Source organism: Corvus cornix, chromosome 2, assembly GCF_000738735.6.
Source record: "Corvus cornix cornix isolate S_Up_H32 chromosome 2, ASM73873v5, whole genome shotgun sequence".
In the NCBI taxonomy this organism is placed as follows: domain Eukaryota; kingdom Metazoa; phylum Chordata; class Aves; order Passeriformes; family Corvidae; genus Corvus; species Corvus cornix.
This window is the reverse complement of record NC_046333.1, coordinates 70,304,600-70,548,392: the sequence shown is the minus strand read 5'-3', so window position 1 is coordinate 70,548,392 and position 243,793 is coordinate 70,304,600. Positions and strand designations below refer to the sequence as shown.

The 243,793-nt window shown below is 42.3% G+C and overlaps 6 protein-coding genes and 1 long non-coding RNA gene across 13 annotated transcripts; 3 read left to right on the top strand and 4 right to left on the bottom strand.

Annotated features, from left to right (window-relative positions):
- Nucleotides 1–1,867: 1,867 nt before the first annotated feature.
- Nucleotides 1,868–20,938, bottom strand: LOC104698162 (MARVEL domain-containing protein 3-like). The gene is made up of 4 exons (XM_010413344.4): nt 20,861–20,938; nt 19,570–19,721; nt 16,039–16,208; nt 1,868–2,742 (listed from the first exon to the last, which is right to left on the bottom strand). Exons 2-4 carry the CDS (start codon nt 19,683–19,685, stop codon nt 2,042–2,044), a joined length of 987 nt encoding a protein of 328 aa, XP_010411646.2. The 5' UTR covers nt 19,686–19,721; nt 20,861–20,938; the 3' UTR covers nt 1,868–2,041.
- A 31-nt stretch (nt 20,939–20,969) lies between these two features.
- Nucleotides 20,970–69,932, top strand: LOC109143207. Of its 5 annotated transcripts, none has more exons than XR_002043203.3 (5): nt 20,970–21,159; nt 37,732–37,781; nt 58,771–58,995; nt 61,696–61,795; nt 65,145–69,932. It is a non-coding gene; the product is annotated as an uncharacterized LOC109143207 (long non-coding RNA). The 5 variants fall into 5 exon arrangements; XR_002043204.3 differs by lacking the exon at nt 20,970–21,159 and adding an exon at nt 22,176–22,453; XR_002043208.3 differs by lacking the exon at nt 58,771–58,995.
- BCL2 (BCL2 apoptosis regulator) lies at nt 38,914–135,476 on the bottom strand. Its single transcript, XM_010413343.3, has 2 exons — nt 133,636–135,476; nt 38,914–43,643 (listed from the first exon to the last, which is right to left on the bottom strand). The coding sequence occupies exons 1-2, from the start codon at nt 134,218–134,220 to the stop codon at nt 43,509–43,511; spliced, it is 720 nt and encodes a 239-aa protein (XP_010411645.1). The 5' UTR covers nt 134,221–135,476; the 3' UTR covers nt 38,914–43,508.
- A 7,331-nt stretch (nt 135,477–142,807) lies between these two features.
- On the bottom strand, nt 142,808–167,893 carry KDSR (3-ketodihydrosphingosine reductase). The gene is made up of 10 exons (XM_039549165.1): nt 167,698–167,893; nt 160,586–160,675; nt 159,404–159,460; nt 154,218–154,283; nt 153,977–154,072; nt 152,825–153,016; nt 151,016–151,099; nt 148,561–148,644; nt 146,667–146,768; nt 142,808–146,305 (listed from the first exon to the last, which is right to left on the bottom strand). Exons 1-10 carry the CDS (start codon nt 167,803–167,805, stop codon nt 146,186–146,188), a joined length of 999 nt encoding a protein of 332 aa, XP_039405099.1. The 5' UTR covers nt 167,806–167,893; the 3' UTR covers nt 142,808–146,185.
- An 11,525-nt stretch (nt 167,894–179,418) lies between these two features.
- VPS4B (vacuolar protein sorting 4 homolog B) lies at nt 179,419–198,478 on the bottom strand. The gene is made up of 11 exons (XM_039549257.1): nt 198,294–198,478; nt 195,438–195,549; nt 193,909–194,059; nt 192,566–192,633; nt 190,781–190,900; nt 190,380–190,536; nt 188,778–188,926; nt 188,526–188,607; nt 186,331–186,550; nt 183,527–183,664; nt 179,419–181,712 (listed from the first exon to the last, which is right to left on the bottom strand). The coding sequence occupies exons 1-11, from the start codon at nt 198,318–198,320 to the stop codon at nt 181,611–181,613; spliced, it is 1,326 nt and encodes a 441-aa protein (XP_039405191.1). The 5' UTR covers nt 198,321–198,478; the 3' UTR covers nt 179,419–181,610.
- An 11,235-nt stretch (nt 198,479–209,713) lies between these two features.
- On the top strand, nt 209,714–224,758 carry SERPINB5 (serpin family B member 5). Its single transcript, XM_010413339.4, has 7 exons — nt 209,714–209,842; nt 215,059–215,233; nt 217,870–218,007; nt 219,024–219,141; nt 220,337–220,479; nt 221,852–222,019; nt 223,237–224,758. The coding sequence occupies exons 2-7, from the start codon at nt 215,060–215,062 to the stop codon at nt 223,627–223,629; spliced, it is 1,134 nt and encodes a 377-aa protein (XP_010411641.1). The 5' UTR covers nt 209,714–209,842; nt 215,059; the 3' UTR covers nt 223,630–224,758.
- Nucleotides 224,759–228,231: 3,473 nt separating this feature from the next.
- Nucleotides 228,232–238,714, top strand: LOC104698170 (serpin B11). Of its 3 annotated transcripts, none has more exons than XM_019279674.3 (8): nt 228,232–228,385; nt 233,403–233,580; nt 234,941–235,054; nt 235,402–235,533; nt 236,389–236,506; nt 237,083–237,225; nt 237,426–237,596; nt 237,720–238,714. In XM_019279674.3, exons 2-8 carry the CDS (start codon nt 233,410–233,412, stop codon nt 238,122–238,124), a joined length of 1,254 nt encoding a protein of 417 aa, XP_019135219.1. In that variant the 5' UTR covers nt 228,232–228,385; nt 233,403–233,409; the 3' UTR covers nt 238,125–238,714. The 3 variants fall into 3 exon arrangements, with proteins under 3 accessions (XP_019135219.1, XP_019135218.1, XP_019135217.1); XM_019279673.3 differs by having other exon boundaries at nt 228,233–228,385; nt 233,400–233,580; XM_019279672.3 differs by lacking the exon at nt 228,232–228,385 and adding an exon at nt 229,192–229,277 and having other exon boundaries at nt 233,400–233,580.
- The last annotated feature ends 5,079 nt before the right edge of the window (nt 238,715–243,793 follow it).

The window sequence follows — 243,793 nt, the reverse complement described above, 5'->3', positions numbered from 1 at the left end:
TGAAGGCTGCATGCAGGTGATGCACAGACATGTATGCGAAGGGCAGGCAGCAGGGAAAGGCTCAAAGAAATGGTAGGGCTTACAGGAGCCATTTCGCCTTCCTTTGTTTACTGGTCCCAATGTGGACTATTGTCCTGAAGTAATGGGCAGTCGCTGCTCAGAGGTAGTGGTGAGGCACATCCATCTCCAGCAGAAGGTGAGAAGACTAATCTGCCCTGGAAAAATGACCACCTGCAATGAATGGTAGCTGGGGATGACAGCCTGTTGCAGCCTTAGTCATGTCAGTCTGCTAGAAAATCTCTGCTCTTGCATTACACCTTAATGTACTTAAGGACTGCGGTAAAATTTATGCCTTCTTACCTGCAGCATTTTCTAGTCTTCTGAGTTTGTCACTTCAAGGTGCTGCTTTTTGCTGTTTGTGTAAGTAAGTTAAAAACAGCGAGAACATGTAATTAAGCCTGCATTCAAACTGTGCAAGGGGTAGAGGTAGCACAGAACAAGCGTGCAGGCAGAGATGTCTAACAAGTGGTCAGCTGCAGCTTTAGCTGCATGCCAGACATCGCTGGAAAAGACTTTCCAGCCAATTACAGCACACGAGAGAAGGTCTGAGCTTGGGCAAAGAGCTAGAAATCAAAGTCCTAATTTCCTGACTCTATGATGACTGTGAGTCATAGCAAGTTTGGAAAAACTCTATTCTTGTCTCTCCATAAGCATAATAATGCTACGGAGCTTGTTGGTGTTCAAAGTGTTAAAGAGATGTTTAAGGAATTATATAAGTGATAGTTACTGTAAAGGCTCATGTAATCACTTCTAATCAGAACCATAACGTTTTCTCATTTGGCCTCAAACACAATCCTTTGAGATCTGTGTGTGTATACATATGTGTAAGTATGCAATAAATAAACTACTATGGTTCAAAAAAGCCTCATCTGGGCAATGACTGTGAGCCAGACAAAACTGGAAAGAATGAAAATGGCCAGAATCTTCCCTCCTCTCAAGCCGACAGATCTCATGCACTTGAAGAACAGACTTTTCTTTTTCTTACACTCTCCTCTTTAAAGACCAGTGATCTATTTCATCTGCCCCAAACAAAGGACTCTTGAAAGATATTCTCTGAAATTTATTTTCTCAACCCTGGGGCAGACAATTACTGCTGTTCATTCATGCTTTGCCTGTTTAGATATTGGAAGGATGCATGTACTTTCTGTCATTGCTACAGCATTCCCAGGGCAGGCAGCATGTTCCTGATTCGAGCTCTGCCCACCACTGGCTGTGGAGTCAGCAAGCCAAACCTTGTTTAGGTGCTTACAGAAGCAAATGGTATCTTTACTACAAGCTGATACCTGACCAGTGTGATGCCTCTCAGGTTCTGATCTGCAGTCAGTGAGATGGGAAAATCTAGTAGGAAAACGGATACGGGCCTTGAATGCTGCCTTTGACATTGCAGCTAGTTCCTCCCAGCGGCATTCCTCAGGGAGCACATGATTGGCATGTGTCAGCCCCCGTGACCCAAAAGATAAAACGCTTCACTAGCCCAGGCAAAACAGGTCACAAGTGTAACTTTGGACACGATTCAGAGAAGCACTCGGGTGTTCTTTGCTTTGTAAGCACTGTAGGATAAAGGAACAGGACGCACAACAGGCACAGGATCTGTTGAAGGTTGCCTGTCCTAGCTGTGTATTCAATTCCCTGTCACGGGAGAGGAAAGGAAGTGGTTGTTAGCACAAGTTTGGCAGGAACACAGTTGTAACCTGTTAAAAGCCCACTGCTGTTTGGATTTGCTCCGTGCAGGATGAACACATTACAATCAAATGCATTTTAAATGTAGGAGTCCAGCCTGAGAGACCAGTACAAAAAACTTTGTTAATACAGTCACTCAATGTCGATTTTATTAGGTCACATTGTAGCAGCATAGTTATAACTGGTGATTCAATACACACTTCAGCACCTTGTAGGAAAACACACTGTGGGCTGGTCGCCTGTTTGCCAGTGTCCATCCTTTGCTGAAGCCTCAGTTCTCCTCTCAGTCCCAGAGCTGACCTCACACTAACGTGGCGAGAGCCTGGATGTTGTGGGAGCTTTCAGAGGTCTTGTGCACGGTGTGGTGGTTTCTGACGCCTCTGCCACTAATGCTGCCCTTGGGGCTGTGCTGAGCCTTGGCTGCATGGTACTGGAAGGCCCGGACGGTGCGGATAGCAAAGATGCAGACCACAAAGCTGGCAAAGTACAGGCAGGAAGCGACGACACCGAACAGGCCGACGGCCGCGTCGCCGCCCTGCACAGCGCAGCTCATGGAGGTGTAGCCACGGCGCGCGTAGAGCCGCTCCCGCCTCCTGCACACCTCGGTGGCGTTCACCTGCCTGACAAAGTGCAGGTAGAGCCCCACGGCTGCTAGGTAGGCCATGCCAGCCAGCAGGCTGAAGGCACATTCGCCTGCCAGCAGCCCTGTCCGGAGCTGCTGGATGGGTTTTGCCCCCATGACGAGGAAGACGAGGGTGAGCGCGGCCATTGTTAAGGTGAAGGCCACTCCACCATACACGCAAGGGGCTCTCATCTGAGTGAACTGCATGTCCAGCTCCCTCACCTCTTGCAGCTCCGTGCCCTCAAAGGGACTGTAGGCCGAATTCAGGTTAAAGGATCCAAAGCCTCCAAGGGACGTGAAGCCTGCAACGGAGGCTTGGGAAGCAGCCACACAAATCAGCACCAGGAGGTTAACCATAATTTCCACAAACTTCAAAATGCCTGGAAGAAGCAGAAACATGGGAATAGGTGTCAAAGCCACATCTTGTGCAAATTGTGGATGACAGAAGTACACCAAAACCATAGACAGTACAAATACTGAGATACTCCTCTTGGCTACAGCTACAGAAAAGCGCTTGGAAAAAAAAAAGAGAAGCCTAAACTCTCGTGAGTACATTTTGGAGGTTGGGCAAATTACTTTTTTTAATTTGTCAGTGTGCTTGATAGATGGATCTTCATGCAGTGAAAAAAAATCCATAAAAATTTTACTGTGCTTGTGTTACTGCCAAGGCAAGCGCACAGTGATTGTATTTTGGCCTGTAACTACTTGGCATAAACACACTGAGCAAGAAATATCCAGTATGAACAAAATGCTGAGGTTGAAGCTGACAAAAACCTAGAAGCTTCTAATGGCTTGAAAAATTGTGCAAGTTATTTAGCTCCTTCAAAACACGTTTACTGCTTTAACTTACACCTTTCTTTTTTTTTTTGTGGAAGTATTTGTTAATTTAAACTTACTATCTAACCAGATGCAACTTGCACTTCATCTCCTTCAGAGACAAAAATCTCTTCATAACTCTGAAGAAGCAGTTTCTGATTGCACAAAACAAACAAAAAACAAAAAAGAAGGAGTGGAAGGACGCAAAACCCACCTTATATGCAGAGATAAATTAAGTGAATTAGATACTGAATTTGGTCATATGTGCTCTTTCACACCCTGACCTTCAGAAGAAAGCCTTACAACTTCTGAGCTGACTCTCCACTTTTTCTTATGTTAGTCTACTAGTAATAGCAACCAAGTATTTTTAAGGGCAAAAATACAAACAAAACCCAGAACCAGAAAGGGGAGTAATTACTTATTTTTGTGGTAGCTGCCTCTCAGGAAAGTGCCTCATGTTTGATAAATCTGATTATTCTGTGACAGCTCACTAGGGGTCAGACTAAGATTAGTAAACATGATGGATGTTGAAGCATAGCACAGCTAGAGTTGCCTACCGGAGAAATGAAAACCCTTAGCGTGTCAGGCGTGTTGCTCCAAAGTTCTGAAGTTAATTACAGAATTGTGAATCTTATTATTCCATTGCTGTCTGACAGCCAAGAATGTAAGATGCTTGACACAGTGGTCCTATATTTGTCTTTAAAGTGGGGTGGGATCTGTGGTTTGCACAGAGACTTTCATTTCATGCTGCTAGCGCTGATCCACACGGCATTTCCCTCTTGAGCAATGGCTCAGTTGTTGTCAAGGCTGTACGGGCTTGAAAAGGAAGGGCTGAAGCAGGAACGCAAGGGAGTTAAACAAATTCCTCTCTTGTGCTGCCAGATGCTTCTAACCAAAGAAAGCCAGTGACAGCCACAATGAAGGATTATCGGATATTCCCATTCTGCCCCTTCTTACTTCCTCCACAAAGGGCTAAGGTAATGAGTCCTTTCCTGCTGCCACTTGCTCTGCACAGGAAGGTGGTGTTAGAGCAGACAAAATTGTTCCCCTTGTTCAAGAGGAACCAAGTGAGCACTTCTGTGTATGTGTTCTTCAGAGGTGATGCTGATTTCTGTATGACAGTGTACCTTTTCTTTGACCCTTCTGCACAAGCATTTCTGTTAAGTGGGGCAATAACCATGCTAGTTAGCAAATCTGCTCAGGAGGCCTCAAATATTTCAAGGGAGATATCTGTGGAGTTAACATAAAGAGAAATTTAAATTTTGGCCCCGAAGTTAGGATTTGGAACTCCTTGTACCAAATTCAAACCATGCAGCCAAAAGACTCATCATTTTTAATAGGTAAAGAGTCATCACTTCACTAGGACTGTTCATAGTATTTTGAAAGAATAGTAGCTGTGCAGAACATTAATTGGAACTCAATCAGATTTTTTTTTTTGTCTGCTCAGTTGAGTTGTACATTATACCTTCCAAATACAGGGAATCAACTTAGATCCTCAGAGCCCTTGGACTGTGTTGGATGCAGAAGGGCACTTCCCTTTTTAGAGGCTGATTATTGATTTAATAGATGCTCCACCAGGAAACAGTTCTTACAAGTCTACATGGAGGAAGGACCATTTGATTAAGGGAAACATAAATTGTAAGTATGTTTGGCAACTTAGTAGTTGGGAATTCATGATCAGTCAGCTGCTGACTTCAGAATTTCCTTTTCATCTATGTGTACTGAGGCCCTCTGACCTGCAGAGCATCAACTTTTCCTCTTCATTACCTTGCTGAGCTTTAGAAAAGGCAATTTTCTGTTGTCAAAGTAGTCACTGCCTGCTGCTAACCTCCCCACATTTATAACTAACCCCAATCCTCAATGATGCTGTTCCAAAACTTTCTGTGTGTTCACACACATTCTGTATGCCACCCCTTAACTTTGCTGAGCTGATTGACAATGGGATGACAAATGTGATCAGTGCAGGTCTACTGTATTTTTAACTGCAGCTGTAGATGCTTTAAAGGCATGCCTGAAAAATTCCCTTAGACAGGGCATTCAGGTTGGACAGGTTTTGTATGTACCTGCACAGTTGTAACACATGCCTGCTTGTAGAATTGATTAGAGTGACTAAACAATGGAGAGAGGTTCATCAGCAGCTACTCCACCAGTCACTTTTATCATTTGCATTAACGATTTTTTTTTTTTGTTAAAGTGCAATAACAAAGCCTCCTGCATTAAAGACAACTCTAAAGTGAAAAGCAGTATGTAGAATGAATTACAGGTCTATGATGACAGCCAGCTGGGTTTACGAACGTAGCAGACAATTAGTGGAAATGCCTAAGACCTTGTATAATCATCAGGGCTTTGATGGAAATATTAAGCCCTACAGTATGTTCTGATCCAGGAACCCCAAAAGCCTCGTGCAACCTTAATCTGTGATAGATAGAAGCCAATACCAAATCCTACTAGTATAAACAGGACAGAGAGATTTGAGAAGTAAGGAATAAAAGGACAGTTAAGTTTTGAATCTTAGCTCTGCCAAGGTATGCTCACACACATCCCAGCGGTGACCTGTGTCAAGCAGTGTGCTGCTGGCAGAAAAGATTGAGTTACAAGCTGCACTTCTGAATCTGCGCTGCCATTTCTGCTTTCACAGGCCAGTTAGCCATGTCATCTTGGAGTTATACCTGCAGAAACCAGACTGCCAAAAGGTCTTCCTATGGGGAAGTTTCTTATTTCTACAGTAATTCTCTAATCCCATGCAACAATGAATGCATTGCAAGATTTAAGTGTAAAATGACAGGAGGTCTGAACAGCTCAAAATTCTATTGGTTTGGTTATTTTTTTCCTTTCTCAGGTTCAACATCTTTGGATTTACCTAAAATGTTACTCGTTTGCATTAAAATCAGCACATTTGTATCTGTATTAATATCAGCACAGTGAACAGCTGGCTTTGGGAACTAACCCTCTCCTTACTGAACAAGTTACAGGACTCCTGTCAGGGATCCTGGATTGCTATTTCCTTTCCCATGCTTCTTTCCTGCACTGCTTTTCAGCACTGAAGATGAGGAGAATGGCCGCAATCTAGAAAACAGTGGGTGTTGCCAGAGCTTTCCACAGAATTGTTTCATTCATTCCATAAAAATCTAAATCTGCAGTGGACAGTAACTTCAATGTCTCATACTTGTTAATTTTGCTTGAATCCAGTTGTCTTCTGCTGTGAGTAGGCTTCCTGCTAGAACAAACAGCAGCCTTCCAATTTATACTGTTTATCTACTATTCACTTTTTCTTTCCCTTTCTTTTCCTTGCTGGGCTATTTCCATAGTATCAGCCCACTGAACAATGGTTTTATCTTCTGTCAAATGGTGGCCTTGACCATCCAGCAAAGCAGCCAGGTGGGCTGGTAAAGGGTACAGACCCACAGGCAGCTGACTTTAACAGCTCCCACCCTTGGCTGGGCAGTCACTACTTTTCTCCCCTACCTCCTCCAGCTTCACGTTAGGCCCTTCCAAGAGCTGTTTAAATAAATTAAAATAGCGGGAAACAAACTTTTTTCTTGTGTGCTGCTAGTTTATTTCTACAACTTTAGCAACTTGAGGTGATTCACAGCACATATGAGCAATCGTGTTGGCATGAGTCTTACAAGGGCAGTAACAGCCAGGACCAGAGAAAAACAAGAAACTCTGCTTCTCAGGTGAGGTGAGCTGCTAAGTCTGCGTGCTCTGCCTCATAAAAACACACTGTGGCTGAATGTGTGGTACGCAGTAACTCAGCTGAGGACTCAAGTCTCATGTGCCAGAAGCTGTAAAGAGGAATTTTCATCCAGGCACTGTGGCAGGACAGCCCCGATGTTCAGGTGTGGGGGTCGTGGTGTATGTATACATGTGTACATAAAGTAAAATGGTCAATTCTTGTTTGTTCCTTTGTTTCTGCAGCTGCCATAAATGAATTCAGAGTGTCTCCCTCCACTGTGTCTGGCACAGGAGTCACCTTCTTCCTCTGCTGAATGTACATGGATGACTCCTCCTGTCTCTTTTGGTGTCATTCCCTCCTCTTCAGTCAACATTGCTGTGTACTTCCAAGGTATTCTATGTCTACCATCCTCCATTCTGCCTTGCCTTCTCCCTCTGCTTCCTTTTTAGACCACGTACCACTGGGACCAGCAGAACCCAGGGGCAGCCGGGGGGATGCGTGGCTGCCACTCTTGGACACCTGGACCCCGGTGGCAGGGCTAGTGACACACAGGTCAGTGGCGCCCATGTGACATCCCATTAGGGGTCGCTCCAGGAGAAGGGAAGCAAGAAGTTAGAAGCATGAAAAATCATTCTCTAAGCCATTTTCACTGAAAGTTGTCATTTGGTTCTTTTTTCCCCCCAGTTTGGGTAGCTTTCTTCTTTTCAGAGGTAATATTTCTTTTTATTTAGTCTTTATCCCCCACAAAGGAGCAGGCAAGTATTTTGACCATACAGAGTGACTTACAAAAGCAGCAGTCAGTCCTGAAAAGGATCTCAGATGCAGAACATCTCTTGCCAGTGCAGGTTGGGCACTCCCCAGAGACTGAAGGCACAGCTCAGTGCAGCTTTGGTCACCTCTCTGCTAAACTGAGTTGGTGGCAGGAGGAAAAAGATAAGGAGAAGGGAGAAAATGTGAAAGTAAAGCAGGATTTGGCTCTGCTTTTAGAAAGGGACAGAATATGACAGAAGTGGGGAGGAACCAAAACAGAGGAGAACTGAACAAGGGAAAAGAAATGAAGACAACAGTTGCAAGAGATCAAGAATATAAAATCTGGATGCAAAGATACTAAAATACCTTTCTAACAGTATTATTTGCTTTATGTAGAAAGCAAGATCTTACTGAAACCAGTAACAAGAATTCAACCAGCTTCACTGATGCAGAGTAAGGGCAATACACAGCTTTGTCATAAACAAAGGAATGCCCCCAAGCCCCCACACCACTATTATTTTCACAGGTCTCTGTGTTCTTCAGCCAATGGTGGGATTTAGCTTTCACTAAGTCATGCTAAAATCAAAGGCAGAAAAAAACCCAACCCAACCCTAAAACACAAGAATTAGGCAATGTAACACCAACAAAATCTTGGCTTTTCAGAGGACCCAAGGGATGCACATACTCAGAGCCAACTGAATTTAAATTGCACGGATGTGCCCAACACACTTATGTTCATTTGAGATATCCGTCTTACTGGAAATCACTGAAAAAAATAGTTTAAAACTGGGAAAATTAAGTGATTTATGTGCTCTATAAAAAACCATTACTATTACCTTTTAATATGTTGTCTCTCTTTAGTCAAGATAATCACTCTGTTAGGAAATCTCAAAGGATGACCAGCCTTGGTTTGAATGACTCAGAGAAATCTTATGTTCACAGAGTGGTCAGATCCAAATGTATTATCCTGTTTTTCTCTGTATCCTCTTCCCTTAAAGAACAACTATCCCACCTGCTCTATTCTTTTTGCTTAATACCCTCCCATCCTCTGAACAGTGCTGTCCAATTTTCACAGGAAAGGGTGGAATTAAATTGTAGAATTACTGCATCATCCTCTATCCCCATATTTTCCCACCACTGTAAGACACAGTTTCAATACAACCCAGCCCTTGCCTGGGAACAACAGCTATGGTTTACTTGTACCCAGTAGTTCTTTAAAGCATCACTTCTAGAATGTTCTTGATTTCTCTCCTGCTAATTGAGCATGAGTCATCTTTCCTAATTTTGGAGAGGGTGGGAAGCAAAAGATCTTGCATTAAACTTTAGTATTTGACAGTACTGCTTACATATAACAACTGTAAAAGGCTGTATTCTATTTGTAGCACTGGTAGGTCTCTGTATGGCCACCTCACATTCTGCATTTCAGGAAATGGCTATTTTATTGTTTTTTTCTTAATGTACAAATAGTTCTTTCAAGTAGTAAACAAGTGTCTTGGTATTGAAACCAGTTTGCAGGAATTTTTTTAAAAAGAGTTCAGAAAACAATGAAACACTCCTGTTCCGTATGCCAACTTTCCATGGCCACTCCCTCCGTTTGAACTGAAACTAAGCCACCTTTAGAAAGTACAAAGAGTGGGGTGTTATTGCTCTTTAAGTAATCATAGTCTGGCTGAAGGTGGGTCAGGTTGGAGGCACCTGTGAAGCTTCTCATTCACTTTACCAATTGTGGTTGAGCAACATTCCTGTCTGAGCGGATTTTTCTCCTTTAAGAGAGCTAGGATCACCTGCTCAAGAAATAGAGCTACATTCAATAGTCTGTCTGCTGTATCAATTGGCTTTGAGAGCCACTTTTTAAAGAGAAGAGTTTTCCTTTGTTCCCATAATTTGGGTCAGATGTGGGGAAGACAAACCTAGTTCTCTTACAGGGAAGACAGTGTAACTCTTCTGTAATGGCAGTGAGCAAACCTAACTAAGATTAGCTGGTATGGGAAACGTGGACTGGAGTTTAACACACACCTAACAGCTACTAGCAACTTTGCCAGTATCTTCCCCTGCCAACTTTAGTGAGTCTTCTCAGTTGCAGTTCTCCCTTCTCTAAAAACAATCATGTACATGTTAGCACAATGCCAAAAGGTGGATGAAAATAATTTCATATGAAAACGGGGGCAGAGTGAAGTCCCGTGTGTTGGCAAGGCAACAGTTTGTTAAAGGTAGGATTTGGCATCTGTGAGTGGTGTAGCTCCCCTGCATGTTTTTATAGAGCCAACTACTCAAGGCTGTTTGTGTTTCACAGCAAAGGGACTGAGCTCCAAATGAAATACTTTAACATCAGAACAGGAAGGAAGGTTACCTGCAGCTCTGCCGCTGTATCTTGTTACTGTGCTACTTTAATTAAGCATTTTGAATAGCTGGGATTATTTTAATCTGCACAGCTGCATCCAATTCCCACTAATATTGTCTGTCTTTCCAATTACAAGATTAAAAAACTTGATGGCAATTTCAGTCTGTTAGTCACACTGTATTTAAAATATACTTTGTAACAGATAGAAGGGGAAGCCATCTAATTGCAATGAGACTATAAGGGACCCTAGTGCTCCCTTCTTAGGCAGAAATACATGGAAATTAACTGCCACAGGAACAGTGTATACCAGCTTTGAGCACAACTGAAAGGAGCTAAGCATGGTACACACTGTGGGGGCAAAATGTGAAGATGGTGACTACAAAATACAACAGTTTCTAATCCTGTTGGGTGCCCCCACAGAAATGTGGGTGTCCTGCATTGCCAAAAAGATGCAACGTGCTGCTGAATGTACTTGTCAAATGTTTGCTTTCACCCAGAGAGTTACCTGCACTATGCACATTTAACGATCCTTCAGTGTTTTTGAACATGCATACCTGAAGCTACAGCAGATTTTTACTTTTGTCCAATGCCTCTTGCAGACCACTATTCTCCCCCGACATCTCCGCAGCACTGAAAGGGATACAAGTGCTCTACAAAACGTTTTTCTCCTCCTGCTCCCATGTCTGACTCCAAGAGGAACAGTATCACAACGTAACACAGCAAAGAAACAACAGCAGTGTTATGGTTGAGAACAATGGCATAACTCAAAGCTAGTCTCTGTTAGTGTGAACGCTGTGTCTAGGCTGACTTTTCATCTCAGTATTTTTTTCTACTCTATGAGTATTTCCCAGCATGCATAGCTACAGGGGGAAAAACAAAAGCTTTTGTAAAAGCAAAAGCTTATAGATGTTTACATTTGAATTAATGCTGGCTTGTTAGTGCATGAATGTATCCTGGAGAAAGTCATTGTTACTCCCTAATTCTATTTCCTCCTCCAAATAAATTCAGTTTGATATTTCCTCCTGGCTATGCTTGAAATTGGAGACTTTTCATGTTGCTACAAACCATAATGCTGTCTTTTTCTGAGAGGAAATTGGTCTGAAGGTTTTAACAATTGTGGATGTTAGAATGTAGGTTAAAGGCATGATTGTTTGGAAGTGCCTACAATATGCTTAAGAAATCTGACACTACTCAAGGCGCAAAGCTGTATTCATAGCAGCAAAGAACAGGGATTCAATTATACTTGCTCCCCCACAAACTGTTTTGTAATCTTTTTAGTGTTGTCTCCCTTAAAGACCAAATGGGTTGAGAAGTTAGGAAAAAAAAAAAAAAGTTATTTGCTCAGGAATCATGACCAGCACAGTATGATCCTATAGAAGGCAAAAGCACAGGCAATTTTCTGAGTCATGTACTGACCACAGATGGGAGAAACTTCGTCTACCATTGCTGTTTAAGCCAAACTACAGGAGGCATCATCCTAGAATTGCATTGCTCCACCTCTTTCACACCAACACACACAATGAAAAGAAAACTGAAAGTTTTTAAGGTCAAGTGACCAAGTATCTGTGACCAATCACAATCAGCAATTCACTCTTGGGTTCAACTCAGATTTTCCTCTCACTGAGGTGAAGGATGGCAGCCAGCCTTGAACACTTTTCTCATTCCATCTGCCAAACAAAAGCACTGAATCCAGTTATATTTTCAAATATATCTAGGGGGGTTCTTTGAAAGGCAAAATGATTACTAATTTAGGTTTTCTACACAGAAGAGAGAACTACAGAAATTTTACCTGCACTGTGAAAAGCAAATTGAATGCTTCCTTCTGACAGAATTTCAGCTCTAAGAATCCCCACGTCAAAAAATTCTTGTTGTTTTCAACATGTGCTGCTTTAAATGGCATGTGTAAGATATTGGGTGTAAGTTGTAAGAAATGGCTATTGCAAGCAGCAGCTCTTTAGTTAATGAAAGGTTTGTCTTTATCACAAACAGTTTTTTTCAAATTCCCATAAATTATATAGTGCATCTAGGCAGTTTGACACCAGTCTATAAGCTGTTCCCTAAATCTCCTTCACTACTGTAGACTTCTGTGTTTCTACTGCCTTTTGATCTGTAATCTGCAGGCCCACAAGTGTAGCTTTTCTATGGAAAATAACCCAATATATAGAAACTAGACATAAAGACAGCATAGCAGGGAATACTCAGAAGTTTGTTATAGGGAAGTCACTTGAAAGAACCAGCAGATACCTGAAGAAAGGTAGTGCCTTTAAATGACACAAGATCCTGTGAGATAAACAATCCTCTCACAGGTTAGCAGTGGTTAAAGGATAATAAAAAGGGAACAGCCAGTTTTCAGGCAACTAGAGTTAAGGGAGTAATCTCTGGTTTGTGCTGCCTGTCACCAGCATGCCCATGTTGGCAGTGCAGTGGGAGGGGATCTGCAGAGTCAAACAGGTGGAGCTGAAGACACAGGGGCTACAGGATAGACATTTTCTGGGGAGAGGGAAGTTCATTTTGGCTCTAGTTTGGTCCAAAGGGCAGAGTGTCTGCTAGTAGTTACAGCTCACCCTCTCCTTTGGTTTTATCCAAAGAAAATACAGTTTGTGCACCCTGGGTCTGCTCTGCAATATGGCCCAAAGAGCTGTAAGTGGAGGTTCCAAACAGGTTCAGCTCAGAAATACATACCAAAATACTATGTTAGATGCACAGACTAATGAATTGAAAAGATTGAAAAATGAGATGGTGAAGTCTGCTTTAACAATAATAATCATAAAAATTTCTTCATGCTTGCCAACAGTAAAATTGGTAGGCTGCTGAGAGCTCAAGCTCTTGAATGTGAAATTATTGAAATCAGTGTTTAATAAGCAACCTCCATGGTTGTACAGAGACACCCACAAACACCCATCCCCCTATCGACAGAGCACACAGATGGGGTCTAACAAAGCATTTCCATTTCACGTAGCTTTCTCTGAAGACATCAGGTCAGTGTTCACTGATAGTCAAACACTACACAAAAAGCTAGGAAGCATTAGAATAGGATTACAGAACCAGAGCCTTTATGCAGATGTCTGATTCTTTTGGGAATTTATTTGGAATTTTTACTGCATTTCTGGTCGGCCCATCTCAAAAAGGTGTGGTGGATCTGGAAAAGGTATAAGACTGGAAAACTGACCAGAACTGGCTATTGTTCAATCTGTGAAGAAGCAATAGGGGCACAGGGGAAAAGGGAAGACTTCACTCTAAAACCATAAATCTCATGGAGAAGGTGGATATATGAGATTATCACTAGATATTTAGAATACCATCAGAATCAGAAACACCTTCTTTAAAACGTTTTAAGGAACAAAACAGTAGTTCTTCAAGTGGCACAAAGGAACTCTGGAACTCCTTATCCTTATGTAATGTGAAAGTCAACTATTCAAAAAAGGGATTCAGCAGAGAATTAAACAAATTTGATAGGTCTGTAAAGAGGTATTAAACACAACAGATGTGAGTGCACTCTTCCAATTCAGGAAATTCCACCAATCCAAAGTCTGGAGTGTATTCCAGAAGACAGCTCACTCTCTACTGGTCCAAACTTTGATGGTCCTCCTAAGTTTGTACTTTAGTCCATTGTTTGGGAGGAAGAGTGATGAGGTGCCTTGTATGATCCAGCACTGCTATCCATGTGATCCCACCTGAATGGCTTTGAATAGGTATATTCATATAATGTTTTAAGAGACTTTTTTCCCCCTTCTGTTTTCAAAATGAAAGGATTAAAGAAGAGCAGAATGTTTTGAAGTTTCTTAGATGGTATCAAATGTTCCTACCAGCAAAAGGGGTCAGTATCAGTTGTTTCTTCCATTATATTTGGGCTGGGTTTATTGTCCTAATGTGGTTGTAGGGGGGAAAAAAGGGGGCAGGGATTAGGGAAGGAAGTGGGGAATAACGAAGAATGAGGTTTTAAAGTGTCCTAAGGTCCTCAGCTGTTTAAAGGATCCCTAAAAAACCAGCTACTTATTTCTGAAATTTAGCTTTAGTTTTTTGGGATACAGCTGGTAAAAAACATGGATGAAGGGGGCACTACCTGCATGAAGCAAATACTTTTCAGAACTCTGGTTGTACAGAATTCCTCTGTAGTTTGCTATACTGCTCAAAATGCATAAAGAACATAACCTAGGTATGCTAGGCAAAAGAAAAAAAAAACCAAAGCTCAACTACTTAGTGGACCAAGGTTCACATTTCCTTTGTTGCTTTGGAAAAGATGGCGTTTCATCACTTGATTTCCCAGCCCTGTTTAAGTCTAGTTTATTTTAAAACTATGGTGATTGGGAAGGGGGAATTTCACCAGAGTGCTGATAAATCATTGGCAAAAGAAAGAGATGGTTAAGAAGTATTTACAGGAACTTTTCATGCTCTAAAGTGTTGCAGCTCCCATGTACTGACTTCTTAGTAAACAATTCATGTAGCTCATTTACAACATCTACCATGACTGCAGGGAATACAGAATTCTGCAAAACAATTCTAGTAAAGTCTGCTAAATCTTGGTACTTCCAAAAATTAAACAGGGGAGTAACATTCTCATAATCTTATCAACCTTCAATATATTTTCATTTTTTGAAATAAAGTTGCTAATAAAAGGGTTTCTTTTCTGCATGATCTCTTTTCCCTCCTCCCCTGCAAGATCAGACATTAAATTTTTGGAAAACGCTGAGCAATACCTGGAGGAGGGGTGGGAATAAAATCATCATCGTCAACTGATGCATCCAAAACTAGGACATTTAAAAAATCTTAATGATGTTTAATGCACTGAAATAATGAAAAGCTAATGCAGGCAAAGAAAACCCCAGAAATTCACATCAAGCTATCCACAAGTCTAAACACCAGTGAAATGGAAAACTAAAACTAACTTGCCACTTCATTTTTCTAAAGCTCTGATAAAATAGGGCATTGAGTTTTCTGCAGCTTTTCAGACAAGTTAAAATAATTCAGTATGGTTGAAGAAGAAACTGATGATACAATTTTATCTGGATAAAATATCAGTATGGCTCCATGTCATTAAACTTTTACTAATGGTTGCAGTTACAGCTGAAGATGAAAAACAAACTGCATACTAATACACAGAACACATTTGTAAGACAAAATAGTTCATCTCACTCTTAAAATTGTTCACATATTCACATACAGAGAAATATTAAGAGCAAACTGAGTGTGTTACTTAACGTTCCTACATGGAGTGAGAAATATCTAACATTATGTGTGTTAATTTACTTCCAACAGCTAATCTCTTCATTTGTTTCCCTACTGGAGGGCAGAAAGAAGAAATAGACTGGAAGTCTATTTATAGAAATCAGCCAAAGACTGCACCTAGCTGCAAATTCAACTCAGACTGCAGTGGGGCTTTCCTTCATGAAAACAAGATGAGAATGATCGTTGACCTGGAAGAGGGAAAACTTTCAAGGGGTAATGAATATTTTAACTACTTCTTTTTTTCAGTTTATAGGAATGAATTTACTAAGGCTGATTTCCTCCCACAATAAGGCTCCTTTCTGTCCTTGTTGCAGTTGCTTTCTACCTATGAAAAATCAAAGTTATTTCTCCAAAACTGTTTTATTGAATTCATGTCCAGAAAACAGTTTTGTCTCCCACAATCATGCTTTATAAAGATGTATGAGCAATAACTGGAGTAAATCCAGAATTGATAAAAAGTCTCAAGAATGTGTTGGAAATAAACTAGCATCAAACCTTCAACAGCCATCTTTAAATTGCTCACAGATGCAAATGTCTATTTTATTTCTAAATCCCAAAGGTTAACTCTTGTTGCACAGACTGGCTGATTAGACACATGACCCACTCTGGTGCTCTGGATGCATATCCAGAGATGTATTTTCAAGTATCTAAATATCTGTATAAATATTGCCTTTAGATGTCTAAAATGGCATAATTCTCTCAGTTCTTGGCAGCTTGTTTTGTTTTGTTTGTTTGTTTTAATTTGTTTTCTTTTGTTTTAATAGTCCTCTAGCTTAACTTTGTTGTGCTCCTAAACACAGAAACCAAATCCAAGGGAAGTCCTCAGAAGAAGAGGGGTGGATGGCAGGCAGTAAGAGTCTCACATACCTCTTGTTGTGCATACCTTTGAACACTTCATTGAGAAGCTTTCCTTGGGAGGATAAAACTCTGGTGGTGGGCCAAAATACTGCTGTGCTGCTCCCGAGGTTTTAGAGTAAGGATCTGAGCAAACAGTAGAAGTCCTTGCGTGCTGGCCACCTCGGATGTCTCCTGTTGCTCTACAATGGAGTAAATGACTGATGGTTATTAATTAGGTCATAGTCTCTCCTGAACATTAGAACATGAGAAATTGTCAGATGCTCCTCTTAGTGGAAGCAACTAGCTTGCTTCCCAGGCATCTGACCTTTTTTGCTTGCCTGTTTTGAAAGAAAATATCCCAAAAACTTGCATAAATCCATGTTCACAAGGATATTTGCACTCAATGGGCCTTGTTTTGGAAAATAGTGTACTCACTGGGTAGGCTGGCTGAACTGTTTAGCTTATTGGCAAGAGGTAGAAACAACAGCTTTTTCATGAAAACCAAACAATTTTAGCTAGTCCATAGCAGGCCAGATAATAAAAATGAGAAAGATTTTGGCATAATAAATGTGCGAAGTAGCACATCCATTTCATGGGTGTTTTGTCAAGTCTGTACTTCCAACTAGTGTCTCCCACAAAGATGCCTTTTAAAAGCATAAAAGCTAGTAAAATAAACAGATAAAGATTATAAACTAGGAAAAAATAGCCTATTAAAATATTTTGAGGTCCTTAAAGATATTTGAAGAAGACTCTAAAATCAACCCTCCCCCCCACAAAAATCCATCTCTCCTGTCTTCAATTAGTCTCTTCACTGATACACTTCAAAACGGTCCAGTTTGCTGCAATGACATACAGTTCCCTATCTGAAACCTAATGATTTTAAAAGTTGGTGAAATTTATATTATTTTATAGGAAAAGTGCAACTTTCCCTATTTAAACTGAGCTAACACTCAAGTTATAAGAAACATTGGCTGCAAATTTTTTTGTGTTTGGTCTAATCGAAATTTTCTCCCTCATTTGAAGGAGAATTGGAGCTTGCCTTTTTCAAGGTACAGCTGGATGAGTTTGTTGTTACAGGGTATTTTAAGTCTCATTCAGCATTATTATTTTTAAAAGTCTTCTTTGTATTCAGTTTTTATCTTGAATTTCTTATCCACAGATCAGCATTTTCAACTGTAGTTTTGTTTCCTAGTATCACTGCACTTCACTAAGGTTTATCTTCATCCAATTCCAGGGTCAATATTATCTCGTTCATCCACATTAAATCATGTTCTTTGTAGTTTTTACATTTTAATTAAGACATTCAATAACAAGACCAATGCTAACATCTCCGAGTTTAGTTGCCAACAGCTCTATTTGGCTGAAACATTTCTGATTTTTCTGACCTCTGTCCTGTGTCTTGTGCAACTACCAAAGCATCCTGTGCAGCTGTGTCACATAAATTAAATAAGCTGTGTGATTTATAAGACTTCCAGTAACTTGAAAGCAATCCCTTTGGTACTTCTGATGCAGCTGCTTCTCTCTATTGTTTCCTGCTACTTGCCAGAAAACAAAACAAAACAAAAAATCAAACAAAAAAACCCCTAATGTTCAGCAACAGAGTACAATTAGGAAAAAAAGATCCTTTTTTCAGATGCTTTTTTTTCTCACTATGGCCTATTCTGGCCACCTTTGCTGCTGTTTTCCTTGAGGACTTTACCATTCTAGGTAATTCTCCTTAGCAGTGGGAGGAAGGTTGTTGTAGGAGTTTCAGACAGAAATGCATTTGGAAAGAGAAATACTCTGGGCTAGAAAGTCTAGTTTATCGGGGATGAAAGTATTAGGCATCCAAACTGCAGCTTCCACAAAACTCTTCCCATGCATTTCATTACAGGACCTGGTGGTCTTCTGATCAATCAGCCAAAGTTCTCACCAAAACCCAGGAGAACTCCATGTGAACCAAGCAGACGAAATGTTGTTAGGTTAAGCCAAAGTCCTTCAAAACAACTGACAGAAAAGATTTTCAATTCGTTTTAGTGGGGTCTGATGGCCCCCAGATGCTTGACTTGACTCTAAGAATTATCTTTATGGCTGTTACAGATTTGTAACTGCAGCTTCCCTTCCTCTAATCCCCGGTGGATACAGGGATGTCTGTGAACCTTTACGGTCTGTCCATCAATTTTCAATGTACGTGTCCAAACATATAAAACTAACAGCAAAACCAAGAAATCCAGAGTAGTGCTTTATTAAAAAGTGGTGGTTTAATTTATAGCTAGCCTTTCACACATTGCTTATATTATGCTATACATGAAAGAAAAAAACAGCCCACATCAAACCCCCAACCTTTTTGGTTTTTATTTTTCTCTCCACTGTGCTATTAATGTGTTACGGGCATTAGCTGCTCTCACTTCTAATATGTTCAAGATAATTTAACTATACTGCCTGCCAATCTCTGCTTTTGCTAAGGACAGGCATCCAGCCTCCAGGGATGATTCTAAGGCTGGTCTTTGTTCCCATTTCTCTTCAATTTTTCATAATTTAAGAGAGACAGAAGAAAAATTCATTAGCTATTTTCACAATACAATAGTTTTACCGCTATCCAAGTGTTTTATACTTAGCCATAAGTACTCCTTGTAGTCCACACAGTGCTCTTCTCTGCTCCTTTTATTCTCATCCTGTTTTCCTTGCTAAAAGGCAAATTATCAGGGCGTACTTCAATATTTCAGCTTTTCAATAATCTTCATTATTATTTATCTCCTCCTTGCCTTTATTCTTAAATTCCCCTACAATCATGTCCCCAGAGACAAAATGGGAGAGATGAACACTCCACTGCCATGGCAAATTTGCCAGTGGTGTTTAGATCTACAGACCCCTCTCCTATAGTGCAGCCATGCACTGGCACGACCTAAAAGGAGAAGAGCCTAACCTCACATCTAGCGTGCTGCAGCCTGGCCAGGCTGGAAGGAGAAGTGTAATATCCTAAGAGTTTATTTGGCACTGGAAACCCATTAGTTGATCTGCTCATTGTGGTGATAGGGGATGACCCACTGTCAAGTGCTGCCAACAGACACCAACAAGCACTCATCTATTGACAGCGACTTCTGAAAGTAATTCTATGTCACATCAATAGGAACATGTTCACAGCTGAACTAGAGCATCCTGAGAGCTCATTAAGTCCCTGTGCTAGTCTCAGTTATGCAACATTCTCATTTAAGCAATGCATATTTGGCAAGCCACGGCTTGCTGTCACCTGCTGACGAGTGTCTTCAGAAACTGTAGTAAGACTCATGGCCACACTTCACCGACTCATGACCCAACTTGATTCAGATAATCCCAGGAAATACACATCTCTGCCTATGTTACACAGCCTATCCTTCTGCCCTGTCTCAAGCTCAAAACAAAGAAAAAAGGTTAAATTTCTGAGTATAAAATAGCTCCCTGTTCCAAATGCAGTAGGCTCATGCTTTCAAGGCTGAGTAAAAGCATTCTTTACTACTGTAAAATAAGCCTAGTTAAAAGCAGAGAGAAGGCAGACATTGTAGACTTTCTGTGATGTATTTCTCTTAGGAGATAAAGACATACCTTGCATTGTATGGGTATGGTTTTCTTGCTCTTCTGTCTTCCTTGTATCTATCAGATCTATGGTTCTCATGGTGCCTGTATTGCTGATCTTGGTACCGACTCCCAGCATGAGACATCTTGTTTCTTAGATGTATTCTCTCCTTCTAAAGGAACTTCCGGAGCCAGAGAAATAAAACCAGTTCATTTTATTGCTCCACTTAAAAGTTATTCATTGACCACCACTCACTTCCATTTCATGCTGATTCAAAATTAGTACAGACTTCTTTAAGAAGTGAAGGAAGTAAAACCCTTTAAACTACAAGGTAACTTCATTAAAGCAGGAAGTTTTTCTTTACCTTTTCCTTTCCATCGAGTAAATGCAACGTTTCTATACTCGGTATTTATTGCACTTAGCTTATTTACTAGGTCTGCTCTGACTCTCCTGCCTTTGCTGCCAGGGCAAGGCATGGTGTCCACCAAGAACTGAATCTTTGCTTCTGTAATCTTGTGTCTCAGGTAAAGTATTAAGCCCAGCAAGTGCCAGTGCACTGCGTGAGTGTGCACACAGCTGCCACTGGCACAGGGAAGTCTGGCAGAGCAGGCTGTGACCTTTGTCCTGGGAGTTTTAAAAGGAGGGCGCCCGTGGGTGTAAAGAGAGCCAATACCAAACGTCGCCTGTGATTTGCATAAACATCAGGTACGGGCAAAGCTGTCCTGGGCTGAAAATAAGTTGGCGTGAAGCTATACCCTGGTAAGTCTGTATTAAGTATTACCAGGTTGTTATTTGCTGAAAGTATTTTATCTTTTCAAGCCCAAACCTGTAAAATAGGGAAACACAGACTTCAAACACCTGAGCAATCTTTAGATTCATTTGCCTTCACCACAGCCCTTCAACATCCTCGCAGAAGTGCCTGCAGTCGGTTCAATTCGGACTGATCAAGGCCTGATAACCTTCCTCCATCTCCTTTACGTGTTATAAAGTAAATAAACATATAAAAATATAATACAAAGGAATAAATTAATTTTTATTTGTTTACATCTAAGAGGGAAAGAGACAGCGCCTTCCCCCCCAAAGCAGCTCAGGGCAGGAGCCATTCCGCAGGGAAAGCTTCCTGGTGCCGGTGCCGCCGCCGCCGCAGCGCCACCACAGCCAACCGAGACCCCCTCGGCGTCCCGGGGGAGGCCCTGGGGTGGGCGCTGCCCCGCGACAGCCGGCGCACACCGGGCACCTCCCGCCGGGCACCTTCGCTTCCCCCCGCCGCCAGCTCCCCTGCGCCCCGGGGCCCAAGGCCCGCGGCCCCCCGCCCCTCACCTGAGGGAGCGCCGAGCTCCGTCCCGCCCCGCAGCAGCTCCCGGAGCCGCCGGCACCGCCCTCCTGTGCCCGCCGCCCTCCCTCCCGCCTGCCGGGGCGGGCCCTGCCCTCTCCCTGCCTGGGCACGGCGGCCGCGGGGGAAGGTGAGCACAGAGGCACAAAATCAGAGAGTCATCAAATCGCAGAGTCAGTTTGGTTGGAAATGACCTAAGGATCTCTGAGATCATCAAGTCCAGTCTATGATCCAAAGCCGCCGGGTCAGCTAGACCATGGCACTGAGTGCCGCGTCCAGGCTTTCCGTAAGTACCGCCAGGGATGGTGAGTCCACCACCTCTCTGGGTAGCCCACTCCGATGCCCAATCACTCTTTCAGTGAAGAAATTCTTCCTGATGTCCAACCTGAACCTCACCTGGCGCAGCCTGAGGCTGTGTCCTCTTGTCCTGTCACTGGTTACCTGGGAGAAGACGCTGACCCCCACCTGGCTACACCCTCCTTTCAGGCAGCTGTAGATAAGGTCACTCCTGTGCCTCCTTTTCTCCAGGTAAACGTGCCCAGCTCCCTCAGCCACTGCTCATGGGATATGCACTCCAGACCCTTCACCAGTCCTTGGATGGGCAACGAGGAGGAACAAAGGGCTGTGGGAACAGGCTGGTGTCTGGGAGCGTAGGACAGCCCGGGCTTTGTTTAATTTCATACAGTGAGGTCCCCATGCCCTACAGTGCTGAGGAAGAATCTGGTAACCGCAAGAGGATATAAAACCTGAGGGTTAATAAAGTTGGAAATTCAAGGTCCCCACACGTTGCCTTATTGTTTTTCTAAAGCCACCTCCATTGACTGGCAGCATTCAGAGCAGAAAGCCCTGCAGAACAGTGTGGGTGAAGGAGAGGAGGTAAAAGAAAATGGGTGAAACTTGTCCCCAGGAGCAAGTCTGTGGGAATGGCCTGTGTTACACTAGACAGGCTGAACAGGGAGGTAAGCAGATAAACTCTCCTCTGGTGCAGAACCATGTTTTGGATAAACAACCATTTGAATGCATGCAGTCTCCTTTCTTGGTGCTCTGCTGAAAGCCCTCCCTGTGGTGTATCTGCAGGGGCTTTGTCACCTCACTGCCAGCCTGTGATGTTTCTTTTACAGAGGAACAATGTGCTGGTCTCCTCAGGATGCTTTCTGTTGGTGTTTATAATCTCTTTTTGGAAAGAGTTTGGACTGGCTCTTGAACCAGCATTGCAACAAATGGCTTGTTGGTTGTGCGGTCCTGTACACAAAAGCAGTCTGTGCCTGGGAAACAGGACGGTGGTGTTAACATGACACTGTGCCCGGCTAATCTTGAGCTTTGGAAAGCTTCCCTAGGCTGTGGTGCTGTCCTGCACAAGAGCTGGGAGCAGAAAATCCCTTTCCTTCCTACGGCTTTCACAGCAGCATGTTTGGAGTACCAGTGCTTCGTGAGTTTGGGCTTAAGTTAGTGCAGTCCCATGGCAGAGCTAAATCCCAAATCCCCTGTAAGTAACATGCAGGTATCAGAGGGGCTGCTGCACCTGAAATGAGGAGACAGCTACAGGAACTGAATGCTCAAAGCACGTGTTTTGAACTGTGGTAAGAGTGTGATTCCCTGCTCTGGCTGAGCTCTGTCAACAGCTTCTTTTGCTGTTTACCATTCTCACCTTGCCTAGACCTCTTCTGCTGTTCCTGCCTTCAGCTGTACACTTCAGTTCATCTTCTTCTCTGTCTTGCACCAACCCTAGTGTTTGCTTGATCACATAATAATCCAATTCTGCTTGCTTTCTAGCCAAAACCAATTTACTTTCTGCTGTTTTAGTGAGTTGAATTGGCTTTGTGCTGCAATCAAATGTGCACTGGAGCAAGGACTTGGCAGAAGCACATGTCCCACAGGGAAGAAACTAGGGGAGGGATGGGGGAAGAGGGCTACCTCTCTTGGCAGCAGTGAGTGGTGACTGTAACTGAAGCCCTGATGTGAAGTTGCAGTTTGAGACACCACTACCCATCAGCCTTCTCAGTCTGGGGCTGTCATCTGGCTAGCAAAGGCAGCCTAACAGCAGGAGTGTTTTACTGTTTTGTAGCTTTGTTTGTTTCTAATTCCTACTGTTTCTATTTAAAGGCTCTTTAAGCTAGTTTGGCAGATTTTACCCTAAAGATTAGGGTGCCTGCATGAACTCTGTTCTCCTCTCTAGATGACAAATATTTGGGAAATAGATTTATCATTTGCATCCAGCAGAGGATATCTGCTCTTGATGGGGGGGCATGAGGAATTATGTCTCCCTTCTGGTGGGCAGGTTTCATACAAACAGTCAAAAAATCGCAAGGAGACATGACAGGAAACAGACGTTTTGGAGGGGCTGAAATATAAGGGTATCCTTGACAGCCACTGTTTGCAGTATAACTAGTAGTTTTGTTAAAGTATTTCTCTTTCTGGGCTGAAAGGGTTCGAGTTAAGGCCATTTTGGTTTGATGGAAGACTGGGTGGAACTGAAGGGATGCCATTATGGACTGGGTAAAATTCAGTGCAGCTGGTGGGCAAAGTGTTTAGAAGTGGTTAAAGTCATTATGGAACCAGGTAGCTGAAATAAGAGGGTCACAACCAATGCAGAATTACAAGGTGAGATCTACATAAAAAACCTTAACTTTATGACATAAGGGTTATTCCCTGGAAACTCATAAAGAAAATGCAAGATAGGTATTGACTGCTGGAGTTGCCTATATATGACATAAGAACCAGTGAAACAAGCAACAGAAGATGATGCTGACTAGGGAGAAACATCCAAATGTAGGAGTAGGAATGTGTTTCTAAGGAGAAAATCATGAAGAGATTAGATATGGTACTGGCTAAATTTAAATTACAACCACCAAGGAAAAAGATCAGATCATTTGTTCTTTATTGCAGGTGAAAGGATGCTGTGTTGTATGTAAGCAGATAGGTTTGTATCAAACATACACTTAATTCTGTCATCAGTTTCTCTTTGTAATAGAAAAAACTTTTGGGACTGAATTTTGGCTAGCTGATGAACTCCAGAGGGACTGATGTACAGAAAATGAAGTGTGAACTGTTTTTTTTTTCTTGGTAATTTACTCAAGTAGGTCACATCTATGTCTTGGATCAATGTAGTCCTGGATACATGCTCCAGTCTAACAAAACAAAATACAACAAAACAAAACAAGAAACCTAAAACCTAATCTAGGTACAGGGTACAAGGTGCTATAAATAGATCTCCAGGGACAGATTTCTCCAACCAGGCAGGCAGGCAGGCAGGCAGGGCACCACTGGAGTCTGTTCAGTCTGACAGGAACACTAAGCTCCTGAGATCAGCAGGACTAAAATTAGCTCTGGAACACTATTTTCTACCCTTGTGCTGTTGCTTTTATAGGAAATCTGTTGTTTATTGTTATAAACAACAAGAAAAGAATTTGGATTGAAGGCTTTTTTTTTTTTTTTTTTCCCTTTCTTAAGGAGATTTTGAAATCCCTGGTCTTTGGAATGGGAGGTAAATTCAGTTTGGGAACTAAGTAATTGGTTATGTGTGGTCAATTTTTTCTCTGCTAATGACAAAAAAATATCCCAACACTAAAAATTTTTTCAGCAAAAGAAATGTAAACAGTCATGACTGTTTTAATATTAATGTTGTATCCTTGGTGTGTGATACTACAAATACTAATTTTTAAAAGCAATGGAACCAGTCCTTGAGCTTCTTTTATTGTTGTCTTCGGAAATGTGTGAATTGCTTGGTTGGTAGTTGTTTCTCTGACAAGGCTGAGTCCTTCCCAGCATCTTCTTAGTAATTGTCTAGTTCTGGTTTAGAGATCTTACAACACGGCTTTCTGAAAAGTGGGATTTTGTCTCACTGAATCTAGACCCTGACTGAGGAATAGCCAGTTTCTGGGACACATCCGAAACAGGCTGAAGGTAGTGAGGATGTTTCTTTTGAAGCCTTGAATCCTAAAAGGCTGTTATCTGTGGGCCCCTTCATATTTACATCAGCTTGAAGAACAGAGCTGTAACACCAGCCTCAGTAATACTCTGCATCACCACAGCTGTCACTTTCATGCTGGCTTTCCTCAAGTTCTTTTGTTGCTGGCCACCCAAGATGTATCTGAAACCTTATCATTCATCTTCTTTTTCCCTGTTCCTAAATGGAGTTATAGTAGGCTAAAGCCATTTTTTCCCTTCTAAAATATTGAGCAAAACCAAAATGGCTTTTGAAATCTGAGAGACTGTTAGCATTAAAATTTCTCCCTCATTTCTTAACAGCCCATTCTCACAATTTCCATCTGTGTTGTGCTGAACTTGGGGGAACCCTTGTCTGTGTAGATCTTGGAAACTGTCTGCAACCCCATACTTAGTTTTCTGTAATAATTTACCACTTAAATGTGAAAATATTTCAGGACAGAAATTTGCTTTCAGAGGACTTTTAGACCCTGTGTAGATCTCTGCAGTCTTGACTACTCTAAAATTCACACTGGTGGACCTTTGTGCGGTGCTTTTGTCGACCATCCCAGAGGTCTCAGTAGTCCTGGGCTTCTGATTCTGTATGCCAGTTTGCAAATTGCACAAAATTGCAGCAAGAGCAGCTATCTGGGAGCTCAGGCCACTTCCCTGTCTCTTGGCATGAGTACACTGCATTCCATTTTATATTAGTAAAATATTTATGAAGTTTTATTAACATAGTAGGGGCTCTTGCTCTTTCACAAGAGGTAGGAATTACGAGCAGCCTGCCTTCTCTCTGATTTAATCTGCTTTCCCATCTAGTGTTTTTCTTTTCTCATCCAGACACAGATAAAATCCAAAAACAGGGTATTTGTTTTGTGGTCAAAAGTATCAGGGTTGGAGGCAACACTTGGGGCAGTCATTGGAAAGATTTCTCGTGGATAGAAAATTTATGAAGCTACAGAGGTGCTGGGTTCAGTAATCGAGCCTTAAAAGGTATTCAAACATTTTGTTCCTGAAGAAAACACATATTCCTGGGCGGCTCTGAACTATTTACATCTGGTTGGTCTGTCTGGAGCGCTAAACATTGGCAATTGTATGTGTTAAGAAGGAAAAGGGGAATTAAATTTAGGTGTCCAGTTCATGCAAACAATTTGTCGTGCTTTCTTTCGACCTCCTGAAAAAGAAATGCAACAGTGGCATCCTGTGGCCCAAGCAGTTCATGGCATGTGGGTTTGGTTTAGGGCAGAATCTGCCACCGAGGGCTTCCTGCACTGAATGAGAAATGGATCAAGTTATTTCTAAGTTAGTTTACAAAAGAAGCCCACGATATTTCAACACAGTGCACATTTAAAACCTGAAGTAAAAAGCTGGTATTTACTTTTCCACCATTTTATCTTTTCTGCTAATTTTTCTACCAAACACCTTGGTGTTTGGGACAGAGAGGATGATTTCAGTTACCCACCAAGGATACGGGACTTCTGCATTGCTGTCTTTATGCTGATGAACATTTCCTCCAAAAACAGGAATAGAGGAGAGACTCCTGTTTCTAATAACCTACGGTTTAGTGCACCATACTGGGTCTAAAAACGAATGTTTCAGGGAAGTCCAATGAAAAGAAGACAAATAAGAGTTGTTTTCCCTTGCACCTACATCATACCCAAGTGCTCACTCCCACATACCCTATGTGGGTCACTTGAGTTTTTGGAAGTCCTGGCTTTAACGTGTTTAACTTGGACATGCTGCGATTTCCTTACCTCCTCACTGGCAGATATTGGCAGCCGTGACCACCAGGCTCTCTCCAAAAGCTTTCAGGCATGGCAGAAGGCACGTTAACGAGGAACATACAGACTCACCTGCACTCATGTGGGCAATTGGCCAGCAAGCTGCTGATTGCCTCACTTTTATTTCTCCTCCCCCTGGTTTTACGGTGGCTTCTCTTCTGTAAGAGAGGAGGTGTTAAAGTGGTGTCTTTTAAAGCCTCTTCCTTCCTACTTCTTACCTTCGCACATAGAGGTGTAAGTGCTATTGAAGGCTCAGCATCAGGAAGGAGTGGGGGGGGATGAAACGAAACAACTTTCTTTGGTTTAGTTTTTCATTTTCTTGTATCCAGGAGGCTCTGCACGTTCTGAGTCATCTACCTTGAGAACTGGAAAAGCAGAGTAGGGGCAAGGTTGTCCTCTGCTGCCTGTGCTTGGAAAAACCTGTGGGCATTCAGTTTTCTGTTGTGCAGAAAAGTCACCATGTGATGGCTGAAGCAGGAGGCAGGGGAACAAAACCAGCAGCAGACAGGGGCTCAATTGTTGCCTTTAATGACGAGTAAGTACTCTGAAGATTTTTGTGGAATTGCCTAACCGAGCTTGCACCACAGTTTCTGGACGGTGTTAATCCCCGGGCTGCCTCTTAAAACACGGACACGAATGAAAACAAACAAATGTTGAGACTGGCAGTGGCTCCAGAGATGTTAACCCTGCTCCTTTTTGTCAGTTAAACTGACAACCCAGATAAGAAGAGCCGGTGTTGGTATCGTCTCTTGCATAACAAACCGCTCTCGACAAAAGAAGCAGCCTCCTGTCAAACGAATTTCCTTTACAACTGCCGAGGGGACTATTTTTAGTTTCATCTGCCATTCTTTACTCCTTAATCATCAGCTTCACTTTTTCTCAGTTTTTCTCCCTTTTCCCCCTGCACAGCTAGCTCTGATACCAGGTACTGCTGATAATTGGCGGAGGAGCACGAGGGCACTGGGCTCTCAGCTGTTCCCTGTTAATGTGCGTCTGTATGGGATGCTACCAGCCTTGCCATGTCGAGCTCAGCTCTGGCCTGTGTTTCCACCTTCAGAAAAAGACAAACAGACCACTCAATCTAGATGAGGGATGTCAAAGACCAGCAAGTGAATGGGACCAGTTCTTGCCAGGAAAGGGTTTTTTTAGCTAAGGCTACGTTCAGAAAACATGCTTTAAGTTGCAGGAGTAGAGCTACAAATGTCCAGTGTTGAAGTGACATCACAGGCACACTGCATCAGCTTCATATACCATTGGCAAAGAAAGGCAGAGCCTGGCTTTTCCACTGGAGATAAAATAAAAGTGCTTTGGGAATGATGGTGTTTATTTCGTCAGTCTTGACTCTGTGGTACTGGCTGCTTTTCCTTTTGGTTTGCACGAGCCACTGCATGTTTGTAGCCTGTTGAGCAGCAGAATAATTCTTGTCCTCTGGCTGAGATATAGAACAGCAATCCTGCCTATCTGTAACCCATTAGAGATTTTGTAGTGCTGTTTGCAAGCATAAGAGAATCTTAAGGCTTTAGTCATTCAGGAAGCAGCACTGCTTTGCTCAGTTGCGCCCAGTAATTCAGTCAGGTCCATCATCCTCCCAGCATCTTTATAAAGCCTAATTCATGTGGGTTTTTATGTATTCTATACTTTCTTCCTCCACAGTATGCAAAAGCTTCAAATAATGAGTGGTTTCATGCCTGTTGTGCTTCTGTAAAGTACAAGTTTTATACCCATTTTATAGCTGCATTTGAGGAACACAAAGGCAAAATGAATAGCCCAAAGTCAAGTTTCTGGCAGCAGAGGAAATTATGATTCTGTCACCTGAGGGAAGTTAACAGTACTGAAGTACTAGCTAACGTTTTCCAGGGAAGTGCCACAATCCTCATAAAGAAGGAATCACTAGAAATGATCAAAAGTTTTTACCACCGCTATTTTCTTAACAAACATGAGTTTTCAAATGATACAAGATATTTGCAGAAAATGTATTTATTTTGAGAAAGTGAAGTAAAATTTATTGGATTCAAACAAAAAGGAGTTAGATTTATAATGTAAATGTTCCAATTGGTCTTTTTCCCTAGTGTAAACAAAAAAATAAAAAGAAGAAAACCTGGGAAGAAAGCAAAAAAGAGACCTGGTTTCTCCCGTGGATTGAGAATGCAAATGTATAGTTGATGGGAAAATAAAAACTTCATCTTTTTTTTTCAGGCTTTCCTCTCTCCAGTCTTAGTCTTTTTGCCTTTTGAGTGTAACTGACTAGTGCAAGTGTGACCAGTCTCCTTAACCCTAATAACATGCACAGCACTTTGAACAACACTCATGAGCCAAGGAGAGTGAGAGGGAGAGAGCTGGGAAGAGGTCTTATGGCTGGTGACAGCAGCTCCTTGTGACTTCAGCTGCTTTACTGTCCAGTAGAACAGGGATCTCCTTAGCAGTTTTTTCTGGCTCACCTCCTGCCACTGCCTGGCTTCTCACTGTGCAGTAGCCCCCACATTCGTGCACTTCTGCTGGGATCCACCTGGCGTAATCCCAGTCTATGTACAGCAGAATTATTTGTGGGCTTCTCAAAGGCTGGTTACCCCTGGCTGTGGCATACACCACTGTGCAGCCTACAGTCTGACATAAAATTGTCCCTGCTTTTCTTTTGCCAATATACCATTGTTTTTGACAGTGTAACTCTTTACTTTCAGCTTTCTTTATCATGACATTTGTGAAAATCTATTTCTGATTCTGCTCTTTTCAAATCTCTGAATTAGATTTTGGTTTAGGAGCTGGAAGTAGAGAAAAAACATTAAAGGCAAGATTGGTTTTGTATTTTTGAAGATGCTTGAAAGTCTGCCAGAGAGCTGTCAGGTTACTGATGGCTTGTGACATATGAAAGCAGACAAGCAAGGGTTCATAATAATTCAAGATCTGTTGAAAACCATATTGAAACATGGCTAGCAGTAAGGGTTTTTTTAAGAGAAATTTTTCATTGTGCATGTTCAGACTCAGAAGTGTATTTCAGCCCTTGCTGTGAGAAAAAAACTTGTGACTTTAGCTTTATGTGCACCCTTTGGATTTTGCCTCTCTTGCTTAAATTTTCAGTGTTTTCATCCCAGTTCATCTGTCACATCTCTTGCCTGGGTTCCTGGCAGGGACACTGCCCTTAGGTGTCTGCACACGTGGAGTCCCCATTTCCCTGCTGCCTGGGTATGTGGAGCCTTTCTTTCATGCATTTATCCACTCATTCAGTAGTCCACTTCCCTGCCTCTGTAGGCTTTTGTTGTTCTACAAAAAGGAGCAATTGAATCTTCTCCTGGATCAGTGGTGTGAGAAGTAGCAAGAAACTTCTTGGTGAAGACCCTAGAAAAAAATCATTTAGGTTCCACTGGGTGAAGAGGGCCTGACCTTCAGAATTTCCCATGGTGTGTTAAGAGGATTTGGGCAAAGATCTTAGGAAAAAATGAGAACTCTGCTTTCAGAATGGCCATGAAATGAGAAAGCCAAAGAAATAAACAGATTTTCCTCTCACACTGTGTAAAGGGCTCTCTGCTGAAGAATCACCAGCTGAATGCATATAAGAAGCTGCCAGCAATCATTAAGCTCAATTAACCATATTCTTGTGCCCATGATAACATCTGTGGATTATTTAAACAAAGTGATGGTGGGCAAGGAAGAGAGGAAAATTGAAGAAAAGAGGTTCTGCTGTGAACACTCGTACCACCATCACCCAAGCGACGCTGTAATACAGAAACTGGGTCAGAGACACCCTTCCCCCTCCATGCTGCTGTCAAAGTTATTTGAGTGTCTATTGAAACCCTCACAATAGAAGAGTTTGGCTCCTGCATTTGCTAAGCAAAACTGATTTGTGTTTTGCTTAAACAGAAAAAACTGCTGGGTAATTTTCTGAGCAAGTACAATGTGGCGGTTCAGTAGATCCCTGAAAGCTGATTTCTTGGTGATTTGCTTTTCGTTTAATAAGACACCAATGCTTTTATTTAGCATTTCAGAATTGGCATGCTGAATCTGTGTTTAGGAGCCTTAAAACTCTGTCTTGCCTCTGTTAGTTTTAGGACTGGCACTGGTAGTCTTCCTTCAAAGCCTGAAAGACTGCGGAAAGTCTCTTGAGAGGTTGTCTTACTGATGATTTAAATCTAAGTTAATTTCTTTATTTGCTTCGAGGATAATTGAAGTAAAATATATTACTTTGGAAGTATGGCTTGGATAGATTTAAGCACAGTGCTGTTCTGGACTCTTCCCACTGCCCTTTTTAATCCTTGAGTCTTTCATCCTTGTTTACAGCTGTCCCATTAGCAGTCTCAGCCTTCTGGTGTGCTCTGTCTGCCCTGGGATTTTTCCATCTTGTTTTTCTGGCTTCTTTCAGGGAGTACCAGTGGCTCTACCTTGTCCTGAAAAGAAAACAAAACTGCACTTCATGCTCATAAGGACAGTGTGCACAGGTTGTGAGTAAGCACAGAACCTGGGTGTTTGGCTATAAGGAGTGACATTGTTTTGCAGTCCTTATAAGCCCTTATTCCAAAGGAGACATGAATGAAGTCCAGAGTCTGAACCTGTTTTCTAATATTAAGTCAATAACTTATCTAATTTCACTTCTTCTCCCTCCTCCCCTCAGCATGCAGGGAGGAGTGAGCACATGCCCTCTCACACATTTTTTCCCTTATATAAAATGTCATTTATTTCCTGAAAATTGCCCAGCTTGATGGACAGTCTGGAGCTGGCTGGGGGACTTAATTTGCCATGGAGCCCAGAAAGGTGTTTGGGCCATGGCTACTGGGAATTGCACACCCTAAGTAGTTGTGACATCGTGTGTTAAGGAGGCATGTTTGGGAGTGACGAAGGAGGAGGAGATGGAACATCATTTCCTTGTTTTCTCTGTACCTCAGTCTACTCTCTGAACAAGGTATTTGTTATCAGGCAAAAATGAGAGCCTTTGTGCCCATTCATATGTAGCTTATTTCTGCTTCTTCATCTTATTGTGTATTAAAAAAAAAAAAGGAAAAATAAAGGAAAGCGTTCTCGGGTTTGTGAGTTAGCTTCAATAATGATCATCTCTTGAGCTACCTTTCTTAACAGGCACATAATTACCTATGTCAGCCTCTCTTCCTTGCATTCTAAGTACCAAGAGGAAGAAATAGAAATTCTTGCCATTCCACCCGATTCCCAAATTTTGGGAGAAACTCAAGAAGGGAAGCCTGAAGTATGATGGCAGAATGACTTCTCTTTTTATGAAGGCTAATAATTTTCCAGCCCTGTCTCTGGCAAATCCTCTATCTGTGATAATCAAGTCAGTACATACAACATAGTTTTTTGACAGAACAATATTTCTTCATAATTTAGTAGCATTGTACACACACAAAAACAGAGTTATAATTAGCTCTCATCCCTAAAGTTGGAAGAGCTTTTCAGTTCATTGGAGGCTGCTGGCCAACTCTCTTATCTAATTGGATGAAGTTCCTACTTTCTCCCATTTGTATAATGTCTGCTTTTACACAAACTCATTAAGTGCAGCTGTACTCCAAGTTTCTAACAACAGCCCCAGTGAAGACGAGGCAGAAGTTTAATAGCTGTTCTGTTCTCTCTTTTTCATCTGATCTCAATCCATTTTGGTGGTTGATGTGTGCCCAAACATCTTGCCCTAGCACCTAATTCTACCCCCTCCAGCTTTTTATTACGAATTATCTTAATAATTAGAAACCAGACAAATTGCATAAGATTGATCTGTCTGTTTTGAAACTGGAGTTTTCAGCTTGCTTTCAAGGAAGATGGATTTAAAGCAATTACTTGTTTCTGTGAGGCATACAGAAGTGATTTTCCCCCTTCATTTTAAAGCTGGCATTAAGATGAAATCACATAATTACTACAGTGTTCTTTAAATCTTCAGAGGCATTAAACTGATTATACAGGTAGAATAACAGCATCATAGTTAATATATTAAGGTTTTTCATTTAGATGGAATTTTTGGCATTTTAAACCAAACAAACCCCTCCACTTTTGTCAGTCTGACTGCTTTTTTTTCCTCATGTTGCCGTGTATAATTTTAAATTTCTACTTAGCTGAGTATACAGAGTAATGGAAAGTCTTCATTTGCCAGAATTCAAATTTTTCTTACAGTACTGCCTACATACATTCAAATCACATTTACAAAGAAATGTTTACCACACACTTCCAGCAATACAGATACATCATTAGTGTATCATTAGTATTAGAGTGATTTTATAACTCTTATGGATGGTTTTTTTTTTTCCATTGAAGAACTATTCCAAGTTTTACTGGGGAACTTGCAGCTGTACAATTTCCTTTTCTTACTGTGTTCCATCTTCCCACCAAACAAGGGAAGCTGGAGGAGAGAGGGAAACTCAGGGAAGAACTTTTCTCACAGCATTGATTGTTTCATGAGGACACGTATCTGTGATGATGAATGCTCTCTCTCATATAGCCAGTGATGGGGAGACATGGGTGACAATAAGGATGACATTCTTTGGCACCGGGGACTGAAGTTACAGCTGTGTATGTGCACACGTCTGCAGTGCAAAAGAGGGGAGATAGGAAAGAAGCACAGTGAGATGTGTCTGGGAGGGGGGAGGGGAAGCTCGGAACAGGCAGCAACAGTGAGACATCAGTGGAGGGACTCAAAGGGACTCCCTCTAAGCCTAAATTGAATAAGAAGGGAAATTTCCCTCTGTTGGTGCTCCAGCTCCTAGCATCGATATTCCCTTCAGGTTGTAGTTCTCTCCTGGCTCTGAAGGTCACCAAAGGCTTGACCCTTACAAGGCTCACAACACCTTTAGCTCTGTCTAGCATTTAAAGATGCAAACATCTGGCAAAATCCAAAGGCCAGTATGAATAGGGAGGACCTACTGAACCCTACTTCCTCTACCTTAGAATCTTCCCTCAGTTCAAACACTCATAAAGAGGTACCAGAGTTGAACATTTTTGTTTCTATTCCTGTGAGTGTATGAAAACTGAGCAGTGTTGTAACCAAGTCCTTGTTGAGAGACCTTTACGGCAAAGTTGGCAAAATTCATGAGTGCAGGTTGAATATCAGTCTTTTTGATAATGATACCAAGAGGTAGTTTAATTCTTTGTTCTAATATAAAACTTAATCTTAGCATGAGTCACAAGTAGTTTTGACTGATAAATGTCTCTAATCAAAAACTGAAATCTGTGAACATCTCTTGTTTTCAGATAATTGGCTCCATCTATAGACATGTTCCATCATGATCTCAATCCCTGTGTAGACAAATATGAAACATGGGCATTCTTCTTGTTTAGAATCCCATTTGTTGTCTGCACTGGGGCTGCTACCCCACATATACATAAAATAGCTTGTCTGACATTCATAAGTGAGAACATTTAGGTCTTTTCTACGTAATAAAGATAATGCCTTCTAAGTGTGCAAGCTTATTTTTAGAGGAAATATTTATGTATTGAAAGGGCTTTTATAATGCTGGAACATTTGTTTTGCCAGCTACAGTCATCATAGGTACATCATTAAATTTACAACAGTAGCTGCTCTCTGCTAATTTTGTAATGTTTTGACAGAACTGAAGACATGAATGTATGTTTGTGCTACTAGTCATCGGTGAATCATACCACTTAATTGGATAGGTCAAGAAGAGAAATAGATGTGGTCTTTGGGAAATGAAAATGGCTTCTTTTCATTTGTGACTTTGAGTTTGTTTGTACGCTGCTTTTGTTGGAAGTAGCAATTTTTGATGAGGATTATGGAAAAAGTGGTGACTTATTTTCCTAACGCTTGAGTGAGTGGTGATAGTTGTTGGAGGATGTGATGACAGAAGAAAAGCGGGTTTTAATTTTGGTTTTGAAGTGGGTGGGGGTGGACAAGTGGATACTCAAGACACATTAATGAAGTTATGTTGACAACTGTTAAGTGTGAAGTCTGTCATGTATCTCATTGCAGTGAATGTGTCTTTATGAGCAAACTGCATTGGAGACATCTGTGCAATTGTCAGCTGTAATTAAAGGATGATTCAGCAGTGGACATACAGCTGAAAATGAAGGACAGAATGATTTTTTTTTAATGTGGGTGTGTATACTTCTGTTTGCCAAAAGTGACATATTTTTTTGACTAGCTAATTCTTTCCAAGTATCTACTAAAACAAAAAAAAATTATTGGACCTAATTTCTATTTTTTTAAAAAATAAAATTTCTGCAGTAGGAGAGAACTTGAACATTAAATTTAAGGCAAGCAAGTGGAGACTTTTTGATCATACCCTTGTTGGTGGCATTCTGGCGACGCATGGAGAAATTACTTCCAGAAAGACTTGGGAAAGCATGAGGTAAAACATCACTTGTCAAGCATGCAAAATAAGCAAAAAAAGGGTACTGCTTAGAGCAGGGCACCTCTCTGCTTGCATGCGCGGTGCTCACTTGTAACACACGTTACAGCTGTGTGTCATGGTCCATTTTCCTAACACCTTTCTGACTCTACTATGGATTTTGATGTTGCTTTCAGGGCTTGCAAGGGACAGCTGGGGTTTCTCTTCATAAGGGATGAGCAATATTTGGTATGGCTGGCTGATTTTTTACTCTGCCACATAGCTTCCCACCACAATTAACCTGAACTTAAAGAAAAGTAGACATTTGAAGAAAAATCCAGGCTTTTCTCAGGTATTTGAATAGCTTTATATAGCAGTTAAAGCTGTTCTGCAGCTATCAGTGCAAATACTAAAATATCTCTTCCTAGCTCCTGTTAATATTGATGGGAGTTTCCCAGTAGATAATGATGGAGTAGTTCTCAAGTGGGGTAGCATGCTTTGAAAAGTGTGTGATGTGAAGAGGAGGTTAGGCCTATCTGAACCTTGGATGCTGTCTCATCTCTTGTTGGAGATAGCTGTATAAATTTATCTTTTTATACTTCTTGAATATCTTTTATGACCTTTGGAGTGCCCTTCCTTTCCCCCTCCATCTTGGCAGAAAGCAAGGAAGCAGCTACAAAGTAACAGCACTGATGTCTAATTCCAGAACTGGAAGCTGTTATTTGGATGTAACTGGAAGCAGTGCTATTTGTCCTCGGTTAAGGATTGATTTTGTGTCCCTAATGAAAACACTGGGATAAAGAATCGTGCTGATTTAGGTGGTAGGCAGCTGGAGTGAAGGGCTTGTTAAGTACCTGGTCTGTGAGGCAAAGGAGTGAGGAGGAGCTGAAAATGAGCATCTTTGTTTAAAATACATCTGTTTCTTTTCCACGGCCACGTTTTTCAAGTGTAAAAGGTATCAGCTTCTTTTCGAGTTGCGAGTTGGAGGAAGCTGTGCCTGCTGCTAGCAGTAAATGAGTTACTTAATAGGAAGAATGTTTGCAAAGCCTGGAGAGAAATAACAGCTGCTTTTTCAAGTAAAAGAAAAAGCAAACCACCCAACCCTATAACATTTCAAAACTGTAGCATGATCGGGGATTTTTTTTTAAAGGCCTGGATGAAAGGAAATTAGTAATGTGTAGGGGGTGCTGAGTGGCCCAGGCACCTCACCTGTTTTATTCCTAGCTGTAGAGGGAATTCAGAGTTTGACACCAGATGTAAAGCAAGCCCAGAGCCACATGAACTACTAGCCAGCTTCCTTCAGCAACATTAATTTACAGTCTCATGAGAGAACACTTTGGTTTGCTGCCAGGTTTGACTTCAAGCAGAATTGTCGAAGGACAGAGCAGTGCAGGCAGTGGTCCCTTTCAGGCCACAGCATCTGGGCACTGGAGCAGACAGCCCAGGCTCCTGGCCGGGCTCCGATGCAAACATTACAGAGCACGTCTGTGCCCCAGCTCCCCGCTGAAAGGCAGCATTAATTATCCTGCAGCTCCGTGGCCCTGCTCCGCCTGCCTGGTGTATTACAGGGTGCTGGCATCTTTACTCTCTGGAAGTGGGCTTGCCAAAACTTGCGTCTGAGGTTGGCTGACGTGTTTGGCATTGCTGGGCCCTGCCAGTGGGTTCCTTGGTTGTTTGCTTGGGAGAAGGGCAGTGGAAGTGGTGCGGGCCAGGAAGAGGAGCTCTTTAGCCAAAGTCTCTTTGGTTTGCCATTGGCAATGCTGTGGGATGACACAGTAAGAAGTAGGGAGACGTGATGCCTCTCAGCTTTTTCAGCGATCCCGTCTTAAAAGAAGTGCATTTCCAAAATGCCTTCATGCCTGTTAGGGCTTTTTATGTGACTTGTGGGTTCACTTTCCAATCTTTTGCTGTTTTCTTTTGCTTTCTTTTCAAACTATCCAGTCGTATGTGAATATCCCATCCCTGGAAGCGTTTGAGGCCAGAGGCTGTGTGCAACCTCATCTAGTGGAAGGTGTCACTGCCCATGGCAGGGGGGTGGACTAGATGATCTTTGAAGGTCCCTCCCTACCCAGGCCATTCTGTGATTCTGTGAAAGGCTGTGCAGTTTGAATGCTAAGCATTCACGCTCGGGCAACTGGAGGTGTGTGTTGTCTCACTAGTGACTTCGAGGGTTGAACCCAGAAGACAGCAAGAGGCTTTTTGACAAGTGACTTGTTTTCGGGGTTTTTTTGAATAACGTTTAGTAAATCAGGGATGATTATTTCCACTGCAGTAGTAACGTACAGTCTAGGGGTTTTGTCCGTTTTAGTGCTGAACGCAGCATTTTCTCCTTTCCCAATTTCTGCTGTAGGTGCCCCAACAAAGACAAAGATTAAGGGTCTATCAAAGCTGTTGCCACCCTAGTATGTAGACTGCATGCATTGACTTTTATGTGTTTGCATCAGATATGCTCATCAGTTCATAAGACTGATTATTGTGGGTCAGTGGAACAATAAATCCAATTTTGGGATTCATGATACTTGACTAAAAGAGTGTTTTTTGAAAGATTATAAAATAGTTCTATGGCATGCATTTATACAATTTCATTACACAAAGTGCTTCTCCAGTGTAAGCTCTCCCCTACTGGGTCAAGTTGACCAAATGCTTTCCCCATTGCTGTAAGTAAACTTCCTGCAACAGGGGTTTATGGTGGATTGACCCTGGCTTGTGCAGCTTCAGTGGAGACTTACAGTGCCACTCAGGAATGTTTTGAGAAGGGAGCTTTCTGGCTTTGGCCTAGCAAAATTTCTTTTTTTTTTAGTGTGCTCCTACCTGATTTTCAGACAGCCAAAACTCACCTTTGTTATCAAGTCTAATGTTCATTTTATCTTTATCCACCAGACCTCTTCTGTTCTCCCCACCTGCTCACTGTTCTTGGTCCCAGTGATAAGGTAAGCATTTAATCACGGATGCTAATCCATTAGCTTTTTAGAAAAATTGCAGTTATCTGACTGGGCAGAAAGAGAAGAACCTCTGAACTAATTTACCTAGTTTTGCTGAACTCCCTGTGGAAACTTAATCCCATCTTCCTTTGTTAGATTTTAGCTAGAAAAAATGCAGTGCTGGGGCTGCTCTCCCCCAAGTCCTTGTCTTCTTTTTTCACAGAATAATGGCAGGGAGAAATGGTAGTACTTGCCCCACTGCAAAGTGGTTTACCTTCTACCTTGCAAAGAATTTAGTAACCTTGCTCTCTGCTGGACAGTTGAATCCCAGAGCCCAGAGGACAGAGTCCATGCATTGCATTCTGTTGCTGTTGCTTCTTCTTTCAGTTTCAGGTTGACTTCCTCCACCGCCTCTGTCTTCATGGACACAGATAGAGGGGTAGATGTTCTGCACGTGCCTGAATTGTGCTTGAAAAGCATTAAACTGCGAACTTCAGGCACTCATAAAAAGTGCATTCATGACAGCACAGTGCACACATTTGGCTGCAAAACCCACTCAAGAAGCTGGGTAAATTCTTAAAGCAGTTAAATACTCATTACTTGAACACATACAGCTATGTTCTACCTGAGTTAAAACCACAGAAGGTAAGAGGCAACCACTGTGAATCAAGGGCTTGGTAACATGAGCCTGTAAGAAGCAAAATACCTAAACACTTTTTGGAAACCACTCATAACTGTAGGAAGCCTTCAGCAGTAACAAAAATATTTTTTTTGCTCTTGTTGAAACTTGCTAATGTGCATTTCCAGCTCCTGTTTGCAAGAATGGAAACCAGTTTTAGCAAACAAATAGAAGAGCCTTGCTGTGCTTTCTGCAAGGCATCAAATGAATAGGAGGGCAGAAAGGGTGACACTGTCCTTGGGCCCCAAAGCACAGGCTACACCTGTGGGCTGTATTTCACACAGCAACAGCTACTCAAACCTGGGCCACTACATCAGACTGGTGAGTACTGGCCACTGCTGAGCAGAACAGGTGAATAGAACTATCAGGAAGGAAACATTACATGTCATTTATGGGACTACACTCAAAATGTTTGAATAGCTTTTTATCGACAAATCCTAAACAATGCAAATGCAAAACAAGTATCTCACAGTGTGCTTTTATTATTTTTTCACAATAGAAACTAGACAGACATGGAAAGTTTAATGGCAGCATGTTCTTATAACATTTTAAAGACAACAACATAATCATATTAAATGATGATAAACTGACAAACTACATTACCATACATACATCATCCAAAGGTACTAGATAAACAATATCTGCTTATGTACATTTATGCTGGTGATAATTAAAATTCAAATATTCAGAAGAAAGAGAAAAAAACCCGCTATTTAAATTATAAAAATATATAGTTTTTGTGTGGAACTCTTAATGCTGTATTACTTTTTGAAGATAATTTCACTGTGTGATGAAGCTGCATTAATTTAGTATAGAAGTGTGATTTAAACCAAATACAGATTAAATTAGCTCTTTTGTCTTCCTCATATTTAGACTTGTTGGAAAGAGAGATAGGAATGAAAAATAAAGCTGGGATTTTGCAGTGAGAAAAAATTTTTATACCCATAAATTAAAATATGTATAATTTTTCATATAGTACTGAGCCATAAGCTCATAATAGAAATGAACAATTTTGCTAGTTTGTTCAGAGATGGAGAGCAGAAAAAGAAGAAAGGCTTTAAACATGCTAGCTCATTATACTTTTAATCAATAGGTTTGTGAAGTGAAGTGCAGGTGCACAGCTAAGCAGTGTTATGCTTCAGGGTCAAAGCATGCAGTCCAGACTCTCGCTGCCTCAGCTGGGGAGACTGCGTGGACTGGGGGGACTGGGACTGTGCTCTTTGAACTGCATCACTTTTGTGTTGCCTTTGCACATCTGGTTTCAGACTTCTGTTCTCACTATTGTTCCTTTTTAGTGCAAAACTACTCAGGCTATATAATCCCCAATAACAACAGCAAACCGATGAACTTTTATAGACTAGATAATTTTACAATAATTTACACAGAATTTTGTAATCGCAAGTTTTTAGTAATCATAGCCATGTAGTGCACACATTTGTCGCTGCTTTTAGTTAACAATTATGTTCTGACCATCCTGGGTAAACTCCTGCAACATACGAAACTGAAGATTTTCTTACATACCAATGTCATTCTCCGTATCTTCCAGCTCCCTTTCTCATCTGTATAGTCTCTGTTACCTCCACAGCCCCATTAGTCCTTTGGTGGATCCAGTGCTTGTTCCATTAAGAAATATCCTCTGTATCACCTCTGAGTTCAGAATACTTGCAGAATTTTTTCATCTGTTCCTAAGTTACTGATTTATGACAGGTCTCAGGTGATCCTACGGAATATTTTTTCAGAAGCAAAATACTTTCATTATTTTCTTAAAAAATGGAGTGAAAAATATTTAAGGACACCTAAGTTGAATATAGCAAAATCCAGTACTTCTCTTCAATACCTATACATTTTCTGTTTTAAAAAACTGCCTTCAGCATTAACAAAGTTCTATAGTGAAAAATAATTGTGGGGTCTTTGTAAGCTTTTTCTCTGCCCTTATATCATCCTTTTTCAATGGAAAGGATGAAAAATAAACAAATTCCAGGTAACACTCATCTTTAACTAGGGAGATACTTCAGTGATCTCTCTATTTCCCTCCACTTCTTGACCTCTTCCTTCCTTTTTGACCTCTGATTCTCCACACTTAAACACTTCAGAAGTATCCCTCTTTTTAATTTTTTTTTTCTTTACAATTTGGATATGGTGAGAATGGTCAGATGTCTGTGCCTACATAGTGACAGAGGATGGGTTTTCACTGAAGCATAGTCTTTGAGCATGGAAGTCTGTAAGGCATTTTGTGGAAAAAAAAATCTTACATGGAAGTGTGATGAAGAGTAGAAAAGACAGGAATTACTGCAAAAGAAATGCAAGAGTGAGAAGAGAGGATTTTATTTAAGAGGTTCAAGCTTTTATATACATTCAAAGTTTCTAATATGTTTTCTTAATAAATGTATGATCAACTATCATAATACCTAATGCAGCCACAATATTGTACTATTCTGCAGTCAGGATGGGAAAACTCCATTAGCTCTTTAATAAAATAAAATCATCAACAGTCATCATGACTCTTCTTTTTGCCTGGTACTAACAAATACACTGGGAAGTCCAGTGAGTAGACACAACAGAACACAAAATCCTCAGTATTTATTTAATTGTGTATCATGTGTCATTTTCATATTATTTGTAAAGCAGCTTTAAAAAACTTTAGCCATTGGAAGGTATTAAAAACAGAAACCCCATTCAAATTATCCTGGTATTATAGCAGCACAGGAATTGGTATTTTTACTACTTTTGACAATGTAAACCTTTAATAAAATAAACAATATTGAAACAATTTGAGGTCTAATAGTTCATAAACTTTAATGGGCATATGGGCACAAATTGAAACGAAGACTAGATTGTGAAATGAAACATAAGCTCAATACCAGCCAATTCCAGTTGTGCAATTGGCTGCAGACAAATTCAGTTTGTAAGCTGAGAAAAAAAAAAAGCCCACACTCAATCCACAATACTCCTCAGTTCCTCTGATTTGAAATATTTTTCATAAAAACCCTACATGAGCATGCCCACTTCTTACAGAAGCACTCTGAAAGCACTGCAGGTAGTTTTTGTTTGATGGTGGGATTTTTCTTTTTCCTTTTCCTTTAATGAAGTATAGTTCACATTTTTGTGTTCTTAGAAATATTTCCTTTCTACATTTCTATAAAATTAAGTAATTTCAAATCTGAAATGTAAGCTCACTCCATCTTTGCTCATACAAAGTGTAGGTGCCACGACTAAATAGCAGTAAAAATGCTGAGATGTACAACTCTTAAAAAAACCAAACATAAAAGCAGCTTTGAAGACACAACATCAACTACAGCCTTAACATTGAACATATTACATTCCCGAGTTACTGGAGATATTTTGCATATAATGCCACAAAGTTATTCAGCTGAAATCTTGAGGTTGGAGCTACAGTTTATTCACTGTATGTTTTTCACCCTTTGAGCACTTATGTATTGTACGGTACATTTTATCCAGAGCTTTGCAAACTTTCCTTTTACATCTGGACGTCCATTTACCCACTAATCCCAGATTTCAAAAGTTCCATAGAAAAAATAGAAGCGCAGGACTTAAAACATTTGAAGATGGACATTTCCATGCCTCAGAGCAGGCCCTGGGACTCGACACTTCAGAGTCTTCGGTTTCCGGGGGACTCTTGGCCCCCATCAAGCTCATGGAAAGCCCTGCTTTAAAAGGCATTGACACATCTGGTTTCAGAACACAGGTCTGTTTATAAAACTGTATTATGTACTCTGCATTAATTTTACTTGCGGTGCATTTTGTAACAGGAGCAGATGACTTCACACCTCCCACTCCCCCTTTTCCTTCAGCCTATTTTCACTTGAGATGACAGTAGGCACCTGCACAAGCGAGGTGTCAAAGAGTCTCTGTCCAGAGAGGATTTTGAGTTTCTTCATCATCTTTTCTTCTGTAGACAGTCTTAGGAAATTGTTAGCATGAAATAATTTTGAGTGCGAGGGGCAGGATGATAAATCTCACTTTCCTTTCCTGTTATGAAAATGAACTTGATTTTGGTGTCCAGTTTGATAAACAAGGATAGTCAGAGCTAATCTGTAACTTAGCTGAGGTCTGCTTTTTGCCAAATAAAATTAAGATATTTTTCAACTTTCCGGGATTTAGAGACCACATCTAATTGGTTTCAAACCCCCGGAGGAACTCTGTAAGTAAGCAGGATTAGTTGCAGATATGAGCCCACTAAAGTGGGACACAGGTCAGGTTTTCAGACTCCAGCTCTGCTCTGTTGAAGCAGGCACTTAAGGTCTCCTGATGTTTCCGTGTCAGTAGCCACAAAAAACATTTTGCTGCTGAGAAAATCATTGGAACAGCAATCTCCTGCAAGCCCCAAAGATTTAACTTCACACTTCTATTAAAAAAAACCAGTTGACATGTGTGGGTATTGTGACTATGATGTGATGGCACAGCTGGTAACTTGAAAACACATGTTTAAAAGGCATAGGCAATCATATTTCCAACTGTTCTCCTGTAGGGATAGCCAAGTGTCCTTCAAGAAGCTTCTTTCTTGACTCCACATATGTACCATGTTGAATTGTTTACTACGTCAGTTCTTGCCAGCAGGACAGGGTGAGGACTTTGTTCATGCTGACCTTGTCTTTCAGATCCCTCCTGGAAAATGCTAGAAAATTCAACACCATTTGGCAGTTTTTAGCAGCTCAAGTAACTGCCCTTGTAAGTGTAAGCAGGTAGGTCTTTGTCAGTATATTTGCTCTTCAGAGATAAAATAATCCAGCCAGCGGCATTAATTAAAAAAAAAGAACGTAAAATACTCTGGGGCTCATTAAAGTTAAGAATAACAACGTGATGTGATGACAGATACAGCTTGCTGAGGTTCTGAAAATAGCAGGTTAAAATGTAAATATCTTTTAATAAATAATTTTCCGGCAATGTAAAAATAAATGATATTTCCTTTGGCAGTAATAGCTGATTTAATCTTTCGCTGGGAAGTTGCTTTGCTCATAAAATATTGTGCTACAGAAAAAAAAATATTATTTTGTTGTTTTGAAAGACTTTTGTAATCCACAATAAACTGGGTGACTCTACTTATGTCCGAGATAAGCGCCAAGAGTGATGCAAGCTCCCACCAGAACCAGACTCAGGATAGTCTTCAGAGAGATCCAGGAGAAATCGAACAAAGGCCTCATACTGTTGCCATACAACTCCACAAAGGCATCCTAGAAAAATGAGAAAAGGAGTATCAGAATTGCAGTCACTGTTTTTTTTGGGGAAGGGGGGATGGGGAAATGAAGGCAATTTCTTCACTCTCAGTCGTCAACCAGCAATCCCACTGGCACAAGAAGACCACACAAACCTATGAAAATAGTGATTTGGGAGCTCAGTTTTTCATGCTTAAAAAAAAGTTCTCCTGCCTATTTCTTTACAAATATTGCTGAAACTACTTATAAGTGGCTGCTGCTTTAGGCATGCCCAGTCTAACAGAAAAGACAGAAGCAGTATTTTTAAATATAAGTTACCACTATTTTGGGTCCTAAATGTTGTCTGTACAAACATACACAAAGGAAGTAGATGAACTTTCATTCTCCAAATCTTTCATTTCCACTGGACATGGGGCATCTATATTGCAGGTCAGCTTCATTGAAAACAACGCAGTATTGTTTGGTTCCCTTGGGATGGGCTCAGAAGACTTTGTTATAGTAGCCACAGATGTTTCTTCCATATGAACTGAAGGTGTTAGGGTTGTGTTACACCTATGATAATCTTTCACAAGTGTCATCAAAAAGGGTGATGCCGTGGTCATATGCTCCAGGAAAACCTGGTCATGCACGTAGGCACCAAATGGAAAGGCTGTTTAAGTAGCAAAGATAAAGTTTTTGTGACTCATAAATACAGTGGGATTTGACCGGGCTAATGATTGGATTGGTCATACTCTGCACGTAGTGCCTTTCTTTCAGGCTGCAATTCCTAACAAGCATGACGCTTCAGAGCATTCCTGAGAGACAGATAAATCATACTGTATGGCACAAAAGCAGTAAATAGCCAAGCTGAATGACTAAAAATGTGACAAAACTGATAGCATCATCATTTATGGCAACTCTTTTACTGTGCAGCCAATTAAGGTCTGCTCCCAAGCTATTGAAATAAACCCATGAAACAGCTATCTAACATGATGGCTTTTGTCTCTACTTTTATTACCCTAGACTTCCCAATTTTGGTAGAAGTTAACATCTCTATTAAAGTCATAGTGCCTTTAGCTGTTTTGCAATGTTATTATGCTAGGAGGTAACCTGCCTTCTAAAAATGCATATATTGTTATGGCTTACAGCAGGAATTGAGGAGAGAAAGGTGTCCATTATTGATGTAAACCTTCCAACTGAGTTAATGATAATCAAATTCTGTAGTTAAATTAGCTTCCCTCATCAGGCATCTCTAGTTGTTATCAGAATAGGAGCATTTGTGGTTTTACCACGAGAGGGCGTGTAAGGTTTTTAATATTTTGCCTTCTATTCACTAGATGTTGAGTGATATTCAAATAAATAACAGATATTTACTTCCAAAATAAGTTATTATATTAAGTAATGTTGGTGCATGTTGGAGGTCAGAGTGGATGTAAGTAGGTAAGACTTGGTAACGGAACAGCCACAGGCTTTGGCCAACTGAGTGACGTGAAAACACGTCTGCCTCTTGCTATTTCTCAATGCTTGTTCCTCTAGGCAATAATTTTCCAACTTGGGTTTCCAAAGGTATATTCTTAAGCGAAAGCAGCTTAACCTTTTGTGGGGAGGATGGAATGTTTTAATGCAAACTCTTCATTTCAGAGAGAAATTGGCAACTTTTGCTTAGCTGCCTGTTTTTTGACATAGACATTTGCAAACTCTGGCCTTAATATTCTGCTGTGCTGTTGCAGAGCTGAAAAAGCACACTCAGTTTGCTGTGCAGCTCTTTGGAAAGCTGCTTTTATTTCTCCTTAAGGCTATGAAGTAACACAATATCCTAAAATGTTACAGACTGGGCTAAATCCTGTTGTCGCCAGTACAGACTCACTGTCTTCCACAGGAGCCTTGTCTGTATAAGGAGTGCAAGATCAGGCCTTATAAAAATACAACAAGGGTAAAGTTCAACACTTGGTGATATTATTATGGGTGGAAAAGAGAGGAAATGAAAAAAAACCCCTCATGGAAATGCAAGTCGTGAAAACATTTTAACGTTAAGGTTTTCATGGTTTCTTTCTGTGGGGAAGGTCTCACTTCTGTATATTCATGACGGTAGATGCATACCCAGTATCAATATCAAAATGGGCAGATTTTGTGCCTCCCTTCTATCCCAGTTCAGGAACATTCCTCCCAGTTTTTCTGTGAGACCATTTCCAATGATTCCATAGAGCTCCTGGTATTGAGTATGGAGATGGACGGAGGGGAACAGTAAAACTTGGATACAAGACAAAAATATGGCATAACCTATGGCTCAAAAGAGGAATGTTAACAAAAAATGTGCAGCATGCAGTACTTTTTTGTCCGAGATTATTACAACAATAACATGAACCCAACCTAATGGTGTCTGCACTATATATTACAAGTAGCTCTTTATGATCGTTCCCCCTCCCCTTCTCAAACATCCTGATTAGGCCTATTTCCGAAGCTTGTTTGAACAGCCTGTCACTATTTGTTTAAGTTTCAAACCTGTTTTAAATAAACACATGTCCATTTTATGTACTAAAACAAGGGGGGTGGGAGGAGGGAAGTATGACCCGTTGCTGAAAACTATTTTAGCACAAAGAGAACCCTAAACAGAATCTTAACTGTTTCATAAGGTTTTGTCTTCTGTAAAGCCATGTATTTGTCACTGGATTTTTGTCACCTAAACTGCTCTGTTTAAAATAAGAGAATCTCAGCTAAAATAAATAAGATTAGGAAAACTGTTTGATGTCCTTTGAAAAGCACTCTTTATAATGAAAGCAAGGGTCCCCTTGGCAAATAGACCGAGGCAAGTTCTGGCTTGGTCAACCTTTTTGGAAGTCTTACACAATTGGAAAGAAAATCATTGCAGACCTTGCTTTTAAGACCTTCAAAATTTAATGGGAAGTTATATCCTGGATGTAAAATTATATCAGGGCTGTTAAAAATTATATGGAAAAGAACTCTTCATTCATCTCTGTAAGTTTTTAAAAAGTCATTTCTTAAGAAGCTTTTATTAAGTCAAATCAGTCCATTGCTGGTTTACTGTGAAACTTGGTGTTGACTGTTTCCATGAAGCAAGAAAGGTGGCAACGGGGAAGGGAATGATGCTCTGCCTAAGCTCCTCTTAAGAACCAAAGCACCTGAGATGCCTGCTTCTCCTACCTGTGCTTGATTTGAAGCCAGGAGGGTTGCCCCAAGGAGGACTGCCCCATACTGCCTTCTTGCCCACTGGACTATATATAGGGAGGACAGAGCATGTTCCTGGCTAGAGTTCCTGGGATTTGCAGGGAGCCCAGGACAGAAGTGGAGTTTGTCACTCTGGGAGGATTAGGAGGCGTAATAGTGCACTGAGTCAGGGCAGTCTCAAAACAAAGAGATCACACTATCCTGCTCTTCCGCTGGCCCAAATTCGGCAGCTCTGATCCAAGAAACAAATGTCATCTTTAATTACACGGGCATTCTTTGCTTGTGGAATGAGCCAAGTTTGTTCAGCCTCAGTCCTTTTGCAGTTCAGCCTGCACCCTGGCCCGAGAGGCAAGGCACAGCTCCTCGGTCACAGAGGAGGACGTACTGCCCACAGGCTGAGCCCAGAGAAGCATTACAGATCTGACGGCTCCTTACTGAAAATCTGGAGGGAGAAGGCAATTTCTGACTGAGGGGGCGGCAGGGAGAGCAAACATGAGGAAGTAAACGCTTCCTTTTTCTACCTGAATCAAACAGCTGGTGAGGAAGTGACTTTATTTCCCTCGTTATCATTGGGTTGGCAGGATATCCTCTTGAGCCACATTGTATTGAATGAAGAGCCAGTGAGACTTCCATTTTACTGAACGGGAATTGCCTCGCAGCTATTTTACGCTGCCCTCTCTGTGACTCCAAAACAAACAAACAAACACACACTAGCTCCCGGCTTTTGAAGAAACTCGCACAGGTCTGAACAAGGCCACTTTGCCACCCAGTACGGGGCAGGAGAGGGAATGGCATACACTCTGATGCCAAGGTTTAGCAGCTGAATGACTTTTCCCTCACCCCTGCCTCCACACGAATGACATAAATTCTCATAAAAGCTTTTGTTCCCGCATGGTAACTCATTTCAGAAAGAGTTTGGGGAGGGAGGGAGGGGGCGGACAGAGCTGGTTAAATCGTCCCATGTTTTCTATGCAGTGAAACCTCATTAAAATGTCATCTTGCAGCTAACGAGCAAAGTTCTTGGAACACAAGAAGTAGACAAATGTGTAGCTGTTCTTTTCCCAAAGAGTTTATGGGTCTTTTATGCAAGACTAAGTCGTGAGTACATGCAAATAAGGGCAGCTCAGCCCTTGGCTGTGTTGTGCCGAGGTGTGGCATTTCACAAGGTCTGTATCTTTAGAGAGGCCGATATCTTTTTACACCTGGGAGTGCCGACATGCTGGTAGTCCTGCCAGGTGCACATTATCAAATTATAATGGGAAGGAAAAGAAGGTGTCGCCACACAAACCCTGCTGATCATGGAAAAAGAACCGGCCTAGTGAGTGGCTTTGGCATGTGAGCCCCTGAACCAATTCCTATTTAGGTTTTTTTTTCTTTCCCCCTTCACCTTTGCTTGTGGTAGAAATGGGTCTGTTTGGGAGACATGGTTCACTGGTGAACACAGCAGTGCTAGGTTAACGGTTGGACTCAATGATGTTAGAGTCTTGTCCAGTCTGCTATGGTTCTATGATTCTGTTTTGAATTCTGTGTTTCTGCAAGCCCTGACACAGTCTTAGGTCTGCAGCTGATGTGTTAGATGCTGGCTGCATATACTTTTGTTTCTCCAGTGGTGTCTGAGGTTTCCAACTTTGGACAAAACTGGTTTTCATCACAGTAGTCTTGCCTAACTTTGTTCCTTGTCCTTACTATCTATTTGTATAAATTTCTGCATTGGTGAGCCTGTGATTTTGCAGGTCCTAGTCTTGCCAGGCACTCACTGTAAGGCTGTGTGAACTGGCATCAGTGGAAATATTATTTGCATGACTTACTAAACATGTCACTCAGATGGAGACATCTAAGGAGTGAGTGGTTAGGTTTGCTCATGAGAAGTGATGCATATGCTTAGAAATATATAAATGTGAGTGGTTATTGTAATGGAATGACTAGTCTCCCTGTCTGTGCTCCTAAAGAGTGACCCTGCTGGCAGGCAGATTTCCTCCAGACCCCTGCGAGACGAAGGGTAAATCCAGGCTTTGAGGAATAGTCAAGCCACCTCTTTAAACACAGGATTTGTAAGGTGTTGATCATTCAGCTTGGATGGAAATCCATCCGGTGCTCAGACTAGGCCACATTCTTGTCAAACCAAGTCAGCATGAGAACTGTTTCAGTAATTTAGTCTTGGCGTCTCTACTTAATTCATTTAGATGTGGTTCTGCAATATGCAAAAGCCCAGACCTCGTTCTCTTATTCCTGGAAAGGCCCACGCTATAAAATGAGATATTTCTGGCATCAGGATAACAGCTGTAATGTCACTGCAGCAGCTAGCTGGTGGTATTTGATGGGTGCCACTTCTGAGGGAGCACTATTAGCAATTATGAGAAAAAGAAGGCAAGAAGGCTTCTGGACAAAATACTGTGTTCTAACAACATGGCCAAAGCTGCTCTATTTGATGCTTCACAATTTTCAGATCTTTCGTGGTTGATAATCCTACTCAAAGAATTTGCTGGTTCATATAGTTTTATTTTCTGGAGGTATCTTACTTAAATAGAGTGCTAGAAACTGTTCTACCTAGAAAACAAATGTGTCCCAACACATGAATGTCAGTTGCACTAAGACCAACTCATTAGTGGGCCACATTCTTCCCCAATTTATCAAACCCATTCTAAAGAGTTTACATTCACACACAACAGTAAATTTAGTGGCACCCATTTGTGGATTTGTGAATCACTCTGAAGGAGAGAGCAAGTGTCACAGACCTGCTGGGGAGACTCATCTCACCCTGTAACATCACTCTTACACCTGCATCTTCCGAAAAGAGGCTGGATGCATTAAGACCCCTGTCAAATCTTCAGAATGGCTTTAAAAAAATAATGACAAAATGGGCTTGAATGTCAACACAGGCCTGTTTTTCTCTAAATCTTGCTTAAAATCTCTGTCTTGCTTGTAACTGGCTTTCAATATGAGTGCCCTTATATTGCAAATATCCCAGCTAATTTAAAAGAGGGTCTCTGAAGATTTGTCTACAGTGGGTCCTGCACTGACAGTAGAGGGAAATGTGAACACATCCCCCATTATATTCCCTGCCTGCTCCAGCTGCCCGTGCTGCTCTTGGGCTGCCGCAGAAGAGTTAAATCATGTAACTGCCTGGGAAACGGGAAATGAAAGTAGCTGCTTGTAGAAGTGCTCAGAGTGCTGTGGCACAGTGTTTGTCCTCAGGGCCACGGAGGCTTTCATTTAACAAGCACATCCAGCGGTGCCGGCCTCAAGGCACAGGTATGAGCGGAGGCAGAGAGAGGACAGCAAGGTGGCGAAGCTGTCAGCTTGGGGAGGGACCTGGCTCAGGGTGGCCTTGGCCAGAAAGGGCTGAGTGCACGTGTGAACCAGATGGGTGAAATCCAACTGGTCTGAGCAGGTTGTCCCATCGACTACACCACGAGGGACCAGTCATGCGTTTTTCTGCTGCTTATTTTAACATCCCTCAGGGATATGTTCCATCTCATGTTTGTTATTTCAACACTCAGTTCTGATCCAAACCCCTTTGGCTTGACAACCTCGTGCTCAGCGTTGAGCAAGAGTAGCACAGAGCTGGAGCGGTGGCCTGGCTGTTCCATGGTGCTCCGTGGCGCTCCATGGTGCTCCAGCAGCACCAGGCCATGTGGAAGTGCCACCCATTCCTCGTGTGACTTGAAGCAGGCACTCTTTTTTTTCTAAATCTTGTGACAAGCAACTGATTTACAGGGCCAGTGAGACAACACAGCTAACATTACGCTAAAGTAACCTCACGATAAATCTGCAATTTAATGAGTAAGTGCAAAAGAAGGCTATGCTGTAGACTTCAATGGACAGTTACATTTCTACCACCAGCCACCTGGAAAATACGAATTTGCCCATGTGTTTTCTTTGGCAGCCTAGACCTCATTAGCGGCTCAGACCATTTCTGCTCACCTGGAAAAGCCTTACTCGAGGCAGAGAAGAGGCAGCATTTTTTGGTCATTGGTGTCTTTTGCCATTTCCTAAGTCAGCCCTCCCACCAGGAGCTGTGGGAGGCAGACAGGTCCTGGCACTCTGATGGAACACTGAAAATTCTCCCCCTTCCAATGTGGCGCACATGAGAATGGGGCCTCTTGGTGTCTTGCTCCATGTTCTCATCAATTCACAGCTAAGTGATAATGGGAAATTAAAATAAGGGGAAGTTCCAGGTCTGCATCTGCTCAGAAGAGATTGTTTTTAATTGGGTGCCTCCCCCTCCCACTTTTTGTCCTTTCTGCCCTGTTCGCTTGAGCAAAAACATTGAGACCTGGGAGAGAAATGGAGGGTGAAGGAGCAGGGAAAGGAATGAGCAGAGTCTGTGTAGACTGAGGCAAGTAGAAATTTGGACAAAATTAATTAAGTGGGACAGGTGAAAACTGTTGTCAAAAGAGGTGAACTTTTAAGCCAAGACAGCTTTATGCGTTGCCTTGCCTTATGGACAGGGGGCTCGTAGGTTAAGGTAGACTGGTAAATCTTTGATTTTTGGGTTTATCCAGAAAGTCCTTTGGCAAATGTTATCAGGTAAGAGCTAACAGGGACCACATGAAAAAAAAGGACCAGTTAGAGTGTAAAAATACAAACCAAGTCACAAGCAGACTAAAGGACTTTGTTTTGTTATTCAAAACAGCTCAAATTCATTTGCATACACAGTTGTAATTCATTAACTGTGACCCTTAGATTTATTTAAATGCCACCCTGCAAAACCAAAATATGAAGACCTAATAAAAGGCAAACCATCTCTGCCTCTCGATCTCCAAATGCAACACCAAAACATGTAACAGGCATCCTGCAGGAGAACTGGGATCTTCTCCCATCCAAAGGCAAGTACCACCAGGATGCTGGAAAGCAACACACCTTCTATCCATATGTATACTTTAATTCTTCTGTAACAAGAAATAACGTGTTGATGATATAAGGAAGGGCACAAATTCTGTGTGTTTCCTTTCAGCAGGAAGCTTTAAAACGGAAAAATATTAGACACTGGTGGCAGAAGAAAAAGTGCTATTCTTTAAGTACTTCAGGGGTTTGCTGGTGTCACTGTTCTGGCCATATTCCTCGATGGAAACATGGCTTATACCAGCTGCAGGAGTCTGCCAGCATGGTTGAATTACCTCCCAAACCATGTGAGTTAAACTGGCAAAAGGACTCCTCTCTGGTCTAAGTCGGCGCAAGTCTACATAGTGGGGAAGGGAATCATGCCAAAATAGTTATCTTTGTAGGCTAGGGATGTGATTTTTTCCCCATGAGATAGTTGTGCTGGCCAGACTTTGTCATGTAGACCCTAGGAACTTTTATTTGCAAAATAAGACTGTAATTTATTTTAACCAGATGTTCAGCACTGATCTGTGTCTGTGCATTCACAGCACACTCCAAGTAATTTTTACTGTGAAAGACATATACCTTGGACACTGGTAAGATTTAAAAAACATAACGCTGAAACTTTAGGACTGTGGTGGGTTTTCCTTTCCTTTTGTTGGTAATGGGTAGTCCCCAATGAAGTAAGCTGGTGTTCTGGGTGTTGAGTTTTGCTCCTATCAATCAGATTCCCCACAGGTCCTGTATGGCAAAAGTCTCAGCTCTCCCAAGTATCAGAAATTCACATCAATTGCTGGAGCAAGTCATGCAGTTCCTCACAACCTAATGGTTGCTGGGAGAATAGAGTGAGAGCTGAAATGACCTAGGATCTCTCTTTTCTCAATAAAAAGCAGGAGGTATGAGTGCCAGTCCTCTGAATAAACAGATCCCTCTTTGTTTTCTTTCATGCCTGGTGTTCTTGAGGGGAGGCAGGGGCTGGTTCTGCTACAGGACAGTGATCATCAGAGTGGTCACGTAGCTGTCACTGGAGCCTGATGTACCAACCACTATCAACAAGTTACACATACACATCCTTGGGAACAGCTGAAATACAGCTTAGCCTGCATTCCTATGGCCAGTCATTCAAAACAGAAACTAAAGGATTTAGCTAACTGCTGCTTTTTTTTTTTCATAAGCCTGCATGTCCTTGCAGATCATTCACAAAGGGCTGCACATTTATATTTCCTGTTGACATCCTTCGAAAGGCAGAATGCCAATGGAAATTGGATCTTTTAATCAACAATTTCTGTGGACAGCAAGTCGGATGAAAATTCATGAAGGATTGAATTCTATCATTGTGACCTTGAACTAAGAGCACAAGGAAAGAGAGCGCTGTTAACTTAGGCAGGAAAGATTGGTAATTACTTCACGTGTTGGTGTTTCCAAGTGAGGAGAAATTTCATGCAAAATTTCAGATACTCAAAGGAAAGAATATAAAACAAAATCAGGACTGTCAGCCAAGAAAAAAAGAAGCATCACCTATGAAATCAGCCTTGAAAGCTTCCCCAATTTCTAAAATAAGTAAGACCCCACAATCAAAATTGATATAAAGTCCTTCATAAATGTCATAATTTATTTTTTTAATACTTCTAAGAGCAGGTGGGACGACACAGCAGAGGAGAAGAGAGTGCGCACCTTGCACTCATCAAGCCACCTCAGGGGCAGGGATGGGGGTGCAAACGCAGGGGGTATATTAGAATAGTACTCCAGGCAGGCTGAATATTCCTGCTGTGAAACTAGCACAACCACTGCTCAGAGGCAGCTCCAGAATCCCTGTGCAGTGCCCTGCCATGTAGATGTGCCCTGAGGCACTACCAGAGAAAAAATGACGGATGCTGCTCCTGCTTACGGCATTGCCTTCCCCTTAGAGCAGTGTGAGCTGTGACTCTTGTGCCAGCAGCTGCTGCTGAAAGCCTGATCTCTCTTGCCCAGTCACTTCAACGTAGCCTCAAGAATTTCATTAACGCATTAATCTGCAATTAAAGAGCTGCCCTTGCTTAAGAGCCAGAGGAAGTGATTACAAGGGCTGAGGAATTCACGTGTGGTGGAAGGAGAGGCACTAGATCTGGAAGTAGGTACAGAAATCATCTAGAGGATGACCACAAGTAACTCCTGTGTGCATTCACCTCACGCATCTGTCCCACTTCGGGTGATGTCCCATGCACATCTCGATGCTCTTTTCCTTGGAGTTCTGCCATTGCTGCCAAAAGAATTCTTCTCCCCCTAGATCTTCCATCACTGATATCTGCTGCTTCTACCCTTAAGTGGGAAGGCCCAAGGATGGTTTCCATCAGCTTTGCATCAATAGGGGCTTCCTGCCACAGTGGTAACTTGGCTGGCAATTTGTGGCCGGAATCCAATGTATTAAGTGCCATAAGCCCACCCAGGAGCCTTCAGAACCTCCTATAATTAACTGTTGCTGCTGTAAATTTAGACAAACCCAGGAAATCACATGCAAAATTCTGTCTGATTTGCTATCTAATCACCTTCTATCTAGGTTCTTATACCACACACATTGCTGTGGTATCTGAGCATCTTGGTGCCTGGATGCAAGTCAGATAAACCCTTTTCAAGCTAGCTAAGCTGCAGTCCTGACACTTCTACACTGTTTTGCAGCCAACTTTTGCTACGAGCAAACTGCAAAGAAGCTTCTTCAAAGATTCACTGAACGTACCAGCTTCTCCTGTCTTCCTTTCCCAGTTAATGTAAGGTTGGGAAATTTGCCAAGCATCATGCTAAACTGAAAGAGACATTCAAATTTCAGTGAGTGCATGAGCCAAGGGAGCCCAGCCTGCCAGAATGTTATTGTAGTGTTCTTAAGAAGTTCTCGGCATTAAGACTTCATTTTGTTGTGTGCCTGTCTGTCTGGTTAGGAGATGCTCCACTGGAGACCAGAAAGTCATTGCTTCCTCAATATTAAATACAAGTGTCTCAGTCAGCTACAAATCATTTGTTAGCTTCAAACTTTTGAGTCAGTTTTGTTTCTTTTTCTTTTAAGATTGGAGGTGTTTGATCCTGCGGTTACCGTCACTTGAAACAAAACTTCTGCTTTCAAGAAGATTTTAGATATACCCTTTTCTGATGACCGTACAATCGAAGCGTGCACACAGACAGGGACCAGCAGACAAAAACGTGATGAAAAGAAGCTGTATTATTTCTGGATGAGAAATAATAGATATGGGTTTGATTGATTTAAGAACAAGTAAGGGAAGAGGAAAGTTCAGAACTTATCTACACTTTTAACAGTAAAGAAGCAATCTTCCCCCCAGGAGGAACCATTTATACTGATATCAAAGTGTATTCTGACTCATTAACTGAAATACGTTGTGCTGGTGGGAGACAGTTATATCAGCAAGATTTTGTCTACAGAAGGGTTTGCACCAGTATAACTTATATCCATAAAAAAAGTCAGATGCATCAGCACAGTAGAGTGCAAGCCAAGAATGAAGCATCAGGGAAAATTTGCAGACCAATGTTTTGGGCTATTTTACATATCTGTGTTGTAAAGGTTTCTGTATGTCCATAATAAGAGCAGTTAAAATACAAAGATCCTCAACCTCAATCTACAGCAACCCAAGCATCAAGAAACTAAAAGAAAACCAAAGCACCTTCCTTTTTTAGGCCATTTACTCCCATAGCTTTAGCCATAGAGTTGGGGGGAGGGGGTGAGGGAAAGAAGCTGAACTGAGCTGGTAATCACAGCATTAGGTCGATTTGACTATAAGAAAACTTTAATTTCAATGTTCCCCACGGGGTTTCTGGTATTTATTTCCTTATTTACTTCTTGAGCCTATTTAATACTTTGACCTGAAGGAAGAAGAATTTGTACAAGCAAGAAGATTAAAGGTTCAAATTAGTTAAAGATGAAACAAATCTATTGATTCATTAAAGGCCAGTGTCCTCAGTGTCGCCAGTGATACTATCATGTATTAAACTGTTAATATGCTTGAAGAAAAAAGACATTTTCAGCACAGGTTATAGATGGCTTTTGATTGGAAAAAAATACACTGCTGCTTTGCATCCTTTTTGCCTAATGTTTTCTGTCCCATCCAAATGGCCTTTCTACATATGTAAGAACCATGCAAGGGTCAGTGAGTCTCTTCTCATGCCTACCTGACCCTCTGTGTTGGTTTCAGTCTAATTTTGCCATCTGTGTTCACTCCAAAATTGTACCTCTGAAGTTGCACTTCTTTCACATATGCTTTGTTCATGTATTCGCTTTCCTTCTGGTGCGTGTTTCTTCAGCCATTTCTTGTGTGATTCCTTCTTCCTCTGGCTGCTTAACCTTGCTTCCTTCATTACTTCTCTTTCCACTATTCACTTTCAGGCATTCAGTGCTGCCTTGCAGTTTCCACAAAGCATTTGTCCCTACACAAGTTATGCCTTTCCTTGATGGTATATTGCTTATTCCTGTCTATGAAGCAGAAGTTAGTGGAGACAAACACGTGATTGTCATCGTGCCAGCTAATCATGCTAGAGCCATGGCCCCAGCAGGTTTTAACTGCAGCTGGCTGCCACAACGCTGAGTGTAGCCTAGGTGGATGCAATTGCCAAGTCACCACAGGCATTGTGCCAAAGGGACTCTTCAAGGTTGTGCTGTGACACAGCAGTAGCCTGCAGTGAAGACTGGCCCTGCCTAGTACTCGGCGATAGCCCAAGACCCAGTTTGTGTCTTTGAATAAACCCAAGTCGAGGTGGTGTTCCTCTAGAAGCAAGCAGGGGTCAAGTAGCAATGTTTAAAACAAGGTTTATTCCAACACCAGTTGTGTCAGGTTTGCTGTGAAGCTGACACAAAACCAGGCTCAGAAAGCAGGGATACCTGGGCACTGCACAGCTGTAGACCTGCATGCAGAAACCTCCTATGTGGAAGGTGTGGCACACCTGTATGAATTATCAAGGAGCTGGTAGTGGCTGAGCCATATGAGAAGTTCTCTGAAGGCTTTCATGCTCCCAGGAGGAGGAGCAGCTCATAAAGCTGTGTTTATTACTTCACCTCTGGCCAATTTTTAAGAGTAGATTTAAGAGGAGGAAGATGAAGTTGCTCTTTGTTGAATTTTTTACATGTTAAAATACATACTTATGTCACAGAGGTTAAAGAAAACAAAAGGAGCATCACCTTGAAGAGGTGAAAGTTTGATCCCTGAACTGCCATACCGAATTAGGTTTCTGGTACACCTAAGTGTTAGTACTCAGTGAGTTAGCAACCATCAGTTTGTGATTAATACCCTAATTAAGAGCAGTTTCTTCCTTCCGTCTCCAATTTTTCCAAGATAGTGTTGCGCCAAGTGTTAAGAAAATTGCTCTTCTAATTTGTGTGCCTTCTCATCTATTTGGCCAAGCTTAGGGGAGTAGCCCAAGTCCCCATTACCACAATTCTGTTAACAATTCTTTTGAGTTCAACAATGCTCATTCTGTTTCCTTTTCTTAAGCTGGATATTAGCAACAAAGACCTGCTAATGTCTTTACTTTTCAAAAGTTGTAAAAATGCTTTGGAATTTCTAGTTTAGCATTTATTTATTTGTCTTCAGAGATTCAGTTGCATAGCCCTTCCCACTTACAATTCAGTTAAATAATGTTCATGTTACCCTTCTATACAGCTGTATTTCCTCTGCCTCCGTGGCCCAGTCTTTCTTTCTTGAACAGTTTGTATGTGGATAATGATGTTGTTCCACTACATTTCCCTACCACCCATTGCTATTAAAATCATCCTCCATGGCAAAATACTCTGATTGATTTTTGCTTTTAAGGTTGTTACATTTGTCTAAATAGTTAATGCTATTCAACTCCTTTTTCTGATACCTTCCCAGTTTTCCTGAATTCCCTTTTATACATTTACCAAAATTACGACTCTCCAATGGTTGCAATTGGCATCATGTTCTCTGAATTCACAAGATGCAGCCATATATACAGATGTCTTTAATAGACATATCTGACTAATATGTTCCCCAGACGCTCATAACTTCTGGCTTATTTGCAGGATCTACTTCTGTTCTGGTCCTCTCCATTTTCTAGGCTCTCCTTTACTCAGTTACTCTATCTAACAAACTAAAACACCTTCTTGAACAGTCTGTTCTGGCCACACTGAGAACTGGCACAGATCTCACTGCTTCATCAGACTTGCATATGAAACTGGGAACGGCTGAGTCAAAGCCATTTGCCCTGTCTTGGACCAGAGTTTTCTGTCTAGCCAAATGATGTTACTTCCCAGACAGTTTCTCTTACTTACTGGTAAGAAAAGCTCATCCAGTGCCTCATGATATCCATTCTTTTGGCTGAAATTAAGAAGCTTGCTGAGCTTGTGTTCGTCATGACCGTGTTCCTAGGGACAGCTGGGGGTGTTAGTCTCACCAGGCTCATTCTGACCATCTCTGATGGCAAAAGTCATCTTTAGTTGCAAAAAGTTGCACTGTTTGCCAGAGAAGGACAATCTGACCCTCCACTCTGCAGCCATCGGGAGACTGGCTTCTTAAAGCAAAGCCTTGGCCAGCACGTGTCTGAAAGCCACCCTTCCCCTCCCAGATGACCTTTCAGCTTCTGAGCTTCCTCAATTTGTCACAGCCATTTGTGGGGCTTCAGAACATTTGAAAGTAAAGAAGCAGAAGCTGTGTCAGATCAATGGTCCTTAAGGTAAGATATTTTAACCAGTTCCATACTCAAAGTAAGAGTTACTGTCTTTTTATCTACTTGTGTTAATAAAATGTTTGGCTTTTGGCTGGGCAAACAACTGCTAGTACTGTATAGCCTATGCAAGTTCTTTCTCATTGTCACTGTAATGTATCCCACTCACCTAAATCTTCAAAAAATATGCTTTCAAGTTAGATTCCTAAACACATGAGTAGACACCCAAGTAGACTGACTCTTGCAGTGGGGACCTCCTGCCTTGGTTGTCTGAAGTTAGGCAGGTGCCAATATTGGAAGTCTTGGGCCAGGAAATACACTATAAAGCTACAATTTGGATGGGGAGACACAGGAAACCAGTTAAAATTCCTGATCCCATGTCTAAAATTTTAATGCATTAATAATCATTGCATTGATAATAATTTAATTAAAGCTGTTGGGATTTAAGAAACGTTTTCTGAAAATTATGTTTGAATTTTCTGCACTCTTTATTTGACAGGAATCAGAGTAGAGCAATAAGACTCTAAGAATACAGAAAACTTTTCAATAGGGAGAGCACTGGAACAAGCCATTTGGGAATGTAGCCATCTAACTGAACAAGGAGTCAATGAGTGACAGACAGGGAGAGAGAACGTGCAGGTGGAGATTTAGCACTCCCGGTCCTCATCATGCAAGAAATAGAGGGATTTCAATAACATAAGGAAGCACAGGAAATTCAAAGCTGGTAAGACAGCATACTTTTGCATGCCATCCTCAATTAGACAATTTTATTATATAAAGTATTTAAATTAGATAATTGCTACAGAATGCTGAGACGTGAGTTTAGTGAGCTTCAAAGAGTAAGCAAATACTTCTACAGTAAACAAAAGCTGTTAACAGTCCAAATAATAATAGTAATATTACTACAGTAATAGTAGTAGTAATAATAATGGTGGCAATAATAATAATAGTACTAATAGTTGTTATTATTATAATAATTATAATGGAAGGCTTTTTTTTGAAGGATTAAATCAATCTCTGATTTTTGGGATTAGTGTGAAGTCTTCAAAAGGACTATGCAAGACGGGGGGAGGATGGGAGATGACACTATCCTAAATCCACCTCTTGTGGCATTTCTTTGCCTTCATTTGAAGCAGGTGGTGACCAACACAGGCACAGACACAGTCTGTGCTAGACTGATCATGATTCCAATAATGAAGGACAATTTTTAATAATTATGTATTAGCTGAGCAGGGGATTTTTGTGTCCTTCAGTGTTTATAAAGACTTCCTGCTAATTTTTCTCATGTTCTTCTAACAAAAAGACTGTGATTGAGACAAAATTCATGGATTCCTAAAGTAAGATTTTTATAGAAATTTGAAAAAAACTGAGCAACATAGTACCTTTAACTTAAGAAAAAATTCCAGTATGTCTTTTTATCAGGAAAACTAATGGGATTATTTAATATTAAAGAAAAAAGCTGTAAGTTAAATGCAAGGCATAATAAAAGGTTGATAAAAGAAGTTCAAACCAGAATTTTAAAATGGGTGAGTTCCTTAATCTTAAAAGGAGCATTTTCATAAACTATTTAATGAAAACTAAAAAGTAAACAGAAAAAAAATAAATTTTGTTTATGTGCTTTATCCAAATCGAAGGAATAATAATTCAACATATAATGACAGCAACATAAAGGGAGGAGGCTGTATTTAAAAAAAAAAAAAAGATAGCTCTGTTCTTTACTTAACTGAAAATAAAGCTAAAAACCTGGTAACACTACGGAATTTAACCATGTGCCAGGGTTTAAAATGCTGCTGTTTACGTAGGGCCACCTTCACTCCTTTGTCCAGCCACAGACACTGTGACGGGTCAGTCATGGGTTTTTAACTGAATTAATCACAGCAGGGGAGGACGCTCTTCCCAGCTGCTCTGAGCACCATCCCTGCATTCCTGCTCTGTTTGAGGCTGGAGTGAATGCTGGAAGAGGCCACAGACATCTGGCTGATGGTTCTGGGGCAGAGGGCCAGGCTGAGCACAGGCATCCTCATGGAAGGCCACCCGTAGGAGCAGGGACACTGTCTGTCTCCCTTGATGTGGTGGTGCTACAGAGGACAGCAAAATCACATCAGCCTGCAGGACTATCAGTCTTTGCTTCTTCTCTACTCTCCCTAGAGGACTCCTCAGTTTATTTTTATTTTTCAGCCTTCCTTGAATCTCTTTCATTTCCTCCCCTGCTTAATTATGCAGCACTACATTATATAATTTAGATAGAAGTACGTGAGCATTTTTAATGACATCAAGTCTTTTAAAACTGCTTCATGGAAGAGAATGCAGCTTGTACACCTGTAGCATGCCACGGGGTAATGCAGTAGTGTCTTTCTCACCATCAGCCGTGCTTCCCAAACTCCCCTCCCCCAAGTACTTTCACTCACCCCTTTTCAGACCACTAAGCAACCACTGCCAATCACCCTTCACGCCCCATCCCACCACTTTCACTCTCAGTCATTTGCCCACTGCCTGTGAATCTGTCAGGACGAACTTCACCAAACCATTACAGACACCCACCCCTTCTTAATCACCTCCTGAACCCTTTCATGCGGGCAGGGACATTCAGCAGTTGCTCAGCTACAGCTCTCAGTACTGTGGCCAATGCAGAAAACTCACAGAGAGAGAGAGGAGAGAACCAAGTGATACGGGCACTAGGTGGGAAATTCCTCAGCCAGAAGTTCAAGCAGGTATGACTGTCTCGGGGTGACTTGGAGAGTGCAGGAAACTCATCTGTTTGAAGCACTTCTGTAATGCAACAACTACACCCAGAGGCAGGTCTCCTTACTTTCAGTAATTACAATGATTGAGAACGAAACTCTTCCAGGTGATTCAGAGAAGCAGCCACCTAACGTGGCTATCCTCCACACTGCCCTCTGAAAAAACCTCTCTTCCCCTCTGTTGAGCATATAGGGAAAGTCCTTGCCTACCTACCTGAACCAGAATCCCTCATTTAGTCTCTCTATCTCAGTGCAGCATCTGTGGGAGGAGGTAACAAAGTTCTTGTCTGGGGCCCATGGAGAAGTGTTCCTGGAAGGTAAGTGCTACAGCAGCTGCGGAGGATCACCCACAGTGGGAAATGACAAGTGCCTCTGCATGCGCTCAGAGCTGGGAAGTCCCCACAAAGGGGTTGTCCATGCCTGCTGAGATCAAGCACAGACACTCTTCTCTCTGTTTTTCTTGTAAAAAGGGTCATGGTATTTCCCTTTGGGAATTGTGTATTGTGGCAAGTCAATTTTCAGCTGTGTTTATCTTAAGTGGTTTTATATTCCTGCATTAGTTTGCTGTGGTAAAAGAAAATGCTATTTGCATATCACCTCGGTTTTTGAGTGGAAAATGACAAGAAGAAGAAGAAATTTCTCAACAACTCTTCAACCTGAACATTGCTTATCTTTTCTTTCAGCCTACTGTTGAATGAAGTACCATTTTGAGCTAAGGGAGGCACTATTTGACAGAACAAAAGATACCTCTCCACACCTGTCAAGTTCAAGAATATCTGGAAGGTACTATATTCAGATTTACTACCTTACAGAAATATTATGCAGAATCCAAAGATACTTTCCCTGTAAATAGATCCAACGGCTAAACACTGTTGATATACATATATGTATATGAATATACATATGCACGTCACACATATATACGACAACACGTGTGTGTACGTATGATGCTGAACAGGCTGAAGAACTAGGCGAAAAATCAAGACCCATGCACAGAAACTAAATCTAGTATTCTGTTACTGTTTTCCCAGCTAATGACCATCCTCCAAAATAGTCTGGTTCATTAGTAAAGTCCACCACTGAGTGGTTACCGATGCAAAACATCCATCTTACACGTTGTAAAGGCTAAGTGCCAGAGCCTGCACTTCCTGTAAGCACCTGCTTCATCCACAGCCCTGAAGTGATCAGGTCCTCAACATCCTAAAGTGAACCTTCCCACAGTTCAAAGAAAGCACCTCCCAGCTGTGAAAAGGACCCCAGAGCTCAGCTTGTTGTGTTACCAGGGGTGTGGGGGTAGTATCTGCACAGAGACCAGGCAGACCCTGGAAGAGAACAGTCTGGACCATGCACTGAGGGTTTCAATTACGAGGTTCATTTAACCCAGAAAGCCTCCTGCTGCAGAAGGCCACAGATGTTTCGTTACTCTCCCTTGGTTCTTCCTATCTTGACAGACATCACAGAGACACCGTGCATAATAAGGGTTTATTCGAGTTTTCCGCTCGGGACTGTGCCCTGACCCCAGACCACTGGGGGTGGATGAGAAGAGCCGATCTCATCCTAGCTAGCAGATGCCTGTGTGAGATCTTAGAGTTCTTGTCCTTCACAAACACTTCTTAGTCCCGTCTATTGCCAATTAAATCTCCCTATTGTGATGCAAAGAATGATAGCAGCATTTTCTATGTCCACACACTGCCTAAACTGATAAAAATGCTCAGTATATGTTAAGAATATAAGTGTGCTCAGTGCATTCACAACACACAATAAGTGCACAATTCAATTAACTAATGCAATTCATATTTCATTAGGACAGAAGCTGTTTGTGACCTTAAACGGACAACAATTTCATGACGGCACTGCAGAATTTTAATTAGATAGGATAATAACAAAGACAAATGAAACAGAGGGAAAACGCACTGCCTGGCAGAATTGTTCCAAAGAACTTAAAAACAAAAGATGCAGTTGTTCTGCTAAGTTCTTCTCCTCCTTCCCCCTTACTAATGATGCAGAGAACAAAACATTATCGCCTTTCTTTGCCTTTCATTTGTAGAGAAGGCTGTCTCAGCATTGGTGGTATGAACCTGGTATGGTACCGAAAGGCGCAGGGAAGAGAAGTCCAAGGGCCTGATTTAGCTTTTGTTTATGGTACCTAAGTGAAGAGCAGCTCCTCTAAGAAGAATCATTTTTGTATCAGTTTTTCAAATTTGTTTCAAAGGCATAAATATTGGGCCCTAAAATCATTTGTGAAGGAAAGTGGTAAACCAACCAACAACAGACATGATTAATAAAATTGTTAGCAATATTAGGACAAAATAACACATAAAATCACAGTATATAAAGGACTGTGATTAAAGCAGGGAAGGATTCCAATATTAAGCTGTGACTGCTGTAATATTTCTTTGTGAACTACTCTTAAGAAAATGAGAAGAGATTAACAAGGTTAGTTATTACACTCCTGTAGTAATTTCATCCTTAATCCAAAGTATTACCATATATGCTGACCCCTATGTGAGAAAAACAGTTCCCTACAGTCTGTAATTCAGTTTCATTATTTTACTATATATTGCCAAAACTGTATCTCGTCTAACAGAAACATAAAAGGATGAGATCCTTCAGTTTTTAGATACTACATTTAAAGAGATGACAGAAGGATGAAACTATCAGATCAGAGTTCGCGGTCTGCAGAACAGGCTCCCCCTGCCCCCTCCTTCCCAGACTATGACTTATGTTTTAAAGATAAAACAGTAAATAAATTTTGTACAAAGATGGCCAGATTTTGTGTTAAAGGCAAGATGCTGAATAGGAAGCAGTTGGATGTGTAGCAAGATGTGTCTGTTTAATCAGGATATTTGTCGATCTGGGTCAGTAACAGGATGGTTGTTTGTCCCTGGCCAGTGGGTGGCAATGGCAGCAAATGGCTTATAGTAGACAAGGATTGATTTTGATAAACATGTCCAGATGGGTATGACTTAAATCAGTAAATATATTGCTTTGCATAAAGAGATATTTTAAAATTAATTTTAAACCAATGTTTGCATCGACAAGTCACTAGATCCTACATATACACTTTTAAAATAATATTTGAAGCAGGGGAATAATCAGTAAAGAAGAAGGAAAATAGCTTTGCCTTCTCTGATCGTAACACTGCCGATGCTTTATTTCTTCATGATATATTAGATCAAAGCCCTGTTGTCTGTATATTATTACTATTTAGTAGTGCTTTTCTCAAACTTAGTGTGATCTAAAGCTAATTTACTGGAAGAGATGAAGTTAATTTATTGTCAGTCTCGTCATATAAGTTTTTAATGCAATGAAAGTATCAAAACAGCTGCTAAATGAGAGAGACCATAAAAAGGGAGTTTCCAGAACTCACTGATATTAGCTGCTCACCCATATATTCCCTTCCTCTCAGGTTTCAAGATGAGATTATTATAAAAAACAGGCTGATTTGTCACAAAAAAAAAAAAAAAAAAAAAAAAAAGAAAAAGAAAAAGAAAGAAAGAAACTGTCTGAACAAATCTGCAAATAAACCAGCTTGGGGGAATTCCCATGTCTGTGTCTGACCTCCATGATCAAAATAAGGCATCCTCAACCCAATAGAAAATTCTGCTATATTTTAGTACTTAACTCTTCACCCGATGGGGCATCTCAACATCGCAGCTCATGCTCCAGGAGAGCTGTGCTTTACCTGTGGTGGGCCCAGCCTGTGCCAGACCCCTCAGGCCAGAGGGGTGACTGCTCAGGGATGAGCAGTGCTGTGGGAAGCAGGGTGGTGGCTATTGCTGGTCACAGAGGCAGCGTGTTGCCCAGCCCCTGAGCACCGCACTGAGTCCCCACACCACGGAGAAGCTGAGCCCAGGCTATTTATCTGTGATGAGTGCAGCCAGTTGTGCAGCCAAATTGCTCTGTACGGCTTCCTTTTTATTTTTTTCCTGTTAAGTTTTTGGCTTGGCTGATGGAGGACGGAGAGGAAATGCATCCCAGCAAAACTGCCTCTCTTGGATTTGCGGGGGCCTTGTTCCAGTCTGCTTGCTGGCCTTGGGCTGACTGTGAGCTGTGATTGTTTTATTTTTTTCAGCCTTTTCTACACTTAAATTTACAAATCTGATGCCAGATTATTTTCTTTCCCTTACAGTACCGCAAAATTGGAATCACCCCACAGCCATTCTGGGATCTGCTCTGCACGGCCAGAGATGCCACCGACAGCTTTTAGATAGGAGGAAGCCGAGGCTAAAGAGCAAAGAATATTTCTCGCCCTACATTGTTCTTGAAGACTATTTCTGGCACACAGGAAGGTCTCACAAAATCACCATCAAACTTATTTTAGCTAATTCCATACGTGACTTGAAGTACTCCAGAGGTGTGTGTCAAGCCTCAGAGAACTGATGGCAAGTTTCACTCCCTCGATAGAGATAGAAATAAACGTATGACACTCTAGGGGTTGCCTGGAAGTGCTTTTCTTATAAACAGAGGGGAAAACAGCCTTCAAATGATACACGAGAAAATTAACAGGAGTGTGTCCAAATATTGTACTCTAAAATGAACACTTTGATAATCATAACAATGTGGTTTGAAAAGCATCACTTTAAAAGGTCAGCTATACCACCCCTTGAGTGCACATTGAAAGCATAGCGGATATATTGAGTCATACATATTGTTCATTGTCATTTGCATTTGGTGAAATCCCTGTATTTTACCCAATTTAGTAAGCAAGCACCGCCTCGGACTCCCTTGGCAATACTTCTAAATGCAGTTACTGTTTGTTGGGCTAAAACAACATCTTGTCCCATCCTGCACCAGTAAATCACTCTTCGGTCTTTTGATCAATGTTTGCCTTTTCAAGCCTGTGAGTCATTTTGCAATAATGGAAAGAGAGGGACTGACACACGAGAGCAATGTGGGTATTTTGAGCTGCATCTCTGGGATACTTTTGTGCATGTTGTTCTGAACAAAACGACCATCTGTACCAGTTTGCTGACAGCCACTAGTGCATCAAAAGATCTGACTTCCTATCTTTGTGGATAAAGACTGGCTTAATTCTACAAGCACCACGTAGAGTTGTCGGGCGACGTCATGAAAAGGCCTTACTGAAGTCAAGCACATTTTTTGCAACCAGCCTTTTTTAAAAAATCGTCCTCAGGATCTGACCTCATGGCATTTTTCCATAATTTTTTGCACATCACCTGTCACTGGTTTGGGACTGTTCAACTTCCCAACAGTCATGTCAGTGATGTTTCCAACCAGAATACGGCGGAAGCTGTCCTCACCCTTCCGGGGGCTACACCTGAAGAGTAAGCAAATTTTGTGGGTGTTTAAGCCTTTTTTAATTTTCTATGAGCAATGTAAAAATGACTCATTCCTGCTTTGGCTGGAATATGTAATTAGTAAACACTGGTGGGGAGCAATCATATTTCTAAATTTGTAAGCATAAACAGTGCATGATGCACCAACTCTTTGGTCCTGTTACTGATGTGTGTTTTTTGTGGGAAAGGCAGAGAAGGGGCTCAACCCCCGGAGCTGGGCAGGTTTGGTAGCTACAGACAACAGCAACTGAGGTGGGAACCAAGCACCAAGGAGACTAGGAGGCACATGGAGGAAAGGAACAGAGGCACTTTCTCATCATAGCACTGATCAAGGCTTTAGAACCATTTTAAATAAATAAATAAATAAAATAAAATAAATCTCTTTCACAGAGATGCATGAATACACAAAGCAACATGGAGCTTAATCCAAAAATCACCAAAGGCAAAGGAAGATTCAGGAAGGAAAAGTCATGGATGTTCTGGATTGAGTTCTGCAGGGAGGACAGTCAAAACACACATCCCTGCAACACACAGACTACTTTAAAACTAGTTTGCTGACTGAAAGAGAAATCAGACTGATTGTGTACAAGCACATACATATCACACAGAAACTGATCAGGAAAGAAGTCACCTTAAAGTGCATTTATAAAACCTAACGCTTTTATAGTGCCTTCAAAATTATAATGTTGCTACTAATGATTTTTGTTAGTATTCAATGCATACTGTCCATCCAAGAAGGTATGCAAGCCATATGCCTTTCCTTGTCCCTGCTATGGACAAAAGACCAACGCTCAGAGGGTTTCATTTGGACCCCTAACCCAACCTGCACAAGCAATTCAGATGGAAAATCTGGAACGAGAACCCACTGACTTGCTCCCTCTCCATCAGCCACCAGAAGGAGCACACAGGCTGCTGAGTGTCACCTGTGTGTGTCCTCCCATTTTGCTACTCTTGCTGGACTGGGGCAGCTGGGCTGCCATGCCACTCTGGACCCCAGTTATTCACCTACTGACTTCCCATTTTCCCCTGAGGATTCATCTCACACAGCACTGCTCCCCTGCTGCTGGGCCACAAAGTTTCTTTGAGATTGGGCACATCCCTCCAGTGATGCCTGTTCGGAGTTACCCACTGATGAGTAATAGCATGTAAAAGTCACTTACATTCATATTCATAGTGCCTGCTACTTAAAATGTTAACGATGAGGAAACCAGCCCTACAGGAATGAGGATGGGGGCAAACTTTTATTGGCCCCACATGAGCTTTTATCTGTTTTAAATGTTACATTGTCCCAGGGAAAGAAGTGCCATTGTTAACAGCATTGGAGGCAGTCAGCTGCACTCAATTTAAAATTAAAAGGGGAAGAAAAAATAAATTAAAAGGGAAAAAAAAAAAGGGTCTGCCTGACACACTGTAGTATGGCAGGCTATGGTAACTTGCCCCAGAAACTTTTTATTGAATCCAGCCTTTCACTACAAAAGAATTCATTAACCGCTTCACGATGCAAAGTCTGCTGAAGACATTATCGTCACTGGCCAGCGCGGGGCTGTTCCCATACACTGTGAGTACTGCTTCCACTGATCACTGCTGAGTCCAAGGTCACATCTACGAGTCACTGTTATCCAGTCCTGTGCACCAATAGGATGTCTGTGCTTCCAACTAGAGACAGCACCACATCTCTGCCCACTGTAGCCCTGCTCAAGTCAGGTCTGGCAGAGCTCAGCTCAGGAAAAGGCATAGTCTGGGAGCATCAAGTGCGAAGCTGGTGTTTAAATCAGCTGGTATTTAAATTAGTTGGTGTTTAAATCTTGTGGGCTGAACTTCCTGCCCTCTCTGCACAAGGATTACCCGTGGTACAAGAGACCTTTCTCCTGCCTTCCCCAGCACATCACCTGTACCACACACGTGTTGCACGAATGGAACAAAAACCACCATGCCACCCACCAGCTCAATTCCGTACAGCTGGGTACACCCACCCTTGGGGCAGTGCAGGATCTACTCTAATGAAGTTGTCCCAGTGTAGACAGAACCATATGTCTTCTGCACAATAATGCTACATGAATGTAGTCTCTGTTACTGGGGGAAGCCTATCTTTGAAAAGGTTCTTTTATGGGCCTTAAAAAGGCTGGGGCAAGAGAAGCCAGCATGACTCTGGAAACTACTAGAATCTTTACATCAGTTTAAGATTTCCATTCACTATCACCCAGTTTGCACTTCAGTGGTGCATGTGGTGCTGAAAGAGATGCACTAGTGGATATTTGTTATAGTTATGAACCAGGTGGCCCTAACTGCCCCAATTACACTCGCTGCCTTCCATTCATCATGCCGCCTTAATGAACAGAGAGGCTGGTGGATGTCAAACAACCAGCCAGATGAAACAAAAGAGAAGCCAGGCACAGTGTCACCCGGCCTTAACCAGCCCACCAGTACCTCTCACGTGGCTGAATCCATTCAGCTTCCCTGCAAATCCCAGTGTGAATGAACCACAGCCACTGCAGAGCAAACAGATAAGAGTCCAGAGGAAGTGATCAATATATTTAGATAAGGTGCAACAAGAATATGTAGCAACCTGCCCCTTTTTCCATGCTTGGATAAAGAGGAGAGGAAAATAAAAATCCCTGTATTGGCTGCTTCAGGCTGAGTGATTCTTTGACACTATGGTTAATCGACACCACCGTAACCATGGAGTTCGCCTAAGTTCAGGATAACACAGTGGCTTTATTAAGAAACTCAAGTACAGAAATACAGTTGGAAAGTCCTAGTTCTTCTCGGCAAATGAATCTTTTGAACTCAGCTCAGCCACCTGCACCTTCATGTTCACTGTTTTTACAGAGTAGATGTTGGAAGTGTAAAAATAATTCAAAGTATGTTAGTCATGCTTGAAATGGTCAAATGAAGATTAGAGGAAAAGAATGTGAGCTTAAAAGAATGTGAAGGGACATGAAAAGCTATGTAAATATTTATCTGTAATTTTATAGCAGTATGCTATATATTGTACTTTTCTGCTCACACACTGATTCCAGTGCTCATCAATTGGAATTTCTTCTGAAAAGGACCTTTATGGGATTGAGAAAAGAAAAACTAGGACAGCATTGAATATGAACTAGCTTTTTAGACAAGAGCCACTTACGTGACCAAGACTGTGCTCAATTGCCTTTGCTGTTTTCTTGCAGAGAAGCAGCTGAGCAGTTTTAAATAATGGAAGAAAAGAGTCTGTTTATAGAAGAAGTTGGAAATGAGACTCTACCTGCAGTGGCTGTCTTTTTCTGGGTTCACTTTAGTTTGAGTTTATTACAAAGCTAAGTTCTCAAGCTGAAAATAATGTTTCTCAAGCTGAGAGTTAGTCTTTGCTAACTAGGGTATAGTTCAGCAAAGAGGGTAATAGTTCATCTTTTTCTTCTCTAAATGACATATATATAAATACACATGTAGGGACACACAGGACAGAAAGAGCAAGTCTGTCTGAATAAAATCCCCTCTATCTTTAGCTGAAAATTTTTCTGCTGTGTCAAATTCATAATAGACTGCAAAACCAAACTCTAGAGAAGAGTATTTTGAGACCTGGTTAGTTTTCAGGGGACTTTTTCCTTATAGATAAAATAAAGACTATGAGTTTACCTGTGTCTTGTGTAAGAATCTCTTACTTTTCTGTGACTATATGTTTGTAACACAAAGTGTTTGGCATAGGAAATTCACCAATTACACAGACTGTTGTTAATCAAATTTTAAAGAAAAACTTACCAAATTGCTTATGGGAAAAAACTCCCATCCCATTAACATTGTGTAGCATCCATGTTTGTTCAAATGTATTTTTTGCAAGCACACACTGTATTACCCACCAGAAAAAAGACTCAACCAAGCTGCATCCCAACACTGAAGCACAAGGCATGTACATGGCTCTCTCCTTCTGCTCTGTTCCTTTAAAAACAATTTCTCCTCAGTTTACTCAGGTACTTTATTTATAGCCTGGCCCAAACTTTCGGCTGTGGTTTTAGCTTCAGTTTTCATCCACTGAGTCCAGTAGATTTCCAGTGCTGTTTTGGCCTGTGAGGTGTCCATCGTCCATCCCTCATGCAGGATTACCTCTTGGCAGCTGGCAACAAGGAACCCTTCAATGCCAACAGCATACAGGCAGGTCCACAAGTGATTCATAAGTTTAGCTGTTGTCTGAGGCACGCCAGCCCCAAATTTAGGCAACCCCTCTCAGTCACCGTGAGCATTGATGTAATATTTTTTTAGGTCTCTAGGTGTTGGCTGCCTATCTGGCTTTGCTCTGGCTTGATCTGGTATGCATCTACACAGATCACTGTCAAGATCAGGCCTCACACAAAAAAGACTTGTGTAATCCTTATGCTACTACTCCCAAGAATCAAGGTCTGTTCTCTCCCTTAATCACTACAAGGAGTAAAGCATGACCTGCAAGTCTACTCTATAAAAGAGCATCTATTTTCAAGTGCATCTCTCCCCTATTGAAGAAGACTTCCATTTTGTTTTAAGTATTTAAAATAAGTCCTTGGAAGATGATGAATCCCACATCTTATGTCTGGACCAGCATGAGCCTGCAGAGTCAATCTGCAATGGTGTCTAATACAGTTATTGCATGCAAAATGAAACAGTATCGAGAGGAGATTACATAGATGTGGGCTTACTACATAATTCAGGACCATGGGAAGATTCCTCAGGGATGGTCACTGCAGCCCTCAACAATTTCTTTGGGAAGACCAGACCAATGCATGTTGCTTATGTTTCCAGATTGCAGGATGCAACATTCACAGTAATTATAACCCTAGCATTTGGATTTGTATCAGAAAAAAGCAGCTCGTTGCCAAGTGCAATTGTAAATACCACTTATATTTTTGCAAAGCGTAAGCCAACAGATAGATCCCTACAATCCAGAAAATGCTGAGCTAAAATGTTCCTGATTTGCCTGCTAGAGCCAGGGATGCTGTAATAACCACGATGTAAAACTGCAATCACACACTTTTCCCCCCTGAACACTTACTTTAATGAATCCTAAATTATCTGCAGGCATAGTAATGATACCAATTATCTTTTTGATCACCTAAAACAGGCACATTATCACCTGTCTGATCTAACAGTGTGCACAGGGCTGGGGTTTTTTCCCCAGCTCAAAAATAAAGTCTAGCAGAAAGTACTGCAGAATGACCAACAGCTGTGACAGTGTCTAGTTAGCAAAAACTAACTCTCAGCTTGAGAAGCACTATTTTCAGCTTGAGAAGCACTATTTCCAGTCAGGTGGGGATTTGTGGGGCAATTCCCACACTGACTGAGACACCGGCTCCTTTGAAAGGAAGAAGTAGCATCACACTAGTGAGACATCAGAGGCATGTGAGAGAGAAGGTCTTGTAGGAAGGACGAAGTCATCCACTAGCCCTTCTGCCTCCAAGCCATCTGAAATCCTGAGAACATCCCCCAACACCTGTTTCATACGACAAAGACTTGAGAAAAAAAAGAGAAAAGCACAAGGAACAACCTTAGCTGCATCTTGAGAGAGGCAGAGGGGGATATCATATGCAGAGACCCTGAGAGCAGCTTGCCCTGTGCAGATGCAAAACGCCCCTCTGCCCTGCCCATGCTGGGAAGTCATTTCCAGGGGGCTGCCCAGGTGGTTAAGTGCTACTACCTGCAGATAAAGAACCCCATGCTGAAGTGTATCTTAACTGCACAGCCCAAATGCTCTACAGCTGTTCAGCTTGGATGGATTCAGTGGTTCAGTTAATGCAGGCTCAGGCTAGTCTGAGCCTGTTAAGTGCTCAATTAAGCCTGATCCACTGCACCTCTTTATTTTCTGCATAACTGGATTTTGTTTTTTCCATGACACAAGCATTTCCCTAACCTTTTGGAAAAGGCATTTAACTGAAAAGCACGGAGTAGTAGGAAGTTGTTTGCTCTTGGTATGCTGTGACGGAAATAAAGTCAACCTGATAGATTAGTACTGAGGAAGTGGAAGTTACTTTTCCCAAGATGTCACACTTGTGTTTCAGAAATGATTGATCTTGAGCATCAAATAAAGCACCAGCAAACCCACCAAAAATATACATCATGTATAGCAAAACAAATGCCATAAAGAAATGTGCTATAAGCTCTTGCTGAGCCCTGCAAAGCCCAATAAATATTTGCTTGTCACAGTGCAGAGCAGTGATTACAGCATGCAAAGGAAATTATGTCTCCACCACAAGAACGTGTGTTTGGACTTAAAACTAGGTAAATGGATCAGATTTTCATCTGGTGTAAGTCAGAAAGCTACAGAGATTTCAGTCAGGTTTTAGATGATTATTCCTAATGAGCTCTTGTTCCACGATGTCTGCAGAGACGCTTGGTTTACAAGGCCACGGCTTTGAAAATTCATAATCTTCCTTTTAGGCTTCTCCATCAGGAATTCCCTACACAGATTTGTTGTTTGATCCTCCACAGGAGGAAAAAACCTGGATAACTCTTCTCTCGTTTGACTACTGCTGACAAATTGACACAGGCACCAAAATTAAAACTCTGTTCAATTCAATTTGTGAATGAAAGAAGAACCTGCTTAAGGGTTGGGGAGGTGGGGTTAAAAATAAAGCCCACACAGCAGATTGCCTCCAGCAGCTCTCACAGGTCCTATGAGCTCCTATGACACAGACAAACTGCATCTCCCAAAGCAGGGATGACGGGGAGTTTCCCTTGAGGGCTGTAGCTGTAGTTTATGAACGTGCAACTTCATTAGCAGCCGGTGACCCCATTAGACAGGGCTCTTAATTTCTTGGCTTGGACAAAACTCTCCAGGGATTATCACAGCTGTACGCCATGCACAGAGATCTCACTGCTGGGGCAAGGAAGATGGCTTTCAAAGTCACCTTGAGAAAAGCTCAGTATTCAAAGATCATCCTGTGGATTTGCAGAAAATAAAGTGTTTCATTTCAGGTTTTGCTGAACCAAATTACTGTAACTTGTAGGAAACCCACTTGAACTCCCAGGTGAGGAGCTGCCACTGAAAATCACATGTAGCCTAACAAGGCTCCTCTTTCTATAATTAGGGGAGAAAGATGAGACTATTTATTTCTAACATTACTTCATACTGTGGGGTTTCTTTGAGAAAAAAAAACAGAAGGAAAGCTCATAAGCAGCTGATGACCTGCTCCATGTAGATCAGTTACAGAGGAGCAACTGTGCTCTTCACAAATGACTTTTGATGTAGGCAGCAGGCTGTGATTTAAGACGGGCTGGGTTTGCGGGGTGGTGATGGCAGGCCTGAACTCTTTTGTCAATCACCTCAAACCACGACAGACCTCAGAGTCCTGTTCTCTGGGAACGAGGGTGTTTGAGAAGCCCATGGCAGTGTCCGGATAGCTGGGGAATGCTGCCGAGACCCAGCGCTGTCTTCTCATCCCTTTACAAAACAGAGGAGAGGGAATACATGACCCTGCAACTAGAGGTGCTAGTGGGATGGATGGCTGGATGGATGGACGGATGGAACAAACTCAGCGTATCAGGCACTAAGACTGAGAAGACAGTAGAGATTCACGTATCTACTGAGAAGAAAGGAGCTGTGAGAACAGTGCGGAAGGAAAGGTCATTCTGATGTCATGTTTCTCAGTATTCAAATCTGTCGGGTCACAGAGGCTTTCAAACAGCCTGTAATGCTTTAAGTTGGATTGTTCAATTTAGAACTGCTTACAGCTTTGACCCGAGTTTAAATTTTGTCTGGAGGCATAAGCAACTGAAGTAATGTTCAGCAAAAGCCTGCAGTGGTAAGAAGATGTGGTGAATGTTGTACTAATGGAGCTTAAACGGTGTGCTCTGGCTGCTCCTGCAAGGTTCTCACATGTATTTTGGAGAGGAAGGGGATATATATGTTGTCATTAGTACATGCCGTATCAACTGCTGTTCCTAATGCGTTCATCTGGCATGATTTTCTATTCCTTTCCTTAAAATCTCCTTTTATGGCTGCCATGCAGTAGATCTGTTATTTTTAAACTACTGCAATTTTTTTTCTCTTAATACTCATCTGATTGTTCAAAGCCTGACCATGGATTCTCAAAATACACATCTGCATTCTTCCACAGCTTCATGCCGAGTTCAATCTAGATTTTTATCAGCAGAAGGATTTCAGCCTGGGAGGTTTTGTGGCTTTGGCCCCAGTGGCTACAGGTGGGAAGTGTTGATTCATGAGCGAGCAAGTTCGAAGGCTGCAAAACAACCTCCTGCCATGGCACCGAGGCTGAGCAGTGAGCTATGTGATGTACCAGAGTTTCCAGTGAAAGCCATTTTTCAAGATGTGTCAGCAGTCTTGTACTGCGGGTAGGAGCGAAGAATAGTTTTTTAAACTGCCCCAAACTCTCCCTTCATCCCAATTTTGTGCTGTTGTTCTACTTGGGAAACTTCTTTTTGTTGTCGATTTCTTAATGCCAATGCTTTCACTTAAGAGAGCTGCTCTTCAAGGCAGCACCGTGGCCAATGCGGAGTGGTTCAGCTCCACTGACTTTTCACTGGAGTTGCGCCAGCCCGCACCATCTGAGACAGAGCCTCCCTGCATTTTCAGAATCATATCTGCTGTATTTAGAAGCAAAAATCAATTTCAACAGTTTCTTAATCTCGTTAGCTCTACAAAATCATGCAGCAGGGCAGGGAATGGCAGCTGGCAGGCATCTGTTACAGAACAAATTCTACCAGTGAATGGAACATCTCCTCAACCATCTGTTTGTAATGTGTAGAGAGGGGAATTACCATCATTGGTGACTTCAGCCTCAGAGATATTTGCTGGAGATCTCATGTGGTCATTCAAAAAATACCTTAGACGGTCATGCACCCGGCACACTTGAGATGAGTACTGACCTCATTCGGACAGACAAAAAGTAAAAAAAAGTTTACAGATTGAAGAATTAGCAGGTGGCTGTGCATAATGATGACCATATTAGGATCAAGTAGAATCAACATCAACCACGGAAATGTATGAAATAAATTTAAATGCGTCAGTATCCTCAAACTTGACGTATTGGCGTAACTGAGGGGCAACAAAAATTAACAAAATAAATAACTGACAAAAAGATTGTTTTATAAAAAGACAGCCACAGTTCCACAGGCAAGTTTGTGACAAGAAAAGCCTAAAACTACTAGTCTACATAGAAGGGCATTTAATACTAAAGAGCATACAGAAGCAGCGTTAATGCAAGTATAAAACATGGGGGGAAACCAAAAAGACGTATATTCAGTTAGTAAGGGATTTAGAAATCACCACAGGAGCCTGGTGGGAAAAGCTGAATGCCTTTTTCTACGGTCCCAAGCCAGTGAAAGGTGCATGAAAGGCCTATCCATGGGGAAACACTACATTTGGGAGCCACGCATGAGACTGCTGGGGTAACAGAGCACAGCACAATGTTCTGTTTGTCTGTCCTGACTTGCTCTTGTATTTCCAGGCCCATAGGTAGCTTGGAACCTGCACACCACAGCCCCACACAGGAGTGGCACAGCATGGTTTGGAAAGGTTCCACAGCTCGGAGACACATGGGAAAACTCGAGAAAGAACAACAAAAGTGATCTGGGAGACAAGCCTATCACTGTGATCCGTCACCTGCGCCGATCATCTGGAATATATTTCTGGGCCCACCTGGGGATGCTTCTTTTCCCCTCCCTTTGTGGCTCCAAACACTGCAATATAAAATCTTCCAGGCTTAGCAAATGAACGTGTGGGTGAAATTTACACGACACACAGGCAAGTAGGCCAGTTGAGTTAATAGCCACCTCTACACCCTACTCCCTAACCTCTACAGATCTAAGGAGAATCTTACTCTTTCTCACAGATCAGAAACAAGTTTAACTACCCTCTAGCAAACTCATTTCCCAGCCAGGTTGCAGGCGGCAATGTAAGACCTGCTCTTCATCTCAAGGCAGAAGGCATGCAAAGCTGCACTGGGGTTGGTCTGGTGGCTGAGGAACTGTGCCAAGCCTTACAAACGCAAGCTGCAAGGTATTTAGATACAACTGCAGGTATCACATCATAAACAGATAACTTTTACTCAGCTGTTTTGCAAAAACAAAGTCCAGTATTTACAAAGCTCTTAGTGAAGGCACATGAGCACTCCAAGGAACTTTGCTGACTCACTGAGCCCTTGCAGTGAAAGGAGACCACAAGTTCTTAAGGAGCAGCGTACGCACGGCAGGAGAGCTCTTGGGTCAGCAGATGATGTTTATGACTGCCAGAGCTTCTGTCATTAGAACTGAGCCCCTTTCCAAAGGAACAAAATCAAAGGCAAGAGAGTTCAGCCACAGAGTGACAGCCCTGCAAGGAGGGAGAGCCTGGTGGGTGTTACAGAAGGAAGGATCCTTCCACTGGGCTGCTGTAATCTTAGGGTGGGCAGGGAGAAAGAGCCACGAATTTTAGCATCTGAAGGCTGGAAGGTTTTGCAATGAACGTCAAGGCTCACCAGCTGTAGACAAAGCATGGGTTGCACGGGGCCTGCAGCTAGTAAAACAAAATCCTGTGGCATGGAGATCTTGAGAAAGATTTCTTTCAGCTAAGGACATCTTCACATACCCAAGCAGATGGTGCCAAACCCACAGGCTCTCTAATCAGCCCCTGGCACTACACATGCCTATCCACCTTGCCTTGGGAGAACCTTATTCATGACAGCCTCAAGCCTTGCAAGCAGCTCGCCTTTGAGTCTGGCCAGACCCACATGTAGGGTTGGGGTTTCCCTGCTTGGAGCAGAGGGAGTTTTAAACATTTAGGGAAAGACTTAGTGGAAATCAGCTGGCTGAGTGATGAGCTAACCTAGGGAAAATGTGGGAGACAAACCATGCCCTCACCCCAAGGCCAAAGTGTGGGGTTAACTCAGGATTGCAGAGCAATGCCTCTGTCCTCAGGGAGTTCAGACACTTACATTTGGAAGCACTTACTTTCCTTCAAAGAAAAATATAACCCAGAGGCCTGTGCTTTCCTCTTCCTTCCAAAACTACTTCTCTGATCTAATCCAGGGGGTCTGGGCTCACCCCACTCTGCAGGGATATGGGAAGACTGGGAATCATTCCTCTCCAAGCCCAAAGGGATTGCAGCCCACTATTGCACTTCATTTCAAACCCAGCACTGTGGGTTTGAATATCCTGAGGAGAAAATGCAGCATGCTCCTCCTGCTGTAGTGTTTTCAGAGCTCACAGCTAATTTGTTGAGACAGAGGGAGGAACAATCCCTATGATGGAGCAGCAGATGCCCTCACCCAGGAACAACTGTGAGATCCAGCATGAATGGCAACAAAGAATGGATGCCCACAAGAGCATCTGTTCCCCGCCACCATCCACTAGGGCAGGAATGTTATAAAGATACCACTGCTGCTGAGAAACCATCCCACTATCCATCACTGGAGTAGCAGCAAACTGCAGATCCCCACACTCCCCGTGTGGTACCTTAGGCCATAGAAATGCTGTATTATCACTGGAGCAGTCCCTTTACAGATGTGCACCCTGTGCTTTCCTTCCTTTATTCCAAAACCAGCATGAGCATTTAAAGGAAAATAATTTCTTTATCCTTTGCTTTTGCAAGAAAGATTTACCTTGTGTATCTAAAATGTACTGTAGAACAGCAAGAAGGGAATGTAAAAGAGTCTCTTGTAAAAATTATTAATTTTCATGTGTCTCTGAGAAAGATCATTTTATATGTTTGCTACTTTATGTAATCTCAAATATGTTACAAGCCAGTAGATACAAGCAACAGGGTTTACTTAATTTAGGGGTTTTTTAAACAATTGTCCTGATTTTTCAGGTGTCTTTCTCTATACCTCCTGTCACTTCACTTGGCTTAAAATTGGAACTGTTGCTCTTTGACCTATGACTGATTAGTTTTTCTAGACTTTTGTCCTAGATGTTTGTAATACAACAACCCAGGTTATCCAATATCTAATTAAACACAGGTGGAGCTTGAATTTCTTACAGGAAGACAGCAGAATCCATTTTGAGCAGCCTGAAAAGGGAAAGGAGTGCATTGGCAGGGAAGTGAAGATAAGATGGTGGGGAAAGGAGATCACCTTGATTAACTTTGTCTGCTACTAGCAAATATATTCCTAAATAACCGATCTGTATGTGAAATTTTTTGGGGGGGGTTTGCTAGTATCTGTTGCATTGATTGTTTCATTATGGGTGAACAGGTTTATCTATAACCTTGAAGCATCCCCACAGCACTCCCTTAGAAGATGCAGCTAGTTCATCCTTACCTGCCCCTGCTTTTCTTCTGTGCCTTGGATGTATTTTGTATGAGGTTACTGCTCCCTGTAAAAAGCACTGAGTTTCTCACCTTCTCCTGCTTGCGACTTCACCATCGACAAAGAAAATTTTAAGCTTATGGTATAGAAAACAGAAAAGAAATTAGTTCTTTGAGTTCCACTTGTATATGCAGCTACTTCTAAAAAAGAAGAGCTGTATTAACAACCCTGTCCCCTATGAACCATACTCTGGTCCCAAAAGTGACACAAACTTTGTTACTGCAACCTTGTCTCAGAAAGCTGCACTCCAAAAAAGATCTCAAATCCTGCACCAGATTACTGCCTTGGGCCTCAGTTCTGCTCCCAGCTCTTGTATTGTTTGCATCTTTTACATATGGAATCACAGAACCATAGAATGGTTTGGGTTGGTAGAGACGTTAAAAATCACCCAGTTCCAACACCCCTGCCACAAGCAGGAACACCTTCCACTATACCAGATTGTTCGAAGCTGCATCCAGCCTGGCCTTGAACACTTCCAGGGATGGGGCATCCACAATTTCTCTGGGCAACCTGTGCCAGTGCCTCACCACCCTCACAGTAAGGCATTTCTTCCTCATATCTATCCATCACCCTTTGTCCTATCCCTACATGTGCTTGTAAGAAGTCTCTCTCCAGTTTTCTTGGAGGCCCCTTTTAAGTACTGCAAGGCTGCTATAAGGACTCCCTAGAGCCTTCTCTTTTCTAGATGGAGCAACCCCAACTCTCTCAGCCTGTCTTCATACAAGAGGAACATGTATGTAACAGCCTTAAAGACAATTGATTAAAGAGGTGATGCTCTCCCTGACACCAGAGCATGGAGCTGGACACCGAATAGGAAATTCCAGCACCATGTTGTGAGCCATCCTCCCTGCTTCCTCATCCAAACAGTACTGGGCTGTTGGATTTATACAGAAATTACCGCCACAGGTAAGCCAGGTGGGTGAGCACCCATGTGTGTTGCCTGCCAGTGAGCAGTGGGTGCCTGATGCCCCTCAAGTCCCTTGACAGTGTTACATCAATTAAAGGCACACACTTGCTGGTGCTACAAAACTGAAACCCCTTTGTGCCATCTTTACTTGGATTGCCTCCTCAGCATTCTCCTTCTGAGTGCAAGGAAACAGCAATAGGAAGAAGGGCTATGGAGCCAGATGGGTGAAGGCACTACTGCTGGTGTGTCTTTAGCCAGCTGATGACTGTGAGCCTGATGTGTGACAGGAGCTGGGGATACGGAGCTTACCGCCTTGCTGCCGTGTCTCCAGCACAGCTGGGCTCGGGATACCACCCAGACAACATCCTCAAGACAAGAGTGATCAGCCTGGCTTTGGTAGCGGGATGCTGGTGTGTGAGCCTCTCTCTGCAGGGTCATTGCAATTTGCTGTTGCATTGGGAGCACAGAAAACACTGGTGATGAGAGTCTGTGTTTCTATAAGGAGGCAGCTGTTCAGCACTCATGGGCATGGGTATGAGCACCAAGTATGGACACAAAGCTTGCCCACGTTACCCTGCCAGTGGCCCCAAGACATGAAGTTCCCATGAAAAATGTCACTGCAGTTCCAGCCGTCAATCCTTTGGGACCTCCCCCACTCAGGGGGCTGGCCAAAACACAGGGATGCCTGCCTGGCTGCGAGGGCACCAGGAGCACCGCAACTGCTCAGGGCACAGAGGTGAGGGTGCACCCCTTCTGCAAGCAGGGGTGAGGTCGCTGGCGCTGCAGAGGTTCTTCCTTCCACGATCTCCTCCGCGTGCAGGAAGCCTCTCTGATGTGATGGGGCGATGCGGCGCAGCAGCAGCCCATGCCTCCTCCACTTCTGAGAACCCCAGCTTTCACCACTACCGGCTTTCCGTGAGGCTGAGTGCCACAGCTGGCACAGCACAGCACCGCATGACACCCGCCTGCTCTTTTCACTGGAATCCCCTGCTCTTGGCTATTTACATCCTTTTCTTAGAGAGAGACAGGAAGCCAAATGAATCAGAGCCATCTATGGTTACCTCTGCCCCAGCCCTTACCAGGCTCTCGGCAGTCCCTGTGCCTTGATGGAGATACCTCTGTTTGGGTTCATGCTCTGCCCACCGCTGAGATGGGGCAGGAAGGGACCAGAAGCACCTGCATCATCCCTCCTGGGGCAGTGGCCAGGGACTAGGAATCACAGTGGCCCTGGGGAAACAGGGGGGGCAGGCAGAGGCATCCCAGGGCTTGCTGGCTCCAGTGCCCCTGTAAGCATTTCCCACGGGAGGCAAAAGTGGGGCTCTCCTCTCAGAGGCTCCTGCAGAAAGCAGAAACAGGACAGGTCCCAGCGCAAACCTGAATCATTCCTGCTGCTGCAGCCAAAGCCCTAATCCTGGGTCTGCAGAGGTGTACCCCAGAGGAAGGGAGGAAGGATGTAGGCGAAACATTTCATGGTAGAAGTTGGTTCCACATAAAACTAAAAAGCAAGTTGTTCCTCTGAAGGAGCACAAGGTGCATGAAAACATCCCACCAGAGGACGTAAAGTATATCCTTTGCTCTTCTCTTGCAAGGTCTGACACACAGGGTTAAACACCAGCGAGCTCTGCTGCGCATCTTCTGCAGAGAGATTTTCTTCCCTCTGAAACTTCGAAGAATAGGTGAAGTGCAAAGCAGCAGTTTAACCAGATGCCACTGATCAAGGCAACAAACCCCATGAGTGAGGATGGGGCCCTTCCCTCCTGTAAGTGAATCGCAGTTACAATCAGATGTAGGAGGCTGCCTCTGAACTCCAGTGATGCATCCGTGCACTCACCATTGCTCTGTTTTAAATGACACCTCTAGCTTCAGGGAATCATTTCGGCTGCCAGAAAACAACTGCAAGGAGAAAATGAACATAATACTTGGGCCACCTTTGTCCGATCCTCCTGTCTTAGGCCTTATTAGCTGAGGGTCAGTGCTGCAAAGGAGCTCAACCCCCACTACCCTGAGAACAGCTGTGCTCAGCTGCTTGGATCCTTCCAGACCTCCTGGGACCCCCCAAAGTTACCAGGATTTCTGGCTGCAAGGCAGGTTTCCCACCAACTCATGCATGTAGCTCTCTGCTGCATCAAACTCACTCATGACATATACATGGGGTCCAGGACACTAAATCAGAGCCAGGCATCTTCCTGACAGCTTTAGAGCCAGCGCTCGGCAGCACCATGCCTAGTGCTGCAGCACGTGAGGTGAGGCAGGCAGCTTGCTGGGGACACATAGAGCACAGCAGGGCAAGTCAGATGCCTGCAAATAGCACTTGTAGAGCCTCAAATATTTCCTATAGAGCTCTATCGAATTGCCTAGTGGGCAGCAATGCTCAGGGGAGAGGGGAAGCTATGCTGGGAAGCTCCCCTGCCACCCCAGAAAATTCTCTATCCTGCAGGCTGCCAGCACACGCTCACTTGGCCAACCACAGCTCCCAGACTTTGTTCTGGCTCACGCTGCAGGTCCCAGCTCTTGTATGGGAAACCAGAAGTGTTCAGGACTTCTGAGGTCCAGGCCCTTTTTGCCAATATAAAAAATTTACCAGCATGCTGGGAAGGTCAGAACAATGCACCCTTTGTGTCTCAGCTGAATCTGCAAAACAAAGCATATGTCTTCTCTTTTCCTCTTCTTTTCATTAAGGGAAAAAATTATCCATAAGTTACAGCAACAGGACATCCAAAAAAACCCTCTCCAACCAAACGAACCCTAAGCTTGCAAAGGCAAGTACTCAAGAGATGCCAGAGCTGAGACTGCCTGCTCAACACCAGAAGCAGCGAGCGACTGAAACAAAGGACATATGTCCTGCCCCTCTCACAGGGGGAGGACTGCATTCTCTGGCCACGTCGCACTGCCATAAAGTACCTGGAGAGAACAAATGGAAATATTTTCTTAAGCAGCAGGGGAATGACAGGGAGAGGTGAAGCCAAGCAGCTCAGAGCCAGGGAGCTCCAGCCTGGACGCAGTCCCTCCCGCACCCAAGCTCTGTCCTGCTGCGTGACCCAGCAGAGACAAAACGAAGTTCTGAGTCTGATTCAATCTCGCCTTGTTCCAGTTTTCCACCAGTTCAACACCCATTATCTGAAAACAGGCAAGCCCTTAGCTATAAAAGTCAGATTGCTTCTCTTTTTAAGGAAGGGACAGAAGAAAGAAAAGAGAATAAAGAACTGTCTACCAATAATCCATTATATGGAAACATTTAATGGGAGTTGCATTGCACAAAACCCAGTGACAAAGCAGTGGTTTTGGTCTTTCCTGAACAGATAGACCAGATGATACTTTTTATCAGTATTATAAATATCAAGCTATACTTTTTGGAACTTGCACTCGGATATATTTCTGCATTGTGGATGTAGCCATAACAGCTTGGGTTGTCAGCTACTCAGGCCCTGTACTAATTCCGAAACTAAATATCTGTGCTTACAAACAAGCACCACAAAATACTCTGGCAGCTCGAACTCAGCTATATAGTATGCACCCTTTATTTTCTTAATCTAGCCTGCCTACCAAAGCTGAAAAGGCTTCTTCACTGAAAAAACACCTTTTTTTTGAAATTCAGGATCCATACATGTGCGACAGGAAAGGTTTGTTTCAAAGTTTCATTTGCTCCGTGGTTCCAGTCATTTGGTTTATCGGAGGGTGTGATTTATTAGAAAAATACAAACAGCGAATAGAAATTAAAAACGCAGTGACCTTTTACTGCAAGGAACAGCAGTTTCACAATGCATTCCTGATTAGAAAAGAACATCATATTACCCACATGCTGGTAGCCGAGCAACTGCAAAGCTTACTCTTTGCTATCTACAAAATCATGGGATTTTTAAATTTTTTCTTTGAAAAATATAAACAGCCAGTGTTCATGTTAGCAAGTGGAAAAAGTGTCTGAGGACCTTATTTACAGACTTGGAAGAACAGGCTAATCCCTTGTCCTCGTAGCTAGTTTTAGGAACTTACAGGTTTTTCTTGGCAAATACTCAAATGCAACACTGCTGTCTTGCTCAGACTACCTTTAGTCAATATGATTTCTGTTAAACTCACCTGCAGCGTGAATCGGGCAATTGTTTGGCCTCATTGCTACCAAACAGCTATTTTAAAGAGTAATCCTTACAGTTTACGAAATGACAGCGGAGGCCTTGGCTTAGATATGCACCAGGAAGAGAGCATTTTCTTAGAAAAGCATAGTTCTCAGTAAATGATAAACCACAGAGCTACTGCTGTGCACATTAAACCACAGAGCTATATTTATACAGAATCAAGGGGCTTAAATCCCACCTCCACCCCCACTCTCCAGCTTCTGCCATCCAAAAGCAAGGATTTTCAGACGCACATCTAGCATTTTGACTCCTAACACAATCTCCTGACCTACGTCAGGCATCCACATTATAGCCATAGGGAACACAAACTCTTTTTCCATATGACTGTTTGATTTAAGGCATCTGAAATGTCTCCACTATTTATTATTATTGATCTTCTGGGCTATGGTGATGCCAAGAAGCCTTACCGTGCCAGCTTCTCAGCAAACTAAGAGTCCCTTCCTCACAGAGCTGCAGTCCAAAGAGACCACAGAGACATCAGGAGTCAGAGGAAACAAGTGCTCTGATCCCAAACACGTACAGGAGGAAATAAATCAGTCTCCAAAACAAGCAAGCATCCCGATTCAGAAACACACTTTAAAAATGCCCACACTTAACCCTTGGCAGGGACCTGTGGGACCAGTGAACTCCACAAGCTACTGCTTGTCTGGCCTTTATGATACGTCCCAGGCTCAACCAGTGCTACTACCAGCACTGCCAGGTTGGGAGGGACACCTCAGACTCACTTCATTTTTCCAGTGGAGAAGCATGAACAGCCCTTACAGTGTGTTGGTATCCAAAGCTGGTATCCATAGCTGTGCAGCTACAAAAGAGTATTTGGCAAAGCAGCTTCTGTCCTGAGGGAGAGAAGGCAAAGCTCATGGAATGGGACAACAAAACAGACCGTGGAGATGTTTTCCTATGCCTGATCACGGAGCACATTCTCCTGGAAACTAGACTGAGGCCCACGGAAAACAAAGAGGTGGTTGGTAACAGCCAACGTGGCTTTACAAAGGGGAACTCATGCTTGATGAATTTGGTGGCCTTCTCAGATGGGGCTACAGCACTGGTGGATGGGGCAAAGGAACTGACATAATCTACCTGGACTTATGCAAAGTGCCTGACACTGTCCTGTGTGACAGCCTTGTCTCCAAACTGGAGATATGGATTTGATGGATGGACCACTTGGGGATAAAGAACTGGCTGGATGGCTGCACACAAAGAGTTGTGGTCATCGGGTCATTGTCCACAGGGAGACCAGTGACCAGTGGTGTCCCTCAGGGGCTGGTCCTGGGGCTGATACTGTTCAACATCCTGTTGGTGACACGGACAGTGGGACTGAGGGCACCCTTGGCAAGTTCACTGACAACACCAAGCTGTGTGGGGTGGTCGACAGCTGGAGGGAAGGGATGGCATCCAGAGGGACCTGGACAGGCTGGAGAGGTGTGCCTGTGCAAACCTCCTGAGGTTCAACAAAGCCAAGTGCAGGGTCCTGCACAGGGGTCAGGGCAATCCCAGGCACACCCACAGGCTGAGAAATTTTTAGAGCAGCCCTGTGGAGAAGGACTTGGGGGTGATGGCTGATGAAAAACTCAACATGAGCCGGCAGTGTGGGCTCACAGCCCAGAAAGCCAAGGGAATCCTGGGCCTCATCCAAAGCAGTGTGGCCAGCAGGTCAAAGGAGGTGATTCTCCCCCTCTAGTCTGCTCTGGTGAGACCCCACCTGGAGTATCCAGGCTGCATCCAGCCCTGGGGTCCTCAGCGTTAAAGGACATGGAACTGTTGGGAGGGACACAAAGCTGATTAGAGGACTGGAGCACCTTCCCTTCAAAGACAATCTGATTTGGGGGTGTTCAGCCTGGAGAAGAGAAGGTTGCATGCAGACCTCATAGCAAACTTCCAGTATCTGAAGGGGCCTACAGGGAAGCTGGAGGGGGCCCTTCATCAGGAACTGTAGTGATACAACAAGGAGTAGTGGGCACAAATTGAAGGACGGGAAATTTAGGTTGGAAAGTAGGAAGAAAATCTTTACTGTGAGGGTGGTGAGTCACTGGAACAGGTTGCCCAGAAGGTTGTGCATGCCCCAACCCTGGTAGTGTTAAAGGCCAGGTTGGACAAGGCCTTGAGCAACCTGGTCTGGTGGGGGGTGTCCCTGCCCATGGCAGGGGGGTTGGGACTAGACGATTTTTAAGGTCCATTCCAACCCCTTAACCTTCTATGATTCTATAATTCTACGTGATAAATTGCCAGCAACATTGCATTTGCGGGATTTTTTTCACAATTTCAGATAGCCAAGAAGAAATAAGAGTTAACAGTGCTACACCTTGCACAATGCAACACAAATCTGGTTTCCAGAAACACAGACTGTCCTCAGAAGAGACCTGTGGGGCACATCCTGCACGTCTCCAGGCTTAAGTGTGTCTGTCCCTTTCTAAAGAAACTGGGGGAGGAGGCAAAGGGCACCCAGGTCTTGTCCCAGCACAGTCTTCTTGAAGGCATCTGCTTGAAGGTGGGAATCAGAAGGTAGAGAGACTCAGCTGAGGCTCCGTTAGCATATTATAACATTTTAAGAGCAACACAGAGCTTTCTAGACCACTTGAAAGACTTCTATTCAGTCTAGGTTTAATCCTGCTGTCACGTAGCTGAAGGCAAAGAGCACCTTTGCTGCAGCACTTAGGGGCAGCGCTTGTCAGGAGTCAAGGGGCTGTGAGTTACCACAAACAAGCACCACTCTCAATCCCAGCTTGCAAGGACTTTGTTCTCCAGCTGACAAAGGGAAGTCAAATAAGCCCTATCTGTCAGAAGAGGCTTCAGGTGACCACAGCTGGACAGGTGACTGCCAGGATTCAGCAATAAATCCAGCTGTCTCAACATTTCAGAAGTAGTAAGTAAGATACTCTTTGCAGAGTAAGGTGGCCACTGGCCACTGGTGGCCTCAGAGCAATTGCTGAGATTTTCTTTGAATTTATTTGCAATTTTGGGCAGTATTAGCTGTAAAATGACATCTGCCTACATCTACATCTAACTGCCTACATTTTAGTGGTACAGAGTTGTGCAGGGCATGCAAATACCAGTGGGGCAGGGCCTATGATAAGCAGTGAGTAACAGAAAAATCAGTTTTCCAGCTCCCTGAGCCTTCAAGAGAGTTAATAGAGCTGTGATCACAGAGGACAGAAACTGAAATGCAGTTATAGGCAGGATGGGGCTGTGTAAAAGAAGGATGTGCAAGCTCAGCCTGGCAGTGCCTGCCCATGGCCCAGGGGCAGAGCTGGCTCAAGGAACAGCCCTGAGGAGCTATTCAGTAGTTTGTGCCATGATCTAAACAGGCTCTGGGCACCACTGAGCTGTGCAGTTACTAATTACTACCCTCATTGGTTTGAGTTGGGCAAAGATTTTATGCGCTCCTCTCTGACCCCATAATGCTGACAGCTCTGGGAAGAAAGTGGAAAGACTCCAGCGATGACTAGGAAAAAACCAAAACCATTGGGTGACTCACTTTTCCATATCAAACATGATTATTTTGTATCTATAAAGATATTTAATCCCACAGAGACTCCTACATCAAGTTCACTCACTTCACAAAGCAAATAACAATCTTCCTCTCAAGTCAGCTGATTTGAAGGGGTACCTGTTATCAAAGTACATGGGGCTGGGATGAAGGTGCAATTGGCTGTTTGACCGAGGCTGACCAAGCCAAAATATTACATACTGCAATTTTCAGGCTGCTGACAAATGAGGCAAACATGGGTTAAAAGTACTCAGCTGACCCAGTGTGGAAATAGAAGTGTAATTCTGGTACCAATGAATTCTGTATTAGCAACGTATTCACTGGCGGGAGGAGAGGAACATTTCTGTCACATCTCAAAGGCAAGTGGGAAAGCAGCCTTATGCTGGAAATACAAATACTGCTTCAATAACCCTTACTGTATCTAAAGAGGTTTCTGTTTGGGGATAATTATCTTTCTTTCCCTCCAGGCATTGCTTTAAGTAAGTGCTTTGAGTAACAAGGAAAACAATGACTAAAATAGTCACTGTGCTCTCTGTAAGCTCACAGTGCCCCATAAGTTCCCAATGGGAGACACTTTGGCCAGGTTTTATTCCCTGATCCGCACCAACTGAAGTCAATGAGAGCTCCGTTTATGCTCCTCCAAGAAGAATTCCACCCATAATGTTTAACTACAATGAGCAAATCCATTTTATTAGATATTGGTGGACTGGAAAAATGCCCTAGGTATTTTTAGACAGCAACCTGGAGGACACTCCAGATCCCTGGGTTTACCGTGGCTAAGCTCTAATTTATGAAGCAAGAGTTTGGCAAGAAGAACAAAAGCACGTGGACATGGCTATTGCACATCTCATGATCAGTTCTTAAATGGAAAAATGGATGAGATACCTGAGCTTGGAATAAAATTATTCCAGCCAAGGGAATACACAAACCAAGTGGGTCTTGAAACATTTCAAGGCAGTAAGAAAACAAGAAGATACCAGTCTAACGCTACATCACTATATATGACACAATTATTATCATAAGATGGAGTTTACTGAGCAAGGGAATACTTGTTTCTTTTATTCAAAACAAATCAGAGTGGAATAAAAAGCCACCTTACAGAGGAGTAAGTAAAGGATGGGGAGAGGACTAACAAAATCTCCTGCCCAGGAACCCAAAATTATGCATTGAATAGAGCACACCACAGAACCAGTCTCAGATGAGGAACCAAACAGCTCATGCTTGCCACTCAGATTAGCCAGCACTTAACATGAAAAGTTTAAATGCTGCATAAAATTAGTGGGGGTGGTGGTGTTGGTGGTGTTCTAGTTTATGTCTCTAGACTAACTGATGATACGCTCTTGGCATTTCTATAACCTCAGAAACTTGCAGATATAAATTTAAAAGAGTAGCTTAGATCTGTAGAAACTTTAAAATATAAGTGTCTGGGGAAGTGAGGAATCCCTTTTTAAAAGGAACAGGATTACGCAGAAGAAACGTGAAGAACTGTAAAAGCAAAGATATCAATGGAAGAGTAGCAAAAGCCTTTCTGATGAGATCAGTTTAGCTATAGAAGGAGTAAAAACACTATCACTGGATGCATATAAAATTTTACTAGGCTGTCATAGATGTCTTGCATACTCACTCACAACCTTTTCTGGTTAGAGCTTCCTTTGTAACAGATGGGTAGGCATGAGGGAGCAAAGTATTTCTCAAACACTTCTCTTACCAAAAAAGTTAAGGCATAAGACAGCAGAAAAACTTCTCACTCTTGAAAGAAACAAGCTGAACAAAATCCACACCACCACATGACTTTTCAGCAAACCCTACCAATTTTGCACAGAGCAGAGGAGGTAACTTTACCTCTTTGTTCAGGTAGTAACAGATGGGAAAGCCGGGAGAAGAAAAGCTACCCAGCTGTCTCTGGAAATTTTAGTGGCATCAACAAATGCTTAGTTTGATTTGCCTCAATATCACCAGCTCCAAATAATCCTTCCTTTACTGTGGCACTGGAGGATCGAAGAAAATCTCACCTCTGTACAACTGTGGCAATTGGAAGGACCTTATTTGGATTCCTCCCCCCAGCTCCACTTTGCGCTGAGAATACATGGCTTCAAGAGCATTCACGAAGGGATTTTTTTCCTCCTCTGGCTTAAACAGTGAATGGCAGAGCTCCGAGTCTGAATAAACAGTGTGGGTGGTGACTGCTCTGTGAGGCCCATGTAAAGGATGCAATCATTTTCTGACTCTGTTCGGCATTAAATCATGTGAAACTAGCTTGATTACCACACATAACATTGACTCTGTTACAGACTATAACGTACCGTGTATCCTTCCCTAACTTTGCAGGGGAAAAAAATAACAATTAATTCTCCCAGCTTCAAGTGTTTAATTGTGTATAAAGTTCATTGACCTCACTAGTTGCTGTCAGATGATCTTGCTAAGGCCTGTGAAAAACATCCCAGGAATGCAGTGATGTGGGCAGAAACAAAGTGAGTTCATGCCACAAAATGCTTTAAATGGAACAAAATCAGCAACCATCCAGAGAGCCTGCACTGAAAACAGGACTTCGGAATAATCGTTGATTTAACCTCACCTAAGCACAGCTAGTCCTTGAAAAGGGGCTATTATAAATCATAGCCTTTAAAAAAAAAAATCCTTTAGGGATCCTGCATGTGACTACATGAAGTAACTTTGTTTACTGGGAAATCTCTGCAGCTGACTGGGAGGCAATGTTTTGGAATCACTGGAGAAACTGGGGCATGCAGGAGATAAGCTGGGAAGTGGGGAACCTGCTTTTGTGCCCTGTCCAGCTCCCATTAAGGGGAACCGCAGATAAGTCGTTTTGCCTCCGTGCAACACCATTTCCTCCTCAATAAAAATGGAAATAGGTCTGCTTATCTACATGAAGACACACTATGCTTTTTTCTGTGCGGGGAAGCCACTGTTAATGGAGGTATCACCATGCATTTGACACATATGTGAGCATCATTTTTGACATCTCTCTGACATGCAGGTTCTGAGCTATGTTTTAAGAAATCTTTCCCCAAATGACCCCAAAGAAGTGTGTTGTGTTACCCATTTCATACACTGTTTCCAAATGAATAATTCAGCATGAATTGTGCTGGTAGTGCCCATTAAAACGTAAACTGCTCCTCTTACCTACTTTTCACAATTGACCTATGCAATTTCAGAGGGATGTCACAGCCCAATTTTCTAGGGAAGCAAGAACCACTGATTAGATGGCAGCTTTTGTTAACCCTTAAACCTTAGCACAACTTAAAACCACATCTGCCAAATCTCTGTCTGACTGCAAGGCCTTTGGGATGGAGACCAAAAGTGCCTACAGGCATGGATGGCATTTTGACCATCCCCACTGTCATCTCAGGGTGATGCAGCCAGATGAGCCCCATAGCTCACCAGGGCTGGAAACTGGGTTCTCCCCTGCTTCTGGTGTTTTCTTGGGAGCCTCCAGCAGAACCTGACCATTAAGTAACAAGTTCTTTAAGTGTGACCAGGCAAGCATCGCTGCAGGGCGCTTCTTCATTGCATTTATTTCACATCCCCTCCTGTACTGCTCTCACCATTCTTTTCCTCCTCCTCTCCAAAGGCTGATGTACATGAGGAGGGAACGTATGGCTCATAGACAGTAGAAAGGTGATTGAAAAGCTGGTCTGCAGTGATGACCTAGGAAATGCTTTCATCTTATCCAGTATGTTGCCTGACAGCAGCTGTCTCTTTGCTGGGGGGCACCATGGTCCGAATCCTTTCCAATATACTTCTGATATTTTGCATATCTTATGGTGGGTATAGCAGATAAGCTTCTGAACAAATAATTCTGGTGAGACCATTTTGCATTTGGTTATTTGGTTCATTTTGGTGATCATAACAGGCTTGGATTATAACTTCTACCATCTGGAATTTAATCTTCTTCACAGACAGCTAAAACCAGATAATAGCCATATTAAATTGTGGATTATGATTTCTCCTGGTATTAAGTTCTAAAGTCTTACCCCAGAAGGGTACTGGATTAAGACAACCTCTACTATTAAGTGCACTGGAAAAGATGTAGTTCATAATTCCTCATATCTATTTTATCTGTTCATTATCAACGACAACAGTGGCCTTAAAAGATAAGAAAATGCTCCAATCAAGCTCTGTAACCCAAACAAAGTGTCTGTGGGAGAAGGGGGTTTACTTAAGTTTTTCCTTGCATCGCCTCGTTGCAAGTGTTTGGATGGGAGGGGAGGGGGATGGAGAAGGAAAAAACAGAACATGTGATGCAACTTCATGTTTATGGGAAAATATTTGGAGGACAAGATATCTATGAAATCAATGGGTTCCAGGCCTCAGCCAGCATTTCATGGTTTTCCCAGATGGTGACATATTGGAATGTTTTCCCAAACAGCAAGAAGCCAAACTGGGGTTTTTGCAGCTGCAGATAGGTAAGAAAACTTTAACCCAGTTCCTAAAAAAACTACAAAATATCAAACAATTTTAAGGTACTTGTGAAAGACAACTGTAGTACACAGTGACATATCATTCTCCTGGATTGTATTTTTACTAATAGCAGAGCAAACTACCTAAGTAGTAATAATAAGAAATAGGCTTCTGAGCAGCCCCCACACATTTAAAGGTAGTGCAAAGACTTGGGTTTAGTTCAATCATTTCCAAAGTTCAAGATAAATAATCTGTAACAAAAGACTTAATGTAAGTGCAACCGTATTTTATTACCCAGAAAACTACACTTCACCAGAATAAACTGAAGAGAAGTCACAGAATTTTCAGCTTGTCAAAAACAGAGAAGACATTAAACTTTCCTTAGGGGAGATACACACACATACATTTTTATTATACACTGGGCAATGCTTGGCCATTAGGATTTCCTCTTACCTGAAAATGCCATTCTCTCTTGTTCAGCAACGAAAAATACAACACTAGTAATCCAAGAACAGCTGATGAAAACCAAACAAACCTAGGAAACCATCTGCATATCAATTCAGAAATTCTTGCCACATCACTCCCTTTCTTCAATTTCATTTCAGGAAAGCTAACACATCCTTCAAGCAGGTGTTTTATCTGAGAAAATCATGTACTTCAGTCACATCTGATACTAAATAGCACCTTGAATCCTCTCTTCCTATCTCTTCCCTGCTGTTTAAATCCAAAATGATTTTACCAGCCCAGTAGTTAAAATTTCCTTGGACCAGCCACCCCTGCTTTGCAGATTCTGAATGCTGAGTTTCTGAACTGTATGAACAAGGGGGTAGTTATGTCTAATAGTTCCTGACACAATCGACAGCAAAAGCACGTTGAAATTTGAATTAAGATGACAAATATTATCTATATATACATGAATAAAGACTTTTATTTATATAAGGCTAGCATCCTCAGATAGTATGGAGCTAGAACATTGTTTGGATACTGGTGCAACAATATAATCCCAGTGTTTCTGTGGGATACAGCATGTGTTTCTATCCCTGGTGATTTATGAGCTATTGGACCTTAAAACTCTTGCTGCTTCTTTTCTTTAGCAACCTTTCACTGGCACAGGTCCAGCTCTGAATACAACCAGTCCACAGCTTTTGACTATTAAAAATATTTGGTGCCTGTTCATGTCGAGGTGAGGGTCTGCACAACCCTGCAAGGCCGACTGCTGGGCTCATGAGGCCGAATACAACCCCAGAACGTTCAGCAGAGACATCCTGATCTACACCCCTTCACATATCTTATCCACGATCCCACAGCAATCCATTAAAGAAACAGCGAAAAATCTAAGAACAAACAAACAAATCAACCCTGCATTCCCATTAAGATAAAAATGTGAAATGAACATAAAATGAAGGGAGATACTGCTGTCACTTCAAGGAGTGAGGATTAAAGGACTCCAGCCTCATCAGATAAGACTCTGGATTTTCTTGTCTAGCGCTCTTGTTGTAATCCATTTTCCAGTTCTATATGAAATGAATTATAGCTAGATCTGCATAGCATTTAAGGACATAAATCTATCCTACAGTGTATTTGAATTTAAAATACACACAGCCTAATATCTTTCATGCCCGAAAAAAAATGGACGTGAAATCTCAGGGGGAACAGAGCAATTACCTATTTCAGTCAACGTGTGAAGAATAGTCAAATAAATGGGCTAACAGGCCCACCAGCTGGAAAAATTAAACTGAAAGCCTGCTTCTGAATATATGCATTATATCACCCTTAGCCAGAATGGCTTTAATTATTCTTAAATATAGCAGTGGAATGAGAAATAGGAAAATCTTACGGCCCTTTTCACCCACAATGGAGAAAGAGATGAAAAATGCCATCATTATAATTTTTGTTGCCATTAGATAAATGGAGAGTCTTCCAGGTCATGGTAATCCTCCTTGGCTTTTTATATTGTCTATTTAGCCTGAGGATACAAAGATATTTTTTAAGTGCTTGTGGATTCTGTCACTCATGCATCATCTGCTGGTTATGGAAATAGAATTGGGCCCATTTTGCAGGCAGGGATAAACACAGCTCTGTCAGTGACAAAGCATGACACTGGCTGAGCCTGTGCAGTCAGGTCTCTGCTCGGACCATGAAGCCACTCAAAGAAGTCAAGGAAAGGAGGGTGGGATGCATTTTACCTAGCCTGATTGCCTTAAAACTGCAAGTCTAAACAAAGCATTCATGTAGATTTGTTCCCTGGATGATTCATCTCATTTTGCACCACCTATTTTAGGACCAGATGAATCACCTTTTGAAAGCGTCTGTCTGTTGGATGCCTAACTTTCAAATCCATCCTGTACAGAAAAGCATCATCATCTCTACTAAATACTTAATAAACTCTATAATACATCTCTCCAAGGCTAGGAACAGAAGAGTTTTATCTAGTATTCTTTGAGAGAAATTACAAAAATACTGAATGCTTAATTTTCATAATCTTAACCACTTCTCCTGACAGAAAACAAACAAGAGCCACTATGTTTCAAGAGAAAAATTCTTCAAGAAGAAGCTATGACTTCATCAGGCACCCCGCACAATTGAAATAAAGTCTCTCAGTTGAGATGGTGAGGAAGACAATGGCAACACACAATCAAACTTTGCAGCCAGCATGACTTTTTCTGTAGTTCTAGATTTCTACATATGTTTTAGGAGGGGCTGAAGTTACATTTGTGGTTTTTTGCCAGTCATGTGCCATATGGGTTCCTTCTCAAATGTGTGCTGTTGTAAGACCCAATCTCGCCTGAAACAACATAGAGCCCACTTTGATGTTACAGCTGGACACAAATCTCTGCTGCTTCTGTGCCTGTTGCTCACTCTACTTTTAATGTCCAGTCCCAAAGAAGATGGTGGAGCTCAGTACAGATCTAGCTGCAGAGATTATTGCAGAGATGACACAGTTTCCCCTCTTGGGAAAACTCCCCAGTGAATTCCCATGTGACCAAACCCCTTCCAAGCCATCGACTTAAAAATAACATGTTGGGTTTTGGAAAAAATGTAATTCCAAGGGGTTTGTGGAGCCTCTGGTTTTGGCTCTTTTAGGTGGCACTGGTGTTGAGCTTTCAGAAGACTCCTCCACAACGAAGAAACTTCTCAGCAGCCAGCTCCAGAAGCGTAGGTCTTAAGGACATCAATCAGGGTGAGACTCAGCCCTTGTCAGGAAGATTTGGCAATGCTGCTGATGAATGTGGCAGCCCAAAAGGCCCCCAAAACCCAAGAGGCCTATCTGAGCAGACCTACAGGCAGATGAAAAGCATCTTTGCTCCCACAGTGCCAAGTGCTTCAGGCAAGCCAAGAGATAGACTGCCTCAAATTCAAACTGGTGAGTTTCTATTTCATGACTGATTTCACTCCTATGGGCAATCCCCAGGGTAAAAAATTCTCCCTGTTTCATGCTAAACTGCTACCAACAGGTTTTAGGGAGGTTCTGCATAGCTTGGGGATTTTTATTCAAGTGTTTTAAAGCCTACATGATGAAAAACACAGTGACTAAAACTGAAAGCCTGGGCATTCTGCACTATATGTTACTGCTTTGCCATAGAAAACTTCAGGGTTTTAGAGTTGGCAATTGGGAAATGATGACCTCCTGCCTGTGAAGTTGCAAGTAATTAGTGCACTTGCACAACGCCACCATTTGTTCCTTGATTTCATAGGCAGGAGGAACAGAGGTGGTTTTCTTTCTTAATTCTGTTTCTCTAAAAAATACATTTTAACACCTCTGAGCCAAAATGGACTTAGTGGATGTACAGAGGTCACAGATGGATTCCTCCCCTTTGCCCCAAAGTGCAGTTTCCCTGCTTTAAGCAGCCAGGTCTTACATTGTTCAGTTGCAAAGCAAAGCTTCCGAATGTGACCTGATGTGACACATACAGTCAGAAAAAGATCAAAGCTCTTTGAACTGCTTCTGTTGAGCTATATGGACAACTTTATTGATAACAGCACCAAATTATTGCATTGCTGATAGTAATAATGGAACAACTCCCTCGCCAGGTGTAAAGGCAGGGCCAGTAGTTATGGGTGAGCCTGAATATAGCTATTCATCTTTCCACCAACTCCTAACCTTATAATATCTACTCTATATAAACAGCTGACAAAAATACAGAGGCCCTTGAATCTTCCTCTGCTTAAGTCCTGGAATCTAGAAAAGAGATTATATTACATTTTACCTTACAATGAATTAACTCCTTCTCAGCATGTCCATTCCAATGCTGGGTTTGTGAACTGTGCCATGACAGAAAAACTGTCAGTAAGCATAACTTGCTGCTAAGGAAGATATTTCTCTAAAAATGCAGCAAGGAGAGGGTGATAAACTCCAGAATATTGTAACACAAGTTTTACTGAAGTGTGTATGTAAGTAAAAAGTGAATAAAGGGTGGTAAAACTGAAGGCACTTTCACTGTTCTGGGTGACAAGATTATTTGGGATTAACTTCTGTATTGGATGGATGACTCTGAGTACACTGTGGGTAAGAAGGAAATAATACACATTCTTGTGGCTACAAACACTAAACCAAAAAACTAAACTGTCTTTATATTGCTAAAACACAGAGTTGTGGAAACATTGCTAACGTTTTGTTGGTACAGACCATGGAACTAATCTCATCTCTTTCTCAGTGTCTTTATCTCATCCTTTATCTTCTCTTTACTTTCTACTTTCTCCCCCTTTTCCTTTTCTCCCCCTTCTCTCCCCACTCGGCATTCAGTTTCTCTGTGTCTCAGGTACAGAAAGGTTGGTTAGCAAGGAAATCCTGATGCAGTCGTGATGCTTTCTTGACACCCTTCATTAGTCATTAAGGTTATAAAACCATAATGAATGATATCGTTATTATTAAATAAATTCTGCACAGATTAGATTTCAATAGCCCAATCTTCCCCTTTTGTCTCATTCTTTAAGAGAAAACACTTTCTTTTTTCAGTACAGTCCATGGAGGGCACAAGAACATTACAGATGATCTCTTAACATCCTTTCTTTTTTTTGCACTGCTCAGGCTGCAGCAGTGACAGCCCATGAGGCCACCTTGGTGGCACAGGCTGCTCCTGGGATACACCTGTGGGGCAGTCCACCCTCCCTTTGACCCACTGGCATTGTCCCCTCTGGTGGACACTGGCGACTGAGGTGGGCAGCTGCTTCCTGAAGGCCCCTGAGATGATGGACCGCATCCCTCTGCCTGCCTGTATCCATAGGGAGAGTGGAACCACAGCTTTGCTGGCAGCACCATGCTGCCACGCTCAGCAGGAGGGCAGTGATGTCCTCACCCCGGGACGCAGACAGAGATGGGGTTACCATGCTTCCCTGAGTTATCTGGCAAATGACCCAGCACTTAGAAGGAGCCACAGGTGGAGAGGATTTTGAAACTCAATCCTAGGCTTGAAAAAGCAGGCCCTAACATCTCCTCGTCATTTGTCTCCAGCATAAAGCTGTAACCACACTAAGGTTGGTGAGATAAAAGAAGAGAGACTAACACACTGTATCTACTGCTTCCTCTTTGGCACCCTCCTACCGATTCCATACTCATTTCCATCTGTGCAAAGTGCATGTAAAACAACTTCACCCCTTGCCAGCTAGACACTGAACTGTGGGATTTGAATCGTTCTGGGTTCCTGGGCCTCCTTAGGTACATAAAAGCCACGTCTGCGCCTCAGGAGGCGGCTGAATCGCAGCCTTTGTGTGCTGGGCACAGGGGAAATGGAGCCCGACTGTGGGCATGTGCCAGCCCCTGCCGGGTAAGAGCTGGTATTGTCTGCCCAGCGAAGCCTCGACATTTCCACTAACCACACTGAGTAAATTTTCAATGGCAGAATCAGGCTGTGCATAGTAAAAAAATCTCCTAAAAGCGGGAAAGTCTGTGATCAAAACACACCACAGAAAGACCTGGGTTTCCTGGCCTGGTGCATGGAGCAGAGAGGGCAACATGTTTGGAGTGTCCTCAAATGCTGAGTTTTAGACCACTCTCAGCTGCAGCTCCGAGTGCCTAAGAAAGGGTGCGAAGGATGCTCAGCATTGCAAGGCAACACCTGTGGGTGCTCAAGGGGGATGTGCCCGGCAGGATGGTTTTGAAAGTAGCAGTTCTATGCAAAACAGTCTCTGCTGAGTCTTGCATCTCCCTGTCACAGAGTAGTGAGGGGCACCAAGCACTTGACACAGCACAACAGAAGCAGAGGAGGAGCATTATGATACATCGGCAATTCCAGGTTACATCTTCCAAAAAAATAAGAAAGAATACCTTGTAGTCTGCTACATGAAGTCTTTCAGCAAAGTTTTTCCAGCTACAGTGAGATATTTACATATTTACAGTTAAGACACCAGGGAAATAATCTATGTACATATACTTCCAAAGTAGCTTTGGACAAGAACTGGAATTTTCCCCTGCAAGTAGCGTAACAACTAAATATTTAAATGGTTAGAAGACCAAAAAATTGCAAACAAGTCAGTAAAAACGTATTTCTCTCAGTCCCTAACATTGCCCACTAAGGACAGCTGTAAGATGGGACCTGAGTAAGCCCCAGGTTATTCCTTTAAACTGAACATCCTCCTCCTCCTCCTCCTCCTCCTCCTCCTCCTCCTCATAATAATAATAATAATAATAATAATAATAATAATAATAATAATAATGTTGTTAAACCAACCAACAGCTATATGGAGTAGAAAAACGTATACCTCTCTCAGAAAATCTACAAAAAGCCAGTGCCTCAGAGAGCTCACCATTTTTTCATGTAGCAATCATCAAACACTTCTCTGATAAATTGTTATGCAAAGTGATGCTTGATGGAGTTTGGACTAACTAGTCTTGTGTCAGAGTCAGACTCATAGGAGAGCCTTATATGGGTACCCAGCAACTCAGCAAATGCTCCCAAGTCCTGCCTGCTCAACTGGTGCTGTGCCCTGCAGACAATCCGTGGCCGCTGGCACCATCACAAGCCCACATGTCGCGAGTAATGGCCGAGCAGGCTAATCAGAAACAGCCAGCCAAGCTCTGTGGTGCGGGGCGGCTGCTCTCCCCAGCGAGGGAGGGAGGTGGGTGCAGCGGGCATGGGGAACAACATCACGTGAAGGAAGAACGAGGCACTACAGATGTCCCGCCGCGACAACGACACAGTGTTCCCGCTACATCCCGAGCGCAAACGTGGTTTGTGTGCATTCAATGAAATTGTTTTTGTATACAAAGAGGAGTTCAGCTGCTGTGAGGCAGATGGAAGGCGCTTTTGGCCGCGCTGAAATGTCTGGTACTGCCTGCGTTCGGAAGCATGCACAGGGCAAGAACAAAATACACTACTGTGCAGTGTAAGTTGTCTGGTAAAAAATTAATTCAGCATAGAGCTATCTGAACTACAGGAACACAAGGAGGAGTGGATGGCTTACCCTGCCGCTCTGCCCATTCCTTTCTCTTAGAAAAAAGAGAGCTGCTCACATGGCTGGTTGTGAACCTGGGCAACTCAAAGAAAGGTGAAGGGACGGCAAGTGTCAGAGGGCAGCAACAACCACGAGAAACTTCATTTAGCCGAGTTTAAACTTGGAGTTCGGAGAGCAGAGGAGAGTGAGCAGGGAGCAGCTACCAACAGGGAGCCTTTACCTTCGGCAAAGCACTGCTCACCTCCTGTAGTCGCTGGCAGCAGCTCTGCTTCCTGGGCTGGGGGGAGGAACCTCCAGCCTGCGACTACAGCTCCCCCTCCCTCTGCTCTCCTTTCCCCCAGGAGCTGAACTGCTTCTGCATGCCTCTCAGGGTGGCACAAAAACAGGTTAGACAAAAGGCACTCCTGCTTTCAGAAAGTTTGAGGAACTCTACTAGACCAGCTAGTTCATCCTTCTAGGGTGATTGCATCACTTAAATATCTGGTTTGCTAAACTCTTTTTAATTGGGAAAGTGTTTTTCTATTAAAATTTGCAGGTCTCCATAGATCATTTACCTTCCAGTACCCCATGCCTGTTAAAAATCTTTCTCCCAGCCCGGTTTTGTATGGTGCTAATGTCAATCCACATCAAAGTCCACAGGAATTCTACACATGTGAATCCAAGTTTAAGCAAGGAAAAAAAAAAGGGGCTCAGATTTTTATTACGTGAATTTTATTGGAACATTCCCTTCATGTCCCTACATACAGAAGAGCGTCTGGATTCAGTTACAGCTGCATTTACTCCCACACATCTGCTCCCTTATTGTTATAGTTACCTTTTCTCAGGGGATTTAAGAAACTACCCCCCCCGAAAAAAAGCCCTTCACCTTTAGGTCCAAGATGACAAAGATCAAAAAGCCTTCAGCATTCCTACACCATGACATGAATTATGCTCTGCAGCAGTTTAAAATTTGCTTTTTTAATTTGAATGCTGCTGTTTGACTGCTGGGTTTCCAACAGCGGCTCGCAGCAGGGCCCGTGCCCTCGCTCTCCGTGTAGGTGCGCAGCTTGGCTTTATAACCCACAGCACGTCTGTGACTGGCGTTTCACTGGGAAGGGCGTGAGGCAAGGTATAGCAAATCTCCCTAGCAACAAACATACAAACAGAAAAATAAACTTTGGATGCACAACATTCAATTGATTACACAAGTTGCTTGGGCTGGCTGCGTGATGGAAAGCAATCAGAGGACACCTGAGCCCGCCAAGAGGGGATGCCAGCCAGATTAAAGGTACACAGCACTTAGAAACATAAGGCCCCAATTGTGTCAAAAATCGTATTTTAATAGAATAATACAGTATGAAGCAAGATACTTCTCTACTTTCCAATGACTCTATTGTGCAGACCCTTGGGAGAGCTTTGAAGACCAGATTTTATCTTGGTCTCACAGCAAAGTCAAATCCCATCCCAGCTGAGGGCGGGAGAAAAGTCCTGGTTTATTTCAGTGCTAACGAGGGTGGGCACTAAATGCATATGTTGATGGACCTCAGTGCCTTGCCAGGGACATCAGGAATGAAGCACTGCAGCAGCACACTGAAATATACACCCTGGCAATGGGGGCTTGGGCAAAGGGGGAAAAAGAGAAACCACTGCTCCACTGCAGCAATTACAAACGACAAGGCTATTACTGACACGAACAAAAAAGCATAGATTGCTCTCATTAGCTGGTTATGGCCAGCTAGTGCATATTCAGGGTTGGAACTTGAACTGGTTCAAAGACAGACACTGACTGCATTTTCTATCCAGGAAAACACAAGCTAGCTCCCAGAAATAATAATCTTCCAGGGAGACAGTTTAAAATTACTTGGTTTTAAGTATGGATGGATACGATTGAGAAGAACCAAACTGGTATATCAAGAAACTTGTGCATGGCAGGGATAAAGGCTAACACAAGGGGAGGCACAGCTTATCTGAACTATCTCCTGATAACCTCACTAGTGAGCTAACGGTACTGGGAGCAGACACACCATGGGCAGATGGGGTGCAGGCTGCAGGACTGCCTTTGCTCTGCCCAACATGATGACTGCCCTGGGAAGATGCTAGTTAGTCTCAACAGCAGTGTGCACATTATCCTCCCAACCATACAGTAGCAGTCCAATCTGAGACCTGTAAGTAAGGAGAAACAGCGTATTCCTCAGCTTGTAAATTAATTTAATTCCTGGAGTGCACTTATAGAGTAATGCCTGAGGCTTATGAAGGCAAAATGGAGCGAGAGACAGCACATTAGTCTCTGGAGAGACATACCAGCTGTTTCACGTCCTAATGGGGGTAGGGTGGAAAACAGTTGTATACAGTCTGCACCATCCACTTAAAATCAGAATATTTTCCCCTTACTTTCCCATACTATTAAGAATCATATACCTGAATAAATATAGGAAATGAGCAATTCACTGAGATGCATTAAGTCTAAATCCTGTACCTCGGAGGTGCAATGCTAAAATAGAAACAGCAGCCTTCTCCTCCTACAGAGTATTGTCAAGAAATAATGATTCTGTCTGATGAAGAAACAGATTAAGAGGGAAATTAAAGTGCAGATTTAATTTCAATAGTAGCACCCCCAAGTCAGCCTGTAAATAAGCCAATCTCACCACCTAAATTAGGCATCAACAGAGAATTAATGCTGACCTTGGGAAAATTTTAAGCCTTAAGAAAAGGAAAGGGTACATGAGTGCACCCTTTTCAAATATAAATCTATGATCAACCCTTTCAAAACTGGTTAGGGGCTGATGGCAGGCAAATTTAATTTTAGAAGTATCTAAAGAGTTTTCATCTTACCGAAGGGGAAGGGTTGGCCCTAAAACTGGGATCCCATTGCTCCTAAGCTTTGTGGAAGCCTAAATTTATATCCAGACGTTATGACTAGCCCATATATCTTTAATAAGCTATATCAAGAGCCTGCATTCAGATACCTTATCAAGCTGAAACACCTCAGATGCAAAGCTCATCTATAGATCCCAAGCCTCAATTTCCATAAAAAACCCCCTTCCAAAAGCTTACAGTACATGCTAGGAGGTTCTGTTTTGGTGTCCTCATTTCTGCCTCCCAGTGAGTGGAGGTTGGTACAGTACTGAGTCAGATTATGATGTCTCCAGCTCAGCTTGAATCAGCCAGGTAAGGCACAATGCAGCTGATCGCTTAGAGCACATAATTATAGCATCCATGAGCTGCTCAGAGGATGCTGGCACTGACAAAGTAGGAAAGGCTAAAAGCATCATATTAAAATGTCATAAAACATTCATTTTACATGATTAGAGAAACCGGTAATTAGCATTTTTCTTTTAGTGCTTGACTTTTTATTCCAGCTGCTCTAATCCAGCTTCTTTCCATGGCAATTATTGCCAGGAAAGCTGAATTTGGCATTCTTTTCATGTCCACTTTAAAACCTGCTCTGTAATCCGTCAGCTAGGCAGGTCTCACATGCAGTATTTGAAGGTAAGTGAGGCAGGTTTTGCCCTATAGTCAAATTACGTTTATAGTGAGCCTTAATTGCCGAACACTGAATTGCAGGAATATGTCCATACACTATTAAACAAAGCATATAAATACGTTTATTCTCTTGTTAGTCTAGCTTTATCTTGCCAAGGCTGAAGCTTTGTGTAAAAGGACTGACCCCAGGAGTGCATATGTCAAGCTGAATTAAGGAAGAGAAAAAAAAAAATAGAGCCGTATCTAAACTTCCTTAGAATAATAGGATGTTGATTAAATTGTTAGAAAGTTAAATAAACAAGCGATTTTTTTTTTTTTAATTGTCCTTTGAATGCCTCAGACTTCCACTCGCCCGAGCTGTCTCCGAAGGTGAGGAGGAGAAATGGCCGATTGCTGGAGGGCACGTAGATTTCAGGAGGCAGCCGCCCTGCCAAAGCTTTCTGAGCGACGTTGGGTAAGTCGCTGAAGCCTGGGGCATTTTGACATCTCATTTCCATCAAACTAATTGAGTTGTTGTAGGAGTAAATAGAGAACAGAGCCCGGGACTTCTGCAGCAGAAGGGCAAGCTAAGGTCTGCTTCAATGGGCAGGGCAAGCAGCCACGTTACTCCAGCCAAGAGCCGTGCTGGGGCCCCGGGCTGGCCTCCTGGAAAGCAGGCACCAGCACCACCCTGTCAGGAGCACAGAGACAAAACCCGGGTCAGGAAGCACTGAGAAACAAGCCATCACACGGCTTTGGCTGCCCACTGTTTCGAGAGAAAAAGACAAAAGCCATCAAGTAATCCCCAAATCTTCCGTCTGCTTCTGACCATGAAAGGGTCAGGCGCTGCTTAGACTGGGGTAACCTGGCCATGTCCACGGCACGGAACCACTACTGTGAGGGGTAGGGAGAGTGTACTTCAGAGGCTTAAGCCATCATCCATCCCTTTTTGGGGTCACCACTTTTTGGTCTGGCTTTAGGAGAGCAATCTACATTCATGTTTTGCAAACCTTTCACCTCCCTAAATGCTCAAAGCCCTTAATGTAGCAAGACTTCCTTGGCACTCAAGCTAAATTTTGGCTTTTCCAACGTCATTCTGGCCCTGCTGTGCTCTCACTGTCAGCCCCTCATCATGTGAGTTGTGCTTACCAAGAGTCAGTGGCTCCAGCCACCCATGTCTGAACTCCACACCACTAGAAAGCCATGCAGCCACCTTCATGTGGCACTATGCTCCAGCCACTGTCTCCACTCCCCAGCAAGTGTGTTACCTTGGGGACAGCCCCAAAATCACCCACAGACATAGATTTTGGCCTGGAATTGACTTAACCTTCAAGTTGCCCTTAGTGAGTAACTCTGGTCAAGTGTAGGGTTGTCTGCATCCCCCCACCGCGACCCACAGCCACTTAGAAAAACAACAGGCATCTTTCCTCATACACGTCCTTTTTAGCACTCCCCCACTAACCTGCTTTTGTTCTTTCCTGAACCCCTGCAGAGCTATCAATCTCCCTCTGACAAAAAGTGTCAATTTTTCCAACTACAGCACAGTCATACAGAAATGCAATTGCATTTCTTGGCTCACTAATAATTCCAGAGAGGTAGCGACATTTTTCCTTTTTTCTATGATTGACAACCTGGTTTTTCATTTCATATTAAATACCATAGGTAGACATTAACTAGCTAAACAAAGATGCTCTTATTTCCTTAAAATGATGCTTTAAATATTTCAAGTTCCAATCACCTTTCTGGTGCAACATGAATTCCTAATAAAACCATTAACTAATAAATGCTCCTCTATGTTAGTTAGAAGCCTCAATACGTCCATATGTTGCCATAAAGCTCTTTAATACTAGAGAAACTTAGAAAGATGCTTGCATTATTTACTTCTAAAAGGATCTTGCCAGAATTTGAGGAAGAAAAACATGGAAATCAATATCAAGGAACATAAACACAAACAAGGAAGATATTAAATTAAGCCACAGTTGAAAAGTTCCTTCTCCAATGAGTACATGATGTGCAGCCAAAAGCCTATTTTTATACTACAGAAAGTATTTAAGTGAGCACATCTGCAATAGGCTTCTGTGGGAACATATACGGGGGGAATCTTGTTCACATGACGCACTCAGGTGGATTCACGTTTAGACAGCAGACTCCAAAGCATCTCAAGCAGCTTCTGCCCACCACCCCTGCCACACACAGCTACAGAAAACTGGTTCAGCCTGAATTCCCAGCATTTTCAAGATATCTACACACATGGTTGGGGCTTTTCCTATTGCCTCTCTGGTTGTGCTGAAAGGGACCGTGATTTCCTGCACGTAAGTTTCCCCCTGCTACTTCCCTGTGGCAAGCAGGCAAAGGTGTGTCTTTTTGCCAAATCCTGAGTCTGGTGAATGTATCAGAGGAGAGTGCCTGCCTTGCTCTCCTCCACCATCCCCTCTCCTCTGGGGAGCCCCTGGCCCTCCCACACCTGACCTGGCATGCTGGATCGATATGAAGGGCCCCCGTGTTACAAGCGGCTTCCCGGCAGCTGAAATTATTCCAGCAGAGCCAACTGCAATGCAATGCCCAGGGGAAACAGCAATTCCTGACAGATACCATCTCCTCTCTTCAGATACAATGTCAGCAGTGCTCTTGGCTTATCTTAGTGACTGATAAGAGGAAGTGGCAAGGTAATGTTGGACCTCACAGGAAAAACCTGAAGAGCAAAACTTTCACAGCTGAGCAAAACCAGTCCCTTTTAGTACCTCTTCTCTTTAGCTCACAGAAATGGCGAGCTCTGTAAATGTTTTCAATAGGCTGCAATTCCTTTTTGTGCAATTATAAATATTTTAACATATGACATCAGTACAATATGTTTTCATTGTGTTTAGATCTCTTTAATTAGGATGGGGCCCGAGTTCTCCTTGCTGCCTTTGGTACTTGGACTTGGCAACCAAATTTGTTTTGTCTCAACTTACTGTTCTTTCTTTCAGTGCAGAAGGAGCAACACACACTTTTTTATTTATTGTTCTTGATAATTGGCTTCATTTTCAGTCAGAACTGATCTGATCATCATGGAAAAAGAAATAAAACACATAAAAAAACCATTAAGGGATATTTATCTCCAAGTTAGAAGGGTAGTGAAAATATCCAGAAGGATGAGATAAGTGGTATTTCTAATCTAACGGATAAAATCCCCACTTAAACATCTACAGACGATGATACAGCTTTCAAATGCAACTATTTATGTCCTTTTATTTCTGGACTTTGCACTTAATACGGCGGTTAATTTATAGCAAGCAAAGGCAGAATTTACAGGACTGCAATAAACCAGGAGCCCATTCCTGACATAAAAGAAGTCAGTGACACACCGTCCGTTCCCCCTCCATCGCACAGGCCATAGCTGCATGCTGGGTCACACCTGGACAACGTCACCAGCTGCAGCACTGGGCCACCCTAGGTACCCACCACCCCTTTCCCCTTGGGTGAGGACAAGAAAAGTGTTCCACCCCACCTAGTTGCTCCAAAAAGCCCCCAATGCCCTCCCAGTGACAAGTACCCACCACCCTGCAGCCATACTGGGAAACTTTGGGATTATTCATCCTGTAGCTGGAGCCCCTGAGTGCTGCTTAGTAATGTGAGAAGTGCCAGCAAAGGGGACTTTCCATGGCTTGTTTAATGTTTCCTGGTAATGGCTTCAGTGACAAACAGGCCCACAGGCTGGGCAGAGGGGACTGCTTCACTGGGGCTTACATGAATGTGGGCAGGAAACTTCTGTTTGGGTACATCTGACTACCAGAATCAGCCTACAACTTTTGCCTGCTTATTGTGGTCATCGAAATTGAGAGGCTGCACCACATTATTAGTCAAGGCTGATACTAAAACAAAATCTCTAGAACATGGAAACAAGCTAGTTAGAGTGAAAGATTACAAATTAGTAAAGTACACGGAATAAGAATGCGACTTTGCCAGCCAATACAGCAAGGACAACTGGTTTTTTCCCCCTAAGCAAGCTAATAAGGAATGTTAAGCAGGGCTCCATTTGCTCTTGAGAGAGAGAGGCTTTTTAAGTAGATTTAAATGTATTAACTAGCATACCAAGATGCTTTATGAGAAATCCTGGCAATAGAATTACTGAGGTTGACAGCACATTCGAAGTGAGAAATTAAATCGTAAATGGTGTTCCCTGTCTAATCCCATTCACTTTAATCAGTACAAGAGCAGAACTTGTCATAGAAAGAAACAAGAAGAACAAGAACTAAACTATCATGATGCTTGTGGACTTTCTGGTTCTTTCCTTGTCTCTTAGAGGCATCGAGAGGGAGTTTCATCCTTTGATTCAGCCAACTGGCCAAAGACTGCACATACCTGGGCCTGATTCTCTGCTCTCTGCCTTACTTAAGGCACATCAACTCATGGTCTGATCCAGAAACAGCAATTGCAAGCATTTGAGCAGGACAAGGGCTCTGCATGTCTCTGTAAGACCCATAGTGAGAACCAGAGAGCCCAGCTCAGCACCGTGTAGTCCTGGAGCCAGGGAACTTGGTGGGTCACCACAACTTCACTTTTCAAAGCAGCCCAACCCAAGGAGGTAGGACCTATTAGCTATGGAGACAAACCAGTAGAGCATCCCTACCCATGCACAGGACCAGCTTCTCCCACCTAACACAGCCCCTTTCTTTCCTCTAAGCACAGAGCGGTAGCTGTCTCCAGGCTAGCAGCTAACATTTACCTAGGGAGTGGTTTTCTCTGCCTCCAGTCTCATGGAATTCAAGGTTTCCATTACCATGGAAAGGAGCTGAACCATCTGAACCAGTGTGGGGAAAAGAGCTCAAGTATGGAGAAAAGGAGATAGCACATTACAGCCACAGATGAACACCAAGAGCTGACCTCATTACTCTGTACAAAGTGCCTGGTAAATCAAAGCTTACAGCGTGTTCTCCTGGAGAAAGAACAGTGCTGCGAATGTAACAAAAATACATGCTCTGGGTCTCTTTGAATTAAAAGAAAGAAAAGTATTTCACTATACAGCATTAAATGCAAAAATATGACATATGACAGTACTGAAGTAGTAACACAAAGGAGATGGATATTTATGTTTTAAAATCTCCAACTGTTACACAACTTAGATTTTTTTCTTTAAGGATAAAAAAAATCGCATACAGAAGAGGGAAAATGTTTGGGGGATAAAAATAAAGAGGAGTAACATGATCCTCAGTTCAGATCTTCCTCGAAGTATTGAAAGAAACCAGAAGGAAAGCAGAGGCAAAGCTTCCAACATTACTATAAGTTACTCAGTAAAAGTCTTCAGGAGCATATGTCTTTGAAGTACCACGGGGAAGGCTCAATCCTATTACAGCCCTCCTGAGGAAGTGTTAATCTTCTAGACAAAGAAACCAAGTCTCACTTTTTATGAACTCTCATGTACTTTTGATTGCTCCTGGCTTGGTTTATTTGTTTCTTTAAGGCTCATCAAACCTGATTTTTTTCCTGAGCCACTAAACCTACAGTTCAACTCAAAGGCAAACGGAAGCTGCTATGAAAGATCAGGCCACTTTCTTTTGGGAAGGGTGAATTTATGGGCCTGTATTTTACCGTTATTGATGAAATGCCAGCATTGTGGAAATCAATAAAACAGCCTATCGCCAAAAATGGCACTAGCACTAGGATTGTATTCTTGATTTAGAAATTGCTGGCTATGTTTTAAAAAAAAGCAGAAAAGAAGACAAAACACATGTTTTGTGGGTTCATAAAAAAGGCACAGCGCTACGAGATAAGCTATATTGATAAATTGTAATCCTTTTATGTTGGAATTAAAAAGGATTCAAGGTTTATATTTCTGGTGCTTTAGACTACATTTGTCATAAATAAACCAAAGTTAGTATAACATTGTGGCACTGTCTGTTGGTGAAAATTTATAAATCTGCCCGTTTATTAGGATTACTGTTATTACTTTAGGGGGAGCAATCAAATCCAAACTCTGGGCTTTTTTTTATCTTCCAGAGACAGATGTTGGTTGGGGATATTTTTTTTTTGTATGAAAACCAATTACTGGTCTTGACTGAAGCTGAATTCAATTCTTTTTTTGATGTTCTGCATGCACTTCCGAGCAGCTTTTGCAAGCTATGACTAGAGCAGAGCATTTGCAGTCCCTCCAACAAAACAGAAAAAGTATTTGTAAGCTCATTACTACCAGAATAACAGTACGAATACAACTCACAGAGTTTGTTCTTGCAGCAATGATGAAGAAAATTCACAGTATGAGCAAGGGGAAAATCACAGTGAACAATTTCTGATTTATACCATCAGTTAGGGTTTTTTTAGTTTAGGTGTGGCTCCATTGCATCAGATGTTTTTTATCATCTTCATCTTCTTGCAGAAAGGTTGGCAAATCCAAAAGGCAAGCTGTCCCAGAGGACAGCATGCATCTTACACATACTTGTACCCCTCCTCAGGTGGCCTTCAAAATGGGTTTAAAGAATTCAAGGAAATTTTGCATTTCTTTCTCCTTTGCAAGGATCAGTGATGTCATCTTCACCCTTGCTCTCAGTGACCAGGAGACCAGCTGCCTGTGGTTTGCCCACTCTTTCCCCCAAAGCCCAGCCTTCTTCCCAGGCCGTGCATCATCCTGCCTCCCAACCAACAAGAAATGCTGCACACGGCCAAACCATGGAGGAGAAGGATTTGTGACCTCAGCGTGGACTCTACCTGGTATCCAACACCAGCATCAAGACTTAAAACCCAGCAACTGCATTTGCTGTGGAACTACTACTGTTCTGCTTGCACACTGCAAGCTGCTCCAGAGTAAGTGGGGAAAAAATGCACCATGGAATTTAATTATTACATTAATTTGATTTTGTTAAACAGCAAAAGGGAATAAAAAAGACATATGAGAGCAGCTTAGACACAAACGAGAAGCATATCCCATTTTGGACTGGCTCACGTGCTGTGTATGGCACAACATGTAGTTTTCTTCTTCTTGTTTGTTGTTTTCAGTTTAGGTTTTATCCAATTATATATCTATTGTGTGACAGGCCTGGCATGAGAGATCCCATTTACAGGAAATATTTCTGAGATCACAGGCCCTGCAGGCTAAATGCAAACACTGGAGCAGATGGTAACTGATCCAGTAGAGCTGTACCTAGGGGTGCTGGAAGGGGGAAAAGACTTGGAAAGTAAAGCCGCTAACAAAATAACCTCGCATTATTAAAAACTACAACCAAATCAGCCCAGTGAGCAGCTAGGGACCTCATTAAGGATGCTTCCGACCACTGCTGCTGACCAGCTCATGGCAAGGGGCTGGAGCTGGGAGGGAGGATGGGCAAAAGAGGGCACCTGCTTATGGAATGACTTCCTACCTGCCCAAGAGCAGAGCAAAGGGGGTGCTCTGCCCATCAAGTAATCATCACTGGACAGCGGTGAAACTTGCAGAGGAGAAACAGGAGAGCTAAATGTCAACCCACTCTTTAACACAGTCATTCCCAGGCTCTCCCTCTGGCGTGGCTGGAGGATGTTGAGACCAGCCCCGTGAAATGAATTCCCCATCCTTCCTAACAATACAATGTCTGTGTCTGGCTGGCCTGCTGATGCTCCTTTTCAAGCACGTGCCCTCTAGACTGTAACACCTCTTGAGTTCACAAAGCTGTGCTGAGGCTGGGTTGGCAGGAGGAAGATCTGACCAGGCTAACAGGCAGCTTCATTGCACAAGTGAGCTCAGGTAGTGCAAATGCCACTTATCCTGGGCAACACTGCAGATTAAGGAAGGAAACTTACATCAATATGCTCCCTAGCACTTTCTTGAAGCAAAAAACACCCTTTTGGTGATAAATCTGTATTTATACTAGGGTTGTAAAAGTGCTGTGACAAGAAATCACAGCCCTAATGAACCGTACTGAAGCAGGAAAACAGTTGAACTGCAGACATGCAAAAGCAGGTAACTCTGTCTCTCCACGTATTTGAGTAGCATCTATCACAGTGCACTTCCAACCTCAATGATAGTGTGACAGTATCTCAGTATATGACATTAACTTTGGTTTTGAACATGAGGAGAAACTCAGAGAGACTGGATGATAAAAGTGAGATTCCAGACCAGTAAATGGGAACAGCTGACCAAAGCCCTTGAGAAACACTGACTCATTCACAATCAGTATTTCAAAGACTGGTAAAAGTTACATCACTTCATAAGGCAGAGTGCAAAATATCAGCTTAAGTACTTCACCTACTTTATTTTCTGGAGAGGGACTAATTATGTCCAGTTAAAACACATTAACTATACTGTTTCATCTTTACTGAGAAGGGTTTCATTAAGCTAGTGGTGATCCCTCACTTTTTTGTCACTTCTATTCCTGTCCCTTTGCCCTGTGCCTGCTTCTCACTCATGTGAGGACTTATCCTTCCATTCTTTAGCCTTCTGCACTTTTTCACAGAGCAAACAAGCAGGTTTGCTCTGATTTTCCTTGCAGACGATGCTCCCCAAGCCACGGGGGAGTCCCCAAGACTCCCTCTCACAGTGGTCAGCTGCTTTTCTATTCGAAGCAGGGCACAGCATCCAGCTGAGACTTCCCCAGCGTGGAGTCGCTGTATAAAGGTTTCTTCACACATCTTGCATCTCACTCCCCTCATATGACTTTTTCACCCTTCGGAATGCAAAAATAAGCCTTGATTTACATGAGCAGTCCAATTTTACCAGGATCCTCTAACACAAACCTCCCTGCTGCTGCTGAACCCTGTTTAAATCAAGAGGCCTTCACATGGGTGAAGATGTCTTAAAGAAAGATTGGGATGTAACTCTGTCACAATTATTATGATTTGGTAACATTTAGCAGCTGTGGTTTTTTGCTGCAGACATCAGTTTTATAGCTGAAACTGTTCCTTTAATTTTTTTGCAAGAGTGTTTCACTATTTTTTTTTGTCATTGTTGTTTCCTGGACTCCTAAATATAGCCAAGTGGAATAACTAGCACCTCTGTAAACTGTTGGTTAAATGCCACACCGAGTTTCATTTTGCTCTCTGAAAGGCCATTTAAAACACATCAGACTTGTAGAGCTCAAAATTTAGGAAATTATTTACATTCTGGGAATAAGTTCTAACCATTTCCTCAGGTTCTTCTGCCTTTAATACACGTTAATGCTATTCCCACCAAATAAAAGCGTGGCCTGAAAAATACCACGTGTCAAATAAATGGGACTTCAAAGTTTAAGAAACACAATTGAGAAATGAAAAACTCTAAAGGTTGTTCTGCTGTCATGAGGTGTTTTGTCACCAGGATGTTAAACAGCAAGTAGTCTGCTTCAGGCTACTTGAGTAATTTCAGGCAAACTCACTGGTGGCAAATGAAGCCACTCCTGCTCTTAACCCTACGGAGCTGAGTTCATTTATGTCAGTATTTAGTATAAAGATGCACTACTTCAAAACTAAAACCGTCATGGGACTAAGTGCCACATTCCTGCCTGAAGAGGAAGTAGGATGTCCATTCATCTTGTGTTTACATGCCACAAGGTGTAAGATGGTGAATGACACTGCCGTTGGAGACAAGGCCAGGACTTATGGAATTGCAGGCTGGAAAAGACCCCCAAGATCACCCAGCCCAACCACCAGGAATCCCTCACTCCATCCTGAAACACAACCACACACACACAACAGAAAGCTGAGGTATGAGGATCAGTACTGGAAAACATAGTAAGTCCTTGGTGATCCAGATGCCTATGTTACATCCCTTTACTCCAAAGTCATTTGAAATAACGGAAGCTCTGAAGTCCCTCTGAGAATAAGACTGCCTGGCCCACAGAGAGCAGAACTTGCTTATTTACTCAACTTTCTGTCAACATTTAAAAGGAATTATCATTCCCATTTTGCAGCAACTAAGCTGTTTGCCTAAGGTCACAGAGTGAATTAACGTTAAACTGGATTACACAGTATCGTAGTTCCCATTCCTGTGGTCAACCAGCTACCATCTGATTAGGTCACCTCAGCAAATTTAATTTAAAAAGAATGTTGAATCTAACACTCTGCCGAAGAAGTGCTTGGGTCTTCAATAAAAAGTCATGTGAAAGTGAGAGAGAGAACAATAAACAAGAAAGCTTCCTACGTCTCAGTAACTTGCAAGTCCGAAGACACTAAGAGTAATTCAAAGTACTGAAATACTGTCATTTGCTGCAGAAAAAGTCACATAAAAACTCTTGGCTTTTTGGGCTGAACTGCAGCCCACAAGGCCTGACCATTGCTGCAGCCCACGGCCAGGGCAAGCAGCTTTGGGGAGGCTCAGGAGTTACTCTGCCATAGCCCCAGTCCTCCATGTCAGCAAAGGCACTGCAGCCTGCCCAGAGGGAAGGTATTATGAAAATTAGGTAGAATGTCTACCACTCAAAATGACTTCTTGTATTTTCAGCTTTAAAACAAGCAAATGGGCTGCAGAACCTGTCCAGACATCCACACAAACAGAGCCTCTCAGAAACACCAACCATCCTGTGCTGGAAGGGAGACTGGAAAGGTTTTAAATTATGAACTGCATTCCTCTTCCAGGTGCTGATGAAACCCATAACACCAAAACAATTAAGATGCTTTCTAATTTTTTTTTATATTTGCTGAAAGAGCTGGAGCTTCTCAAAAGAAGAGAAACACATGTTTTTGCAAGGCCCAGCTATTGCTTCTGTTACCACTGGTAAAGCAGTAAATAGCTGCCTGCCCAAACAAAACTGCAGCGCCTCACATAAAAGCACTTGTATCCCTGCACTTTTAATATTCTCAAACCACTCTCAATCTCTGAATTTGTACTTTGAAGCAGTAGGAAACATACAATGATTTTGCTGAAAATATTCACCATCATTTGCTGACAATTCCAAACATCAACTAGTCTTCTGTACCTGTTTGGTTATTTAAACAAAGCTTGTTCAGTTTGCCTGCCAAGCTAAGTGCTTCTGAAGTCACCATTCAGAAAACCACCACATAACATAAACTGTGAAGACAGACAGGTCTTCAGCAGGCTCAGACCAAGCCCTGCAGCACAGCCACAGAGTCTACTGAAAGAACACAGCTCAGCTTCATGTGGGATTACTGAAGAGCAGCTATTTATGAATTCTTCCATGAGTTGCCACTCTTTGCTCTGCAGTAAGAGCACTCTGTTCCTCTTCAGCGAAAACCAGTGTGGCAACACCTGAAAGACTGCTTAGGAGCAATGTGGCCTCTTTCAAAAAACAGACTACTGGTTCATGGACTCATTCTGGAGCAGCTGCTCTTCCATACCTATTTCGGAATAACACATGAGTAGAGAAGTCATGGGACATCTGTGTCATCAAAAATGTCAATCTATAGACTAGTGAGATATGTTAGTCACCTATGCAAAGGTCACTACAAATATGAACAGTGGAGGTTAACTAACATTCCTGGATGACCTGCACAAAAAGCTGTTAAGAAATTGGAACAGTCACTACAAAACCTTAAAGATCAGAGTCTCTGCTGGCAAAACCACCATGTGTTTTCCAAGTAGATCTCCCTGTGGTATCACCTTCCATCTGTAGTGGTGTGTATATATATATATATATGTATAGGTACAGGGCTGGATTTCAATCAAAGCAATGATAATTATGTACTTAAAGGAGCTTTTCTAAATGGGCAGGCAGCAATGAAAAAGAATGTATTCATCCATCTATGCAACGTGGTCTCTGCCCATGAAAATCAGAGGCTTCATAGTTGCATGGGGAGGATGTGGGATGCCTTTCCGCTGGTCCACTTCCCCTGGCTCAGATACTCTAAAAGGTCCTACAGCTCTTCAGCTCTGGTCGCAATTTTGCCAACCAGTTTCATTGAGCCTCTCCTCCAAACTCCCACACAGCAGAAGTATCCAGCTTGCATCCGGATCTTGTCTGCTAGCATGGAAGAGAGCTTGAGAGCTACTGCTACACCCACAGCTGTTTTCCGTGAATCTGAAGAACACAATCAGCTTAAATGTTTCTTTGAAGATAGACCATCCTTTTCCTGTGGCCTAATTTAGATTCAACATTAAAAGCATATAAAGCTAAAGCTGGAAAATCAGTCATAATTAAACTTGTAAAACACAGAATCTATTTTTCATGAAACAATCTCAAATTCTACTTTTTTTCCCCCCTCATTCAGACAGTTTCCTACTTCAAATGGAAAATATTATAGCAATGACCTACTCAGTCATGAACTCCACCATTTCTGATCTGTAGCAAGTAGGACACAACCCAAGGTGAAAAAAGATGGCTTCAAATCTGACTCAAATTGTACCAAGGTCAAGTGAGAGCCTGCTGGGACTGGGATAACACCCACAAGGACTGCAGATCTTCTGAGACAAAAGCATGAATGCAGAAGAGTGCAGAAGCAATAGCAGGAGGACAATAACCATTGGCCTTTCAAGGAAGATGAGCAGCTCTTGGGTGTTCGGGTAAGCCGCTAAATAATGCTGTTTACCACCAGTGAGTAAGCAGTTTCAGGGCATGCTTGGTAGAGGAAGCGTCATAGTGGCAACCCGCACAACTCTGCAACATGCAGCATCTTTGATGCAGCAGGAGAAACCAAAGTTGTGACATACTCAATAACCTGTCTGGCTCAGAGCTCAGGGCCCAGGCTGCGCCCAGCTGACGATACCACCTCCACACAAAGGCCGGCGTGCAAGGACCTCCCAAAATGCCCCCAGCCAAGAAGTCTTAACGGGTCCTTGCAAAACCTGGGAACTGTGCTATCCATTCTTCAGCACCATCTGCTGGTACCGTACCTAGCATCAAACTAGTTACCTGCCTGCAGGCCACAGCCAGCTGCCACTTGCCCATTCCTCCAAGACAACCATAGACTCCACTAGGTCCAGGGTCCCTCTGTCACTAACAACAAGGTAGATACATCCCAACGACACTTCTGGAACTTACCAAACTCCTTCCCATGCTGAGACATCTAAAGCTTAGACTTGAACCATCTTATGTGATACCAGGGGCCTGGATAAAGGCTGTTCCGGCTCAAGAAATGAGATGATGTATTCCCATGACGAGGGCATTCCTGACCGTATGTGTGACATTGATCTATAAATATCCTTGGCTCTGCTGACCAGAGCGCTATCTGACAAGTGCTATCTTCCTCTTCACACCTTTATCACCTTTGGCCTTCAGTCACATCTAGGTTCCATCATCACACTTGAGTGACTTGGATGCCACTGCTCCACTCATTCAAGAGTGGCTTCAGGAGGACAAGAGTCCAAGTGCAAGGCACAGCAGCATCCCCAAGGATGGTGCCCATGCTAATCACAGGCAAACAGACTGGATTTGGCACGGGGGAAGTGCAGACCACCCCAGCTGAGCCTCCCCTGATTGGAAAGGTTTGTGTCTCACCGTGCAAGCTCTGAGCAGCACTCAGGAAAACAGCCCCCAGCAAATACTGGAAGTGTGGGTCGCAGCTGGTTAGGCTGCTTCTGGAAAGCAAAACAGTTGAAGGAAATATTCCCATTAATAGAAAGAGGCTTTCTGGGGGCCACGTGGACAGTTCACGGAGTCAGTACAGTGCACAGGCTCTCATCTCTGCTTCAGTGTCCCCATGCTCTGTTGTTTCACTGCTTTAGCTAATGTTGGGAAAGTGCTGACAGGGATTTCAAAGGGAAGTTTCTGGTCTAAACACATTGTTGAATTCAGGCCCTTGGTAGTTGTTTTGTTGCACAAGAGAAAGGAGGGAAAACATTGAATAAAAACCCCACTGCAAGCACTTTCCCAGGGCACAGTCGCAACCACCCCAAGGGCTGAAGCCCGGCCAGTCCTGTGCCCTGCCACCAACTCCTTCACACCACCCCACCACTCCTACCACGCCCCCTGCCAGCCCAGCACCCTGCTCGAAATTGGGGACATTTCCCAGGGATTGGTTACTGGGTTACTTTGTAGAGCATAGTCTGAAGAGAAGATGAAAACTTCCTCTGGCAAAAGTAATTCCAACTGGGATTTTTCAGCCTGTGTTGGGAAGACACAGTACATGTAAAGACCAAAAGAAAAAAAAATCATCTTTCTTATCTTACTGCCTAAGAAAGCACCTTTGAAGAACCAGAACAAACAAAATTTACCCAAAAGGGGAATAAAGGAGGACCCAAATAAAGGTGATAACTACTGACATTTTACTTTAAGCCGAATTTTTAGATCTGAACATGGAATTTAAATATACCATACATAATGCAGGGACAAGTGAATTTCAGCCTCTGTTACCCATGTTTTTTTCCTGTTTGGTTCAGTCATTTAAAGGAACAACTTTCCCCTTGAACTCTAATCATTTTTGAATGAATTATTAAACAGCCTGACTTTACAAGCAGATTTCCTTTTATATACAACAGCACACAAATAAAAGAGGAAACTGATTAAACAGGGAACATGACAGTATTCACTTGACAGCATACTTTGTAAAACCAAATTGGGCATGTGTGGTGCATGTGTGCACAACTGCTGGCAAGGAGGGGTGGTTTCTTTTTCCAGTCTTCCTTCTCATTTAGAATAACTGTGTGCTGTTCTGGCACTTTTAATTTTAACATATCCAGCTAATTATGGTCATTTTTAAAGCTGGCAGTGGCTCTTTAAAGAGATAAAATATTTTAGCTTGCAATTATATTTACTTCTGTAGCTTTATTTTGAAGTAGTGGAGCTTAAGTTGCATTCCTGAATGGCTTGAATTTCATCTGAAAAAAAACCTAATAACTTCAGAATATATAACTTATTCCTTCTCTTTGCAAACAGACTCTATATATTATATCCATAATAAAAACCAAGGGGTGCTGCCAGCTCTCTTTTGAAAACCCATGGCAATAGGAAGTCTATGTTCTGCAACTTCATGTACTTACTCTTGACTGATAAAAGGCTCTTTTTGAAGTCAATTATAAGCATGCCGTACCTTGAAGGGATTAAAATGGAGTAAAGGAGCTAAATATGACTATTTTTTGTGTAAAAGCAACCATTTTTATAGCAGCAAGGATGTAGCATAAGTGGGAAGACTTTTCCCCTATCTCCACACGTTAAAGCAAAGCTGCTCTTAGAGTGGGTGGGCAGAGGGCATACACATCCAGTAACTTACATGTTTGTCTGTATTAGATACTTTTAGCTTCCCACATGACTTTCATTAAAAAAAAAAAGTTTAAAAAAAAGATTAGTGAGCAGCATGAACATACCAGCCAGCTTGCTTTCAGAAAATTACAAATCTAAGCAAGAACATGATGACAAGATGATTTTGAATGAAAATAACACCAGCATAATCCAAGCCTGGGAAATCATTCCTCTGAAATTATGTTCACAAAACACTAAGGCTGATTTTTTTTGGGTGTAAACTGGACTGTGAATCTCAAACTACATGGCTACTCAGAGTGACATTGGTAACCTCTGTAAAACTCTCCTGCACTCAGATGAACAGCACGAGCCCACCCAACACCAAGTGCCAGCTGAGGCTCACTGGGAGAAGTGCTGCGATGCTGATGCCTTGCCTGACCCTCGGCACTGGGGCGGGCTGTGCCCACAGCGAGGAGGGGACCTGCTGCCAAGTGCTACCCCCACCACCGAGCAGCCAGATCACATACCCCGTTACCGGCACGGAGCAGAGCACATGTAACCTCTCCAGCGTGCAGTCCTGAAACCTCGACTGACGCGGATGTCCAAGGACTGCTTGCCAAGATGCTAACTGCTGCACTGGGCCCTGGGGTCATACATCAAATGTTCACATGCACTGACAGATGTTTATGTTGGTCATCCTGATTTAACTCCCATTACATCATTTACCAAGCTACTGATGTTATCATAAACGATTAAACAAGCCAGCAAAGGGGACTTGAATACAAATTTGATTCCCTCATGGTATGAGGGCATTACCACTCCAGACTGTGTCTTGCTCTTAAATCAAATTGAACGACTGCACAGATTCTTTAATTCACTTGAATTCTGGATGAAAAAGTGCTCTTTTTTTTCAGAAGACTGATTTCATTCATCATTTGACCATCACAGGATGAATGAATGGTATTAGAAGGTAAAGGCGGGGGGAGGGGGTTAAACTTGGAATCACAAATTATTGGTGTAAAACTAAAAAAAAGTTTTGTACTTTAATTAAGGAGCTGCTCAGGCTGGGATTCATTTAAACGACCTTAGTTCTTCAAACTCTGCTGCATTATTTAGTGCTTCCAGTCACTTCTGGTTTGTGTCTGGACTATTTTAACATACTGAAAATAACTGAAACTTCTGAGGGAGCAAAATTAATAAGCAGAGGAAGTTCTCAATCTAGTGTGTACATAACATGCTTGCTGCCTGCCACTGAAATACAGTATTATCAAATACAAGGGGTTAAATTTAAAGTCCATGACCACCTCCCTGCTTGCTTGGTTGTCATTAAGCGTGGGGAGGGAATAGGAAACACTTCACACATCTTGTTTTCCGCTTCTAATATACTTTTGAGTTTTCTAGTGCAGGCTTTGCTTGGATGTGTAATCACTGTGGAATGGCTACTATACTCTTGCTACACTGCATAATACTTTCCCTTCCTCCTACTGTAGGATTCCTCATGAAAATAGGCACTTTGTGTTTTCGGCCCTAAGGACAGAACATAATGTACTGTCTCTAGGAAAAAATCAAAAAAAGAAAAAATCGTTAAAACATTTTCCACTACTTAAAAAAACCCCAACACATGAAGTACTACTGCATTTCTTTTACACACATGACCTCATAGATAGATGTGTGCATCCACACACACAAAAGCATTCAATTTTCAATTTAGCTATTTATAGAACTCTATAATTTTTCCTGGCTCAAGTTTTAGTAAGCCTTCCCTGATGGGGTTCAGTTCACACGGTTTCGCAGCCCTTCATTTTGCTTTAAGTTCGTATCCACGGAATGCCCCTCCCCGACCCTGCCTCCTCCTAGAACCCCATTTAATGTTTTGCCAATTAAATTGGCACTTAGCTTTCCTGAACTCATCACAAAAAACCAGCAGGTTTTTTTCTTTCCTACGGAGTTGCGTGTGTCTTGACAATTTTTCTTGCAATCTCCTGGTGGCAAAGTTCAGGGGTCCACTTGGTCCTGTCTATAACCACCCTTCTCTTGCTGATGTAACATTTGACGCACACCTAGGAGGTCCTGGCAGAGAGGGACATAAAGGTCTTCCAGCCATGCTGTTGCTCCCTTAAATAGGAACAGTGGAGGTCTGGGGAATGTTTGAGAGTCATGGAGCCATTGTCCAAGCTGGCAGCAGGGCAGCAGTTCTGGAAGACAGGCATCCATATGATGCTGTTTTCTTGCTCCCCATTCAGTGAGATGAGCAAAAAAGAAAGAAGAATTCAGAGACCTCAAGGCAGGGAAAGCCTTTTCTTCCCCATCTTCAGTCCCCTCATACTTCAACAAACTGGCCTGTCCCAGGGTAAGAATGCCCCTAGCTGATTTAGGATAGATGGATCTAATGGTACTTCCACCTCTTCCCATCCTCTTTCCAGCTTGCCAGGTGTGAAGGCAAGGCTGAACTGCACTGCAGCCCAGCAGTTGTGTGAATGCCCACTGAGAGCTAAATGCCCATTCGTGTAACTTCCAGCTATGCTCAGCTTTCTTTTGGTAAGAAAAGACATCCTGCCATGTCAAGGTGCAGTGCTGGAATGCACAACAGCAACAAGAGAGAACTGCCCCCTCTCTCCACTCTCCAGAGCTCAGCTTGCTTGGGCCAGGAGCATACAGTCTCCATAAAGGACAGAGAGGTAGTGCTCAGAAAGTAAAAAGCCATTAAAGTGAAAACCCATGAGGAAGATAACAGCTTGCTGCCAGACTTCTCAAAATTTAAGTGTTGATTGTTCAGAATTTATGTCTAGATTTTTCTTAAGAATGCAATTTCCTGGCACATGGTACAAGTCACTCTAGACCTGCATGTCAGCACAGCAGGCATCCTGTTGCAAAGGTTGTTATGGAACTATTGAATGTTTTCATGCCAAATTTGTCCAAATTAAGCCGAGGGGAATGGAAATACTTTCCCTGGATAGGTGGTGGTTGCATTAGGTGGGTTTGTTTTTAAGGAGAATAAAAGTTACAGCTAAATATAAAAGCAGATATATCATAATATTGTCTGAGAACTTGAATAACATGTCAGTCAGCCTGTGTGCTGTGGAAAGAACACGAAGGTCAAGTCTAAAATAAGATCAGTGACTGTTTGACAATAGAAACATGTAGGAGGTAGAGCAGGAGAATTTTCCACATTTTTTCAAATGGCATTTTTCTTTCAAAAAATATCCTTCTCTACCTTGCAGCGAGTCTGATGCAAAAAACCTGTTGAACTTCATGCAAAACATACTGCTGAATTCGGCATGTTTTTGATCAGCCTCCTGGCAAACCTGTATTAGTAATTTGTGCCAACTGTTTACTGTTTGCATTATGCTCAGTTGGGAAAATGAAAGAAGGCTGCTCTGTTGCATTTGTGTTTTTAGAGAGTTTCACTTTCTGCTCGAGCCCTCTCATTCTGCTTCCCTGGAAGTCAAAGACTTCAGTGAGTCCACTGCTACCTTTTAAAGGTATGCACATCTGAATTCACAGCATTGGGGAGTGCACAGAATCCTTGACAAGATCAAAAAGAGAGGGGAGGGGGGGGAAAAGCCCAGGCAAACTGCTACTTGAAAGTATTTTATAAAATCTAAATGCATTCCTTTTTAATTTTGTTCATCCACCAAAAGCTAGGGTCAAGACATGATGTCAAGGTCTTGCCATTTCCCAAAGTGCAACCAAGGTGGGGATTTTAGCCCCTGCCCTGCCCAGGCATAACCACCCCTCAGCAAGTCTGGCAGGAGAAAGGGAACTTGCAATCCCAGTCTTGACAGAGACATCCAATTCACTCTACTGTTACTTCAGTCAGTGATGTCAGACATACATTTCTCTTTTGTCCCCCACATTCACTTTCAAATATAGTTACAACCACTTCCCTGTAACGTGTTACGAAGGGCGTCTTGCAAATGCCCTAATACCCCTGCCAACACTCCAGTGGCAAAGTCCCATGACTTTTAAGCAAAGGCAAGAGACAGAACCTAGCCCAAGGCTAAGGTCTGAGGACAGCTGCCCTTCCTTTCCCTCTGTGGCACACAGTCCATGTAGTTTCTAAAGCCAATGTTAAAAGATTCATTGCCAACATGATCCTCCATGGGAGGACTCTCAGGGTTCCTGGGAGCGAGGGACTGCCAGAGGAAGGAGATGTGGGGGTAGAGCATCCTCTCCTCATCTCCCTCAAACTGTCCCTGTCCTCTGGAGACTCTGCACCAAAGCTCAGGGTGGATGTGGGCTGTAGGCTGCCCTCTGATGAGCCCAGCCCCATGGCCACCCTTTTGATGCCAGGCATCCCCTTATTTCAAGTGGAAGCCCACACCAAAATGAGACATGCGGTGCTTTCTTAATTCTCAAGCAAAAAGACACCCCTGTGGAGCAGCTGGGAAAGGGAGGCTGGAAAGAGGCTGGCAAGGTCCCTGTACAGGGGAGGACTTGTCCCCTCTGAGGGACCTTCGATGAGGCTGCAGGAGAGGCGGAGGAAGGAGCCAGTGCCTTGCAGCACACCAACCTTGCTAGGGGGTCAGGAAAACCCCTAGACACAGGCTGGCCAGAGCCTGCTGTGGGCAGGGGGCCGCAGGGACAGGTCCTGCTTGCGTTTGTGCTTCACAGCCCCCTTCCGGTTGACCTCCAAACCCTGGGGCAGACACGGCCAAAATTAGTATCACACTGAGGGCTGGCACACGATGGCTTTGACCCTAACGATCCCACTGGGAATGCAGTATTGTTCTGGCCCTATTAACAATAATTTGCATGTTTTCTAATGGCCCTGGGAGGAAAAAAATAAAAATAAAAAGGGTGGCAGGCCCTGAGGGAAGAGAAGAGGAAATGGGACTGCTGCCATTTTCTTCTGAGAACTGGCATAGTAAGAAGGCTGGCTTTCTTAAGGAGCCAGAGGTAAAACCATTCATTGCAAAATTATTTAATCTCTAACTTAATCATTCAGCCTTCATTGCTTCAAGGCAGGGTTTTGAGAACCCAAGCCATTTAGCTATTTTGAAGAGCTCCTGTCAAACCAGCCTGATAGGGACTGGGATCATAGGAAACTGATTTTAGCGGGTCTCTGGGTCTCTCCGAAGGCACTGGTGACAGTGACCTTTCAGGATGAGGAGCTGCTCTCAGCAGAAAGGTCTGAAGTACAGGGACAAGGGATGCCTGCACACAGCGCTTCCCCATCGAACTTGGAGACTGACATAGAAAGAGCAGTCAGTAACACTGAGCTGCCACAGTTTCAGTCATTATTTCTTTTGCTGAGAGGAGTTTCTTTAGGGATCAAAGTGTCCTGAAAACCAAACAAGCTGCCTGTCCATCCCTTCCAAAAGAACAGGTAGTTTATTCCAGCTGTCAGCGACTGCAAACCAAACAGCTCCTCTCCCACTGTCAGTTTTTGCTCTAGGCCAGTTATTAAAATTAAACAGTTGCGTTTGCAAGAATGATGTATTTTGTCTGCAGGGGGGAAGAGAAGGGAGCAGAGAGAGGGGAAAAAAAAGCAAGCAAGTTTTCTAAAACAAACCCTAGGCCAGTTTAGACAGCCTAGCAGTGTGCCAGTGCTGCCTCTTCCCTCGGTCCATTGAACTCTCACAGAAGTCCCAGCCTGCAGAATGAACTACCATGTCACAAGCATCCTTCTCAATGTATTGGGGAAAATAAAATAATTTTTTTTCAAAAGGCAGGAAAAATCCAGTTGCTTGTAAAATAAATACACTATTCCCTTGTGAAACAATCCACTTCAATTGGCATGAAAAAAAGTACAAAGGTATGTCTTGGCATGTCTCCCCACCACTTGTGTCACCCAGGCTGAGAGCAGAGGGGAAAGGCCCCCCTTTCACCATCCTAAAGCACCAGGGAGGCTCCCCAGCTTGCCCCTGGGGCTGAGGAACAGTTTTACTGGCCAAAGCTGAGCAGGGCCAATTTCTAGAAAACTGCTGGTCCTGGTGGGACACTACCACCCCTGTCCCACATAGGCACAGTCAGATGTGTGGCATCCTGGGCTCCCCTTACAGTGAGGATGCCTGGGGAGGCTGAAAAGCACTCTCAAGGCAAAGCCTGAGGCAGCCTTGCTCCAATTTTCCACCGCCACACAGCCGTGCCCAACCGTCCACTGTAACCAAGGCTCTGTACAGCACTTCACTGATCCCTTTCTGGGTCTGTCCACATGCTCACTGCTATGCTGTTCTAGCTGGTTCTAGCACCCACACTGAAAAAAAATAGCTATTGACTCAAAACGGGCAAGGATTCCACACATTCAGTCCAGAGCCAAATATGCGGATTTTCTACCACAGGGGTTTTTTGCAGACAACCGTGAACTACTGCAGAAGCCTGAACAGGCTCCAGGCTGGCTCGTTTACTTGCAACCTTGATTGCCACCTGACATTTCAAGAGACTGGTTTATTTTCTCCCTCATCAGGGCGCCCTGCTGTGGCACTCCGGCCCCGTGAGGCGCAAAGCCTTTCCCTCAGCCAAGCTCCGCAGCAGTGCTGCTAATTACTGCAGATCTGGAAAACAGGGAAAGGAACAGGTCAAGCTGGAACCTGGAAACAACACAGGCATTAGGATTCCTTCTCAGTTATATTCGGGACATTGTGCATCCAGCAGCAGAGGATTAGGTATTTGGACAGAGTGATTTAATGTGATGTGCCAGATCACTTCAGGAGAGGAGCTTTGGATATGTCTGACTCGAGCAAAAATTTGCAGACACTTGGAGCACAATGTAGAACTTGCTTCTGTTATGAACGAGGGAGTCATTACTTCAGTTTTTTTAGTATCTTTTTTTTTTACTTAAGCTGTGAGTTCATTCTTGAGAATTTCAACAGGTTTTATCTATCTACAGCAGCGACCACCTTATTCTGCAAATGGAAATGCCAATTTATCATTTACTAATGCATTTATCTTTGATTCACTACTAACTCTTTTTTCTCTATTAAAAATGAGAGATTAGAAATAGGATCCTCTACTACGTTTTATAATATACAGTATGAACATGTGAAGAATATTCTTAAGAAATTAGTTAATTCCTTTAGAGACAAAGCTTGCAATAGTTATTCCATCACAAAAACAGGCTACAGGACTGTCCCATAGATTTCACTGGCCTGCTGTCCGTGGTCTTATCCCATCTTTCTAGTGACTCATGCAAATCTCCACAAGGCACGCAACAAGAATTTTTTGTCTCCTAAGCCTCAGTTCAGCAAGATAGTTAAGAGTAACTTCAAGTTCATGGTTCAGCCAAAAGGTTTGATTACTACTCACTTTTTTTTTTAAGTGTTTTAAAATTGCTTTTGCTGCTTGCATCTGAACATTTAATAAAGCTTGTGAATGGAAACACAAGAATACAAGTGTATGAAGATACTTCTTACAGGTGCACATGATATACCTATACTATACTCCTTTCCTGAAGTGCCACAGATAGCTTTAACATACAGTGGGAATAGAAAAGGGAAGACAAATTCCTTCTTGAAACACCCAAAGAGCTGTGCTGATACTTAAAGGAAAACACAAATACTGTCACTTGCCATTTCTCACACTGCTCATCCTTCCCCTACATAAAAACTAGAAATCAACACCTGAAACGGATCTTTTTAATCTGTTTCCATCACAAGCATTGCTAAACACATCCAAACAGTGGAGCTGAAAAAGTTTAAGCCTAATTTCCATTTAACTTTTTTCTTTTCTTTCTTTTATCTCCTCTCCACTCAAATCTCACCCAAGATAGTTTCACAATCTGACTCACTTTGCTCTTTCCCAGGCTAGCAAACTCCAGCAATGACAAAATGTAATGCTGCAGATTTGAGCTTTACTCTAAGCCCCAAGTTACTGAAATGGACATTTTGTTCAAAATTGTACCTTGTACTCCTTTTTTTTTATTACAGAACATCAGCCCAGCTCATGATAGCATGAGGGGCAACAACAAATGTCCCATACCTTATGTGCTGTATAGCTAGCAAGAATACCTATTTTATATATGGGTTAACTGAAAAAGAGAGATATTAGTGATTTGCCCCATATCCTATCGTGTACTCAGTACTAGAGCCAAGAAGAGGAAGTTAAGTTTTGACTTAGTTACTTTCTCGAACAACTGCGCGAGAGCCTCTTTAAGTCACCATTTGGGGAAAAATGAGGCCTTTTCTTTTTGATTGTACCTGGCCCACATTCTTAAATTACTCACTGAAGTACCCTGAAACCCACTGAGTTGCCTTTTCAATCAACAAAACGAAATAATTCTTTTTATGCTTCCTAAATAAAATAGCAATAAAATGATATATGCACTGAAGCACGCTGACTATTTCTTTCAACTAACACAGAACCATAGAATCACAGAATCATTTAGGTTGGAAAAGACTTTTAAGATCATCGAGTCGAACCACTAACCCAGCACCTGGTTCTTTTCGCAGAACTTCGATGACAAATACAAGGAGGATGGGCTCGCGACTTTAGATGCGAAGTTAGGAACTCGTGTGGCAATTCGTAACACAGCTCCAGTCAGCACAGGAGCAGATTCTGTCATGTGGGTACTCTTAGAAACACATCAAGTGCATTTACAATTACCTTAACAAAACACATGCCTGGATGGATGAGAGCAGCAGCACATCCATCCCAGTATCCCCAGTCACTGACCAACACCAGGCGCTCTGGGGGAGAAGCAATGGAATAGATAATTTTGAAAGAGCTGGAGAAAGCTCTACCCTCAGCACCTGGTGATCTGGTTTCAGCAGCTGATGTTAAATTTACCCCAAGGTGTATGACTGCCCTTTCAAGCAATTTGACACAAACAGAAGCATAGATGTTTTCCTTACCCTTATAAATATCTAAACCTTTCCTGAATGCAATTCAGTAATTCCACTCACAGCTTTCCCATGAAAACAACTTCCAAAGGTTAATCATGTGTTACAGAAAAGGCTGGTTGGTTTTCCCTATTAGCTGAAAACCTGTGGCTTTTTCATTTGATCTTATTTTTCTTGCCACATATACAAAGTAAACATAACTACAATTGTCCAATTAAGTGCCTCTTCCTGTTCCTATTGAAGTCAATGGCAACACTTTCTAACATCAGATCTGTTTTCTTACTTGTTAACTGTAAAATCCAGAAACTGGCAAGGAACTTTCCAGCAAGGGGGAATTTTGCAAAGTCTATCAATATACAGTAATTATGACAGCATACTAACATTAAGATAAAATAACAGAAAATAAATTCCAGACTTTCAGATGCATTTGGAAAAGTTATCCGGTATCACAGTCTTTCGAGAGACAAAAGAAAAAAAAAAGGCAAAAAAAAAAAGCCATCAAATTGTTAATGAGACTGAAAGCCAGAGTAAAATAAAAATCCCTCAAATCGGTTATCAGCATTCATGTTTGCCAAGAAGGCCTGCATGTTATCCTGCTGGGGAAGAGAAGATTTATGGCATTGCACACCTTCATCCATCCTATTACTATATATGAAATGGAAAATAAAACAGGTCGGTACTGCCCTTAGAAATAATCAGTATTTTGCTGCCACTGAGTAACAAATGTTGTTATTATTATTACTAAATCAGCAGGAGGGCAGCCATGAGGTGCTCATAAATAAATTATTTTTAAAAAACCAACAAACCAAACAGGGCTGGGCTCCACCCTCCCAAGGGTGTGAAGGAAAATAAATCAGGGAGGGAGGTGGGCAGGGCAAGGCCAGACCTGGCACACACAGTTCCTGAGGGCTAGGTGGCAGTGCCCAGCACCCAGTGCCCAGCACCCAGCACCAGCAGCAGGGATGGAAGGGGGCAGTCAGGAAACTGAGGACTGCCAGTCCACCTTGAAGCAGAAAGAGAAAACAGGCAAAGAACCAGAACCTCTCACCATAACCCTGATCACCAAGAAGGACGGAAATGAATTAGGCAAAAAGTAAAAAACCTCTTTGCTAAAAGGATAGTCATCATTCCATCAGACCTTTCACACTGTTTTTTAGCTCCGTGACTGCTGACCCAGTTTGGGGCTACCCAGACCTCAGGTCAGAAGCCAGTGGCCACTGCCTTACCAGCAGCCCTGGGGCAGGAACGTGGTGTTAAAAGGCTTTGGGCTGGTTCGGCGAGGGAGCTGCAGAGCAAGATGGGAGACAAGGACACAGCATGACTGCTGGCAGCTGGTGCCACCAGAGAGCCACCACTTCAGCCACCCTTGCCCTGAGTCCTGGGCCCAGCATCCCTTGGTGGCAATGGCAGAGCACAAGGCTGGCTTTCCGTGCGCCAGGCACAAACCACCACGTGAGAGCAAAACCACAGCAGAGGTTTCAGAGCGACACCTGAGCACCACTCCCATTTCTACATCCACCTCCCTCCAGCATGCCAGGTCCAGCCTGCTGAGAGATGACCCTCTCATCAAGGACACCTGTATTGAGCACAGGGGCTTAATGTTTGCTGGCGATGCAGTACAAAGTTCCCGTGCTGCCTTAGGAAGCCCAGGCCCTGGGATCTGGCCGCTGGGAAAATGCTTCTGCTCCACATGCAATTTCACACATCATTGCATAGGTCTTGTGATTCTCCTGCTAGAGCCGGGCTCTGCCATCGGAGGAACGCTTGTGCCTCGGCAGAAAAATTCAACTGGATTTTCTTCACGGATTACCGACTCTGAATTTCAAGCTACATACTCAAAAAACTAAGCTCCTTACTGTCCAGCAGAGCTAACACAGCAGCTCGGGAGATGCCTGTGTTAGTGCAGGCACAGAACAAACTTCTTTCTCAATATTGAAAGTAAAGTAAAACTTTTTAATAGGATTGCTGTTTGAACTTTATAGTTCTTTGCAAGATCAAGGCAAATGACATCATCTCCACAAGTGAGACCCCTGGTTCTGAAATTTTAAAGGTCACAGTCGATACATTTTTTTTTTTGTTTTTTTTAGAAAGAAAACAGACTTCTGAGAAAATACGCAGCCTAATGTTGTTGCAAGTTACAGAGAAAGCTATTATAAATGAAAGGGACTAGAGAACCACAATCATTTTCTCTTTCTGCCCTAGCTCTTCTCCTTGCTTCAGCACGGGTCCTCCACAGAATGAACTTCTTGCTCTTCAGCAACAGCAAAAAGAAAAATATTTTGACAATCTTTTGAGAATTCGATTATTAACCCACAAAGCCACAAAAACTGGCAAAGGACCTATAGAAGGTGCAACACTTGAAACTGCCAATTCATTTATTTAACTGAGTGGATTTCAGATAGTTTCCTTTTACCAGTCAAACAGTGACTTGGGGTTAGCCCCACTGGGGATTGAGTCGTTACAAGGCCGCACGTCGCCGCTGAAGAAAGTCAAAGCGCCTCTGCTCCATGCTCTCGTTGGCCAAGCATGTAGCATCCCTCTCCAAGCAACGTGAAGTCCTGTGCTGAACAAGCAAGAGGCTTTTGCTTGGGACTTGCACAAGAAGCAACGTGATGTGCAGGTGGGTGCCTGGCAGAGCTGCTGGGAGAGCAGCTCCAGAGCCCAAAAGGGATGGGATTTTGGTCAGTGCCCTATAGACAAGCTCAGGAAGGGCCCTGTGCCACACCAATATCCATGATCTCTAGCTCTGTCCTGGAGGCAGATGCATCTGCCATCCCCCACCTTCATGACACAGCCACGGACCAGTGCAGGGCACGGCAATCCTCCAAGCTTCCTTTCCAAGGTGTGCCACCAAGCAAAGAAAATTAATGATTTACTAGGCACAAAATAAAAAAGAGAAAGCTCGGTGATTAAGACAGTCAGCTCAGGAGAAGGGAAACCTGGGGTCTTGTTGCTCATCCAAGAAGCATTTATTCATTTGGCTGTGGACAGCCACCTGAGAAAACACATCAGACTGCAGGAATTAGACACCCTAGATCCTCCACCAAATGAAATCTCACCCCTGCAGAATTAGAAGGAGCCCTGCTGCCAGAGAGAAGGACACCTCAGCAAAATCAGCAGCCATCTGGAAAGTGACACCTCCTGAGATATTGGAGATGTGAATGCACATCCCACTGCCAAGCTGGAGAAAGTCTCCTTGCCAAAGCTCAGGAGAGGCCTAAACTAAGGAATCACCAGGAAAAGTGGAGGCTTCTCCTCAGATGTGCTTGCAAGCAAGGATGGCACCTAAGAGACAGCAGCTAGGCCAGAGGGTGCCTGCCAGCTTCAGGACACAGAGGTCCTTGGGGACAGTGTCCCGCACAGCCCTGAACTGGCTCCCTTCTCTCACGGCAGAAGCAGCTCCTGACTAGCTTGGATGAGGGACAGTGAGAAGCCAGGGACTTCAGTCGCCACTCTGGCTAGGCAGGCACTCAGAGGATGCAGGCGCTTACATTCCACCTAAGGTCCACTTCAGACATCTAAATCCTTCCCCGTACGTGGCCTTAACTCTCGAGCAGAATATAAAGAATGACAAAAAAGGAACAGAATCAAATGAAAACACAGGACCATGGCATTCCTGGTTCAAATGTAAATACAGTAATTTAAAATTAAGCGTTCTTGGCTGAATTTTCTCTCTGCTTCTCTCACCTGGGCTTTTTTGCATTCTTTACATCAAAAATGTACATGTCTATGTAAATATGACGGTGCCTGTGTCTCCTTCTGTAGTTCTCATGCTCTTGTTTTTCTTGAACAGCTTGGGGAGAAAGCCATATGTTGGACTAGAAGTGCCCAGAGCTAAGCATGGCTCCCACGTCTGTTAGGTTGTGTGCCCAAAGAGGGAACCCATCACTGCAAGACAAACACAGTTATTTCTCCCACACCGACTGCATCCCTTCAGTGTTCCCCATGTCAGTGTCAAAAAGGTTGCCAAGTGTGACAGGCCACTGCCAAGCCAGTCCTTCTGCAGCTCTGGAAATCAAAATTAAGCCATTAAGTTTTTAATCAGAAAGCATACATTATACCAAGTACCACAAAATTGCAGAGATGAGCTAGTTCTCCTCTTTTTTCTTTCCTAATACAATTAAGATGTTATCAGGCCAAAGTACAATATTGTGGTATCCTGGCCAAAGTGAATAACTTTGAAAGCTGCATTTATTTGCCACCAGAACCACAAGCTAATAATGCAGATTACGTGCAGTTCCCATCTGTTGCTTTTTCTAAGTTCTGAACAAACCCATGAGGCCGTGTATTGTAAGGGCATTAACAACCCCCAGACACCATTATCAGTGATGCCTAGTGCCTAAAATTTATACTCCACCAGCTATATCCCCCTCCCACCCTGCCCTTCGATATGCTTTCCTTCTTTGTTTCCCTTGCAATATAAAGAATTCACATCCTGAAAACACACTGCCAACTTACAGAATGGATTCAAACAGAACAAACAAATAAGAAAAAAAACCACATCAACCAAATTTCAGACCTGAGTGTAAGACACAGGCCCATCCATGAGACACAAGGCCTGTGCTGCCCAACTTACCCGCTGTGTAAAACACACTCTCATGACTAACTGTGACGCTCTCTTCTCTGGTACTAAGCAGCCTCTAATAAACTTACCACTCCACAAAATACCAGGGAGCCACAATATAAAGGAGGAGAGGGCTACAGCAGCCAGGGCTCCTGCCTGTTGCAGCACCCTGCATGACAGGGAGATCTTGCAAGTGGCTGTGCTGAATTCCTACCAAGCATGACCACCTACAAGGCTGGAAGAGCCATTTATGAATCAGGTTCATACATGAGGTATGGTGCAAGAGGCAAGTTGAGGACCGAGCACATATATTAAAGCATCCTTTTACACTGACAGATCCTTCAATCTAGAAAAAGAAAGAAAAAAAGAAGAATCCACTGCCCCATGCCCTCCTTGATTTCTCCTGCCTGAAGAGAGGATCCCAAAAGTTGTGTTTGCAACTTCACGTTAGTCTTTTGTTCTTTGTAACCAGCTAGAAGGCTTTGCCTGTGTTTAATAATGCTATGGCTCAAAGGTACCAGCCATGTACCAGAGAGACAGGCAAAAGCCACCTTCAGGTAGTATTTTGCACATCTTCCATGTGTACATTACAAATAACATGCGGCAGTAAGTGGTATCACATGCATCCAAATTCTGGAGCTTTTGTTGATAGAAAACCTCAATAAACAATTAAGTGGCTATTGATAAGAGGTATCCTTTCCTTTTAAAGGCAGTCATTGTTTACAGTCTGAGTTTCTTGTACTTCTAACTGTCAAGCAACAGCTCCAGCACTCGCCTCCTCTGGCCAATCACGCCTGGTAACACCTGTCTTTTCACATTCTCGGTTTTATTCATTATTTATGTTTCTCTTTACACAATACACCCACAGGACAATACATCTCCAGCATGCTTACAGTTTGATGCAAAGCTCACTGGAGTCAACAGAATGACTTCACTGGCTCTGGAGCGAACCGAGGGCCCCAGCTCCGCAGACGGGCTTCCAGCCTGAGGAGGGACTTACGCACAAGTTAGGCATCCCAGCCCAGAAGTGCAGTCGCAAAATCCCTAACCCTTTAGCTGCTCGTCGCTGAACAAGCCAAGGTCTCCAAAAGCCTGAACTGTTCGCAGACTTTTTTCCCCCCAGTTATCTGTTTTGTGAAAAAAGACCCCCACAACACTAACAAACCCTCTGTAGTGATCCATGAACTAGGGGACCAGGGGACAAGCCTCCCTCTCCCAACTGTGGTCCCAACAACCAAGTGCTGGAGTCAGTCTGTGTGCATGTGTGTATATACGTACGTGTGTGTCTGTATACGTGTGCGTATTTGTATATAGTACATAGACACACACGCACACACACACACATTTTTTGCTCCCCCTTCTGGCCCCATGAATCTAGAATTTTTTCTTCTTGATGGAAGCAGAGGAGAGCAGGAGAACAATCCTGCCTCCAGTATGACTTGTAGCCAGGGATCAGCAGCACTCCTTTGGGAGGTGAGCAATGTGGATTCCTGCTGAGGAAAGGGCCCCAAAGCCTTGCTCCCTCTGTTACTGTCCATCTGCAGGAGATGTCCTCTGGATCCCTGGACATGTATCCCCTTTAGTCAGGCGGGTTCAGCAGTGGGGAAAGGCAACACCTTCATTTTTTTAACAGAGATGGTCAGTGCAGGCATCACATTATTTAACCTAACGCTGATTTGCCAAGAGACCCAGAGCTAACAAACACCAGGCTTGAAAAACACATTAACTGGGAAACATACACTGTAATTTCTATATTTTTACACACACCTCTTAAAGATGTGCTGTGTAATTGATCAGCTTTCTGTATTTCACAGGAGACCAAACCTGAAAATGCCAGTGTCCTACCTAGCTGACCTCCATTTCTAGGTGACTTATGCCAGCTCTCAGCCCAGATGTTAGGTTTCTTCTTCAGTATAACTTGAGCCATTTCTCCCTCCAAAACATTAATATCATAAGCTTCACAAATACAACAGATTTGGTTTGTGGGAGAGTGGCTGGGACCACATTTTGTTCCGGTATATCAACTAATAAAGGAAAAAAGGAAAGGAATACCCTTCTAATTCAATCCAGTTACTTATTCTGGAAAGATAGGGAGAGAGAAACAGGAAAGGCTTTTGACTGACTACAAGTGAAAAAGCTGTCCATTTTCCAAAAGTGGAAATCTTCCCTTTCTAGTTGAGGCTGTAGCCTGCTGCAGACAGAGGTGATCTCTACCCCAGAAACAGTCACCCATCAGATCACAACAAATACTCATTTTCCAGAACAATCCCACAGACACGTCTCCCAGCACCTTTGTTTCGTCTCAAGACAAAGATTTTTCACACTAGACGTATCTTATACCATAAAACCCCACTCCAGTGACAACCACAGCTGCAGACACTGTCACCAACGGCCATCTGCTTGCTGGCAACACCAGGATCCCGTGTTTGTTGCACACCAGTCTGGTGCATCACCCCTCACAGGCCGGGACACTGCATGCACACACACACAGGTGGCCCCTGCTGTCCCAATGCCTGGGACCTGCCGCAATGTGCCTCTCCCTGGCAGCTGGATGGGCATCTCTGCCGCTCCCTCCCACCCCACTGCAGGAGTCTGCTGCCTTGGCTAGGAACGTGCCTTGGTTCTGCCAGCAGGTAAGGGTGGACAGGAGAAGCGGAGACCACAGGAAAGTGGAGACCGCTGATGAAGACAGTGCCTCGCTCATCCCTTTCACTCCTAAGCTGTAGCTGTTCCCCCCATGAGCTGTAGCTGTTCCCCCCATCTCAAACCACTCCACCATACCCAGCATCAAGGTGAAACTTGACAACTGGCAAAAGGCCTGCACTGCTTTGGCACATCCCAGTGCAGACACCCCCGGGCAAACCTTTTGCTCCCGCGAGCGCAATCTCCTGGGCACTGCGCAACCCGGGGTCCCACCAGCCACGGGCCAGAGCCGGGAGAGGAAGTGCCCAGTTGGGGGACATACCCAGCCTCCGTTGTCCTGGATCCAGTTGTGCAGGTGCCGGTTCAGGTACTCGGTCATCCAGGCGGCGATGCTGTCTACGAGGGGAGACATCTCCCGGTTGACGCTCTCCACACACATCACACCACCGAACTCGAAGAAGGCCACAATTCTGCCCCAGTTAACCCCATCTCGGAAGAGCTCCTCCACCACCGCCACGAAGCGGCTCCTGGCCGTGAAGGGCGTCAGGTGCAGCTGGCCAGACATTTGGGCAAAGTCCCTCTGGTAGCGTCGGGAGAACTCATCTCCCGCCTGGCGCAGGATGAGGTGGACGACCTGGGGTGCGGGGCGCAGCCCCTCGGCCGGGGGTGCGTGGCTAGCAGCAGCCGAGCCGGGGGGCTCGGGGTGCGGAGACACCAGCCCAGTGTGATCAGAGGAAGTCCCAGCAGCAGCAGCAACCGCAGCAGCAGCAGGAGCAGAGAGACCTGGAGGCAGGGGTGCCCTGTCCTCGCCGGCAGCCCAGTCGTATCCCCTCTGCGAGAGTTTATAGTGGATGTACTTCAGCACTATCTCCCGGTTATCGTAGCCTCTTCTCCCCGGATGAGCCATAATTCCCAAGAGGAAGCAGCAAGAGGAAGGGAGAGAGGAAGAAGAGGAGCAGGATGAACCCAAAAAAGTAAAGCAGCCAATAATAATAAAATTAATAACACCAAAAATTATAATCCAGTTACTGTATTGGACACGGTTTCATTCATGCTGGTGTGGGGGAGTTCTCGGGGTCTCGGAGGTACTTTTGTCTTCTCAGTGTTTCCTCCTTGGTTTGAGATGCACGGCATAAATAGGGATTAAAATGCTGAAAATACTTTACTTCCAGGTGCACATTTATTACTTATTATAAATTTACTTTAGGACCATTTCCTCCTCGGTGTTGAAATACATCTTAAAAAATATTATACCGACTCAAAATCAGGTGCATTTTCCCCTAGGTGCTGGACTACCATGGACATGAAGGAGCGGACGAACACACACTGCGAAAACTGCAATTCAACACGATTTGCTAAGCAGCCTTGGATGGACGTTAATCCAATGCACTTTATGCTAGAAACCTCAACACTAGGTTTTGGGGTTTTTTTTGTTAAGTTACACAAACTAAATTTCCTCTGTAAAGTACTTACTTGGACTATAAATATGTTCCTCTGTCAAGTTTCCTCTAAAAGAAAAATAGCAACAATAAAATCCAAACATCACAAGTCTTCAGAAGCGTTAAGTTCTGGTCGCTTTGATGCTTCAAGTCACCAAGGGGACGGGAAAGGGGCAAAAAAAATACTTCTACGATTTCAAATGTTTTTTCCCAGACTCCTGTTTAAGAGACATCTCCAAAGATGTGTCAAAGCTCAGAAAATCCCGCCTCGCAGCCCGGGAAGGCGAACAACCCCAAAGAGACGGAAAATCCTGGAGACCAGATGAACCACATTTGAATCCAAGCTCTCGCAGAAGTGCTCTGTTTTTCCCTCCAGTGCAACGTACAGACATATGCATTTACGTAGTTTCATTCAGACACCGATCGCAGGAACCCGGTGCTTCCACACACACGCACGCACACACCAAAAAAATTAAAAATTAAAAAAAAAAAAAGCTATGTATTTAGGAAATTAATTCTTTTTCACAAGAAAGAGCGCAAAAAAATTAATTAAAAAACGAAAATAAAAATAAAGGAAAATTGCTTTTGACTGCTGCCATTTCCCGAGCAGCTTTGTATCGGCGGAGGAAGAGCCCCTGGCGCTGCCGAGGAGGGGCGCGGACGGGGCGTGTGTGCGGTGTGACTGGTGCCGATGGGGACCGCGGCCGCGGCGCCGCTGCCCGCCCGCCCGCCCGCCCGCGCAGCCCCGCGCACCCCGCCGGCTCCGGGCGGCTCCTCCGGGCGCTCCGCGCTGCTGCTGCCGGCGGCGGCGGCTCCGAGCGGCGGCGGCTCCGAGCGGCGGCGGGCGCGGGCGGGGAGCTCTCCCGGCGGCGGCGGCGGCGGGGGGAGCGGAGCGGAGCGGAGCGGAGCGGCGGGGGCGGGGAGAGGCGGGGAGGAGCGGAGCCCGAGGGGGAGGCTCCGGCCCCGCGCGGCGTAGCCGGGCGCGGTGGTTTCCTAGAGCTCCGCCTCACGCTTCATTCAAGAAAAGGGGGAAATGGGGAGGGGGGGTGCTTGAAAGAAAAAGGAAAAAAAAAAAAAGGCGGCGGCGGGGGAAGGCGAGCAGCCCCCCGCGGTCCGGGCCCGCCCTCCATCGCCGCGCGGGCCTGGGGCCGGCGGCGGGGGAGGCGCGGAGCGCGGCGGAGCTGCGGGCGCGGAGGGGCGGCTCTGGGGCCGCGGGCGGTGCTGCCGGACCGCGCCGCCACCGCCGCCCCTGCGGAGGAAGCGACGGCGGGGCCGGGGGCTGCCGGCCCTACGCGGCGGAGCGCGTCCCGCTCCGCGCCTCTGCCGCCCCGCGCGGATTCATGTAAATAAATAAATTTCTGTCGTGAAAATAAATGAAACGGGGAGGAAAAAAAAATCCGAATATACCTTTTTAAAAAGCAAAGTGGGGTGCTGCAGCCGTGCAGGGCTCCGTGCATCCCTCCGGCCCCGCTGTGCGGGTGCCCCCCTCTCGGCGGCGGCCCCCCCCTGCGGGGTCCCACACACCTGCTCCACGCAGGCCGCCCGCCCCGTCGGTGTTCAGGTGATGGGACAGGCAGGGAGATGGATTTTAGGACTTTTTGTAGAAACGGGGCTCAGGTTTGTCCCTGCGCCCGGCCTGAAGATTTTTTTTACATTGAAGAGGGGCTACTGGAGCTGCTTGAAGATGAGTCAATCTGGAGTTGCCTAAAGAAGCACAGTTAACCTTTCAAGCTGGTTAAATCCACAGAGCTGGGAAATAGCGATGGCTCAGCCCCCCTGCCACCCCAAGCAGCGAAATCGGGGGCCAGGGATGTGTGATGCTGCGACTGCCCCAGCTGAAATGGGGCACCATCCCGGGGAAATGCCAAGCCGAACGGGAGCAGGACATTCCCGGCATCTTTCTCTGCTCAGTACAGGAGGGGAAAAGAGACGTTCGATAAATTCTGCCAATTTTTGTCGATATAAGAGTGATTTGGATGATAACCTCATCTACAGACTACCCCGAACCTAAAAGGAATAAAATGCATAAACAAAGCTGTGACCATGAGTTCTCTTGGACAGGGGGCACTGAGAATGAATGCACCCTGCCCTCCAAGCCTCTGTTTTCAGAGATGGTTCCTTCAGGCACGGACCTGTCACGCGTAGTTCACAGGGTGGCTGCTCCTCTGAAGAAATGGCACTGGTGGCACCAGAAGGGGAAGTCTCCGCATCCAAACGAGAAGGATTCCCCTAAACGGAGCTCACCTGTGCCCTCGGTGATCCCGGGATTTGTTTCGAGGCCGCACCGAGGAATTGTTTTCTGACATGTACGAAACAGCGCCTTCCCAGATGCCTGAGGAGGTGTTCAGGGTGTTTAATCGTTCTGGCGTCTGTTGTTTCGGGGGGCACGGGGAGGCACCCGGCACCATACCTAGTGCCAGCATCCTCTCCTCTCTCCCTCTCTTCCTGTCTCCTCTTCCTCTCCCTCCTCGCCTCTCTATCCTCTCCGGCGGGCGGCTGTTGCCACCCAGCGGGCCGCCGCTCGCCCCGGGCTCGGGGCTCGGCCGCGACAGCCGGGACCCCTCTCCGTCCCTGCGGGAGCGAAGTGCTCGCTCGCCTCACACCCGCCCGGGAAACGGAGGGAGCGAGGCGGTGCCCTCTCGTCTGTCTTGTGTGCACTCCCGCGTGCCGATCTGTGAAACGGGGCTGGCTGTGTCTGGTTGAGTTCCCGGGGATTACGAGGGACAGAGATTGCAGGACAGCAAGTGAAATGAGTTCAGGTAAGATTGATGATGCTCTGTGCAGTCATGGACTAAGGGCTGTACCTCACCAGGGCATGTATGTAACTCACAGCATGGTTTAATGCTGGACCACAAGCTCATCTCATCTCCATCCATATGAAAAAATCCCAAAATTAAGGTGCTCACAATGAGCTGAGGGATGGCTTCTGATGGCAGAAATGCAGACAAGGGATCTGTCAACCAAGTAACATCATCACCTTTGTATTTTCACTGAAAGAGAACAAAGAAAAAAGGTTCTCAACACTGAAAGTAACCTGACGTTTCCATGTAACCACTTCCATGGTTTAAATGGGACAAGTGATACAGGAAATCAGAACAGCCATAACCAACCAGGCTGCTGATTCAGTCTGTCACTGTGCTGGTGACTGAATCTAATGCAGTTGGTCCTGGCACTGAAAATACATCAGACAGAGATGTTGAGTAACACAGAAACCCTGTCTGGGTAAGCTGCAAAATGATGTTCTAGCAAGATCAGTTTTAAAGCCCAGAGAGTAAATCAGTGTGGGACTGATGCAAAAGATGCATATAAAATCAATGGGCTTTTGTAAGGAGGAATTGACAATATCGCTGATTTTGCTTATGGTATTTAAAAGTATTTTGCATGTAGAAATGCAAGTGAGGCCAACAAAATGAACAGCTTGTACTGAGGACACATGATCAGTAAAATAAGAGTTTCATAATTCCCAACTGATTCCTGATGGAAACAGGTACTGCAAAACTTTATAAGATCCTCTGTTTGAAAGAGATTTAGTAATGATGCTTTTTCCTCACCAGCTCTACATTCAGCACTTTGCTACAGGAATGATAGCTCCCAGCTTTTTAAAAAAGTTTAATAGGAAAATCGTGGTCATGGTTCACCAGAAAGCTTGCTAACACCAAATACAGCTGAAACAGTACCAAAAAGTATGAAAAACACAAGGGAAAATCCTGGGAAGTGTTTGCTTTAAGCAAGGGCATTAGCATTGAGTCATGGGAAACAAAAACTGTGCCTTGAAGACAAATTGGGACTCTGTAAAAAAGCAAAACAAAATTATGTGCATTTAAAGCCTTGTTGTTAATATTAAACGTCAAAAGTATTGCATCTGACCTGTATGGCTCTAATTGAAGGGAGCGGCATCTTAAAAGCAATTATCATGCTACCTGAATGGGTGATAAACATCTATTACAGTGTCACGAGTTTGCATCACAGTACTGCTTTTCACCTTGCTTGTTTGAGCTCAGCAGGATAAAACAACAGTTAAAAAGACATCCTAAACAAAGGCGATATGGTTTTGGAGGCAGATGAAAGAAATGGCAAGAGAGGCTCAGGATTTATTAAGGAACATGCAATCAGTGCACAAAGTCAGCTAAGAAATCATTATGGGGCTTTTAGGTAGCAGAATAAGATGCTGACACTACTCAAGATCTGATCCTGCAAGTCCTTCCACACACATTTACCTTTATGTGAGTCAGCCCACCAAAGTTAATCAGACTTATAAGAAGAATTAGCTGTATGAAGAATTGGAACTTGATTAGGAATACAAGCAGCAGCTCACCTGCAGAAATCTCTTTTGACACTTAAAGAGGTGAAAGCATCACCAACAGGCATCAGTTAGGTCTGGTGGCATGAGGGACATTATTTTCTTGAGATAGCTTTCTGATCCATGCTCAGGCAACTGACAAGACAGGATCCCACAAAGCCTGCTCCTTCTTCAGTGGCTTCCCAGATGCCCGCTGTACAGCAGATGTATTATTAACAAACGATCCAGAAAAGTTTGTAATGCCTGGCTACACTAAACTTCCCAACAACCTGAAAGTGGACACCTTTTCCCTGTACCTTTGTGTTAACATCAACAGGCTTTCAGCAGCAATCCTGGTTCCAGGTGAGCTGCCCATCCTTTTATTTCCTTGGCTCACATGCAGGTGAGTTGGAGAGAAGCAAATGATTGTTTAAAGCCCTGCCTGAGCAGGCACAAAATAAGCAGGGTGTATGCTTGCACTCACAGTGAGCAAGGACATTGCCACACTTTTCTGAAAATCTGCAGATTTTCTATTTTAGAAAAAAGTCAAAACCACCATCACCAGCAACCAAAAAACCAACAACAGTAAACTAAATTTGAGCAACCTGAAAGAAGCGTTTGGTGCAGTATAGGTAAATACAATTACGACCTCTGAAGAGGTCCATTGCCCTATGGTGTTGGAGCACAGCTTAAATACTGGTTTTACTGAAAGAGTCCACTAAGACTGTGCCCACAGGTGGGAGTTTGCACATATGCAAATTAGCAAGCTGCTCCTCACACAGCCAGTGGCTCTGTAAATGCTTTTTGGTGCTGTGTCCCGTGAGGCATTTGTCTGTGCCACCCACTATGGCTGTGCTTCCCTCAGTTCCAGGCATTCACTACTAATCCCTCCCATGCCAGCATTCATTTACTCTGCATGCCTTTGTTCCTGCAAGAGCTTTCTAACTTGCCCTGAGTAAAACTAACCACCAACCATGACCTTTCATGTTTGTTTCTGTCACTGAGACCACAATACCCACGGATCTATGGTATCTCTGCCAAGCTGGATGAAATGCCTTGAAAGCAAGATTCTTGTAGAGACTTGCATGGATGCACATAATTCTCTGCTATCAGGTGCATGCCACCATTTATTGCTCAGACTCTCTCATCTGGTTTGCTCAATGTGTGGCCCAACATTGCTGCCTAGGCAGCAGCTAGTGCCTGTCGTACAGAACACTTTAAAAGACAGTTTTCTGCATGTAAAAAGTATGGGAAAAGATAGTACCCATGAAGCCTGGATGCGTATTTTCCTCATTCTTAACCAGGATGGGGGCAGGCTAACCTGAACGAACTTCCTCACTTCTGCAGAGTACATTCCTAAAATGGGAGATTGCCTTTCATCCTGCCAGTGTTGCAAATGCTACAGGTGTGGAGTGGATCCTTTTTGGCTGGAAGCGCTTACAGAGCAGATAATGCTACTGTAAAACACTTAAAGCATGCCCAACCTGCAATTATGGTTTATTTCATGGGGTTTAATTGCACTCATCAGGAAAGGCAGCTGGATGAGATACTTGGATAATATCCTTAGGGTCCAACATAGCAAACAGCTCCTGGCTTTCAGATGCCTTTTACTGTACTCATCCCTCAACCATCTTCACTTATGTCAGGATCCATAGGCCCCATGGTTTGGATTGGAAGGAGGCAAACCAGCTGCATCCAGCCCCGGATCTCTCTTTCTCTGACATCTCAACTTCACTATGTGGCAATAGGGTCTTGCCTTCACAAGAGCTGAGCTGTCTTGCCACCTTTCGCAAGACAGCAACCTGTGCTTGTGACTGAGGCAGTGCTGCCCATGCCCTTTCTTTCTGCTGTGTGGAAAAGGATTGGACACCAACTTCCCAGCTGAAACTGTGGAGGAGCAAAGCAGGTAACTTCATCAAAAAGGAATAGGAAATGGAAACAGTCTTCTAGACAAACAGGAACATCCATCTCTGATTCATAAAGTTTTATTACACCTGTTAAAATTCCTTAAAGTAAAAAAGGGGAAAGCACTTTTTTAAAGTAAATGCTTTGAAATAAGGACCAACACATTTCATTTTAACTACTTTCTATGAAGCACCTCTTAGCTTTGAAAAGGCTGTTCCCCTCAGTTGCAAGTAACCTGCATAATTTAAAAATTTCATTTTAGACTTAATTTTATATACATTATTTACAGTTGGTATGTTTATAGATATAACACCTTATTTTGGTCAAAGGATTGATTCTTGGTGCTGGGTAGCATGATTGTGTTAGTCATGTATGTTTTGCTTTCGCCCCTTATGTTTATTTACATTGCTCTAGCAGCACTACTACAGAACCAACTTCAGAGTTAGAACTGGAAAGGTTTAAAATTAACGTGGGGATTCCCCTCCAAGCTGAAAACAAACTTGTTTTCAACTTAAAAAAATAAAATTTTGGACTGGATTTGCCGTATTCTACCACAGAGGAGACTTAGTATTATATTCATCAAGGTTTCCCCAAACAGCAAACCTTCCCAATCAATTCTATGAAATGCATTTCCCACATCAAATAAAATGCTGCCCCGCCCCCCCTTCCAAAATTTAGATATGCATCTTTTGGGTTAAAAAAAAAAAAAAAAAAAAAATTTGCACTTTCCACTTCCTTCAGTGCAAGTTTCATCCAAAAGCATTATTTCCCCCCACCGCAGACCACCACCCACGGAAGATTAACACAGTTGACCTTTCCCACCAATTTAGAACAACTTAAGTTGAAAGTAGTAAAAGAGAGGATGAGAGGTATGGGAAGACAGACACCTCATTTGAAGTCTCCCCCCAGTGACAGAGGAAAGGAAATGACTTCATGAGGTTTTTACTACCAGCTTTGACAGACAATCACACACACACACCTACTCTACAGCGTGCCTGGTACTGGCTGGGCAGGAAAATACCCAATTAAATGGAACTACAAGATAATCTTATTTCACTTACAAGGCTAAATTATGAAAAAGATTGAGGAGGAATCTAGTTTGGCCTGCTACTTGTACTGAAGTGGAAAAATCAGGAGCTCCGGTTGCAACATGGCCTTCTCCCATTTCAAAACTCAGAATGTTGGAGAATTAACATCAGCAACACATTTTAGACAGCATATGCTCTCCTCAATCCATCTTTGATTTTGTCTGACAATTTACAATACAAATGTCTTTTTAAAAGACTGAGCATTTGAGATTTTGAATTTACTTTGAGAATAAGTATCCTGGCACTATTTTTCCCTCACTATTATTCCAGGGGCAAGCTACACACTCAAGCCCTTCCTGTTACAGAGCTTCAACGTAATACAGTGATTTTCTATACAGCTGCGTGCTCAGTGCTGGTACAGAAAGACATCTGCCCAAACTATTACTTCTATTGTTTTCCACTAGGAAGAATGAGCATTGCTTGGCTCCTCAGGATTCACAAGCACTTCCAGAGAGCACAAGCACTAGTTACATACTGGCAGTACCTTCAGCAACAAAGGCAGGTTTTGTCAATTTAATCTCGCTTTCATTATAGATTGAGGATACTGGGTCTGCTGACAATACTCAGTCAAATTATTTACATCCTTTTTTACCTCTGCCCCAAGCTGCTAAAATGGAAGGATACGTTGCCTCCTCTGCTGTCCTAAAAATTAAGAGACTCTTGCTGAACTAATCTCAGGTTTAAAAAAGAAAAACCTAGACCAAAAAACCCCACCATACCAAGCCCTGCAAATGAATTTATCCATTGCTCTTCATCCTATCAAAGAACTGAAAAGTTACAGGCTTTGTTGATTCTCCATTTATTTTGAGAAATATAAAATATGAAAACTAGTTTACAGTTCTGGCACAAAAAATGATGACGCAATAAGCACAACGTTTCTTTTTACAAATAACGCTATATATCTTTACCATTTAAAAGTGCCTAGAGTTTTTCACAGCAAATAAACTTTATTCACCTATATATTTTTTCCTTATTAAAATATTAAATCTATTTAAATTGCACATGAACACCTTGGTGAAGTAAACTAGAAGTAAAATTATAATAAATCTGTATATAAAGCAAACAGTCATTAGAAACTACATGGAATGGAAAAGACTATAAAAGCCTAAATTGAATCTTAAAGACTGACCAAGAAAACAAGAGACAAGACACCAACTGATATGGCACAAGTGATTAAATTATTGACAATTAGACAATAAGTAGAAAGTAAAGCCTATTTGAAGATCGTCACGGATCTAACACACTGCTAAAACATTTTGATGCAGAGGTTTTGTAACATTTAAACTGGCAAGAGTTTTTCAACTGCTAAACATTTTTCCACAAGATTACAAGGCATCTCCTTCACTTTATATTGAACCTTAAAATGAGTACATTGGTAGATAGAGAATGTGCATAAGAAAACAAAACTTTACACCAAAGGCTGTAGTTGACAAGTTACCTTGTTTTGACAGTAGAACAGTTGAGAAGTTTATCAGTTAAATTAACATCATTAACTTGCAACAGCAGAAACTAGAACATTGAGATTATTCTTCTTGCTTTAAAAACCATACCTTATTCCAATTTCCACAATTGCCGAGGGGTTCAACCTGCAGTTTCACTGTCAATACAACCACTTAAGCTATGCAAAATCAGGTCTGCAAAACTGAAGCGTCTGTAGAACAGGGCCCTAACTTTCACCTGGTAGTCTTACTTATCCTTCACAGACACTTGCAATGAATTCTATCAGTCATTTTTGGGAGGTGAGTGGTGATCCAAGATGTCCAACCTGAAAGCTTTAGAGGCCCAGCTGCCATAGTGTTGTGTGTGCTCTGACCTTCTGGGTTCTGTTTCTTAAACGCAAACCCTTTAACATTCCAAGCTGAAGATCCAAAAATTCAAAGGCTTACTAGTTTTAAGTCCTGACCTTGTTCAAGCCTGTGCTGGTTATTTACATAAGCATTTCTTTCAAACTCCAACACAACCAATTCACCCATTTTGGTATCTTTTGCAGGTGGTCAAAAGAGTATTTGATTTGCATCAAAACAAGAATAACATAGATCATAGGGTCTGAAGAAGTGTTCAAGGCCAGGTTGGATGGAGCTTTGAGCAACCTGGTCTAGAAGAAGGTGTCCCTGCCCATGGCAGTGGGGTTGGAAAGAGATGGTCTTTAAGGTCCCTTCCAACCCAGACCATTCCATGGTTCTATGAATAGCATTGTTATGTTGCTTTAAGAAACACAGCAATGTTGACAATGGATGTATGATGAATGCTCCTTTATGTCATTCACATTAAGCAGCACAGGAAATACATATGCACACTAGATTTCTTTGCACTGAAGCCAAGCTGTTTAAAAACGCAGGAATACACTATATTCTCAAAATTAGTGTTATATTATAGGCATGCACAACTTCACATATCTAAACAAAATCAGGAGGCAGGACCTAAAACATAGGCTTTGTGAAGAATTAAACAGTGCCTCAACATTTGCAATCTAATGAATTTTCACCACTTAAAATGAGAGCGCCAATGTGATCCTCCCCAAAAAATATGTTTATAACCAGGTATTAAAGCAAGTTTAGTCCATGTGAAGAAAATTTGAAAAGTGATCAACCTAATTCAGAGAGGGAAAATAAATAGCATCAATAAATTACATTCTAAGGTTTTCCAGTTAACCACCTATTATTTTTCATCTCAGTTTAATTGAATACCTCTTCTTAAATAGATACAGAGAATCTCTTAACAAAAGCAATCAAAATTTTGCCTATTTTGGTTGTTAAATATTACTTTCAAAGAAGTGAAAGTGCCCAGTTTTACACATAATTTTAGATTCAGAGTACTGAAGGAAAATGCAAATATGACATTGAAAACACAGCAGTGCTAACAAATACAAAATATGCAGCTTTTGAAAAAAAAAAGCAGCTCACAAGGCACTTACTATAGTGGTCCATTAAATAAACTGTATACATAGTGCACCCTTAAAACATCATTGTTATGCATCAAGCTTTTTCAGTGTTAAGTGAGATTTATTAGAAACAACCACTGGGTTCTGTGTATTCTGAAGCAGTTATTGAGCAGCCTTGTTTCGTATAATGTAAATGAAACAAATTAGAAGTGGGTCATATCAGGAGAGTATTTTATGTAATTTCTCATGTGAAAGCTTTTCCGCGCAGTGGTAAAATGTAATGTGGAAGGCCATTCTGACACACACCTCTCCCTCCGCCTGACCCCTCTGCCCTAAAAAGCTACATTCCTGCTACTGGAAGAGCCTGGCATTTTAATTACCATTGATTCTATCATCAACTATTGGTTTGGCTCATCATTTGCAGCTTTGAAATTAATGTGCATAACAGTAGCATTAAGCCACTTTCCTTTCCAGAGCAAAAACTGGCAGATTAAGTATCTGTAAAAATTGTACATTGTTCAATGGCTTAAAATGCTGAGTCATAACTGACGTACTTGATACTGGTTTGATTTTTTTTTGTTCACAACATACTTCAAGGGCCAGAAGAGCTACAGACCCAATCACATCTCCTAGCGTTTCTCTGTGGGAATGGGTTCTTCATCTCCCTTGAGAAAGTATGCATATATTAAACCATACTTTTTAATTACTCCCACACTGAGAAAGCTTGGATCATACAAACGTATTTGCCATCTCCAGGTTTCCACAGTCATATGTTGGACAGAATAAGGAAAGCTGTCATTGACAGAAGGATCTGTAGATTGGCCAAAGGAAGAGTTAACATTCTAAATCAAAAGCAGTCCCAAAACGTTAGCAAAAGGTACCAACTTGTTCAGGGGACTTCAATCTACTTCAGCCCGGTCTGTCATGGTACTTATTTCATCCATAAGCACCCAAGTGAGGAAACTTAAGTATTTGTCCAGAATTACCGCACATAGTCCATTCTCAAATTCTACTCTGCAGATCACTTACAAGCTCCCCAAATTCTTTCCAGCTCAAATCACCAAAAAAAAAAAGGTATCTAATCCTCATTCACACTTTTGCATAGTTTGGCATTTTCTGGATTTGTACTTTTGTTTTTTCTTTCATAGCTTTTGAGGGGACTCCTCTGTCACACATGCAAGTCCTTCCAGTCTAAATCCTTCAGGAGCAAAACTGAGTCCCACTTAAGCAGCAAGCTGTCCAGGACCGCTTGACATCCTTCTTTCCACTCAAAGTAAAGATTACTCAGTTTTATCTGCACTTTCAGATTTTTCCCTTTGCATCATGCAGCGACGAACTATGCTGTCAAAACTTCCTAGGTAAAACAGGCCAATGATGCGAAAAACGCCCATGCAAACAACCTGGAAACAGAGAGAAACAGCTTTCAATTCATTTAGGATCCTGGATTGCAGTGTATTATTGAATCATAAAATTAAAAAAAAAAAAAAAGAAGAAGTTCTAGGCAGGCATGTTATATAATCTTCAAAAAACAAACTTACCAAACCAAGCTAACTATGTAACAGCTCAGGACTGAGCAGCAGGGAATATTCTTACTCACCAGTTTGCTGCTTCAGCTTGGAAATACTACTGCAGTTTCCTAAACCCAAGTGCCACAGCATTAACAGCCATTTGATGAAAAAATAATCCATCTTTGCATAATGTTCTACATTCTAAAAGCATTTTAAACTATCAGAAATTATGAAAACTAATCCCAAATCCTACCTGCTGAAGACCTTCAGTAATAGAAGTGACTGGTGACATTCCACTTGTCAATATTGACAGCATGTAACCATCTGATCCAACCGAGCTGTTGAAGTTCCCTTGCTGGATGGAAGGATTAAGAAAAGAAAAAGTAATTTACTCAGTTGTGGCTAATCATGATATGTCTTATTTCAACAGCTACTCTTGATGGACACAGGTGACTGACATCACTAACAACAAATATTTTAATGTAAAAAAAATATTACCCGAATTAAGAAACAAAATATTCAAAAATATTTGGGGCTATATAGCACCCTTCTAAAATGCATTCACTTAAAAATGGAAAAGGAAGCTAACGTCTCTTAAATTACCACAGATTTTTACAAGATATAAAGGCTGTGAATTTCTTCTTGAGGCATATTTACTTGTAGAGAAGATACATGACAATCCTCACAGCTATAAGCATATTTCAGAAACGGAATGATACCCTCACTCTATTAGATCACCAATCACTACTATAATTGTGTGACAAATACCACTTGCCCTTTGTTAAAATTAGGTTACTTATCACATGAGATTTGGCAAGGGGATGTATTTCAAAAGCTAGGTAGCAGGTTCTCCTTCACCTATATCAAGGATTTTTAACTGCAAGACACAGATTGTTAAGCAATTCAGCTGGCAGAAAAGTGGGGACAGACACCAGGAAGAAACCCAAGCAACCAAACAACTTTAATTACTTAACAGAAAAATTGCAGTTCTACAGCTCTTACTCCCAGGCTTCTCTCATTTGTTTCCACTTGACTTTATGCCAGAAAACAGACTTTCTGAAACATTGTGGGACTAAATCTATGGAATGTGGAAGTGACAGGAGAAGGTGGCGTTCCTGGATCAGGGTTAGGGGTGAATCTATGCAAAGTAGTAGAGGTTATTTCCCAACGCACACCTGAGAGTATACAGACACCGTCTCGTTTCTATTTCAGTCTCTCAGCTGATGGCTAGAGTCCATAAAGATCATGTCTGAACTAATACATGATCCGAAGTGTACAAAGTATGGTATAGATACACCAGATGCTTAAGATGAGAGAGGAGATTAGTTTTCCTTAATCACCAGAGGAGAACACTGTGTTAAGGTAGTACTTGCTTTTAAAACAAAATCAGACATAATTTTGTGTTTATGAGCTGTATTTGTGAAAATACTGTAAAAACTTCACAATTGAACACCTGTGTAGATGTAAACCATGTTGAAGATCAAGAGTGTTTGGAACTGCAATGTAATTGCAAGTTTTAGGATTCAATGTGTGTGCTTTATGATCGTGAAATTTCATGTTTGTTTCTATTCTGAGGTGCTTTTTTTAAGCACACATGCATTCCCTAGCACAAAACATTGAAAAAAAAATCCTCAGAAAGGCAATACACTAAGAACAGCATTTTATGTATTTTAATCACTCATAAATCACAGTCTTTGGATATTAAAAGCCAAAAGAGATCAACTGCCTTCCTTTATTGTAAAATTATTTTTATATGAACTCATCTTCAAGAAAAATAAGAGAGTACAACAAGCTTTTGAGGTTAGACAAATGGTATTTGATACCTAAAAAGTCAATAGAATTTAGTGCTTTCAAGTCGGTCCAAATCCATCTTTGAGACATTGCATCATACTGATGCATCATTTTTTTCTGTCTGTGTACAACTTTGGATACCTTTTACTTCTGAGAGATTGTATAAAATCATTTGTGGGCACAGTGGCAAGAGAAGAGTAAAGAAAACAGCTCTTGTTCAAACTAATCTAAGAGAACTGTTTTGTGTTAATTGGTTTTGCATTTAGCTTAGCCATTATCTTATGGTCCTTAGGCAAGCACGACGTGATCCCAGCCTCTTCAACACAGAACATGCTCAAAAAACATAATTTACTTACTATGGCATCTTTCACTATAACTCTGGCGACTTGTTCTGCTTGGCAAACAGATGAGGTTTCAGAAATCAGCTTCGTCTCTAAGGGCTTTAATAGAAAAACACCCATTTAAGTTTGACTAACAACACACAGGAGAGAAAAACATGAATGTCAAATTTTGGGTTTGGGTCTTTTGTCACAGATGACATCATTGCTAGCAAGTGGTACCATACTGTCACCTAAACACCCATTTAAACAAAGGTATAAGCACGTTCATAAATAATTGTCCAATTTTAAAAAGGGAAATGACAACTTTTCCTTGAGTAGTACTATTTTGTATATAGTTTATTACTACTATGAAAGTGTGTCTTTTCCCCAAGTATTTTATTTTCAGTAGAAGCTATCAAAATGCTTGAACTATATTTCCTCAATACCTATACTAGGTCATTTATGGTTTTTGCCACAAATGAAGTAAAAGATTGGCCTGAAATATTTTAAAAATCCTATAAAACAGCTTGCTTTTATTTTTTTTTCATGCCTACTCTAATACTGGGACTAATTTAATTCTGAGATTATTATTTTTAAAAAAGCACTTGTAGGGAAAAGTTGAGCAACTACAGGTTTCTCATCATCCATTCCAAGTACTACAGTAATTAAATTTCACAGCAAGGGGCCTATTCCCAATATCTGTAGAATTATGAGTTCTGATTTCATCAACCACACTCATTGAATTTTATTTTTTTTTAGTGGGTGTATTTTAAGGGTGGCCAGGGGCACATCAGTGTTTTTCACAGAAATCACAGAAAAAAACCTTTTACATGCTTTCCTACAGTGGTATGGCTTATGTCATCAGATCTCCATTTCACAGCCCCTACTTATTTTTGAGCTTACGGGCCAGTATCAAACAAATCTGAATGAGATATAGGGATATCAACAGTAATTCAAATACTCTAAATCTGGGAAAAAACCAGCAGCTGCTCAGGAGCAACAGGTAATGTTAATGACATGTTGGGAATAAGGCAGGCAGAAATCAGATGTTAAATACTTGATCTGGCTGCTCAGCTGGCCAAGGCACGGCTGGCATTTGTGAAGCCGCTACCTCAAAAAAAAAAAAAAAAAAAGCTCACTGATTAAACACAGGAAAGCTGTATCCTAGCTCCTGACATTTTCTTTTACTATATTCAATGATTACAGAGAAAAAAAGGAGATGCAAGGTACAGGCACATATTCTAAGTAGTATTAATTATTAATAGTAATTCAGCAATATTAAATAAATGCAACAATAAACGAGTATCTGAAACGTCAGAGCAGTGCAATATTGCAGAGATTTAAGGTACACTATCATGCTAGGAGCAAGTCATCCAAAGAGGTCATGTAGGCTAAAACAAGGCATAATTCTCTCCTAAAAGACAAGACTTTTTTGACAAATAAGATAAATCTCTCTGAATCTCTTTCAAAGAGAAATCTTAGATGAACAGTACATTCTGCTGGTGCCTGCTGGTTCCCTGAAATAGGCTATTATGAAGGAAAAAATCCTAGAGAATATGCAAGCTATACAAGTATCTGCAGATGTCTAATTCTGGCACTTTATGCGGATGTGTGGGAGTATACATTTAATACAGAATATCTGTATCAAGAAATGATGAAGTAAGAACTGTGTTATACAATCCCTACTGATTCCTATTCAAAGGGTGAAAGACAAAATGGAATTCAAACTCAATTTCCAATTATACATGATGGTGCCTGCTGAAAAGATGATAGCCTTAGATACCAGATTTCTAGTTCACAGTATGCAAATAAAAAATAAGAGATTTTTTTCTGGTTACCTGATGCTTTAGTCTGAACAGGGGGCCTGAATGTGATTTTTAGAATTATACTTCACATGTATGGGCAGGGCAAATGACAAGAGGTGACTAAAGGTCAAAACTTTCACTTTTAAGGCAATCCAAATGAAAAAGGCCTGCTGCTGACACATCCTTCTGAGAAGTGATATTGTCATTTCCACTATGAACACAGTGCAAGAGAGTTTCCTTTCTACCGTAATACTAGAGAACAGCCATTATTGAATGGGGTCATTACATGCATTCATACAACATGATTTAGGTTGCAGGCTCCACTGAAGGAGCTGAGGTTTATTTCAATCTGTCACATCTATCACAACAACCACACATTATCAAAGATGCAAAACAGGAATATTATTTTTTGGTTAATTAAGCTTTAATATCAAAACAAATAGTGATTTTACAGTTTACCATTCCACACCAATATTCTGATTGTAAGCAGGGATACTCTGCAATGGTTCAGATCTTAAAGGTAAGTCGTTCTTAAATCCTCAGAACAAGAAACTACACAAAATTACCCTACAAGCTATATAACTCTGAGTAGTTAAAAACTGATAAAACTGAAGTGTCTAAAAGTACTTCTTAAAATCTTAATATGCTTTAAAAATGGTGATTTCAAAAACTGAAGCACAATTTACCTTTGTTTTACTTTCTTCTGCAAAGCCAGGAGTGTCAGTATCTGGAGGATAGGCCACTGTTACGTAGACATTATAAGGTTTTACCTGTGTTTTACAAAAGCATTAAATGTTATCTTAATACTGACAGCCTTTACATGTCCCTTATAATTTCATTCATTTCTCTTGTAATTAAGAAATTCAGCAAGCATGAATTTGAATTGCCTCTAGGGTTAAGTATTCAGCACTTACAAGACTTGCAGCTTTGTCAACTGAGAAACAAACCAAGAAAGATTTTTAAAAGGTGGTTGTGATGCTTTTTCTAGTAAGTCTCTAAAGCCTTTGCAAATTATGTGATGAATCCCAGTGGTTCTCAAGACATTTGGGAAGAACATTAGAGTAGTTTAGGTCTATAACTTTACCAATTTCAATTTCTAAAGGAAGACAAACCATTGTCAAATATCAGTACCCAGCATTTAGAAACACAAGGCCAAAAAGGCTTTCACTGAGGGAAAAAAACCAACAAAAATGTAAAATTCAAATTTGTTATCTTTAAGAGGTATACTCAAGTCTCAAGGCTTTTCAACCCATGCTATAAACTTGCAAGAGGTCAACTCTAAGGAGACAAAAAATAATTGGAAAATGTGAGGGAAAATGGAAAGTCTTACATCAAGGATTGTATTTAGTTATGTATTTGTATGTACGTGTCATAGAATTACATCACTTAGTGCAATACTATTCAGAAACTGCTACAAAGCAAATCTGTACTCCAATACAAATAAAAAAAGCTTTTAATGAAAATATTCAGAGGGCTATGATAAAGCAAAGTGTTTGTAAAACACTAACATTTTTATTTAGATTATGAAACATTCTATATTGAAAACACTTACTGAAATACCACATCACACGCCCATAGACACCCTATTTTTAGTCTTGAATAATTCAGTCTTCACAAAAGTATCTGCCACCAGTCTGAAGAAAGACCCTGCATTCACACTGTTCTATTTGGCAGACCAGAAGTGATTCCTGGCAGTTTTACCCCACATTCTTATCCTGATCAAGGCACACAACAGGGGCTATGCAACGGTCTAGAACCAAAGACAGGCATTTTATATATAAACACTTAATAATGCAAATACACATTCTCAACAGAAAAATGACACAAGTAATTTTCAAATCAGTTTTATTTGTCTTACTGCACTGTACTCACCCACCTTGTTCCACTGAATAATGAAAATGGTGTTTGTTTGGTTTTGGTCTTAAAACAACCATAAGTTTAGATCACCGCAGTATAAAAAGCTCAAATATATATCAAAATATAGAAGGGTGAGTCACTGTCAAACCTGGTTTTTTTTTTTTGTGGACAATCCTCAAATTCTAACTTGTTACATATGGTTCACATACCACTTACCATGGACTCTCAAACAAACTGGCAATCATTGGCCTGTCTCTCATGCATCCATGTGGTATCTTCAACACCATTCTGCACTTAGGACCTTGAAGAAGGCTTTTAATCAAAAGTTTTAAAAATCTAGTCCTTTTAGTTAAAATAAAAGATTAAAAAAATGTCTGCACATGTGGTCATACTCAGTTCTAGGAACAGATTCAATCTATTCCCTCTTACACAATTGAAATCAGGTTCGTTTCTGTGACCCCATGCAGAGCAACAGCATTGGACTGCTGCCAAATGAGGGCAAGTAACACACAGATATTAGCAATGCTGCACAATACAAAAAAAACCAACCCCAACCTATTTAAATGAAAATGTCCTGTGCTGACAGTTAAAACGAAATTGTTTCTAATCAAAATTACTTAACATTATTGCACACATACCTCCATTTGCAGGGCTTCAGCCAACCCTCGAAGAGCAAATTTTGTTGGAGAATAAGCTGTATAACCAAACAGGCCTAACTGCCCAGCCTGAGATGATACAAACACAATCCTTCCCATCCTTCGCTCCTTCATGGTAGCGATTACTGCTCGGCTCGGGTAAACACTTCCCAGATAATTGACTGCCATTAATCTCTGTACAAACAATATTAATATTTCAGTATTTGAGCCACAGATCCAGAATCCTTCAGCTGTTTGGTCTAATTTATCACAAAAACCCCTATTTCAGTCTGCTTTAATAATCAGTTCACCAGATCTGTTCTGGCAAAAGAAACAACTGTTTTCTATTCTACAGCTTCATAAACTGTTTTATAGCTAAAAATCTCACTTCAAGCCAAAAGAAATCTTGTAAGTCTTAATAGCATCCAGGATACTGATAATACTGTGAACCATATGGCTTTGAAGGAAAAAAGAAGAATACATGAGGGAAAATCTAACCTGAACAGTCTCCAGGAAGCAATCCATTTATGCATGATGCATGAAAACATACTGAAAGTTTAAAGAGCTTTCTAAAACAGGAAACAGGAAAAATGCTATGTATTTACACATTTCAGAGATTTTATTCTTTGCCAGGATCAAGGGAAGTCTTTAATTTCACTCTCTACAAGACCTAAAACACAACTGATAGCCTATACAAGCAATAAAATGGATGATTCAAGTTTATTATAAAATTATGCCCATTATTTAGTATTTTCAGATGACTCAGCATTATCTGTAGATGAATGGAGGTCTGAGGGCTGCAGGCATAAAGTAACCAAAATACAGGTGTTTTGGGGTTGCATTTCGTCTTTTCATCAGAGCAGCAGCTTCTCAAGCTGAAACAATTTGTGCATCTCAGAACTGAAGATTGGTAGCAGCTGCATTTTTCTTAAACACATTAAAAATATTTTTGAAAAATCTTCAACAGAAAAAAATGTGAAATCATTAGGGGAGAAGTTAGAGGCAACCCTTGCAAATCTGAAGAGGTTCTGACAGCTAGCACAAGTCAAGTGTAACACTGTCCAAGTCTGCAAAGACACAGGAATGCAATCTAATTATTAGAATGGTTAAATAAGAAATTATCGTATGATGAAATAAAAAAGTATGCTCACTCACTTCAAAAGAATTCACTTCAATATCCTCAAATTTTCCTGTAACTGATGTTCCTGCACAGTTTACAAGCATGTCAACTGGCCCCAGCTTCTCCTGAGCCTGGAAGAGGTGACAGAGGTTAAGATACTTTTTAAGAGGAAAAAACCTTCCTATATCACCATACCATATAAGAAACTATTTCCAACAGAAATACAACACAGAGAGATAAGTTTAAGATATATAGGTGAATCAGTTATTTTCTCACCTGTTTTAGAACATTCTCCACCTGTTCGTAGTCTTTAGACACATCAACAGAAATACAAAGTACGACCTAGAAAAGAAAAGTGAAAGCACATTTTCACAAGACACTAAGTCCAGAAACTGTTGACTCCAAGCCTTTCAAAAGAAAAAAGTCCAATGTCATTATCTTTTCCACAAAAAAAGTCTTTTTGACAAGATACTCTGCACTTTTTCCACACTGGAGAAAGCAATCTCTGCTCCCTCCAAGCTCCTCCCCCTCACACACAGCTTCTAGTATAATAAAGATTACATTAAGAATAAATAAGCACCTCATGATCTTCAAAGCAGCTACCCGTGTGCAAAGTATAATTTCTAATTTATTGTACTAAGACACACGATTGATGGAGTTATTCACATGAAGTTTAGTAAAAGCTATTTTAACTAAGGCAATCAAAATTTCCCAGTGATATATTTAACTTTCATCAGCTAAACACAAGTCAAACCATTTGTGTGGCTTAGGGTCATCTTTAAAGAAAAAAGTTTTTTCCACCTCATAGCAAGGCGTGGTTGCAGTGTATCCTGAAACTGCAGCACCAGCACTGCAAAAACAATCTGTTCCAAAATTTAGAAAGCAAGTGTTAAAAACCCACTGATTTTAGTACTTGCAATGTACACTACCTCATTTCATTTTTTTTTTTTTAAGAATAATAGTAAACCTAGTTGCATAATATTTAATTGGGACACCTCAAGGACAAAACAAAAAAAAAATTCTATGAGAAACTGACACATTGCACAGTGTCATTAATATCTAAAAAAAGCAAAGTACTGTGTACATACCTACTCCTTGTCTGATAATCAGACATTAAAGTGTTTAGTTTGAAAGATACAGAAAAATTAAAGTAACCAGGGAAGAAAGAAGCAGAGGGGAGGGGTCGGCAGGCAGGATGAAGGAAAACAGGTGATAGTGATATGGTTTTCTTGCAGCTAAAAGTCAGACCCTGTTTTCCTTGAAAGTTACTGACTATTTTCAGCAAGATGGTCTCAGAATCTACGTTTTGAAGCACCTTCAAGTCAACTTCTGGCCAAAGAAAGCACTGCTTCTTTTAGGTTACCACTTCCAAACTGTAAGACTGCTGCAAATGCCAGGTGCTAAACAAATAAGCTACTCTCTCTGCTAAGCCATCAACAGAGCTCTGGGGCAATTCCTCATCTTGAAAAGAAAAGCCATCTCCTATTGCAGTAGAAGGAGGGATTCCTGTATTCTTGTTCCAACTTCTATCCTTTCTGTTACTTTGGTCAACTAATTTAAAGGCAGAGGTGAAAAAAAACAAAGTCATCAGTAGTTTGTAACAAGCATGCTCATGAATACTTCCACGGACCACATGGGCACGCACACAAAAAAGGCTTACCACAGTGTAACTAACTGCTTTGGCAGCCAGTGATTTGTCAGTCCTGACCCTGGTCAGACTGTGACACTTCTTAGCTGCATAACCAGATTCTGCCTGCCATTCCTGTACAGCAGGTTGGCTATTCCTGCCTCCCAGCATTGTGGGCAGTTGGACATCAGAGTAAACTTGTGGCACAAGTTATTGGCAGGAATCCCCTTAAGGCACTTATTACATTTTGGAAACATTTACCTTTTCGTAAGTTTAAGAAAGCAGCAGTTGAATGCAAACAACATTGAATTATTATTTGGATGTCTTTGCCAAGATCAGTGAGGAGATTAAGCAAATCACAGTTCTCTACAAAAATTGGAGCAATTTGTTAATTTAACAGATTGCATAGATTAGTTACACTGTGAACAACACACTTGGGAACTACCATAGCTTTTACTGACTGCTATCACATTTTACAATTCACCTCTTTGCTTCTATTATCACACATTCTTTCTGCTACCATATACTAATTAGCTTCACTCCAAAATATGGACTGTCGATCCACATCTAGGACACAGAATATGCTACCGGAAGTAGTCTTATGCCCAGCCCTGCTCATTACATTTTGTTCTAAATATTGCATGGTGTTGGATCATTAATAAAGCTTTCCCAATAAAAGATCAACTCAACCCCCAGTAAAGTAACTGGGAATATTCTCAATTAGAAAAAAGATTTTAAAAATATCGCAAAAAGCCTCTAAGGGCAAGGATCTTGCTCCAGTGCACACCTACATCCACAAAGGCTGCACCATCTAAATCACATGCAAACGTGAAATACTAAACATACATAAAGGTCACACTATGGTTGTCAATGCAACTTGGTTTCCAGTATGTATCCAAGAGCTGAAGGGTGACAGCACATGCCCAAGAAAAAAGTAATCTGTGCTGAGGACCTCTGCCTCTTAGCCTGACATGGGACCATTCAATGTCTTCAATGACACAAAGAGATCTGCAGGAAGTTTGCAGATGGCACCAAGCTTGGTGGTGCAACTGACACACTTGAAGGACAGGATGTCATCCAGAGGGACCTGGACAATCTTGAGAAGTGAGCCCTTGGGAATCTCATGAAATTCAAAAAGGCCAAGTACAAGGTGCTGCACCTGGATTGGAGCAATCCCCCCTTATTGATGCAGGCTGGGGGATGAGCAGATGGAGAGCAGCCCTTGTGAGAAGGACTTGGGGGTGCCGGTGGATGAGAGGCTGGGCATGACCTGGCAACGTGTGCTTGCAGCCCAGAAAGGCAATGGTGCCCTGGGCTGCATCCAAAGCAGCGTGGGCAGCAGGGAGAGGGAGGGGATTCTGCCCCTCTGCTCTGCTCTGGTGAGACCCCACCTGGAACACTGCATCCAGCTCTGGGGCCCCAGCACAGGAAGGACGTGGATCTGCTGGAGTGAGTCCAGAGGAGGCCATGGAAATGACCAGAGGGCTGGAGCACCTCTCTTATGAAGACAGGCTGAGAGAGCTGGGGTTGTGCAGCATGGAAGAGGCTCCAGGCAAAACTTACAGCTGCCTTTCAGTACCTAAAGGGGGCCTAAAAGAAAGCTGAAGAGGGGCATGTAATTATAGGACAAGAGGAAATGGCTTTAAACTGAAAGACAGTAGGTTTAGATTAGATATTAGGAAGAAATTCTTTACTGTGAGGAACTGGCACAGGTTGCCCAGAGAAGCTGTGGATGCCTCATTCCTGAAAGTGTTCAAGACCAGCTTGGATGGGGCTCTGAGCAACTTGGTCTAATGGAAAGTGTCCCTGTCCACAGCAGGGGAATTGGAACTAGACATCTTTAAGGTGCCTTCCAGCCCAAACCATACCGTGATTCCATGGTCTAGTAAAGGTAACAGTCTGTGTATGTTACCCATACCAGACATCCACTGTGGATACAAAAATGCTGCTAGCAAGGATTTTCTATTTTCTAAGTCCGTGAGAGACTCTTCTCTCTTACAGAAGAGGTAGCAGAGTTATGTAAACAACCAAGCCACCTGCAACCTTGAAAAGTCTTGTTTATGGTATAGTAGAAAAATATTTTGACAATGGATGTTTTAGGATTTTGGCCAATCACCCGCAAGGGGTGGCTGGTCCTTTGTCCAATTAGACTATGAAGAAAAAAGTCTATAAAAGAGTTTGTAAAATAATTAAATAAATCAATCTTGCTGCACAATTCCTGCCTGCTGGATCTTCTTCTCCTCCTCCCTATGGCTGCGGGACACGGTGATATACCCTAGGGTTGCAGTAAAAATCAACTTTCTCTACAGCCTTTCAGTAATCCTTTTGTAGTGCTTCTCTGTTCATCTACTGTCACTTTCCAGCTCGTGATCTGCTGTTCCAGTGCAAGCTCTGCCCCAGCCTTCCTGTTCTGTTCTTTGCATTCAGATCAGTCAGGCTTCCCTGAGACCACATCCACAACCCAACAACAGCTACAGAAGAGCCAGCCGGCCCATCACCTCTGCTGCCTACTGCTTAACCTGGCTGCCAGCCTAAAAATGCTTCTGCAAAAAAAGTCCCAGTCAGTCCACACTGGAGCTTGCTCAACCTTGAAAGTACTTTTGGAGATTTTCACTGAAACTCCTAGGAACATGCCCAAGTAACACTCTTTTAAAAAGTCTGCATCTATCAAGCTAGGACAGATTTTAACAAGAACATCCTGACACAGTGTTTGACAAGGGATTAACTGTAATGCTAAGCTTGGGAAACTGCTAGAGCAACTAAAAGAAAATGGTTATCAGGATTTTTTTTAATGGGCAAAATACAGCTTCTCCTCACCTCAAATGGCTTAGATTTTCAAACAAAGTTGATCTGAGTAAGGCAGCATGCACAGAAAAAAAAATCAGCTTGAGCCATTTGACAAAAGTATAAGGAAGCAAAGACAGAATCTTATCTTATAAATGGAAGTATTAAAAAATTTTGTATCAGCTACTATAATGCAAATATTATTGTCTTACTGTCTGCAAATATTTAGCTTTTTTCATTGCTTCTTTTCAACAGAATATCTAACTTAACAATTCAAATCCCTTTTCATGGACAAATAAATTGCTTCTATTTGTGATCATCAACAAAGTTCTGGAACACAAGAAGTCAAAGATGTTAATTTAATAGTTTCAATACTATTTCCCCTCTCCATTATTAGTACTGAGAAAAAATTATTTTAACATTTCACCTCAAGGTTGCATGCTTTGAACACAGCAAACTTAGCTATTCTAAGCTTGTACTTCTACAAGCTCTAAAACCATTGCCTTTATGCATGAGTGCATTATCTATTCAGCAAAGCAGCTTCTACGTTTAGAAGTCTCAGAACTTCACAAATTTAAGTTGTGTAACTGGTACAGTACTTAGTCAGGAAATGGAACAGAAGTATGATGTAGTGAAATAAACCTGGGAACAAGCAACTAAACTTCTTTCCCAAGATAGATGGTGTATTTATGAATTGCAAAAAACCAAGATATTTGAGGGAAAAAAATTTGGTTCTTCCACTTCATTTGAAAGAATAATATGCTCATCAAGTGACAGTAAATTGCAGCTATCCAAAAAAGCATTCTACACCTACAGATGAAGACATCTTCTTCTAAGAAAAGCAGGCTAATGCACTAGCTAGGCAACATCAAATATAGCAAGAGCTCAGAACATCTCACATAAACAGACACCATGATACTCCTGAATCCAAATACTGAGTCCTCACTCATTTTTGTCAAACAGCTTTGTTTTAAAGACAGGACCAGTGAAGTGTGTTGTAGTGACTGTCTTAAACAAAACACACAACAGCCCCTCTTGGCAGTGACCTTACCTGCTTGTCATTAACAGAGTACTTTTCTATCTCCTTCTTCGTCTGCAACAGCTTGTTCTGAAATGGACAGAAAGACAAAAAGCATTGTGGTTTTGAGAGCAGTGTTAGTCCTCAGTACTTCAGTAAGGCTTAAAAACATTCCCTAAAGCCCCCCAAAGTTATCCTCAACCAGTTACAGCATTTTACGGTCATTTTGAAGACTTAGGAATATATGAAAACATGAAATTTATCAAGAACTCACTTCACTATTTTTCACTTTGTGTTCTAAAGCCAGTAATGACTTCTATAGATTTAATGCTTTTGTTTTGTGCTACAGAGAGCACCTAAGACTGTAGGTATTGATTCTTCTACTTTATTTTGGCTCTATTTTGTATGTATGTAATATTACATAAACTCTCCTGCAGCAGAATCACTGGCATGAAATAATCAAAACCCAAAAATTTGGTAAATTCTAATTGTAATAATCCTTTCAAGAAAAATTCTCTTAATTCTAACTTAATTCCAGGTTATGTAAAGTAAGTTCCCAAGTGTAAGTAAATTATAAAATCAGCTGGGACTGAGGGCCCCCCAAAAATTAAGTGCTTTTGTTTCCAGAATATTTAGGTTTTTCGCAACAAATAAAACAACAGCCTGTTATGAAAACAGAGTACTTCTGTTTTCATAACTACTGCTGAATTCTGAATACCTCTTAGTTAAAAAAACAACAATAGCAACAATCCAACAAAGCAATGTTTTTTCCTCCAAAGCTGTCCTGATGAAGAGTTTTTCACTAGTAAAAAATATGATATAATGCTGATTTGACATCAGTATATTTTGTGACTTTTAGAGATGATTAAATTCCCAGATGGCACTTACCATAGGGAAATTCTATAGTTTTAACCAATATAGGGGTTTTCCTGATTTTGTGCTCTGGCACAGATCTAGACAATGATATAATAAATGCCATTAACAAAAGCAATAGCACTGGCAAAGTTTTAAGGCAAGCTAATCACAAATTCCACGTTGGGCTATGCTTCTTAAAAAGGCAGCCACCTCTGCTATTCAAATGCATTAATTTGGAATGCTTAGGGTCCCCTTAAAATATACACTGAAGAAGTATGAATAATCACCAATGCCAAAAGTATTCCCCATCTATACAGATTTTGTGAACAGTTTAGCCAGTAAAATCACACATACACTTACCTCATCCCTTGCAATCAGTGTTATGAAAGCACCTTGCTTATAGCATTCAATAGCAATACATTTTCCAATTCCACTGGAGCCTCCAGTTACCTAAAAGTTATTTGAAAATGGCAGTGTTAGTCCACTATTCTCATTCCTTCCCCCAGTATGTATGAGTCAGATCACATGAAAATTCTAAAAACATACTGAGGTTAAAATATCACCAGATGAGATACGAATACAGGAGATGCACTGAAGTTAGCTTACCTATAGAGTATGAATGAAACGTAAGATCTGAATAGATCAATGAGCCTTTGTTTCTACCCTAAACCCAGTTTTACCTCAGTGGTAATTTTTGGTCATTTCTGTTGTCAGGCACACTTAGACCACTCCCACGTGGGCACTCTCACGTGTTCTGTAGCCTATCTCTAAAAGCGTGTTGTTAAAAGTCTCAAATCGCTATTAATGCCATAACAGTGCCATTACATACTGCCCCTTCATACCTGGCCACAGTAGAAATTATTTCTAATATCAGCTATTGCAGATTGTCTTCTGAAGATGTCATCATGTAAACAAAAACAGAAAACACCTTCTTTCTTATTAAAACAAAAAATCCCATTAATTCAACAGTTGGGCCTTTGTAGCCTATTTCTCAGTCCCCCAGTCAGAACCTTGAACTGCCCCCATGCCATCCTGCTATTTCAGTTTAGTGGGGATGCCACCACCTAAACTTCCATAACCTTTTCTTCTTCCTTCAAGCTGTAACACCTGGATAGTCTTATATGCAAGCAGGAAGTCAATATTTTGTTAATATTACACAAATACAGGCTGATGGGTACGATGCAGGACTGTACCCTGCTAAACGATACCAACACACAGGTGAAGGTCACCTTACCACCTCCCTCACTACCCTCAATAAATCTACTTATGAACTGCCTGTGGAACAAGATGTAGATGACAATCCTGACCTCTCTTTTTGACTAAAATAAAAATGGCTGTCCGACATCTTTAGGTGACTACGATGAGTCTCAGTCTGTACATGCCTTTGGTTCTCACACACTGGTATCTTCCTTATATACCCAAGTTATTTGAATTTTCCTTAAACAGCATATTAAAAGTGATATTGAGAAAATATTGGAACAAAATACCTAGAAGCAGTTATTGTCAAGAAAAATACATTGATGAAATGAGTTTGGAAGAATTGGAAAAAGATGAAATTCGTATTTCTCAGGAAATCATAATCTTTTGCTCCTTATCTAAACCTTTCCAAAGACTCCAATGAAAGCTTACCTCCTCCGTTTTAAGAAAATGGAGGCATTGAGCTAATTCGTGTAAGAGCAAGACCCCAATCTCTAACTACACATCCTATCAAAAGCCTTGTGTTGTCTCCTTATTAGGCAATGTCTCAGTTTTGTTTTCAGAGATGCATTATCCTCAAAATTCTTTCCACTCCCAGAGGCAATAAAGTCAGAAGAGTCAGAAGAACATTTCCATGAGTAACTAAACTCTTCTTTCATTTGAGTATTTTACCACCAGCCTTCAAAAACAGCTTAGTGCAAATAAAATAATCCCAGCAAAGATTTACAACACAATCCACGGTTTCTGACTGGTTCATCTTCAGCCGCAAATGGGCCAAGAATGGGTGTAGCACTCACAAAGACTAATTCCAGCTCTTTAGGCTTCCTCTGTTATTAGAGAGAACTGCTTCAGATTAACTTCTAATTGACTCTGCAAGATCAACTTCACACCACACCCACCTTTGAGGATAACTCCAAGATGCGTGCCCTGCTCTAGAAACGTGACTCTGTCTGTAGTATTATGAACCAAGGATGATGGCTTTCAGTGTAAATTAAATCCGTAAGAGTGCAAATGTTAATTATTGATTAATTAAGGTGGCAGAACCACAGAATTAATTTAATGCTTCATGATGGAAAGAAGTAACAAATACAATGAAATTCCTAAAATAGATTGCAATATTCCAATACATATCTGAAAAGATTAAAATAGTTTGATACATTCAGGTAGAGCTCAGATGCAGAGCATGTGTGAGGTGCTTCTACAGGTCAGCAGCAGGTACATCAGCACTAATCAATGGGCATGGAAGACTGCTCCAATTCTAATTTTTGGCGAGACAGCTGATTACTACCAGCACAGACTGGTGACTATCATGAATGGGTCAACTACACTAGTGCTTGAGGAATTCTCTGCAGGTGAAGGTAATGGCACCAAGCCTCCAGCTCGTCAAACAACACTAATGTTCATTTCAGAAAGGCAATGTCTGAAGTCATGCAAGGAACAGAAAAAGAAAGTTTTTACTTACAGTCACACCCAAGAACACTGGACAGAGCTCATGTCAGATTGATCGACGATAAACTGCAATATCAATTAGCTGGGAACTTTAGCATTTAGGTGGGAGGCTGCTACAAGCACGTGGGAGGTTGTTACTAATACACACATCTTTCAGTAACATTCACCATGAGTGCTAATGTAATAGCAAAAAAAAAAAAAAATCCCCAACACTAATGAAAAGTTTGCTTTGTGCTACAATGAAGTTAACCTAAGCAAATCTAGGTAGGTAGGTAAGTTCCTAACGCAGATGCTCAGAACTAACGAAAGAGCACCTACTCTGGTAAAGACAACATTATTACAATTAGCCTTGTAGCCAATGGTTCTACACTGCTACTGCCTTTAATTAATTCCAGACATTTGAATTGCCACCAATCCCATTTTTAAATTTTACTGTAACTCAGCCTCAGAGGAGTTAGCAAAAATAAGAATCTGGCCACCGCAACTCAAATCACAGATTAATTTTTTGACAAGAAGGAACAATTAAAACTTAGTATTAATTCGGATGTTCAGAATGCAGTACTACCAGCCCTTGAGCAGTGTTACTGATCTGCTTCTATGCTTAAAAAGAACAGGTACCAAACTAGCTATTCCAAAAAGTGTCCAACTTCTTGAGCTATGATCCTCAATAACAGAGTTCAATTTTTAAGAATCATAGGGTCTTTTTCCCCCTTAGAAATGGAAACGGTGGGGTGAGGTACAGAGAATTGATCTATTAGAGCCTCAAATTTGAGATACTGGAAATTCACTTCAATTGGTGAGACAGTCTGAATCCAAATTAACTAAACTGTCATCAGGAATGATCAAAATCAAGACTTAATGTGGTGTCTCCAATAGACCTTACTAACTTTCACTTAGAACTGGTTGCAAGCTGGCTTCATGCTTTTAGACAGTGCTCTGTTAGAAGGTTCTGCTGAAACAGAACAGGCCTTTAATCTGCTCTAAGAGGTTAGCACACCTGACTCAAAATGACCTCTTGTCGAACCACTCAGATGTGTCCAAACCACAGATCTTATCGCTCCCAGCACAGGGGTGATGGTGCTGAGACACCAAGTTGGGCCATCCTTAAAGCCAACCACAGTTACCAGGCCAGGTTCTGCACAGAACTGGGGAAACTACTGGACTAGAGATGACCCATGTGCAGGAGGAGGAGGGTTCGGCATGATCATCCTGAACTATGTCCACATGAAAAAGGGCTCTTGACAAACTGAATGGGAGACAGTCCCAGGCAGACATCTTTCCATTTCCTGCCATCACTAATCCACACTTTGATAAACTGCATTCATAACACTGAGACCTCAGGGGTTTGGGTTTTTCTCAGAAATTCCACTTGGTTTTAGAAAGATTAAGGCTGAAACAAGGGGAGGTGATTAGCATTAATATTTCAGGAAAGAGTTTTTAAACATCAGTCAAAAACTTTTGTAGAGAAATTGAAGAGAAAATGTATATAGAGCAGGTGAAGCATCCCTGACAAAGGGCAGTTAAATGTGGTCTGAGTGAGCTCAATGCAAACAAAGCAGTGGTGACTGACTGCCTTAGCCTATTTTCATATTCTTGTCTACTGTTATAGCCAGCTACCAAAATACTAGCTAATTCTTACAGAACCCATGACATGTGCTAGTTTGTAGCCTGAGACCAAAGGAGAGAGTTAAAGCCAATGGCAAAATAAGAGATGTATAAAACTGCCTTCTGAATTTCGAAGCACAAAGAAGTTCAGCACATGAAGCTGCAGCTCTACCACACAAAAATAACTTCTATACCCTTTATTTAAGAACACTTTCCTCATCATGCTAGAAGTAAAAAAGTTTTAAGCATCTAAGAAGCATTTTGTTTAAAATAAGCTAAACCTAATGCCTGAGCTAATTTAAGAGCAGAGAAGCCCTTACCATTTAATGGTGCTAGCTGGGGTAAAGAAAATACATAGCAGATAAGGACAGGGTGGGGGGGGAACCCACAAGATTAGACGATGAGTAATTTGGAGTTCTCTAGACTCTCACTCTGAATAGTACTCCTATTCTTTTCTAAGAAAAAGAGACTCTTATAATTCTATGATTTCTCCAGAAACCATGTCTCGCCTAACACAGCAAGGGCTTCCATGATGCATATGACCCCGGGAGAGGACAAAGAAAAAAACCCAGTTTTCTGCTTCAAATTCCTATCCCAAATGGCAGCCACAGTCAGTTATTTAGCCATAACTCAAACATGTACTAACCATAATTGTTAGGAGTGAAGAGAAATAATTTTTCTGAAGGATTAAAAGTGAAAAGAATGCTGACTAAAGTTGAAAATTCAATAACTGGTATGTAACAGCCTCTGAAGTTGTCCAATGACCTTCCTTCAGAAATGTAACAGATACATTTTCATTATACTTTAAACAGGCCCCAGGAAAGAAATGTTTCTAGGGAAGACTGACTTTTTCTACTTAAATAAAGCAATCTATTCAAGTATATTTTGAAAAATTATATTTAGTGTGCAATGACAATCACTTGCCCTCTTGAAAGAGCTCAAGCAGCTATATATGCAATTTGTAGGTCATTATCCTTCCATTATTTCAACAATGGGTTTAACTGAGGCCTGATACTTAAGCAGATTTTGATTTTTTTCTGTGAGAAGACTTCAAAGAAGCCCTTACATAATGTTATGGTCCTTAAATATTTTCATGAAGTCTCTCAGTCATTTCAGTAGCAGAGAACGTTCACTCCCAGCATATGATCAAAGAATCCACTTTACACACACAACATGGAAAGTCTTCTTGAATAGTATTTCTGATTTACATTACCATCATCCAATACTTTTCCTTATACATGACATTAGGGAATCTGAAATCCACATGTACAAGTGTCAAGAATTATTAACAGCATCTACACATCTAAGAACTAGTGACCTCCAACCAATTGTTCCACATTTCATTAGTTTGCACGAACAATTTAAGAGCATTACTGAAGTAAAAAAAAAAAAAAAAAAGCAGTTCCACAAGTGGTGGCATCAATAAAACTAGTTGCCTGCGATTTTTATCATCAAGTTGGATGTATCTTACAGCCTTTTTCTTCATCAATATGTTAATATAGTTACTTTTCTAGTTGAACTTCTAATTTTACAGGACTTGCAGGAATACTGTTTTTTACACTTCCGCTCGTACCAAATTGAGCTTAAACTGCTAATTAGCAGCAGCGGTTACAGGGAGGCTTCTCCAACAAGAATAGTCTCATTTTCAATGTGAACTTGTTTAAATGAACCCTTCTGATTAGAAGAACCAGCACAGCAGCTTTTAAAGAGTTTAATCACTATACAGAACAAACAAAACTTCGTGTTATCACTGCATATGTAAATAAATAAAACCAAGCAAAGAAACAAAAAAGAAATAAAATCCATTTAGCTTTTTATGTTTGCTATTCTATTTCTTCATAAACGTCACAGAAAGCCCATAAGTCTCCCTCACCTCTGCTTTATAATCATTACTCCTGTGGGGAAAGAGCCATAACCCGAGAACCTTAATGCAACCTTGAACACACCTCACACAGAACATGATGCTGTAAAGCCACTTACAGCACCCAAGTTAACACCTACTGCATAAAGCAACTTGGGAGCACTGTTGCAACTTGAAAACATCTAAATCATTCTGGGGACAGCTCCATCCTCCAAAGAGGAACTCCAAAAAATAATAATGAAAAAACCAAACCAAAACTACTCACTTACAGTAAATTTAAACAAAGAGTAAACTGCAGCTTCTCTGCACAGCACATACCCTGGAGATTTGGAGATAAACTAAGAAAACTGATTCTAGGACCCTGAATCTTTGAACCGCTTAACTCATTTGCTGTCATGTGCCCAAATTCACTACTGTGATTCCTCTGAAAGCACCTGGACAGTATTCCCCTTTCTTCGGTCCCCCTCCTCCCAAGCCACATACTCATGCAACTTCCAGTGGTTTCCTACTCATGGACTCTTTCAACAGTATGCTCTTCCAAAGACTTCCTTCTACCATCTTGTCAAAATATTGCTCAAAGACATCCATATCTACGTGCTTAAAGATGAAAGGGCGCCCAAGTGTCATCTGACCACTTCCTTTGTATTGGTTTTTCCATTTCCTCATATCTGACTTGGTTTTTTAGACCAAGGAAATAATAGATTTGGCCTTTGGTCTATGCGTGTGTACACACACCACTTGACTACCCTGGGAGATGCTGAAAGAAAAGAAAACTCAAGGTAACCGGTGGCTTGGGGCGTACAAAAGGAATGTCTCAAAAAGCCAGCGCAAAGACTGGAAGATGGTGACTCAGACCATCGCCTTAAGCCAACCGGGACACACAGCGGTTGTCAGAGCCATGGGGACAGGTCATTTCCTTATCGCCCGGCACTTGTGGCTCCCGTGTTTTGGTAGCTCGGGGTGCCACCGCCAGCTTTCCACGATTCCTCTCGGACCTGCGGGCACCTCCAAGGCTGGCACTGACCGGCCCCCAGTCCCGCTCCGGGCGCCCCCAAAGCTCCCTTCCCTGCCGACAGCCTTCCCCGCTCTCCCCGCTCCTGCAGCGGGATTCCTGCAGCCATACCCCCGGCTGCCAGCGGGGCACTGGCCGCAGCCTGCACCCCCACCTCGGAGCGAGAGGCTTCCTTCCTTCCTTCCATCCCTTTCCCGGCGCAGGGCGGGCGGCTCGGGAGCCCCCCCGCTGCCTCCCCCATCGCCGAGGCCGAGCGGCAGCGCCCTCCCGCTGCCTCCTCCCGCGGCGGAGCGGGACGGCGACAGGGGATCCCGGCCCCGTACCCTTCCCGAGGGGCGCCGCACTCACCACGACGTGCGCGCCGGGCAGCTTGAGAGACTTGGGGCTGATAAGCGGCGACACCATGTAGAGGAGGAGGACGAAGGCCACGATGAAGGCGGCGGCCAGGAGCAGCATGGCTCGGGCTGCGCCGGCGGAGAAGGAGCAGCGGGCGGGCGGCCGGGGGGCCGAGCCCCTCGGGCGGGTGCAGCGGCGCGGGGGTCGCGGGGCCGCCCGTCCGCCTGCCCGTGCCGCGGCGAGACCGGCGGAGACGGCACTGCCGCGGCGTGAGGGAGGCAGCGAGCGAGCGAGCGCGGCGCGGAGGAGGCGGCCGGCGGGAGGAGGGGCAGGGCCCGGCCGCCGCGCCGCCGCCCGATTGGCTGCCGCGGCGGGGCGCGGGCCCGCGCGCCGCGATTGGCCGGCGGCCGGGGGCGGGCGCGCGCGGGTTGGCGGCGCGGCGGGGCCGGGCCCGCGGATTGGAGCGCGCGCTGCTCCCGGGGTCACGGACGGAGGCAAAGGGCGGCGGGAAGCGGGAGCCGCTCCCGGGCCGGAGCGCGCCCCCTACGGGGTGTCTGCCCGCGGCGGCCTCTCCGGAGGGGACCGAGGGCGGCCCCGGTCAGGAGAGCCCGGTCTTGGCGGCCGTACCGGCAGCTCTTCGCGACACGGCTGCGTGAGGGCCGGCCCCTGCCCGTGGGCTCGCCGTTGCCGCCCACCCCGAGATGGGCGGTGCGCGGCATCTCGCCGCGGGGGCGTGGGTTCCGAGTTCGCCCTGGATGCCCCGTCCGCGAGGAGGAAACCACCGGCTTCGGGAGGGGAAGGGAAAAAAACCCCTGATGTTGGTTAATCATAGAATCATAGGATGGTTTAGGTTCCAAGGGACCTTAAAGATCATCTCGTTCCAATGTCCCTGCCGTGGGCAGGAGCACCTTCCAGTAGACCAGGCTGCTCGAAGCCCCGTCCAGCCTGAGCACTGCCGGTCATGGGTCATCCACAGCTTCTCTGAGCAACCTCTTCCAGTGCCCCATCACCCTCACAGTGACGCGTTTCTTCTGCATATCTAACCTAAATTTCCCCTCCTTCGGTTCGTACCCATTCCCCTTTGTCCTATCACTACAGTTCTTGACAGAGTCCCTCTCTGTCTTCCCTGTGGGTTCTCTTCAGATACTGGGAGGTTGCTCCGAGGTCTTCACGCAAACTTCTCGTCCGGAGCATGAAGCACCTGTTTATACACAAACTTGTTAATACATTGCCTGAGGTTACCAATTGACATGACTAGAATGGTGGAGATGTGTCAGAACGTTCCTGCAGTGTGCACTCCGAACGGGATAAGAACAGAAAGCTCTCCCTTGTATGGGAGATAACGTGTCAGTGAGGTAGAAAGCATAAATCCTTTATGCAAGATAATTAACAGACTCCATCACGGTATGCTTTAAAGCTATCATCACTCTAGTAAAAACAGATGCAGGTTCTCTGGGACTTGATTTGCGCAGTGGTTAAGCTTCACTGGGTTCTGCTGGCTGTAGTTGGAGTTTATGCTGCTCTCTTCTAAATCCAAATTTTTTTTCAGCATGGTGTTCCCTGCTGAGTGATACTACAGGTTTTGCATGTTATTCACATTAAAAGAAGATAAAAGCATGGTTTTCAGCTTTAAGGCAGAATATTAGAACAAATATTAAAACAAAACAAAAAACTCAGAGTAGTTTGAATAAAATAATTCCATATATTTGACTTAGATATTTAGATATTTATTTATTTATTAGTATAAATGTCTGCATTTGGTATTTTTTTCATTTAAGTTATAATTATTTGTAACTTAAAAACTCACTCAGATTACTTCTTCTCACTAGTGAATATGCAGTCATTAGCTTGTACAAAACAGTTCCCCCCCAAAAAAAACCCAAAACAAAGGAACAACTAAAATCCCCTAGGCAAGAGGGTGTGCAGAAGGGCGTGAAAATAATATTGTAGAGGAGGAGATTAGAAGTAGTGAGTAGGTGGAAATGGAAATGGAGTTGTGGGCAGGGATTATGCAGTTTTCAGGGTGAGAACAAAGAATCTGAATTTATCGCAGTAAAAGGATGAGAAAACCAAGGATTAGTCTTGAAATGGGATTGACCTGGAGTATGTCCTTGGTGGCATTTTGAGTCCAGTGTTTCAGAGGTGGAGGCACAAGGAAGTGAGAGGAAGATATTGTGCATAATAAAATGCTAGCTGCTACGGTGACATCAATGGAAGTTGATTAGTGATCCATCTAAGAAAAGTATGTTAATTATGTTGTTAGCAGAAGTCAAAATAAGATGTGGACAGGAAAAAGCAGCAACCAAATATGTTCATTTCCTCCTTTAACATATAGGACAGTCTATATGTGCTGTCTTTCCAGCAATATCAAATTGACACAAAAGAGGAGATTAATCAGAAAATAGCTATAGAATATTTATAGACTTCCACCACGAAAGACATTGAGGCTTTCAAAGCTCAAATGTCAGCAGTATAGAGATAGAGCAAAGCAGACAGAAGTAAATGTGTCTTTCACAATATAACTCTCAAGAGGTGAGGTGAGAATGCCAGTGGAAAAAATCATCTGCACTAAGCCCCCAGTAAAATGAAGGTTAAACATTGGTAGGGGACCTTTAGAATCCTTGAACTTGTGATAAGGTCTTGTTCAGTCACAGTTAAATGTTCACAGCTTACTAGACTAATGGGGAAGTTCCCTTGTAGTAGATTTCATGGAAAAACCCATACTGCTTTTTTCTTCTGGCTAAGAGGCCACTTTAGCAACCTTGGGATTGACAGTGCAGCTGTGATAATGTTTGCTCTTGTTTTGTTCTCTGCATTGTAAAGTATTGTTGACTTCTGTGTGAGAAATGCATTCAAAGGGGAAGACCTTATGAACTCCATACAAGTTACCAATGAATTCCCCAGCAAACCTTCTCGATTCTTTTAAGTAATGCCAATGGAGACTGACGTCTGCTCTCACCACGTTACCTGGTTTGTATTCATCTCACATGACCTCATTCATGGAGGAAATGCATTCCTGGCACAAGGGAATTGTTTACAATAGAACTGTTTTCTCAATGACTGTGGAACTGGAAATTGAACGCTAACATAAACATCATAACACCACTCCAGACTGCAGTTATACATAAAGCAATACTTAATTAATCTGACCTTCATAAATAACAACATCACAAAGTGTATAATTTTCAAGAGCAAGCTGGCCAATGCCTGTATATACCCTGAGGATGGGGAGGGAGAAAGAATGGATAAAACATACTCATTACTTTGCTAATTAATCTGCTGAAGAAGCTTCAATACAACAGTGATGTGTTTAGAGAAGGACAGGGAATACAATACAAGTAGATGAAAGTAAAGTATAAGAGCTGTGGCAGCTGTGGTTTTCTGCTTCCTCAGTTTTGTTAATTTAAATCTTTCGAAAGAGTTTTTCAGTGACAAAATTGTGGTGATGCCGCATGTTCAATAAGCCAAAGTATGGCAACTGTAGAACCAAAGTTATCATTTAAACGTGGAAACAAGTTTGTGAATTGGTAGTACTACAGGACAAACAGCTGATATTAGAAATGTCCTTTTTGATCTTAAAAGATACATGCTCCCAAAAGCTGATGCATGTAAAAGAAACATGTCTTGCTTCCAGAGGCCTTCGGAAGAAGGGATGAAGTTTTGGAAGAGAGATAGCATGGATGCCGCCTCCTGCCTCTGGAGTCGCTTGTGCCTGACTATTCATCTACTGAATTTTCTGCTTGTGTTTTCTGCTTAATGGGAAGGGGGAGGGAGGACCAGGATCCCATAGACTACACTATGATGAAGCTGGAGACACCTTGGTGTGACTTCCATCCAGCCTGTCCTACTGCATTTAGAAAAAGTAGTGAGAGAGTAACTTCCACGGCCAAGGAAAATAAATTTTTCTTTTATCTTTCCAAGATACCTTGCTTTCTTTTCTAGCCTTCCCCAACCCTCTCTTTTTTAAATTTTTTTTTCTTGTAGCAAGCACAGATGTGACATCTAACAGCCCTCTTAAGAAATTAGCATTAATGGTTACAAGAGATAAGAGCCGTGTTAGTAATTCTGGGGTTCCTGGGAAACTCAATGTTTTAGAATAATGGTAATGTAAATAGGTTGTTCGTGATCCCTTATCTCTTGAAGAAGAATAGTTAATAGGAACACAAGAGCTTCTGTACTCCATCAGAAAAGGATCATCTATCTAACATACTGTCTGTCCCTGACCATTGTCCATAAAGGACACTTGGGAAGGAAGGGTGCAATGATGGCCAGTATATGGTGGTGACAAAAGTAGGGCGAATGAAATGTGCATCACATCCAGCTGTCTGCTTGACTGCGCTTTCCCAAACAAAAAACCAGCCCCGCTGTAGCTGTACAACAACTCATGTGCTGGCAGAGTTACAGAATTGTCTTTGTCCTGCAGGGCCACACAGCTCCCAGAGCAGTGCTCAGGCCACAGCACCCTGTCCAGGTACCCTCTCTGCTGGAAAAATGCCAGCCTAATCCTGTGGGTCTCCCTGCAAGGAAATTTCCAGCGCTGCTGCACTCTGTATGTCTCCCAGGAGGTGCTTGCTTGCAGCAGGGCTGGATCCCGGTGCTCTCACAGGCACCAGCCCTTGCCACGATGAACAGGGGCAGGGCTGATGGCCCAGGGGCTGCTGCAGAATCACTCCCAAGTGCTGTGTGCACACAGGCAGGCGGTGCCTGTAGGCAGCCGGGGCTCAGGTCGAAGCGGGGCTGCCTGCTGGGAGCAGAGGAGGTGTTGGTGCCTCATCGTGTGCTACAAAAGCAGGTGACGTACATATATAGCCCAGCCACCAGCCTGCCTCCCCAGGGCTGCTGCAGCTGCTTTGGGATGAACGCTCTGCAAACAAAAATGCTCAAAGCACTGTTTGAATCAGAATTTTGTCTTCACACTGTACTTCAAAACTTATTTCATTGCTTTGCATGTTTGGCATAGGTGTTAGAAAAAAAAAAGGGAAATAATATTCAAAATTAACTACTTGTAAATGATGAACCATTATATGTTGCAATTTCTTTTATTTTATGCTGAAGAAGTAACTGTACTGATATTTTACATGTTGAGCACTAGATTTATTGAAATAAAATTAATGACAACCCAGTAGTAAAAGCAAATCTTTACTCTCTAATTTAAAAAGACACAAATTAAACTTGTGACCAAGATGATCGTGAACTTCATTTAGTATCTGTGTTTCTTTTCGTTTGGTACACCTACTTATACCAGACTTCACATGCAAACAATTTTCTGTTCACACTTGGACATGAGACTCCTTTAGCTTGCTAAATATTCCAAGGGATGCTGTGGATTGTGGGCTGGAAGAGAAGGCTGAGCAACCTACCTTCCCTCAGGTGACATGGAAAAGTACTGCTGAAATCGAGCAGGCACAGGCACGGGAGGGAAGAGGCTATGGCTGGTCTCTGAAAGGTTCAGAGCTAAAACATACGTAAGTATCTGCAAGAAATGAATGCTGGCCTTTCACACAGGGACATCCACTTTGTCACACAGAGCACCCACTCTCGACTGGTCTTATCACTTCAAAAATTATGTTTAAGCAGATACGCAATGTAAGTTCATGTTACAAGATAGCACAGCTGATTTTACAGATAACAGCAGTTGTCTGAGTAGATGAAGCTCCAGAGACACTGTGTGTTCACCTGACACTGTAACAATACCCCCCGAGCCTCACTGCCCCCCCCCCCCCCCCCCCCCCCCCACCTTACTGCACTTACCCCTGGGAACCCTCTACTGGGCCACAATCATTGAACGAGTACGGGAAAATGCACTATACAACTAGAAGGGATGCACTGGGGAGTTCGAAAATGCTGTTCCACCAAAATCACCTTCCTTTCAGGCATAGTAGGGTATGATTTTCTGCACTACTTATTGTACCTTGAGTACTGGGTAATAGGATTCTTTTATTCCTTATGGAAAGCAACCATTTTTCTAATAAGCAGACATACCGTAGTCTTTATTGGAGAAAGCTTAGTGCTTGTATTTTGGAGGTCTTCATCATAAAACTGGTCTGTAGAGCAATTCTTACAATCAACAGTATTTCAAGATGTGACACGTGTCAGTCTTTTCTGGAGCTGCTCAAGCTTTCCACACCTTCCCCCTGCAGCCCTCCACCTGTCAGCACTGCTGTACAGCCTTTCCTCCTTTTCCAGCAAAATCAGTTGCAAATCCTATCCTGCCTCACAGTTCTCCAGCTGGTTGCAGCTGCCCCCTTTCCCCAGTGTCCTAAGGAAGAGCTGAACTGCTGAGTGCATAAACAAAGGATCTGCCGACCAGAGGGATCACAGATATGCATTGCCTGGGAGTCTGTGCTTCAGGGGGATGGAAGAGGAGAAGATGCCAGTGCTGTGCTTACTGTGGGGTGACACACACCTCCTGCTGCAAACTGGATAATGAGAGAAAGGGAAGAGTCTCATAGGCCTGAGAAATCCCCTCCCCCTTTGTTTAACAAACTCAGATAAGTTATGTGAGGCTTGCCATGGCTTCACCTTCCCTTGGCCCCTACTTGTCTAGAAAATCCACAGATGCTGCAGTTATAGTCTCTAAGCTCATATTATGATACTGTGACAGAGAGAGCTTTAATACAGAATTTCATCCATGGAGAAATTAGTTCCTTGGTCACTATACTTATTTAGGCTTTCAGGCAGAAACTCTAGGTGGGGAGCTGAAGGAGAGAGCCTTTTCTGGCTGCTTTCAACTATGTCCCTTAGGAGTTACCATTAAAGCTACTGCACTGCTTGCTCAGTGTATCACGTTCTGCATTCCCTCAGAGACAGTCTTTACCTCTTACTGTCATCATTACCTTCCTGGATACGTATTTCCATGAATGTTTTCACTTTTTAGCCAGATAGGGAACATTTTTGTAGTTAAACTTGCAGCAACTTCTGGCCTATGTCTACTCAGCAACTTGGTGATTAAGTTGCTCCGCCCAAGCTGCTAATGTGTTTTTCAAACATAGGAATAATTTTCTGCTTTGTATCGTGCCTTTGGAAACACCTCCAGGTAATCTTTAACGATTGACTGGTCCTAAACTTTCATGAGTTTTCTCTGCTTCAAGACTAAGCTACAAATTATACCACTCTAGTCAAGACAAGTCTATTATGCTCACGTTCATATGACTTGATCTTGTCACAAAAGGCCAAATGAATGATTTGCAGTATTGGAAAGCCTCTGGTTTTTTCAAAAACTTACCTTTTGTAGGTGATCTTAGGTGGTTGCTGTGCTTGCAAACCACCACGTTGCTCCCCAGGTCTTCTTCGTGCCTCTCAGAGCTGCTTGCCCTCCCCCACGTTGCTGCGTGGGACAGCATTGTACTCTCCCATTGCTCTTTGCTTTATAGCTGCACTCAAAAATACCGGAAGAACTGAAATTACCTCCTCCAAGTTCATTCCAGGTTCTCTGTCAAAGTAATTCAGACAACTTCGTTTGCTCAATCTTTTAACATGAATTAACTCTGTTTCCAGTTCCAGGTAACACACAGAATATTGACAGCATTGGCAAGAGGCTGGTGTTTATTTCGTGAATGAAATTACACAACCTCTGCCCTTGCCATCAGTTCCTGTTAATTTATCTTTGGCACGCACTGCAGAGAAGCTGCTGCTGTGCAATGGAAATTTAGAAGATGTCTTGTACATAGCTGTTTTCCCTCTCTAACCCAAGTAACAGGTACAAAACAGGTTGCTGAACACAAGCAGTTCACCCATTCCTCCCCCTTGCACTGCTACCAAGTACACCAGAGTTGCTTGTGCTCCTCCAAGTCCATCTCCATCCTCTAACAACAGTACAGCCCATTGCCTTCCTGCTGTCAGCCTGGGAAAGGACAGCTTGTACAGATGGGCCTGTTGCTTTGAAGGGGAAAACAGAAATCAGAGACACACTGTCAGGTTCTGCTTTGTTGGATATAAACTCGCTTTGCTATAAGCACTGGAGAAATATCAGAACATAAAGAGCTTTGAAATAGGATTCAAAAAGAAATCAGTGCTTTATCTTCTGTTTGAGAAAGAAAAAAAATGGTGTGAAGGAGAGAGGGTAAGTCAGAAAAAAAAAAAGGAACCGAAATTAAAAAAACAGCAAAAAACCCAGAAAATTAGTCAAAAGCAACAGGAAAGAGGCAGGCAAAAATTGCCAATTAACATTCACATCAAAGGAAAATTTTCATCAAAACCCTTTTCTTCTTCTAAGAAGCATCATGCATTTCCAGTATGTACTGCAGTGAAGCGAGCACGCTTTACACAAAAGAAGGCCCAAGAGACTAAGCCAAATAGCCTCAAAGCTTGTGGAAACCATTTTACACAGCTGACAACTAGGATAAAACCCCATAGGAGCCCTGAGTGTCAGCATCGCTGCCCTTGTTCACCAGTCAACTTCCACCCTGTGCCAGCTCCAGGGGATCTGAAGCACAGACCCTACACGTGTTTCTGTGGATTCATTTACCCTATGTAGAGCCTCAGACTGCCCAGGAAGAACAACAACACTATGTCCCACTGCCCCACAGAAACCCCATAAATGCTTCAGCACATTTGTTCCCAGCTGGACTAAGCCCATCTAAACCTGGAATGGGCAGGCACCTCGCAGTGCTCCAGGTGCTGGCTGGAGGTAACTTTGCAGTGCCTCCCGGGTGTGCATTGGGTGGGTGGTCACACAGGACCCTGCGTGTTTTTGAAGTGTTTGTCACCAGCATTCCTACATATGGGTGTGCCCTCTGTGTGAGTTTGGGCCATGGCAGTGTCTTTATAGGGGCACCCCTTCTGTGCTGAAGCCGGTGAAGGGACAGTGAAGACAAAGCGTGGACAGAAGGGTTTAGGCTCTCTCAGCAGGCGCTGTGGCTCCTGTGGCTATGCTGCAGCTAAACCAGCCTTGCTGTCAAGCAGGCACAGCGCCCTGCCTGCTCCCACACTGACAGGGGACACGTGCATTGTGAGCATGAGCTTTTTGGGCAGGTAAGAACAACAACAACAAAAAGAAAACATGTTAAAATTATAGTGACAGAGCAAGGCAGGACACAAACATACCAGTCCACATCCAAACAAGAGCAGGTATAAAGATTAAAACAATAATAATTTCTTTGCTGTTCAGTTGTCTATGGAGCAACTAATAGCTGTGATTAATTAATTAAAACATCATTAAAACTTCAAATGAGCTCATGCCCAGTCAGGCAAGAGCATGAGCATTTCAACTGGCAATTTAAATGGGACATTTGAAAACAGTAATCAGCTAATTTTTTCAGATTTTCTAAAATCTTACATAAAGCAAGGGTCTTGATAGGTCAGAGCCTGCCAGATACAGCCCATGCTCCAGTCTTAAGGAGGAGAGGAAGAAGGAACAATTATTTGAATTTATATAGTTTTAATTTTTTCCTAAATTTCTATTGGGCAAACAATTCACCTGACTTTGCTAGAGCCTAAGTCACAGCTGCAAGTAACAGTCCCCATTTGCCATTGTATTTCCTGAATGAGATGGTGATATTTATAACCACTTTCCCAGTCCCTTGCCTAGCTGACTTGCTACTGCTGAGACATGGACAGTGAAGCAGCAGAAGGCAACTACTCCAGCTGAGATTTTTGTAACAAATTACCTGTGGACGGTCATCAGGCCGACAACTGAGTGAGTCAGAAGAAATTACTGTTTATAGTTGACAGAACGCATATGACACTGAGCATGTTTGAAAGCAAAGTCCCTGCCTTGAATAACTTGGATTTAAATGAGTTGAGGCAGCAGAGGAGGAGTGAGGGCAAGCAAAAGCAAGTCCTGCCAATTCATGTCACAGTGCCTGATAATAGGTCACCAAGCAGGAAAGAAAACTCCGGCTGCATTATCAACATCAGGCCTGTGTCAGGTGTCAGTGACTTATTTCCTGGAGATGTCTGAAAACACAACCAAAGCCTATCTAGCAGGGAACTTAGCTCCTGCTATGATGCAGATAGGACATTGTACTGTATTTCCATGACTAATGGTTGAGAAGTTCATCTAAACAAGCCCAAAAATGTCAAGTATTCCTGCAAAAGACTAGCAGATTGTACACGTGGCAGGTACCATGCACAGGTGGCACGGACAGATGGAAATCCAGCATCACCAAACTCGGAACTGACATAACAAAGCAAAGAAGTATCCTTGAGTATTTATCCATCAAGTTGGAGCCTCTCAGGTAGAAAGGCTGCAAAGATGCGTAAACAGAAAATGTCACAAACCAGCAACCTAATCAAAAAGCTCCCATCAGAAGGGTGTGTGTGCATGCAGAGGTAGGGAGGGAGAGGAAGAATTGTAATTAGGTCACAGGGACCAAAAGATAAAAACAGGACAATCTTATCTAATACCTGGGCTGTCACTACACAAATGCCAGGACAGAGGATGAACGACCAATTAAAAGAGTCTTTATGCAGCTAATTAGGATGACAGAGGACTTGTGGAATAAAATCCCTAGATTAGTATGTTAACAAAAAACTGAAGAAAAATTGACGGGGTATAAGCACTGAAGCTACGCCACAAGAGCTACCACAAAAGCTGCCTGCTCAAGAATAAAAGGAACAATGTTTTGGTAAGAATTAATTATCTGCTGGAATAGCAGCACAGTATGAAACAAACAGACCACTGAGTTCTTGCAATAGTTTACGTAAGTTACAGGAATGGCTTTAAGTCAACCATGATTACTAGGGTGAATCTGGTTAAGACCAAAAACATGTATGGGAGCCGATCTTGAAACAAGCTCGTCATTCTGGAGGAAGGAAAGAGTAAACAGCAAAATGAAGATGTTCCTGCACATTTCAACAAATTCAGAACTATTAAATAGCTTCCTGTCAAGATAATCCTCAAAAGAAAAACAAAAAAAAGTGGAATATTCTTCTTAAGAATACTAAATAAACACCAAAAGTAGATCAAAATACATGACCAGAGAATATTCAGCAGCTTCTTTGCTTCAGTTGACAAAAAGAGCAAATTCTGGCAGGCAAGAATATGAAAAAAGCAGATTCCAGAGTATCTCCCTCAACTACATTTGTTCTGCTCCACTAATTAAAACAAAAGCATATAAGTATATTCAAAGATGTATTTCAAGCAGACTTGAAAAACCAAACCAAATGAAAAATGTAAGGGATTTATGGAAAACTTATAAGTTTTGTATGTTTTTGTTACGGTAGACAATGGCAAAAAGGCAACACGTAAACCAAACAACTCTGGAACTCGATGTCAGTCAGGGAATGTAGGAAAAAATACAAGAAGGTAATTTACTGAGCTATTCTAACCCTGTAAGTATGTTGCATCAAGAGATACACCACAAATGGTAGGAAATCCATAACAATGTCAGTGCGAGGAAACCATCTGTGAAGGACACGAGGACATACACAAGTGATTTAACTGAAAAATTATTTTACACACAGGAAAGAAAATGACATTTTTTCATATTGCAGTCATAGTAAGCAGTAACACCAGAAGGTATGAAAAAAATTTGTAAGCTAACCAGCCAAAGATCAGACCTTGTTAAAAATGTACAACTTATTTGTCCAGTATTTACAAAGGTTTTGATTATTCAAAGCAAATACAGCCTTTCATGAATTCTTTCGAGTATTTTCAATTAACACTGAAAATTAAGAAGTGATTTTGCACACTCCCTCATTTGGCTATCATCTACTATGGATAACTTGGCCAAGAAGCTTGGTGGTACATGTTAATTTGTTGTCATTTTACAAAGACAGCAAACCAAAAAATTGCCCTTGTAGCTGCAATTCTAAGCAGCAAAGTTTATTTGGAATATATTTCTAGAAACAACTTTCAACATCAAATATTAAAGGTTCTGTTACAGATGTCATCTGAGCAAGCAGCAAGATGTAAATTTAAAACATACGGTATATTTTTCTTTTTCATAAAGACAAAAGATTACACAGTTAAGCATATGGAAGCCCATAGGACAAATCAGCTTACCACAAAAAGGAAAAAGAGAAAAACCCCAAACCTAAAAAAACCCCGTTCCTGAGAATTTTAAGATTGCAAGATTGCAGTAAGGACTCTCATTTTCAAAAAGGTCAAGCGACAAACATTTCAGACAGTGGCTTCAAACCTCTGAACGACAGCCATGCTAGTATGTGGCTCACTTCTGAAGTGTTCACAAGAGAAAACTACAAATGAGATTTTGCAATGAGGATTAAGTTTTAAGATAGTTGCCCGAACCTACACTGGAATTCCTGCCCTCACCCACTCCCTCTCCTGCCATCCCCCCAAAAGCTGACAGAAAGATTTGCAGCACACTGATTCACATTTACACATTCTGATGTAAGACAAAGGTAAAGCTGTGTAACTGAAGGATCTTGGAAAAAATTTTTCATCACGTTAGTAAAAAAAGCTCAGCACCTTGCAGATCAAAGAATATTTAACTATTTTGTTTGACTATTAAACACAGAAACAAAAGTCTAAGAAGATAACAAAGCAGTAAAAACTTGAACATAACATTGAAGAAATACTCAAATAACATAACTTATGTTGTACTACAACATTTTACTTCATTTAAGTACAGAAAATGTCACCCATCCTATGATTTATAAAGTACACAAAATAAGTACATAAAAGAAACCAAACCCCATCAAAAGATGATCATATATGTCCATATATACATAGAACGTACACACCTAAAATGTGCAAATTTCTTTTAATGCAAGTTAAACAAAACATTTGCAGGATAGAGTTGTACAATGATAATGGAAGATAGATTTCTACATATCCTAATGGTGTTTCCTATCTACAGCCAGTGCAAACTTACAAGGCACAAACTCAATGCTGATGCTGTAGTGTTGTAAGTTACATTCAGGCACATCTCCATTTGCAGTTCTGCAGGAAAAGAGCAATGGAAGTGCTACTTCTATACTAAACTGCCAGCCTTCTCTCACAGTTCAAGCAATAAATTGATGTAACCTATATGCTACAGTTACCAGTGGGATTCTGGGTTAATTCATCCCTGGAAAGGCTGTGGCTAAACATCTGTCCTAATCTCCTTACATGTGAAAGTATGCTATTTCCCAAAATACCTACCAGACATTCTCCAAAGACTACATATACCTTGCCAGCCTCAATGCGTGGGATCTTACAGGGTATTACTAATGCTTTTTTATAACTTCAGTCAAAACTTCTGCAGGAAGTGAATCCAGATTTTAAAAACCAAAACAACAAATAAATCCAAACAACCCCCCCAGAACAGCCAGCAAAACACCTTCTGAGTTACTTGCATTTAACAAACTTCTGTTAAATTGCATAGTGACAGTGTGTACCAGCTAGTAAAGAGTTAAAAACAAAAGCTTGCTGTTTAAGGCAAAATTTTAACACAGCATAGCAGAAAAAAGCCAAATAACAGGTCCATCAATATTTAATCTAAGTACTGGCCCATGTAGTCTTATCCTCACAGTGTCTTCTTTCTTACTTTAACAGCAAACCCACACTTGCAGTATGCTTGATTAGAAAATTTTGTTGTGTTTTCCTAAATGAAATGAGAGCAATTAATATGTATGCTGATTGACTGATACTGAAAACACCTGACAAATATGTTCTCTCCCACCCCTTAAAAAGGTTTTTGACTTTACTGGGAGTTAAAAACTCACTGGTATCCAGGTCTAATATACTACCTAAAATAGAACTAGTAATTTAAAGCTTTCTAGTATTTATTAGACATTACCACATCACTTTGCTGTCTCACCCTAAAATTGCATTTTTGTAATATTTTTCAATAGAAGACATTTAATAGACATCTGAGGAAAACAATACAATATAAAAGCTTAAGGGTCTTTGCAAAGGTATCTTCTATTCCTTCTGCAAAGTTAGAAGGGAGTGATTTTATTGGCATTTATTTGAATTGCCATCAATAAAGACACAGGAATACTTTAAAAAGTTCTAACACTTCACACATATCTTTGGTTTAGCCTTCCTGACCAAAGTCTTCTGTAAACTTCTTTAACTTCTCCAGATCCTGTTCATTAACTGTTGGTTTTGTGCTACTGAGCGACATGAGCATATCGGCCTGTCAGAACAAAAACAAACAAGTGTTTTCAGAAACAACTATAGGACCACTGCTACCAATTTTGCTGCCAGGATAAATATGCATTAAAAAAAAAAACATTAAGAAGTTCCTATTTACACAAAACTTTAAGTAAGCCTGAACACTTCTGCGCAGAGGCAGCATTTTAACCCTTTGAAGACAGACAACGGCAAGTGAGTTTTCCAGTAACAAAACCACAACCTCAGGTTTAGGTTTAAGCCACTCATCCATTCAAGTTTTATTCATCCCTTTTTTGAAAAGAACTGAACTTCCTTTTTTTTTTTGGTCAGTTACTGTTTTCAACCTGTGATTAACTACAGCAGATTAAGTGGAAAATAATCAGATGTTCCCATGTACTCTTCACAGTCCAGCAATGTAGAACAGTAGTTTGTGATTCATCTCTAGCAAAGTTTTACTGCTCATGACTGATTATTTCGGTCTCTTCAATTCAGTCAATTTCCTAGATAAATATCCAGATGTGAGGAAAGGGAGTTTAGAAAATAATTCATAGGTCTATGAAGTTGAAAGCAGCAGTTAAAATACACTGGGAATAAAAAGGGGAAAGAAAATTCCTAAGAATTCCTAAAAAGAATCAATTCCTAGCCAAGGGCAACTGAAGAAAGTAGATGCCCAACACCTCATATTACTATAAAATTATGGGTAAATCCGAAAGTTAGTATAATGATTTTCTACATGTGGTATTTGTCTCATCAGACTAGAGGCACCCTGCTTAAAAAGAACTGAAGCCTTATCTTTTAGGGACAAGAACTGATTTTGGACACTGAAACAGCTGCCTTTAGTATATCAGAGCCCAAGTACCATTAGAAGCACACTGGGACTGCTGTCTTTAATTCCAGGAAAGATTAAAAATCCAATCAGACCATGCAGGGAGAAGTTTTAGGGCATGCCTGCACCTGCATAAATCCTTTTCTACTTCCTCAGTATGCAAATACACACAGGAAATTCTTTTCTGAAATACAGTGATGGTTCTGTTTACAAAGCAGTGCCTGTGATCCCCATGAAATGCATTGATTTCTTTCATTCCTTACAGGACTGTTTGCACACAGGAAACTACAGCAGCAGATTTGTTATGAAGTGCTTCCCACAAACTTTGTACTTAAATTCAAAATTTTCTTCTGCTGCTCTTGGGGAAAAATACAGAATGAGTGTCCAGCAATTATTTTTTTCTTAAGCAGTGAACTAAAATTGAAAACTGTCTTACATATTTTATTCCCTAGGCCAAAACAAGTATTTTAATATGCACAAAAAAAAACCAGCAGAAAGAGCTGTATCACCTATGATGAATTTTAACCAAAACTACCATTACATCCAAAATCTTCTTAGATTTTGGTTTTATACTTGTATCTATTTCATGGGCAATATTTACCTACAGCACATCCCTCCCCAATTTACAATGAATGTAATTTTCTGTTTCCCAGTATTTATGCCACAGTGATGAGAAGAAAGTGTATCATGGTGCAGGAACCCTAAAGGTTTTGAATGAATAAAAGCCAAGTGAAAGAACAGTGGAAGAGCCAGATACTGTCTGTGGATGAGAGGACGGCAGCTGCAGGCCAGCAGACAAGAATAAGAAATGCTTATCAGGGATAGACAGCTGTCTTTTTCATAAGCATGCCATACTGCAGTGCTGTATGTTGAGAATTCAAATGTTATCTGGAACGCCCAGCATTTCTGAAAACAAACATCTCATCCAATTGTCCTGAAAAGGACTCTTTACCTTAAAGCCTTTTCAGAGTTGTGCAAGGCAAGAAAGAAATGCTACAAAGAATACCTACCATGGAAACTTTAGGCTCCAGTAATTTATCACTTGGGATCTCCATCCATGTCATTTCTATGGCTTCAGGATCACCTGGAGAGCAGGGGGTGAATAAATCTACTATTGTATTTGGATTAAGCAGTGATGGTCCTTTTACCTAAAAATAAGAAAACACTCAGTTTAGGGGAGTTATTATTTTAAAGACAGAAACCAGAAGCTGAACAGTACCCTAAGCAAAAACATTCCTTGATTTTATGCAGATGCCCTACCCATTGGGAAGACACGTCCTGTGAAAGAGAAATTGTACAAGTGTACTGGTATTGTTCACCTTGAAAACATGCAGATGTAGCCAGATACTTAAAATTCACTTCAGGTCAAATCCCAGAAGCCACGTCCTCCTAAGGGTGAGGATTTCTGTGGAAAATTGACATGCCAGGAAATCTGCTTGGAGAAGACCACCCTTCCTGGTCCCTGGTCACTTCAGGAGTTCATTCGTCACTCGTTAGCGGCTCTCTAAAAGCTTCCCAGAGCGTTTCGCTCTGACCCGCCGCCTTCCCAAGCTCCCGGCGCCTTTCCCGGCACCACCCGAGCAGCGCTCCGTGGGACACAGCGCCACCTAGCGGGAGAACAAACCAGCCTTTCTTGCCGCCCCAGGCAGACGGGCAGACCCCAAAAAGCTGCGGCGTGTCTGCTCCCTTCCCGCAGTACACTCCTCACTGCCCGGCACCGACTACTGCTTCCCCTCGCCGGTACCCGCAGCACCACACACCCCCGGCAACTCGGAGCATATGCAGAGGTTGAAGGACAATACACTAACTGGCTATGGACAGAACAGGATTTGCTATTCCAAACTGCATTTAGAGCAAGATGCTGGAGAGCAGATTGTAATATTCAACATGCGCTCTGACAGGCCTGCATTATCAGTATGGCAAGGAAAAGTTTACAGTTAATTACTGACAACTGAGGAAAGCTCTGCTGAACTGAGGCAAGCTGTCTGTTATAATGCAAATAACAACTCTAAGATTTTGCTTATAAAAACAAAATCACATCCAATTAAAGCATTAACAATACAAGTGGAATCACCTTGGCTTATGTCAGAGCCTTCAAAATATTGCAGTTGCGGGTTTTTTCCTTCCTTTTTTTTTCCTGAGCAAAAATAAGTAAGATGCAAGAAGTCCTTTTGAAGTTGTTCTGCACACTGTGACAACCGAGGTTATTTCATTGCTCCATGGCAAGCTGAAAACATGCCTCAGATTGTTCCAAATTTGAACAAGATGCTAAAAGCTAATAGCCCTTTAGCCAGAAATGTCCTTGTCACTTAAAGACAACAGATAAATAATTCAGACATCACAGCTTAAGGGAAGCAAGCATCTGAAAAATCCTTGATATATCAAAATAACTGCTTATTTATCAACAAATACAGTTTACATCAGATTGTTACTCTGAGCTGTCCCCAGAAGTTAAACTTACTGTCCTCTCATATTCTGGACCATACTGGATTTAAGTGTGTCTTTCTCTTTGAATCTTAGGCTGAGTGAGTTCACTTGAAGAAACTACATTGAAAAAAAAGAGCCTATCTCCAAAGTGAGTGTAGCTGCTTGGTTCAGGGCCCTTAACCCTTTTATGTCAGGTTGAGCTACTGGTAAAAAAATTGTAATTGTAACTGAGATGACAAAGAACTGCTGCCAACACAATATACATGGTACTCAACAGCTTAGGATCTAAAATTTTTCCTACCACACCCGCTCTTTTGAAAAGCAACAAATTAAAGCTTCCTTTTACAGCAATCAGCACCTCTGCAGAATATCCTGATCCACCTTCACCCAAGACACATGAATTTCTGTAAAAATCAAACTTTGCACTAAAAATATTAACAAAAACTACCTTTAGTCTGGGTCTGCTTTAAAATATGCTACACAGCAAAATAAAATTTTATTAAACTGATACACTTGTATCTATTTTAACCTCTCTTTATAACCATTGATATTACCATATCAGTATCTTTTATTTTTCATTTAAGAGTTTAATAGTTTACAGGGAACAATTAATTTAACTGAACAAGCATCTGTGCAAATTTTCCAGGGGAAAGACATTCCCAGATTTAATGGATTTAGACTGGTGGTAAAGAGTGCCAATTGGTTCTTGTTCAGATAAAGTTTCTGAGATCCAAATATTGTGAAGAAATGTTTAAGTCAGTACATAGCATGTAGAGGTAACTGGGAGATAAGCCAAACAATATAAATAGGCTCTTTGGTGTGCACCTATATAAAAGTAAAGTGGTTTTTACATTGCAGCAGTGTAAATGAAACACAGACTTCGCTCAGTTTTGTTGCATCTTCACTATTGTCACAAGTAACACCGACTCAATGTTTCTACCAGGACTCTACAAGAACCTTAATTTTTTCAGTTTCAAAAATATGCCAAGTAAACAGAATGTGCTTAAGCATAATCCATCTGTTCTCAAGTGGATGAGGGATACATTTATTTTTTTTTCCAACATGTTAAGAACCACTTAAATTGAAATAGAAAAAGAGCACTTCTGTAACACTGCCATTTCAGTCAAACTGCAAACTGAATGCTTTTAACACGCTCTAGAGACATTAAGAGTCAGAGCATGAATATTCAGAAATCAGGTCCACCAGACTTACAGCAGGACCTAGGGGCCTATGGGGAAAGGAAGAACAGTTCTCCCCAGTCAATAAAAGGGACATTCATAAGCATGCAGTATTACCTCAAACCAAATTCAGTTTATTTGCAAGGAATTTTCAAATTAAGACTGTTCTTATAGATGAAATAACTTGAAAAAATTTAATTCCTACTTACTTTTTTAAAGTGAGTTGCTGATTGCACTTTTCTAACAGGCTGCATCAGTGCATCACGGACAATGATGCTTATATCTGCACCAGAATAGCGCTCAGTTTTCTTCCCAAGCTCTCGAAAATCTGATTCTTTTAGGTCATTTGGAGTTGACCCAAGGTGAAGCTTGAACATTGCAGCCCTGGCATGGTCTTCAGGTAAAGAAATATAAATACGCTTCTCAAACCTGGTTTAAAAAACAAAAAACCAAAGTGTTCCCAAGATGGCAGCTCATGCAGGTGCACACTGGAAAGAGCTCATGCAAATGAGTATATAGTTTGATCCTAACAGTATTAGAAAGAAGCAGTTTCAGTATAACAAACCTTTAAAAAAAAAAAAAATCTGAGGCAAATATTTGGCAACCTATTCTCATAAATAATACTTCAGTTAGCATAAGCTAACATCCAGAATATAGCAACTGCTTCCTTTACATTACAAAACCCTTCTCCTCAGATGTTTTTCCAGCAGAGTTTGAGTCTAAAAAGAAAAAACTGAGAGGAAGGAATCTTTAAGTCTTGAAGTGTATTTGAACAGATTTCACACTCAAAGAAAGAACTGCCTGATAACAAGTTTATGCAACAACTTTCCACGGTCTCCAACTAAATTAAGAAAACACCATAGATGGAAGTAAATTTGAAGTAATTCTCAAGAAAACATTGGTAACTGCAGTTCCTCCTTTGAAGCTGCATCTGTTCTCAGAGTGGAGATTACCTCCCACACACAAAGTAAGAGCAACTCCAAATTCTGCTGAACACAATTAACCTGATAGACATGACAAAGTGGCCCAAATCCATGAAAAATTAATTTTATTACAGCCATTGTTGTACAAAAGTTCCTTTAAGTCTTGTGGACAAGAGCTAGGGAATTTCTCTTTCATGTTGCCGAGAACGAGAAAGTGGTTTGGGTTGAGAGTGACCTTGAAGATCATCTAGTTCCAACCTCCCTGCCACAGGCAGGGACACCTTCCCCTAGACCAGCTTACTCAAAGCCCCATCCAACCTGGCCTTGAACACTTCCAATGATGGGACATCCACAACTTCTCTGGGCAACCTAAACCCATCTCCTTCCAGTTTGAACAACTGCCCCTTGTCCTGGCATTACAAGCCTGGGAAAAAAAAAGCAAGGAACATCTCTCCATCTTTCTACTAAGCTCCCTTTATAGATTGAAAGGCCACAATAAGGTCTCTCTGGATCCTTCTCTTCTCCAGGATGAACAGCCCCTACTCTTATAGCCTGCCTTCAGAGGAAAGATATTCTGATCACTCTCATGGCCCCCTTTTGGACCCACTCCATCAGGTCCATGTTTGTCTTTTACTGTGGATCCCAACCAAAGCTGGAAATTCAAAGATGGAATTTCAAGAGTGACTTGAAATTTTCAGCAACACCTTCACCCCTGTATCTGGCTCATACAACACTAGAGTCATACAGATGGGAAGTGACATCTGGAGGTCACCTGGTCCAACCCCAAATCAAATTGAAGTATGGTCAGTTTCAATTAAGTTTATAAATAAAAAACACTGTCAGTCACAAAAAACCAATGATTTTTAGCCTACAAAAATGGCCATTATCCAAGCTGTGTCCTCATCACAACATAATCCGATTTGTCACATAACTGTATGTGTCCTCTGCTTGCTCTGCAGCTCAGAAAAAGATCCAACTAATCAGGTACAGGCAGTCCTGTATCTGCAAAAGTCCTTTATCTGCAAAACAGCGGGTAAAAATCACAAGTTACCCCTGACCAGGAGAAAAACATGGTGTTTCTGTGTAAGGTTACACTTCCACGAAAGAACTCAAGCTACTCACCAGTTTGTTTGCAGCTGAAAAGAAAAGCTCTACGCCCTCTTGTCCTTCTGAGGTGTGTATTTTCTAACTTGTCCCCCAAGTCCACCAGAAAACTAACAAGCAAGCACAAAACTCTGTTTCTTCAAGCATAATCATCTAGCCAAGAAATCAGATAAACTACAGGGCCAATGTAAGAGTGAAAAACCTACCTCTCTAAAGGGGCAAGGGGCTATTAGTTGGGCTAAGTGCACCACATGGAATTGAGTTGCAGAACATTAACCATGTCTGCAAATATGAGCTGGATGAACACCTCGAGTACTCTCTGGCTGAAGGCTCACACCAGTTGAGAATTTCACACCATGAAAAAAATGCCATCATACCTTCTCCTGATAGCAGAATCCAAAACCCAGGGTATGTTTGTTGCTCCTAAGACCAAGATTCCTTCATTGTCAACACCAACCCCTATATCAAGGCAGAAATAATTTCCTTGTTTAGATGATGAACAGAGACTGTTTTAAAAAATCATCAAAATTTAGTGGGGTGGAATGTATTTTTAGTGTTCTCCTACAAGCTACACTTAAAAATACAGATCTTAATTTCTCTGTCTGATTCTGAAAACCAAATAAACTTACCTTGCATCTGGACTAGAAATTCTGTTTTTATCCGTCTAGCAGCCTCACTTTCATTTTCACTTCTTGACCCGCACAGGGAATCTATCTCATCAATGAAGATGATAGAAGGTTTGTTTTCTCTGGCAAGCTGGAACAAGTTTTTCACTAATCTTAAAGAAGGAAACAGCTTTAGCTATATTAATAATTACAACAGCAGAAACACGTAACTTGAGATTGTGATACAGTCATTTCCTTTAGAGAAAGAAAGAAAAAAGGTGCATTAACATAAAGCTACTCAAAGACACAACATTCTTCCAGCTCCAAGACTCAGAATTAGAATGAGAGAGCCCAGCATAATGAGAAAAAAATTAAGAGTGCTCCAGGCATGACTTTTCAAGATAAAACCCTTTTTCAGTTTACACTTCTACATGACAGCCTGCACTATACAAAACCACCACTCTAGAAAGCCTTTTTCTTTTGAATCTGTCTCTTAACATTTCTAACTTAAATTAATTCTAGAGATTTTGTAAGATGTAACATGTATATTTACTTTACACAACTTTATTTACTAAATAATTTTTATATGACAAGAAGCATTGGTTTGCAAAACAAACAAACAAAACAACCTAAAACAAACCCCAGAATACTTCTAGCCATCTCTCATGAACACATTTTACTAGGTTAAAAAAAATACGACTATGCTGGGAAATTCTTCGTATTACAGCACTGAATCTCAGGCAATAATCTCAAATAAAGTCAAACATAAAATCTAATGCCAAGCCAGTTCTGTATTCCTTTTGCAATAGAAAAGAAGCAGCTTAAGGTTTCCAGCTTTCTGGGGAAAAAAATAACTCAGTTCAAACACTTTATCTAACAGCCTTTCTTCCCCATTCTATCAACTTTAAATAGTGTTGCTCAGTTGTCCCACACTTCAAACTATTAAAGCATGGTTGTGACAAGTATGCTTATCAGTATATGAAAATCCTTTCCCCTATAGAACCAGAGCTTTTGATTAATTCAAGAAATCTCTTTTGGAAGACTAAATGGACAAATTCCTGGACTTCTAGACTGCAACCAACACGTCACTCCTGGTCTTCTGGTTTCCTGGTGTTCTTCACATATCACATAGTGACAAATGAAGACTTAGCATAGGGACCCACAAAATTTCCTTTCATGGCTGCTTCTGTCCTTCAACCTATCTTTGCAAGTCTCTTACTTCTTTCAGATTTTGTTTGAAATTGGGATGAAGTAAAAACCCACCTCTGTATGGAATAAGAAATGCCACATAGCTGCTGGGGAGATGCCAAGAAGCAATTAACTCAGCACTTCAGACTGATACAGTGTACAATCACAGCTGAATTCAGAAGGGAAATGAGCTCTGTGGTGCTCCCAAAATCTTTCTGAGCAGGTTTAAAAACTATCTTGAGCACACAAGAGAGTTTCTCAAAATGCAGCACATAATGGTATCTTTATATGGCACTGCAGCATGAAGCACAGAAAGACCTGTAGTTTGTTTTTTAAAAGACAAGACTATTCCCTCAAATTCTTTACAGCAACTTATCTCACTCTGTATTACTTTCTTATTCACAATGTTTTCCTGGACCTCTGGCAACTCCAACTTACTTTTCACTTTCACCTAACCACTTTGAGACAAGGTCAGATGAAGATACTGAGAAGAAGGTAGAGTTGTTTGCTTCTGTTGCCACAGCTTTTGCTAAATAAGACTTTCCTGTTCCTGGTGGTCCAAACAGAAGAATTCCTCTCCAGGGTGTTCTCTTGCCTGCAAGAGAGAAACCAGCAGTTTTCAAAATAGTGTAGAACAACTGAACCTATTTTTTGATTATGCTCCCCTAAGGTGCTCGCTCGGAGGTTTTCCGCATCTACCCATGAAACTTCCGTCAGATGGATCCCAATCTCTTTGTTAAGAGCTTGGCTTGAGTTTGTGATACATGGACACAACACACTTCACAGGCCCCAGTGTCAGTCCTGACTGGCCAATGGTAAATAAATGCTGTAATCCCGACCTGTAAACAGGTGTGGAAATTTAATGGGCAGGATGACTGCTTCTTTAAGTGCTTCTTTGGCACCTTCAAGGCCAGCAACATCACTCCATTTGACATTTGGTCGCTCCATAACAATTGCTCCTGTAAGAAAAGATTGTCTAAGTTAGTGATGTACATATCTTTCCACAATGACAACAAATTCCATTTGGTGAAAAAAAAAGAAAAAAAAAAATCTATGCCCATGTCTATCCTGAATAAAAACAAGGCATTTCTAAGATGATAGAAACACTGAACTCTGTTAGTCAAATGGATGTTATTTTCACAGAAATCTGTCACACTGATATACCACAATAAATCTTGGATAACCAGAATATTCCTGAGTTAGTAGAAGTCCTGGCACCATCTCTTCACTAAATCACCACTGCACTTCCCAAAAACCTAAAAATTTCATTTTAAACAATGAGCTAGCTGCACTAACTCAGGATTTTTAAAGATTTTCCAGCAGATGAAGTAACTTGTTGGGTATCTCCAGATGTGCAGCAAACAAACGGATCATCTAACAGGAAAGAGGTGTGACAGGTAGGGCTGAAAGCATCAGAAAGGTTATATGGATCCTCCTTAGCTGCAGAAGTATTTTCTTAGTCAAGGCACATTCTCTCAAAGTTTAGCACCAAGTCTCATCTCCCTCAATCAATGAGTTCAGCCAGCTGAGCTGCAATTTAGCCTTCGCTTCAGATTGGTTAGTCTGACATGCTAAAAATTTAGTCTCAACTACTTGTAGATTTGGAAGCTTGGAACTCAGCTAGTAATTGAGTATTAAATCTTGTAATCCTAGCCACTACTTCTGCTATCTGAGATCAGATTCATGTGAGAAGAAACAAAGTCTTTATAGTGAGAGACAGGATAGGAGTTCAATATTCATCAATTTTCTGCCAGTTTTGAAAACCAGAACACTGTCCCTTATAACTGTGCACAGGATTAAATAAATGTGCAGAGAAGTAGAAAAAGCGCAGTACAGTTTCCAGCTGAGATATGACAGCTCCTGAAATTACACAGGTACAAGATTTGGTAAATGCATTTGATCTTTGTTACAGTCGAAAACAGGAGAACTATGAGGTTTCTTCAGATCCATAAGCACCTTCTGGTAGCGAAGTTCTGAACAGTTCTTCATTATTAAAGGGAAATAAATATCTAAAAAGCCTCCTTTTTACTGCACACACAACTGCTGGTAGCTGCTACATGTTGCTTCACTGACTGTGTTCTGTATTTGAATTCAAAAACCCAAACTATGCTACTGAACTGGGAGAGCATTATCACTGCATATGAGAAAATGCTACCTGTTACTATAAATGGGCAAGAATCCATGTTTTTCACTTGTAAATGTGAATACAAGTCTTTTTTGTGAAAACAGTCCTGCTTACACTAAGTATTTGTATCATCATTTCCTTAGCCTCTAGGCAACACACTAGTGCACAGTGCACTTCAGAGTAAAAACTACTCATTCAGTTTAGCCAATAGCTACCTGGGATTTTGCAACTTCTGTTGGAAAATGCTAGCTTGACAGGTGATACAATTTTAACATGAAGCACAGGGCGCAGGAGATACATTTCAATATGGTCACTGTGTAAGTTCATGGCACACAAGTCCATTTACTTCCATAAAGACTATGCTTTTGCATGTAAAGATTACATACTAGTTGAGCCACTTACAGACATTAAGTTAATCCATAAAATTTAGATGGCAAAAATATAGGAACTTGCTTGACTGAAGTCACCACTATTTAAAGAAAAGGATGCTTCAAATTACCTTGAAGTTGATTCTGTAGCTTCTTTTTTTCAGGGTCCTCTGATTCCCCTTCCCCATCACTGTCATTCCTGATTTGGAGACAAAATGTTGAAATATAGTAAGGGAGACTTCTGTCTTACGATAAAAATCAGAATGCAAAAAGCAGAAAACCCACCAGGCTGAGGAATCAAAGAAACACTGAGATGCTTTCAGACCTCTACAGGTTTACATGATGGTAGAAAAGCAGAAGTACACTTTTCTATGATTTTGTTCCAACTCACCCTCCTTTGCAATTTCAACTTCCTCTTACGGGTCTGAGACCTCTTAGCACTTCTACGTGCTTTGAGCCAGACTTTAGGAAACACAGCCCTTATATCCAGCAACACAGAGGTGCTAGAATGGTTTGTTTGTAGACACTGGCACTTGTCCTCTATCTGGACTTGCAACAGGACTTGGCCAATTCCATCTAGTACTATGAAACTCTCGTCTTACCAGAGCAAAGAAAGCTGGAAGTTAAAGAAGGAGGAGAGACTAGATAGTGAACAACTGGAGTGAAGGTCATAAAAATACACGTAGCCTGGGTGGTATTACCATTTTCTTCCATTATAAATAAGCAGAACATGGTACATGTCAAAAAATAAAACTGATGAGATGAGCAAACAATGAAAAAGACTGAAAATCAGGTAAAGTTTTAAAAGACAACTGAGAACTTTAGCTATTCAGGACTCCTAAAAAGGGCAGTCCCACCAGAAGGTATCATCCTGAATCCTTCCTCCCTCCTATCCCTATAAAAGCAGTAGCAAATGCAAAAGAGGCTGGGCTTGTTTGGGTGGCTCTACTTGTTCAACTTTCTGATATGCAAAGTGAGAAACAAATCTAAGAGAAGGGAAGCAGCGGAGAGACCAGGCAGCAGCCAATACATTCGAGGGATTCAGTCCACCTTACAGAACTTTATCCTACATAGGGCTTTTCATCTCTTATCAAGTGTGAGACAGATCAAACTCAGTAACCCCAGCAGTCATCAGTCTGAAATTATTTTCTAGTTAGTAGGTATTTAAACACAGAAAAACTTTAAAGTCATCAGGCTCATTGCCATTAAATCCAATAATCACTGGATTCAGCTGTTAGTCTGAAGCAACTTTCATTCTTCAGTGAATTTCCTTTGCAAATGTTCACATCTTAGTAAACAAGCACAGAAATGCTTTGATGGTAATTCATGTTATTTTTATTAACCCACTGTATTTCAGAATTAGAAGTCATGTGAAGCATTTCAGAAACATAAGTTAAAATGATCTTTGAATAGTTGAAGTTTCGAATAAGCTGAGTTCAGGAAGTATTTTGCTTTACCTTCTCCAAAAACATACCCTTTTCCTTCAGCAGGACCAGACTCTTTAACTGGTTTTGGTGCAGTTTTTTCTCTCTTTTTCAGATATTCTTTCAGCTTTTCTGCTCGGTCCAAGTATTCTGTACATTTTGCTCTAATGCTTCGTTTTGCTTTATCACCCTGTGCTTCATCTAAGAGTTTGAAGAGAAACAATTTGTTAACAGCAAAACACATGTGCATCAATCAAAAAACAAGACTAAAAATCTGTCTTCTTTATCTCTTATCAACATACCTCTCTCAGGGCTCACCATATAACCAAACATCTCAACTACTCATTTTTCCACTATACCTTGGAAAGAACTGACCAAAAGGACGTCATCGTGTAACAGTGATCAAATATTCACCTGAACATTGCCTTGGCTTAAAATTTGACTCTAGAGGATTAAGGACAACAGCATTGGAAGCTTTTCTGTCAGCCTTTCAAGCTGCTAGACATTGCCTTAATAACTGCTTTGCTAAAATAGCTAATCTAGAAGCTGCTTGCGCTAGGCAATTTTTTATTTAGAAGCATACTTGATTCTTCCATAGGCCGTTAATTTTAAAAGATAAAGAAACATTACATAAAACATTTGAAAGAACTAGGTGTGTTTCAACAGCCACACTGTTCTCATAATCACTATTATAGTATTTCAAATCAACAGTCAAAATTTAACATGTCAGGTTTATGTGCTAAGTTTCCAAAAGTACATCAGTATTGTTAAAAGCACAGAAAGTGATATTCTGTAAGATTTAAATGGACAGGAAGTGATAAACACAGATTATCCTAATAATAAAGGACCATAGAGAAAACAGTATTTTTTTCAAATCATGAAGATCTGTAAGTATACTTTCGTCAGGCAAGCAACCCAGCCCACTTACATAAGGGCTGTACCTACATTAAGAAAGCCCACTCCTTGCATACAAACACTGAATGTGACACAAAAGGTACATAGAACTGTGAAAAGGTGTAAAATAATGAGAATATGGAAACCGAAGAAAAATTGTTACATAGAAGTCCATCTCATACATTTTCTTGGCCAAGATAAACAGCAAGACTATGACATTAAGGAGCAAAAAATGCCAGCAGAGAGGCTGTAGAAGGGCAAGCAGCATGAATTAAAGGAGCAAAAAACACTGCAGATACAGCAAAGACTTAATGTGTAACATGGTTTTCAGCACAACAGAAATACAGGGATCCCTGTACTTATTGTCGTATTTCCTCGTGCAGTGGCCAGCTTGAAACACTGCTACAAAAGTCCAGAGGAGAGACAGCAAACATCTGCCTCCTGTCTTAAAAAAACCTAAAACAAAACACAAGTAAAAAATAATCTGATTTCTTAAAAGAATGGAGCAAGCACACAACACAGTAAAGGCAAAAGCTGCAAAATATATGACCTCAGTCAAACTACAATTAGCAAGTATCATCTGTTGATGAGAGCAGAAATTTAAATACTGCTGTCAACATAAGAGAATACTCTTGAGCAATCTGACGACGAAACTCTACATAATCATCCAATACATCCCACTTACATTTAACAACATGGAGAAAATACTGCACAGCATGTTGGTACAAGCGGAAGGCTTCCTCATAGTTTCCTGCTTTATCTTCTTGTGCTGCCTTGGTAGCAAGGTCTATTGCTTTCTGTAATACAAACAAATGATTAATTGCTGTGTATTTTCCATGATCAGAGACCATTTAAGCTGTTACAGTTCTTTGATGGCCAGTTTTTCTGCTCTTCAAAATTTACCCACCCCCCCAAATTTGGGGGCAATTGATTATCCTAGGTGGTTTTGTACAAGACACAGTATTTCCTTTTATGAACAGCAGGATTTACAAACTGCTGAAATTGACTAGCACACAAAAAAATGCAAGTGAGAAGAACAAGTTTCTGTGTACTAAGCTGGAACTAATACTATTTTGTCTATGCAGTTTTTCTTACCAATCTCTTGCATTTATTATGGCAGGATCTGGAAAGCCATTATAAGGCTTGGGTTTTTTTTTATAACAGACCTAGACACTTTGAACTATGGTACAGATGTCCTGTTTAGGGCATGGTTTAGTGATACACTTGATAGTGGCTGGGTTAATGGTTGGATTCAATCTTATCCAACCTAAACAATTCTATGATTCTATGACTGATGACATCAGTAAACCTTGTAAACAGCAAAGTCAATACAGGAAGTACTTGACTACAACCACTGAAACTAGCACTATCTATGCTTGGAGACATCTTCAAAGAACAATTTCTTGGCTTCTCTAGAAGGATTTAGGTTCTTGATACCCTAGTGAGAAACTCTAATTATCACTCCAGTGGGAGAGGAGAACCCCCCCTCCCCCCCGCAAACAGAGACCATACCCAAATCTCGAGCATCAAAAAGTTCTATGAGAAGCTACGAATGGATTTTTAATTTATTTGTTCAGCTAGTTTCAAACAAATCTGACTGTGGTCTAAGCCACTGCATTGCACACACTGCCCTGTGGATTTATTGGTATCACAGCTATTCCGTTGCTCTGAAGTGCTTATTACTTTTTATTACACTTTCCTCCTTGGAATGCCCATACTACAAGACAATTAAAACTGTCATTTTGACCACTGGTTCATGCAAGTTAGAAAATCAGCCACAGTTAACCAACACCAACTAAATATTCTGTAGTCCCTCACCTATTTTTTTCTCATGTGGTTCCTTTTCCTAAGCATTGTTAGTATGCCCAAGATGATTGTGTAATGTCAGGGAGCAGGGCTGAGAGCTTGAACTGCAGCAAGGAGTTTCCATTAGGCATTCCAGTACAGATACTTTTGCCACTATCTAGACACTGTGCTGTGTTTCAGGCAGAACAAAGCAAGTAAACAATAGCCATGAAAGAAACAGCAAAATATTGCATTCTACTGCTTTGTGTTGCTGCCTTGGAAGCAAAGATCATCTCAACAGATATACCTGAAATCAAAGGTATTTAAAAACAATGAACCAATTAAACAGACTCTATGTCTCTGTTGTGGCAGGTGTTGGAGCAAGCATCTGTTTCTTTGGAACAGAACCGAAGTCTTTCCTTTTTGGAGAGGCCAGGAGCTGATAAGCAGTTTCCCAGGTGTGAATTGACAGCTGCCTCCTTGCCACCCATTTTATGCTGATTCCCTTACGCACCTCTGTGAACCATTCAAATCTAGCAACAGAGCAAAAATTAACCCCCCAAAAAGTTATTTTCATATTAAAGTTCTTAAGTCCTGTCATCGACTTTAATTACCACGGGGCAGCCCAATAATTCCTGGATCCAGTACAACAAAGACAGTGATACATGTGACATTAATCCCAAAGAATAAATGGCACAGATCACGTGCTGAAACAGAACTGTTTTCTCCCAGTTTTAGCAGGTGATCTTTGCCTGTTCCTCTGAAATAGGCAAAAGTCTGCATCACGTATGTCCTGGTTTTGCTCTATTCTCTTTTTGTAAACAGCCAAAGACTATTACCTGGCTATTAGATTGTCAGCTCTAATACTTCATTACATCGGCTGCATCTTAGCCTGTTACTGTGAAGAACATCACTGCTATCAAACAGAAAATCATTATTAGAAAGTTGTAAGAACTAGGGCATAGATGACCAGCTCTAACTATCCCTGAGGCACAAACTATGTTTTATCAGGCCATGGGTTTATAGTTTGATGAACATCACCCAAGGAAAGAATGTCAGCTTAAAGAGGTGTCATTCTTCTCCTGCTTATTATAGATCCTGTAACATCTCTAGCTTTGCCAATGCAAACATCACACTGCTAGTGTAAACACTGCATACAGAAATGATCGTGGTTCAAACAGCCGAAAAGAGGACTGTTTGGAACGCACTTATTTCACTTCGGGATCTGTTTTGCTGGCCAGCCGCAGAACCGATTACGCAGCCCCACCGAGGGTTAAAACAAGCGGAACAGCAGAGCAGGCAAGGGCTTCCTACAGCCACCAGCAGCTTACAGGCAACACAAGCCAAACCACGCGTTCAGACCACAAGAGGCAACAGCCCTTCCCGGGCGGACACCAGGCCCCGCTGCCCGCGTCCGCAGGCTGCTGCCCCCAGGGACCCCCTTCCCAGGGACCCCCTTCCCAGGGACCCCCTTCCCAGGGACCCCCTTCCCAGGGTTTCAGCGCCCGGCGCGGTGAGGGCTAACCCGGAGGGCTCTGCCACCCCAAGCCGAGTGCCCCCACGCCCCTTGGCTGCGGCTGCCGCGGCGCTCCCGGCGGCGCCCCCGGCCCGCTGAGCAGGAGGCGTCCCTGTTCCCCGGCTCCGCCCGCAGCCCCGGCCCGGGACACCCCCGGCCGCGCTCCTTCCTGGCACCGCCCCCCGCCCGCCGCCGCTTGCCGGGTCCGCCCCGCCCCGGGCAGGCCCGGCGTCCCTCTACCTGCAGGTTGCCGGTGTTGGCCGCCATGGCGGCGCGGCGGAGGGGAGGGAGCGGGAGGAGAGCGGAGCGGGGAGCGGGCCCGGCTGCCGGTGGCGCAGCGCCCCTGCCCCGTCGCCCGCAGAACCGAAACCGCGGCCTCCGCGCCGCTTCCGCAGCGAGCGCCCAGCGCCGCTTCCGCCTCCGCTTCCGGGCACGCCCCGAGCGCCCGGCCCGCCCCCGGCCGCGGGTGCTCCCCGGGCCAGCGCTCGCCGATAGGGTGTTTGGGCTTGGGAGGGATCTTGGAGATCACTCAGTGCCACCCCACTGCCAAGGCAGCGTCACCTGGAGCAGGTGACACAGGAACGCACCCAGGTTCGGTTTGGAATCTCTCCAGAAGAGATTCCACGACCTCCCTGGGCAGCCTGTCCCGGTGCTCTGCCACCCTCAACGTAAAGAAGTTTTTCCTCATGTTGAGGTGGGACTACTTGGGTTTTGGTTTAGAGCTGCTGCTCTCCATCCTGTCGCGGGGCACGACCAAAAAGAGTCTGGCACCATCCTCTTGGCACCCGCCTTGGAGATATTTATATGCATTAAATAAGATCCTCTCTCAGTCCTCTCTTGTCCAGACTAAACAGGCCCAAACCTGTTTAATCAATTCTGACGCAGTCATGAGCAAGTGTCACTCACCTATGGGTTAGTAATGAAGATCAGGTGACGTGCGATGCTCACAGAGTGGGGAGGAGGAAGTGACTCAACACACAACCAATTACAAACCAGTTCTGGAAAGCCAACTTGCTGTATGCGTGTGGGGATGTCTGCTAAGTGCGTGCCGTATCTTCCCCTCTGGTACTTTAATTCCTTTATGGCAAAAAAGAAGAAGTATCTGGGATAATTAACTATAATAAACCCCATTCTTCCAAGTACCTCCAAGTTACCACAGTGCGGGTTTGACTTAATAATTCCAGTGTAACATTCTTGATTTTATTTTGTAATAAAAGTCCACTGAACTTTTTTAATACTGTCAGTAGGCTGTTCTGGGCAGAGGGAAAAAGGCATATCCACAGTTCCCCCTGTACCAGGGAATGTTGTGGTAATCTCTTCATTAAGTCATCTGGTTGGCAGTTTATTTTGGTGAGTGTCCTCACATGTTGAGGATGCTTTGGTTGATTTTTAGATATGGTCAGTAACAGCTATTCTCCTTGGCTTGACTGCAAATGTGTAAAGATATGATGTAGGAAAGATTAAGTCATGTCATGAGGCTTTGGGAAATGAGATGGTAAAGAGAATTTGCCACAAAAGACAACTGGAATTGGCCAAAGCGAAAGGAGAGATGATGATTTATTTCTAAAGGAAATTACAGCTGTGTGCTCATCAGGATTCAAGTGTAGCATCAATGGTAGGAAGTGCTCAAGAAAACTGTGGGTTAAATCATGTACATGTATTTCTTTCTTATTCCATCTTCAAAGGATGAGGCAAACCTATTCCTTTTACTCTTTCATGGTAGATTATACCATTATGAAGCCTTTGGGCTACTTTTAACCTTCTTTTTTATTTAAAACAGGCTACTTCCTTGGGGTATCATTTTCTTTTTGGCTTTACCTTCTCCTTCTGATTAGCATAGCAGAGTATTCTCAGATACATTCCTGATGCTAGTAATTCCGTCTGTGTCATCTGTACCTGTGATTTTTAATCCTTAATGTTATATTTAGTATTTAGACTTAGGTCTAAAACAATAAGTACGTCACAAGAGTGTAAGTATGCTTCTCCAGTTACACTGAACTGGCTTCTGAAACTCCAGAAAAAACAACTGGTTTCTGCAAATGTGATTAAAGAAAGTAAATCAGAAAAGGCACCTCTGTCATTTACAGATAACAGGCTAAATCTTGCACTCCTTCCTTAAGACTTACTCATATGATATTCCTGCTATAATTTGACTTCAGCTAGTTTTGCCTGCGGCAAGACTGGATGAATGCTGAGTAATGACATCAAGATTATTTCCTGAGAAGCTAATGAAATGCCATGTTATGGGTATTACTTCAATTTGAGGGCCCAGTACAGTTCCATTATCTAATACTTCCCAGTGCTGAAGTTCCTGTGTTCCCATATTCTTTGTGTACAACTAAGCATAATGAAAATAAAACATTAAAGATGTTACTGTGGGTACCTACTGGCCTCAGCTAAGTCCATCCTGTAACTGCCTGGGGCACTGTTGCTCCCATTGCTATGGCACTGTGTGGCACAGGCACTGATGATCTCCCGTGTCTCCTAAGGCTGAGTAAGCTGTTGTGGAGAATGCTTCCTGCTGCCATAGCTTGGTTTGGAGAGAAGGAGCCCACACTGCATGTTGCCTGGACACCTTGGGCCAAGAGTAGGTGGATACATCGATAAAACCAGTCATGCCTACAGCACAGCCAGGTGTCATATCTATGATTCTCCTCCGCTGTGGCAGCTAAGGGGTAGCTAGAGATGACTAATGTTACCATCAGAGTGAGACTGGCATTAACTGGATGACATGAGAACCATGCAGGGAAGGGAAGTCACTGCCTTAGAGAGCTTAACAGTGCAGACAGACAAGGCAGAGAAGGCAGGAGGTTTTTTCTGTATTTTTGTAGCTGATGAAATGATGCTGAATCTGGTCAGATCAATCTGACCTAGGTAACAAAGGCTTGTTAAAACACTAGCAAGTAAAATTCAGGTTGTCCAGATCCCATTACAGCATCTCGATCCAGTTTGATGTACACACAGGGAGTTTGTGCACTTGGGACAGGACCTGCAATGGACTTGTGGTGCAGCTGTGTCCCTTCTCTTCACTGGGAAACATGCTGGGCCGAAAAGCAGGAGCACTGCAAGCCACCAGCTGTCCTTGGGAACCTTCCTGCCTGTTACATAGTGCCTGTGGGAGTACTGCTACTGTGGTATTCCCAGGTAGATGGCTGCCACATGTAAACACTTTTAATAGCACTGAAACCACAGCAGCCTTCTGGAGGAGGGCTGTGTCTGAAGAGCTGTTATTCCTAATGCACTCAGGCCCTGGGCACAGAGAGGGTGTTGTGTAGCTATGGAGCCTAGGAGGGAGAGAATTAAAGCTGTATTCAGGACCAGAAAGACTGACAACAAAATAAAGCCATGTTACATCTATGGCATTAGAGACAAAAATGAGCTTCGGGGCAAGACTTGAAGCACTGGATTTTGAGGAGTTCGTGGTCCTCAGACACTACCCCATCTCATGGGTCGGAGGGGGATGGTGACAGTACTTCCTGCCATAGTACAGTAATGGGTCTGGTTGTGCCTACCTGGAAAAGAAAACTTAAATTTGTCACTTTTGAGCTAGTTAATTTTCACTCTACTTCTGGTTTCGTTTTTAAACTTGGAAATTCAAAATACGTAAATGCTTGAAGGCACACTGATTTCAAATCAGGCGTGCATATATACAAAATGTGTTGTCTTTGTGTGGACTAAGTGTGGACTAAGCTAGTTTATTCCAGGCAATGGAATGACTTAGGATGTATATTCCTGTAGTTCATAGTGAGATTAATCCAGCACAACATGAAAATAACCTAAGAAAATGATTGCAGGTATAACTCAGGGCACATTTTGGAACTGTTCACTTGATCTTTTGACAGAGCACAGAAATAAAAATGTAGCTTATTTTCTTAAATCGTGAAATATATTGTCCACTGCTACTGCTATTTTTTTGGAATAACATTTAGCATAGTGAATTTCAGTAGGGTTTTTTTTTTCCTACATTAGTACCAGCAGAAATTGTCATGAATAAAAATGAAATCTGAAAGAGTATTTTTCTTAATTTTGCATGTGTTGTCTTCGAGGGCAATATTTGCCCTCTATGAGCATAAGTCTGGAGATTTCTGAGGCTTTTCTCATCTTGAACTCAGCAGACAGGGACACTCATGAGCATTCTATATAGAGACCAAGGACAAACATTTCACCTAGGTCTTTTCTGCATAGCATTTCATGTGTTATATCTTGGTAACTTGTTGAGATTGAATGGAATAAAATCTCTTAGATTATGACTTTTTGTACAGTTGAGCAGATGTGGCCTCAGGGCTGTATTGGTTGACTCATTTTCATTTAAAATACACAATTTTGCCAGCTGGAAACTGCCAGCTGTTTTACACATATATGAGTTCAGGGATTTTGTGCTATGCATTGTTGAGTTTGGTGCAGCAGCCTTTCTTTTTGAAATGTTTTCATAGTCACAGGACTTAACAGCCTTATATAGCCCTATTCACCTCAGAGATTTTATTGTTAAAAGTTTAAAAAGTGCTCCCCAGCCAATGTTTCTTTGAGTTTAGAAATGTTCAAGTTTGGACTGTGCACTTTAGATTGCTTCATACTGCCTTCATTTAAAATTTTGATGACCTGTAGAATCATTGGAACAACTCCTAAGGATATTGTAGATGCTCTCATCACCTGGGGGTCTTTTTTAATCACTTCCAGATTTTTCAAAAATATATGCTGTAATCCAAAGAGAACTCATGGGTCTCATAAAATTGGTAGATCAGGTTCTACAACCTGTGTTATGAAAGGGTTCAAGCCAGCTGGTTGTCACAGCATGTGTCTCACTGTCTTAAAAAGACACAAATCTGAGAGTTGACCCAGTTTTTCTTTCTGTGAATCTCCTGTGCAATAGAAAGCTTGTAGTGTTTACTGTTGCCAGAGTACCAGAAATCTGAATTGTGTTAGGCAGTGAGAAGCATAAAAGTAGTTCTGCTGCAGTAGGTACTTTTAAAAGTATTACCAGACTCCCCTAAACAGATGACAGGGGAATAACTTTTGCCATTCCAATATACAGCAGAATAGCTGAACTTGGCTGTTGCAAAACAGAGATTCATTGGCATGAGTAAATATTAAAACTGATGGACTGCCTCTGATGCTTCCAGACTTTATTCTCATGATAAATTCAAGTGACTTTTGCCTGTGTGACTGTAGAGAGCAGTGTTTCCAACATTACTGAATGGCTTGTAGCCTGAATGATTAAGGTGAGAAAGGGGAAGAGAGCTGGTCTGGGACTAGACTAGCTGTTCAGCTACTGCAGTGTAGTCTGCACCAGATTTCTGGGCTAGAATTTCCCTACTGGATCCCTCTTTATTAATCCGTAAGCCTTTTAATTAGGTCTTGTATGGAAAGGAGGAAAAACTGGATAGAGAAGTCATTTAACTTTCTCTTGATCCATGCCACTCTTAGCAGAATAATTTTCATTTTCAGCAGGAAGCTCTTTGAACCAGGCTATTATTCTATCATAACCTGTCTATAGTGCTTCCACATGTACAATGCTTTCTCCACACATTTCAATGCAATTGTCTCTAGGAAGTCTGTTGTCCTTTTTCACCCCAAACCACTGAAGTCAGTAGCCACCTTTGCAGTGGGCTTTGAATGTTAACCTTAGATAGACAAATAGGAAAGTATTTGCATTACCACAAGTAATGACACCTTACCTTATTACATTTTTGTGTTATTAAATTTAATGCCTTACTCCTGTTATATAAATGTTAATGTTATTGTGCTAGCAAGTTTATTAGCTTGTAACAGACATGCAGTATCCTCTGAAGTTTTTCCGTAGAGCTTAATGGGACCATCAGATCTCAGAAGGACTGAGGGAAACTACTTTTCAGTGGGTTACCCATTATCTGGGTAAGGGTAACTGGGAAAGTAAGAAGGAAAAATTCTATTATCAAGCCTAGAACTTTCTTTTGTAAAATATATAATCGAATCTCACGATTTACAGCCTTTTTTTCCTATCATGGGCTAATATAATATTCTTTACTCCATGTTTTGTGATGCAGGTCTTTCAGTCCTGGGTCAGTGGTCATATTAGCTGAATCAGCTGCTGGCTATGGGAATAGCTGCTTCACTTTCATGGGCACTATGCACTACGTTTTGCATTAGTTGGGGTTTTGGACCATTATTTGTAAATTTTAAAACCGGGAGTCAAGATAGGTTTGCAGGTATAACTTCTGTAATTTACTGATCACACAGACAACATGCAGGGTGTGTTTCTCCAAGTAGTGCATAAGAATCCACACTGTGGGTTGGTTGCCTTTCACCTGGAGAAGCAGGAATTAACATGTTCACCCCTCGTCTTAGCTGCATGCAGGGATAAACAAAGGCCTTCATCCTACCCTGAAAGTACACAAGAGGAGTAAATTCAGCTTGTGAAGTCATGCCCATTTCCAGTGAAATATTCAGCAAATATTAATTCTAGGCTTTTATTTTCCTTGAATGTGCATAAATTCAGGCTGCCCAACTGCACTAAACAAGCCTGGGAAAATATGTGCCTTCACCCAGGTTAATCACACAGAGGTAACTACTTGGGTTACAGAAGAAAGTGACTCATCTACAGATGACAAAGGATTAAAAAAAGGGGGGGGAAAAAATGCCCTAAATTTCATTCCCCCTTCCTCTATACTGAGGAGAAACTTAAGGGAGTAATGCAAACACAGAGCTGGAAGAGAAGCTGTGTGTCAGAGTCCAGGTCTGCTATGGTGAGGAATGAAGGTCATGTAATCCCTTCCAGAATCTGCTGAATCTTGAGTTGAAACTAGATTGATGTCCGAGGGAGGGAGCTGCTTGGTCCCTTTATTTCTTTTGGGAAAAATACTTCTGCTAATTTACCTGATGTCAATGTGATCTCCTCTCTCTTTAGAGTTTCCACATTGACAAGAGCAATCCTATCCACATACGGATTTTATTTTGCTATTTGAAGGCAGATAATTCTAAAATTGCTCCTATGCTCAGTTTGGAATTTACTGGATAATTATGGATAATTATGCTGCCAATGATTCACCAGCAGGGTCTTTCACAAATCTGTAATCAAGCACAAGAAATTGTGGATATGTAGGGAAAATTACCTTAGTAATAGCACTCCTGTGGTAAAGTGCTTTCGACTGAACAATACTAGACAGTGACACTTAAAACATTCGAAAACATCACTAAATTGAAAAAAATACTGAGAAAAAATGACAAATGTGAGTGTGTTTGCATTTTTCCTGGGACAAACATAGGGCAGGTGATTTTGAATCATAGTTCCAGCCTGGCAAAGGAAGCTGATGCAGTAACAATGGGCACCAATGACAAAGGAAAAAGACTATTATCTTTGTCCCCATGAGATGGCACCCTGAACCAGCAGTGCACACAGGGATGGGTTCAAAGTTGGGGTTTTTTTCATGTAAGGAATGTATCACAGGTGTTTTGGTGAGAAGTTATTAATCCAAAGCATTGCCTCTCTGCTTTTGTTTCACAGAAGGTGATCTTTGTACAGTTTCAGAGTAACATGTCAGAGTTTTTAGTATGGTTTACGTATATCAATTTCCCCTTGTATTTTAAATTCCTAGTTATACTGCGAGGCTATTCCAAGTAGTCAGTCAAATCTATGTCTTTATTAAGCTGATTTACACTAAGCATTATGCCTAGTGCTAAGTGTTGGGAGCAACACCTTTAGGGAAAATAGTCAAATCTTCAACAACCTGATCCCATCACATGGAAAGATTAAAGGCTTTGTTCTCACTGAAATCTGTCAGCTGTTTGGTTGCCTATTTCAATTTTTTTTTTCCCCAATAAAACATATACCTGAGTCCAGAAGAGCCTCACAAAAAAAACCTCAAACCAAAAAACCCAGCACAAAAGTGAGCACATTAAAGTATGAGAAATTAATTTCCTGTCTGTTATTAGAAGTAATAACTGGTGAGTAATAGTTCTACGTCAGCAGAGATGTCTGAAGAAAACTATTTTGCTGCCATACGTGTTGGTTCAGTGTGTTGCTATGTTACTATATGCACGTATTGGTGCAGATGCCTTGGGAGGGGAAAAAAAAAGGCAGTTTGTTGCTGTTCAGTTTATGCCTCTCTCAGTGGAACCACAGAGTAATGCTTTGTTTTTGTAAGTGTTATTTTAATTTCAAATTAGCTTGTGGTCGATGTGATCTTTACTAGCATTTCTTATGAAATGAAAAATACTTTGACTATGGTTTATTCCTGTTATTAAATAGTAATATAGACCCATGCTATGTGAAAACTATGAAAAGCTCTGCTGTGTATACCTGTTTACAGACACTGCAGTGTTTCTTACCCTTTGAATATTTCTAATTGTGTTAAATTTGTAGGCCACTAAAACAAAACAGAAGTGTACAAATAACCTATCACTGGTTTCCTTGCAAGATTCAAAGCTTATTGTGAAAGCTGTAACTCTGTGTGATGATCTTTCATGACTGACAGTGTAGAAAGAGTGCACCAGTTTTGTTCTATTTGTTGTTCAGTCCCACTTGTAGATGATTTCCTATGTGGCCATCTGAATATGCCAGCATTAATTGCAATCAGACATACACCAAGAGTTAGTGATTAGGGGGAAGGAAAAATAAGGACTAGAGTGGGTACTTTGAGCCTCTGAAATAATGGAAATAGTTCTTCATGCTCTGTTGAGCAGCAAGAGTATTCCCTCCCCACAAACAAGCTTGCTTGAAGAGTGGGGAAAAGGCAGCTGGTGATTTTTCCTTTCCAGCAGCATGTAGGAACAGCCTTCCTAGGAGGGAGTGGCAGGGAGAGCCGGGGGAATAAGGACTGAGAGCAGGCTGAGTAACAGGAGAGTCACCTGGTGTGTTGCATCCCTTCTGCAATGAAGTGTGTCTGGCGTGCCAGTTCAGAGATGCAGACACACAAATGTAACTGCCGGATCCTATCATCCAGCAACGTCTTTGGATTTTCCCTTGAGGCCTGGAAGAGTGAGGACAGTAGCTCATTTATTACTTTGCCAGTAGACTGTAACTTGTCTGTGTTAAAAGGCTTCACACTTTAAGATTCAAAGTGTCACATTCCATGTCACATCCCCATTGTTTCTACCTTATCCTTTTACCTTATTCTTTTACCTATTTTTTGATAATATCGTGGTAGGAGGTGTCCAATTCACAGGGAGCTTAAAAATAGTTTTGGTTTTTTCATAAGGAAAAATTGTTATTGGTTCTGTTTTTTTTTAATGTGGTGGCAGAAAGCCAGGTCATAATAGGTGTGAGTTGAAAATAGTTTGAGATTAAACTGAACAGAACTAATTTAGTGAAAGGTAAATGAGGGACACGGAGATGCTGATGCAAGTAGTTGTTATTCAGTCAGACTGAGGAAGAGTGTTCCTGGACACAGGGACAACTGCATCACTTCTTGTCCTGTGCAAACTTCGACTATAAACATCTTCTTACTTTTCAAGTCAGCATCTTCTGCTTTTACACATCTTCCGCTTTTACACATCTTCCTTGTTGGGCTGTAAGTAAGATCCAGTTATATGCCAGCAATTCCCATAAATCTGAATAAGTTGCTAGCAGGAAGTCACAGTTATTTTAACACTGCCTCCAAGAGCAAGTGAGACCAAACTGTCCATTCTTAGGGGAAGCAAGACTGCCCCGTGAGTCTCTCAGTTACCAGAGCCAGTGTGGACTTCTTCACTTGAAGCATAACATTTACAGCAGTAATTACTAGTTTCGTGGCACCATGATCAGAATTAATTAATTTTTGAGCACTAACTAGGTCAGACTGAAGGATTCTGTACTGCTACATAGTGCAAGATCTCAGCCATTGCAGAGTGGTTACCCAGTGAAGTGTAAGTGATGTTTACACACCTCCATCTTTCCATCAAGGGAAAGGCAGAGCCCTTTCCCTTTCCCACTGTTCAGCCTTTTGAGGCACATACTTCTATCTGTATTTCCCACCTATGAGTGGGAAGGAAATGGATCTGGTGAGTAGTGCTGTCTCTATGAAGGCAGTCTGCCTGTTGTCCACCTCTCTACAGCTTATCCAGAAGCTCCTGAGCCACTTCACAGTGACCATACTTGTTAGACCTGGGTCTGAAAAAAGGTTTGCTTCTGCAGAGTTGGCAACACTTGGCTTTAGATTACCTGCAGACATCTGAGAAGAGTCTGGCAGCCAACATTACTGTGTATTTTCATAAACATTTCTCTTACAGAAGGCTTAATTAGATACATAACAATGGTGTCCCAGATGGCACAGTTTAGCTAGGTGGCCTGTATCTTATTTTAATTGCCTAAACATATCCACACCCTATCTTTGTTATGAATTCAGTTATGAAAAAGGATATGAATTTTAAATTTGCTGTCTGGCAGTGATGGAAGGTGAACTCCATCTGCCTCACAGCAAAAAAAAAAAAAAAAAATCATTTGGGTAATAAGAGCTTAGGAGCCTTTTGGAAGGAAACATAGGTAGGACCTGATCTGGATGCTGTGGTGTGGCCTGAGTTATGCTCAAAGCAACACAGAAACATGTCGTTCCAGAAGGAGATACCATCTCCCCAGTTCCCACTGTCACCAAGGAAGTACTGTGTTGGTGCAAATGTGTCCTTTGGTGTCCTACCCCTTTCATTTGGGCAGCTGGGCACACCAGCACTTCAAACCTGAAAGCAAATTCAATTATCTTGCTTATGCCTTTGGTAGTCTAAAATATGCAGGGCCACCTGGGGTTACTCAGGTGTGAACCTGAGCTGTTCCTGTGGTGTGGGGCAGTTCCCTCATGAGGACTGAGGGGCAGCCGTGGCCTCCCAGGGGGTACTTGCTGGTGTTGTCTGCTGTGGGCAGTTCGGCTGCCCAGCCAGGGAATTGTGTGGAGCAGGGGTAGGACACCTCTTTCTTGGTGAGGACTGCATACTTCTTTCAAATTATAGAAAATAGACCTGGTGGGCTGCACCGGAACCTCTCCCTCTCCCTTTCTTTTCCCACCCTGTTATGTTCATCGGTACTAACGTGGGCTGTATTACATGAACCCAGTGGTGCCCATTCTGGAAGTGAAGGGATGGGATTTTCTGTTCCCCTACCACCTCTGGGGACAGCTGGCAGCAGGGAAAGCTGCTCCCCTGCAGAGGACCTGGCTGCTTATGGGAGGGAGCTTTGCTTTACAGCAACAAGATGTTTTCCTTTGAGCATTAACTCCAGTTTGACCTTGGGCTTTTTAGGCAGCCAAACACATACATATGCCTCTTAGGCAGAGTTAAGATACTGTCTTAATGCATATACAGATGCAAAGTGCCCAGCCACACACTTCTACGTGTTTTGGTTGTCTTCTGGGTCTCCTTTTCACTATTACAATTTTTCTGCAAATAGCGGTAATACCAACTGCAGTTTCTTGAAGTGCTGATTTTGCTGAGAAGGTCTTTTAATTGCTCGTCAACTCCTGCATTTTCTCCTTCATAGCCTTCGTTCATTCTTGTCTGGTGCCTTTTGTACTGTGCTTGCTGAAGGCAACAAACAGGGCTGCTCTTTCCTGCCAGAGCTTGTTGTTGTCTTCAGTGGCTGGGCAGGCAAAGACAACTCTGGTGTGAATCATTTTGCTCCTCCAATGTAGGAGTTGCCTCGAAGAGTGATTAAGGGACGGGAAAAAAAAAGCGAGAGTGAGAGGGAGTGTGTGTGTGTGCGCACAAATTGAGGTTGGGAAAGTGGGAGTGGTGTCAATGAGTAGTCAAGTAACAGAGTCTTCTGCTCAGCAAGGTTTCAGCACGGGCAGCTGGTTCTTCGTGCTGTGCTCAGGTCATTGATTCGTTTACCAGGATTATAGCCTTGCAAAGTAAGTACAGCTTTTCTTCATTCTCTGATATTTTAATTTATGCCGAGCTAATAGTTAACAAATCTTGGCTGTGAAACATAATTGTATGGAGGGAGTGGGATAAGGAAATTTGAACAGAAAATGTACGTATGGAATTGAAGAAGCTTTTTTTGCCTTCCCAAATGACAGTGTTTTGGTTTCATTTCAAAACTGCTGCAATTGCTATGCTAGATTTCTTTCTCCCTGGAAAGATTCATTGGAAGCAGTGAATAAGATCTGGCAGGTGAGACATCATGGGCATTAGGAATTATTAAAATATTGTGGTTTATTGCAAATGGCTATTCCCATATCAGAAAAAGCAGGTTGTGTACGATGCCATGAAAATCACCCATGTGCCAAAGTATGATTTAGGTTGGTTTTTAAGCCTCTGCTAGAGAGGAATATTCCTCTCCTTTTCTGCAGAGGTGTGTGCGCTCTGCTCTGTTTGCTCCAAGTTATTAACCAAATGACTAATCTGCACTCATTTAAAGTGAAGGACAGGAACTTAGGCCTAGTAATTACAAATTTATTTTCAGTGCGACCATTTAGTTTGAACAATTCATTGGCTACTGAAGTACAACAAAGCCTATTGCAGTGGCTTGTTTCTCTTTCCTTCCTGGAGTGACTTTCCCTGCTCTTTTGCTGACAGTGCTTTTTCCTCAACCATATGGGGTGCTCTGGTCCCGCATCAGTCTGATATCTTGCATTTCTCAATGTCTGTTCAGAGGAAATTATGTCCTTGTTTTTTTATCCAGGTAGTTTCCCAGGTGAAGAGTTGTCATTTCTGTAGAAGAAGAAAAGGCTCACAGAAATCTTTTATTTCCTTTGTTTCTTGTGTTTGCTGAGTAAGAGTTGAAGTGGGGTCATGTTAAACACTTGATCTAGTTTCATATTAATGCCTCACTTGTGAAATTTGCATGTGGGTTGTTTCATATAATTCGTCCTTTTGGAATTTTGTTTGGACTGGAGAGACTACAGTGCTGGCACTCACAGTTCCTGAGATATAGACCCAATATAACCCCCAGCACTGGATGGCCAGCATTGTTGGTGCTTTATCTGCCACAGGTGTCTTCTCCTGGAAGGACTGTTTAACTGAGACAAGAATAAAATAAATACTTGCTCTGTTTTATCGGATTTTTCCTGCCATACAGCTAGCTTGACTTGTCAGACATTTCTACTCAGATGTTGCTATTCTTTTGATTATAATTTTAAATATAAGTTATATTTAGATTTACCCTTAGTAAGCAGATAGTAAACAAAGCTTTCCTGGTTTTTTTTTTGTTTTTTTTTGGGGGGGGGGGTGGGTGCGGTTGTTGTAGTTGTTGTTTCATCCACGAGTGACTAAGCAAAAATGCTGTCTTATACCAATAAAAAAGTTTAAATCAGGTTTTTCTGAACTGGTTCAGTAGCCTTTCAGCTCCCTTCTGTATTTGAAAATGTTTCTTTCATGCTATGACAGTCAGTTTTAAATAAAGCTGGGCGGATTGCAAGCTCCAAGTGCTTAGAAGATGCCCCACTGCTGCGGGCCTTTCTGTAAATGCTGACATCCTGCTTTCCTGGGAAAGGAGGGACCCAACAAGAACCCATGCAGCAGGCCTTTTTAAAATTTCATTTTCAGTTTTTTGACTCCTCCCTGTTTGAGGGTTCCCTGTGATTACTGACTCAGGAGCTACATCTGATTTCTGAGACTGTTAATGGGCAGCTAATGGGCTTTCCTCTCACTGGGAGCCTCAACCCTTCTCAGTTGTCTGGAACTGGCTTTACTGGACTTGCAAGGCTTGGGGTGCTCAAGGCTTTAAAGAGATTTAAGATTTTTTACTGTAAGTTCTTTTCAGTAATATGAATGTTGTGAGCTCTTAAATATAATAATAATAATGATAAAAAAGAATATGGTTAGAATAGAATAGAATGGAATATAATAGTCATTAATAAATGGAGAATAAAAAACTGACTGACCGGTTGAAAAAGATGGTGGAATAGACATTATCATTTACTATCCAGCCAATCATTCAAGGTTAAGGGTGCAACTGACCTTTTTTTCCCAACAAAATGCCCTGAATGGTCCTTATTTCAATAGTAGCATTAAAAGAAAGAAATTAGAATGGAGAGCTTTGCCACTACCAGAAAGAGTTTCACTCTGCATGAAAGAAGCTTTGAGAGTATCAGCAGTTAGTGGGTAAACAAAGGTAAATAAATGGCTCACCATGAAATACCTCCTGTTTTTCTCACTGAAAAGAAACATTGAAACTTTATAAAAAAGGATCGAACATTAATACTATCAGAGTTACTAATGAGGTCAGAGGAGTTTTTAAGCCATGGTACAGCTTTTAACTGGCATAAGAAGAAGAGTTTAATTAAATTATGTAAAATTTCCTATTTTATTTTCTTACTCTGAATGTCTTGCAACCCAAGGAAGTGAAACACAGCGCATCTACATCTCAAAGTCAACATTAGGCTGGAAAGGAACAAGGGGTATTTTAATTGGTTATGATTTCATGTTGATTTTTAGCTTGTAAGGAAGATCCAGAGGCCTAAATAGAATAATATCATGCCAGCCAATACTGAATAAAATACTTTACTTCATTAACAAATTAAGTTTTTTTCAGGTATATGGCATGACTCGTGAGATTCTTTGTATTATTTGTCTTTTTGAGGGTGGTAGATGTTTATTGAATGACGCATTCTTGGTTCACTGGGTAATTTTCCACCAGTTGCTCAGTAAGAAATACCTGTGAAGTTAGTACTTGCCCCAGATGTTCAATTTTGGGGGGTGTTGGTGGTGTGGGGTGGGGCAGAGAGAAAGGGACTGAGAAGCAGACACAGTATACGTGTGTTCATGAGAGAATGTTGAGTTAATGGCAAAGATAAGGTTGGTAGCCTATGCAGGGGAATTTATTTAAGACACGCACAGGCACAAAAGAGCACATTTGTGATGAGAAATGGCAGGGAGGCATTTTAAGGAATGATTTTATGTTTGCTTCTTTGCCCCTGTTGTTGCAAGTTACTCCCTCAACAGCAGTCTCAGTCCTTCAAACTTGTTCTGTCTTTTGCCACTGTCCTGCCTAAAGCTCTCCTCCTTTAAGGTGCTGGCAAGCTCGACTTTTCTGGTAATTAGTTGCATTCATGCCTGAGAAATTGTGTCTACATAAATGAGGTGGATGGTTGCAGTGCTGGGCTGGCACTTGGTCCTCTCTTTGCACCCATAAGATCTCTGAGAGGTTTCCTGAACCTCATTATGACATCAGCTCAATGCCTGCTGATGCTGCAAAACGGAATCTCTCATGGAAAATTTCTCTTTACCAAGCAGCTGCCAGAGACTGCCAGAGTGGATTGTTGATTGGAAGGTGGACAAGTCCAGCCAGACCCATTCTGAATTCAGAGTCTGGCAAAACCTCTGGATGTTGCGAAGCGTGCTCCTCTGTATTTTTATGTGGAGATAAATTTCTCCAGTGAAATATGTTCATTGTTTGCTGTCTTTAAGACAAATTCTTTTTCTTTTTTTTTCCTTCCCCCAGTGGGAGGGGATTTGTTAGCAAACAGTTTGTTGCTAATACCAACAGTCAGAATATTTTTGCAAGAGTGCAGGGCTGGTTAGGTGTGCTTTTCAAATGCTGACTTAAAAAGCCTTGGTTTAATGCCAGTATATCTTTTTTCTTTTTTAACTTGATTAAATGCTGTGAATTTCACTAACCTTTTATACTGCATCTTTTAGCCTAAAACAAATTAGCTGTCACATAAAACAATTGCCTTACCTAATAGATCCAAGAACATGTATAAGTTAATTAAAATAAAAATAAAGACATTTATTTTGTAAAAGGCCTTCTGTAGTCAAACAGGTCTTATGAGTAAATCAAAGTGTTTTCTCTACTGTGTTGCAGGCAAATTACATGCCTGTTCTGTTACTCCCACAAAAAAATAGTTATAAAAATTTATAACTACCACAAATTATTTGGAAGTCATTACTGCTGTCAAATACCACAGCTGCTCTAGAGTGTCTCTGTACAATGGTGTCAGATGTTCAGCTACATTTGGGAAGTAGAACACATGCAAGAATTTCCATTTCCTTTCTGTCTCTGTCAATAGCTTTGATGGAGATGTTTAGCACCAATTTTAACAGCTTCCTCTTTTTTAGGGATACATGGTATTGGGGGCATAGTAGTGTCAAATTCACTATGCCAAAGGGGTCATCTTCTGTGTGATTGCTGGTCTAAAGCCAGACTTGTGCTATTGACTGAAATTCTGTGGTTCACCCTTGTTGGCTTGAATCTACACAAATGTGCTTATACTGAAGTGCAGCTTCAGGTATGGGAAAGCAACTTGGAAGATGGGAATAGTCTCTGGCTTTCCCAGAGCATGGACAGCAGCAACTGTGCCTTGCCATTCCTGACTGCATGGGTCATGTAACAGTCCTGTGGCAACTGCAGTTACTGAGAGTGGCTAGGACAACCTTTGAGTTAAAACAGTGTAAGTGATGGGTGGGCACACAGCAGTATTTTTTAGAAGGCCTCCTTTAAGTTTCTAAAACAATCTCAACCTACAGGACCAGACAGCTTTCTGGAGACTTCTAGCAAGGCCAGGGATAATGGGCAATCAACCCTAAGAGGAAGGACATGTACCAAAGCTAAAGATTTAATGGACAATTAGCCATGAAGCAAGAGATAGAGAAGTTATGAGAACATTAAAGACCTGTCAGAGCCAGGAGAGCCCAGAGCCTAGGTGAAGTACCTTCTGAGTTGGCACATTTTAAGAGTATCAATTAAAAACAGATTAAATGAATATATTATCCAATCTGACTCAGTGTGTGTGGGTCACCCTGACCTACACAGATTTTCTCAAGTGCTTCTGATAATACTGGCTCTACATAACGTGGCATTGCCCACTGTCACTTGACAATGGTGGCTATTACTGAATGTCTCCTCTCCTCTCCTCTCCTCTCCTCTCCTCTCCTCTCCTCTCCTCTCCTCTCCTCTCCTCTCCTCTCCTCTCCTCTCCTCTCCTCTCCTCTCCTCTCCTCTCCTCTCCTCTCCTCTCCTCTCCTCTCCTCTCCTCTCCTCTCCTCTCCTCTCCTCTCCTCTCCTCTCCTCGACACCCAGTCCAGATACTGGTGCCAGCCTCTTTCAGTGCTCTAACCCAGCCCCAGCACAGCAGGAACTAGAATTACAACCTGAGTCATCTCTCTTTTCCCTTTTTCATTTCAGGATGACAATGGACGCTCTGCAACTAGCGAACACTGCCTTTGCAGTTGATATGTTCAAAAAGCTATGTGAGAAGGACAAAACAGCCAATATTATTTTTTCCCCACTGTGTACCTCAACGTCTCTGGCTCTGGCATATAAAGCTACGAAAGGTGATACTGCAGACCAAATTAAACAGGTAAGCTGTCAGCAACCTGTTCTGTGGCTGCAAAATTATATGGCTGTTGTAGGTGTCTTTCTTACTGACTCTTGTTAACGTTCTCCTGGATGTCTGGTTCTTGTGTAAGACAAACTTCAAACCATCCCTCCAAATTTCCTCAGTGGTTCCACACTCCATGGCCCTGCACAGCAAAAGGTTGCAACTCTGTCTTAAAGAAAAATCTTTTCAAGCATGTACAAGGTGGAAGTGGACATGGCAGAGTCCTTACAGATGTATTAAAGCCTTGTCTCCTTTTAGCGTAGTGTTTCTGGCTACAAGTCACGGTCCAGATCACTGCATTTTCTGGGTAACTGTTATTTTATTATTCAAGAATGCTTAAGCTTTACAGAATTGAAAATGATTTTGCCATTGCTGTCAGCAGCAAGTATGTGTAGCAGCCCTGTCACTGACTTTTCCCCTTTCTCCAGCAGTACTGTGAAGAGGAGGTGGGTGCAGTGGAAGGGGCACAATTTCATCCATGTTTCTCCTTACAAGCAGCTCATGATGTTCGAGGGGTTTCCAGCTCCATGATCCAGCATGGCAGTCATGATTCAATCAGTTTATGGAGCTCACACTGTGGTGCAGGGAGTCAGCCCGGCAGCCTTGTCTGCTGCCTCTGTGCAAGCAGAGATTGAGCTGGATCCTTTTTATCCCAGTGAGGGTCCCCATGGTTTCTGCAGTTACCTAAAGGTGCATGAAATGCAAATTAAGTATGCAGTTGTATGCTGATTATCACCTGGCTCAAAGAGACTCTCTACATATTTGAATGTATTTTTCCTCCCTTGGGAATTCCTCCATGTACTTTCTCATTCACTGAAAGTACCCATGAGCACAGCCTTCTGTGCCCTTACTTATGCCACAGATTACAGGGAGTCTTGTGCTGTTCACAGAATATGTCCATGAAAATCATAGAATCATAGAATGGTTTCTGTGGGAAGGGACCTTAAACCCCCTTGCCATAGGCAGGGACATCTTCCACTAGACCAGGTTGCTCTGGACCCTACCCAACCTGGCTTTGAAGACTTTCAGGGATGGATCTTGTAAGCACTGCAAATTTTTCCAAACAGCATTTTAAAAAAATAATTAAAATTAAAATGGTACCCTGAAGCTCCCTCACCATTTCAAAATTCAAGCATTGTCGTTCTGATGGGAAAGTTAAAAATATTACCCTGCCCTTATTTTGTTTTCACTTGTGTCTGCAATTTGCTTTGAGCCATTCCATAATAACAAGTTAACCTGCACATCCACAAATGGAGCTCTGTTACACAAGCGCACTTACGTTTCATATTTCTCTAGTGGTATTTAAAAAGTGCTGACTACAGATGCTAAGGAGAGCTTGGTATGCTTTTAAGTGTAATATCTTCTATTTTCCATGTCTATTCTAGCTTCTGCCTGCCCCTGAGTTTGTACTTGGGTTTTAAATACTAGATTCAAAAGGCGCCGGATTGGCAGCTGTACTCTGGAACATCAGTCAACAAACTTATGCCAAAAATTCTCCAAGGTAGAGAAGCTGCAGTAGTTTTCTCCTCCAGCCTAGTTCCCAGGCACAGAACCCTTCTGCATTTAATATGCAAAGAGATAAAACTGTTGGAGAAAAAGGAAATAAGTTGAGAACATTGTTTCTAAGGAAATGGACTTGGAGTTTGGCTATGAGAGCTCTGCTGCTGCTGTGTTGGGAGTTTATTTCTTTCTTCTCCCGCTGAGCAAGGAGAGGGGAGGACATGGAGGGGTGACTAAGGCAGAGCAGCAATTTTGTATGTGAAGGTGTGATGTGTTCTGGGAAAAAGAGCAGGAGTGATGTACAAAGGGAAAAGAAGGTTACAAGTGCCTGCTGTGCCTCATGAGGGAATTTGAGGCAGGTGAGAAGGGTTGGACAGGCTTCCTGTAATGAAACAGCCACCATCAAAGATCCTGTAATAAGTAGGCATTAAAACCTGTAATTCATATTTATAGGGTTATTTTCGAACAAAGGCATCATTACCCCAGTATTTCCTAGAACTGGACTTGTCATTCCCAGGAGTTGGGAGGTGGCCACGTGTGGGTCAGCAGCCCTACCCACAGTTATACTGTGTCTACAAAACCAGACACAGTTATCTTTATCTGATCAGTTTTTGCTGAGATATCATGTGATGTCATGTATTAGTCACAGCAGTCAGAAAACCTGATGGTCTGTCAAGCAGTTTTAAAGGTGTAGCCCACTTCTAGAAAGGAGATTATCTGGGACTCTCACGTATCTGGCTTTAAAACTTCAGGATTTTGGGTGGGAATGTGAGTTTGGCAAAAACATTATGACTCTGTACTATGGATTTTTAGTTGACTAAGTCACATCGCCATCATGAACAGCTCTGCTAGCTTCCTTGGATTGCTTATAGGAAAGAAATGCATTTGGAAAAAGTTCTGGTAGGATCAGGTTTTTTAGATTTATGTAAGCATGCCAAATACATAAATGATTTTTGAGTAACAACAGTGAGAAGCTCTGTCATTAGCTTAAATACAAAAAGCCACAGCTCTGGTCACAAACTAGCATTATTTTTTGCTAAGCTAGGAATGTTTAGACAATAATGATAATAATAATAATAAAAGATGCTTAGTGTTTTATCATGTTCATTTAACAGGTGCTCCATTTACAAGATGTCAAAGATGTTTCTTTCGGGTTTCAAACAATAACTTCAGATGTTTCCAAACTCAGCTCTTTCTTTGCACTGAAAATGGTCAAACGGCTCTTTGTAGACAAGTCTCTCAATCCTACCACAGTAAGTACTGCAGGAAAACCCTGGTGCTATGAATTGCTTGGCCATCATGTTGATGGATTATGGTGTCAGACTGCAATGTTTTTTAAAATAAATTCTCTTACTTTTGGCTGTTGGTTGACTGGACTCAAATGATAAACAGCATAATATTGTCTGCTGCCATAAAGGTTTGTAGGAGGATGGATGAGTCTGCTGCTTGACCCCAAGCTGTGCAACTCTTACAACACTTTTAGTTCTTTCATTAATATGGTTTAGGTCACTAGTGAGTTTGGTTTTGAGTGCAACATAACTTCTATGCCACATCAAAGTCTTTGCATTGCAAGTATGAGTGAAAATGAGTATAAAAAAATTGGTGGTGCAAGTGTGTGTCCAGTTCACACACCCAAGTAATTACTGCTTTAGTTTTAAGCTTCAGTTTTCTTAATGTGCCTGAGAAGGCAGAAGCCTGACTATTGAAGCAACACAAGTGAAGAAGGTGGTGTTTGGCCTTTTAACTTATGAACCTTGCAAAAAACTGAGAAAAATGCTGTGTGTGTTGGGGTTTTTTTTGCCAAAGTTGTCTTTGAGTAGAGTTCCAAGCAAGGATAACATTAGCCTAAAAGTGATATTTCAGAAAGCTCAACATGCTGCAGTGATGCTGTGATTGGATCACCTGCTGTTCAGCCTCTGCTACAGCAAAGGCCGGCACCCATCCAGAGCAATAAATGTCTCCCCTGGTGAGGACAGACATGATGGGAGCAGACTGTGGCCTCTATCTCAGTCGTGCTCAGGCCTGGACTGAGGGTTGTTTTATCCTGTCAAACTCTGGCAACATGGTCGCTCCTGCAATGTCCAAGTCACTTCAGCTGCTGATGTAACACCATCGGACTGAAGATGACCTTGGGAGTGATGTGCTGGATGCAGGCGTGCGTCCTTGTTGTCTCCTATGGTTACGTAACGGCTTCCTCGACTAATAATTGACTCCTCAGCTACCCAATGGCATTTAACCAAGCATGACTTTGGTTACTTGTGTCTTCCAGGACTTCGTCAACTCCACAAAGAGGCCTTTTCCATCTGAACTGGAATTAGTGGAGTTCAAAGAAAAAACTGAGGAAACCCGACAAAAGATCAACAAATCCCTTTCAGAGCTAACTGATGGTGGGTACAGCTTAACCTTGGGGATGCTATTTGCCTCTTCAGAGAAAGATCTTTAGCCTGGTGACACGTCTTTAGGAGTAAATACATAGTGAAAGCAGACTAGGCCTACTATTTGCATTAATGAGGATTAGCAGCATCAGCCTGTTTTGAAATCACTGACTTCACTGCTGCAGCACTTCTGAAGGCAGAAATGTGAGATTGACCTTGTATTAGCCTTGGGGAAAGCTGCTCACATTTGACTGCAGCAGGATGGTTTGGGAGAATGACAGGTCCTGGCTGTGGAGCATCACAACATGTAAAACCAAAACATCGAACCCTCTAATTCCTTTAAAAGCTTCATTGTACTGGGAAGTTCTTGTTGGACTCTGAATTCCAGGCTGTTAATTAATATCTCAGCTGCTTTTGCCAGCAAGGGTGCCACAAGCAGATGTGGGTCTCTCATTTGCTGTCCTGTGGAAGCCCCAGCAGAGGTGGCCCTGGGGTTGGTTGCCACCTGTTGCCCTCGTGTGGTGCAAATATGGAAACACCGCGCACGAATCCGGTCCTTCCCAGGCTGGCACAGGTGCCCATGGGGAGGCACCTCGCCCTGCCTGTGCCGCTCGAAGAGAGGACTTGCCTCCCCAGTGCTCTGAATTCAGGGTCATTTATGGCAGTGCTCGAGCAGATCTAAAACAGAGAGAGTGGGACATGGCGTTCACCTACTCTTTTGAGGTCTGTAGCGGTATTTGGTTATTGACTGTAATCTGAGCAGCACTTTTTGTTATCCCGGTTATTTTATTCTCATGTGTCAGTCTAGAAAAGAGTAGCTGCTAATTTGAAACTTCCCTTCAAGTCTTGCTCTCCAAATGACAAATGTTTTTTCACTTAAACCTGTTGAATTGCGCTGAAAACTCAGCACCTTCTTTAAGGTACTGAACAAAAGCAGGAGATGTAGTTTTGATTGCATGCGATATAAACCAATGAAACATGTCATTTGGAAGATCTGCCTCTATCCCAAACCCCATATCAAGAATTAAGATGCGCTTCTAAGTAAGTGCTCCTTTTTGAAATTTTCTGTTAGAAATAAAATCTTTTATCTGTGAGATGCAGGACACAAATGTGTTTAGTTCAGTGAAATATTACCATATTAGCTTAAAGCAATTGATATACCATTAATGTATTGTTGTATTAACAACCATCTTAAACCTGTTCACAGGAAAAATGGAGACTGTTTTGAATGAGGATAGTGTAAGTGACCAGACTCAGATCCTTCTACTTAATGCAGCTTATTTTGTCACAAACTGGATGAAGAAGTTCCCAGAGGCAGAGATCAAAGAATGTCCTTTTAAAGTCAACAAGGTATGTTCTGAAAAAAAAAAAAAAAAAAAAGAAAGGTGCTGTTTCCTCGCATGAAAATGCAAACTTTGAGCTAACAAGAGAAAATGAGAAATGTTTATTACCATGGCATTCTTAGACTCTATCTAATTTTACACAGTGTTGCAAGGGTTCCAGACTGTCCTGGGAGTATTTTTAGACAACATGAGCTGAGTATAAGTGGTCAGGAGCATCCATTATCTGCAAGGAGATGAGCATTCATGTGCATGGGTGGCTTTTTCCAAGAGATTGGAAGGTTGCAGGTACAAGAGGCTGCATCCCAAACCCTGCAGAGGTGAAGCACATTGCATTTCTTGAGCTAGTGAAATGTGTGCAGTTGTGTCACCTCTTTGAGTACATCCCTTAGGTGCCTGGCCCTGTGTTTTCCTCTTCAGAGATGTCATCCCATCAATCTTCCTCATTCTAGTCAAGCTCAGGACTGCAGCCCTCTGCATATCAGTCCTGCTTAGCCATGAGGCTCAAGTGGGAGTAGCACCTGTGGCTGGTGCATTCAGGAATCTGTGACTAGTGATGAACATTGTAATCAGACAACTTTAAGCCAAGATACAAAGCTGCACAACATTTGTGAGATAAAGAGATTATATTCCAAATATACACACACATACATATAGAGAGAGATGCAGGAACAAAGTCAGAGTTTCAGGTTCACTGAAAATATTCATAAATTATTTCATAAGCCAATAGTTCCAGCTAAAAAAGTTTTAAAATCATACAATCAACACTAAGATTTTTAAGTGAAACATCTCAAGGTTGTTTTTTCCCCTAAAGTAACATTTTTCTACTGAATTTGAATTTTGAACGTTTTCGTGTGGACAGAACAGTTTTTAAATCTTCCCTATGAAATAAAGTGTTTTGTTTTGTTTTGTTCAAAAGCAAAGACTTAGGGATTTAGGTGAGCCTGAAATTTCTTCTGATTCTGTTTCAACTCCTGAACCAAAATATCAATTATTGGTCTGAACAGTGTGACCTTCACTGTTGAACTGTGCTCAGTGCTTGACGCTTGCTAGCATTACAGTGCCACATAGACAGTGTAGTTGGTAGCACTCTGTGAAAAGGCGTGAAGGGCCACCAATACTAGCTAAATTGCTCTTTAAGGCACATCCCCAATATGTTGCTATTGTATTAATTAGAATTCTGTTCCACTTTTCTTTGCAAAGCTGCCTACTGTAAAAAGCCAACAGTCTCTCACTGCTGCTTTCATTACCTATGAAAGCCAACAAATTCTCTGGTGGTAACTCAATCTACCACTTCCATGCAAGCTTACAAACTTTCTTCTGCCACCATTGTATCTGTGAATTAAAAGGAATGATAGATTTTTTTCCTCTGTGTTTTGCAGACTGAAACTAAACCAGTGCAGATGATGAATCTGGAAGCTACTTTTTGCCTGGGCTATGTAAAAGATTTAAATGTTGCCATTCTTGAGCTCCCATGCCTTAACAAACATATAAGCATGCTCATTCTCCTGCCCAAAGAGATTGAAGATGAGACCACTGGCTTGGAGAAGGTGAGAGAAAAAAATAGAATTGCTATGATACTTCCTTTGGAAACAGCCCATATAATGCCATATGTTTATGGAAGATTTTTGTTATTTAGAAGCAATGCATAAGGAAACAAAAAATAACTTTCCTGTGAATTTACCTTCTCATTCTGCTTCTCTGTTCCTAGTCTTTGTGGCATCATCATTTTCACCATGTCCACGTGTGAGGCTGTAAATGAGGCTTTGTTCTAGATAAGGAGTGCACAGAAAGCAGTATAAAGTGTAGAAGGTGCCCTTATTTCTGGTGTCCTTATTTTTTTTTTCAATTGACATGTATCCATGATTTATTTTACTAAGGTCTTACACTTCTCCAAGTTTTAATTTTAAGCAGAGGTGCCTGAAAACGAGACATTTTTAATTACAATTGCACATAAATGTGAAAATTAATATGGCATTTCCTACAGAACAACAATTTCTTATGTAATTTCTCTGTGAAAATTTTAGAACATATTTTCACCCCTCTTCAAAGTTTATTAATGACTAAGTAATTAATAATATTAATTAATACTAAAATTATTTAAGGATTAAAAAACTGATGATCACGCAAGTCTCCTTTGTAATTTGCTGCAACTAGCCACAAATTTTAAAGGCAGGCAGAATCTGTCTTTGCAGCTGTAAGATACTTTTATATGTTGGAGTAAATTATGGAACACACCTATCATAAAATGCAAGTGAGGCCTTTCCTCATACCAGCTTGTTGTGGACCCACATTCTGCTTCCTCCCTTTCCAGTTTTAAAAAAAATTGCGTGGACGGCTGCATGTTTGTTTAAGATCAGGCTCTGTATTTGGATTTTCTGTCCCAAATACCAGCAATTTCATTACTCTGTAGGGTCAGGAATAAAGACTTTTGGATCTCTGCCAGTTGGCCAGGTGTAACTTGGGTAGGGACTGTCTTCCTCAGGTTCCTTCATTTGGCTGTTGAGGTAATTGGTTATCTAAAGCTTGCCACAAGACCGCATGCAGAAATGCTGCTCCAGAGGCATGTCCCATGGATTCAATCATACTTTCATCAATGTAACTGAGAGTGTGTTAAGCCTGAATGCTATGGTTGTGAATTTATTTATTTATTTATTTATTTTTTGGAGTCTTGATAGGAGTGACAAGTTCAGGAATGGTCTTTTTTCCCCCTCTCTCTCTTTCCTTGGACTGCTCATTAATTTCCTTTGTTCCCTTATGCTTTCAGCTGGAAAAGGCACTGACCCCTGAGACATTATTACAGTGGACCAATCCCAGCATGATGGCCAACACCAAAGTGAATGTATTTCTTCCAAAGTTTAGCGTGGAAGGTGACTATGACCTGAAGCCACTTCTGGAAAGCCTGGGAATGACAAATATCTTCAATGAAAGTGCATCAGATTTCTCTGAGATGTGTGAGACAAAAGGTGTGGTTGTGTCAAAGATCATCCATAAAGTCTCCTTGGAAGTAAATGAACAAGGTGGTGACTCCCGAGAGGTACCAGGATATCGGATTCTGCAACACAAAGATGAATTTAAAGCTGACCATCCATTTATCTTTTTGTTTAGACACAACAAAACTCGCAACGTGATTCTTTCGGGCCGATTCTGTTCTCCTTAGGTGGGGCACGTTCATTATGAAAAAGCACAATTACATTTGTGATGGTGCACACTCCTGTAAAGCTTTTCTTCCTCACTATCACCTTTGAAAGGAAATGTAAGAGGTTCATATATTGGCTGAGTAATACAATGTACTCTACATATGCAGCAGAACTAGTTTCTCTCCTTTTGTTTTCTCCCCTGTAGCAGAATAATTTCCACTGTGAAGAACGCACCATATTTTATTGAGAAGTATCCCAGTTTCAGCAACAAGAACATTTGGTTCCTCTGTGACACTTTTTTCCCAAAATGAAGTGAACTGAGAGCCTGATTTAAGATAGACCAGGAGCTGGAAAGGGCTCTAGGAGGAATAGCTGCATTCCTGCTCCCTAGTTAAACCTCTCTCCCTCGTGACTCACACTCTCTGGATTCTAATGCCTAAAAGGGGAAATGTGGACATGTGGTATGATAGCTCTCCCCCTGTACCTGGCCACACTCTGGTGGTCCAGGGTGTCCTACCAGACTCTGCCAACACGCAGTGAAGCAGTGCACAAGTTCTGCAGCATAGTTACAACAGTTCAGGCTGGCATCAGAATTTGCACCTGTGAAACAGCAGCCACACTGAGGCCTATGGACACCAGAGGCAAAAATAATGGGGACAATATGTGTCTCCAGAAGACTCTTCACCATGAGCTACATCAGTTCCCAGACTGGGGAGGTTGGACTCTGCTGTGTGGCCTTTTTTGACTCATTCCCTTCAGACATGGAAGATGGGACAAGTTCACTGCAGCCATGAGGAACCCTGTTTTATATATCCTAAGGAAAAGAACATTATGCAATTCAAGGCTAGAACACAGTTGGATTAATACTGGAAGTGCCACACTTTTCATGCACAGATTATCTGCCATTTCTAGCTCTGGATTCAGCATTAAGGAAACTCCTTACAGTTACTTAATGACTGAAGCATGAGAAAGAAATAAGGACTTCAACTTGAGTGAAATTAACATTGTAATTGCTAGTCTTCAAATTCCACGTGAGATTATGGTAATCAGATTTCATTTCTATCTAAAGACTGCCTGCTGCATATGTTCAGTACTCGTTTACCTAATTACTGTTCAGAATAAAGCACTGTAAAACCTGTGTCAAATGTACAATACCTCTAGTCTGAGTCTGTGTGTTCACTGACAGTGTCAGTGTTCACACCTGACTTCCAATAAATTACAGGAATAGAAATAAAAAGATTCACTTAGGCCACAAAGTCAAATTAAAATAAAACCCCAACTAAGTGAATGTCTGGGTTGCCCTTCTGAGCCACATGATGATAGTTCCCAGTAAGGACTGTGTTACTAGGTGGTCGGGGTACATGCAGAATTCAGTTACGTATCCTCAAAAGAGGAGCATTTTACTTGGGAAATCCTCTTGGTACCTCAGGTCTGAAAGAAACTGGAAAGAGATCTCTAAATGAGAACATGCAACAACCCCTAATATGCATCATTTCAACCTCACAGCACTGGTTATTGTGAGGAGTTCTGTTTTGATTCTTGAACTTAACAACCCCTGAGAAGCCTTTAGTCACAATGATTCAGTAGCTCCCTCGGTGGAACTACTTTAATAGTCTAATGCCTTTTAATGCCAGAGGGTTAACTGGGGTCTTTGGCCCATATCTTTGAGGGTACTGAGGAGAATAACTTGCACCAAAAGCAATGGGAGGTGAGACCCTGCAGACCTCTGGGGGTCTTTGCTGATATGCATCAGATGTTCTGTACAGGGGTAGTGGTCAGAAGAATGAAAAATACAACAATTACTGTGAGCCCATCCTGTCTGAGAAGGGCTTAGCTGCAAAGATCTTTACTGGCTCAAATTCAGTGATACCTGAATGCCTGGAAATGATTGATGCACCCCATCATTGTCTGATCTGCTCTGAAGGCTGGGGTCAGATGTATCTAGGGCTGTTATCACTGTGGCTTCTACTGGCTCTCCTTCAGGACTGAACTGTGGGTCAGGACATCGTGCTTGGAGTTGGTGACTAAGCAGCTGCACAGGCAGTCCATGCATAGAGAAGGCGGACTTGCTGCCTCTGCTCTGTACAGTTTGTGTTTGGACACTGACTCTTTGTCAGGTAGTTCCAGTTGTCCATCGGGCCATTTCATGCTTACTGCTACATCTCTGCTGGTCTGCTAGGCTGATGAAAACCTCTGGCAGATTATCCCATCCCTTTTTTCCTTCCTGGATGAGATTTCCTAAAGGAGAAAAGCTCAGACATTGCTTTCTCAACTTTTTCAGGTTCTGAAAACATTCCAGCTCAGGAGCCAGTCTTCATTTAATGGAGGCTGTAGTCTGTTTAAATGTCGATCAGAGCATCTGGCATATCCCCACAAATTTATGGAAGCATTCTCCTTGTGATAGCTTGGCCAGGAAGGGTTATCCCATGAAAGAAGAGAGAAACACTGCTTCAGGGTGGGGCCCATCTTTCTCTACCTCCTGACTAATTCCAAGATATCCCAGCCTGTGCAAGGCAAGCAGATGTTAGAGATAGAAAGCTGTCTTGGCCCACATATGGCAAACCCACTTACTGGTCATTTATGAACGGGGTGGCTTGCCCATGAAAATCTCAGGTTCATTTTTCACTTCTGCCCCTTTTCTCTGCCAGTCCCAGTGTGTAGCCTTTCCACCTTGCAGCATGTGAGGGAGAAGGATCCACGGGGCTCTTGCTGGTGTGAGAAACCATGTTACAGTCTACTGGTTTTGTTCTACCCATTGGTGGCTTCTGGGCCTTGGGCAAGAAATTGCATGGGAGGACATGGGAAAACTTGTGTGGGAGTTCACGTGTAGGAACTCTTACATGCTAGAAGGTGTTGGTTGCAGTGGAGAGAGGGAGCATAGCTGAGGACTTGCTCAGATTGACAGGGTGCTCCACCTCACCTTTCAACAGGGCATTACTATCCAGTGATGGAAAACAGCAAGCTGTGGCTGGCTTTGGCAGGCAGCTGCAAACTGCAGGGCTGTGTGCCTGCTCACCTCGTCACTTGCTCATCTGCACAGTCACTGCCTGCTCCTTGCTCCCAGCATTTGGTTGAGGAGAAGGGACACATCCCAATGTCTTGTGGCAGCAAAAGTTGTTTGTGGCGAAGTTCTGAAAGTTGAAAAATGCACCTCAGGGCAAATTGGCCCCACTGGAAAAGCAGTACATTTCTGTGACTATACTGTCCTAAGGGCCTAGAAAAGACAGAATTTGCACCTACACTGAAATTTCCTGAGGCAAAGCAGTTAAGTTGATGTCAGGGAAGTTCTGAGGGAATATATGCCAGAGCAAGCAAAATAAATCGGTGGAGGAATGATGTCAATATAGGAGGGAGGGAGAAAGCACGGAAACTGGAAGAAGGAAAGTCTTGCTAGATACTCAAAAATACTTAGGCTGTCACTGAAAAGAAGCTTGGACTAGAAAAGCATCAGAAGATACATGGTAAGGCAATGTTCATAAATAAATAAATTTTAAAAATAGAGGAAGAAATAATTGAGGAGGAAGACTAAGGAACACTACAGGAACATGCAGGAAGAAAAAACAGAAACAAGAAAGTGAATGGAAAATGGAAGCAAAAAAGCAAGGAAAAGAACAGAGGTAATGAGAATGGTCATTTTATCCTTTTATCTTGCATTGCTTATGAATTCCCTTTTGCAGATGGGTACTGGAGCACTGGTGCTTGGCCAGCTAGGCTGAGACCTTGGCAGAGGAGCAGGGAACAGCAAAGCTGGACAGTGCTGTGCCTGAAGAAGAGGGTGATCCAGCTTCCGCACTAGAAGGAAAGAGTGGGAAGGGAAGGATGGTGCTGGGGGGCCTTCTTTCTCTTCCCTGCTTACCACGTTTGATCCCATAAGTATCCTATGAATCCAAAGCCAGTTTTACGCTTTGTAGGAAGAAACAAGAGGTGAGAAAGGAAAGACATAAAATTTTCAGTGTTACAAAGCCACATAGAGCCCTTGTTTAGCTTTGATCTCTGAGTTCAGCTGCCATAACCCAGTGTTGCACCTGAGCTCAGTGGTACTGATTAGGAGAGATCAAGCACTGTGCTAGCACAGCTCTGTGCTTCCCATCTCTTTACTTCCTTCTCACTTTATGCTGGAGACTTATCCTCTGTAATCAACCACTCCTGGCCTTCTTTTATTCTTAACTCCAGCGATTTAAAAGAATACCCCCTGTCTGGGGATTCCTCTTACAGTTCAAGGAAATACTTCTTCCCTTCTCTAATTAAGCTCCTTCCATGCACATAAAGCCAACTCCTTATCTGAGAGGGAGAGATGGCTGTAGGCAACATAAAGCTCATGCATTTCCCATTCATTTGCTCTATCTCTGCAAGCAAGCTCAGCTCCAAACAATCTTGGCATGAACCCTGCACACACCTGTGTCCAGGCCAGACCCCATCAAAATCTGAAAGGGACTAAGCACAGCAGTGTAGCCATGGTCTCCAGGGTTAATGACCAGTTTTCCAGCTGAGAGCGACTTGGCATTGCAATCAGGAGATGTTGCCAGCAGATATTGCCTGCCAGACTCGTTGGGCAGCTTGAGAGAAATGCTAATAGCATATTGCTAGATACAGGTTTCCCAGTCTTCTGCGGGGAAACTTCATGTTGAAACAGCAAGATGCTGCTATCAGCAATCATTGGTTAGAGGCTGAACTTTCCCACAAGAGAGGGGGAGATTATTATTTTTAATACAGTATTGACAGGAACGTGCTCCAGAACTCAGCTGTCGTCTTCATTTAACCTCTTCGGGCAAGAAGGTAAAGATTCTATGATGTTGTTTTCTTTTTTTTTTTCCAAAAATAACTGTGCTTTTTTTTTTTTTTTTTTCCTGATCCAAAGTACTCTACAGGCTGGTGAAGTAAACATCCCTTTTATATATTGGGCAGAGAGAGAGATACCTTTACAGGCTGCAAGCAGCAAAACACACTGCTAAAATTTGGGTGGCTCAAGAGCTCACACAAAGGGAGCTGGTCTTCAGTGGGACATGAATGAGTATTTTAGGGACACATTTAAAGATTCTTGCCTAAATTTCACAGGCTGTTGAATGTGATGTTTCCCCAGAACCTCTCTGCCACACGACTGATGAGCTCAGTGGCTGGTATGAGAAAGTAGATGCTTTTCTGCCTATGTCTCCAGAAGGGCTGAAGGAGAGGCTCTTTCAGAGCACCTCTACTCACTCTGGTAGAAATGGGCTTCCTATAAAGTGATGGTGCTGGTGACCTGGACAACCTGACCCACAGGATGAGAGATACAGGTTAATTTTCCTTCTTTACTCATGTTTGCATGGCACAAGAAAAAGCCTTGAAATGTTCACTAGACAAGAGAGAGGGCATGCAATTCTTTGACTGGGTTCTTAGGCATTTCCCCTTTACACTGGTTCTCACTGCCAGGGAAGTTGTTTATGTTCTTAAACAATGACGCTGTAAAAGAGAAAGGGTGGAGTGGTATTCAGATTTTGTTTTGCTAGTGGGGGTGCCAGTCTTTGCTATTAAAATAAGAGCTCCTGGGTTTGGCAATGATGTTTAGAGGCTTGCAGAGATGCCTGTGCAGCTGCACACAGGCACAGCAAATAACTTGCCACTGTACAGCCTGTAAGAGGCCAATGCACCTCCATGCCTGTTTATGCAGAAATAACTGGCCGAGAAAGAGGTATGTAAGATACCAGAGGGACTGATGCAAACTAACAAAAGCTTTCTGGCATAAAAGTAGCATCCTGAGAGGCCAGGTTGTTTGGAAAATGAACTTGGCACCATTTCACTTGAAAAGCTGCTTTGTACTGAAGTGTATTGGTTCTTAATTTAAAGCATGTGTTGTGCCACTTAGGGATGATCAGAATTGCTGTGTTGTAGGAAATTTAATTTTTCTTATGTGATGTTTGTCCCTTTCACTCCAAATCAGCACAGAAACACTTGGAATCACATTTTTGTATGAATGGTCATGAAAAATAAGAAAGTCACTTCTACCAATTTTCATGTGAGGAGACAGCACTGTCTGTCATGTTGTCTTTTTCTAGGATAGACCATGTAATTTCTGCCAATTCTATTTTCCTCTGTGTATGAGAAATGAATGTATATTAAAGCACCTTAATGGGACACAGATTGAATAAGTAAAACATGCAATGGGAATTATCATGTGGCATCAGGCAAAACAGGTTCCTTCTTACTTAACTTGTATGAAATACAGAATTACCTTAACAGCAAGGCTACAGCTTCCTTACCTTCTCCACCCTATTTACTGCCTTCTCCTATTGACTGAATAATACAGTCTAATACAACCATTAATTATGACAGTTTTCAGCACAGATTTTTTTATCCCTTGATAGTTTTTATTTTGATTTCATCTACCCTTAGCCAAAAACAAACTATAAAGAGCGAACAGATCATGAATAGTTACAGAAAAGGAGTGTTCATTATTTCACATAGCCGTGGAGGAAGTTTGTAATTTTTACGAGGTCTGTGGTATGCAGTGGTTTCTTCTGAAGGAAGCTATTTTCCTGGGTAGCTTCTTGCTCACATACTGCAGGGCCAGTAATTTCATTTGCCAGACTATGTTACAAGCTGCTGAACCATCATGAAAAGGATCTCCTGTCATCAGGGGCTCTGCACTATTAATAATACTCAGTGCAATTGCTGTGGCTAGTGCGGAACAGTTGCTAGGAACTTCCTGGAACACTTCTTTTGATCCTGGATCATCCCTCCTTACCACTCCAAGATTATTTGAAAGTGACATTACCATTTGCTGTCCACCCTGTGGATGTTCTACAAACGCTGTGGTCCTTGCAGTAGCTCCAGGAGTCTGATTGAGTTATTACACAGATTACACAGAAGTCTTTGTGGTGTGGAATCATTAATATGCTTCTCCCTACCCCGTTTCCCCCCCGCCCCCCCCCCCCTCCATTCTAGATTAGGAAAGTTCACTAAATCCTTTCACTGTACAGTAAGAAAGTTTCTCCACAAGCCCATACCTGCCCTCCCTTCCTCTGGATTTCTAGGGCAGCTCTCTAAGTAGTTCCCGCTCACAAAGCTATGGAGTTGGCTGCAGTGTTTGCACCTGGATGTCTCTCTGGTGACAGCCTGCTGGTTTTGCTAAAAGGAGTGGCCACATCAGTGTGCCAGACACTCACTTTAAAACCTGTTCACAGATCCTGGGCTCTCCCTCCTTTCTTGGCACTCAGCCCTTTCCCTGAAGGGCGGGGTGGAGGTGCCTTCTTCCCACTGAGTAAGTTCATTAACTCTTTTTTTCCTCCTTGACTCGTTTCGAAGTTGGGACACACCTACAAAATGCCTCATGCCCTACATTTGCCGTGACTGAATTCACAGCTCCATTTCAGATCTTTCAAGACATGTGGGAGTATAGCACTACAAACTTCAGCACTGAAGATGCACGGAGTTTTGTTTTCAGAAGGTTGTGGATAGTAGGATACGAAGGTGGAAGAAAAGAGAAATTATTTAGTGCAATGTCTTGTGCTCAGATGACTGCATTACTAAAAGGAAAATGAAAACCATGTTACATAAAACTAACATATTACATTACGTATTACTAGCACCAGAGCTGAAACAGCTGTGTTCAGAATTAATGAGATAAAACTCATCTTTAATTTGTCTGTGCAGAGAACCTTTTGGATATTTCTCATCTGTTTTGTCCATTTGTATTAGGTCCTTATGTGAAGTACGTCTGGACTCCAGGGTAAAACAGAAGTCTCAGTATGAAACATCTATGAACTTTTCTTTCAGTGTCACAGGTTCTTTCCACAGAGCATCACTCAGAAACAGGATGAAGCATTGATTGTTGCTGTACTTTTTGAGTTAGTCAAATGGCAAGAATGTCTGCATTTGCCACATGTTGTACCTTCATATATTCAGAAACTTTACTTTTCCACCTCTTCCAAGACTCTGCAGCAATCTGTTTTAGGCTCACTCTGTTTTCCTGTGGTCTGAGTTCATTCCTGTTGTCTGGCACTTGCTGCAGGCTAAGATGGTTTCACAGACAAATGCTGCATCTTGGCTCAGCCATATCAACTCTGAATGCCCTGGTAACTTCTGGCACCCGAGTCCCAGCTTTCCACGCAAAGTCATGCCTGGCTCATGGCTGAGCTGGAGATAGCATGCATGCTGCATCTTGAGAACAGTGCAAGGCATTTTGAATAGCTCTTTGAATAAAGAAAACTCTGTGAAGGTCAGGCTCTCTGTGAAGGGAGGGAGCGATGGCTGTGGTAGAAGAACTGGGGCCACAGTGGGAGAGCAGGGTGACAGGAGAGTTTTGGCTGGAATAGGTTGCAGGTCCCCAGCACCAGGAAACCCCTTCCCCAGAGGGCTCAAAACAACTCTAAAAGGGGCACCAACAGCCCAGGACAGGCTGCACAACTGCCCTGCTGATAAAAGGTCCTGAAGTTCAGCTTTGCACCAGCCTCTTTCCACCTTTAACCTCTGGTGACACAGACTGGAGCTCCTCGTGTAACTTCAGCTTGCAGGCTGCAGCTTCAGAGCAGACAGGGCTGAGGAAGAGTAGTGCCTGCTGTGCTGTGGCCATCTGTGGGCACTGGGGAGAACCACTTGGCTGTGCACTCCTTTTTTTCAACAGAGGAGCGCTGGCAGCTTTCTCTGGACCTGACCCATGCAGGCCCCAGTGTGGGCTGAAAGGTAGAGACAGCCAGATCTGTGCCACGGGACACATGAAGGACTTGTCTCCATACTGTGGCTGTGTATTTTCCCCTAAGTAAATAATCTTTCTGGAACACAGACCAGTGCTATTTGTTCAAAATATTTGTTTGATACTGAAAGTGATGTGGGTTTGGTTTTTTTTTTTTTTTTTTCTGGTATAATAATTCCAGAAAATTTTGTGTGATCCCACTGGTATCTACACAACACCTTTACAATTCTCCTAAGATTTGGGAAAGGAGATTCTATCCCCCTTTTTTCAAATGGCCTCCTCCTTGCAAGGACCAAGCTGAACTTGGTTCTAACTTGTCCTTAGTGGAGTGGGTTGAACATAAATGACCCATGGGAGAGGTATCAGACTGTAATGTTTCTAGTACAAAGGTACAGAGTGACAGATATCATATCACTGAGCAGGAACTTACAGGCTTCTTTTCAGGCCTCTTGAGCTATTACTTTGTTCAGAATTTTTAATTGTGCATCCTTCCTCAGGCTGTGGCTTCTGGAAAACTCTTAAGAAGCTAAAAGTGTATTTCAAACTGTTAGTGTTTCCATATGTAGTTCAGTCTCCATAGCTGTTAATGACCTCTTTTCATGTATGAAGACATTTAATGGACAGTGATTTTATTTTTAGAAACCTGCTGTTTGAAACCCCCTCACCACAGCTCTGGTTACCACACATGGTTATATGCAGGCATAGTTTCTGTCACCAGGTTTGTCACTAATGTATGTTGTTAAAAGAGGAAAGAGTTGATGCACCTCTATGCATCAAACCATTTTGGAGAAGGAAAGTGTTAATCCATACCTGTCTAATTTCAATACCATGAGTTGAAATAAGACACAGCATGGGATAAGGCAGAAAAAGGGTCCTTTCTGAGGAATTTACGTATGTTCTGAGCATGGGTCCCTTTTGCAGACCCTCTGTGTCTTTGCTCCTGCTGTGCCTCATAGACTGATCTATCTGTGCAAGGCTGATTAAAACTCTCAGGATTTTGAAAGTGTTTATTATGGTCAGCAACCAGCTATGGGACAATTTCAGGGCAGACAGATGCTTCACAGTGTGGTCTAGCTAAGCCAGATACATTAAATTTCTTCATTCTTTTGTGCTCCCACTCAGCAGCCACTTCATGATGGACTCTGTATCTAGACCAGTTACTGAATTTTGCCTTGATCTCTACAAAAAGCTCAACAGAAGTGCAGAGGACACAAATATTGTCTTCTCTCCAATGAGCATCTCTGTTGCCCTGGCCCTGATCCATCTTGGTGCAAAAAACAACACTGCTGCTCAGATAGAAAAAGTGAGTATGAATGAACCATGGTGAGGTGCTTCCACACTGCTTGCTGTTCCTTTAATAGAAATGTTGGCCATCCCAGCACAACACATGTGTGAGTGTCTCACAGGAAGCCTGCACAAGGGCAGGCACAGACGCTGCCAAAGTCGTGCTTGGAGCACTATGATCCCTGCCATCTGCTGGTGTGAGTCTCATCGTGCCCCCCTGCAAGAGCATGGAGCAAGGGCCGACTGAGGGGAGGTCATACAGCACAGTGGGGCACTCTGGCTTTCCCCCAGCCTGCTGGCAGAATATCAGGCTTTGTTTCAGAATTATGGGCAGGCGTTTCCTTTTGTGGTTGCTATAAGAATCCCGAAAGTGGGAGTCTGGGTGGGCAGTGGGGAGAGCTGCAGACACCTGAAGAGGTTGCACCTGGGGGGCTGGAAGCATTAGCTCACTTGTCCCTTATGACATTCAAGAGTCAAAATGTCTCACCCCACAGAGACCCAGGTGGGCAAGGAGGAGGTGAAGAAGACCAGACACTGTGTCTTTATTCCCTGCAGTGCAAGTTCTGCTTTCTACAACCTTTCTTCTCCTTCCTTACATGAGCCCATGAATGGTAAAAGACCAGCCAGCAATCCTAAGGGAGAGGTTCTCGCCAGGGTGTGGTGGGTTGACCTTTGTTGTGCCCACCCAGACACTCTCTCAGAGTCTGTTCTCTTTGCACAGAAAATATCCCTGCAGCCCCCTGGCTACCATAACTATGCCACATCAATCCTTTAGACAGGGACTCCTGCTTATTTTAGGAAAGTAATGGGAATTGCCCAATATCAGTATCCTCTATAAAAAGAGAGTAAATCCATATATGATGCAACATTATTATAATGGAGACGCTGCTGAAAATTTTTCATTGAGCTATTTGTGCATTAGAAACAAGGACTGGCTTCCATTAAGAGCACTGTGGTTTTGATCTGTTTCCTAAGTTGATACAAATGTTAAGAATGGTTGCAAGAAGCCAGTTTTGATGTTTTCAAAGAAAATTTATTTTTATCTCTTTGCTTGGGGAAACTTTTTGTTTTGAAATTTAAGGTAACTGTAGCAATGAAAAGACAAATCAAATATAAAATATCAAATATTTTGAGGTAGTGAAGGGTAACATTTTGAGGGATTAAGTGCAAGTTCTTCTTGGTTTGTTAATATAGAAATGTGAGTCTGAACATGAATGTATGAGCAAGTTCAAGTCTGTCATTTCAGCTGATGAGTGCAACTGAGAAAATGTCTTTTGTGAATCTACACACGTATCCAATACAGCGCAGCAAAGCTTTTAAACAAGGAATACGGTTTTATCCCAGTTACAATTGCTGTAAAACGATATCTTCAACTGCAGGTGCTCCATGTCAGGAAAGCTGCAGGAAGAATGAGCCTTGGGTATGATCACGAGAGTGCAGCCCCAGAAACGGAGCCAGAAGGAAGCCTGGAGGATCAGCCTTCCTTCTCAGAGGTGTGTTCTTGCGTGGGGAGCCCTGCCTTCACTGCGTGGTGGGTTAGTGCAGGTGAAGCACTAGGGTTTGCCACTGGAGGGAGTCAGGATCACATGCTCGGAGTCCGCCTAATCTTCTAGGAAATGCCGTATACAAGGTGTTATTTTCTTAAGGGCCAGTAAGTCTGTATCAAAGCCTTCAGTGATCTCATCTGAAGGAGGATCAGGCTAGACAATCTTGGACTAGTTGGATTTAAAAATCAGTACAGCAGGAGTTAGCCTTATAGTGTTATCTAATTAAGATGCAAATTAGCAACCAAAGCTATACAGAGGAATCATTTTAATTGTTGTTCTTGTGCTACTCCCAGTGTAACAAGGAGGGAGACCTTAACCATAAAGCGTTCCAGGTGCTGCTTTTACAACTACGAAACCTTGGTGAAAAATACGTTTTAACCTTGGCCAACAATCTCTTTATACAACAAGGATTTGAACTCCAGCAGGTAAGTCACTGCTGTGGCCATGACCTCAAGCTTCCCCATAACTGTGAGCCTCACTGTTGCCCCCTTGTGTGTATTTTGGAGCACCCGGTGTACTTCTTGGATCTGTAGCTCTTGGGCTGGTGGGAAAGAGACAAAATTGTCAACTTCCAGTTATTTTATTTAAAAAAACCCAACAAGCCACCCTATGTTTATCAATGGCTGTAGAGCAAAAATAAGACAGGGATCTGTTCACTTTTGGCATGTGCGTACACTCAGCCAGAGGAGAACCTACAGCCAAAAATGGCCTCTTCAAGCTGTCTAAAAACTGCCTACTTCAGGCCTTGCAAGTAGGACAGCTGGGGCAGCAGTAAGCTTGGAGAGGGGTTATCTCCTGGGGTGTTGTACAGGTTCATGCACAGGGCTGCTGTTCCGAACTTCTCTCTCCTTTCCTACTGAATGACTAAGTGGTCTTGAGACTACTTGGTATGGCTAACTTGCTAGTCACGTCTTTGCTTTTCTGTCAATTATTTCTGTCAATTATTTGGATACTTAAGCATCAAACAACTCATCTTGCATCTTTTTCTGTTTCTTTAATTTTTTATCTGGACCTCAGTTATGCAGTTCTCCATGAGAAGGCACTTTCTTCTGGTTTTCTTTTTACTTATTTACTTTTTTTACCTATGCAATAGAATAATTATCTCTTCTTCAAAGAACCTCTGAATTCAGACACTTGACAGTTCCAAAATGAAATTTTGCCTTATGGATTCAACAGGTCCCTCCCTATTTCTAAAATACTACTGAACTATTGATTTCCCTCAAAAGGCAATAAATGCTTAATAGATTTGACTAATTCATAATCTTTATTTTGCTTTACAGCAATTTCTAACGTGTACCAAGGAACTGTATGGAGCAGTGCTGCAAACAGTGGACTTCCATGGTGCTGTTGAAGCTGCCAGAAGGAAAATGAATGCTTGGGTTGAAAGTGAGACACAAGGTAAAACAAAGCAAAACCATAGCCATTCTATCACTGCCTTCCAACATGGGTTCAACAAATGAAATTCCAGAATAGGAAAAGCAGAGACCTGTTCACATTTCTGTGTGTTCACTTGTTCACTCTTACGCTGTTTAAAGGTTGTTTGTCTTCCCATCCTCTCTTGAAATATTAGGGTAAGTTACCAGCTAAATTATTTCTGAGTTAAAGATGTGTTTGCTGCCAAATACTTTTGTATTCTCACCCTTATCATGCCTGGCCTGATAATTGCAGTAGTATCTATAAGGCTTGACCAGACAAACTGCTCCTGCAAACAGCCATAAATGCAGATTCAGAACACCAGGGTGTTCAGTGACCCCCAGTTCCCCCGTCCTCCCTGGTTGGTAACAGGGCAGAGGAATCTGCCATTTGTTTACCTATATTGTTTGTGTCCTTTGAATAAACCAAGAACTGTGTTTTTAAGCTAAATATCTGTTTTTAAGTTTTTCCAAAACTAAGTTCACAGACCAGTAATTAAATCTCAGTCCAGAGTCTTATTGACAACTAACAACTACTTCTGTGCTTCAAAATTGCCTTTAGGTAAAATCAAGGAACTCTTTGCCCCTGGTGTGATTGATGGACACACATTGCTGGTGCTCGTGAATGTACTCTACTTCAAAGCATCCTGGGAACACAAGTTTGAGGAAGGAAAAACAGTTCAGAGAGATTTTAAACTGAATCAGGTACATCTGCGTTCTGTAAATCTTAACATTATTCACCTTAGATTCTGCGAGAATTGCAGAAAGCTTAACAATGTCCAGGGCTGAGCTGCCCTGTGAGTAATGAATGGGTGTGTTGGGAACTGAACTTGCCTCCCCTGCTGGGTAGCGGTGTTGGTAAGAGCTGTATTGCCTAACAGACTGTGTAATTTTCTTTCCAATAGAACAGAAAGAAACCTGTGCAGATGATGTATCAGAAAGGCAAATTTAAACTGGGCTACATTGAGGAGGTGGGTGCTCAGATCCTTGAACTCCCTTATGCTCAGAAGTCACTGAGCATGATCATCCTGCTGCCAGGCGATGTGGCTGATGGATCTGTCAGTGGACTGGAGCAGGTAAGGCAGTACATGTCACAGATGAGGCCTGGAAGTCAGTTGTCTGAATTAACACTGGGTAAAGATCTAAATTTTTCAAAGCTTCCCGCCTATTTTAATCTCCTTTCCCCCCCCATCTTATAGATTGAAAGCACAATTTCCTACGAAAATTTAATACTGTGGGCCTCTTCAGAGAAGATGTTTGAGACAACAGTGGAGGTTTACCTCCCCCGATTCAAGCTGGAAGGCACCTTTAACCTCAACGAGGCTTTACAAGAGATGGGGATGACCGACATCTTCACTGAACCAAAAGTGGACCTTTCTGCAATGACATTTGCAAAATCTCTGGTGCTGTCAAACGTTGTCCATAAGGCGTATGTGGAAGTCAATGAGGAAGGCACGGTGGCGGCAGCTGGCACGGGAGCTTCCATTGTGAGCAGGTCTCTGCCTCTCACAGAGGTGTTTATGGCTGATCACCCTTTCTTATTCTTTATTAGACACAATCCTACCAATACTATCGTTTTCTTTGGCAAACTCTGCTCACCTTAAAATCAGGGCCATTTTCTAACACTGTGGAACACCTGGATGAAAAGCAGAAATTGTATTTTTCTCCCAAATGCTTTCTTAATCCTTTGACAGCTAGTTTGTGCTTAAAAATAAACTGCAGCCAGTTTTGTTTAGAACCTATGAATCAGATGCTCTGCCCCTAGGCTCCTTGAATGGTAAATATTGATCTGAATCTAGAAAAGGAGTAAATTTTACCTTAAGCTCACTGGATATGAATAACATTTTGTTTTCTTGATGTGCACATATGCTCCTGTACTCCTGCATCCATATGCATTCCCGTGTAATAATGATGCTGACAAGAGGGTTGAGGTGGGATGGAACCTCTGGAGATCAGCTGGTCCACCTTCCCTGCATGAGCAGGGCCATCTACAGCTGGTTGCCCAAGACAAGTCTAGATGCCTTTTGTATAATTCCAAAGATGAAGACTCCATCACCCCTCTGGATGACCTCTCCTAAGTCCGTCCTAAGTTCTCAAATAACTCCAAAGAGAATTTTGTTTTCATGGTGTCTGCAGGAACCGTGTATTCCTAAAGATGGTTAATTATTTATATAGTAAAGTAGGCTGCCTTTTATATGGGGAAAAATCAAACTATTTGTCTCAAGGTTTCAAAGAACAGGAAGAAAATGGTCTAAAGCATCCCACTGAAGTTACCGATGTGGAACACTGTAGCAACGGACTTTGAAGGAATGTGTTTTCCTTTTCCCATGCTGCTGTGTGGTGAATTTGAAAGTTCTGAGACGCAAATCTGAGAGACAGAGCTCTCTCTATGCTTTGAAAAATGAGGAAAGGTTTTGTAAAGTGCAGAATAATTTGTGGAAATCACAGTTAAACATTACCTGGGAATGTTTGTGGGAAAAAACCAAAACTTCTTGCTCGCTGATAGGGAGACATTACTGATAATTTGCTGGTTTAACATGATGTCTTCCTCAGAGGGATGAGGTTTAGCACATTAACATTTGAAATGTGCTTTTAAAATAGATATATAATGGAGAATCAGTGAATAACATGTTTAATGCACAGAATTATACATGGCTTCAGAAAGGAAAAGACACACTGAAATAATGAGGTGTCTCTCCTAACTAGAGCATAGGCTGGCTTTAAACTTGTACATCCAGAAGCTAATTTTTCTTTTCTGAAAGAAAAATTCCCACATCCAAAATTTGTAGGTGTTTTATTTTCTTCTTGTCTAAATTTTCTATCAGCTAGCATTTTCCTTTGCTTGCTCTTAACTGTCTTGATGTGAGCAATCAGATGCTTTGCCCAGCTGAAATTCCAGAGCAAGGTAGGATGAGGTGTAAATTCCTGGAGAACATCTAGCGAATGGATTCAAAGCAGGCCTTGTGAAAGCTGTTCAAATAGGGCTCCTGAAAAATGCCATTACAATGACTCTTTTTTTTTTTTTTAAATTGAAAATAGTACTTAACTTCGGTAGTGGAGAAATTCATGTGGCTCAGGAGGTGAAGGGCCTGTATCCCATATCCTTGCTGGAATTCAAGCCTGCAGCTCTCAAGACAATGAACCAAGTGCTCTCAGGCACTAGGCTTTAGCATAGGCTGCAGGGCAAAACTGCCCACCTTCCATCTGAAGCCCTTACATGAAGGAGTGCAGCTTAAAGGCACAAGAAGAGAACTCCAGGACTGATAACTCTGCTATTCAATAACTTCATTATAGATGAGTTCTGGTTTCCAGGGTCTGGTGCCATTCCTGTTTTAGTCCAGTAACACAGAAAAAAGGATCTGTATGTGGGTGCCTATCCTAACAAAAATGCTGTGGAAGAATTTAAAAAACATTTTTCTGATAGCATGATTTTTCCCTCACTTTCTTAATATCTGCCAAGAAAAGAACATAGTGAATGAAATAGGTAATTTGTGAGCTTCCTCTCAGCTCTTCAGAGAGTGCTGCTGTGCAGCTTTTTCATCTGAATCCTTGGGCATGAAATTAAATGTTCTTAGTTGTGGGATGGCAAGTCACAGCTTTTGTGTAAGAGCACTGCCACCTACACATCTCCAAGATTATTTTGCATTCCTCCCTCACTTGAGTGCCACAGTTTGGAAACAGACTCCATCTTTTCCATACACTTACTGACAGTTTTAAACATGCTGGAAAAGCACTCCCAAAGGACCTCTGTCACAAATCCTGACGGATACCTCATTTTCTGATGCAATGCCTTATGAACCAGGTAGCTTTTGGCACAGCCTTAGTTGCAGCCTGCAACCTCACAGCACCAGCTGCTGCTCTGCCTCCACTCACACCCTGACAGCTCTTTTCCCAGGAGATCCCCACTGCAGCCCACTCTGCTGCCTGTCCCTTCTCTCCCCTGCAGTCTGCCAGCACGAAGCAGTCCCAAGCATGGGCCAGCAACGACCAGTCCTGCCTTTCCCACAGCCCTCAGCTTGCCAAGTGAGGAATCATCTTACTAAAATGTAGTGGGATGACCGCTGTGGGGAAAGGCTTTCTCAAACCAGAGTTTCATGACAGGAAATTTCCCTCAGTCGGATTTTCAGATTATTCATGCAATCATTGCATGTTATCTAGTGGGGACTTAGGTGCATTTTGCTCGATGGGTTCAGCTGCTGGTCTTCTGTGAGAAATGTGTTATTCTGCTCAGAGCAGTGCTGAGCACAGCAGCTGTTGGCCAAAAATATGGGCATTGCTCAGCCCACAGCCACCCTCTAGACACCAGGAGGAAACACTGTGAGAAAACTGACTGCTGCAGAGCAGCCTCCATGGTCAAAGGATGAGTGCTTTGTCAGCATGGAGCCCATTTCATTGCTCATGAATGGTGATGAATATGAAGGATCCCGGAAGACATGCCCAGGGGTCTTTGGTGTATCTCTTGTACCCCAGACTGGAGCAACTCCACCTTGCTGCCTTATTTGCTTGTTGTTTTGTGCAAACCTTCCAGAGGTGCAGACAGACACTGACTGTGGAGCTCAACAAAAGCCTCAGGAGCCCCACATACATTTCAAGCCATAACCATTGATGCCTCAAGCTCCCCACACTATTCTGCTGAAACATGTGGGCTAGGCCTAAGGCATAGGAAATCAGATCCCTAGCTGGAGTACAGCAGCAAATACCCAACACTGAGGACCTCAGCTATGTTCCCATACCACTGTCTAACTTCCTGTGGTGTTGTGGGAAAAATCCACCTCCGGTACTAGGTACTTCAGTGAACCACAGTGTCTGAAGGTTGGTCAGTGCTTCTAAACCATGTAGCAGTTCTTGCAAAAAACCCAGGATGTTGACTACACGACCGTGTTTACACAGAGTACAGCACTTAGAAAAAAAATTGAGGAGATGAAAGTGAGTGTGGAGCTAGCTGGAGCAGACAGGGGAAGAATCTTCTTTGTGAAAGTTAATGAAGAAGGAACTGATGCAGCTGCTGCTACAGGGTTGACCAAAAGAGTGTTTTACCTCCACATTCCTTACAAGTTCAGAGCTGACCACCTGTTCTTCTTGTTGATCAAACACAATCAAAGCAAGAACATTCTCTCCTTTGGCCAATATTTCCCCTAAGGGTAGAGCAGGTTCTGCTTCTTTCTGCCCAAAGAGAGCACAATACTCTGGTAGAAAGGAGTAAGGCATAAATAACATGTTGCTATCAAGTGCCATGGACATTTCCTGATATCCGTATTCTTGACCCCAAGAGAAAACACCAAGTTGCTTTGGCAAGACAACTGGAAAAATTATAATGGGCCTTTCCTGTTTAGAGCTCTTCTCAAACAAGTGAACACCCTTAATGGAGCTTATTTCATTCTTATTTCATTCTTATTTCATTCTTAGCCATGAAAACTCCCATTGCAGTGGGGTTGTTTAAACAGTTGGATGATGCACTGCATAAATCAGAAGTCCAGCATGATGCCTCCCCTCTTCAGCCACATGACAAGGCTGATGGGTGGGGCCACTCTCCAGGAGGTGTTGCAGACCTCTGTCCCCAGCCACCAGGTCCCAAGCCAGAGACAGCTCAGTGCTGAACCCCACTGCTTTCCCCCCACATGTCTCCAGTAACCCCATCTCCAGTGCCTAAACACCACCATGGGGGAAGGATCTTGGCTGCCATGAACACAGATCATGTCCTGAGTGAGCCTCCATACAGATGTTGGGCGTGGAGATACGTAGAGGCTTGTCCCACACTCTTCTCCTCAGGTACTCTTTCCAGGCCCTCTCTTTGTAAGTAGTAAAGTGTGGCAGCAATAAAAGTATTCAAAGCATTTAATTGGTATGGCTTTTTTGAACCTTGATTTGAAAGTTGCCTCAGGCACTCAATGCTTTTGAGCATCTGCCACATGTCTTGTCTCTTGCCTGTTGTATTTCATCTGTGAACTAAAAGCACAGCGAGGTGTAATTTGCCACCACCAGGAACTTGAATGTCTTTTGCCTTCATTTCTCTGACCTGTCATTCTGAAAATAATAATGAGTGCAAAAGGTAGAGGTTTTTTAGTATCACTGTGAAACTTTCTAAGAAAATTCTTCTCCAGTGCTCTGATGTTTGACATGTGCCTGAAAAACCATGCTCCTTGGAGACCACAAGGTGTTTGGCCTTGGAGGAAGATTGTTCTAAGTCTATAATTTCTCACCCTGCCAGTTCTATGACCCTCTGCCTGATGAGTGGGAAATTATTTTACTAAAGAATACAGGGGAGACCACTGAGGGGAAAGTATTTCCTGATCCAGAATTCCATAATGGTTGAAAATCCCTCTAAAGTACCATATTATTTTCAGAATATATTAATGCAATTGTCTTGTGTCTGCACTGAGGTGCACTGAGTGTGACTGGGATGGAGCTGACTGTGTTCACAGCAGCTTGCACGATGGTCTTTTGGGATTTCTGGCTAAAACAGTGTTGATATATTTTGGCCGTTGCTGAACTGTACTGCAAAAGCAAATATGGTCTAATTCTGGTCTCTTCTGCCTATACAATTTTCTGCAATTACACGACATTTGTTTATAAACTATTAAATTGTCAGTGAACAGGTATTGGTGGAGTTATGATAGATTTACACTCATGTTTGAGAACAGAATTCAGTCCCAGTTCTCCAGCTGAGCAGGAAGAAAAAAGGGCTGTCTTGAAGTCTCGATTTAGAAATGAACACACAGAGTTTTGTTTCTCTGTGTAGCACAAAAGCAGACAAAGGGAGAATATATTTATGGGTACATCCTGTTTCTGGTTTACAAATACAGGAGGAAAAAATTAACCACATCTTAAATATACAGTAAACTGCAGCTCTGCGAATGAAGACGTAGTGGAACACTTTCCCCACTCTCAAATGAGAAGGCTTGCTGGCAGGGTCAGTGCTTTGAAGTCAACCCACAGGCATTTGATGGTGTTCCAGATCCTGTTTACCTCCCATGGCTTACTGGTAATGTTTACTTTGTACAAGAAGGAGGTTTAGGAAAATGGCCAAATGGGGCTTTCCCCCTGCATCAGCACTGTGGGTGCTTCTGTACCATGGGGACTCTGTTCCACTGGCACGCAGAGAGCTACAAGGGAAGTGTTGTGTCATGATTTCCCACACACACCCTTAAATGTCCCTTCATCAGCATGTTGCAGTCAGATACCTGCCTTCGTCTGGAGCAATGCGAGGCACTTCTGTGTATGGATTTCACTCGGGTGTCCCAGGCCAAATACTGAAGCTATTGGACATCATGTT

Coding starts and splice junctions, on each gene's coding strand:
- LOC104698162 (XM_010413344.4), bottom strand. CDS start 19,685: ATGTCTCATGCTGGGAGTCGGTACCAAGATCAGCAATACAGGCACCAT. Junction 16,209..19,569: donor CCATACCCATACAATGCAAG/GTATGTCTTTAT, acceptor ACTCCATTGTAG/AGCAACAGGAGACATCCGAG. Junction 2,743..16,038: donor AAAGGTATGCACAACAAGAG/GTATGTGAGACT, acceptor TGCTTCTTCCAG/GCATTTTGAAGTTTGTGGAA.
- BCL2 (XM_010413343.3), bottom strand. CDS start 134,220: ATGGCTCATCCGGGGAGAAGAGGCTACGATAACCGGGAGATAGTGCTG. Junction 43,644..133,635: donor TCCAGGACAACGGAGGCTGG/GTATGTCCCCCA, acceptor TCATTTTTCTAG/GATGCCTTTGTGGAGTTGTA.
- KDSR (XM_039549165.1), bottom strand. CDS start 167,805: ATGCTGCTCCTGGCCGCCGCCTTCATCGTGGCCTTCGTCCTCCTCCTC. Junction 148,645..151,015: donor CAGAAGAAAGTAAAACAAAG/GTAAATTGTGCT, acceptor TTTCTATTAAAG/CCCTTAGAGACGAAGCTGAT. Junction 146,306..146,666: donor TTACTGAAGGTCTTCAGCAG/GTAGGATTTGGG, acceptor CTCTGTTTCCAG/GTTGTTTGCATGGGCGTTTT.
- VPS4B (XM_039549257.1), bottom strand. CDS start 198,320: ATGGCGGCCAACACCGGCAACCTGCAG. Junction 194,060..195,437: donor TTTTCTCCATGTTGTTAAAT/GTAAGTGGGATG, acceptor TCAAACTCTTAG/ATGAAGCACAGGGTGATAAA. Junction 190,537..190,780: donor ATTTCCACACCTGTTTACAG/GTCGGGATTACA, acceptor TCTCTCTTGCAG/GCAAGAGAACACCCTGGAGA.
- SERPINB5 (XM_010413339.4), top strand. CDS start 215,060: ATGACAATGGACGCTCTGCAACTAGCGAACACTGCCTTTGCAGTTGAT. Junction 219,142..220,336: donor CCTTTCAGAGCTAACTGATG/GTGGGTACAGCT, acceptor ACCTGTTCACAG/GAAAAATGGAGACTGTTTTG. Junction 222,020..223,236: donor AGACCACTGGCTTGGAGAAG/GTGAGAGAAAAA, acceptor TTATGCTTTCAG/CTGGAAAAGGCACTGACCCC.
- LOC104698170 (XM_019279672.3), top strand. CDS start 229,231: ATGCACCTCCATGCCTGTTTATGCAGAAATAACTGGCCGAGAAAGAG. Junction 233,581..234,940: donor CTGCTGCTCAGATAGAAAAA/GTGAGTATGAAT, acceptor CTTCAACTGCAG/GTGCTCCATGTCAGGAAAGC. Junction 235,534..236,388: donor AAGGATTTGAACTCCAGCAG/GTAAGTCACTGC, acceptor TTTGCTTTACAG/CAATTTCTAACGTGTACCAA.